Source organism: Sminthopsis crassicaudata, chromosome 1, assembly GCF_048593235.1.
Source record: "Sminthopsis crassicaudata isolate SCR6 chromosome 1, ASM4859323v1, whole genome shotgun sequence".
Lineage (NCBI taxonomy): Eukaryota > Metazoa > Chordata > Mammalia > Dasyuromorphia > Dasyuridae > Sminthopsis > Sminthopsis crassicaudata.
This window is the reverse complement of record NC_133617.1, coordinates 76,761,123-77,049,480: the sequence shown is the minus strand read 5'-3', so window position 1 is coordinate 77,049,480 and position 288,358 is coordinate 76,761,123. Positions and strand designations below refer to the sequence as shown.

General features: G+C 38.6%; 4 protein-coding genes and 3 long non-coding RNA genes across 23 annotated transcripts; 4 read left to right on the top strand and 3 right to left on the bottom strand.

Moving 5' to 3' along the window:
* Positions 1 to 38,203: 38,203 nt before the first annotated feature.
* Positions 38,204 to 59,606, bottom strand: LOC141539967 (leucine-rich repeat-containing protein 14-like). Of its 2 annotated transcripts, none has more exons than XM_074263449.1 (4): positions 59,456 to 59,606; positions 53,270 to 53,628; positions 43,670 to 44,293; positions 38,204 to 42,536 (listed from the first exon to the last, which is right to left on the bottom strand). In XM_074263449.1, the coding sequence occupies exons 2-4, from the start codon at positions 53,575 to 53,577 to the stop codon at positions 41,981 to 41,983; spliced, it is 1,488 nt and encodes a 495-aa protein (XP_074119550.1). In that variant the 5' UTR covers positions 53,578 to 53,628; positions 59,456 to 59,606; the 3' UTR covers positions 38,204 to 41,980. The 2 variants fall into 2 exon arrangements, with proteins under 2 accessions (XP_074119550.1, XP_074119561.1); XM_074263460.1 differs by having other exon boundaries at positions 59,420 to 59,592.
* Positions 59,607 to 59,728: 122 nt separating this feature from the next.
* On the top strand, positions 59,729 to 88,723 carry RECQL4 (RecQ like helicase 4). 4 transcript variants are annotated; one of them, XM_074263259.1, is made up of 25 exons: positions 59,729 to 59,867; positions 60,580 to 60,676; positions 62,080 to 62,113; positions 64,483 to 64,580; positions 72,062 to 72,202; positions 72,527 to 73,281; positions 73,420 to 73,519; positions 73,691 to 73,817; positions 74,436 to 74,570; positions 74,836 to 74,949; positions 75,712 to 75,804; positions 76,167 to 76,303; positions 76,862 to 76,945; positions 77,166 to 77,354; positions 77,497 to 77,679; positions 82,037 to 82,199; positions 83,728 to 83,990; positions 84,135 to 84,266; positions 84,478 to 84,667; positions 86,163 to 86,292; positions 86,542 to 86,708; positions 86,952 to 87,132; positions 87,354 to 87,519; positions 88,094 to 88,202; positions 88,420 to 88,723. In XM_074263259.1, exons 2-25 carry the CDS (start codon positions 60,593 to 60,595, stop codon positions 88,545 to 88,547), a joined length of 3,903 nt encoding a protein of 1,300 aa, XP_074119360.1. In that variant the 5' UTR covers positions 59,729 to 59,867; positions 60,580 to 60,592; the 3' UTR covers positions 88,548 to 88,723. The 4 variants fall into 4 exon arrangements, with proteins under 4 accessions (XP_074119360.1, XP_074119370.1, XP_074119379.1 ...); XM_074263269.1 differs by having other exon boundaries at positions 59,744 to 59,867; positions 60,541 to 60,676; XM_074263278.1 differs by lacking the exon at positions 59,729 to 59,867 and having other exon boundaries at positions 60,583 to 60,676; positions 72,034 to 72,202.
* Positions 88,705 to 91,685, bottom strand: MFSD3 (major facilitator superfamily domain containing 3). Of its 2 annotated transcripts, none has more exons than XM_074263411.1 (6): positions 91,162 to 91,685; positions 90,109 to 90,862; positions 89,592 to 89,739; positions 89,402 to 89,514; positions 89,210 to 89,319; positions 88,705 to 88,973 (listed from the first exon to the last, which is right to left on the bottom strand). In XM_074263411.1, exons 2-6 carry the CDS (start codon positions 90,788 to 90,790, stop codon positions 88,800 to 88,802), a joined length of 1,227 nt encoding a protein of 408 aa, XP_074119512.1. In that variant the 5' UTR covers positions 90,791 to 90,862; positions 91,162 to 91,685; the 3' UTR covers positions 88,705 to 88,799. The 2 variants fall into 2 exon arrangements, with proteins under 2 accessions (XP_074119512.1, XP_074119504.1); XM_074263403.1 differs by lacking the exon at positions 91,162 to 91,685 and adding an exon at positions 91,009 to 91,112.
* Positions 91,123 to 94,358, top strand: LOC141539956 (uncharacterized). Its single transcript, XR_012481430.1, has 2 exons — positions 91,123 to 91,221; positions 92,496 to 94,358. It is a non-coding gene; the product is annotated as an uncharacterized LOC141539956 (long non-coding RNA).
* Positions 94,359 to 104,901: 10,543 nt separating this feature from the next.
* Positions 104,902 to 242,155, bottom strand: LOC141539895 (alanine aminotransferase 1-like). 12 transcript variants are annotated; one of them, XM_074263322.1, is made up of 22 exons: positions 242,015 to 242,155; positions 175,122 to 176,737; positions 145,494 to 145,564; positions 145,141 to 145,286; positions 119,051 to 119,154; positions 118,823 to 118,947; positions 118,434 to 118,559; positions 118,119 to 118,194; positions 117,881 to 118,019; positions 116,476 to 116,713; positions 115,969 to 116,366; positions 110,373 to 110,532; positions 109,647 to 109,736; positions 109,449 to 109,557; positions 109,050 to 109,183; positions 108,517 to 108,760; positions 108,285 to 108,364; positions 108,046 to 108,182; positions 107,635 to 107,809; positions 105,662 to 105,817; positions 105,433 to 105,545; positions 104,902 to 105,315 (listed from the first exon to the last, which is right to left on the bottom strand). In XM_074263322.1, the coding sequence occupies exons 2-22, from the start codon at positions 175,498 to 175,500 to the stop codon at positions 105,225 to 105,227; spliced, it is 3,291 nt and encodes a 1,096-aa protein (XP_074119423.1). In that variant the 5' UTR covers positions 175,501 to 176,737; positions 242,015 to 242,155; the 3' UTR covers positions 104,902 to 105,224. The 12 variants fall into 12 exon arrangements, with proteins under 12 accessions (XP_074119423.1, XP_074119417.1, XP_074119403.1 ...); XM_074263316.1 differs by lacking the exon at positions 242,015 to 242,155 and adding an exon at positions 239,783 to 239,892; XM_074263302.1 differs by lacking the exon at positions 242,015 to 242,155 and adding an exon at positions 239,694 to 239,830.
* Positions 112,177 to 114,896, top strand: LOC141539960 (uncharacterized). The gene is made up of 2 exons (XR_012481431.1): positions 112,177 to 112,284; positions 113,227 to 114,896. It is a non-coding gene; the product is annotated as an uncharacterized LOC141539960 (long non-coding RNA).
* On the top strand, positions 239,817 to 253,596 carry LOC141539963 (uncharacterized). The gene is made up of 4 exons (XR_012481433.1): positions 239,817 to 239,955; positions 249,166 to 249,221; positions 249,519 to 249,742; positions 251,579 to 253,596. It is a non-coding gene; the product is annotated as an uncharacterized LOC141539963 (long non-coding RNA).
* Positions 253,597 to 288,358: the final 34,762 nt, after the last annotated feature.

The window sequence follows — 288,358 nt, the reverse complement described above, 5'->3', positions numbered from 1 at the left end:
GTAATTAGTTCTGTACCAAATAAGAGGGTCAAAGTTGTTTTCTAGTTCTGGATCTATGATCCCATCAAATTAATTTGAGCTGCAGCAAAAGGACTGCCTTCTTATCCCATACCCCACACCTTTCTTCGCTAAAGGAGAATCAGTTTAAAATCAATCAGGGACCCTGGCCATAACACTTCAGGAAGAGGTTGAGAAAAGAAAGCTGACCTGCTGGACAAGAAGTTTTTCCCATAGTCTCGAGATCTAGTGGCTTGGAATAAAACTACTCAGAATGTTAAAAAAAAAAAAAAAAAAAAAAAAAGGAAATGCTACAGAGAAAATCCATCCTGCTAATCTACATAGAGGAGCAGAAGCAGACTTGGGGGTAAGTGTCAGAGTGGTACATGTCCCCCTCCCATTCTTCTCTGCAACCCCAATCCTAAATTGCAGGTATGGACATTAGACAAGAGGGGTTTAGGTGGGATGATTCAAGATTGCTGGGATCTTATAGACATACTGAAAGGGACTGAGCTCCTGGGGGTTCCTGGGAGATTTATTGTTTTCTTCTGTCCACCAAAAAAGTTTATCTCAAAGTTCCCAAATTATAGCTGAACTGGGAGATGATCACTTCCCAACTCCTTTCTGCTCAATGAAGGCAGAAAAGGGAGAGGGGAGCGAGAGACAGGTGATTTGTCCCTCCTGGGCTCCTACCCAAAAGTGAGTGTTTACATTTCTGTTACCTTGACTATTAATCCTTTCAGTTCAGATGCTATTTCATTTATTTGATATAAAAAGAAAAGCTGGTGGCCATCAAAAGCCTGGCTGGTGTAATTTAATGACAAGTGGCTCAAAGAAAGATTTGGAAGAGCATTTGCCCTCAAAGCAACTGGAGACATTTTTAGACTCCAATGGGAGCTGAGGTGAGATGGGAGTAGGAGTTGGGGAGGGAGGGGAAGAAAGCCCCTAGGTTCCTATTGGAGAGGGAAAGAGAGCATATAAATCAGATTAATCCCCCAAATTAGTAAGAGGCTAAATATGTATAATTCCTGGGATTAGTGTCATTATTATGCATGAGCAATCATTTTACATGGGCAGCAATGTTACAAATAAGACCTATTATAAGTATCTTTGTCAAATGGGAGCCTATTCAGACACATGTATAACCCAGTTAGTTACATATCTACCTTACACATGGGAATTCAGTAACAACGAAACACTCAGTTTACTGTCAAACTGAAGGACAACACATGAAAATTAAAAAAAAAATTTAAAAAGCTGAAAATGTCACTACCTGAGCAGGTGTTCTGATGGCTAGATTTGGAAATACTACAGCTAAAGTTGATAGAAATTTTTAGTTCATCCTGCCTTTTTCGAGGCTGGGTCTCCCTATCTTTCCAAAACTAGACATAGCCACTCACAGTCCTGATCCCAAAACAGGGCTTAAAAAGAGCTTTAATTTGTACCAGTTCATGCCTCCTTAGGAATTCTGGGGGCCCTCTGATTTTCTGAGTTCTCAATGTATAAGTTTGTAACTACACCTTTAGATACCTGATGGACTTCAGGCAGCTCAGAACTCCATGCTCAAGTGATCTACCAGAATCAGTCTCCTCAATAGCTGGGATTATAGTCATGGGCCACTATGCCTACCCATCTTGTCTTTCTATACAAAGTTTTCCTTCAATTCCCAATATCCTACTCTACAATTCCCAAGTACTTAAAGTGCAGCTTGATAAGTTTCCAAAATTATTGATTAACACAGTGATAGTATTATAAACAATTAAAATAGAAAACATAAATGAAATTCAATATTTTCAACTCTATAATATTAGTCCAGATAAATACATTTTTGAATTACTACATGCAAAAAAATATTCCGTGGATATGTCTCTCAATATGGGTATTCCATGCTGGTGATAAGAAATCAGCATAATTGTTATCAACAGTAATGTCACACTTACAAAGATGTTATACTGTTTCTATTGACTATTATTTATAGCATGAGATCAACTATGGCATGGATAATACTTGTCCCATAATCTATCAAACTCCTATTAATCAACTAGTCAATCAGCAAATATCAATTAAGTACCTGCCAGTCACATGCCAAGCACTCTGTTCAACTGCATAGTCCTACAGGTGGCTTTATGATTCCAGAATCTTTTCTAAATCTAAGCCAAAATACTATTGGTTGAAAATTAGAAAAGCAACTCAGTGGTACAAATGAAATAAGAAGAAATAAAAAAAAAATTGGACCATTAATCCCAGAACATAAACAAACCCAAAGAGCATAAGTTACTTAAGGAAAAGAACTTTGAAAAGAACTTCTGGAAAAACTAGAAATAAATTTGACAGAAATTAGAAGCTGTCTTGTACCACAATAAAATCAAAATGAATACATAATCTGTATATTAAAGATTGAACCATAAAAAATTAAAACCAATACATTTCACAATTAGAATTAAAGCAAGAATTTCAAAACAAAACAAAAAGAAAGAAAGAAAAGAAAGAAAAGAAAAGAAAAGAAAAGAAAAGAAAAGAAAAGCAAGGGGACTAGGAATGTATTAGAGCCAGATCAAACTGGTTTTTGAAAACTGTTAAATTTTCAGTATGATCATTTGTATTTAGAAAATTGGCAAACACTAAAAATAAAATCAAGGGTTGTTTTTTTTTTTAAATTATCTAGACCTAAGAAAATTATGGGGAATATGTCAATAATACAAATTAAACTTTAAAATTATACTGTGCATAATTTTCCCCCAAGAGAGCTATTGTTAAACATTAATCAGTATACTCCTGGATAGCAATAATCATTCAGTTACATGAAACTGGAAAGTTTTTGTGCCAAGAAAATTAATACAACTGTGATAAATAGTTGAAAAATTATATTTATATAAAGTATCTTTGATAGGGATCTGATAGCCAAAATCCGTAGAAAAGTAACAGCAAAAATCATTCCCTAATTTGGATATGATCAAAGGATACAAATTATTGCCAAAAGAATTGAAAACTATTAAGAATCTTGGCTCATTGTTTATCTTTTCATCAGCATAGAGACCAGAGTACGCCATGGATGTTTTAGCCCTTTCAAATTCAGAACTTTTGAAATGGTGCCCTGACTGATGACTGCTATCTGGCATACTATTTCAATTTTTTAATAGCTTTTTATTTTTCCAATTACATGCAAAGATAGTTTTCAACATTCACCTTTGCAAAACCTTGTGTTCCAAATTTTTCTCCCTCCTTCCACTTTCCCCTAGACAGCAAGCAATCCACTGTAGGTTAAACATGTGCAGTTCTTCTTACCATATTTACATATTTGTCATGTTCTGGCATACTATTTCAATCAGGCTCCCAGTCACGTCCCTCTCCCAGCTTTCCTGGTTTCCTTCAAATCTCATTTAAAATCCCAGCTTCTGCAAAAAGCCTTTCTAGATCTGCTTTAAAGTGAGTGTCATTCCTCTGAGAATACCCCTGATTTATCCTATAGATATATACAAATGCTAATTTCGCTGAGTGGTTGACTGATTCTGGGAAGAGTGAGCATGGACTCACCACCTAGACTCTTGAATTTCCAAATGGCTTCCTCCCTTGACCTTTTGAAACTCAAAAATTTTAGCCCCCAACATCCTGGAAGTTGATACACTCTGGATAGGTTCATAAGTAATAGTTAGTCCCTCATTACACATGTAGATTGCTTTAAAAAACATATGATAAGTCCTACACATTATTTTCAAAACTATTCCGCTTATATAGATTTCCTTCCTTCATTTTTGTGCATTTGGAAAAAATGTCAAAATGGACATTTTTGTGTATATAGGGGGAGAGAACCTCATTTGTTAATCCTTTCTTTATTAAAACCAAGAGAAAGAAAGGAAAAAAATTATAAACAATTAGCATAGTCAAAAAGAAAAAAAATATACAAATAAATCCATATAATGGCTATGCCCAAAACTATGTTTCTGTACCTTAATCTATCACCTCTGTTAAAAGGTAATGTATTGAGGCAGCTAGGTGGCTCAATGTTAGAGCACTAGCCCTGAAGTCAGGAGGACCTGAGTTCAAATATGACCTCAGACATTTTAATATTTCCTAGTTGTGGGATCCTGGGCAAGTCACTTAACCCCAATTACCTCAGCAAAAAAAAACCCCAAAAAACAAAAAAAAAAAGTAATGTATTTCATCATAAGTATTCATGAGATATATTTGGTATAAATTATTATCCTCATTCTACTATTTAAACTTTGTGTCATTTCATATTATTCAGGATTCTTTGAAATCATCTCTTTTGATAGTTCTTACAGTTCAATTATATTCTATTACATTCAAATGCCACAATTTGCTCAGTCTAAGGCCCAGCTTCTTAAACTGCAGTTCATGACGCCATACAAGGAGCTCATAATCAAATATGGGGATCGTGAAATTGCAATTTATTATCAGCAAATGTTTGATTCACATATATATTATATATACCTATGTACTCGGGGTCACATAAAATATCTCAAGCTAAAACTGGTTGCAAGTGGAAAAAGTTTAAGAAGCCCTGATCCAGGGAACCTTTTTAGATTTTAGGTCTCTGATTTTGTTTTTTTTTTTTTTTTTTTTCCTCCTTTTTATTACCTCCTCCTTTTAGGGTCAGGAAGGTTATTGTGCTTCCTAGTATTGTCCTCCTTTTTTAGTCCTTTCCTATCTTGTTTTTTGTTTGATGTATTTACACTAAAGTGTATGTTTGTGTGTGTGTGTGTATTGTGTGTGTGTGTGTGCGCTATATGTTCAACATTGCTTTGTTTCACATAAGAATGAGGTTCATCTGCTCCTATGCTTCATGTCTGTATACTTTTCTCACAAGCTTCAATTATAAGAATAGAAAGTTATATTTTCTATTCCTTTTTTCTACATTAATGTATTATTTTACCTTTTTCTTCTCTCTATTCAAAGGATAGGGAAAATACTCTAATCAAAATATCCTTTTCTTATTAAACTCTTTTAATGTCATTTGAATACATTAAAATTCTGAAGGGACACTTCTTTCTTTTTCCTCTATTAGAATGTTAGAACTGTATCATAATATAGCTCCTTCCAATGCTCAAATAAATTTACTTTTCTAAGCTTCTCTTAAATCTTGTATAGGCATTTCAGAGATCTTATTCTGCTCTGATAGTTTCATCAGTCCTCACTTCCATAACTGATCAATTTTTCCTCCTATAGAATTGTTTTATCCTGGGTTCCTAGGTCCTTGCACTTTCCTCCACCCTCTGGAGGTAACTCCCTTTAGATATTTGAGGGTTCCTGGATCCTCAGGACTTTTCTGCTGTCTCAGGATAGAATGTTGGGGACCTTACAGTCCCTAGATCTGAGCTATCCTAGTTTGAGCACTCAAGTACAGCAGTGATTGATAGTTGCCATCTACTACAGTTTCCCCAGCCTCCCAGTTCACCGCTGTGGATAGAGCCTTAAATTGGTCCAACTATTCTGGAAAACAATATGGAATTAGGTTAAGAAGGTTACTAAAATGCTCATACACTTTGGTTCAGAAACCCCACCATTAGGCATAAAGACCTGAAAAGAGAAAAGAGAAAAATAAAGGTACAATATCTAGAGCAAACATACAATATTTATAGCAATACTTTGGTAGAGTCATAAAGAATTGTAAACAATGTAGTTTCCCTTTGATTATTAAATTATTGAACAAACTATGAATGTAATGAAATGTAACTATGGGATAAAATGTTGAATATGAACAATATAGAAAAGTATAATAAGCATGTAAACTGATACAAAATAAAATAAACAGAACAGGACAATAATCTATACAACAACAATGATGTAAATATAAGGAACAGTCACACACAAAATCACAGCTGAACACTTTTATTTTAATGATCAAACTTTACTCTGAAGAACAGAGATGAGAATTCATCTCTCCATTCTCTAGCTGATAAATGCTCAAAGAATATAAGTAGACTGTTTTCTAAGGAAGAAATATAAGCTACCAAGCTTGTATTCCAGATCACTTATAATTAGAGAAATGCAAATTAACTCAACTCCAAGGTTCAACCTCATCCTTATCAAATTGGCAAAAATTAAAAATTTTAAAAAGAAAATGTCAGCATTTGATAAAATCCAACATCCATTCCTAATAAAAACACTTGAGAATATAGGAATAAAAGGAATTTTCCTTAAAATAGTAAGGAGCATCTATTTAAAACCATCAGTAAGCATCATATGTAATGGGGATAAACTGGAACCATTCCCACTAAGATCAGAGTGAACAAGGTTGCCCACTATCACCATTACTATTCAATATTGTATTGGAATTGCTAGCTTTGGCAATAATAGTTGAGAAAGAGATTAAAGGAATTAGAGTAGGTAATGAGGAAACCAAATTATCACTCTTTGCAGATGATATGATGGTATACTTAGAGAACTCCAGAGATTCTACTAAAAAGCTATTAGACAGGGGCAGCTAGGTGGCACAGTGTATAGAGCACCAGCCCTGAATTCAGGAGGACCTGAGTTCAAATATGATCTCAGACACTTAACACTTCCTAGCTGTGTGACCCTGGGCAAGTCATTTAACCCCAGCCTCAAAAAACAAAACAAAACAAAACAAAACAAAAAAACTATTAGACATAATTCACAACTTTAGCAAAGTTGCAGAATACAAAATAAATCCACATAAATCCTCAGCATTTTTATACATCACCAACAAAATCCAACAGCAAATCCAACAAAGAGAAATTCCATTCAAAATAACTGTCAATAGCATAAAATATTTGGGAATCCATCTACCAAAGGAAAGAGAAGAATTATATGAGCAAAATTACAAAACATTTCCCCCACAAATAGAGTCAAATTTAGATAATTGGAAAAATATTAAGTACTCTTGGATAGGCCGAATAAATATAATAAAGATGACAATACTACCTAGACTAATCTATTTATTTAGTGCTATACCAATCAGATTCCCAAGAAACGATTTTAATGACCTAGAAAAAATAACAACAGAATTCATATGGAACAACAAAAGGTCAAGAATTTCAAGGGAACTGATGAAAAAAACATCAAATGAAGGTGGCCTACATGTACCTGATCTAAAACTATATTATAAAGCAATGGTCACCAAAACCATTTGGTATTGGCTAAGAAATAAATTAGTTGATCAGTGGAATAGGTTAGGTTCACAAAACAAAATAGTCAATAACTATAACAATCTAGTGTTTGACAAACCCAAGATCCCAATTTTTGAGATAAGAATTCACTATTTGACAAAAACTGCTGGGAAAACTGGAAATTAGTATGGCAGAAACTAGGGATGGACCCACACTTAACACCACATACGAAGATAAGATCAAAATGGGTCCATGATTTAAGCATAAAGATCATAAATAAATTAGAAGAACATTAGGATAGTTTACTTTTGAAATTTGTGGAGGAGGAAGGAATTTATAATCAAAGAAGAACTAGAGATCATTATTGATCACAAAATAGAAAATGTTGATTATATCAAATTAAAAAGCCTTTGTACAAACAAAACTAATGCACACAAGATTAGAAGGGAAGCAATAAACTGGGAAAATATTTTTACAGTTAAAGGTTCTGATAATGGCCTCATTTCCAAAATATATAGACAATTGGCTCTAATTTATAAGAAATCAAGCCATTCTCCAATTGATAAATGGTCAAAGGATATGAACAGACAATTTTCAGGTGATGATATTAAAACTATTTCTACTCATATGAAAGAGTGTTCCAAATCACTACTGATCAAAGAAATGCAAATTAAGACAACTCTGAGATACCACTACACACCTGTCAGATTGGCTAAGATGACAGGAACAAATAATGATGAATGTTGGAAGGGATGTGGGAAAACTGGGACACTGATGCATTGTTGGTGGAGTTGTGAAAGAATCCAACCATTCTGGAGAGCAAGCTGGAATTATGCCCAAAAAGTTATCAAAATGTGCATACCCTTTGACCCAGCAGTGCTACTACTGGGCTTACATCCCAAGGAAATACTAAAGAAGGGAAAGGGACCTGTATGTGCCAAAATGGTTGTAGCAGCCCCTTTTGTAGTGACTAGAAACTGGAAAATGAACAGATGTCCATCAATTGGAGAATGATTGAGTAAATTATGGTATATGAATGTTATGGAATATTATTGTTCTGTAAGAAATGACCAGCAGGATGAATACAGGGAGGCTTGGAGAGACTTACATCAACTGATGCTGAGTGAAACGAGCAGAACCAGAAGATCATTATACACTTCAACAATGATACTGTATAAGGATGTATTCTGATGGAAGTGGATATCTTCAACATAAAGAAGAGCTAATCCAATTCCAATTGATCAATGATGGACAGAATCAGCTACATCCAGAAAAGGAACACTGGGAAATGAGTGTAAACTCTGAGCTTTTTTTGTCTTTGTTTTTCTTCCCAGATTATTTTTACCTTCCGAATACAATTCTTCCTTTGCAACAACAACAACAACAAAATTCGGTTCTGCACATATATATTGTACCTAGGATATACTATAAGTTATTTAATATGTATGGGAATGCCTTCCATCTAAGGGAGGGGGTGGAGGGAAGGAGGGGAAAAATTCAGAACAGAAGGGAGTACAAGGGATAATGTTGAAAAAAATATTACCTATACATATGTACTGTCAAAAAAATGTTATAATTATAAAAATTAATAATAAAAAAAAAAGAAATGACCAGCAGGATGATTTCAGAAAGGGCCGGAGAGACTTACACGAACTGATGCTGAGTGAAATGAGCAGAACCAGGAGATCATTATACACTTCAACAATAATACCGTATGAGGATGTATTCTGATGGCAGTGGATATCTTCGACAAAGAGAAGATCTAGTTCAGTTCCAATTGATCAATGATGGATAGAATTAGCTACACCCAGAGAAGGAATACTGGGAAATGAGGGGTAAACTGTTTGCATTTTTGTTTTTCTTCCCTGGTTATTTTTACCTTCTGAATCCAATTCTTCCTGTGCAACAAGAGAACTGTACAGTTCTGTAACATATATTGTATCTAGAATATACTATAACATATTTAGCATGTATAAGACTGCCTGCCATCTAGGGGAAGGGGTGGAGGAAAGGAAGGAAAAAGTTGGAACAGAAGTGAGTGCAAGGGATAATGTTGTAAAAAAATTACCCATGCATATGTTCTGTCAATAAAAAGTTTTAATTAAAAAAAAAAAGAAAACATCAAATGTTAAAAAGGCTGAAGAAAAACAGGTACACTATGATGGTGCATTCTGGAAAGTAATTTGGAAAAAAAAACCTCAAAAGAGGGAAAAATTCATATTAATATGTGAGTAAACATATATATGTGTGTATGTATGTATCAGCAGCTCTTTTTGTAGTAGCAAAGAATTGAAATTGGGGGATGCCCATCAACTTGAGGATGGCTAAGTAAATTGTAATATATGAATGGAATAGAATCTCACTGTTCTATGAGAAATGATGAAAAGGGAGGTTTCGGTCAAACTTGCAAAGCCATGTATGTAAAAATGCAAAGTTAAGTGAGCAGAACAAGGAGAATAATTTATAAAATAACAACACGATAAAACAAGCAACTTTGAAAGATTTAGGGATTTTGATCAATGCAATAACCATTCGTGATTCCAGAGGATCAGTGATAAAATGTGCTGCCCTCCTCCTGACTGAGAACCAATGGATTCTTCAAGGTGCAAAATAAGACTGAGTTCAAATATGAGAAACTTGCTAGCTATGTCATTCTAGCCAAGTCACTTAACCACTGTTTGCCTCAGTTTCCTCAGCTGAAAAGTGGGGATAATAATAGCACCTACCTTCTATGGTTGTTGCAAGGAACAAATTAAATAATAATTGTAAAGTGCTTGGTACAGTGCTTAATACATAGTAGGTGCTATATAAGGTTAATTACTATTACTATTATTATTGTTTTGCTTGGTAAACACAGGAAATGCTTAATAAATACTTTTGAATGACTGACTGACTGATGATTCCAAGACAAGTAGAGATAATCAAATGAAAGATGTGTGAAGTGAGAAAATAACCAAGCATAAACTGAGAGGAACAGATTCCAGATTCCATTAGCAATGTCTTTCTTTCTTCCTTTATTTTTTTCCTTTTCTTTTCTTTCTCTTTATTCTTATTTCTTTCTTTCCCAAATATACTTTGCTATAACATCTGGTTCTAAGTGTTGGTTTCTCTGGATGTTATCTTCACTCACTATACAATTATTTTAACTGGCATAATAATATGCCTTTTTCGGAAACACAAATATCATTTTAAAAAATAACTGATATCTTTGTTTTTTGTTTTTTTTTAACTATTATGGCCTGTTGAATCAGAGTAGCTGAGTTTTTTGTTTTTTTTTTAAACCATTCATCCCCCCCCCCCCCCCACGCTGGGGTTAAGTGACTTGCCCAGGGTCACACAGCTAGGACGTGTTAAGTGTCTGAGATCGAATTTGAACTCGGGTCCTCCTGAATTCTATCCACTGCGCCACCTAGCTGCCTCAGAGTAGCTGAGCTTGATACAAAAATTCAATTCCTTTAAGAATTAACTTAACTTGGAAGACTTCATATATAATGCAAGTTATATCTGATATTATGTGCACTATTTGTATATACTTTTTTCCTAGAAATTTCTGATCTCAACAAGAGAACCATTCTCTTGAATAGTAATATTAATGGGATAAACATTCAAGATGATCAGCAGTCTTGATCAAATACCGCAAGTGTAAAGATTGTCCACTTAAATCTTTTCTATACATGGTCAGCTCTGGCTTAGAGCCTGTTGATCAGTTCCACAGTATCTCTCCCTCAATTGCTCATGTCCAGAAGGAGGTTCCCTAAATTGTCATTTGTTGGATTGAAGTCAAATGGGGAATATTCTGCATTCTCTGAAATAGAAGGAAGGGTTCCTCCAGCAAGAATATCTGGAAGCAAGCTCACTGGAAGCTTCTATGTTCCTTCCTAGAATACCAGATGCGCATGTGCCCGTGGGGGTGCTAAAGTGGTACTACATTGTCCTGACCCTTCAGAAACATATCAACATTTTGTGGGATGTCAGCAGTCCAGTTCTTTATTCTCATCATAAAGGGACCAAAGAGAGCAACATCCTTTCCCATCTCCCCATCCCATCCTGTAGTGGGAAACGTGTTTTCCTATTTGTAAGTCAATCACTTACTTCCTATTTTTCCATCTAGTCCAAAAGGAAGCATGAGAGAAAAAACTATTTCACCTTTATTTTGTTACTTATTACCTGTGTGAAATGATTTAATCCCTATAGGTCTCAGTTTCCACATTTGTACAAGGAAGGTGTTAGACTAGCTGACCTATAAAGTCACTTCCTAGATTCTGTGTATAAAACCGGATTCAGGAAGAGGGGAAAGCTAAGGGCAGAAGCTTGAGGAGGAAACCCAGTGGGGAGAAAGGGACTTTATTTGTATATTTTGCTTCTGCACTTCATTTGAAGTGAAGGCCAATGAAAGAATCTTATTTTCATAACCTTGAAGAGAGAGCAATGAGTTCTCATTATATCCTTAGACTTATTTCCTTTAAAAAGCTTCATGAAAAATAGGGACAAGCCAGAAAGCCTCCCTGCTATGGGGAAACAGCTGCTTTTTTAACTGAGGTCATCTTCTGGGCAGTTGCCTGCCAAATCTGATAGTGTGGCCTCCCACATGGAGAGATGGGAAGATGAAGGGATTTTCTAGTGTGAACTTCGGGGAGGCTGCAGCTGACTCTTCTAGCCTTAGGCTTTAGAGGATTCCTTCCTTTGATTAAACACTCCCCTAAGTGTCTCGATGTTCTATGTAATAATTTGCTAAGCAATCTAGATTAGTTCTTAGGGTTAAGCAAATAAATCAAAATCATCCTATTTGAAAATATTTCCTTTTCCCCCAAATATTTCTTCAAAAAATGAAACTTTACTTTCTCCCAAGGCACCTTGTTTCCCTAAGACTATTTTCTAAGGGTTAAATATTAACTTCTTAACTTCTTAAATTTTCTACTTAAAGTAGAAAAGAAGGGGAAAAATGTTAAAAGAACAACACCCACAAAGTGGGATTCTTCTGCACTGGATAAATGCAGCTGCCTCAGAGGTCTCCAGACTATGTCCTGCAAAACTGACTCCAGTTTTCTTAGGAATGGATTCCCTTTATTCTTACATAAAAATCCAAGGGTGAATGGGTTCCTCAATGACATTTTCAACTCTTAAAACATAAATTTGATAATACTCTCCTAGATTATCTAAGATTCACTTCAATTTATCTTGTTATCTATCTTGTTTGTGCTAAGTTGCTTGCATGTTGTCTCCCTAATTAGATTGGGAACTCTTAGAAGGTAGGTATTATTTTTTGCCTCTGTTTCCTCAAGACTTAGTGCAGAACCTGGCAAATAAAATGCTTTTTGACTTAAAACAATTCTCCTTGTAAATATTTATTATTGACCTCAGGCTTATGTCATATTATTTCACTAGTCCATATTGTTTATGATCAACAGCCATTTTTATATAGTTGAGTCCAAATTGCTCTAAAATCACAAATTTCTCCAGCCTCTTTTTCCAGCTTTATTATATATCACTTTCCTTTGTATGTTCTTTGTGTGCAAACTAGATTGGCTTCCTTATTGTTATATATAAGATTTCATCTCTCATTTCAATGCCTTTGCATACTCTATACTCCATGCCTAAAATTCACTCCCTTATTACTTCCAATTTTAACAAATTTCCTTCAAAGCTCAGCTCAGATGCTACCTTCTATATGAGATCCCCCCCCCCCGATTTCTTTTCACCCATAAATCAATAAACATTAAGGACCCATTATGGGCCAGGCACTGAGGCCACAAAAATATCAAAAAACAAAACAAAACAAAACCTGCCTTCAAGGAAATTACAATCTAATGAGGGTGATAACAAGCATTAAATAATGTACAAGCAAATTATATAATGAATATATGTGAAATAATGAAGAAAAATAAGGCAGCTAATGTCTCCCACTAAATTAAAGGTAAGAAAAAAGATTTTTTTTGTCCACTTGCATTTTTTATTTCCTTTACAGGTTAATTGTACATTATTTCTTTTTTATCTCTTTTTTAAAATTAATTTTATAATTATAATTTTTTGACAGTATATATGCACGAGTAATTTTTTTTATAACACTATCCCTTGTATTCATTTTTCCAGATTTTCTCCTCCCTCCCTCTACTCCCTCCCCTAGATGACAGGCAATCCCATACATTTTACATGTGTTACAGTATAACCTAGATATAATATATGTGTGTAAATCTAATTTTCTTGTTGCACGTTAAGTATTGGATTCCGAAGGTATAAGTAACCTGGGTAGATAGACAGTCGTGCTAACAGTTTACATTCACTTCCCAGTGTTCCTTCTCGGGGTGTAGTTGTTTCTGTCCATCATTGATCAGCTGGAAGTGAGTTGGATCTTCTTTATGTTGAAGATTTCCACTTCCATCAGAATACATCCTCATACAGTATTGTTGTTAAAGTGTATAGTGATCTTCTGGTCTGCTCATTTCACTCAGCATCAGTTCCTAAGAAAAAGGATTTCAAGGATGGGCTAATTTCTCTTGTTTCCAAACATGCCTGGGAATTTCCAGGCAGTTTCTTCCTAATTTTCAAGACCAAATAGGAAAGACTAAAAGGAAAGACATAGATACTATAGAGAGGCCTCCCTCCCTAACTACCTTGCATTTATTCTTTTCATTTATTCTGCATATACTTTTCAGTGATGTTATGGTAAATGCTTAACAATTGTCTCTCCAAGAAAAAAATATATGTAGGACACACTTTTGAGTTTAATCTGCATTATTAACATTTTGTCCATCACTTTCTTCAGGTTGGACAACATACAAAACAGCAAATCAACCCCTGATTGTAGCATTGGCCAGTTTTTGAGATGTAAATGCTCACACTGAATATAACAATTATCTCCCACCTCCAGAACATCCCTGCTTATATATTTAGATACACACATACATATATTCATAAATGAATAACACATATACACTTGTCTTCCTGCTATAGAATACAAGCTCATTGAGAGAAGGGGTCATTTCATTCCTTGTATTTGTAGTTCCCATATTTAATAAAGGCTTCTTGATTAATTAAATATACTCTTAATATGGGAGATAACTAATATAAAGGTGCAGAGATAGGTGACAGTGTGTCATGGATATAGACACAAGAGTTGGCCAGTATGGCTGGATGTATAGTGTACAAAGGGAGTGATGGTCAGATTAGAAAGGTAAAATGAAACCAAGTGGTAAGGATCTTTAAAGGCCAAATGAACAAAGGTTATTTTTCATTCTAGAGTTAATAGGGAGCCACTGGAGTTCACTTTGTCAGAAGGTGACATGATCAGACCTGTGCTTTAAGAAAGTGTCCGGTGTCAACTGAATGGAGGATGGATTGGTTAATAGGGAGATCAAATAGGAGGTCATTGTCACAGCTCAGGTGAGAGGTGATAAGGGTCTGAGCTAGGGTAGTGACTGAGTGAGTGGAGAAAAGGGACACGTAAACAAGATAAAAGGTAGAGACAACAGCATTTGGCAGTGGGATTAAGTAAGTGAAGTGAGAGTGAGTTTTAAAGGTGGCTAACTGGAAGGATGGTGCTGCCTTCCACAATAATAGAAAAGTCTAGGAAAGGGAATGGTTCCAAGGTGGGGGGGAGATGTTTTGAATGGATTCATTTTGAGATGCTATAGGACCTCCTGTTTTGAATATCCAAAAGGAAATTAGTGATGAACTCAGGAGAGAGACTAGGAAAGAATATAAAGCTGTAGAAGTCATTTGCTTAGAGATGGCAATTGAACCCATGGGAGACAATGAGGACATCAAGAGAAGTTGAGATTTCACAATTTAATAGGCATGGTGAACTGCTGCTACGTGGTTTTTTGAATTGCATAGCATAAGTTTCTTAGAAATACAATGATTTAAAAATATAAGTAATGACCACTATAAATCATGTATGCAACATTTTCCCCAATAACTTCTCTCCATTCATTTCCAATAATAGTAATATCAATAGCAATCCTACCTTATTAAAGCAAGGCATTGAATTGTTTTACCTAGGTGCAATATGATGCAGTATAGTTTTACCATTCTCCTTTAGAAGAATTGTTTAAAACATTATCACTGAAAAACAATAAATTGTATTAAAGTAAATGTGATGTATCCGCATAAGTATCCTTTATTTTTAATTAACTTGTCCCTCCCACAAACCCTATTGGGCATTTTTTTTAATTCCCAAAATAAAACCTTTAATATATAATTTCAGTCCAGCAAAACAAATTCCCACATTAATCATGCCCTCAAATGCATATCTTTATCTGCATTTTAAGTTTATCACCTTTCCTCTTCATTGCTTTGTATTTGTGACTTATTATGTTGTTTGAAGTTTTTCTTTCCAATGTTGTTTTCATTATATAAATTTTTCTTTTGATTCTGTTCACTTTGTTCTGCAATGTTTAGTCTAAACAGATTGTATACAACAGTCTATTTTTTTGTTTTTCATTTTTAATTTTCCTTTCTTTCTTTCAGGATGATCTTCAGGATCAGAAATGTTGTTTTGCTTAGGACTATTTTCTTACTGATGTTATCTTCCTTAACCATCCAGTTCATATTCCACCTTGTTTCCCTGTTTTATGTATTTCTAAACCAAAGTGTGTGTGTGGGGGGAGAGGGATGGCATGGGAAGGATGTGATTGAAGTTCATGTGATGGTCATATCTGACACCCTTCCTTCCATGTTTGTATATGCTTTTTCTCATGGTTCCCAATTATGAGAAGTAGCAAGTTCCATCCTCTTCTTTTCCCTTCATACACAGGTATATTATTCCTTTCATATTCCCTTCTTACTCTCCTAACTAAATTCTTATCCACCCCAAGACCTTTGATTTTCTTATTAAATTTCCTCAATATTGTTTACAAACATTAAGATTTTAAAATACTTGTTTCTTTTCCCTTTATTAGAAAATTATTTTATTAAAATAACCATATAGATCCTCCAACTTTTCAAATCTTTCCAAATTTCTCTGGACATAGGTTCATATCTGAAAGTTTCAATTTAACTCTGGTCTTTTCATCAGTGATACTTAAGGTCCTCTGTTCCGTTAAAGATCTATTTTTTCCCTGTAGCATTAAACTCAGGTTTGCAAGGTCAAATGGATTTATTGATTTTAGGCTTCTTTTGCCATTTGGAATACCCTATTCCAAGATCCTTCTCATCTTTAGTAGATGTTGTCAGGTCTTGAATGATCCTGACTAGTTCCCTATCCCTTAAACTGTTTCTTTCTGGATGCTCAAAAACAGTTTTATTTGATGTAGATCTTGGTTATGACATTCCTGGAACTTTTCCTTTTGGGGCTTCTTTCAGCAAATGATTCTTAGATTCTTTCTATCTTTACTTTACCCTCTAGTTCTAATGGATCTGGGCAGTTTGTATTTAGGATATCTTGAAATATAATATCTAAGCTTTAAAAAAATTAGGTGGAATTCATTGATTACTAAATTATCTATCTTTTTACCTATTTTCCTGGTCAATTGTTTTTTTTTTAAGTTTTATTTTCAATCTTTTTATTTTATTTTATTTTATTTTTGCTACTATAGGAAGCCTTCTTCAACTCTTAATTCCAGTGTCTTCTGTTTGTAATTATATCCTATTTAACTTGGTCTCCACTTAAGTCTCTATTATGTAAGTTTTTTGAGAGCAGGGACTATCTTGTGCCTCTTTTTGTATCCCCCATGCTTAGTATTGTATCTGGCAAATAGTAGATGCATAATAATTGTTTGCTTAATTGAACTGAAAAATGGCAATGGTTTATTTTAGTTGTCAGTGATTCAATTTTTGGAAAATGCTTATTATTTTATCTTCTAAGATATTTTTTTTCTAGTTCTTTCCTTCAGAACTTTTATTTCATTTTTAATCTTTTACTTCATTTCTTCTTGGTATTCATATAGTCTCTATGGAAAATCCATTTTCCCCACTTTGAGTCTTTCCTTAACATTGTTAAGAAGTTACTTGCAAACTGAGTGGATGCCCATCAGTTGGGGATTGACTGATTAAGTTATGGTGTATGAATATAATGGAATATTATTGTTAATAAATTAGTAGAACCAAAAGAACACAATACACAGCAACAAGAAGTTTATTTGATGATCAACTGTGATGGACTTGGCTCTTTTCAATAATGGGGTAATTCAAGCCAATTCCAATAGACTTGTGAGGGAGAGAGCCATTTGTATCCAGAAAGAGAACTATGTCAACTGAATACGAATCACAACATAGAATTTTCATTTTTTTTGTTGTTGTTGGTTGCTTGCTTTTTTTCTCATCTTTTTCCTTTTTAATCTGATTTTTTGTGCAGCATCATAAATGTGGAAATACATTTAGAAGAATGGCACATATTTAACCTATATTGGATTACTTGCTGGCTTGGGGAGAAGTGGGGGAAGGGAGAGAGAAAAATGTTGGAACATATTTTTGCAAGGGTGAATGTTGAAAGCTATGTTTGCATGTATTTTGAAAATAAAAACCATTATTAACATTTTAGAAAAAAAGAAGCTACTTGCTCCTTCTTTCTGGAAATGTGTAGATTTGCAATGGTTTTTAATATCATTTAGCATTTTCTTTGCTTTATTTATCTCTCCATCTTTAGTTCCTGAATTTGGGCATTGTGCCAGATCTGAACACTGAGCTGTTATACTGGCCACTGCTTCTTGCTGCCACCCTCGGGCACTTTCAAGGTTTCTACCCTGGGCATGAGAACCCTCTTCTTTTGTTGTTTACAAGCACATGACCTCAAAAAAAAATATGTATTCCTGGCCATCTCTGCTAGAACTGAAAGGTTCCTGTGCATTAACATTCCATAGCCATCGGGCTCTGGCTGACTTTTTGTGCAGTTCTAGAGTAGAAAAAGACACCTGCTATAATTTCATATTGGACTTCTTAATTATTAAGTCTGATGCAGACTTAAACTGGTCAGTCTGCCTCCCATTTAGACTTCCATCTTAGGTGGAGAACAATTAATATGCTATAATTCTTCAACTGTGGTGCCGAACATAATGTCCAGAGAAGGTTTATCTGACTGAAGCAAAATGCAATGAGACTATCATTATCTCTTCACTCTTGGAATTTGTCCCTTTACATTTAGCCCAATATTGCATTAGATTGTTCATTTTAGCACAGCCTCTGGAATACCATAGGTGCTTAATAAATGCTTATTGGCTGACTGACAAACTGATCACTCTATCACACTGCAATCTCATGTTAAGCTTGCAGTCCACTGAAACCCCAAGATCTTTTTCAGAATTATTATCTAATCAATTATCTCCTCTCTTGTAATTGTGAAATTGCTTTTTTCCCTCCTAAGTGTAAGACTTTAACATTTATCCCTATTAAATTCTATCTTATTAGATTTAGCTTGGGCTAAGATCAGATCCTGCCTCAGAAACACCTCAGTGACACAAAAAATAACAAAGGAGAGAGCTTAGGACCTAGAGTCAGAAAGCTCAAGCTATAGTTCTAAGTTTTTCAACCTTAAGATGAAAGGTTTTTAACCCTGTTTTGCTTATTAATGTTTTATAAACATTATCACATACTGTCCTTACAATATAGAAAGTAGATGTTATCATCTCCATTTCATGGACTTACACATTTAAGTGACTTGACCAGAGTCACAAAGCTAGTAAATAAGTTTCAGGCTGGATTTGAATTCAAGTCTTCCTGATTTTAAGTCCAGTGCTCTACCAATTTTATTGCCCATACACAGTCCTAAGTCACAATGCCAGGGTGAAGAGGAGTAGGGGTCCTGGACACAGTACTAAAGCAGAGAGGAGGAGTGCTATCTTGTGTAGTGGCAGGGAACCACGGATCTTCTTGGTTAAAACTAGATAGAAAACCAGAAGAGTAGTGACCATACCTTCTCCCCCCAAAAAACTTGCAGATCCCCAGAAGTATCTCTGAAAACAACAGCATAGAAAAAAATCCAAGCTTGGGACAGTGCCTCCCTACCCTCATTTAAGCAGAGCCCAATTTTAACATAAAGTGGAAAGTTAAAAATTGTCTGGAAAAAAAATGAGTAACAACAAAAAATAATTTAACCATATTGACAGGAAAGACCAAGACATAAATTCAGAAGTGAACAATGCCAAAAACGCCTCAAATTAAAAAGACATGTGGACCCAAGCCCAACAAAAATTTTTGAGAGAGTTAGAGAAAGAGATGACTAGTGGAGGAAAAATTAGGAGGAAAATAAGAGTGATGCAAGAAAATTATGAAAAAAATTAATAGCTTGTTAAAAGCACCACCAAAAAAGCACTGAAGAAAACAAGATCTTAAAAAATAAAATTAGCCTAATGATAAAAATACCACAAAATTCAGTGAAGAAAAGAACTTCTTAAAAATCAGAATAGGCCAAATGAAAAATGAGATATTAAAATTCACCAAAGAAAAGAATTCCTTAAAAAGCAGAATTGAGCAAATGAAAAAAAAAAAAAGAGGTACAAAATCTCGCTGAAGATTAAAAATTAGAATTGGATCTTACTGTGCAACAAGAAACTCGGTTTTACACACACATATATTGTATCTAGGATACATGTATGGGATTGACTGTCATTTAGGGGAGGGGGTGGAGGGAGGGAGGGGAAAATTAGGAAAAGAAGTGAGTACAAGGGATAATGCTGTAAAAATATTACCCATGCATATGTAATATCAAAAAATTATAATTATAAAATTAATTTTAAAAATCAGAATTGGAAAATGAAAGCTAATGACTCCAAGATACAACGTGAAACAATAAAACAAAGTCAAAAGAATGGAGGAAAAGAAGAAAATGGGGGAAATAGCTGATCTGGAATATAGATGCAGGAGATCTCATTTAAAAATTAATTTCAGGACTATCTGAAAGCCATGAGCAAAGAAAAAGCCTATATACTTATTTCAAGAAATTATCAAGAAAAACTGCCCCAATATCCTAGAACTTGAGGATAAAATTGAAATAGAAAGAATTTGCCAATCACCTTCTGAAAGAGATATCAAAAAAATATGAAAATTCCTGGGAATATTATAATCAAATTCCAGAACTCCCAGGCAAGAAGAAAATACAAGAACTATCTAGGGAAAAAAACAGTCTAATATTATGGAGCCACAAGATCAAACAAGATTTAGCAGCTTCCACAGGAAAGGAGTGGAGGTTTTGGAATGTGATATTCAGAAGGCAAAGGAGCTGGGATCACAACTCAGAATCCCCTACCCAGAAAAACTGGGTATAATTATCTAATGGAAAAATAAACATTTAATGAAATAGAGTATTTTAATGAAACAGAGGACTTTCAAGCATTTCTGATAAAAAAAGACCAGAACTGAACAGATCCAGTGCTCGCTCTGTCCATTGTATTATCTGGCTACCTGAGTCTGCATCATTTCCCACATCTGTAAAATGAGGATAATTTTAGCACTTACTTCCTAGGGTTGTTGAGGAAATAACATGAGATAATGTTTGCAATCTTTGTAAACTCTAAAGTGATAGGTAAATGCTAGCCAACATTATTCTCATTACCCAATGTATTAGTTATGCATCCCAGCTTTGTGCCATCTCAAAATTTGATTAGCATGATCTCTGTGCCTAATAAAGAATCCAATGGCATTGAGATTTCACACTTTCCCTAGGAATAACAATGCTCCTCCAGATTACCAATGCAGTATGTTCCTTTTACTTAGAATTAATTCAGTAAACATAGAACTAATACACATCAAAGCAGCAAGGTGAGACAGCGGATAGCGTGCTGAGCCTGGAGTCAGAAGGAAATGAGTTAAAATCAGGCGTCTGATACTTACTAATTATGCATCCCTGGGCAAGTCACTTAACCCTGTTTGCCTCAGTTTCCTCATCTGCACAGAGCACATTTATGAGTGCATACTATATATAATGTTAAGCACTGTGTTACAGCATAGCATTTTCCATTTTTTTCTTGCTGTTTTTTTTCTCATTTTTCACCCGTTTTGATCTGATTTTTCTTATGCAGCATGATAAAGGTAGAAATATATTTAGAAGAATTGTTTAATCTATATTAGATTACTTGCTAAGGGAGGAAGGAGGTGGAGAGGAAGAAAAATTTGAAACACAAGGTTTTGCAAGGGTGAATGCTGAAAAATATCTTTACATGTATTTTGAAAAAATAAAAAGCCATTATTATTTTTTAAAAAGCCCTGTACTAATAGCTATAAAAACAAAACAGTCTAGATAGGGTTAATGTTGACTATCCCTAAAGTAAACTTCTATAGTTTACTTTAAATGGGAAAAGACAATTCCTAAAGTGGAGCTGGAATGCTTTAGATAGGATGGTGGGATACATCATAGTGATATGGTTGGAGATAATCAGAGAGTATGATTATGAAGGCCTGGACCTGAGCCAAAGCTAGCCCATCAAAACCTAAAGAGGTACCAGTTTTCCAGTAGGAAGGAAGAAAAGGTGATGGGCCTGAGTGGGGAGAACAAGACTGGATATGTCTGGGAGTGAATATAGAAACAAGTTCAAATCTAGCTTATCAAATCCCAGGATGGTTATATTTAGCAATGGAATCTAGGGGTCAAAAGATGCAGACATTGTAATCCCTTTATCACTCTGCATTTTAATGTCATTTTCATTTACATTATTGTAATCATGATTTATATTGCACCAGTTTATACAAGTCTTCCCAAGTTTCTTTCAATTCTTCTGGGAGTTCTTGCCTTTTCTTATTTCTGTGGAAACGTTTTCATCCAAAGCAATTATTCATAGAGAAAAAAAAAAAAAAAGAAACAGATTCTCCTGTTAATGGAAGTACTTTGTTCTTTATTTGGAGAATGTTCAAACCTTCTGTAACTGGTTCTTATCTTCTAGCCACATGATGATGAAAATCATTGATTATATGATGGATAAATGAAGCCACAACTGTGGTCAGTTGTTTAGTTGATCGGTGTTTATTAAGGGCCAAAAACTGAGCTAAATGCTGGAGATTCAAATAAAAGCAAAAACCCCACTGTCAAAAACTCAGTCGAATGGGGGAGACAACATACAAACAACTTTATACAAATAAGATAGATACAAGATAAACTGGGGGTGGTCTCAGAGGAAAGGCACTTAAGATTTAGGAGCAATGGGAGATAGTGAGACTAACTGAGACTTGCTGGAATTTAGGGAAGCTAGGAGGTAGAGATGAGGAAGAAGGGTGTACCAATCTTGAATAAGTGCTGGGTCTGGACATAGACGATCACATTTAAGTAACAGAATTCAAAATAGTACTAAGCTTTTTAAAATAATATTTTATATAATAATTAAATATATAATAATTTTTTAAAATAGTAAGTTGTAGCAACAACAAGATTATATGATGATCAATCCTGATGGATGTAGCTCTTTTCAATGATGAGATGATCCAAGCCAGCTCCAATGATCTTATGATGAAGAGAGCCGTCTATACCAGAGAGAGGACTGTGGGAACTGACTGTGGATCACAACATAACATTCTCACTTTTTTGTTATTAGTTGTTTGCATTGTTTTCTTTATCATTTTTTCCCTTTTTGATCTATTTTTTCTTGTGCAGCAAGATAATTGTATAAATACATATACATATATTAGATTTAACATATTTTAACATGTTTGACATATATTGGATTATTTGTCATCTAAGGGAGGGGATGGAATGAAGGGGAAAGAAATTGGGAACAAAGTTTTGCAAGGGTCAATGTTAAAAATGATCTATGCATATGTTTTGAAAATAAAAAGCTTCAATAAAAAATTTAAAAACTAAAAAATGAGTTTTTTATTTTAAAAATACATGCAAAGATAGTTTTCAACATTTATCTTTGCAAAGCTTTGTGTTTCAAATTTTTTCTCCTTCCCTTCTCTCTACCCCCTCCCTTAGACAGCAAGTAATCCAATATAGGTTAAATGTGTGCAATTCTGTTACATATATTTCCACCTTTATCATGCTGCACAAGAAAAATCAGATCAAAAAGGGGGGAAATGAGGAAAAAAAACAAGCAAGCAAACAATCACAACAAAAAAGGTGAAAATACTATTCCCCATAGTTCTCTCTCTGGATGCAGATGGCTCTTTTCATCACAAATCTATTGGAGTTGGCCTGCATTATCTCATTGTTGAAAAGAACCACATCCATCAGAGTTGATTATAACATAATTTTGTTGTTAGTGTTAGGGTTAGTGAAGGATCACTTTCAAACTTTAAGATGTTGGAGAAGAAAACTAGAGAATTAATACCTTGTGAACTTGGAAGTCAGGTATAGAATTTATGTCAATCCAGCAATTCCAGCACCAAGGCCCTAAGCAGTCTTTGGGATCTATCCCCAAAAAGCTGACATATTCTAAGTGGCTATGCTGTGTTTGCAAGTGAAATCATGGGGCAAATATGATATAGAAACTGCATTGCCTGAACCCTCTCTTCTTAGGGACCAATCCAGGATAGGGGAGATTGTGCTATCCCAGTGTCAAGACCAAAAATTTCTACTTCTGTTTTTTCTATATCTTCAAAGTAAATACTCCTTTACCAAAGTGAATTGGTATTATATATCTTTAAATGAAAGAGAGACATTAATCAGTGGGGATTAGCAAGGATGGGGTAGGGAGGGAGGAACACACTGAGATGCTCAAGCCACTAGTATTAGAGAAATAGACTTCCAGAAGATGGAGTCAAGATGGTGAAAGGAAGTAGTAAACCCAAGCTCCCAGTTAACCCTTCTCCATGATGATTTGGAAAATGTACCAGACTAAATTCTGAATGAGAAAGCTATGGAAAACTCTCAGTGAGTCATTTTTCTACCCTAGGGTGGTCCAGGGAGACAGAGAGGGCTTTGACTGTTAGGCTCACAGATCCAGGATGGAGAGAAATGTTCATGTGTACGAGTCCTAATTATATACTTAGCAAGGAACAAGGTCTGACAATATAGCTATGTAACTCTATCATTAGCCCAGCATCTATTCCTACAATAGAATAACTAGGGCAGGGGTTCCAGACCCAAGGAGAACTGAAAGTTTTGAATCTGAGGAGCCTCTTGGAGGACTAATAATGACTGAGTCCAGCAACAGTCTCCTGAAGTTCCCAACCAAGGAGGAGTCAATGGACCCAAACCTGGGTCAGAAATTTTAAAAAGTCCAATGATAAGGGCAGTGAACAGACCTTGTTCCAGTTGTTTCACCTTGAATTGCTGAAATGGTTAAAGCAAGGGTTTTTAAAGAGTATAAAAATTATTTTAAAAATCAAATGAGAATAATAGAGGAAGAAATGGGTAAAGAAAAGGAAGCCAGGGTAAATATCATAGAATTGACAGTGTGAAAAAAACAGGCACAAAACTTTACTAAAGAAAAGAATTCAAAAATTAGAATTGATCAAATCAGCCAACATTTATTAAATGCTTATTATGATCCAAACACTATGCTAAGCACTATAAATACAAAAAGAGTAGAAGCTAATGACTATATAACAAGAACTAATAAAAACAAAGTTAAAAGCCTAAAAAAAAAATAGAAGAAAATGTGAAACAGGAAAAACAATTGGCCTGGAAAACAGATCATGGAGAAACAATTAAGAATCACTGAACGATCTAAAAGTGATAAACAACAACAGCCGATACCATATTTCAAAAAATCCACTAGAACCTGGGAGATGGGCCAAATGTCTCTGAGGCAAGATGAGGCAAGCAGTCAGCCCCTCTAAAAAGTGAGGAGACAAAGGGATTGCTTGGCAGGCCAGGAATGGATTGAGTGGACTGTCACCTAGTGTCTCATTCAGATATTACACACTGAGATAATTCTTAGCTGGATTTTTACTTATGAAAGCACCCCTAGGAGCCAATGTTCCAAATGACCACCACACTGAATGTATCTACCTTTCCCTTTGAGCTTATAGAGTAGGAACAAAGTCACTCTTACATTCATCATTTCTTACAAGAAGCTAATGATGTTATATTTCTACTATGTTTGACATATATTGGACTATTTGGGGGAAGGGGGTAAAAATTGGAACACAGGGTTTTGCAAGAGTTAATGTTGAAGAATTGCCATGCCTATGTTTTGAAAAATAAAAAAAAACTTTAATTAAAAAAAAGAAGCTAATGATGTTTGTTACATTTACATGCTATATAATTTGTTTATCCTTTCTCCAGCTGATAAGCACTCAATTTGTCCTCAGGTTTTTTCTACTACAAAAAGCACTGCTGTGATTGTTTATAAGATAATATATTTAGGGGCAGCTAGGTGACACAGTGGCTAGAACCTTGGGCTCTGGAGTCAGAAGGACCCGAGTTCAAATGTAGCTTCAGACACTGGACACTTTACTGTGTGCCATTGGGCAAGTCACTTAACCCTGATTGCCTGAGCCTTCCAAAAACCATATATTTAGAGCTTACAGAGACTATCAAATTCAACCATATAATTTTACAGATAAGGAAATGGAGGTTATATAACTTGCCCATGTGGCTGAGTTAGGATTTAAATCTAGGCTTTCTTCATGATTTCAGGTCCAGGTCTCTATCCATTACATCATATGGGCTCACAATTATAAATGAAAATTTTCCTTTTTTATCATTAACCTCTTTAGGGCTTGTGCCCAGTAGCTCTCCCTTATCCCAAACTTCAGCCCCCATTAAGAAAGTATATACAAAGTTATGCAAAAATATTTCCATAAAAGTCATGTTGTGAAAGAATATAAGCCAAATCTTAAGGACTTATCTTATTTCTCCTTCTGAGCTTGGTATATTTAGGTTATTCATTTTCTGTTTTGAAAGATATTTTGTATTTTTGCAAATAATGAATTTTTGTAAGCATATTTTGTGGTTTTTTTGATAAAAACACATGCATTTCTTTTCTCAAATTTGTTAGCATAGAGTTCTATTTCTGATACTGGAAGCATTATACAGTAAAAAGAAAGTTGAATAGGAAGTCAAAAGAAATCGGATTAAATTTGGACTCTAGGGACAGTTAGATGTGCAGTGAATTAAGCAGTAGCCCTGAAGTCAGGAGGAACTGAGTTCAAATTTGACCTCAGACACTTAATATTTCCTAGCTGTGTGACCCTGGGCAAGTCTCTTAGCCCCAATTGTGCCTTGCCAAAAAAAATTTAAAGTTTTGACTTTGCTACTTGCTACCAACTTGGGCAAATCGCTTAAGTAAACTTTCTGAGCATCAGTTTTCTTATCTGTAAAATGAGGGGGATTAGATAACCTTTAAAGTCTTTAAATATATGATCTCATGATGATTTTCTTAATTTCTTTTGCCCCTATTTTGATTCCCCTGATTTTTGGGAAGAAAGTAAGAGAGGAAGAAGAAAAATTAGGAAAAGAATTGAAAGTGTTGTAAAAGGAAAAGCTAATGAGAATACCTTAAAAAGCAAAACTGGCCACATGGGAAAGCTCAATGAGGAAAATAACACCTTAAAAATTAGCAATCAAGACACAATAAAGCAAAACCAAAAAATGAAAAAAGAAAAGAAAAATAAGGAAAAATGTGAAATATCTCATTGCGAAAACAAGTGACCTGGAAAATAGATTCAGGAGAAATAATTTTTAAATTATTGGTTCATCTACTTTTTTGGGATGATTTGGTGATTTGACTTTGCTTTCTTTTTTGTGATTAAAAGAAAAGTCCTGTATGTAACAAAATGTTCATAACAGTACTTTTTGTGGAGGCAAAATCTGTAATAAAACTATGTATGCATGTATTGCTGGCTGAACCAGAACTAGCACAGAACTGTACAGTAATGGAAAAAAATATTCAACAAGAAGATAAAAATAAAGAATTCAAAGAAACTTGCAAAAACTTAATATGAATAAATGCAGAGTAAAGTAATTAAAACCAAGAGAATAATATGACCACAATTGTGTAAAGGCAGATATCACTAGGACATTATAACTAATATTAATATAATAACCCATCATGACTTCAGAGGACTTCAGAGTAACATATTTTCCTCTGCCCAGTACAAAAGTGAGAGGCTAAGTATTTCTTATAAAGGCCCCATTTCTAAAATATATAATGAACTGTGTCAAATTTATAAGACTACAAGTCTTTCTTCAATTGATAAATGGTCAAAGGATAGGAAGATAATTTTCAGATGATGAAATTAATTTATAGTTATATGAAAAAATGCTCTGAATTGATTAGACAAATTGATTAGACAAATGCAAATTAAAACAACTTTGAGATACAACTTCATACCTCTCAGATTGGCTAAGATGACAGGAAAAGATGATAAATGTTGGAGAGGATGTGGGAAAACTGGGACACATATATTGTTGTTGGAGTTGTGAAATGCTCCAACCATTCTGGAGAGCAACTTGGAACTATGCCCAAAGGGCTATCAGACTGTTCATACCCTTTGATTCAGCAATGTCTCTTCTGGATCTGTATCCCCAGAAAATCATAAAAAAGAGAAAGGGACCCACATGTGCAAAAATGTTTGTAGCAGCTCTTTTTGTGGTAACAAAGAATTGAAAATGAGTAGATGCTCATCAACTGGGGGATGGCTGAATACATTGTGGTATATGAAGATAATGGAATATTATTCTATAAAAAATGATGAACAAGCTGATTTTAAAAAGGCCTGGAAAGATTTACATGAATTGGTGCTGGGCCAAACAAGCAGAACCAGGAACACATTGTACATAATAGCAGCAAAAATGTGTGATGATCAAATATGGAAAAACTTGGTTCTTCTCAGTGGTTCAGTGATCCAAAGCAATCCCAATAGGCTCTGGATAGGAAGTGTCATCTGCATCCAGATGGAGATCTAAGGAGGTTGAATGTAAATCAACACAGCTATGCTCACTTCTTTTTTCTTTTTTTTTTCCCTCTCCCATAGTTTTTCCCTTTTATTCTGATTTTTCTCTCCCAACATGATGCATAAAACAATGTGTATTAAAAATTTAAAAAAACAAACAAGAAAAAACCTCCAAAGTGATAGACTATAAATAAGCAATTAATTAGATGCTATCAGATATGGTCAGAGAGCTGATTTGCTTTGCTATATACTTTGTCACAAGGGAGGGAGGGCTCTATTTAGAGGTGTACTGGAAAATGTTTAATAATCGGCTCTCTGAAGGAAACAAAAAAAGTAAACATGCCTACAACATACTTTTTTGAGTTTAACCTGCATTATTAACATTTTCTTCATCACTTCCTTAAATCTAGACAATCAACAAAGCAATAAATCAAGTCCTGATTTAGTGATTTCTGAGGTATAAATGCTAACACTAAAAATTTAACAAGCAGGCTTTAAGCACCCATTCAGGAAGAAATATTAGGAAATGACAATAATTTTATTTTTATAAGTATAAATAAAATTTTTTAAATTTTTTAAAAATTCTTTTATTTTTCTCCATTAAAAGGGGATGCCACTCCTTGATTAGCCATAGACCTGACCAATACACCTTTTAGATTTTGGATTTTTTTTGTGTGTGCAAACTTGAAAATTTTATCTAATCAAAATTATCATTTTCTTTCCTGCACTCCTCTTTATTAATTGTGAAGTATTTCTCTAACCATAGATATGAAAGCTAATTTTCTTCCATGTTCTAATTAGTTTATGATGTGACCTTTTTAAACTCATGTATTCATTATTTCACTATACAGTGTGAAATATTGGTCTAATAAAATTTCTGTAGAGTGCTCAGTTTTCTTAGTAGTTTCCCTCAAATAGCAAGTCCTTATCCCACCCAGTAGCTGGGATCCTTGAGTTTATCAAACACTACACTGCTAGGTTCATTTGTCTCTAAGCAAATAAGTTAGATAGTAGTCATTATGATATTTATTTGCCCTACCCAAGAGAAATTAATATTTCTCTATGTAGGTCTACACTTAGTGTTCTATAGTTGTATCTGGTAATTAGACAAGTATTTTATTCATTCTATAGCTAAACAGAATTTCTCTTCCTGGTGTTTTATTGGTAATATACACAAATGCCAATAATTTGTGACCTTATTTAGTAACTATATTCGTAGCAGCTTTCAATGGGAATGTGTCAACCCTAAAATTGTAATCCAGAAATCCAAATCCCATTCTCAGATAGCACCTTTCTGTTCACTTCCCAAATTAAGGAAATGTGTGTGTGTGTGTGTGTGTGTGTGTGTGTGTGTATGTGTGTATGTGCCTTTAAGGAGCAAAAGTGATGAAAATTTAATTCTTTCTGTTATTAAGCAACACCCTTATGGGTATTTGTGTTCTTGACTAAGATTTCATAATCACTGGCAATACTTTTTGGATTCCTTCTGCAATTGTCATGGTAGTTGTATGAATCATCACAAGTGTACAGCTATTTCTCATTTTGTTAACTCTTGGGAAATTCTGTGTTATATCTTAAGTACATGCTCCAGAAAGACAATAGGCATCTCTATTATTATCAAATTAGGAGATAGATGTCTCAGTATCATTGGGCAGAGAATCACCACTTGATCATTTGTTTTTTGCCCTTTGTGCTATCTTCTTCAGAGAATCCAGCTCTGAGTTTACAAAGAGCCTCAAGTTAAATCAATTTTTGTTTTTGTTTTTGTTTTTTTAGGCTGGGGTAAGTGACTTGCCCAGGGTCACACAGCTAGGAAGTGTTAAGGGTCTGAGACTAGATTTGAACTCGGGTCCTCCAGAATTCAGGGCTGGTGCTCTATCCACTGCGCCACCTAGCTGCCCCCAAGTTAAATCTATTTTTAATCTCTAAATGTACATAAAGGTTCTTTCTCCCTTTTCAACTCCACATGACACTCTTATTCTCTATCCTTCTAATAAGGGTAGAGTCGCCACTTAGCACCCTTTTTATACTCCCTTTTAGAGTCTATTTTGGGAGTCCTTCATCCTCCCAAACAAGCAGTATAAAGAGGCATCCTTCTACTTCTTCACCCATCTTTGGGAAGCATGTGTGAATGGAATGCATTTAGTTGTAGCAGAAATACAAATATTATAGAATCCATGCAAATAACTACATAATTTGCCCCATCATCCACAATAGTTGAAATTTTTATCCTTTCTTGAAATTACCCATGGGTATTTATACCTCAATATGAAATATCTAGCTAAATTTTTTTATAGCCTATTAATTTTTAAAAGTTAAAACCATTAAGAAATGACCAGCAGGATGAACATATAGAGAGGCCTGGAGAAACTTACATGAACTGATGCTGAGTGAAATGAGCAGAACTAGGAGATTATACACAGCAACAATAAGACTACACGGTGATCAATTCTAATTGATTCAATGAGGTGATTCAAACCAGTTCCAATTGTTCGGTGACGAAGAAAGCTATATACACCGAGAGAGAACAGTGGGAACAGAATGTGGAACACAACATAGCATTCTCATTCTCTCTGTTATTTGCTTGCATTTGTTTTCTTTCTCCTTTTTTTCCTTTTTGACCTGATTTTTCTTGTGCAGCATGATAACTGTAGAAATGTATATAGAAAAACTGCACATATTTTATGGGACTACTTGCCATCTAGGGGAAGAGGTGAGGGGAAGGAGGAGAAAAGTTGGAACAGAAGATTTTGCAAGGGTCAATGTTGAAAAATTATCCATGCATATGTTTTGTATATAAAAAGCTATAATAAAAAATAAAATTTTAAAAAAGAATTGCACATGTTTAACATATATTGGATTACTTGTCATCTAGGGAAAGGAGTAAAGGGAAGAGAAGGAAATTTGGGACACAAGATCTTGCATGAGTCAGTGTTGAAAATTACCCACGCATGTTTTGAAAATAAAAAGTTACAAAATTTTTTTTATGTCTGTGTTGTTTTCACATCACCTCCACTTTTCAATATTTCCCTCTTCCTCTCTTCCAAGAAATAATACCTTATAATAGGCTCTTGCAAGTATTGAGTTTTCCAATATAACTCAAGAAGATGAACTTGACAAAGGTTCTAATAAAGGCCTCATTTCCAAAATATATAGAGAATTGACTTTAATTTATAAGAAATCAAGCCATTCTCCAATTGATAAATGGTCAAAGGATATGAACAATTCTCAGATGAAGAAATTGAAACTATTTCTAGCCATATGAAAAGATGCTCCAAGTCATTATTAATCAGAGAAATGCAAATTAAGACAACTCTGAGATAACCACTACACACCTGTCAGATTGGCTAGAATGACAGGGAAAGGTAATACAGAATGTTGGAGGGGATGTGGGAAAACTGGGACACTGATACATTGTTGGTGGAATTGTGAATACATCCAGCCATTCTGGAGAGCAATTTGGAACTATGCCCAAAAAGTTATCAAACTGTGCATACTCTTTGACCCAGCAGTGCTACTACTGGGCTTATCTCCCAAAGAGATCTTAAAGAAGGGAAAGGGACCTGTATGTGCCAAAATGTTTGTGACAGCCCTCTTTGTAGTGGCCAGAAACTGGAAAATGAATGCATGTCCATCAATTGGAGAATGGTTGGGTAAATTATGGTATATGAATGTTATGAAATATTGTTCTGTAAGAAATGCCCAACAGGATGAATACAGGGAGGCTTGGAGAGACTTACATCAACTGATGCTGAGTGAAATGAGCAGGACCAGGAGATCGTTGTATACTAACAATACTGTATGATGATCAATTCTGATGGATGTGGCCATCTTCAACAATGAGATGAACCAAATTGGTTCCAAAAGAGCAGTAATGAACTGAACCAGCTACACCCAGCGAGAGAACTCTGGGAGATGACTATGAACCACTACATAAAATTCCCAATCCCTCTATTTTTGTCCGCCTGCATTTTTTATTTCCTTCACAGGCTAATTGTACATTATTTCAAAGTCTGATTCTTTTTGTACAGCAAAATAACTGTTTGGACATATATACATATATTGTATTTAATTTATACTTTAACATATGTAACATGTATTGGTCGACCTGCCATCTGGGGGGGTGGGGAAAAATTGGAACAAAAGGTTTGGCAATTGTCAATGCTGTAAAATTACCCATGCATATATTTAGTAAATAAAAAAAAAAAAAAAAATATATATATATATATATATATAAAGATGAACTTGATTAGGACAAAGAGATTAAAAAGAACCTAACAAACACGAAGCAGTGACATATTGATGCTGACAAAATTTCAGGGTCATATGTATATGAAATGCCCTTCAGTGGCTACAATTGCCTTCTGTAAACTGGAGATAGTGAGACTGAAGAATTGAATGAAAATAATTGCAGAAATTTGAAAACATGAAAGTGACATATAAATATTAATATATTCCTTGGAAGATGGTTTTCAGTAAAATTATTACAGCTATATATGTACCCTTTTCAATGTACCATGACTTCTTGGACCTATATGACAAAACATAACTACTGGTTCCAGTTGGATATGTCATTTTGTTCTTCCATTCTTTCTTTTGGAGATAGTACAGCAAAGAGGAGTTAATCAAGCAATTTCTTTCCTAAAAAACTCATTCTCCATAGGTTCAACCAACTCAACCTATAACAACCAGTAATGGCAGTTACATGTTGTTAATAAGTCTGTGGGCATATCTACAACCTCTATGAGAAATATGGACAAAAGTTCTGCATCGAATATTGGGGAACTCCCAATCATCTTTTACATTCAGCATCCAAAGATCTTCAACGCAGAAGACAATAAAGGGTAAAGAGAGAACTCCTTACCTATACCTCCCCTGTATTCCCAGTACTTGAGTTCCCTTTATCAAAAGGGGAATTTTAGAATGCCAAATGTTCAGGATTCAGCCCTGATGTGGCTTCTACCCAATTCTAGAACTAGCCAACCCAGTAAGATGGTTAAAAGTTCCATCCTGAAGGACTCAAGAATTAGGAGAAGATTGTATTTTTCAAAAATTTTTATTTGGCATCTATTTCAATTTTACAACAAAAAGTATATTTAAACATGCACATAGCAATGGCAATTTATCAACTTTTTCCTTCTGATCCTTAGGATTCTCTACATTAACATATCTACACATACTTGCACATAAACTATATTCCTTCTATGAATGTGGTATTTGACTTGAAAATACATTTTTTAAAAATGGCACTTCAGTTTTGATTTTTTCAAATGAAATTACTCCATTTTGTACTTTCACTTCTACGTATTCTTAGTGTTTGTTATACTACATGGAAAGTCACCTTCATGTTAGTGTGCCATATTCTCCCTGACTCTAACCCACCCATTCCTCAACAGTTGAACATTTAGACAATTTCCAGTTTTTCCATTTTTACAAATACACAGCTTAAAACAATTTTTAAAAATTTCTTTTAAAGTTATTTTCTTAGGTGGATATCTCCAATATTAGGATGGCTCACTGAATCACTGCTATAGTCAAGTTTATAATTTTTGCCAAGCACTGCCTATTTATACTTCAGAAAGAATAATCTGGGACAGCCAGGTAGACCAATGGATAGAGCACTGGTCTAGAGTCAGGAGAATCTGACTTCAAATCCAGCCTCACATGCTTAACATTGAGTAGCTGTGTGACTGAGCAAGTCATTGAACCCTGATTGCCTACAATTAAAAAAATAATATAATAATCCCTTTGTAAGGTCAACAACACTGTTCCCTTACCGTCCCCACCACTGAGTTTTCATAATTCCCAAATTTTCCCAAAATGAAATGATGTAGTATTACATAATCAGAAGGAAATTTGGAGAGTAACTGTAACTAAACAGAACATGTCAAAGTGTTAACTATCAAGACTAAAGACCACAACAGGACAATTCTATTTGTTGAGTTTTTTCTTAATCAAGCTTATATCTGCCTCTAAACAACAGATTTTTCCTAGTTCCTTTGGAACCAAAGAACAATCTTCTTAACTCTTTCAAATGTTTGAACATTATATGTATCTTTAACTTGGAATTGCTGACTTCTTTACATTTTTCTCAAATAAAGTGTTGGATTTCTGTCTTGTGAATTGCCTAGACATATCTTTTGGCCATTTGCTCATTAGGAACTTGGTATTGCCCTTATAAATTCATAACATAATCAAGATGAAATTTTTTCTCAACATTACCCTCATATATACTAACATGTTTTTGGTGTATAGTCAAGCCCAATAACTTTATTTCAAATAATTTATTATTTTACCAAGAATTCATCTCCACACTTAGGACAAGTATGCTAATATACTTCTCAACCATGTAAAAAATGAGATTAAAAATGTAGCTTTTAGTGGGATAATATCATTGAATATCATGTGAGATAAGGATCTGAAATTGTTTTCTTCCATATTACTTTCCTCAAAAACAACTGTTGAATTATTCCTTTCCCTATTAAAATAGATGTTTACTCTTTATTAACCTTTTATTAGATTCTGTACCATTTTCTTGTTTGTACAAAGCTTGTTTGCAAGCTTTATTAGGGACTTTTAAAAAAATGACTCTAAAGACTCTTTTGTGAACTCCTCCCCTACTTTGCCCCTAATAACCTCTGATGGGTGTATTTACTTGCCCCATTATTTTCTAAGTAAAACATACTAACCAGCTCTATATAAATTAGCAGTATCACCAATATCACATTAAATCTTCATATAAATTGGAGTAACACCACATTCCTATCTCCAGACAAGGAAGACTCCTATTTTTAAAATTTTTTCTCATTGCTTTATAGTTTCCTACATAAAATTTTCATTTGTTCATTATTGTGGATATCCACATATATCAGCAATCTAAATGGGATCATTGATTCTTCTTTTATTGTTGCCACATGATGTGAACAATTTTGATGTGTTTTATCCTATAACCTGTTACCTTTACTCTAATTTGATCATTAATAAAATCTCTTACCTTTTCTAAGCTTATATCATTCAGTGGTGAATTGAGCAGAACCAGAACATTGTGCACAATAACACGATTTGGTGATGATTACCTGTGATGGACTTGATTCCTTTCAACAATGCAGTGATTCAAGGCAATTCCAATAGACTTGGAATGGAAAATACCACATCCAGAGAGAGAACTAGGGAGACTAAATGAGGATCAAAACTTAATCATTTTCACCTTTTTTTCCTTTCTCATGTTCTTCCCCCTCTTTGGTCTGATTTTTCTTGCACATGATAAATACAAAATTATGTTTAAAAGAACTGCACATATTTAACCTATTAACAGATTGCTTGTTGTTTTGGGGAGGGGGAAAAATTTAGAACAAAAAGTTTTACAAAAATGAATGTTGAATATTTAACATGTATTGGTTGACCTGCCATCTGGGGAGGCAGGGGGGAAGGAGGGGAAAAATTAGAACAAATGGTTTGGCAATTGTCAGTGTTGTAAAATTACCCATGCAAATATCTGGCAAATAAAACTATTAAAAAAAATTTTTAAATAAATTTTTTAAAAAATGAATGTTGAAAACTATTTTTACATGTATTTGGAAAAAATAAAATACTGAAAAAAAATGCTATCACTCAATGATGTTTTCCTTTCCAATGTTTGCCCTTCCAAGTTCTCTTTAATATTTAATTTAAACTGCTAGTTTTTCTAGTACTTTGTCACAGAGTAATGTCTAGCAGGCATTTGTTTACAGTTTTTAATAGGAATGGCTTTTCTATTAATACTTGAATACTAATACAAAAATTTTAAATACTAGCAGGGAGACCACAGCAATAACACAAACATCATATATTATGACAAGGATTTATACCAGGAATGTAGGGCTGGTTCAATATCAGAACAACTACAAATATAAAAGGAATATTGTCTCTTTCCTTAATTTTAAATTAAGAACATCTCTAAACCTTGAATTAACCTTATTTTATCATGGTGAATAATTTGATTAATTTGATGTTAAGTCTGGCTTAAATGCCCTCTTTTATTTTGAGAGTAAGATCACAGGGCTAAGATCTGGACCTCTGCTTTCACTAACACAACTTCTCCCCAAAAGCCAGCACTTTCACTATAACTCACAGTTTTAGAGTGCTGGCTAAAACACTGAAGTTAATTGGCCTATCCAGGGTCAAACATCCCATCTATCAAAAGCAGGATTCTAACCCAAGACTTCTTAACTCTGAGGCAGGTGTTCCACTATTTCATGCAGTCCTAAGTTATATCTGCCTTATCCCCCCCAAAAAAACAAACAAGAAAACAGGCAAAGTATACTACCATGTTTAGAAAAGAAAAATTGATTTTATTTCCTAAGAATTGATCCCTTCAATCTTTTTTTAATGTCTTGCTGAGCTAATTTAGATATCTTAAAATTATATAACTATCTGCCCTTTTTTTCACTTAATTTCTGTGACATTATAACTATGCACAGTATTACCTGATGTTTTAAAGTTCTACAATTTGTTCTTTTTCTCAGTTTCATATATAAAATGGGGTAATGGATTTAAGATGGATTTTCTACTTAAAGTACTAATTAGTACCAAAGAGTACATAACAATGTTTTCTTTACATTGTTAAGTATGTGATTTTCCTACTTATTTGGTCATTTTCTGAAGATATGAGACACCATAAATATTAGTTTTTTGTTCCTGCAGAGCTGTAGCTTTTTCTTCCACATATTACATTATTGAGGCATGTCCATTCACCATCATTCTCATTTTGTTATTCATTATGCCTTTCACATTCCTATTTCTCTTAAAACAGAGTACAAATCAGAAAAATTAAATTTGCTATTTTTAATGGATAGCCCTGTTTTTCTTAAATTAGCATATAGACGACTGATTTTTATAAAGTGACATGGTGTCATCAAAAGCACATTGGTCTTGGAGTCATAAAACATGAGTTCAAGAACTAGCCAGAACTAGCTATGTCATTATGTAAAAATCTCTAACTATATATGAATAAAAGTATCAGAACACTTACTACCTATGTGACTCTGAGCACTCTGAAATACTTCAACTTTCTGGGCTTCAATGTACTCATCTGTAAAATGGGATTATTATGAAGATAGAGCTCTTTAAGTCTTAAGACATTAAAGAAATGTGAATTACTATTATGGTTCATTTTTTTAAGTGTTTCATGAAGACATGTTATTGACATTTAATTTTTAACAAAGCTATGTAACTTTTATAGGATTTGAATTAAAACTTTCTGTTCTAAGTATAATACATGACATATATTATCCTTTCACAAATCTATTTTTGTTGAAAACTAGAAATGAATTTAGGAGGTTTTTATAATCAGAAGAATTATTTATTGTAATTTTATATAGATGTATACACTCATATGGCGTTAGACCCATCTTCTCCCCTTCTTTTAAATATTTAGAGCTATGCTCTGGGGTTTGTTTACTCTTTCCCTCTCCATATCCTTTCTGTATTATTGTCTTAAATTCACAAAATAATTCATTGATATCTCCCTTTCAAAAATAAAAACATATTGCTTATGTTTGATTTTATTTATCTTGTGTGAACTTGTAAAATTTAAATCTATTTTCTAATCTAATAACTGAACAAATTTAAAGAACCTCCCTGGTCTTGTTTAATATTATGTCTTTAAATGTTGCCCCAACACATTTCAAAGACAGTTTTTTTTTTGGAGACTAAATAAAGTTGGACCTCTCATAATGATTTTTGTATAACTTATTTACATGGATATTCTTCTGACTTCAGAAAGGATGTTTAGTTCTTTGGCACTCAAGATTTTACCCCATGTTTTAGTTTTGTGATGTTTGGAGACCTTTTCTTTCATTTTTTTTTTTTTTTTATACAGGGTGTGCCAAAAATGTTAAAAACATTGCTAAAGCACTAGAGCTTCATGTTATTACAGCTTTAAACTTCACTTAAGACTTCTGAAGCACACTGTCTATACTCTTTTTTTGTTGTTGCTTGGAGAAGTCTCCCTTTATCTGAATTTGGGAATTTCACCTTTATATGCCATGGGATATTTGGTGAGATTTCTTCAACAAAAGCTAATGAATTCCTTCAATTTTAAAAACTGGTTTTGTTTTCAGATATGGAAAAATTGTCTCAATTCTCAGAAAACTATTTCTATATTCAGCTGTTTCTACATTTTGTAGCATCGATGATCCTAAGCCAGACCCAGTTAAAACCCACAAACCCCATTAACAGTAAGTTCAAGGTCCATTTAAACCCTACTTTAATCTTGGAAATGCTTGTTCCAAGAACTGGATCTGATTTTAATCAGCTTTAATTCTGAATTATCCTTCATATTTTCAATGCCAAATTTGATCCCCTATTATCCTAGACTTTATTGCTAAAGATCCAGAACTACCCAGGAAAGTTTCTTGAATTTGTCCTTTTTCTCCTTTTAGTTTAGGCCTTTTATTTCCTTAAAAACATTTACCTAATCTCTCTTGTCCATTATTTATCAAGTGAGTTCTACTCCCCAACCTTCATAGTATTTCCTCCATCATGTTCCTGGTGCTTTGATATTATTGCAGAATTTTTAAATTGTGCTTTCACCAACCACTTTCATTTTCTTTTTTAGATCCAGGTTGATTTTAAATATTCTGGTTATATTTATTTCAACATTTTCACTTCTCATTGAGACCCCACACTATTTTTGTCTCACCATCTTCTCTGAAATCTTCAAAAGAACAGAAAATTAGCACCCATTTCCTTCCACTTCCTCTATATGGTGGAAAAAAGCTGCTCTATATTCCTATTTACTCCCTAGGAGTCCCTTAAATAAAAAAAAAAAAAAAAAAAAAAGCAACCTCTCTCCCCCAAGAAACCTTTTCTTGCTACTAGGACTCAGGGTACTGCATTCTCTTACCCAATGACCATGTCTCCCACCAAACCCCACACAGAACCCCCAGCAATTGTATTAATAATGCTCCACAATAGTTACATACCAAGGCACCAGAGCTATACCAAGAGCTAAGAGATAAAAATTACCATTATTTCTGAACAAGAAAAATAGACAGCATAAGAAATATATAAATTAGGGATCAGAAAATAAGAATTTGATCTCTAGCTCTTCAACTTCTGTAGGTTTTGATTTCCTAATTTATAACATCAGGAGGTTGGACTAGACAATTTCTAAGGTTCCCAACTAAAATTTTATGTTTGACTCTTTGATCCAAAAAATGGTTGAGAACAGGGGTTTCTAGTCTATTCTCAGCTTAGCATATTTCAAGACAGGCATGAAGAACTCTTTCTTACTGATTTGCTCTTTGACAACCTTGAGCCATATACACAGTCTTCTGAAGAAAGACCATTTAAAAATTATATTTACCCCAGTGTTAAAGTCCATCTAGTGTTGGTATATTAAAAAAATTCCTTCTACATGGATCCTTAAAAAAAAAATCCAAAGCTCCCAAAATAACCTGAGTCATGATTTTTATGTGTCCAATTCAATTAAATCTATCAAAAAAAGTATGAACCCCTTGGGTTTAAAAAAAAAAAAAACAAAAACAACCTACAATGAATTCAGACACATGATTTCCTAGGTTACAATGACATACTCTATTACTCTTACCCTCTATAACTAAACCATGATACAAGTTGATTGCCCAATGTCACCTTTAACCTACATTCTAACCTGGGATCCATAAACTTGTTTAAAAAAATTTTTTAATTGCATTTCAATAAAACTGGTTTCCTTTGTAATTCTGGGTATTTTACTCTGAATTTAAAACATTATTCAGAAAAGGGATCTATGGGCTTCATCAGTACCAAGAGGGTCCATGACACAAAATGTTAAAAACTCCTACCCTAGATCTACTCCTTACATAAGAGAGGTTCTTAGTTCCAGCAGAATTATTCAGGTCAATCCCCTGAAATTAGACTTAGAATCAGAAAAACAATGCCTTCTAAAAATGTTTAAAATGAACTAACTGCAGGACTATATGTACTATATTAGCTATAGATTATGAGGGTAGAGAGATAATCTTAAGAATGTTATTGTTAACCCCAACAGAAAAGAAGCAGATAGATGAACATGGGCATTCTAGAAATCCAGTCATTATACCTGATTGTATTAAAGAGTAACAGGATAGTTTTTTAACTGATAGAGGAAGTATTTACCTGATAATTTTTGAGTTCATTTCACAAGTACTGGGAGAACTTTAAGCATCTGAAAGAATGAAAAATAACTGCATAGGAAGCAAATATTTTTGACTCCTTTCTTCAGGCAAATTAATAATTTGAATGTTTTGAAAAACAATCTATTATTCAAGTAAATTTTAAATGTGTACATGTGTCCAAAGGTATGAAAATAGTTTTATATGCAATGTGGGAGTTTAAATTACAAGAAAATATTCTGCCAACTGATGCATCTGCTCTTTATGTGAATTACATGTACACTGTTATCCTAGAAGTGGAATAATTTGGAGATTAATTTTATTCTAAAATTATTCAAGATTTCTCACTTGTTTAGAGTTAAAAACTATGCTTTTGTGATAAAAATAGGAACTAAAGAAAATGTGAACCATGCTAAGAAAAGGTGTATATGTATAATTGCATTTTTATTGCTAATCACTGAACTGCTTTCTGGATATAAAATCCAAGCTGGCTTCCTTTAGTATTATTACTTAGTTTTCACCCAGGCAATATGCTGTTAACTGGCAAGGAGTTTTCAACACATATGCAAATGTAGAAGGCATAAGCAATAAAAATACACCCCCTTCAAAGAACAGCAGGAGATGCAGGTCTTACCTAACTTTACTTGCCAAGTATTAATGTTCCTTCAAGAAACAGATCACTCCCTATAGCAACCAAAGGAGAATTTCCGTCAAAACAAAGCCTTCTGGATCTGTGCCAAATGGTGGCCAAGCTACTGACTCTGCAGAATCACATCCAAACAGTAAGAAACTTGTTTGGATTTTATTAGAATGAAGCTTTCTAATTTGGAAAGGTATAATATGTTGCTGTTTGTAATGTGTTATGTGAAGAATATAAAGAAACCCAAGAACCCGACCCTCACTCTAGTGGCCCCCTGGAACACCTTGGCAGAACAGAACCCCTCTTAAATGAAAAAGGGGCACACATTTAAGGATAACTTCAGTCAAGAAGAAGAACTCACACCTAGTTCCTATGCTATGCAAAGTTTTCCCCAATGGGAACCCACCTTAAATATGGACCACAATTTAGACATCTTCTCCTAAAATGAACAAGAATTCAGATAATAACCTGGGAAAAGACTCCTGGGAAAAGGAGCCCTTTGGAGAACATTCCAGCTCCTACACAATCACCTAGAAGATACAACAGGAAATATATATCAAAAAGAAGACATCAAAAAACACAGGGGGACCTCACAATCTAAAGACAGAGATTTCTATTCTGGTGCAATACTTGTGATTTGAACGGTTAATTCAAATATCCCCAAACACCCACAGAATTTAAGGGGGAATGCTAAGCAAATTCATGCTACTTGTTCATAATATTAGTCCTTTATCCACAAAAATGTCATTATGGTTCAGAACTAAGTAAGCATATGGAGCCCACTGAATGGCTAGAGTAAGACCTGTGGGGACTCTGAAATCAAACCCTAACACCAGCATTCCAAACTGGCCAGGGAAAACTCCTGAGTCTCCTGGGTATACTTAACCACCGACTGAACACTATAAGACTTTAAGTGCTCACCTGGGCTAAACCAGCCCAGTATGTCTTGAGGACACAGGAATAAGCCTTATAAAGCAGAAAAAGATGAAGATTCTCTCCACACCCTCGGAATGGGTATAAGAGAGTAAACCAGACATGTGTCAGGACAACCTTTTCCGAATACCTGGCCTAGCTTATCTGGTATCCTTGACAGGACCCTGTAAGCCCCTCTGACCCACTTTTGGGAGACTAGAAGGTAACCTAGGTTCTCATAAACCTGGTGGGTTCTCATAAATATCCTCCAACAGAAATACCCTCCCCCCAACCCTCCCATCCCCAAACTATAAAGTTAGCTCCATGCCCCTGCTAGACAAGCCGGAATTCCTAGTATTTAAAGATGACAAGCAGCAGGAGAGAAGGCCTCAAGACTCCTTGTGGCCCCTAAGAATCAGCACCGGAGCTACCGGCGATAGCCTCTCCAATCCAGGGAGGATGGATGGCCACAAGGTCCTCTCCATCCCTGGCAAGCAGACCACCAGTTATAAGCTAAAGTAGTCAGGCATGTTGGGACCGTAGACATCCGTGGTCCACAACACATTAGTGCGGTCAGCGGACAGGAGCATCTGGCGTAATTCAGCCTGAACGTGGGCAAACTTCTCCTCATCCAGCAGGATGGCAGCAGGAGGTGGCCACGGCAAAATCTCATAGCAGTCCACGGGGAATGGATAGACCACCAGCTGGAGCTCAGATAGGACCTCTGACCGGACCAAAAGGGTTTTAAGTCCAGAGGTAGAGAGAGGATTGCCATAGAGACCAAGGTAGCGGAGATGAACACAGCGGCACAGGCTTGGAAGAGTGGAAATAAGGTGGTTGTCCATAAGCTCACATTCAGTCACATTCAGGAGCGTCAGGGAGACGCAGACGGCCTTCAGTACAGACTGGAAAGGGCCCAGCAGGGCACCAGAAAGGTTGTTGCCGCTGAGGTCCAACTTCTTCAGGTGGGGGCCGTGTGGACTTTGGGCCAGGTACCTCAAGTCTGCGGGGAGGAGATAGCAGAAGGCCACTTCCAGGCTCTCCAGGGGGTCCTGCAGGGCACTGCAAAGAGAAAAACGTGGCATTATTTGCTATCAAAATCCAGAGACTCACCCGTACCGAAGGGACAAGACAGATGTTGGTCTGCAAAAAGCTTTGCCCCCTGCTTCGAGATACAGGTTTTGGCCACAGAGGTAATGAAGGAATGGGGAAGAACACAGTAAAAAAAAACAGGTTAATAAGGACAAAAATCCTCATGCTATGATGATCATTAACATTATGAAACGTCTAGAGAATTGACAAGTTAAACACTTAACACTTCCTAGCTGTGTGACCCTGGGCAAGTCATTTAATCCCAAATGCGGAAGGAAGGAAAGAAGGAAGGAAGGGAGGGAGGGAGGGAGGGAGGAAAGAAAGGAAGAAGAAAATAAGTAGCAGTTGTTGGGGCAGCTAGATGGTTCAGTGACTAGAGCACCAATCCTGAAGTCAAGAGGACCTGAGTTCAAATCTGTCTTCAGACACTTAACACTTCCTAGCTGTATGACCCTGGGCAAGTCACTTAACCCCAACTGCCTTAACCAAAAAAATAAAAAAATAAAATAAAAAAGGACTGGCAAGGCTTTAAGAAGGTAAAATTAAGAAGACTTTTAGGCAAGCTTTGTTATCAAAAGCAATCTCTAGCAAACTAGATGACTACAAAAGAATACATCTTGTAACATTTTCTCATGGACACCATCAAGAACTGAGTTAGTGAGCCTTACAAGGACACTGGATACATATCTGATGATAGAAAGAACCAGTGGAGGTGGAGATATAAATTTCACATCCTACATCATTTTTCCTGTGACCAGCCTTTGAAGCAATGATCTCTTAATGGAATCAGCTTTAGTGAGCACTTTGAAGGCCCTTAACCCATTGGAGAATATGAAAATAAGAAACATATAATTTTATCATTGGAAATTATCTCAGAGTTCATAGTAATAATAAAATATAGTAATAATAATAAATAATAAAATAATATATAATAAATAAAAAAATAATAAAACATAGTAATAATAAAAATTAAAAAAAAGAAAAAAAAAAAAAAGAACTGAGTTAGTGAAATCAGCATAATGTGGACCATGGAGAAGGGAGTCACTGAACTGTCGTGAGCACAAGACAAAATAAGAAGAAAGACGTCTCCCAGGTCCATTTACCTGAGCAACTGACCCAGCCGACCAGAAAGGCAAGAGGAACCCAAATTGAGCTCTCTGAGGCGGTTCAACTTGTTAAGCTCTGTGATAAACAAACGGAAGCTCTCTTCTGCCTCAGAGGAGAGCTGCCAGAGGTCCACATAGCTGTACTGAAGCTTCAGGCTCAGCAAGTTGTTGAACTTCACAATCGAAGCCATGAGTTCACACAGGCCAGATAACTCGAGGCTGTTGAAACACAGGTCCACTCGGCGCAAGTGCATGGGGTCCAGTAACTCCAACATGTCAACAGTGCTGTTCAAAGGGAGCTCTTCAGCCCGGAAATCTCGACAGCAGAGGCGCAGAGGGCTGAAAGCACTCGTCTGTAGTGTGTCCTTCAGAAAGCCATAGGAGCTGTGGGTCACCCGGAGATCCACTCGAACCTCTATGGGGGTTGGAGTGTAGATGGGCGGAACCGCCTTCCTGCGCTTGGCCCGCCGTCGTCTCTGTCGTAAAGATTTGTTCAGCTGACCCATGATGCAGGTCTGGATCACAGACACGGTACGGGACCACATGGTCATGGTTGTGAGGTCTTCCTCATAGCCAGAATCTAGAATTCCTGTCATGTCCAACAACTGCAACTGCAGCTTCCTAAAGAAAGAAGGGGACAAGGTGAGACCCATCCTAGAAACCACCACTATGTGGCTGTACCCAAAAGGCATATCTGTCCAGTTTGTTCTCGATTTCCCTCTAAGTTAATAGGACTGTAATACAGTCAGGAATGGAGGAGTTAGGGAGGGAACAGCACACAGCCAATCCAACAGAATCTCGTTAAGTACCTGTCCACAGGGGGAAAAATAAATGGCTTGATTGTACTTGAAATCATCACTCCTGAGTCTCAGGCTTACTTATTTTCTTAACCTCCAGAGGAAGAAGGGAATGTCTAAGGGAGGATATTGCCATTCATGGAATAAGTGAAATAGAAAGGCTCTGAGGTCAAATTCCCGGGTTCTGGGTCCTAGATTAAAATGACCACGCATTCTATTTCACTTATTCTAATTAATTAATTATTATTAAGTATTAATTGATTATTAATCAATTCTAATGGGCTCAGGATGTACATTTTCATAACTATTTTAAAGCTGTGCAATCCACTGGCTCTGCTTGTTAACCCAGAGTATTTTAGAGGCTTAGAAAAGACTGAAAATATTATCTGGTTTTCCCTTTATTTGATAACTAGTGATTCTGTGTCCTGATTTTTACTTTCCACATATTTGTCAAACATTAATAATAATCAAACATTATACATTTGGTTTTATTTCTAGGAGCCCTCTTTGGCCAGGTATTAGTTCTTCTGCCACCTAAGGTTTACTTTGGTGCCAGGCCTTGACAGCTGAATAAAAAAGAATTTAAGTCCAGTTTAAGAAACAGATTTTATATTTTATCTTTCAGCCCAGATAAGTTTGGAAATGGTAATAGCTTTTTTTTTCATGGTAGCAAAGAAATAAATAGAAACTGAGGGGCGTCCAAGAGGATGGCTGAACAAATTATGGGAAGTGTATGTGATGGCATGCTATTGTTCTATAAGAAATTACAAAGAGGATAGTTTTAGGAAAAACCTGGAAAGATTGTATGAACAAATGCAAAATGAAAGAAGTAGAACTAGAACAGTTTATCTAATACAATAGTACTATAATGGCAAACAATTGTTAAAGACTTATGAACTCTGATCAACACAGAAGAACTAACCACAGTTACAGAAGACTCATGATGACATTCAACTCATCTCCAGAGAGAGAAATAAAAAGACTCGAGTGCAAATTGAATTATATTTATTTTTTTTGGACATGGCTAAAATGTGGGAATGAGCTTTGTTTTATTATTATTTTTTTAAATTTCCCAATGAGTAGAGGAGAAGGGAGTGAGAAGAAAATTGGATTAAAAAGGTAACTACTAAATGAGGGGGACGGCAAAATTCATTAACTGCTTTAATAAAACCATAAGGGGCTATGATCCTTATCACAAACGGATAGAGATAAAGAGAAAGACGTACAATGATGAAATCAAGAACCCTTAAAGCACTGTAGCTAAATTTTGAGTAGTTTTAATGGTAATTGCCTTATAACAGATACATTTCTATCATCTTCTTCCAGACCCAAGCTAAATATTCTTGCCCTCTTAGTTTTTTATATAAATTATTGACATTTTCACTAATATTGAATTAAATTTATGAATTAACTCCAAAAATAATAGTCATTCTTACTATGCTGATCTTATCCAAATGTAAATAACTGTCCCTCTAACTTTCGATGGCTTTCATTTTTGTCAATAGCGAGTTTTATAAGTATTTTTATAAAAGATCAAATGAGTGTCTAGATCAATTAATTGCAAAATATCTGATGATGTCTTGTTAGAAACAGAATATATTTTTTAAGCTTCCTTGATCTTTTCTGGTAGTAACTTAAGCACAAAAGCAATTCCTATAATCAAGTTAATTGGTTTTCTTATTAAAGTCTAGATTTTCTATGTTAACATTTATATAGTGCTTACATGCTACACACTGTGCTGAGAACTTTGTAATTATCTCATTTGATCCTCAAAACTCTGAGTAGGTACTATTATTATCACCTCCATTTGACACATGAAGAAACTGAGGTAAGCAGAGATTAAATAACTTGCCCAGTGTGTCTGAGGCTGTATTTGAACTCAATTCTCCCTAACACCAGGTCTGGCATTCTATCGGTTACACAATCTAGCTGCCAATAATGTTGGCCATCTCCAAATACTATTTTGACCTCAATTTCCAATGTTAAGTTCTTAGTTTTGTTCCTTTTAGGAGCGTTAACATTTTAATATTGTTATAGCTGTGACTTGACAGAACTGAGTTTAAAGACTGTGGCATCAATACAATCTAAGTTATTCCCAAAAAGAATGCCCATTATATTATACTTAACAAGTAACCTAGAATCTGATAAAAGACTTCCAACTGGGGAGGATGTGGGAAAACAGGGACACTGATACATTGTTGATGGAATTGTGAATACATCCAGCCATTCTGGAGAATTATTTGGAACTATGCCCAAAAAGTTATCAAACTGTACATACCCTTTGATCCATACTGGGCTTATATCACAGAGAGATCTTAAAGAAGGGAAAGGAACCTGTATGTGCAAAAATGTAGTAGCCAGAAACTGGAAACTGAGTGGATGCCCATCAATTGGAGATTGGCTGAATAAACTGTGGTATATGAATATTATGGAATATTATTGTTCTGTAAGAAATGACCAGAAGGATGATTTCAGAAAGGCCTGGAGAGACTTACATGGAGTGATGCTGAGTGAGATGAGCAGGACCAGGAGATCATTATATATTTCAACAACAATACTATATAATGATCCATTCTGATGGACGTGGCCCTCTCCAACAATGAGATGAACCAAATCAGTTCCAATAGAGCAGTAATGAACTGAACCAGCTACACCAGTGAAAGAACTCTGGGAGATGACTATGAACCACTACATAGAATTCCCAATCCCCCTATTTTTGTCTACCTGCATTTTTGATTTCCTTCACAGGCTAATTGTACTCTATTTCAAAGTCCAATTCTTTTTGTACAGCAAAATAACTGTTTGAACATATATACATATATTGTATTTAATTTATACTTTAACATATGTAACATGTATTGGTCGACCTGCCATCTGGGGGAGGGGGAAGAAAGGACAGAGAAAAATTGGAACAAAAGGCTTGGCAATTGTCAGTGCTGTAAAGTTACCCATGCATATATCTTGTAAATAAAAAGCTGTAATTAATTAATAAAAAAAAAAAAAAAAAACCACCTCCAACTGGAAGGGAAGGGGTATCCAACACATCTCAAGGTAGCCCATTCCCCTTTTAGACAGCTCCAGTTGCTACTTTTCCCAACATTAAGTCTAAATTTGCTTCTTTGCAACTTTTACACATTCTGCCATATGACAAATGTCTCCCACATGATAACTCTTCAAATATTAGAAGAAAGTTATTATATCCCCACATCTTCTCTTAGACAAACTCAACTGATCTTCATGTGACAAGGCCTGAAGGTTCCCCTACCAACCTGAGCTTACCAATGTCTTTCTTAAACTTTAGAGCTCAAAACTGAGCCCAACAATCCAAAATGGCCTGATTAGAGAAGGATACAGAGGGACTATTAGAATTCTTAGAAATGAGGTTCTCAGTGAAGGTGGAGATAATTTTTTTGGCTGTCATATCACACTCCTGATTCACGTTGGGTTTAGAATCCACTAAAACTTCTAGATCTTTTTCAGACAAATTCAAACAAAATGGAATCGAATCATCAATCTGACATCTTGTACTTAAGTAGGTGATTTTCTTTTTTACCCATCTGTAAAGTTTTATACATTTATTCATAACAAATTATATTTTATTAAATTTAGCCCAACGCTTTAGCCTGTCAAGGTCTTTTTGGATTCTGACTTTACCATTGAATGTTAGCACCATTTGTACATTTGAAAATGCTATCTATGCCTTTATTAAAGTCATTAATAAAAATGTTCCACAGCAATGAACTATGCACAGATATGTGGGGCACCCTACTGGAAACCACTGGCCACCTTGACATTAAATCACTAATGACTCTTCTTTGAGTAGTCTTAATCTATCTAGTCTACACTTTAACTTCTTAGTAAGAACAGTTTGAGCATTATCATATGCTTTGCTAAAAATTGTATAAATACATTTATAACATTCGCCCAATTTACTAGTTTAACTAACCCTGAACACTGAAGTTAGTCCAGCACATTTTGACCTCTTCTCTCTACTCACCTAGCCACAACTTGGATATAGGCCTTCACATCTCTCCCCTATCCTACTGTAACAGCTGTCCCTGTCTACTGTAAATGATGTCTTTGAACCATTTCTACCCATCCATCTCCCACTCAGTGGCTAGTCATTTTCCTCAAGTACATATCTGATCAGGTCAGCTCCCTACTTGATTACTGGCTCCCTAATTCTGCTAAGATAAAATAGAAAATTCTCTTTGACATGTAAAGCTCTTCATTACCTAGTTCCTTCCTACCTTTCCAGTATTATATTTTCAACCCCCCACACATTATACCATCCAGTTACACACTAACCTACCAGTTGCTCCTCACACATGGCACCTTTTTTTTTTAATCATTTAAACTAACAATCATTTATCTTCTCACCTTTCCATTCCCCAATGGAAAAAAAAATAAAAATAAACCTATAAACATACATACTCAAGCAAAACAAATTCCCAGACTGACCACATCAAAAAAGACATCTCATTCTGCACAGTCCATCACTTCCTAACTGTGAGGAGGTAGGTATCATGATTCTCGTCAGCCTAATCACAACCTTTCCACAAATTCTCCCTTTGCATTATTCTTATCTACCTATGCCTTTCCCTAACTTTTCCCCTTAAAAGTCTTTTTCTGGTTCTTTTAATAGTACTAACCTTAAATCTACTTCCAACTTTCTCATTTTCACAAATTCCACAAGAGATGTCAGATGGAATCTAGTCCAAGTCTTATCTAAGCAGCAATTTTTGCTACAAAATCCCAGCAAGTGTCTTCTGCTTGAATGCCAGCAGTGAAGTTGAACCCCATTATACTTTTGAACAATTCTAATTGTTGGAATATTTTTTCCCCTTCATGGAATTTCTCGTTTCGTCCTCAAGAAATAAATGATGACATAAAAGCTGCAATTATTTTCATGATACTTGTTACAATGATTAATGGCTAGAGTGATGGAGAAAGAGCAGGTCTAGGTAATAACAAATTTTGGTTCAATTTAGGGAGAAAAGCTGCCAGGACAATTCTTCCATTGCCTCCCTATTTGTACGTTCTGTAAACATTGCTAGGAAAGATGATCAAGTGTTCTTACAGAGCCTGTGACTCTGTAACAGGAAAGCAACTATGTCATTTAATTTGTTTCTTGAGGAAATTTTATGAGCCTTTCTTCCATTTAGTGCCAAAGTTATTAAATTTTTATTTCATTTACAAAAATTGTCACTATGGATATGATTCAGTTCCTGCATTTACTCTGCTCATTAATCTTGAAATAAAGATCATGTCATTATATACTTCAACAATACTATATAATGATCCATTCTGATGGATGTGGCCTTCTTCAACAATGAAATTAAACAAATCAGTTCCAAGAGAGCAGTAATGAACTGAACAGCTATACCCAGAGAAAGAACTCTGGGAAATGAGTATGAACCACTACATAAAATTCCCAATCCCTCTATTTTTGTCCACCTGCATTTTTTATTTCCTTCACAGGTTAATTGTACATTATTTCAAAGTTCAATTGTGATGACATGATGGTATACTTAGAGAACCCCAAAGACTCTGCTAAAAAGCTATTAGAAATAATTCAGAATTTTAGCAAAGTCGCAGGATACAAAATAAATCCACATAAATCCTCAGGATTTTTATACATTACCAACACAATCCAACAGCAAGAGATACAAAGAGAAATTCCATTCAAAATAACAGTCGATAGTATCAAATATTTGGGAATATATCTACCAAAGGAGAGTCAGGAATTATATGAGAAAAATTACAAAACACTTGCCACAAAAATAAAATCAGATTTAAATAATTGGAAAGACATTCAATGTTCTTGGATAGGCCGAGCGAATATAATAAAGATGACAATACTCCCCAAACTAATCTATTTATTTAGTGCTATACCAATCAGACTCCCAAGAAACTATTTTAATGACCTAGAAAAAATAACAACAAAATTCATATGGAAGAATAAAAGGTCGAGAATTGCAAGGGAACTAATGAAAAAAAAGTCAGAGGAAGGTGGTCTAAGTGTACCTGATTTAAAGCTATATTATAAAGCAGCAGTCACCAAAACCATTTGGTATTGGCTAAGAAATAGACTAGTTGATCAGTGGCATAGGTTAGGTTCACAGGACAAGATAGTGAATAAAAATAGCAATCTAATCTTTGACAAACCCAAAGATCCCAAATTTGGGGAGAAGAATTCATTATTTGACAAAAACTGCTGGGAAAACTGGAAATTAGTATGGCAGAAACTAGGCATGGACCCACATTTAACACCACATACTAAGATTAGATCAAAATGGGTCCAAGATTTAGGCATAAAGAACGAAATCATAAATAAATTGGAGGAACATGGGATGCTTTACCTCTCAGACTTGTGGAGGAGGAAGGAGTTTGTGTCCAAGGGAGAACTAGAGACCATTATTGATCACAAAATAGAACATTTTGATTACACCAAATTAAAAAGTTTCTGCACAAACAAAACTAATGCAAACAAGATTAGAAGGGAAGTAACAAATTGGGAAAAAATTTTTACAGTTAAAGGTTCTGATAAAGGCCTCATCTCCAAAATATACAGAGAATTGACTTTAATTTATAAGAAATCAAGCCATTCTCCAATTGATAAATGGTCAAAGGATATGAACAGACAATTTTCAGATGATGAAATTAAAACTCTTTCCACTCATATGAAAGAGTGTTCCAAATCACTATTGATCAGAGAAATGCAAATTAAGACAACTCTGAGGTATCATTACACACCTGTCAGATTGGCTAAGATGACAGGAACAAATAAAGATGAATGTTGGAGGGGCTGTGGGAAAACTGGGACACTGATGCATTGTTGGTGGAGTTGTGAAAGAATCCAACCATTCTGGAGAGCAATCTGGAATTATGCCCAAAAAGTTATCAAAATGTGCATACCCTTTGACCCAGCCATACTACTACTGGGCTTATACCCCAAGGAACTACTAGAGAAGGGAAAGGGTCCTGTATGTGCCAAAATGTTTGTGGCAGCCCTTGTCATAGTGGCTAGAAGCTGGAAGATGAATGGATGTCCATCAATTGGAGAATGGTTGGGTAAACTATGGTATATGAATGTTATGGAATATTATTGTTCTATAAGAAATGACCAACAGGAGAAATACAGAGAGGCTTGGAGAGACTTACATAAACTGATGCTGAGTGAAACGAGCAGAACCAGAAGATCATTATACACTTCAACAATGATACTGTACGAGGATGTATGCTGATGGAAGTGGATTTCTTCAACATAGAGAAGAGCTAATCCAATTCCAATTGATTAATGATGGACAGAACCAGCTACATCCAGAAAAGGAACACTGGGAAATGAGTGTAAACTGTTATTTTTACCTTCTGAATCCAATTCTTCCTGTGCAACAAAAAAATTCGGTTCTACACACATATATTGTATCTAAATTATACTGTAATATATTTAACATATATAAGACTGCTTGCCATCTGGGGGAGGGCGTTGGGGGAGGAAGGGAAAAAATCTGAATAGAAGTAAGTGCAAGGGATAATGTTGTAAAAAAATTACCCATGCATATGTACTGTCAAAAAATGTTATAATTATAAAATAAAATAAAAAATTAAAAAAAAAAAAAAAAAAGTTCAATTGTTCTTGTACAGCAATATAACTGTTTGGACATGTATACATATATTGTATTTAACATGTACTTTAACATGTATTGGTCTACCTGCCATCTGGGGGAGTGGGTGGGAGAAAGGAGGGAAAAAATTGGAACAAAAGGTTTTGCAATTGTCAATGTTGAAAAATTACCCCTGCATATATCTGGTAAATAAAAAGGTATTTTTTAAAAAAGGAAGGAAGGAAGGAAGGAAGGGAGGGAGGGAGGGAGGGAGGGAGGAAGGAAGGAAGGGAGGAAGGAAGGAAGGAAGGAGGGAGGGAGGAAGGAGGGAAGGAGGGAAGGAGGGAGGGAGGGAGGGAGGAAGGAAGGAAGGAAGGAGGGGAGGGAGGGAGGGAGGGAGGGAAGGTGGGAGGAAGGGAGGGAGAGAGGGAGGGAGGGAGGGAGGGAGGGAGGGAGGAAGGAAGGGAGATCATGGCTACACATGTCTGTGTAAGTTATCTAAAAACCAGGTGATCCTTAGTACATTCTGTCCTTTTTTGATATTATCATCACTATGAAGGAGTAGGAAACCTTACAATCTTAAAGGCCACCTTGTATTTTTTAATTATTTCCCCCACAGAATGTAAACTCTTTGAGTGAAAGGTTGTTTTTGTATACTCTATGCATAGTACATAGTAGGTTGTTTAATAAATGCCCTGTGAATTAAATAAATTTTTAAAAATTATTTGATATAAAGGTTTCTTTATCAAAGATATTTCTAAAAGCAGTTTTTTTCATTGTAAAAAGCTGAAAATCACAATATAGTACTATCCAATAATCAGATAATAGTTGAAAAAACTCTAGTAAACCAAACCAGATAATAAGAACTAAAAAGAAAAATAAAAAGATATGCAAAAAATGAATAGAAAAAAAAAAACAGAGTTGGAGATATATCTAACAATGAAACTATAGCAAAAAAAATATATGCACAAATAGAGGGTAAAATGAACAAAAGCAATGGAAGGAAAAGTAACTGTTAAATTGTTATAATTTAAAGTTTGTTTATTTAGTTATTAAATAAATTACTCATTTTGAAGGAAAAACATTTCTGAATGGCATCAATGATTCATCCCTCAGCCCTAGGAAGATATCCTATATGCAGTTTTTTTTTTTTGCTGGGCCCACTACGCACCAACTTCCCCAGCTCATGTTACCTGCGAGGGGGTGGCTCCCTCAGTCGTGCAGAGAGCCCCAGAATCACAGCCTGAACGCTCTCCTTTGTTGGCCTTTCCTGTAGTGGAATCCGACGACAATCTGAATTCTCCCGCAGCAGCTGGTGGAAGCTCAGGAGAGGGAAAGGCCACATCTGTACCAGCTTCTGCAGCACCAATGTTTTTCTGTCTAAGAAGGCGGCCTTGAATAGCACTGCATACAGCTCCTGGGGCAGGAATGCCAGGGCCTGGCAGGCAAAGACCTGGTCCTGGATCACCTGACGGGCACACAGGAACACTAGGGAATGCATGGTTGCAAGCAATGTACATTAGAAATCCAGGAGGCACAGAAGGGGAAGCACCTGCCAAGAGAAAAGAGAACACTTAAAAATTAGTCTTACAGGTCACCATGACATTCATCCACCTGGCTCACATGCAACTGCTATTTTATATCTCTGAAGAATCAAAAAATTCAACTCAGCTTTTACTGGGCACCTGCAATGTGCACAGTTCAGAATTACTTTAGGGTCCCAACTCTTGTATCACAGTAGATCTGTAACTGAATTGTTCTAATTTCCTCCTTTGGATCAGTCTCTCTTTTTTCTATTCCAACACTGGAGGAAAAGCTTTAGAGAGCGCACAGGAAGTAACTTTCCCCTTTTAGTACTACCGACAAACTCCCAGCAGATATAAGACAAATTTGGAAGGCACAGATGGATGACATAGAGATTATAAATAGGGGGTAATGAGAGGCTGTTAAGGTAAATCAAAAAAGCATTTATTAAGTTCTTAATATGTTCCAAGCACTGGGCTAAGTTCTAGAAAGGGAAAAAAAAAAGTCTCTACTTGAGGAACTCACAGTTTAATAAAGGAGACAACATGCAAACAGATATGTACAAACAAGCTATATACAGGTTAAATTAGATTATCTCTAATAATCTCTGAGATTATCTCTGAGGAAGTAACTAAGATTAAGAAGAACTGGGACACTTCTTGTAGAAGGCAGGGCTTTAGGTGAGATTTGAGGGAAGCCAAATGAAGCTGCCAGAAAGTAAAGAAGGGTGGGGGAAGAGAGAAAGATGCGGAGAGTTCAAAAGAGGAACGGAGAGAGAGTACGTGTGTATTGGAGAGGAATAGTAAATACATTCAACAGAATCAATAACCTAAAAGATTTGATTAAGCTTAGCAAGGGAGGGGCAGCTAGGTGGTGCAGTGGATAGAGCACCAGCACCAGAAGGGAACTAGAATGGTTAGGGAGATCTAAAACCCTGCCACAGAGAGGGTTGTTGAAAGAAATTCGAGATGTTTAGCATAAAATAATTTAAGGGACGACAGCTTTGACAAGCTGCCAAAAGTATAGGCAAAAGTTCAGAAGAGATGTCAGCACTTGAAATGTGGAAGTCATCCAACCAAGTGTGGTAGATGAATAGGGAAAAAGACATTCAAAAACATTTTGAGGTTTGGGTCTTGGCTCAACATATACAATCTCAATGGCTCAACTATTCTGAGGAAGAATAGTACCTAGGAAAATGGATTTATGATGATCCAAGTTTATGTGGAAAATCGTATTTGTTATCATGAAATACATAAGTACATAACATAAAGTAAGCACTTAATAAAATGCTAGTTGAATTAGATTGAACAGTGATCTTCTTCCAGTAGGAAAGTCCCTTCAGGACAAAATAATCAGAAAGTTATTTGGAGAATAAATAGGATCAGAACTAGAAAATTAATGTCAATGATAAACCTGAGCAAGTCCATCAGAAATGCTTGTTTGATCTGTAGAAGAGCTAGATTGTACACTTAAGAGAAAAAAACAATCCTAGCAGCTTTCTTGCCATTGGAGGCACTATGTCAACAAGGATGCATTCAGTTCTGTAACGTTGTTTGTTTTTTTAATTAATTAGTTTATTTTTTGGTAGAAACTGAATGTGATTTTTTTATGTCAAACATGATAGAAATAAATTAAATCCAATATATGCATACATATTTATAAAATTATCTTGCTGCAGAAGAATCAAATCAAACAGGAGAAAAAATGAGAAAGAAAATAAAATGGAAGCAAACAACAAAATAAGAGTGTTATGTTGTGATCCACACTCAGTTTCCATAGTACTTTCTCTGGGTTTAGATGGCTCTCTTTATCATAAGATCATTGGAACTGGCCTCAATTGTTGAAGAGAGCCACGTCCATCAGAAGTGATCATTGTATAATATTGCTGTTGCCATGTATAATGATCTCCTAGTTCTGCTCACTCATTCAGTCTCTCCAGGCCTCTCTGAAATCATCCTGTTGGTCATTTCTTACAGAACAATAATATTCCATAACATTCATATACCACAATTTATTCAGCCATTCTCCAGTTGATGGGCATCCACTCAGTTTCCAGTTTCTAGCCACTACAAAGAGGGCTGCCACAAACATTCTTGCACATACAGGTCCCTTTCCCTCCTTTAAGATCTCTTTGGGATATAATCCCAGGAGTAACATTGCTAGATCAAAGGGTATGCACAATTTGATAACTTTTTGAGCATAGTTCCAAACTGCTTTCCAGAATGGCTGGATTAGTTCACAACTCCACCAACAATATATCAGCTTTCCCACATTCCTTCCAACATTCATCATTATCTTTTCCTGGAATCTTAGCCAATCTGAGAGGTATATAGTATCTCAAGAGTTGTCTTAATTTGCATTTCTCTAATCAATAATGATTTAGAGCATCTTTTCATACGACTAGAGATGGTTTCAATTCTTCATCTGAAAAATGTCTGTTCATATTCTTTGACTATTTATCAATGGCTTGAATTCTTATAAATTTGAATCAATTTTATTGACTATTTTAGAAATGAGGCCTTTATCAGAACTCTTGAATGTAAAAATGTTTTCCCAGTTTATTGCTTCCCTTCTAATCTTGTCTGCATTAATGTAATATCGTTTTGAAAATGCAAATCTGTTCCAAGACAATTGATGTATTGGGGAATAATTTGAGAATAACTTAAATTTCACATTTGTTCATGTTTGAGTTTGTCATCAGCACTGAGAGTATAGAAAACAGCACTGCCTTACAGTAAATCACAACCTGTAGCCATTCCAATATTCTCTTCCATAAGAAAAGTTCAGTCCTTTTCAAGATAAAATGTCTCCAAATCTTAGACCTTCATGCCACTGACAATGCCTTCTGAATTATAGCCATCAATTTTGCCAGCCACAGCTGCCAGATGCTGTGGATTCCACCACTATTTATTATGGCATATATGCATTTCTTAAATCATTTAAAATGTATAAAACTATGCTACTGTTTTTATTTGGTTCATCTTTTTTATGTATCACTGATGAAGTTTTTTAATATTGTGCCCCAGTCCCTTTCCCCTTAAGACTTGCGGTCTTAACTGCTTGATTTTGTATGTACAATGATTTTTAGGAAATTTCATATTATTTCATATTATGGCAACTAGATGGCGCAATAGAGAGGGCTAGGGCTGAAGTCAGGAAGACATTCTAAATCCAGATCTGGCCTCAGACACAAAGCAGCTTCGTGACTTAACTGTTTGCCTCAATTTCATATCTATAAAAAGAACTAAAAATGACAAACCACTTCAGTGTCTTTGCCAAGAAAACCCACAACTGAAACGACTGATCAATAGATGTCCCATTATAGCAGATCTGACAATTCCACTGCTCTTTGAGCCCAGGGTCACACTCACATTTACTTACAGCCTCTTTCATAGTTCATTCATTATGTACCTATCTTTCTTCCCAATCACCAGCCTCAAGTCCCCTCTGACAATTGTTCTAAAGTCTGGTACAGTCTGGGATAAAAGATGTTCTAGAAATCATCTAGTCCAGGAGTTAACCTCTTTGCGTCATGGAACCCTTTGGCAATCTGGTGAAATGCATGGACTCTTTATCACAATAGTGCTTTTAAATGAGGGAAATACTAAATTTCAGTCAGAAGTGAGTGAAAATAAAGGTAAAATTTTCTCCCAAGTTTATGAACCCCTTAAAATCAATCCATGACCAGATTTCAGATTTAGAACCCTTACTCTCTCTCTTTTTTTTTTTTAAATTTACCAGATATATGCATGGGTAATTTTACAACATTGACAATTGCCAAACCTTTTGTTCCAATTTTTCCCCTCCTCGCCCCTCCCCCAGATGGCAGGTTGACCAATACATGTTAAATAGACTCTTACTCTCTTCTAACTCTTTTTTTTGTTGTTGTTGTTTTGTTTTTAACTCTTATTTTATATAAGAGAAATTAGTCCAGGAAGGAAGCGTTTGCCCAGGGTCACTGGCATTAGAGCTAGAGTAGAGATTAGCCTTCAGCTTAACGCAGAATAAGAATTCTCCTAGGTAACCAGGAGGTACCTGGGAATCCAAGCACCCCCAAGGATTCAGAAAGCAGAGCAGCATGAAATGAGAAGCAGAAAAACTGCTCAAGCTGCCATTTGGGCTCAGGAACAAGAGGAAAAGGAGGAAAGAAAGAAAAGGGGGGCCACATGCTTTCTTCACTTGTTATCCATGCCAAATAAGATCATACATCTTTCAATGCTCCCCAAGACCGTTTCCAGGACCCCCAGGGAAACTGAACAAGCCTCAATCCACACCCCTCCTCCAGACATTTGATCTCCATTTTTTCCCTAGAAAAGGGTTCTCAAAAGTATGATCCTGGAAAGATTTTCAAGATAATATTAAAATGTCTTAATTTCTAGCATGGCAAATATGGATAAATAAAATCCATTTAAACAAAGGGTCTTTGGGGGAATCCTCAATAATTTTTGAAACTGCAAAAGGATGCTGAGATTCCCTGCTATAAAAATGTCTTCTGATCCAACTCACTTCCAGTTGATCAATGATGGACAGAGGTAGCTACACCCAGAGAAGAAACACTGGGAGGGGAATGTAAATTGTTAGCACTAATATCTGTCTGCCCAGGTTGCATGTACCTTCGGATTCTAATGTTTATTGTGCAACAAGAAAATGGTATTTACACACATGTATTGTATCTAGACTATATTTGTAACACATGTAAAATGTATGGTATTGCCTGTCGTCGGGGGGAGGGAATAGAGGGAGGGGGGGGGTAATTTGGAAAAATGAATACAAGGGATAATATTATAAAATATATATATATATATAATAAAAAAAAATTAAGATAAAAAAAAAATGTCTTCTGTATATTCACCTTCCCTCCCAACCCTATTCATCCCTTACATCCTTCTTGCCTCAGATCGCCATTCCCCCCCAGCAGCTTCGGCTCCACCCTGGGTGCTTTACCCAGCACCACCAAATCTCGGGCTTCCTAGGCAGTCCCTCCTCCTCCTGTGACAGATGTCATCACATGCTGCTGTATCTATATTTGCCACTCCCTCCCACCCAGAAAATCTCTATTTCTCTTCTCGCCTCTAACCTGCTCTTTGTCTATTTCCCCGTCTGCAGTCCGCCTCCGCCCACTTTCTAAAGTAGCCTCTGCAAGCTGCTCCCTGCAACCTTCATTTTTACCCTAAAATGCCCCCTCCCCTCGCCTATTCCTGCCAGCCGGAGCGCTCCGTCACAATTTGAATGCAGCCTCCATCAATGCACCGTCTCCATTCCTGCCTGCCCCATCCTGGCCTCCCTCTGTCCCTGTGTCTGCTCCAAGGCCTCTTCCTCCAGCTAGAAGTCTCCCCTTCTAAATACAGCTTCCATTCCTGCAACGCCCTTTCTCCCCACCGAGCCTTCATTCTTCGCCCCCCCCCTTCCCTGCCATCTTTAATCGTTACCTGCCTCCACGTATGCTCCAAGCATATTCTTCCCGGCCTGAGCCCCCTCCTAAAGATCCCCCCCGCTCTCCCCTCATTCTCCGATCCAGCTTTCATATGACCACCCTAATGCAATCCGCACTCCTGTTCCACCCCCTCCCCCTCCGCTCCCTCCCATCTCCTCCTCCAGTCTAGACAGCTCCCCTCTTTTGGGGGGGGGAGCCATCCGCACCTCCCGAAGGAAGGTGCGGGGGCTGCGTCTCCGTGCAGCCTCCCCCCCTCTCCCTTTTCGCCCCCTCCCCCCAATTCTCCAGGGCTCCCCCAGCCCGAGCCAGCCAATCTGTCCCCCCAGGCCCGGACCTAGGTCCCCCTGCACGCCGTCCCCTGCCTCCCCGGCTCTCCTCCCCTCACCCTCGGTTCGCAGGCCAGCGGGCCCGACTAGCTCACCCCGGAGCCGCGGGGCCGAGCCGAGCCGTACTTCACCCCCCGGCCCGGGTGCGGCCGCCGCCCTGGCCGCCGTCGTCGCCGTTGTGATCTACCGCAGTTGTTATACTTGTCTATTTCTGTGAAACCGACCACCTCCCTCCGCCACGAAAAATAGATCCGGCTTGGTACGGCAGAAGGGCGGGGCTGTGATGCAGGAGGTTCCCATTGGCCACAAACCTTTAGCTTCTCCAGGATTGGTGGGTTGGGCTCCTCCACCGATTACGAAGACATCGCCCCGCCTCTGCAGCCGTGGCTTTCTTGCTGATTGGCTGCGGTCGCGGAGCCTCAGCTCCCAAAGCGGGAGATTTACTGGTGCCGGAAGGAGGGAGGGGTGGCGTTCCCGCGGTGTGGACGGAGACTGTGCGCCCCTTCGGTGAGTCTCTGGGGCTCCGGGGGGCGCGGGCAACGTGAGGCCGCCGGGGAGAGGGGTTGGGCGGGGGCTCCGGCCGTCCTTCCCTTGTTATCGGAGGCGGAGCACACGGTCCCGCCTCAGACTCTTGCGCTGGGAGAAATAGGGGGAAGGAACCTGAGGGTCCCTGGATTAAAAAGTGCTTGGAGATCTTCGGGGGCGCGAGGTCAAATCCCCTGCAGCGGGAGTGGAGCCGCCCCCGAGGCTTGGCTCGGACTCTCCCCCGCCCCCCGGGGTGCAGTACTGAGACGGAGCAGCTGCACCCCGGGAGCTGGGAAGGGGCTCCCCTTGGGAATGGCCTCTGGTGGTCAGCAGAGGAAGGGGAAGGGAAAGGGCCCAGTGCACCTATAAATGCTCACAACCACTCTGGGAGAAACGTGCTGTTATTAGTATCCTCGTTTATATAGCTGGGGAAACTGAGGCAGACTTGCTCCTGGTCTTCTCGCTAGGAAGTATCTGAGGCTGAATTTGAACTCAGGCCCATCAGTTCTGATTCACGGAGCTTAGTCAGCAACGTCTGGTTTCTAAATGGGGCCTGGCTACTCAGGGAGTGGACCCCGATTGTACAACTGGAATTACTTACACTCCTTCCCCGTACCGGAGATGGTGATCTCTAATCCTTAAAGTGTTCTTAAAGTTCTTAAAGTGAGGAATGTCTGACGGGCTTCTGCTGCAGCTTCCGGACAGCCATGGAGCGGAGCCGGGAGGTGAGGGCCCTGCTGAAGGCCTGGGAGGTGGCGTTCCTTCGGGAACACGAGAGGAAACCCGACAAGGTACAGGAGCTTTCTCTTCTCTAGCAGGGGGCCTCAGGGGCCGCCTTCCGCAGTTTGAATGTTCTCCAGCAAATCTGCACACCAGCCACACTGGGCTTGTGCTCATGTACACTTTTTAAAAAATGTCATCAGTCTGAGGTTCCATAAATGGCCCTTTTTGGGTTTTTGTGTACTGAAACGTTGATGATTGAATAATAAAATTTTTATTGTAAAAATAGTCCCCTAATTATGTAGCCTTTTAAGGGAAAAAATGATACAACTGATACAATTATTTACCCACAAATGAATAAACAGATATTAGATAGACCTCCTTCTTAACCTCCCAATAGCTTTTGACACTTTGACTCTCTTTCTCTGAACATCTTTGACTTCAGAAACACCATATTTTGATAGGAATGGTACAGGTACATTCCTGTGTTCATGCTCTTCCTTATCTGTTAATGTGTATGTTTCCCAACAATCTTTGACCCTTTTTTCATTATATTCTCTCCTTTGAGACCTCACCCATTCTCCAAGCTTCAACCATTACTTCTGCTATAGGAGAAACAACACTACCTCAGATCCTGAGCTTTCTTCTGAAACATTGATCCCCAAACCCAGCTCATTATCTTCCTCTGTAAATAAACCCTTGCCTCAGTCTGCCACCCACCATGTTTTTAATCTTGAGGTTATTTTTGACTCTTCATCTCACTCAAGCTTCATATCTGAGATCTCATGACAAGAGCTGAGATTTGGAATCAGAAAGGAGAGCTCCAATCCTGTAATCAGTGATTTTCCCACACCAGGCTCTGCAATGTGAAGTAGGGGATCTCGAAAGTATCTTTCAGCTCTCAGTCCTGTGAGAGGAGAGCATGTTCCATCTTTCTGGGTGTCCCAAGTCAGGTCTGCCTCTGGGAACAGTGACTTAGAAATCCAAGCCCACAGCTTTTTCATCTCTTTCCCTGCTGAATTCCTATCTAGTCTTTAAAACCTGTGTTATGTCATCTTTGTGAAACTCCTAGACCATAGCCTTTCTATCCTGGCTTCATAGAATAAATCTGACTATAGTTTTTTGAAGTTCAACCAAGTTCAGCATAAAAATAAGTAAAAATGCCCTCTTAAATAAAAAGTCTGGAGTGTGTATATGAAAGAGATCCTCAGTAAATTTTTACTGGGGGAATTGGCCTGTATGCAGAACTTGTCCCCAGAACCCTTTTCCACAAGGAACCCAGAACAGTGTATAGTACACAGTTATTAATAACTAAGCACAGCTGCCTATTATGGTTATTTCTGTTGCTGTCTTTTCATGTTCCTACTAGTACTTCCTGAAGACACAGTCATTGCTTTCTCTCTACTCAGGAACTTAACACGTTGATTTTATTGTATTACATGGTGTGAACTAATGTAAGAATTGTCTCTTACAGAATGATGTGGAGTCAGCACCAGAGGAAATAAAAGGTGAGTATGTAGCAAAAAAAATATTCTCCAAAACAGCCCAGGTCACATCAGAACTTTTCTGCTGATCAGGAGCATGGGCATGAATAGCCACTGCACTTTTAGGTTGGATGAAATAGGGTGAGATAGACAGGTATTATTATTATTTTTAAATTTTGTTCTTTTGGTATTTGGGGTTAAGTGACTTGTTAGGATCACACTGCTGGTAAGTGTCAGATCTGATTTGAACTCAAATCCTCTTGATTTCAGGACTGTTTGTTCTACCAAGTGCATCAGCCTACCTGCTTCTAGACCCTAGTCTTTAAAAATAAATGTTTCTATATTTATTGTTGTTGTTATTATTATTAACCTGCAGCTGCTGGTTATTTATTGCACAAGAGGTCAGTATTACTGAGACATTATGATACTGAGGGATATTGTGAAATGAGCTGGTGACCAGCCTGAAGCTACAGCAGAAGGATTTTTTTTTTACACAAATATTTCATTTGTGCACACATGTGTACACACATACACATTTAGAACTAATACTTCACGGCAATGACTGCAGCCTGTAAGATCAAAGGGGTTGCAGTACAACCCAGCAAACGAGTGAGAAAACAGGAGTTGGTACCCCCCATCCTAAGGAATTCTATGTTTAGAAGAATTGTGATTGCTTGCTCTTTAGAGTTGGGGGAAAGTGCAGAGGGAGGAAGAAAAATTTGGAATACAAGAATTTGCAGGGGTGAATGTTGAGAACCATGTTTGCATGTATTTTGAAAAATAAAAAGCTATTGTTATTATTTTTTTTTAAGACACACACCATATACTTTTGATGGGACTTGTAATTAGTCCATTCATTTTGGAAATTATGCCTTGATAGTATCTAACATGCCTATACCCTTTGACTCAGATTCTACAGCAAAACATGTAATGAAGGAAGTGAAAGGCAAATTGAATTCGATAAATGGAACAAAATTTGACTATCTCCAACATTCTAAGCTTATTCTATACTTGAAAAAAAATCAAATTAAAAAAGAAAAAAAAAATAGTCTTTACAATAATGTGGCACTGTGATATCTCATGAAGGCAAAAGGTTGAACTTGAATTTTTGAAACCACTTGATCTCAAAATCTTGAAATTACCACCCACCTAGGCAGGCTAAAGATATATTGATCCAGTGATGACCCAAGGACCAACCAAGACAAATTAAGGATTTTCATCAACTAGAATTTGGGAACCACAAGTCTCCCCAGAAACCATTGATCATGTCATTTGGGAAAGTTGAATTCTATTCAGTTGGCTGGAGTGCCCACCTCAATATTTTAAATCACTCAAATATTTCATATCTATCCTGATATGATTAAACAACTCATGTATTTACAAGAATTCAAAAACAGAAAGCAATCATTAAATAAAATATTTTTGTGAGTCCTAAAAGTTTTTAACTTACAAGTTAACAAATAAAACATAAACATCTGCCTTTTTAAAAATTTAAAAATAAAAATAAATTCTCTAAGAACTTTGAATGGAGTGAGCATAAACAGTCATGAGAATGTAAGCTGACTATACCTCAAATCTTTGAAAAGGTAAATATTACCTTCTACTTGCTACTTGGCTAAACTGGTGATGTGGGAAGGGTGGAGTCATGAAGGGACTTAGACTTTTCAGAAAGATTTAAGTTCAGAAAACATGAGAAAGCTTTAGAAGAATATTAGTTCAGAATTACTGAGTAGAGCACCAAGTACCCAGCAAAGGAGGAGTCTATTTTTGTGAAATTTATGGAGCTGAATCAAGAGTTGCTGCTGAGTGGGCCTTCAGGTGACATTTAGGAGAGCAATTTCAACCTAAGATTGAGGTTGACAATGACAAGGAGACAAGGGAAAGATCATTATACTTGTCCTAGGTATGGAACAAGAAGGGGCAGTTGGGGCAGGGAGCTGGAAATTCAGAAGTCTGATCTGTGTAGAATTCTTCCATTGAGTAAAGCAGAACTGCCCCACCTGTTCATGTGGTGTTTATGTGTGTAAATGTTTATGCATTCTAGTACAATTGCCTGGGCACTTTAGGTAGCCAACTCAGAATGTTTTCATAGAGAAGAGGTGTTGAAGTCGCACCTTTCTTTGGATTAGAAAAGCTTGGGTTCTTGGGAAGCAGCAGCAGCCAAGAACAACTTGTTTTAGGGGATGGGGAAAAGGCTGTCCCTGGCTATGACTGGAGATGATGAGCTTCAGTATTGATGGGGCAGTTAAAATCTGGGACAGCCAGGTACCAAACTGTAGTATTTGATAGCTGGAAGGTCCTTTGGGCTTTGGAGTATATGTGGCTTTTATAGTGTTTCACATTCTCTCCTTCCTCATGGGCCAAGATCCTGATTGCCTTTCTCTCCCAACCAGAGCTCTACCGAGAATATCGAACCCTAAGGAGAGGCCAGGAGTCAGCAGGCCTTCCACAACCCAGCAACTTGGGCCAGAAGGATGCAGCTGCAGAACAGGTAAATGGGAGGGGCCACAAAAGGTGTGAATAAGTCTTTAGTTTTCCTTAGACACTTGTTCAAACTGGCTTTTATCAAAGAAAGGGTTCCTGATTAAAAGGCAAATGGGCTATTTCTAAAGGAAACTCCAGTGAAAAGAGCATTTAATAGTTAGTCCATAGACAAGGGTCTATCATCCTTACTAACTATGGATAACTATCTTCCATTAAATGAATGTTTTGGGTTAGATGATCTTCAGAACCCTTAAGTGTTCCCTAGGGTTCATTAGATTAGGTGAGTCCAAGGTCCCCTCCAGCTCATAGAGTGATCAACCTTCTAGTTCTAACGATTTGTTCTCTTAAATTATTAATTTCCTCTAATAAAATACTATTTTGACGCCTCCACAGATCATAGAGGTGATCCTGAGACTTTAAAAGCTCTCCAGCAGAAGAGACTTCAATTATAGATCCAGTGATGACATTCAATGACCAGCCCTAGTTACGTTCAAGAGGCACCTATCCCCAGAATGACTATAGGGCCAAGTAGCTGTCAAAGACTTCATAGGAAAGGAGAAATCACATAGACAGAACTAGATCCTTGGACAAAAAAAAAAAAAGAATGTTATTATATAAGTTTACCTTAAACTTTTTATAATTAGAAATATGCTCTAATGGACAAATAACAATTTTATCTTTCAGTAACTTTTAAAATCCCAGAGTACAGTCCTTATAACTGCACATTTACTTGTGTGTGTACTTAGAGCCAATTTTTGTAATACTTTAATTGCTGTTTGTTTTTTGACGTATTCTTTTTTTTTTTCCTCCGGAGGCAATTGGGGTTAAGTGACTTGCCCAGGGTCACACCGCTAGAAAATTTCTGAGGGCATATTTGAACTCGAGTATTTTTGACTCCAGGACCAGCAGTGTACTCACTATCCTACCAAGCTGGTCCTAAATACTCAGACCATTTATTTAAACTTGATTTATACTTGAATACTTCAGGGCTCCATAATTTGGTGAACCTGAGTCCCTCACTCACAGATTAAAACCTTCTGTAAATGTAGTCACTGGTCTTTGTGAGGCTCCTTGCCAAAATATTTGTCATTGCAAACAGCCTGATAATGTGCATAAATGAATGAACTTCATGCAACTTCTCTGACTGCAGATATGAGTCCATCTCTATGTCACATTGGAAGCCCTTCCAAGTTCAGTAGAACCTATTAAGTGCTAATGATCTGCTGTCACAGCCTTTGAGCTGATTTGTTAGTAACTGTTATTTATATAGATATTCAAATTATAATTAATTTATACATATTCTATCTTACCATTCTTTCAGTTAATCTGAAGTTCCTCATGGATTATAAGCTGTAGCCTGCTCATACTGACCAGCCTAGGCAGTTGAGCATTTATTAAGTCTATTACTCATCTTCCTGACTTCCATTAAGTTACAACTAAAATCCTACTTTCCACAGGAAGCTTCCCACAACCTTTTAATATTAGTAACCGTCTTCTGGTAATTTTTTTTCTTGTATATCCTATATGCGTCTTTCTTTGCTTTATATATGTTTGTTTACATGTTATCTCCCTCATTTCTTTGTAAGTTTTTTGAGGGCGGGAACTATCTTTTGCCTCTTTTTGTATCCCTACTGCTTGTCATAGTGTCTGACATATAGTAGATGCTTAATAAGATGTTTATTGATTGCTTGCTTGATTTAAGTCTTTACCAAAGTAAGCCCAAATAAGTGCTTTACTATGCTAACAGATAATAAAGAAGATAAAAGGATTCCAGTACCCAAGGGGCTCACATTCTAATGGAGGAGACAACAGGCAAACAGGCAGAGTTATGTAGGTAAAACTAGGGATAATCTTAGAGGGGAAGGCATTGATTTTAAGAGTGACCAGGAAAGGCTTCATAGATCAAATAGGTAAACTGTTCGTTATTTTTATTGACTGGGAGCTTTCCCCTATATATGGTGCAATTGTATATGTGACAGTGATATCTTCAGTTTCCTTCCTCAAATTTGTTGTGTTCATCCTTTGTTTTTTTCCTCAGCAATATTTTATTTGTCCAAATATATATATAGTTTTTCAACATTCATTTTTGTAATACTTTGTGTTCCACTATGCCCAAAGGGCTACCAAACTGTGCAAACCCTTTGTTTGCTTGCATTTTGTTTTCTTTCTCATTTTTTTTCCTTTTTGATCTGATACTTTTCCAAGTTTTTTTTTTTTTTGGCAAGACAAAAATCAAGATGACAGGCAGTGGCCCTGGAAGTAATAGGTGACCTAAATTAAGGGTTTTCCCAGTCTCAGTTTGTCTGAGGCAGTGCTCATTTGGTGATTAAAGACTAGGTAAAAAAATAAGATGAAAGACTCTATTCTCACAAAAATATCAGTCATGGAGAAGACCCTCAAAGTTTCTAGCTAGAGTGGAAAACAATTGTAATTGCATTTATTCTAAGCTATCGGAACCTAAACAATCTCAAATTTAAATTTCAAAGGAAAAATAAGGTGAAAGCTAGAGTACAAGTAGAGAAGTGGGGGTTTTTATATATTTATTTGGCTAGAACTCTTAAGGGAAAAAAAATTCAGAGCAACTGGTGATCCTTTCTCTTATCTTTACTTACTTTGGATGCATATCATTTTGTGACTTTCCAAGTGTGACTCTTTATTCTCTTCCAGGCTGCATTTAAGGGATGTTTGGGCAGCCCAAAAGAATCTGTAAGGTAGGGAGCAAAGAAGTTCCTTTATAAATAGGGAATCCCTCTTCCACTTGGATTCTGGACAAAATCTTCTCCATCACAGTGGTGAATCACTGTGATATCCTCTCTATTTTTTGACATACTTGATGTTTAGGATCACAGGGTTGTTGGAACAGTAAATTCTGTCTTATCTTTCAAGAATAATTTTGATGGCAGAATGACAGTTTTTTTGAAAGAAAGCCTGTAAAGTAACATTTTGCTCTCCTGAATGAAACGGCTTTTCATAACCATGTTAGGAACTTATTCTTTCCATTTTTAAGTTAATTGTGAAATGTTAAAAATAGATGTGATTCATTATTAAGAATCACTCATGAAAGCCTGATTGTTCCCATTTACTGCCCTCTTGGAATATGTCCTTAATAACCACTCATTAAAATTTTGTATAGATGCATTGAAATAAAAGGCAGTAATTATTCTTTCATCAGCTTTTTTTTTGTATTGATGAAAGCCAAAGTTTTTTCCCACCCTTTTTATTTCTTTCCCTCCTCCTTATATCTTATATAATCTGTCAGTCACTAGATGTGCTCAGAATTGTATTACCGCCAGCATTTAACCTTTTTACATATATTTGAACCAAAAGAACTGCTTTTTTTGTTGTTTTTGCAAGTTTTAGTCTTATTTCTGCAAGTTGCTAATAAGCATATCTGGGACTATAATAGGTCTAAGGGTAGTGGTCCCATTCTCGGTGATGAAAAAAAGAATATAACAATTTTTATACTCTTCAGTTTTTCTTCATATTCCTTCCATTTTCATGCTTGAATTTTCTTGAGGTATCTGTGCTCAGTCAGATATTTCTTTAGGTTGGTATTTCTCTAAATTCTAGGAGTCCTTTCAGCTTTATGAGAGGACACTCCTCACAACTGCTCATCATTCTTCTTTGTAAGATTTTTTTTTTTTTTTTTTGCAAAGTATTTTTTTTAACCCAGTATTGGATTTGGTAGTTATCTCACTCCATTCAGCAAAATAGGTCAGATATGTTCTGACTCGGGTACTTACTAGATTACTTACTAGATTCTTTATTATTGCAATTAATTTACATTGCTTAAGCTTCTGGATAAAATTATTATAATTGTAGTCATATGGAAATGCTAGCTATTAGTATTTTCCCCCAAGAGCCCCTCTGGTGCTCTTAACCGCTTCTTTTCCCATAAAATCTCTGATAATCCATCCACTTATACAAAATATGGATTTTTAAATTTCTACACTCACATTGTTTACAAAAAGCAGTATTTTCATTTACTTCTAATAATTAACTCTCTAACATCTTTTTCATGACACTGAGTTTGTTGACATGTGGACATGTCTATGTGGAATAGAGGCGATGACAGCTTTGTTTAGCCCTTATCTTTTTTAATAGATTTGCAACTAATATTTATCCAAAATCTTGGCTCTTGATTTCAAGCTGAAAGTTCTTAATAGATTAAGGAAAATTTCCTTTATTTTATTTTATTTTTATTTTTTTTTACATTTTGATTATGAATGAATGAATGAATACTGGTTTTTGTTAAAAGCTTTGTCTGCATCTTTTAATCCAGAGAAAATTAGGGTTTTTTTGTGTGTATATGAATGAACCATCCTAGCAATTCTAGGATAAAACTTATTTGATTAGAGCAAGTACCTTTTTGATGTTTTTATTGTTGTTCAGGGGTACAGGGGATCCCCAAAATATATTGAGGTTCCGAACCATTGTTGCAGGTGTCCCAAAAGAATTTGGAAACTTAGATAATTTCTAAATTGGGAGGTAAATTTTTATTATATTTGTAATGCCAATTAAAGCTGGTTAAATTCTAAAAGAGGAAGAGAACAAGCTGATAAATTTATAGAGAAAACTATTAGAGGTGGAGTTCAGGAGCCGTCAGAGGAGTTGGACATCGTGGGACTGGGGTTCATGTAATTGATGGGAGGTTCGGTAATGAGGGCTTAACAACAACCCCCTTTCTTCTGGAATAAAGATATCAGGCCCAGCTCCATTTCTTTCACACCCATTCTCCAGGCTCTGCCACAGTACTCCAAGGAACCACATGCCTAAGGTGACTATGTCGTCCCCAAGGCCAGGGGACCTGGAGTTTCTTGAAGAGACTTGGCGTCTCTACTACTATTGGGATTTCTACTACATCATTTTGATCTGTTCCTACATTTTTTAGGAGGGTAAGGCTATAAGGGTTAAGTGACTTGCCCAGGATTACATAGCTGATAGGTGTCAAGTACCTGAGGCCAGATTTGAACTTATTTTGATTCCAGGGCTGCTATTCTATCCCCTTCTAAAATTTCTTTTAGAATTTTTTTTCATCAACATTTATCAAGGAGGTTTCTAGTTTTCAGTATTGTTTGTAGTTTTAAAATCATTTTTTCATAGAAACCCAGCTGTTTCCTATATTGACTCTCAAGTTAGCAAAATATATCATTCCAATTACATATGATGTTCACAAAAATCTTTCCAGCATTATGTAAGAGTAGTTTTTTGTTGATGATTTTCCTTATATCTATCTTTCTTTCAAATTGATTTATTAAAGTTGTTTGCTTGGCCAATTTGTATTTTTACAAAATTTACAAATCACCATTTCACTTTAGCTCTCTAATGAATCAGTATAAAGTAAAGGTGATAAAAATAAAATTTTCTGTTGTTTTCTTTCTCTGGCTTTTCTGCCTTGTCTTTTCCTTTCTCATTTTGGTAATTTGTGGTTTTTTATTTCTTTATTGTGTCATTAGTTGATTCATCCACATTCTTCATTTCACTTATTTCTTAAGTTAATTGTTCACATCCTTCTACGTCCTTAGGTCTTTTTTTATTTTTATTCCTTTGGTTGTTATAAATTTTCCTCTGAAAATCCCCAAAGGCTGCTACTGCTCCTCATTAGATTTGATGTGAAAAAATTTTTTTTTTAATTTTCCCTGATGAGTAGTAGCCATTTAAATTTAGAAATTATATTTTTCTTTTTGCCTTGTAATCCAAAAAAGTGAGGTTTGTACAGTTCACTGAGTATGTGATCATTTGTTTGTGAAAGATTTGTGTATACTCAGCAAGAAAAAAATTCATTCTTCCTTTTCTGTTTAGTTCTCTTCAAATATTTGTTCTTTCTGAATTGAACTCATCTGGTCAGCTCAATGGCACAAGTGGATATAGCTCTGGGCCAGGAATCAGGAAGATCTGAGTTCAGACATAGTCTAAGACACTTACTAGCTGAGTGACTCCGGGCAAAAAACTTAATCGATATCTGCCTCAGTTTCCTCAACTGTAAAATGGAGGATCATAATATCATTTGCCTGCCAGCATTGTTGTAAGGATTAAGTGAGATATTTGTAAAGTATTTAGTACAATGCCTGATACTACATTTTAGGTCCTTCATAAATACTTGTTTCCTTTCTTCTTTCCTCTTCCCCTTCCTTCCTTCCTTGAGCTCTGTGCTGGGTTGAATGAGTTAGGAGGCATAGCAGGTGACTGTAAGCAGCATGCTTACCATCTGTTTAGGCACTTAGGCTACACACAGGTAAAGAAGCCTTCAGCTTTAGAAAAAGTATGAGTGCAGAGCTGGTAGGGCAAGGTGAGTAATAAACTTACTCATTTTCTTCCTGTCTATTCCCGAGTCCCAAAGGACAGGCAGATAGGCAGCCAGCTGTGGCCTTTGGTATAATGCTTTTGCAGAAGTCCAGCGGGTGCTAAACAGCCTTTCAGTAGCCTCTTCCTCTGCCCACTGCAGGGCAAGCTTCTAGCTAAGCTAGGGTTCCATTTTCCTCTCCTGCTAGCCCCCTAAGTAGCCTCAATCCTCCTGACATTGCTGTCAGTCTTTATATTTCATAAAGCACTTTTCCATTCAAGATCTCATTTGCTCCTTCCCACACCACTTTGAGATATAAATAGGATGGTTATTGCTGATGTTTTAATAGAGTGAGCTAGTCTCATTTTTGTAGACACACTTTGCTCTGGCAATCCATCTATGCCCTTTCACCAAATACATTTGTGTTCTCCTATCAATCTGCCATAAAGAATTTACCTAAAGTGGGGAGCCTTTCTCCAGGTCTTTCACTATTTCACAGATAGAAGATGGAAGCTCAGGCTATCCATCTGTTTCCATCTCCATTCAGCCTCCCCCCTGTCCTTTTAATAATTCATGTCACCAGTGGTGATCGGCTGCATGATTTCCAAAAAAGCATCATTGCAAGCAGCTTGCCACTGAGGGACCTTAAAGTAGTTTGTCTATTTTAAATAAGATTGAATTGAATTTTACTGACAAGGCATCTGAAGCCCAGAAAGGTTAAAAAGTGACCTTCAAACAGACTTTTTCCCTCTTCTGTGGGTTCTTTGCTCTATTTTAAAGCCCACTAGAGAATAATAGAATTGCAGAACCTCAGTTTGGAAGCAACCTCAGAGGCCATCTCGTCCTTAAGTGTGACAGTAGGGAGGGTAAGACCATGGCCCAAAGTGCTGTTGGGATGCCTCTTCCCCTCTGTAATTGGTCCTGGAGAAGGATTTTGTGCTGGTCAAGGTTGGGGAAGAAGGCTGGTAGTCTTCAGGGAGATCCTAAGGCCTTCTTTGTCTTCTCGTGGACCGCAGATCTTGCTTCCCAAACATAAAAACCCCTTTTCAGCAGCAGACTCAGAGGTGTTAGAGCTGGAAAAGACAGTGTTGATTGCATCCAACCACCTTATTTCTCCTGTGGGCCAGACCTTATCCTCCTCGGTGTTCCCACCTTTCTCCTTCCACCTTTGTTTCAGCCCTGGTTCCTCTGTCTCCTCTCGGCAGGCTCCAGAGCTGGGCTGCTGGGGGGCACGTCTGAACAGGAAGGGGACCAAGCCCCTGCTGCCCACCCAGACGGCCCCCCTCCAGGCACTTTCCAAATGCTATGGGAGCACGCTCAAGGCCAACCTGAAGGCTGACCTGCAGGTACATTTGTGGGGCCACAGGGAGAGACGGGGGACAGCCTCCCATGCCTTACTGTTTGTAGGAAGTGGGAGTGAGGGGACACCAAAATGCCAGCCAGGGAGAGGGAAGCTGTACTGTTTTTCAGGAACTTTGTCTCCTGCCAGTACTACCCAATTAATACGCTGGTGTCTCTGGCCTGGCGTCTTTCTCAATGCATCTCTCCATTCTGGGCAAGGTCTCATAAGCTTCTCGGGGATCTTGTAGGCAACTAAAGGGTGGGTGGTAGGGTGACTGAAACCAAAGGGCTGTTCCTCAGGAAGCTGAGGTGGCTCCAACCCTCCCCAGGCAGGACCACGTGTAGGCCGGACACCTCGGCTCCCCCGTAGACAGCAGCCCAAGAAGTGCCCCTCGCCCAAGCCTCATTTGTCAGCACCCTCCACCCCAGCAAAAGCCATGCCTGATCCCTGTGAGGAAGACCCTGCCAGGCTTGAGCCCCCCGTGTTCCCCTGGGGCTTTGGACCACGGCTCATTCCCCAGCCTGGGAAGCTGGAGCAGTTACAACACACTCTGGGCCAGAGGCTGAGCTCCCTGGATCCTGGCTGGTTGCAGAGGTGTCAGGCTGAGACAAGAGAGAAGCTAGGAAGGATGGAACACTCCAGCTTGCCTTGCAGCCCCCTGGGCTCACCAGCTAAGACCCAGAACCCATATCTAGAGCAGGAGAAGAGCATGGAACGCCCTGCTGAGAGAGTCCTGGAATCAGCCATTCGGGGGGGCGCCCTCAGTGAGAGCCCACTGCCTGAGACCCCAGGAACAAGGCCGCTTTGTGGCAGCCCTCCTGGGAAAGGGGAGGCCCCTTGTATGAGTAAGGTCAGGACGCCGCAGAGAAATCCCACTCAGAAGAGAAAAAGGAATGGCAGCCAAGGTAGACTTCCAAAGCAGCAGAAAATTGGCACCGAGAGGGTGAGGCCTGGGACTGAGCCTGACGGGGAGCAAATCAGGGAGTCTGAGAAAGTGGCAGTTCCGGACATCCCCGAGGAAGACCTCCTAGGAGAAGTCGTGGAGAAGAAGGCCAAGGCTGGCAACAGGGCCAGAGCCCCCAGGTACTGCCCACAGCTCGGGCTGGGTGGCCATCAGTCTCAAGGCCCAGAGCTCAGCAGATGGCAGTGTGCACTGACATGGGTTTGAAGGACATGTCACACATGGAGTGGGCTTCTGAGTCCTCTCTGGGTCTCTTTCAGGACGTTTCCGAAGGCCACTGGTAATTTTGTACGCCTCAACTTAAAGAAGAAATGTTACGTTAAGGGCTTTGGTTTGAGGGGTAACTGCCTTCGAAAGCAGGTGAGTGGCCCCTGAACTCTATTTCTGACCCTCCCTGACCTCAGTTCAAACCCACAGAGAGAGGCTGGAGAGAAAAGGGTACCCAGTGTCCTCCGGGTAGATAATTAAGAAAATTATGCTCCAGAGTACTGGGGCCTCAAGTCTGCCTCCCTTGTGTCTCCTCCCCTCCAGATGTGGAAGAAGAAGTGGCAGATGAAGGGTGAGCAGTATGGGGGTGGCTGGCCCAGAGATCGGGGGAAAGACCTCTGCTTCAGGTGTGGGGGCGCTGGGCACTGGGCCTCCCAGTGCCATGGAACAGGTAAGGCCTCATGCTAACTAATGGCCCTGGCAGGACTGTGTGGGCCTGCCCTGGAAAGCCATCATCCTCAGCGGATTCCACCAAGGGCAGAGGCTCTTTGTGAGGGAAGCTCATGTTCCAGCCCGTAGGAGGCTGGATGTGGACAGCACTGGATAGTTTTAGTTCAGTTGAACAAGTGCTTGTTGATATATTGGATTGCTTGCTGTCTAGGGGAGGGGTAGGGAGAAGGAGGCAAAATTTAAAAGGCCATGCAGGGGTCAGTGTTGGAAAATTATCTGTACATATGTTTTGAAAATAAAAAGCTTTAAAAAAGAAAAAATACAATATACCTAAGGGGAAAAAAAAAAAAAACCAAGTGCTTGTTGAAGGCCCATTCTATGGCAGTAATTCCCATTTCTGTGGTTAAAGACTGTTTTTCTTAAAATTAGCCTGTGAGGCACATGGTTCAAGGGTTATTTTACCATCATCCAAGTAAAGGAACCTGAGCTTCAGAGACGGTTGGCCAGTGGTCACTCAGCTGGTGAATGAGGGGCCCAGAACTTAAAACCTGGGCCTCCAGGTCCATAGTGATGGGGGAAGAAGGTGAGGGGGATGCTCATATAGTTCCTTCCCCCACAGCTCTCCCTTGTCACCAGCCATCTAAGGAGGAAGGCAGTGAGACTCTTGAAGAGCAGGAGGAGGACAAGGAACCACCCCTTCCCACCCTAGAGGAGGTGGCCCAGAAAGCCAGCAGTGCCTCCTGCCAGGCTCCTGGTGAGCTGTCTGTGGTTCCTGGCACCAGCCAGCAGCCGGGGAGGGAGGGGAAGGAGACCCACATTAGCTCTGTGAGCAGACATCCCTTCCCCTGTCCCCAGGGGAACATTCGGGGTCTCAGGGCTGCACTGTGTGCCTCTGGCTCCCGGAGGCATCCTAGGCTCTGGGGGTTGCGGGCAGGGTCTGCTCCATGCACCACCGGGGGCTGTGTCGGGTGGCCTGTTGTGTGCTAAAGCTGTCTCTCCTGGCTTCTGCTTTGTCCCAGGGAGTGAGGAGTGCAGCAGGCCGGTGTCTCTAAGGAGGCCTGTGCAAGAACCTCCCGCGCCACCCCCTGCTGTTGAACCGCTGTACAGGCTGGGGCCCTCTGGCCAGCTGGCAGGTGAGAGCCCCAGGACACGCAACAGAGCAGGCATGGGAGCCACAAACAAGGACACATTTCATCCGAGTGTCACAACCACTGGGGCCACTAGGTGGTGCCCTGGATTGTGGCCTAAACTCAGATTCGTCCTCAGATGTTTAGGAGCTCTGTGACTCTGGGCAAATTACTTTAATCTGCCTGCCTTGGTTTCTTCATCTGTAAAATGGACATAATAACAGCATGTAACCTCCCAGAGCTGTAGTGAAGATAAACTGAGATGATATTTGTCAGGTGCTTTGCATATCTTAAATCACTATGTAAATGTTAGCTCTTATTATTATCAATAACTTCTTGATTTAGGTAAGGACAAAGATCCTTTGCCCTGTTTTACAGATGAGAGAACCTGAGGTTCATAAAGATGAGGCAAAGGAATAACTCCTTGGGATGAGGGACTAGACCCAGTTTTGCCTTGTATGCAAAGGCAGATATGAGTTCACATCCGGGTTCAGACACTTTCTGTTTCCCTGGGAGTCGCTTAGTCTCATTTGACTTAGTTCCCCCACTGTACAAGTGGGATAACAGCAGCCACTGCCTCGTGGGACTGTGGTGAGGACCAAATGAGGTCATATTTGTGAAGCATTTAGCCCAGGGCCTGCCACACAGCAGATGTTACAGAAACGCTCATTCCCCCTTCTTCCCCTCCCCCGCCACTTCACGGCGGGCTGCCCGTGGACCCAGCGAGCTTTGTCCGGTTTAGTTCTCTGGTGATCACATTTCTTTCAGAGACCCCGTCAGAGGTGTTTGATGCACTGACCCAGTTTGGTCACCATACATTCCGCCCTGGGCAGGAGGCTGCCATCATGCGGATTCTCTCTGGTGAGCACACGGGGAACTCCCCCTGGAAGTAGGTGTCCCCTTCCCCACAACCGGAGAGCTCCAGAGCTGAGCTGGGCCATGGGCTCCTCGTTTCCACAAACATCCTTCGGTTCAGACCAAGGAGGACATCGGTTCTGGGTCCCCTCCCTCTGCTTCATTCTGCTTCTTTCTCTCCAAAATAGAGGCCCATGGGATACATTGGGAGGAGGCGGCCATGGGCCTGAAAGGGGCCATGCTCTAAACCGGCCCTGGGGGACCCCTTAAATAGGAGATGGAGATAACTGGGCATTGCCACCTCTATGTGGAGGTGTTGGGGAGGGCCGCTGCTTCTGAGGGGACAACCTTCTTGGGGTCTCTTCTAGGTCTTTCTACCCTGGTGGTCCTGCCCACTGGCATGGGGAAGTCCCTCTGCTATCAACTCCCAGCCCTCCTCTATGCTCGGCGCAGCTGCTGTATCACACTGGTGGTATCTCCCCTCGTGTCACTCATGGATGATCAGGTGAGCCACAAGCCAAACTCCTGACCCTAGGCCGGGAGAATCCCTCCGAACTGATGTCCCACCCTGCTCCTAGGGAGGGTCCTTCAGGGGCCTCCCACAGGCCTTGGGCGCTCACAGCCCTGAAACTCTTCTCCCGGGAAGCTCTGGACGAGCCCTGCAGAGCTACCACGTGGCAAAGACCGTCAACAAAGAAGGGACTACATCCCTCTCCGGCCCTCCCACTGGTCCTGAAATCCTTCTGCTTTGTCCCCAGGCTGCTGTGCTGCCGCCCCTGTCTCTGATAGCTCCTTGTCCAGCTCCTCTTTACCCTCTGCCCATTAGCCATCCTCATGGCCTGGAGCAGGGCCGGGAAGCCTCGGTTGCTGGCTTGTTTCTTCCTCCAGGGTGCTGGACATCTGTCATTTGCTTCCTTACCCAAGACTTGGCCAGTCGTCCCAGTAGTGGAACAGCAGCCACCAGACCAGGCCAGGAACTCTGGGCTCTGCCCCCTGTTCTGGGCAGGGCTGGAGCTGGCCCTCCTCTGGACTCCATGCCATTGAGAGCCTGTGTAACCCGCAGGTGTCGGGGCTGCCTCGGGGGCTGAAAGCTGTCTGCATTCACTCCAGCATGACCAGGAAACAGAGGGAGGCAGCCATAGAGAAGGTCAGTCATCTGGGGACCAGACAGAGAAGGGCCTCGGGCTTGCAGCCCAGGGAGACCCTGCCTTCCACTGCCCCAGCTTGTCATCCTGCCGGAGAACCTGGGAATTGTGGGCTCCCCTAGGCCCTGGGGGGCTGGCTCAGGCTACTGGGCCCTGCCTGAGAATCGTGGGAGAAGCAGCATGGGGCCTGTGCTTCAGTTTGATGTGGGTGGGTCCTTGCAGGTGGGGGCTGGCCAGGCGCAGGTGCTGCTGCTGTCTCCAGAGGCGGTGGTTGGGGCTGGAGCTGGGGGGTCCAGCTGCCTTCCCCCGGCCTCCCGGCTGCCCCCCGTGGCATTTGCCTGCATAGATGAGGTGCACTGTCTCTCCCAGTGGTCCCACAACTTCCGGCCCTGTTATCTGCGGCTTTGTAAGGTGGGTCCCAGAGGTGGTGAGGGGGGCAACTAGCAGGGCGGGGATGTGGAGGGAAAAGGGACAGCCTCCGAGGAGCTAGAGCAAAGAGGGCCCCTGCAGCCAGGGTAGGAGTTGTTTAGCGTGGCCAACCCTCCTCCCCCAGGTGCTGCGAGAACGCCTGGGAGTGCGCTTCTTCCTGGGACTCACAGCCACTGCTACCTGCGCCACAGCCAGGGATGTGGGCTTGCACCTGGGCATCCCAGAAGCAGCCATCTGTGGGACACACTCGGCCTCCATCCCCCCAAACCTGCACCTCTCGGTCTCCCTGGATAGAGACAAGGACCAGGTAGGAGTCTGTCCTGCTTCTCCGGGGGGCAAAAGGCAGGATTATCCTGGCGAGAACTGGTTCCACATATACACAGCTACTGCTCCTGCCGGAGTCCCAGCTGTGAGGGCCTGTGAGCTATGGGAAGGGAGCTTGAGTGGAAATCCCAGGCCTGACCGGAGTGACTTTGAGTTCTGATTCTGTGAGGTCCCTTCCAGCTCTAACCTTCTCTGAGCCTGCAGCAACAAATCTTCCATTTATTTCTCCCCTAAAAACCCAGGGAATAACTATTACAGTTTAAAGAACTCTTTTCTTACAGCTACTCTGCCTGGAAGTGGGATCATCAACTTCTGTCTTTTAAAAAACACTGGTTAAAAAACTACACAGCACACCAGCTCTCTGTGATGATCCTTTGTCCTTCATAAAACCAGTCTGGTTCCCTTGGTGGGAAAGAGCTTCCCTTTGGCTAGTGATCCAGCTTGATTGGTTTTGTGGTCAAGCTGCCACTCGAGTCTTAGCCTTACTGCTTCTTCATGGCAAATGAAACAGGATGTTTTCCAAGCAAATGGCATTTCTCTGCCTTTCCCACAGTCAGGAACTTTTCCAGCCCAGCTCCCAAAACAGTGATCACAGGATCTAGAAACCCAAGCACTCACCGCTACTGCACTCTCACATCTGTGCAGAAGACGCTTGCCATGAGCTATACTCTGCTTCGTCCTTCAGTGCTTTTGCAGCTCACAAGGAAGCACTGTTCAAGGCACATTTCTGGCCTGCCCTGCTTGTTTCTGAACAAGAGAAACAACTTGGCAGGCTACCTCTTTTAAACCTCTCTTCCGTTTTCAGCTTTTCACAGCCCCATCCAGCTCCTCTGTTTCTGGCAGATACTTCAAACTGTTTGGTAGCCTTCCTCAAGTGTACTCTGTATGTGGTGGTGGGTTATAACTAAGTGCACTGGAGAGGTAGGGAGCATTCTGCATGAGGGAAGGAGCCTCTTTCTCCCTCCAGGCAGAGCCCCTACAACTTTCCTTGGTGGATGCATTTTCTGCTTGAGCATGGCTTACTAATCAGTCAACCACCCAGGACTTACTAAGCATCTACAGTGTGCCAGGCACCATGATGAGCTCTGATGCTAAATGCTGGTATAAAAAGGATTTTTAAAACTAAGCAATCCTTCTCTCGGAGTTTATATTCCAAAGGGGCAACATTTATGTTTATAATTACATATGGAATAAACTCCAAGTAGTTAGGAAGGAAGAGTGATAAGGGGAGAAGCAGTCAGGAAAGGCTTGTTAAAGATCGTGCTTGAGCCAAGTCTGAAGGAAGTGAAATATGCTTTGAGGTAGAGATGAGGAGGGATGGAGACTTGCAAAGGTGGGGAGAAGGGAACTCGGATGTCATATGTGGAGAGGAGAGAAAATCAGTCTGACTTCATCTCAGAATGCAAAAGTGTGAAGCCAGAAAAATGGATTGGGACCAGTTGTGAAGGACTTTAAGTGACAAGCAGAGGGAAAATGCTAAAGGCAGTAAGAGATCAGTGTGGCAGTTCTGTGGAGGATAGATTGGAATAAGAAGAACCTGAGACAAGGAGATCGGTTAAGAGGCCCCTGCAGTAGTCTAGTTGAAAAACAGTAAGGTGTTAACTATGAGTAAGGAAAGGTTGGGTGCAAGAGGTGGCATGGTGGAAATAGTAAGATTTGAGAACCACGTGGTGTGTAGGGTAAGTGAGAGGGAAGATTTGAGAATGATACCGAGGTTGGAAGCACAATGGTGTCTGTAACAGACATTTACCAGAGAATTGGGTTTAGGGGGAAAGAAAATGAGTTTGTTTTGAACTCTGAGATTAAGGTATTGATGGGACAGCCAATGTGAAATGCCGAACAGGCCACTAATAGAGCCTGGAAGCCTGGAGTGAGAGTTCTCGGGGTTTTCTGTATCCAGAGGGTTATGAGAGTTGTGATTGAGTGAGATTGTGAATTTAGCGAGGAGGAGAGAATCTGGGGTGTGATTTGGAGGGTGAGCCAGCAGAGTCAGAACAGATTATGTGAGAAACCCCAGGAGAACTTTGGGAGCAGAGGGTGGCTAACAGTGTCAGACTGCTTGACTGAGCCGTGTCATTTGAATGATTAGGTTGGAAGTCAGATTGCAGAGAGTTAAGGAGCAGGGGAAAGTGGGGGGAGGCACTGAGTGTGGAGAGCTTCCTGAGGAGCTTGAGATGACAGGATGGAATCAGAGTTTTTTAAAGGATGGGGAGTCAGGCATGTCTGAAGGCAGAAGGGAAGGACCTAGATGGATGTTAGATAGAAGAGACTGAACATTAAAGAGGGAGGAGAGATTGAGGGGGCCGCTTATTAGAGGAGAAATGAGAGCACACGAAGGGTACATGATCCCAGGGGTTGGCTTTGACCAACAGGAAAGTCATCTCTTCATCAGAGGAACATTTTTTACTGAAGTTAGAAAGCCTGGGCTTGTGTCTGTTCTGTGACTATGACTTCATTCTTCCAGACTGACTTTCTGGGCTGTACACTTGAAGTAACCTATCTGACTAGGAGGTGGGGGCAAGTGCCCTGTGAATATGAGCTATTCAAATTAAAAAAGGAATATAGGATGTTTGATGCTGGACCCTGCAGCCATTGCTTCTTATCCCTCAAAAGAGTTACCACAACTTTCTCTACAAATGTTGTCTTTCTTTCACATCTGTTGGCCAGTACCTGACTAATCTTGGGGTGGAGGGAGGGGAGGGGAATGCTCCCTCAGCCTCTTCCACCAGTGCAATTGTAGTCAGAGTCTTCTGAGCTTATAGCTCAGAAAAGACAGCTCTTCTTAGACAGTTGGAGCACCTGCCAACTGGCTCTATTTCTACTAGTAAAACATATGTCTGTGCTGCTCTTCCTGCCCTGTTTGGCTTCCTAAGGTCAGTCTCCTCATCTCTGGCTGACAACAGTGTCCTCAAAGACTTTGTAAACTTGTTTCCTACTACTCACTACCAGTACTCTGTTCTAGCCCAACTGGACTACTCACTTTATGAGCACTCACTCACCTGGATTCTGGCCATAGCCTCCCCTTTGAATCCATTCTTAGTACTCTGCCAGATGAGGATTCCTTCTGCATAATCCTAACTCAGATTTCTGTGTGCTTTCTTCACAAAGGCCCTGGGAGGTGTGTAGTGCAAGCAGCATTCTTATCGAACAGAAGAGTGGGAATCAAGTTGTGGCTTGCCCTGAAGTAAAAGACCTTTCACTGTCTCTACTTATCATGGCTTTTTACTGAAACCCTGCACCGTCTCCCCAATATCTATTGATCAACTCAGAGCTTTTTGCTTTGTATTTAAGGTCCTTCCCAGCCTGACACTCCCCTACCTCCCACCAATCCTCTCTACATAATCTAAACTTCCAACAACCCATCCTGCTCTTTGTCCCTGGAACACATCTTTTGCTTAGTTTTCCTTATTCCTGGAATGGAATGCCTATCTTCCCCTCATCCCTTTCAGCAACTCACTCCCTAGTTGTCTTTTCAATCTCACTTTTGCATCAGCTTACCCCTGTGTCTAGAATGCACTCCATCCCCACTCCTTTTAGAATCTAGTTCCAAGCTTTCAAGCTTGGGTGACTTGGAGAGATGATGGTACCAATGATAGAAGCAAGCTTGGGTTTTGAAGGGAGCTGGTAAATTCTGTTTTGGAACTGCTGAGTTGGAGGAAATTTGGGACATCCAAGTAGAGATGTCAAGCAGATAAAATTGGAGCTGTGGAACTAGAGTTCAGATGAGTCAAGTAATCTTTCAAAGAAAAACATTACTCCTGAGACTATTTTGCATTTTAATGTTCAAATCTGTCAGAAATAAAAGTATTTATCATTAATTACACATCCAATCCATTTCTAGTTTAAAGAGAGAAATTAAAAATGGTATAATGTCCCATCCCTGCCAACATGACTCTGCCCCAAGATGATGTTATATAATACTTACAGGAATATTGAATAAGAAAAAATATGGTAAGATAGAATCTGGGTAAGAATTCAGCAAAACTAAGAAGTCAAGTCCCTATTTCATTCCTCTTGAACTACTCCTCTTCAAGAAAATCTAAACTGGATAGGAGTTCTAGACTGGTTTTCTCCCTTTTAGTGGCAGAGGCAATTCCTTGGTTGGATCCAAAATTTTGTCCTTTCCTGAATGAGGAAGGCAGTGATCTTAATTAGTCAAGTTTGACTATCATTCTTAACCCAGTTCTCCAGAAAAAAAAAAAAAAAAAAAAAAAAGGCCTTTTGTTCTGAAAGGGGTTTAGGCTGGAAAAGACATTTCATAATGTCTCTAGAGAAGAGAAAAAGTAGGTTTTAAAGTTATACCAGGTATGCTGTAAGAGAAGGATCCTTTCTTTGCACAGGCCCTGGTGACCCTGCTTCAGGGAGAACGATTCAGAGATCTAAATTCCATCATCGTGTACTGCAACCGCAGGGACGAAACTGTACGTGTGGCTGCTCTGATCCGCACTTGTCTTCAGGAGTCTCTGAGCCTAGGACGTTCTGAGGAGTCCCCAGGTCGCAGAGGTGAGACCTTGAAGGAAGCTGTGCTGCCAGAGCACCACAAGGTCATGGGATTGAGAGCTAAAATGAACCAGTGGTGATCACAGGGCCATGTGGCAAAGTTGGCAAAGGACTTGGCAAATCTCATTCGCTCCTTATAACAAAGAGATGGTCTGTTATTGTCCCCATTTTATAGTCTAAGAAACTGAGGCAGAAAGAGGTGCTATCAATCCTGTCAGAGGAATTAATAATTTTGTGTAATGAGATCTGTTCAATTACGAGACTTGTAGGAAGTGGGATGTAAAAAATATTAGCCAAATTTGAGGGGTTGAAAAAGGATGTGGAAACAAAATTATTAAAAAAGAAAAGGGGGGGGATTATGAGAAGTAGAAAGGCATTTATCTGGTTTCCACAGATATGAAACTTAAATTGGAAAAATGAAATTTGAATTAGAAAACTGGAACCCACCAAGGAATAATCAAGGATGGAGGTTAGTTATCTTCCCCAAAAAGAATGTAAGCTTCTTGGAGGCAGGGACTGACTTATAATTGGGGACCACCCTAAGATTTGAAAAGAGTCTTTTGTTTTTTGCCTTTAGCCCTCCTCCATTACCTTCCCTCTTCTAGAATCTAAGTTCTTTTGGGGCAGGGTCTGGCTATGTAATGAGAGGTGGTAACTTCTGTTACATCCAATTCAAGGGGACTCCGGAGAGGATAGGAAATAAAGTGCTGCCTTTGGAGTTTCTAAGGTATGTCTACTAATCTAAGCAAGAATGTAAAATAAATCTTTCCTGCATTCAGGAGGAAAAAAAAAAAAGCGGTCAGGTGATCAACCCAGTGTCAACACAGCCAGTGAATGAAGGAAGCAGGATTTAGATGAGGGGCTTCCTAGCTGCAGGCCGGGTGCTCTCTCCTCTCTGAGACCCACTTCCTGGTCTAAATGAGGACTTGACAAGATTAGTTACGGAAAGCCTCGGGAAGATAGACAACTTGCCTGATACGGTCAAAAATGGGGGAAATATTCTATTCTCACCAGTCTTGGCTGGTCCTTCTAGCTCTAGCCTCTCTCCCAAGAGAAGAAGCCAAGTCTGACCACTAGACCACTAGAGCGCCTTCCCTCCATCAGAGCCAGAGCTTTAGGCCCAAACAGCCCCCTTTTAGGAAAGGGGATCTCCCTTTCCACATAACAGGGATTCTGATCCTGCCTAGGACCCTCCAGGAGTGCACTTCCCTGGCCTCGCCTGGTCATTGTAACACAGTGGGAAGAAGCACCGCAGCCCCTGAGGCTGTTTCAGCTCCCTGGGTATGTGACCTTGTAAGAAGCCTTGACTTTGGAACCGGAAGACTAGAGTTTGAATTCCAGCTCCACAAACTGCCAGTGAGTGACCTGGACGAGCCCCCAGCTCCTCTTGCATCAGCCTGCGGGAATCCTGTACTAGATGTTCCACAGAGTCCAAGATTCCAATTCTCTCCAAGCCTGTGTCAGACGGACGCCCTCTCATCACATTTCCCTGGGCCTGTGACTGTTATTAATAAATCTGCCTCTTTTGCAGGGCGGCTGCCAGAGGCCGTGGCAGAGGCCTACCACGCAGGCCTGCCAGCCTCAGAGCGCCGGCGAGTCCAGCGGGCCTTCATGCAGGGCCGGCTGAGAGTGGTGGTGGCCACAGTGGCGTTTGGAATGGGGCTGGACAGGCCAGACGTTCGGGCTGTGCTGCACCATGGGCTCCCTGGAAACATCGAGAGCTACGTGCAGGAGATTGGCCGTGCCGGGAGGGACGGGCTGCCTGCCCACTGCCACCTCTTCCTGCAGCCCCAGGTCAGTGCCCAGGGCTGGGCCCCTGTTGTGCCCTTTAGGACTTCCCCTGAGTCTCACGATTCTTGGTCTTGAGCATTCCTTGGCTCCTCTTTAAAAAGGACACTTGGGAAAGTGATGTCTGCCCCACTTCTCTCCTCCCTGCAGGGAGAAGACCTTCGAGAACTGCGCAGACACATCTACGCTGATACTGTGGACTACCTGACTCTCAAGAAACTAGTGCAGAGAGTGTTTCCCCCATGCACCTGCTCAAGCCTCCTCCAACAGCTGCAAGTGCTGGTACGTTAAAGGGAAGGCTATCCACACAGGAGTCCCTATCCCATCTCTTTCCAAGCTGAGCCTTTGAGAACAAAAGGGATCCCTGCAGGGATGGGGACTAGTGGGTCAGCCCAGGTGCTTCTTCAGGCCCTGGTCCTGTCATCCTGTGGGAAGGATTTTCACTTGAGGAGCCTTAGTGATGTGGTTGGGGTGGGGAGGTGTCTTCCTGCAGAATGGGGAGGTCCTGGAGGAGCAGAGCCCTAGTCTGCACAGGCAGGAGAAGCAGGAAGTGCCCAGCTCAGGAGGAGGAGGTGCCCAGGAAAAAAGGGAGCTTGCTGCCAGTGTACCGAGAGCCTGCCCAGGCCACGAGCGCGCTTTCTCTGTCCAGCAAATGGTGGAAGCTCTGGACATGCGGGAAGAGGGTAAGGCTCTGAAATGTCTCCTGGGCCGACAAGCCCTGCTACTGGTTTCCCCCAGCTGGCTCTGGGGGAAAAAAGTATTCTCTTATTTCTGTAGTTCTTACAAATTATAGATGAGAATATGGAAGCTTGGGGAAGTTAAGTGATTTGCCAACGGGACATAGAGGCCCCAGTATCCTATCTTCTGAAGACAGTGTTTTTCCCCTGTGTCACTCATTTCAGAAGATCCTAGATTTTAGATAGAGCTGTAAAATACTTTAAAGGCCATCCAGCCAAGTAACAAACCTTAATTAAGCCTATACTAAGCACTGGGGAAACAACAAAAAGGGGGGGAAAGTCTGCTGTCAGTAAGCTTAATGAACTAATGGGGAAGACTATTGGCAAACAAGATATATACATTAGAGATAACTGAGAGAAGTATTGTATTAAGGGGAATCACAAAAGTCAGAAAGTGGGGTTTAATCTGGGATTTGAAGGAAGCCAAGAAGGGAAAGAGAAACTCCAGGCTCAGGAGCTGGCCAGTGAAAATGGAGATGGGAAACCTGGAGGAACTGCAGGTGGGGAACTGCAAGGAGATCAGTGTCATCGGATCACAGAGCATGTATGTAGTAAGGCATAAGAGTGGAAAGGTACAAGGAAAAGGAAAGGTTCTGAAAATGAGAGAATGTTTGATTGCAGAGGTAAAGGGGGAAGCACTGGCTTTTCTTGAACAGGGAAGGTAACATGGTCAGAAGTGGGACAACTCCATAGCAGCATAGACTGAAATAGGCTAAGGCTTGAAGCAGAGACCAACTAGCAGGAGTCTAGATGTGAGATGATGAGGGCCTATATCTGGGTGGTGACAGCACAAAGAAAGGTAGGAGACGTTATGAAGGTAGAATTGACAGGGTTTGGCAACAGAATGGATATGGAAAGTGAGAGTGAGAAGCTGAGTATGAACCTGGGTTGCAAGGCAGAATGACTGGGAGCATGGGGCTATCCTGGGACAGTACCACAAAGGCAGGAACTGTAAGAAAGGGGGAAGAGTTTGGGAGGAAGATAAATGGGTTGTGTTTAAGATACGTATGGGGCATCTAGTTTGAGATATCTGATGGGCAGCTGAAGATGGAACTGGAATTTAGAGCTAGATAAACAGCTATCGACAGAGAGAGAGCTGAATCTGTGGGAGCCGATAATACCATCAAGGAAAATAATCTTGAGGACATCCACAGTTAGAGGGCATGACCAAGAGGAAGATCTAATGAAGAAGCCTGAAAATCTAACCTCTCGATTTCACATGAGAATAAATGAGATGAAGAAATCACCCAGTTCTGGGATCTGTCCCTGACAAGAGTAGTATTCACATTGGTCAGCCTTTCTCTTACACTACTTTGGGCTCCTCCTTCCAACCCATAAAGTTGGCCACTAGTCAGAACCTGAAGTAGGCCTTCTTGTTAGTAGCCTGTGGGAACGGGCAAGACCTGCCTCCCACAGCTGCTCCCTTTTTGAACTTTGCCAGCCATTGAGACACTGCTCTGCTATCTGGAGCTACACCCTAAAAACTGGCTGAAGCTGCTGGCCCCGACCTTTGCCACTTGCCATCTGAAATGCTATGGTGGGCCCCCAGAGCTCCAGGCCGTGGCCAAGAGGTAAGGAAATACCCTGGTCAACATCCCATAAGAGTTGGATGGCTCCGAATCACTTCTACCTCGGGCTTGACATCCTGCTTCACACTGGTGGCTTTGGGTGGGAGGGTACCTCTGAATAAAGGTAAAAACTAAGACCTGTTCTGTGTGTTTGCCATCATCACCTAGAGGACCAGTGGCGATGAGAATTTCAGGTATTTGAGGGGTCCAAGAGCCAAAGCAGGCCTTTTTCTTTCTACTGTCCCCTGGCAGGTGCCCTCCAGTGGCTGTGTCCCTGACTCGACAGCAGGCAGCCAAGACCAAAGGCAGGAGCTCCCTAGAATTCAATGTGGTGGAACTGGCCGACTCCATGGGCTGGGAAGCAGCCCTTGTGCGGTGCACATTGAACCAGCTGCAATGGGAGGCAGCTCCTGGAATGAGTAAGGAGCTCTATGTGGGCTCTTCCCCCATACATACCCTGCTTCTTTCTGTTCAGTCTTTCGATGTGGATCAGTCTTACAGTGATATTTATATTCCACATGGAAAGGCTTCCTGATAACAGCCTCTTAGGGGCAATGGGGACAGGAGAAAGGGACCATGTCTGAGATGGGACTTTTGGGTAGTTAGAAAAGCATAACCGTTCCCAGGTTATCTTAGTGACCCTGTGTCTTCTCTTGGTATAGAAGCTTGTCGCCGTACCGGGGTGCTGGTGGAGTTTAGCGACCTCTCATTCCACATGCAATCCCCAGGGGACCTAACAGCTTTTGAACAGGATGAGATCTGTGATTTCCTACATCAGCGGATTCAAGCCCGAGAAAGGGAAGCTCTAGCCCAGTTACGGGCTACTTTCCAAGCCTTCCAAAGGTATGGGGAAATTAGGATCCAGGGGCTGAAGCCAGTGTTGCCCCCATGTCTCCTTCCTAGAGCATGGAAGGAAGTTGTTTGATACTGATTACTGGACAATGCATTTCATGGAGAGTGGGCCCCGAACCACTTGGCCCATACTGGGAGGTGGGGCATTTGTGCACACTGCTTAGAAGCCGTGTGACTGTTTCATTTAACATGTGTCTTGCCCTGCTTCCTAGGGTGGCATTCCCCAACTGTGGGCCCTGCATGGAGCACGCAGATGAAGAAAGGAGTGACCAGTTGAAGATTCTGCTCACCCGATACTTCAAGGAAGGGGCAGCAGCCCTTTGGGAGGGGGAGTTCAGGGAAGACAGTGAGCAGGACCATGACTTTGGTCAGGCCAGAGTGAGTGTCCCTAATTTCCAAAGTTATAGCCCTCCCTTGAAAAGAATCTAATCTGGCTGTACTGTGGGAGACAGAGACAAGGACAGGCCTTTTCTGCAAGAGCCCCCCGGGCGAGTGGGAAAAGCAAAACTCTCTGGCACACTACTCTAAGGGTGGGCAGAGGGGCAGAGGCAAGAATGAACCTGGCTTGGGAGTGGGAGGTGACCATGACCAATAAGCCTGACCAGAGCTACTGAGGAGAGTTTGGATAAACTGGGGAGGGGCAAGGGGAATTATGGGGGCATCTGGGTAGCACAGTGGGTGCAGTGCCAGGCCTGAAGGGAGAAACTCATTTTCCCAAGTTCAGACATGTATAGGCTGTGAGACCCTGGGCAAGTCATTTAATGTATCTGCCTCAGTTTTTCATGAGCTGGAGAAGAAAATGGCTTTCTGCCAAGAAAACCCCAAATGGGGCACAACTAAAGTGATTGAACAACAAGGGATCTTATGTTACCATCAAACTGGAACTTTATCTTTAGGACTCTGGCCACTATCTGGCCTGGCCTAACTTCTCCATTTACCCTCATAAACACAGCTTCAGGACTGGGAGAGTTCTGTCTGCTCTGACATCCGCCAGCTGCTCTCCATCCGGCAGGAGGAGAAGTTCTCAGGCAGAGCTGTTGCCAGGATCTTCCATGGCATTGGTGAGAGCTGGGCCCCCTGCCTCGTAATGCCTTTTTGCCTCCGTGTTATTCCCCATCACTAGGACCCACCTCATTGTCCCCAGAACCACTGTTAGCACCCCCCCCCAGAAGAAATGCCACTTTCTCCACATCTGACATTGGCCACTGTGGGTGAGGCAGGGTAGTGATAAGCTAGTCCTGGGTCTCATGCCACGGCACCCCCATCTCATGGCCACAGGAAGCCCCCGTTACCCGGCAGAGGTGTATGGGCAGGACCGTCGATTCTGGAGGAAATATCTGCACGTGAGCTTCCCCGACCTCCTCTGCCTAGCCACGAGAGAGATTCTGGCCTGGAAGCGAGCCTGAAAGGGCCTCATCCCATCATTTCAGGGAGGACATGCTAGCCAACCGCATGCCCTTCCTGCTTTCTGCCAGGAAAGAGGCACAAGGCACTGGACTGGAAACATGTTCTAACTACCATTTACTAAGGAGAAAGGACAATTCTCAAAGCGGGAAATAAAAATCTCTTGGATTTGTTTTTATTTATGCTGAAAATAGGTCCGAGGGCCCAGCCCCAGTCTGGGATGAGGAAATGTTCCCCTCCTTTCCTCTCCTTGTTCAGCCCAGGTTCCCAGGAGCCAAGTCCAGATAGAGCAGGGCCATCAGAGAGAGGGCCAGGAAGAGGCTGAAGCACAGCCCCAGGCCCAGGCCATCTGCCAGGGCTCCCGCCCCTGTGGTCAGCAGCAGCTTCCCCAGCAGCTCCAGTGTGGCCAGAAAGCTGTAGTGAGTGGACTGGGGAGAGGAAAGGTCAGAGCCTAAAGGGACTCCAGGGTCCCACAATGTCCCGCAGTAACTACCATTGTTGACAAGCACCTCCCCTGCCTGCATCCAGGGCCCCGGAAGGTAAAGGCTTCCCAGGACTCTGGGCCTTTGTCATGTTAGGCAAGGATATACCTCATCCTCACTTCAAGGAGCCTGTACTTGGTCCAGGGGACCCAAGAAGGTCACTTCCCCCACAAACCCAGTACCTGAATGGTGCCATGTGCTCGCTGGCTGCAGTGCATCATAAGGGCAAAGGTCAGGGTGGTCACTGTTCCACTCAGAAAATGCTGGGGACCAAGGCTCACCAGGGCAGCTCCTGCCGGGAGCATAGGCTCAGTGTATCTGTCTGCCCTGAAGGACCCCACCTTCCATATCCCAGCCCCTGCTTTCTTCCTTACCTTTTAAGAGGCTGCCCAGAGTGGTGCTAGGGAAGCAGGAGAGCAGAGCCATCTGGAAGGCCAGGGCCCCGATGCGCAACTGCAGGAGGGGCTTCAGGAGAGGTAGGGGCTGCCTAGACAGAGGCAGAGAGCAGATCAGAAAGGGCCAGCCTTGATCCAAACACCTCCTCTTGTCCTGACCCTTTCTCACCTGTGCCGGGCTAGAAGGACTCCGCCCAGGGAAGAGCCTGCAATGGAGAAGCCCACAGCCACCACGCCATTCCACAGCCCCACTTCTGCAGCCGGCACACCCTGGTCCAGCAGAAAGAGAGGGAAGAGACTGATGGCACCCTGTTCACCTAAGCATGGGACAGACACAGGACAGGATGGGGCAGCTGAGTGGGAAATCTGAGGCCCTGAGCCCTGCCATGGGCTTGCCCAGACTTCCAAAAACCTCAAGTCTACCCTCCTCGGGCCTTTCCTTCCCAGCTAATCTTCCCAGACAAAGCCCCTGCAGAGATCATTAGTCCAGGACTGCAAAAGCAATGCCCAGGACGACACTTCTCTAAGCTGACAGTGGGCTTGAAAACCCCAGTTATGCCCCCTAAGAGACAACTGGCAGTCCCATGGAGGATCCACCTGGCCTAGTCTCAGGGACACCGAGTCAGGCTTTCTCCAGCCAGATTGCTGAGGGGAAACTGAGGTCCAAGCACTTGTCCCATACTCACCTAACTTGTAGAGGAGGACAAAGCCAGCAGTCCAGGGGGTCCCCGGCACGGCCAGGAGAGCTCGGAACCCACGTGGGGGATGGCAGTGGTTCTCTTGGGCCTGTACAGGTGGGAGCTGCAGGGCCGGGGCCCCCCAGGCCAGGGCGGCTGCCAGCCCATAGGCTGTGGCCAACCCAAGAAAAAGGGGTCCCCATGTGAGGTTGGGAGTAAGTGCCAGAAGGCCCCCGCCGGCCAAGGCGGCCCCCAGCTTGTAAGCTACCACCTGGACAGTGTTCCCCGGGCCCAGTTCAGCAGGGGCCAGCAGCCGCACGGCCAGCCCATCCAGCGCCACATCCTGCATTGCTGCCCCAGCGTTCAGCAGCAGCAGCAGCACAGCAGCCCCGGTGGGCAGCCCGGAGGAGCCGGGCCCTGATTCAGGGGGCAACGCGGCCAGCAGCGAGCACAGGAGTCCCAGCGCCCCGGTGCTCAGTGCCAGCCATGCCCGCGGGGAGCCGCGCCGGTCCACCAGCGGGGCCCAGGCGACCTTGAGCAGCCAGGGCGCGTGCAAAGCGCGGGTCAACCCTACGCGGGTCAGCGACAGGCCATGGGAACGGAGCAGCAGGGGCAACAGCCCCGCCTGTAGCCCGTGGGGTAGGCCTTGCACCAGGTACAGAGCGCCTAGCAGCGCCAACTTGGCGCCCATCGGAGGTCACAGGTCAGGGGTCAGGTTCAGAGTCTCCCTTCAGATGAGGCTTGGGGGTAGTGGGCGAGGCTTCTAGGATAAAAGGCTGACATTAGGACTCAAACCAAGCCCGGGGTTACCGTGGCTACCTCGGCCAGATGAGCGGGGCTTCTGCGGAGACGGAACACAGACCCGACCAGTATGGGCGACCACCCCCTCCCTTAACCGCGACTCCCCACAACAGCCTGTCCCTGGGTCCAGGAGGAGCTCCATGCAACTTTCAGCCTACGCGGTCCTCCACAGCCATAGAGTACGCCGTCAGGCTAGGCAGTCCCCTGGACTTCCGGCTGTTTAGCAAGCGCCGCTGAATAGATTTCCAAGTCATAGCTCACCTCCCTAAACACAATCTTCCTAACTCTGGAGAACTTCCGTCGAGATCATAGAGAAATGAGGTCAGTACCTAGAGAGACCCAGAGGAGCTGGCGGCGCTGTAGTGAGAGGTATCTCTGAGCGCGGGTGCGCGTGCGCGCTGAGTGTCCTTCTGTCCCCATAGTTGCACCTCGGCTTTGGCTGTTACTGAATTGGGGGCTTAGGGACAGAAGACCTGGTGTGGATCCCCTCCCCCCAGCCTTAGCAGTTAGCGTGGGAAGTCCGAGTCTGCGGTCCTCTCCGACCTTCAGTTTCCATATTTGTCCACGTGGTCACTTAAGTTGCTTGGCCCTTGATTCTGTTCCCCTCGGCCAACAGGACTGAATCCACAAGCGCTTATTGGTCACGCGGCTCCTGCCTTGGGGACCTTCCGTTGTGTGAGGGAGACGTGGGTTACTGTAGTAGGGCCCAGCTTTGGCTGTGTGAGCCTCAATCTCGTCGTAAAAGAGGGGGGCCGTCCCTGGTGGTGAGGAGCAAATGAGATAACACGTGACCCCAAATAAATACATCCGCGGGCTCGGCGGTCCTGTAAAAGTGCAGGAGAGAGGGGGAAGGGAAGTTAGGGGTAGGGTGAAGACGGGGTTAAATGGATACAACCCTGAGGAGGATCAGGGTGGTGTTACTGTGTCCCATGCTCTGGTTCTGCAATTTGAAGAACAGTCTTGAGGGGAGCAGACCAATATGAAATTGAGTAGTTTTAGGAAAAGATTAAGTAACTTAACCCACCAAGGCAGTGTGACCTTTTCTTTTATAGACTCGTTTTTTTGTTGTTGTTGTTTTTTTTTTTAACAGTTTTTATTTACCAGATATTTGCATGGGTAATTTTACAACATTGACAATTGCCAAACCTTTTGTCCCAAGTTTTCCCCTCTTCCCCCCCCCAAGATGGCAGGTCGACCAATCCATGTTAAATATGTTAAAATATAAATTAAATGCAATATATGTATACATGTCCAAAAAGAATCTGACTGAAACAGTGTACAATTAGCCTGTGAAGGAAGTAAATAATGCGGGCGGACAAAAATAGGGGGATTGGGAAGTCTTTGTAGTGGTTCATAGTCATCTCCCAGAGTTCTTTCGCCGGGTGTAGCTGGTTCAGTTCCTTACTGCTCTCTTGGAACTGATTTGGATCCTCTCATTGTTGAAGAGGGCCACGCCCATCAGAATTGATCATCATACAGTATTATTATTGAAGTTATAATGATCTTCTTAGACCTTATTCTTTATAGAATGCCTATAAATTGTACTTCAAATTGACTTTTGTGATTTTGTAATCGTTTTATTTGTCTTTCTTAAGGAAAAAGAGACTTTGTGCAACTCTGCTTCACTTAAGTCCATTTCACTCACGAGTAGAGACATCACTCCATGATGGCCGTGGCCCTCATCACAAATGGAGGACAAACAGCAAAGGTAGACAATGTGCCTTATTTGAAGTGAGTTCTCTGTGATTGGCCCTGGCCACATTAGCAGTCTCTCCCCGCCAGCACCTCTTACCAGCTCAGCACAAACATCCCCAGCTTTTCTGTCCCCTGGCCTCCCCCTAAAGGAAGGGCTCACTTTTTCTGAATTTGCCGTTAGAATTAGCGGCATCCAGTCACAGCAGAGTTAATGAGGAGGGAACAAAGTGACTTATTGCATCCTGTGACAGGGGTGCTCAAGTGCTTTGTTCCCGGATGGGGAAAGGAGAGAAAGAACTTTCTATGACATCATTTCAGCCCCATTCAAGAAACTCCTTTGTTTAAAGTTTGCATAGTTGCCCTGGGATGTTGGCAGAGAAATTCATGGAGATATTTTGGAACCTCTGCTTTTCAACCATTATATTTAGAAAAAAAAAAATCCTGGGTAAAAATTACACCTGTTTTTAAGTTGGTTTGGTTGTGGTTGTTATTGTTTTTTAACATGCCTCAGTATAGACTTGAATGCTAATGGCTAGTAGAGGAAGAGGACAAAAAGTTTACATTTCCTACTTGGTTGGTTGGTGTAACATTATGCCCTCCTAATCCCAGGCATTTCTATTGAACTCAGTTGAATTCCCAAAAGAAATTTCAGGGTGGGTGTGTGCACTCTCTAAAGAGAGGCCTTTACAGTTAAAAGAATTCTGAGGACTTTTGCTCAGAGGCTGCTTTTTGTGTGTGTATGTGGGGGAGGGGAAGAAGGGCACTAAAATGGCCATGGCTTCTACCACTTGGAGCTCAAGATGATGGGAAAACCTGTTTGCTGAAAATAATTTGCAGTGAATCTGAATCCAGCTATAGCTGTCGAATTTTGCTGCTACTGGAAAATATGATAGGTTAGAAATCTGTGTGATATTGTAAATAGTGTTGGCTGCAGGCAGGTAAACATGGGGTTCAAATCCTGAGTCTTTGTAAGTCAATCTCTTCATCTCTAAAACAAGATTAATAAAATGTGTATGTGTGTGTCTGTGTGTGTGTCTATACTGTTGTGGTGGTTTGTTCCTCATTCTCCAAGAGCACCATAACATCAGGGAGATGACATTCGGGTGAATTGGTCGGGCAAGGTCACCTGCCTCAACTCCTGAGCCATCTGGATCTACTGGCCAGATATAGATCAAGACTAAATGTGTTTATATATATTTATGTAATTATATATATATATGGAGGGAGAATCAAACAGAGAGAAAAAGGGTAGATAGGCAAAGAGGGAAACAAAAAATAACACATTGAGGTTTGCTGAAGGCTTTATGTATTAATCCCATTGGATCCTCACCCTGTGAGATTAGTAGCCATTTCATACATGAGGAAAAGGAGGCTAGAAAAATTGTGACAGCTAGTCTAATACTCTTGTCTATTCTACCAGCACTTCTCCATAACCATTAGGAAGCTCCATACTGTGTTATGTAAATTGCTTTGCAAAGTTTAAAGTATTTTATAAAAGATAGCTATTATAATGGTGATTTTTGCTGTAGATAAATCATAAATAGATAAAATTAACAAGCAATCACTTAGAAAGTGATTACTACATTCCAGTGTAATTCTTGGAAAGGATATAAACAAAAGCAAAAAGGAGATAATAATCCTGGCTTCAAAGAGCTTACACTCTAATAGGGTGTGACAACAGTTACAGTGGACTTAGAGATTTGTGCAAGAAATTGAAGGAATTAGATGCAGAAATGCAGAAAGATGAAAGGAGAGAAAGAAAAGGAATGATGGAAGAGACAAGTTCCCAGCACGAATAGTAAGCTATGGGATCAAGGTTTGGCTTGGTAAAGGAGACAGGAAACTTCTTCCTAGGGAAGCAAAAGGTCGAAGAGAATCAGGGACAGTGTCAAGAAGGATTTTGGTATACAATTGGGGAGAATGAGAATGACACCTTCCCTAATTCAGCAGGAAGCAAGGCCTTTTCCTGAGAAGGAGAAGGGCAAAGAGGAAGTTAGGAATGGCACTGGTGAGGGTTAATCAGGAAAGAAAGTGCTGGGTTTAGTTCACATGTATGACTCTGCCTTCTGAGAAGATTGTATCTAGAGGCAATTGTTCCTAACCAGGAGGGCATAGAGAAATCTTTTAGAATAATTCACATTCATAATTGCCTTTTGATGTAATAAATTTAACCCAAATCCGACTTAAAGGAAAAAACTACAGTGTTTCCCTTTGCATAATATGTTGTTAACAAACTTGGTTGCAAGCTAGTAAAAGACTTACACTTATTTGGGAGAAAAGGAGTTAAAAAAGGACTACCAGGCAGAGCTCAGTAAAATTCAGTAGAACTAAGAAAATGAAAATTTGCAATGGATTCTTTTGGTCTCTAGGGGGTCACCAGGCACTAATTATAGATATATGGGAAGGTGTGGAGTTACTGAGGGCTGCCCAATGGACAGACAGGTGGGCATTTGGTTGGTATGATACAGGTGACACTTGAGGGGCTACAGAAGACACAGTTATCTTCAGCAAGCTGAACCCAGATTTTTTCAAGCCAAGAAGAAACAATATCTGTCAACAACTCAACAGATATATTGACTTCGTCCCTACAATGTGCCAAGCATTGTGCTAGAAGCCCTAGGGATTCAAATGTATGTAAAAAAAGAAAGACAGTCCCTGACCTCACGGAGCTTACATTCTGTCCCCTATGGGAGAGTGGAGGCTAAGTCCAGGAAAGGACAGCTGGCTCCTTCCCCAGAATGAAGGTTTCTGGAAGAATTTGAGGCCCGCAGGAGCCAAATTCAGAAGCAGCAGAGGTGTAGTCCAGAGAATCTGGCACAACTGGATTTGGACCTTTCCCCAGGATGGAAGAAGGTGCAATGATTAGGGTCACACTGATTGGTTGCATGGTGATGATGTGCTCTTAAAAGTAGCCCAAACTTGCTAAACTTTGGGATTGAAAGATCTAGTCAAGAAGAAAGCCTACACTAGACTGGATTCTGGATCCTAGAGCATGATAGAGAATATGCTCCAAAAGCTTTAAACATTTTTACCCAACAATCTTTTAAGTCTCTTTTCTCTTGAACTTCTTTCTCTGTCTCCGTCTGGTGAGGTCCTCCCCTCCCATTCACAACTCTAATTTTATTCCTGTTACTATCCTTCTCGTGGTCATCGGTTATTTTTATACAGTGGGGAGTTATAGAAGGTACCACTCCTTGATGGGTAGAAGAAGGTCTCCTCTCCTAGCTGAGGCCAGTCCCTCTCCAAAAGGGTTTTCTTCTTCTTTAACAGACCTTGTGTCTCCAGTTTTTCTCATCTAGAAAAGGGAACAAATATCTCCTTTCTCTCTCTCTCTTTTTTTTTTTTTTTTTTTGGGGGGGAGGCTGGGGTTATGTGACTTGCCCAAGGTCACACAGCTAGGAAGTGTTAAGTGTCTGAGACTACATTTGAACCCGGGTCCTCCAGAATTCAAGGGCTGGTGCTCTATCCACTGCGCCACCTAGCTGCCCCTCCTTTCTCTTTTTCTTTGTTCCATGGACTATCTCCTTCCCTTTTCTTCCACAGACTCAGCTTTAAAATTAATCTTTCCTTGATAATTAAGGGGCAAACATGATAAGTAGTGTCTCAAGGGATAGAGTTGTTTGTCCATGGTTTTTGTTCCAGCCCCTTTGACTATTCATTAGCCTCCCCCAGAATGTCACTCCTAACTCCCCTCCCCAGGTGTCTCAGCTCCCCATCTCTACCTATGTATGAATCTTTGTCTCTGTGGTAAAAACTTGCTCCTGCTTTGAGGCTACTTGGATATCACCAAAAATAATTTAAAAATCAAGCTAACTTCTCTGATAACAAATTCATGTGTATAGGTTGTATGTTGTCCTTCATTTTCATAGAGGACCAAAATGACATCACTATGTTAGAATCAAGTGACAGCGTATGACTGACTGATCCGACTAGTAGGAATTCAGAATGCTCTGCCATAGGTCAGACACAAATAATCTATATAAACATTTGATGTCTTCTCTAATTATGCGATTCCTTTGGGCTAATTCAGTTATGCTTTGCTTAGAGCACAATACCTTCCCTGATGAGAGCACACCATGCTGGTTGGTCCTATGCCAGTGTCTCTCCTACAATCAATTCTAACATCATCTGGTTTCTCTAGCTTACAATCAACCGCCTTCCTACCCTACAAAAATCATTGCAAACTTTTTCTTGTCTCCTATCACTGCTAATCTCACACCTGGTCTTCCCATCCCTCTCCTTTCCTTACTCAAGCTAAGAGCAAATGACTCACTGACTTCTCAGGTTATCCAAGGAGAGTTTTCTCAGCCCTACCCTTTCTCCATTCCTCCATGTTTCACAACATCATTTCTCTTTGGCCTTGGGCATAGTGTTCAATAATGGTGACATAAACTAATCCCTTTATTGGAACCCTTAATCCCACTTCCTCCCAGACTCCAGGACTTTGCTCCAGAATCATTCTCTCTCTCTCTCTCTCTCTCTCTCTCTCATTGGTTGCTGCTATTTGGACATTTTTAAATGTCCTTTTTAAAAATGGAGTAAACTGAAAATAATGCTCCCAATGGCATCTGCCCAAAACAGAACAGAATACAGGGGGGATAAGTCCTAGTTTCTCTTTATTCAGCCTAAATCCTATTAGCTTTTTTAGCTGCCAGTATGTTAACAACCTCCCCATCTTTTTTCCCAGAAAAACTGCTTTCTGATCATACTTCAAAAGCTAATTGAGACCAAGTAGCAGGTGTGACAATTTTTTTCCCCCAGTTATCCTTTATCTCTCTCATGTGCTTTTTATTTCTCCCTTCCCATTTGCTTCTGATCTACATTTAAATACCAAATCCCACCTGTGAGATTTACTACCTAGGGGAGTTAGAGGACATAATTTAATCTTTCAGGGTTCAGTTTTTTTATCTGTAAAATGATGGAATGGATTTTTTTCATCTTCACCAATACATGGTACAGAACATAGAGGCATAGTAAAAAACCCCTAGCTGCTGGACACCTTGAAATCATGGCATGGTGTTTAGATGCTCCTTTGTCCACTTATTCAGTCTGATAATACCCACATATTTAGATTTTTAAATCTTCTACTACCACTTGGGGTAAGGAATACTGACTGACAAGCCTACACGATGACATCATGAAGTTCTTTCAGGTGGTTGCTGAGATTTTTCATCACAAACAGGGAGATTTTCTATGACTGCACCTCAAAAAAAATGGGAATCATTAAGGTAGATTCTGTGTCCTGCTCCCCAGGAACACTCCACATCCCACTTATCCAGTGAGAAAATATCAGTCCTCATTCTGAGAGTTCCTTCCTCAGACAATCTTTCCTTTCCTCCTGCATTAAGGAATTACCAAAGTCAAACTTCTAGGCCCACTGGAGTGTTGGAGAGGACGTGTAATTCTTTGATGCTCTGCTTTACCATTGGCTCAGTCTTGTCTTTTTGCTAGTGTCCAGGTAAGGAGTCTCATCCCCTTACTTCTAGTACTCTGCTAGGATTGTGAGTAGCCTGGAGTTGACCCTGATTATTTCTGACACTTCAGAGATGGCCACAACATCTGGACATGCTAGAGTCAAATGTCAATTCAATTGTGATGTGATGCATACACTTGTAATCCCTGTTAAAGCTGGCTGCTCTCTTGAACTCCGGAGTTTTGAGTTAGAGTAGGTTAAGACAATCAGGGGTCTGCATTAATTTTGGCATAAATTCAGTTAGCCACTGGGAGTGAGGGTCCACCAAATTGCTTGAAAAGGAGATAATGGGTTCAAGTCATAAGTGGAACAGGTTAACATCTCATGCTTATAAAACCTGGAGGAGGTGGGGGGGGGGAGCTTAGTCATTTTTTAAAAACTGACGTCAATTCTGAAGGCCTTATAATCAAAATGTTATCTACATCCAGTGTGGAGTGTATATTATTCTACATACACTCATGGAGCCTGAATGCAGTTGAAGTATATTTTTTAAACTTTGTTTATTCTTGTTATTTTTTCTCTGTTCTTCTTTTGAAACAGTTGATATAGAAATGTTTTGCATGGCTGAATATTAATCTAATTAAATTGTATCCTTTTTCAAGGAGGGGAAAGAGGAGAAAAAAAGGAAGAGAATTTGGATTTTAAAATTGTAAAAAAATGAAGGTTAAAATTGTTTTTACATGTAATTGAAAAAAGTAAAATATAGGAATTGTTTTAAGATTCTAAAGATGTCAAGAAACCTCTGTTAAAACAATGAATAAATTATTATTAAATAAAAAAGATGTCACTCAACAATCTATACGAATTTATTAAGTGTGTACTATTTGCCAGGAACTGATAAGGACTAATGATACAAAGTATATACTGAAAAGGCTCTTCAGAAAACTGTAACACAATTGCTCTTCTATCCAGCACTGAGCACTCTTGTCCTTATTAGTAAGTCAGTCAACAAGTATTTATTAAGCACCTACTATGTACCAGGCACTGTGCCTTTAAGCACTGGGAAGACCAAGAAAGGCCAAAAGTTCCTGCTCTCAAAGGAGACGGCATGAAAACAATGCTAACCAAGCAAACCAACACAGGATAAGTTGGAGATAGTCTACAGAAAAAGGCACAAGCATTGTGTATGGAGGGCTTCTTGGAGAAGGGGGGATTTCAGCTGAGAGGTGAAGGAAGCAGAGATGAGGAGGGGGAGAGAGTCAATGAAAAATGCCCAGGACTAGGAGATGGAACTCTGTGTTTAAGGAGCAGCATGGAAGCTGAAATCCCGGGTGGCAGAGTACATGTAAAGAATAAGGTGCAGGAAGCCCAGAGTGTAGGAGGGGGCCAGGGTATGAAGGGCTTCACTGAACAGGGAGGCCAGGTTGGTCAGACAGGACACATTAGCAAGACCAGCCTTCCTGCTGAGGGGAGAGAGCAGACACTTGAGGCAAGCAGACCCCCCAGTGATGAAGGCCTGCACCAGAGGGCTGGCAGGCTCAGGAGAGAGGGAGGCCTATTCCAGAGAGGCTGCCAAGGGGAAGCCAAGTGGTCTTGGCAACAGGGTGGAGATGGGGGTGAGAGAGAGAGGAGGCAGCTTTGGTGCCTGGCTGACGCACAGCTGCGGCGGAGGAGCAGCTCTGCTCAATTTCTCATGCTATTCTAACTTGCTATGGGAATGGGATTGTGGCGAGCTGGAGGGGACTTCACCCTGGCTTTTGTTTTTTTTTAAGTTGGTCAATTTTTAAAGCTCCTTGGTGACTCTGGAGGAAGCAGTGTCCATATAATTTGGGGTCACAAGTCAAGTTGGTAGGGATGAAAGTTAGGTAACAAAGCAGAAAGCTCTGATGGTGAAGAAGAAGAGAGACAAAGATTTGAGGGAATGTGAAGACTAAAAGGGGTGCTACTGCTCTTTTTGTGGTAGCAAAGAATTGGAAAAAGAGTGGATGCCCATCAATTGGGGAGTGAAGATTACAGAATATTATTGTTCTATAAAAAGTGATGGGGGCAGCTAGGGGGCGCAGTGGATGGAGCACCAGCCCTGAACTCAGGACCACCCAAGTTCAAATTTGATCTCAGACACTTAACACTTCCTAGCTGTGTGACCCTGGGCAAGTCACTTATCCCCAGCCTCAAAAAAGGGGGAGAGAAAGTGATGGACAAGCTGATTATAGAAAGGCCTGGAAAGATTTACATGAACTGATGCAAACAAGCAGAAACAGGAATACATTGTACACAATAACAGCAAGAATGTGCAATGATCAACTATCAAAGACTTGGTTCTTCTCAGTGGTTCAGTGATCCGAAGCAATCCCAATAGATTTTAGACAGAAAATGCCATCTGCATCCAGAAAAAGAACTAAGGAGACTGAATGTAAATCAACACATGCTATGTTCACTTTTTTCTGTTTTTTTTTAATCTCTCCCATGGTTTTTCCCTTTTGCTCTGATTTTTCTCTTCCAACATGATTCATAAAGCAATGTGTATTAAATATAAATTTACTACAATTAAAAAAAAAAAAAGAATTGCTATTGAGTTGAGTTTAGATAGCACAAACCTACAGTGGATCTGTTGGCAATAATTTTGTCACCTTCTTCAGTCATGTAATGGAGGACTTGCAATTGAGTGACTTGGATTTAGACCTAGGCTTTTATATTTACTACCTTTTCTGAACCTCACCTTTCCCATCTGTAAAATGGGGCTAATAATTCTGGCACAGGCTGCCCTGAAGAAAATGAATTGTAAACTTCAAAACATAATGGAAACGTGAGCTGCTACTCTTACCTAGGGAGAAACACTGGTGGAGCTCAAAGGATTCAAGAGTTCAACCACTTCTACAGCATTTTATGCTTCACCTTCAGCTTCTTGTCCTCTCCATGTTTCTACTTGGAAAAATAATAATAGCTCATCTTTCCCATTTATCTCAGGGAAAATTGCATAAGATGGCTGTTATATCTTGGTCAGTAGATAAGAACAATAAGGATGGGCAGAAAGGGGTAAAAACAGAATGAATGGACTTTGAAAGATGAAAGGTCACTGGGGATTGGTAGTAGAATTGGAAATAGTATAAGTGGAGAGTGTAAGTGTTAGCACAGGACAAATGGGGCTTTGCCCCAGGGCATTAACATATTCCTTCCTATGAAGAAATCTATCAGAATACCTCCAGTAAAGCTCTGCCTTGGCCCTGGAAGTTATTCTTTTTACAGGAAGCAGCTCTGCATTTTAGTGCCTTGTATGCCTGTACCTAAATGTGTGCATTGTTGTTTGCATACTGTCTTCTCCCTTATAATGTGAGCTTCTTGAGGGCAGGGACTGTCCCTGTTTTTCTTTGTCTCCCCAGTGGGTATTTGACACATTTACTATCACACAGTAGCAGCAGTCCTAAGGCCTGTGTTTCCCACCCCACCCAGGGGATCTCTGAGAAATAGGCAAAGTCCTCTTCCAGTAACTTCTGTCTTTTTTGAACAGCCATTAGATGGTCCTATTATAATAGGACCAAAGCCAGATCATTGAATTGGCCCCAGACACAATAATTCCCAGCATGGGCTTTGGTGAGGAAACCAGAATGGCATTAATTCCTCTTTTTGGAGCTTTGGGTCACAAGAAATGGAGAACGAATGGACACTGGTGGCTAAAGTTGCTAGGGATATGGTGTTTCCATAGTTTCTGTTAAATGGAGGGAGCAGTGTGCAGGTGGGAAGTCTGAGAATACAGACTCTCTCCGTCCTACACTCATTTGATCACCTCTTTCCCTGCATACACACGCTCTCTGGGACTTGGCTCCTCTTAGGCAGGCGTCCTAGACTGCTCTTCCCTTCCTAGGTCCTTACACACCTCTGACCACAGCTCCCTTCCTACTACAGAATGCCCAACCAGAAAATGTGTGTACAGTGTGAAAAGTGTGATTGCCAAAAATGGGACAAGGTTTGGGGCCGGCCTCACCCAGGGGATCTGGGTCCATGACTCACAGCTAAGAGCCCAGGGAAGAAGGAAGGGCTGTTAATTCCAGTGGGAAATGTGAAGGGAGGGCGATGAAAGGAAAGGGAACTGTGGGAGCTGACTAATGGGAGTCCTCCATGCTTGGAGTCACCGGGCCAGGCATCAACAGGCACTGTACTAGGGCTGCCCAGGTTCAAGTCTAAGTCACCACAGGAAAGTCGGGTAAAATTGCTGCACAATAAAGCCCCAAGTATGTATTTACTGAGTTGTTACTAGCAAAGGAGACAATTCAGTTTTATTATGCCTAAAACCAAATTCAAGGAGGTCAGACTGGCCTTTCTCGGGGTGTCATCTCCCAGCTAAGGAACAGAAGGGGAGATAGAGGAGGGGGGGCAGTAAAGGGAGAGCAGAGGCAGTAGGGATGGGACCTTTTTACCCAGAAAACCCATTTTCCCCCCAAATGCCAGAACAAGGGTGGCTTTGAGGACAGGAGAGGGAGAGGGCAACCCATGCCGTAAAAGTCAACTGCTAAAAGCATCAGATGATGACTGGGGAACTTATAAAGACTGAATATTGGAATTGGGGATATTTAGCCTGAAGAAGATAAGATTTAGGGCAAACTGCTTTCAAGTATTTGTCTCATAGAAGGAAGATTAAACTTCTGTTTGTCATTAAAGGGTAGAACTTAGGGGGGAGCAACAGTAGAAACTGGAGATGGATTTTGGTGTGATTTTGCCAAACTTGCTAAAAATTAGTGCTGTCCCCAAAATGGATAGAATGTTGGGCCTAGAGTCAGAAAGATTCATCTTCAAATCTAGTCTCAGGTACACTATGTGAACTTGGGTAAGTCACCTGTTTGCCTCAATTTTCTCATCTGCAAAATGAGCTGGAGAAATGACAAAACACTCTGTATCTCAGTCAAGAAAAATGGGATCATGGAGAGCAGACAACTGAAAAATGAGTTGACTTAAAAGTAGAATGGGATACCCCAGAAGGCAGTTTCTTAAACTGGAAGTCACATATAGATTGGATCAGACTAATGTCTCAACCAGGTCTATTATTCTCTTTAGATCTGTAAAGTGGTAGACTAGTTGGTTCTATACTTCTTTAACCACAAATGGCCCATAGAGGTAGGCAGAGATTAAGGGCAATGGACTGCTATTGTAGTGTTAAATTCTCCCCTCCCCTTTGAAAAGTAAGCATGTATTGGGCAATCACTTGTCAGGCATGTTGTAGATACTTTTTTTTTGACTACAGATTGAATGATAAAGTTGAGTCTTTACCAAATTTGAAATTCTGTAATACTTTCCCCCAACGCCCATTTTTTTCTTTTTGTGTGAACTACACTATAAGTGAAGAGAGAACCCCCAAACACTGAAAAATCCCTCAAGGAGAAAATCTTCAATTCTGCCTCAGTGAGTGGACTCCAGTTTCATCTTTGTTATCTGAGTGGGGTCAGCTCAGTCCTGAAAAGCATGGAATTCAATTCAAATTCTGACCCTAGCTGAAACTGAGCCAAGAGCTGACCTGGGACTCTACCCGTGAGCCCCCTTCAGCTTGTAGCCAAAGCCCCCTGTTATAAAAAAGCCAAACTAAAAGCCTCTTTGCAGAGGGTCCAAACATGCCAGCTATGCCATGCTTAGCATCCCAAGGAGCCTCTACCCACTGGAACACTGTTTCTGGTGCCCTCTTAACATCTTTTACTAACTAGACTTTAACCTTACTTCCAGACCCCATAATAAGCCTCTTTTATCTAGGTTTTTGAGGTGATAAGAACTCTTTCTGTACTTGTTGCATTTCCTCATTTTTGCCTAGGCTACAGGGAAAAGGGTATGAGGGGAGGAATCTGGTACTGGGAGTCCTTGCTTAAATTAGAGAAGCAAAACCCGAATCTGAGATAGAGACATTTTCTTTTTGTCCAGGAACCTGATGGTCAGTGTAGAATTATGATTGATTTTAGATCCTTGTAAACAAACTCAAGAAGACACACTTTGTACTCTGGGGTAATGAGCTAAGACGCCTCAAGGAAGAGGACCTGCAGTAGAGAGCATTCATTGTGGCTGCAGCTGATCAGGATGGAGGGAACCTGTAGGTGGGGAGTGGGTGGAAGCAGCTCAGAGGTCTCAGGGTGCGGTTCAGTGATAAAAGGTGGCTCTAAAAGCAGTGAAAAGTAGAAGCCTAAAGGGCAAAGGTACCACCTGAAGAGCAGAGCCAGCAAAGGCGGATTCAGGATTGTAGGATGTGTATCTGAAGGAATCTTAGTTGATGTGGTTCCATTCCCTCATTTTGCAGATGATGGAGGTCCTGGGAAGCCAGAATTCCCACAGGTACTAGGTGCTGATTAGAGCCCAGGATGACTGAAGCAACTCTCCTTCCTACCCAAATCTCACTCCACCTCTTGCTTGTCATCAGCAAGTCACTTCTGACATTCTCCAGTCTGGCTAGTCCTTGCTTGACACTGTCCTGTCATACTTTCTTAGCAGAAATTTCATTTTTCTACTAGACTGTGAGCTTTGTGTGTGGAGCGGGGGTTCAGGGGGTTCCTGTAAAGTTTGCTTCCTGAGGATCAATCACCAGCCTCCTCCCATAAGACTTTGTTGTACCTCACCCTGAAGGATGATGAGAGGCTCTCCCTGTTATCTATCCTATGGAGACTCCAGATAGACAGCTGGGGGAAAGCCAGGAGTCGGGAGCAGAGTCTCTGAAACTGCACACAAGCCAGGAGGAGGGTTCCAACCTGGTGATGAGAATAGCGGAGGCCTAAGAGCGCCAGTCCTAAGGAGCTGGTGGGAGGAGGAAGCTAACACCTCTCAGGCAGAGTGGAGGAGGAGGAAGAGGAGGGAGTCAGGCTCCTGAATGTGCTGTGTGCTTTGCCACATGTCCCAAGCCCAGTCACATACATGGTCCTGAGGAGTCACAAAGTCACCTATTCCTTTATTGTTCCTCCAAAAAAGTAGGGGCAGCAGAGCATCTTCAATACTTTTATTAGGCTCAGTCCCTCAGCACTGGTACTTCCCAGGGATCTCTATGGATCTCACTTGGGATCCTCAGAAAGAAGCTGAGAACCACATCCTTCTAGAAGTCTGTGCTGATGCCCCTGGGCACCATCCACCATTCTGTTCTCACCTCGTGGCAAAAGGAAGAGGGACTCACGGGGAAAGAAGGGAAAGAAAGTTAGGGGGCCCAAGACTTATTTCCAGAGAAGGGCTAGATAATTTGCCTTTTAGTGTCTGTCCATTATGAATATTCCCGAGTAAACTTGGCATAAAATTGACTCAGTTTCTCTAGGAGGATCTTCAGCTTCTCCAAAGGGGGAAGAATTGTCATCCTGAGGGGGGAAGGGAAGGGGAGAAAAGGTCAGTGGTTAGCATCTCCTCTCAATGTTAAGGAAGGGGCCCTTCAGCCAGTGGCCTTTAGCTCTCGGTGGAAACCTCCCACCCTCTACCTGAAGTGGTAGGTGCCATCCTTCTGGCCAAAGCCACTGCCGGGTACCACACAGATACCAGTCTCTTCCAGGAGTTGTATGCAGAAGAACATGTCAGCAGGCTGGCCCAGCTCCTGGGCATCAACAGAGAAAGGAGTCATGGAGATACACATCAGGATCTAGCTCCCCAGTCCAGCCCATTCCAATCTCTCAAAGACCATTCCTACCCCAAGAGAGGGTTGTGTCCCACCTTTGCACGCTGCAGTGCTTTGGGGGGTAGCTGGATGCGGGGGAAAGAATACATGGCCCCTTGCACTGGGTTACATCGGATGCCAGGTTCCTTGTTCAAAATCTCCTCTGTGAGCTGGGCCTTCTTTGCCAGATCTGCCAGCACAGCCTTCTTCTCCTGGGGTTGGAAGAAGAGTCAGGGCTTGGCCAGTATGCTGGCCACCCCTGTCCCACATCATTGGGGAGGGGGGAAGTCTCATGGAAGAGTTTCCTAGATCCCTACAATATTCTGCTGAAATTGAGGTCATCAGTGGCCTAAGTGCCAGATCCAATATCCTCTCTGACATGCCTGATGAACCACTGTCTTCCTCCTCCTCCTCCTTTGGCAGAAGCAGCATCCATTGTCCCTGGTTCTCGCCACTGGCTTCTTAACCTTCTGGCCTTAATGTGGATCTAGCCCTGGTCCCTTGACACTTCTATTTACCCTTTCTCTCTTGAGAATCCCATTCAGTTTTCTCTCCCACTCTAATGTCCGGCTTCTTGAATTATAGGTCATGACCCCACGTGGAGTCATGTATGGGTTATGAAATTATGATTTGTTATCAGTAAATGTTTGATTTGTATTATCTATTTTATATATGTATATGCCTGGGGTCATATAAAAATTTCTCACTCAAAAAGGGGTCACGAATGGAAAAGTTTACAAAGCCTAGCTCTAATGCAAACTCCTTGCCAGTAGATTTTATTTCATCCTTTGTACCCCTATAGCAGTGTGTGTTATCTGCCGATTGACTAACGTCCCATCTCTGCAGATAAGTTGGCATCTCATTGCTGGGGATGTCACAGACCCCTCCCCAAGTCCCGGGCAGACACCTCCTCTCGGGGATATCCTGGTCCCTCCGGTCCAGCATGTCTTCCATCTAGTGTTTCCCCATCCAAGCTTCCTCCTCCTTCTGGCTTCACCTTCTCTCCAGGGCACTGGGCTTCCGTGTTTGTGAATCTCTCATCGGGCATTGCTCCCCCGCCCTCCCCTCTCCCATCCAGGTACGGATCCTGCTGGTTTCATCTCCTCCAAATCTCTCTCACCCATCTCCTTTTCACTACTCCCCCCACCATCATGCAACTATATGCTCTCCCTGCCACCTGCCTTCCCTAATGACTCTCTTGCCTGGCATTCAAGGCCCACTACAGAAACCTCCAAGGCACCCTAACTTTCTATATATATATATAGCCAGGTCCTGGGTTACTGAGAATGGCCTGAACTCTCTGGATTCCATGCCTTTGTCCTTCTTCCGCTGAATTCTTTCCTCAGTATTTTCTTTTTGTTGTTGTTGTTGTTGTTGAGGTTAAGTGACTTACCCAGGGTTAGGAAATGTTAAGTGTCAGGCTGGATTCAGACTCTGGGCCTCCTGACTTCAGGGCTGGTGCTCCATCCTCTGGGCCACCTACTGCCCTCAGTATTTCCGAAGCACTTCCAGTAAACTCTTCCTCGATGTTTCATTGCGGGAGGGGAGTCTCCCGTGTTCTTGGCAGCTGTGCCATGAAGGCCCAACTCCAACCAAGTGCCCCGAGTCGGTTCCACCCTTCCCCCTCCGGCCTCACGAACACCTCATCTGCCCTTGTCCCATGTACTTCTGTAATATCATCCCTTGTTCTCCCACCAGGCTGAGTTCCACGAGGACAAGGCTCATGTTGGATCTGAACCAGTACCTCTCAGGCGCTCTGTTTTCACTGGGTTGGGTTTGGAGTAAGAACAAGTAGGATAAAGTGCTCTCCCATTCTCTAGGTGTGTGACTTTAGGCAAGCCCAGACCGCTTTTCAGACTTTCACTTCCTCATCTCCAAATTATTGGTCCGATTGTGTCTGAGCTCACTTCTGCCTCCACATCTAGGCCCCTGTCGGAGATTCCTGGAACTATCCCTGGCAGGAAGGCCCCCCCAGCCTGGAGGGTGCCCCATCCCCTCCCAGCCTCCCCTTGGCCCTGGTCCTACTCACCTCTTGGAATTGCTGATAAGAGGGTTCTCCAGGTTGGGGAGGATTCGTCACTATGTCCATGAGAATTTGCCCGGGGACGGGTGGGCACAGCCTAACTGACAACAATTTTAACATCTGCTGCTTTACTGCAGGGTCCATATTCACTACCTCTGTGTAGCCCCCCCGGAACCCACACCTGGGAAAGAAAGTATCAGAGAATCAGAAGGACTAAGGAACTGGGAAAGGGATCCCAGAGGGCCCGAGGGCCCTGGGCGCGCCTGAACGGTGTGGAGGGACGGCTGGGACTTAGCATCTGTGGATGATGACTTTTTAGGGGTTGGGGGATGGGATTTCTCTCTCTCTGACCGGGAGGGAGAGGAAGGACTCCTGTGTCTCCCTGCCCAAGAAGGGGGAGCAGGGCCTGTGTCTTACTCGCCCATGTAGCCTTTGGAGCAGGAGTGGAAGGAAGCAAGCTCCAGCTGCTGGGCGTAGGGTGGGCCCATCTCCATTAGCACCTTCTTGAATGAGTGAAACCGGGACCCCTCAGCATATACATTGTCCTGGTAAACCTGAGGATCCAGGTGAAAGGAAGGTGGCACAGCCAGTCAGATGCCCCAGAGGCCTCCCCTCACCCTTCCCGAGACACCCCTGGCAGGGCCCCGCCTAAACACCTCATCAGCCAGCAGGAAGAGATGCTCCTCATAGGCAAACCGGATGACAGCTTCAATGTTCTCACGGCTCTGGACCTGCCCTGGGGTTGGGGTCGGGGGGGGGGCACAAAAGGGGACAGCAGGAGGTCACAGGAGGTCAGAAGGGACCAGTGGGGGAAGGAGGGGCCCAGCCCAAAGCTTGAGGGATACCTGGCGCCGAGGAAGATGACGGGCAAGGACCAGGGAAACCTACCTGTGGGGTTGCCGGGATTGATGACGCACAGGACCCGAGGCTGGCAGTGGGCCCTGGCCTGGTCCAAGGCCCGCCGCAGCTCGGCCACGTCGAGGGCCCACTGGTGCTCCTCGTCCAAGTAGTAGTTGATCTGGACGGCGTCGTACTCTGCCAGGGTGGCTGAATATAACGGGTACTGGGGGATAGGAATCATGACCCCTGTCCGAGTCTTCCCTTTGCCGGACACCAGCAGGCTCAGCACCGCCTGGGGAAGAGAGGCAAAAAGCTCAGCCCTCTCCCCACGACCCTTACCTCCTCCCTCTGAACTTCGTTGGATCTGCGGCCATGCCCCACTTGTCCGAGTAGGAATCTGCACCCACCCCTCCCCCTCCCCATTTCCTTGCCAACCGGGCATAGGCCGTGCCAGGCTCGGGTACAATGGGGGCCTCTGTGCCGATGGCTGCAAGGGGAAGGGCTGAGCAGGGGGTGGGGTGAGGAGGGGTCTAAGGAAATCAGATCAGGGGGAGGGAAGACAGAGAGAGAGGGAGGTGTACCATGATGGCACTGCTGGCCCCTGTGGACAGGAAGATGTTCTCAGGGTCAGAAGCAATGCCCCCATCACGCTGCTCAATGTACCTCGCCACATCTTCTCGGATCGCCTGGATGCCGGCACTGGCGCTGTAAGACCCTAAACCGGGGCGGGGACGGAGGGCAGAGGTGGGCGTGAGGGGCGGGCAGAGCGTCCCCAGGGGAGGTTCTGTGTCTCCCCTTCAGAGCCACCAAGCCGCCAGGGGCTTCTGAAGGGGCACAGTCCAGCACCACCTTACAGGGGAGCAGACAGAGGCCCCAGGGTTTGTCCGAGGCCCCACAGGCGGGACCAGCAGAGCTGGGACTCCAACCCGGCTCCCCTGTGTGCGGGGACAAGGAAGGTGGTATTGGGGGGGGGCACCCACCGGCGCTGTGGCCCTCGCAGGCCTGCAGGATTCTCATGGCGCGTTTCTTGGCGTCTTCCGGGAAGGACGGGCTGCTCAGGAGGTCTGGGTACTGGCAGAGCGCCAAGACCTGGGAGTTGGGAGAGAGCGGGGAAGGGCACGAGGTGAGGCCCCTGGGCTCCCCCAGGGATGGGCAGGGGGCGGGGTCCGGCCTCTCACCTGGCGCATAAAGGTGATGGGCTTCTGGCCCATGGCGTGGGCGTCTCCGATATTGGCGCGGATGATCTCCTTGAAGGGCTTCTTCACTCCCTGCAGAGAGAGGGGACCCCCCCTTAGCCCTCCTCCTCCTCACTCCCCAGCTTCCAGAGCCAAGGAGCCCTGAGGTAGGAGAGGGCCGGCCTCTCCCAGAGCCTGCCCCAGTCTGCCTAGACAAGCTGCAGGGCCCCCGGCGGGGGCTGGGAGAGCAGAGTGAATCCCTTACTCCCAGCCCCACGGCTGTACGGGGAGGGGGTGGGGGGGGACGGAGAGGCGCCACCTAATCGTCCCGCAGGAGCCGCCTGGGAAGGGACCTTGGGCTTGTGAGGGGCAGCGCTGGAGCAGCTGGTCCCTCTGACCCTGCACGAGGCACGCTCTCCCGCCCTGTTACACAGGGCCCTCGGCTTTCTTGGGCACTCTCAGTCACAGAAAGGGAGCTCTCGGGTGGGGAAGGAGCATGGGACCTGGGCCCAGGGCACGTGCAGAGGCTGTCGGGCGCCGCAGGGCAGGCGGAGCATCCTCGGGCCCCCGGGACGGCCGGGGCTGAGAAAGCGGGCCGAGGAGAAGACGCTGGCGAGGACGAAGCTCCCAGCGGGTGCACCATCGTTCGGGGGCTGGAGGGAGTCGGGCGGATGAGGAGGACCACACAGCTGACTGCTGGGAAGGGGGCGAGGGGCGCCGGGCAGGTACCTGCTGCAGCTCCTTCTCCAGCTCCAAGGCCCGCAGCAGGATGGGCCCCCGCACGGCGTATTCGATGTTCTTCACCGATTGGTTCATGGTGTCCATGGTCAGCACCTTGTCCCGGATCCCATTCACCACCGGCTGCTTGATGCTCTTGTTCGCCATGGTCCTACATAAGGGCAATGGGTGAAGCCTCCTCAGAGCACCCCACCTCATGCCAGCGGCCCACCGAGCCCGTCTCACGGCAGGGCGAGGCAGCCGGGCTCTGGGAGGGTCCTACGGAGAGGGAGGGAGGGGCAGAGGAAGAAGGCTGGAGGGGGGATAGGAAAGGGGGAGCAGGAAGGAGGGGTACCAGAGAGCGGCGCCACATAAGGCTATTAGAGAAGCAGGAAAGGCGAGAAGGATTGTACGGGAGATAGTAGGAGAGGAAGGAGGAAAAATGCAGGTTTAGGATCCAGGGAGGGAGGGAGGGATTAGAGAAGCGGGTAAATTAAGGTAAGGTGAGGAGGAATGATGAAGGGGGTGTGGGAAACGTCACGAAGGGGTTGGGAGGAGAGGGAGTGAAGAAAAGGGAGTGAAGGGGAAAAAAAGAAGAGACATTTGAAAAGAGAAAGGTGGTGAGGGAAGAAAGTGGTCCCAGTTGATGGGGCAAAGGAATCGGGGGGAAGAGCGAGAGGGTAGGAGACCTGTGCTTGGGGGGGGGCCGTCCCCTCTCCCGCTCAGAGCCTTGAGATCTCAGATTGTCCCACAGAGAACAGAGGGAATGAGGAGAGAGCGGCCCCCTGCCCCGCCTCAGCAGCCCTGGCATATAGCTCTGCCCCTGGCAGGGGTGAGGAAGGGAGGGAGGGAAGGTAGAGGCGGGGCTTGGGGGAGACTCCTGTCACTGCCAGGAGCAGGGAGACAGTCACATACACAGCTCGGGCGAGAAGAGGCGAGACCCGGACCGTCCCAGGGCCAGCGGAGAGATGGGGGAAGAGAGAGGCCAGGGACCGAGAGAGGGGGAAGGCAGAGGGCCAACGGCCCGGGCCCCGGGGCCCGAGAGCCCCCGCCAGTGTCAGGGCAGTTTGTATGCGAGGACGGGGTGCTCATCTTGCCAATTCCCTGCGAACTTGGACTGTTTACCCCATCAGGGTCCGCGTGAGGCTCAGCCCCTTCATCTTTCTGTCTGATCAGGCCTGTTTCCCTGGCAACTGGGCAAGGCCCCAGGAATCCTGGCTGGGGGTGGGGAATTCTGATACCATCATTCTATATCCCCTCTGCTGACAGGAGCACCTGGGCCTGATCTGTGCTTGGGGGTGGGGAACCCTCTTGCAACTCCCCAGGCTCTGCTCCCTTCCTACTTCTTGTCAGGAAGGCCTGGACAGGGAAGGAGAGAAAGGCAATTCAGCGCCCTTTCCCAAGGCCAGAATGGAGGAGCTGTACGGTTGTCCTTGGGGAAGAGTCCTGCAAGGCTCTGGGAAGGGGAACTCACTGTTTGGTTTCTGGACTTTGGTCCAAGGGCACAGAGACTTTTCAGATACCAAGGACAGGGAAATGGACAGGGAAAGAGTGGTCTGTCCAGCAGGGATGGGAGTCTGAGCACTCAGCAGGCCTGGAAAGAAGTCTGCCCAGGCTGAGCGTAAAGTTCTCTCTCCCCCGTGGGGTCTGAGTGGGCAAGAGCAGGTCCCCAGAGAGAGGCCAGTAGAGAGCCCTAGGATAAACAGGGCAAAAATGGAGACGAGCAGAACATGAGTGGAATAAGGACTTTGCCCCTTGGATGCCAGTACGGGAGGGTGCAAGGGCTGAGGGAAAGGACTTCTTTCTTCTCCCCAAGCACCGCCACCACTAATGTTCTGGGGAACTGGCTGAACTCTGCTAACACAACGGCATCCTCACTGGGACCGTCCCACGGACTTCAGGCTCCAAAAGAACTTGGTTTCAGGTAATTATAACTTTGGGTCTAGAGATGCCAGAGGAACTGGGCTGGTGGATCAGGGCAGAGGTACAACGGCACATATAGGAGTAAAAGATATACTAGGAGAAGGAAAGGAGGCAGAAACAGAGAATCAGGATTATGGACTCAGGAGAACCCAGAGAGGGAAAAAGATCAGAAACAGCTGTGGGAACAAATTCAAAAGCAAGGAGGGGGCAGGGGTAGAAACCGGGAGGATGGTCAGGAAGAGAAATGAAGGATTTGCTGAACTTCTGCAGAGTCCAATCTCAAATCTCATGCTAAGGACCAAATTAGAATAGGTACTGGGCTGGCACAGGGGCAGATGTCTGCAGAGGGGCTCAGATCTGTCCTCAAGAGGACACTTAGGGGTGGATCACTGGCCATATCCTCAATTCCCTAATCTTCTAGGCCCTTGATTGGTGGGGAAAGTTGAATGGGAACTATTGATAAGTTCTCAGAGCCCCACCTCCTCCTTCTCCACTCTCTTATCTGCCAGACTATTCTTCCAGGCTTCTTGGGCACCAAGGGGACTGGGGAACTGGGAGGGAAATGCCAGGCAAAACACTTTCTAAAGGGAATAATGTGGGAGAGGGACCGAGTCTGAAGGATGATGGATATCAAGCCCTCCGCTAGCCCTAGCCTGAAAATGGAGCCCCAGAGATGAGTGGGTTCATTTTGTTCCCAGTACTGAGAAACTTTTGTGAACTTCCAACCCCCTGGAAACACACCTGGCTGGGGTGGGATCACAGTCCAGCCCTCTCCCCTATCCCCCACTCACCTTGTGGGCAGTATCCGGGTTTCCTAGGTGTTCTGTCTTCCCTACCCCTGGCAGGAAGGGAGACGGTCAGAGGGCCCCGCCAGTAGGCAGGAGGAGGAGTTAGGAGTACCTTAATCTCATCTGGCCCCACCTCTCCTTTCCCTTCCTTTTAGGGGCCACCTGTAAGTAGCCAACCCAGCCCAGGCAGCTCCAGCCAAGTTTTGCTCTGCTTCCAAATAACCGCACACAGGTGAGCCCGGCAGTGCCCGTTCTCAGCCCTAATGCCGACCACCGCTGTGCCCTGTTGCCTGCAGTTACCTTTGCCCAGTCCCCTTAAGCCCACTTTGTGCCAAGAAGCAGAGACAGTGCAGTCCCCAGAGCTGGCTCGAAGGCCGAGTGAAAGTACATCTTTCCTCCCAGAGGTCTCACCTCTCGTAATAAAGTGGGCAGCAGGCTTCTCTCCACTTAGCCCTTCCCTCTCCCGGAGGACAAGGTTAATATGGGCTTGGACCCCGGGCGGGGCCAGAGAGTTCCCCTCCCCCTAATGACCTTTTCAGCAGCAGCTGCACCATCCCACACTAAATTTAACCCCAGCCCGCCCATCAGGCCCTCCCTCCCCACCACCTGAGTCCAATCAGGGTCCATGCCCTTTGTTAAGTGCCCCAGCCTCCCCGAAGAAGGGGAAATCTGGAGCCGAAGTAAGGTAGACCCAAGCCAGGTAAGTGGAGATAATGAGTACGAGCTGGTCCCGGCCAAGCCCCATCCACACGAGATGGGGAAGGAGACAAGAGTGGGCCGGGGGAGGAAGGTGGTCTACCTGAAGACCGCCTGGTGGGCTCAAGTAGGCCAAGGAGGAAGAGCAGACAGAAACTGGTAAAGGCTCCAGGCCTCGGAGGGCCCAGGCCAAGCCCAGCAGGGGTGTTTTCCTGGCCCCCGAGGAGCCTCAGCCCTGACAGACACTGGACCCTGGCCAGCTGGTTGAAGGGGGAGGAGGCAGGGAAGGGCCCAGGCTATGCCAATCTCTTCTCGAGAGGAAGTTGGCAGCCTGCTCCTCACTCCCCCTGCCCCCATTAGGCGCCTGTCCTAGGCAAGAGGCCAGGGTCTAGGTGAGATCCACCCCCTGTGGAAGGAGGCCAGGCACTAGGCTGCTTCCTCCTTCCTACAGAGGCCCCGGCCAGGTAGCCTTGCTTCTGGCTCCCCTGGCCTCAGAGCCAAGAAATCCCTTCTCCCCACTGTCTTTCTTTAGACCCACACGCGAAAGGGGGAAAGGGTTTAAAAAAGCCGGGCTCCCCAAAGGGAAGACAAAAGAAACCTAGTCAGATGTATAGAGGCTCATTCTAGAGAGACATAACCTGTGAGAGAAATGAGTATTTTCCATCATATCAATAAGCAATTAAGGCTTTTTTTAATTTCCTCATTCAAGGACCAGCTCCCGTGGTCATCAGTCAGTCTCGGAAGGAGAAGACTGATGAAAGAGGCTTAATTAATTCTTGGGATTTGCTCTTGGAGATCTTGGGCAGGACCCCACCCTACTAGGAGGTCATAATTGTGTTTAGAATGTAAACAATCTAATCTGGGTGAAATCCAGCCCCAAAGCCTTTAGTACCCCTCCTTCCAATGGAGACAGGGTAACCCAAACTCATGAAGTAACCCACCAGATGGGCTACTAGAGATGGAGCAGCAGCTGAGTCTCAAGAGCAAATCAAGCTGCATTCTCAGCTGGAGAGGCTGAAGACTAAATACCCAATAACTGTTCACTAGTTGGGTTGATTCACGCACCTCACCCCTCCTCCTCACCCCTCCCCTTTTCTAAAAGTACATACTAAAGCAGTGTTTGTTTCCACTGGGGGTCTTTGGTTACAGAGAGGAACCACTGAACCATCACTATTAGCAAGTAGCCTAATTAATAAAGTATTCTCCAGATACTGCCACAAGTCAGTCATTTCATCTGTATGCACATAGGCACGTACCAAATACTGATAACACAAAATCATAGGTTACAGATGTGAGCTGTCTTAGAGATTATAGATTACACCACCCTTATTTTGCAGAAAACTACTTGCTCAAAGTCACATAGCTTAGAGAAGTGATGGGAATTGAACTCTGATGTCCTGCATGAAAGTCGTGTTCTTTCTAACCCTTCACTGTCTTCCTCAGGGATGTAATCTGTGGTGGTGGTGACAAGTAAGCCCCCCACAGGGGCCCATGAGACCCTCCTGGAGACCCAAAGAGAAAGTGGTCTCTGCTTGTTAATCTCTGATGTCAGAGACACAAAAAGATGGCAACACCAATGGCAGAAAATTCCTTTATCAAGTTTCACAGAATAAAAATATGGATTTCCCCATTCCCATGCCCCAAACCGAGGGCATCTGTCCCCAGAGGGTCTGAACCTGAGACAGGAGCCTAGGCGAGGGCCCCGGCGCCATTTCCCCCACTCTGGATGCTCTGCTCAGAAGCTGCCAGGAAGTGGGTTGGCAAGGATTAAGGCAAGGGTGAAGCTGCGGGGAGGGGCTCCTGACCCCCCCCCAGGGCAGGAATGAGGAGATGAGTTAGACCTGGGCCACTCCTACTCCAGAACCCAAAGATGGGGAGGGGAAGTAGCCTAGCTGTAGGACCTTCAGGCCCAGGAGGCTTAAGGCTAACTGCAGCATGGAGCCCCTAGCCCCACTCCTTGGCCAACTGCCCTATCACTGTCAAGTGGGAGGAAAGAAGCCGAGCCGGGCTGCAGCGAGTCGGGCTGTTGCCCAAGTGTCTAGGCTGGGGCTCCTGTTTTCCTCCGTGCCGAACACAAGTAGCTCAGCTTCCCACTGGCCAAGTGTGAGGGAGTAGCTCCATTCCCTTTCCCTGGGAGATAAAAGGAAGAGAGAGGAAGCATGGCTGCTGGCCTGAGGCCCCTTGCCCCCCATCCCCCTCACATGATGCCACAGCAGGGCCTCTTCTCAGCAGGGGCCTCCTCAGCGGGGGCGGTCAGCTTCAGCAGGGGAGGGTCTCCACTCGCTGCGGTGTAGTAGACTGATGTTCGAGGGAGTCCAGAGGGCTGGGCTTCAGCACAGGGTAACCCCTCACTTCCCGACCCAACAAGATCCTCAGTCACAGGACGCTGCAGCTTGGCGGCAGCCCGCTGGCGCTTCAGGTCAGCCAGGGTGTGGTGTGCCTTGTCCCGAGTGAGGGGCCCGGGCCCAGGTGGCTCCTGGGTGGACAGCTGGTAGGAGACGCTTCGGTCCAGCCTCTTGGAGTACAGATGTCTGCTAGGGGGCCCCGGGGCCGCGCCCGCACTGCCATTCCGATGTCTCAGGGCCTCAGGGTCCAGCTCCTGCAGGCCAGAGAGGGGTCCAGGGAGAGGTTAGGAGAGCCAACTAAAGATGGGCAAAGGGCATGAAAAGTGGGCCTGAGTAATGTCAGTGAAGGATGGGTGATGGTACCTGGAGATAAGCATCTGGACAGGAGATGAGAGAATGGGACAGAGGAGATTGGCCCTTAGGGCCCGGGCTCCTCACCACAGCCTGGGGCTGGAGCTCAGCATCTGTCTGCTTATCCTCATCCTCTTCTGGGGGTTCGGTGGCAGTGGCTGGCTGCTGCTGCCATACAATGGCCTCCCGTGCATGCTCTTTACGATACAGGTGGGTACGTTCTGTCACACTCACTCTTCGTACAACCTTCCTGTAGTGGGGAACACCAGGACCCCCCTTGAGCTCCCTGCCTGCTTTGGGATGCCATGGGTCGCTGGAGGTCAGAGCTGTGTCCCCACTATCCCATCCTCCCCCAGGCAGCTTTCTCAGCTTTCTTGGCCAGGTCAGAACCAGGCGCTGGCCCAGGGCCCAGGACAGGAGAAACTCCACCTCAAGGAACACCTACCTAGGACCGCCTCCCTCTGGACTCTGCCCTAGAACCTCCAGCTGAGCTGGGGGAGGTACCTCAGGGAAAGAATGGGGGCAAAAGTACATGACCTGGAACGCTTCTGACGTCAGCATGGGTCCTTTTGTGTCAGTTAGTACAAGGGGTTCTAGGAAAGGCCGGGGAGGGAAATCATATTCTGAGGGGCAAAGGCTATGGGCATTAGGGGCACAATTTCACACCTAGATGGGAAGAGAGATGAGCCTCTTTAGAGCAAAATGTGAAAAGTGAAGAGGAGAAAGAAGGGGACAAAAAGGGAGGGAAAGTAGGGTCTGGGTGGTGGGTTTGGGAAGGAAGGGAAGGAAACAATTCCTTACTGGCCCGACTACGGGCCAGGCACTGTGCTGAGTTCTTTACAAACATCTCGTTTAATTCTCTAGACAATTCTGGGAGGTACGTGCGATTATGATATACACTTTACAGTTGGAGAAATTGAGGCAGCAGCAATTACATGCCCTGCCCAGGATCACAGGGCTAGTGAGTGTCTGGGGGCACATTTGAACTCATGTCTTGCTGACTCCAGGCCCAGCGCCATATCCATTATGCCACCTCGTTGCATCTGGGGGGATGAAGACGGAAAAGAAAGCCAGGGCCAAAGGGTGGTCCTGTGGAATGGTGCTAGTGTCAGTTCAGGCGCCCAGGCCAGTCACCCATTCCAAGGAACTCTGGACCAGTTAGGTCCTCAAGGCCTATAAAGGGAGGATGTGAGAAGAAGAGGGAAAGGAAATGGATAAAGGAGAGAAAGGAAGCTGGGCGCGGAGAGACTGGAGATAGGGAAGAAAGGGGCCCCCCAGGAGGAGGGGGATAGGGAAAGATGGAACTGAGCATTAGAGAAATTTGGGGAGAGGAGCCCCAGGGCATGGGTGCCCCCCAATGGCCATTCTGGGAGACGCAGGCTGAATAGCGGCCGGGGACCCATAGGGAAGGGCTCACCCCCGGCTGCCAGCACTAGAGGTACGCCGCTGGAGCAGGGATCCCGAGCCGCGGTGGCGATCGTGGGAGCGCATGATGGCCTCGTGCTTGTGCTTGAGCTCCAGCAGCTTGGCCCGCATCTCTTCGTCACCACACACATCTAGGGGAGCAGGAAAAGGAAGGCCCATGATCTCAGCCTTGCCCCCCTCTCTCAGCAGTGCCCACGGTGCCCCGATGATTGGGGGCACTCCCCACTCACCCAGGGGCGTCTCATCCAGCAGTGACTTCCCATTCAGGTCGGCTCCATGCGCCACTAGCAGCTCCACTAGATGCACCTGGGAGGACAAGCCAAGTTGCCCCTGACACTGCCCTGATGTAGCAGGGGGAGCGGCAAGAGGAGGGAGGGTGGGAGGCTTGGGGCCATGGAACATTCTGCAAATATGTATGGGAGTGAGTGGCAAGTGGCAGCAGGAAACCACATGGGAGTCCTGCCTTGGAGCCCAGCAGGCCCGGCCCAGCTCTCACCTAGAACAGGGGCTTACTGCCCTCCCTCCGACCGACCCTCCCCACTCACCTGGCCCCAGCAGGCTGCTGCATGCAGCGGCTCCCAACCGTCCTGGTCCTTGGCGCTCAAGTTAGCCTTGTGCTCCAGTAACAGCTCAGCTGCCTCCAGGTAACCATTGGCTGAGGCAATGTGCAACTAGGGGTAGGAGCCTGGGCTGAGGAAGTCCCATCAGTCCAGGGATGGACAGATTTCCCCTTTCCATTGTATCCATTTCTTCCCCTTCCACATCCTCCCCCCACATCACTGCCCCAAAGAGTGAAGGATGCTGGGAGGCCCACAAGTTTCCTTTCCTCAGAGTCCTCATCTTGATCCCATACCCTAAGTCTGTCCAAGGATCCTCCAATAGGCCAGAGATGCACACCAGTGGCTCCCTCTCTCCTCACCACTGTGGCCCTTACCAGTGTGGCCCCATGGTCTTGGGGAGCATTGATGTCTGCCCCGGCCTGGAGCAGGCTGCGGATATCCTCCACCATGTGTAGCTCAGGCACTCCTCGGGCCTCCTCGATGCTCTCCTGAGTGATGCCTAGGGAGTATGGAGCTTGAGGTTGCTCCAGAACCCCTCACCCCAACTTGCTCCACCCCCCTTATCCCAGCCCTGATCAGCCCAGAGGAGTACTTCCACTCACCTTGCTCAGCCATTGCAGTCTCAATGGAGTCCAAAGTCAGCTCATCCTCACACAGGTCATAAGGCATATTCCCATCCGTGTTGATGGCCAGAAGGTTGGCACCCCTGCAGGGGAGGGAAGAGCTCTCCTAAGGAAGAGCGCTCTCCCCTTACACAAAGAGCTCTGGAGCCCCTCTGCCCGGCCTGCTTGTGGGTGGGAGTGATCCTAATCAACAACATGGATTCCAAGCTTGACTTTCTACTGATCCCCCACCCTCTGCCCACTACAATTAAAAGTCAGGGAGGAAACCCCAATGTCCTGGTGCCAACAGGTAGGGGAGGTGGTGAGCAGTCCCTCCATCTCCTCCACCCACACAGAAGCCTCCCAAAGATCCACAGGATAGGGTAGTCGTCTTCTCCAGGGAGGTTTAGGTTTGAGAAAACGGTATTCTCAGTCCTCAGTCCCATCAGTGGATCCCTACAAAGCAGCAGGCTGATTTTGCAACAGCTGCAATGGCAGGACACCAGGGGCTCCACCATTTCATTCCCATTATGGGCTCCAAGGGGAAACCAGGAAGGGCCAGTTCAGATTGACTTTGGGTTCCACATCAAATTAAGACCCCAGGGAGAGAACACAGCTTTCAGAATCAGAAAGACATGTTACCAGCTTTGCAATTTTTCAGCAAGTCACTTGAACCTTTTTTATCTTGGTTTCCTCAACTGTAAAGTGGGGGCAATAAAAATTTCTACCTCACAGGGTGGTTATGAGAATCAAACGAGACAATTTTTGTAAAGTGCTTTACAAACCTTAAAGTTCATATAATATATATAAGCTATTATTCTCAGAAAGAATGATGCTAGTTTTCTTTCAACCTGAAGGAGGACTTGCTGGAAGCAAAGCTGCTTTTTGAGAGCCATTACCATATCTCTTTTCCAGGAAGCCCTGTAGGATTCTGCCTGCTGCTGATTCCATAGGAAGATGGGCTGCTCTGTGGTAAAGGGCCTGCTGCTGCTGGGTCAGGGCCACCTTCAGGGTCTCTTTCTTTTGGGCCAGATCTTGGCCTAGTAGCATGAGTTTCTATAGAGACCTGCAAAGGACCTACCCAGATGATGAGCTACTTAACTGATCTCCCTACCTTTGTACTGACTCTGCTGGCTGTGAACCCTTCTAGAAGTCTGGTTCTCATGACCTTAAATCTAGGTTAGAAAATAACCATCAAAAAGACAAAAGCTTAGCCCCAAACATTCCTCTTATGTGCAACTGGTTGGCAGATGTGCAGACCAGAAACCTGGGGCTCAGGTTACCTGTGGACTATCTGCCCATTAAACATTTACATCAGGCCTGTCTGCCTACCTGCCTGCCCATCCATCCACCTGCCCCAGTGGGAGCAACTAAGTTGCCTGCTGATCCCTGGGGGCAGGGCAAAGGTAAGCAGTTCGAAAAACAGACAGGGCCAGCCTGGTGAGACCAGGGGCTGGAGCCAGTTCTGAATTTTTTGGTAAACTCTGGAAACTGAAATCCTGACCCTGAAGGCAATAATCTCAACGAAGGAAAATAAGCAGACCAAAAACACTTGTCCCTAGATAATACCCAAAAAGGAAGAAGGCCACTAAAAAGCAGACTACTTATCTCTATGGGAGTCCCATGAGTGAAAAAACCCAAGACAATTATTCACAAAAGACATTCCTGTGTAGGATGATACCATCATAGAACAGAAGTGCTAGAAGGGAATTCTGAGGGTAAATAATCACATCTTTTCTTGAATCATATTTTCTTTATAACATCTCCAACTAATGGTCACTGTTAACTTCTGTAATACAACTTCAGTGATGGGGAACTCTTGACTCATCATAAGACAGAACCTTTTAGTTTTGTGACAGAGTTAAGTGTGAGAAATTTCTCTCTTTACTTGAATTATGCTTCCTGGCAACTTTCACTTTTTTCTCCTAATTCTTCTTTCTAAGGGCTAGGAAAACAAGTTTAATCCTTCCATACAATAGTCCTTCAGATATCTGCATAGTATGTTCCTCCTAAATCTTCTGTTCTCCGAGGTAAACACAATCAGACCCATCCAATCCAGTCACAAAGCTGATTTCTGTCAATGTCCTTTTTAAAATGTGATGCCCCAAGCTGGACCCCTAATCTGGGCAGAGTGGAATAGACTCCTTTGCACTGGACATTCTGTTAATGCTGTCTAATAGATTAGTAGCCACTTTGTTTTGTTGGTTCATACTGGGCTTGCTCGCTCAGAAGCTCTCACAATTTTTTCCACAAAATTACAGAATTTCAAAGCTCAAAGGCCATCTAGGCCAAGCACTAAAGTATGGGAGCAAAAAACAGAAAGCTCTGTGGATAAAGGGAGTATTTTCATCACTGCTACAGGCAGACAGCAAAAGCTTCAGAAGAAAAAGGCAGATTTGGGAAGTGAACAGCTAGTTCCAAAGACAATATCTAGGATTTAGAGTGCTGGACCATAGTTTAAAATATAATAATAGCATTCTCTTCCCTAGGAATGTAGTATATATAACAAGGGTTGGTAAGAATATATATGTCTATAATATGAAAATAAGTTTTGCATGACTTAAGAAGTATAAAAAATATCATATTTCTTGCATTCTCAGTGGGTGGGAGAGGGTTGGAATTGAAATGTTTTTTAAAGTCTAAAATTGACAGAATGTAGAGCTAAGTGAAAACTCTGACCTGTTCCTCTACTCCCCAAAAAAAGTTTTTAAAAGAATGTATGTCTAGAGTTTTGCAAATCAAATCGAAAGATTGTCATAGTCAAAATCTAGAAGTCCCACAAGAGAAAACCACAACAAATAAAAAAATACAACAATCATTCAAAAAAGATGTGTACTTCCCAATCCATCTATTTTTGTCCGCCTGCATTTTTTATTTCTTTCACAGGCTAATTGTACACTATTTCAAAGTCCGATTCTTTTTGTACAGCAAAATAACTGTTTGGACATTATACATATATTGTATTTAATTTATACTTTAACATATTTAAAATGTATTGGTAGACCTGCCACCTGGGGGAAGGGGTGGAGGGAAGGAGGGGAAAAGTTGGAACAAAAGGTTTTGCAATTGTCAATGCTGAAATTACCTATGCATATATCTTGTAAATAAAAAGCTATTTAAAAAAAAAAAAAAAAAAAAAAGGATGTGTACTAAGGAACTCAGAGTCACATAAGGCTTGAAAGCTTTTACTAAAAAACCAGAGATTTTGATATACAATGTACTAAAAACAAAAGATAAGAGTTTAAAAAGAAGAATAAAACAGTATGATCTTACAAGGGAAAAAAGATGGATCATTAATGGAAAAGGACTCATGTATTCTGCTAAAAACCAAAACAAAACAGAGCTGAAGTAGGAATTTAAAAATACAAATATAAGTCCAGTAAAAGTTAGAAGACAGATTTAATTGAGTTTATTCATTTATTTTTTTTGTTTATTAATCTATTTATTTATTATTTGAGTGTAATGATACAGATTAATAGGAGAGAAAATATAAGTGCCCTTTGAGACTCTTTAAGTCTCTAAAGGGTCCTGGGAGGTTTTCTACCAAGATGTTTACCTGAAAGAAGGGCAGGTTGCTTAGGTCTTACATATCTAGCAAAACCTTGAAGTTTGAGCTAGTCCAAATAATGAGAGATATTTAATGAGAAACTATGGTAAATGACATCTACCTTCCCAGAAGTGTACAAAAGGTCAGATAGCAGTTCAGGAACAAGCAAAAGCCTATTCTTATCACTACTCTATCTCACCTCACCTTACAAAAAGCCAGTATCTTTTAGTACAAGCAGGATCTGCAAATCTCTGTTTCAAGGCAGCAAAAATAGACCTACCCACCCTTCCCACAGGACTCATGATGCTCAAAAGTCCCCAAGGAGCCTCAGCAATCATTAGTCTGTGCAGTGTTGCCCAGTTCAGGGGCAGCAGTGCTTGCAGGGGAACAGGACAGCCCATGCTCAGAGGCTCTGAGGTCACTAAACATCCTGTTTGACCTCAAAGATCCAAGGGTATTTAAAACTGGAAGGCAGAGATTGGTCATGACTTAGAAGCACAGCAAAATGGAGTCTGGCAGTAGTTCAATGCTGAAACTAAGGAAATGAAATTAGAAAGATAAGTTAAAGAAAATTCCCACACATATCAATGATTATTGTAAATCTGATTCCCTAACAGCCACAAAGGAAAAATGACTTTCCACAAGGACTCTACGAATACTTAGTTGAAATGAACCAAGAGATTATTATAAAAAAAAAAAAAACTCTAGAGAAACATAATTGGAAGGAGAATAAGTAGAAGATAAAATGGTATATACCTTATTCAAGAAAGGGAATCCCTGAAAAGTAGAATAGAACAAATAGAAATCAGTGGCTCCAAGAGATGTAAGAAATAGTGGAACAAAATCAAAAGATTGGGGAAAAAAAAAAAAAAGAAAATTATATTGCAAAAACAATCGATCACAAAAACAAGTCTGCGAAGGTCCATTTTAGCTCTTCTGAAGGGCTCAGAATAAGTCCTTAAATGTGAAGATCTGGGCTAGCTCCTCTGAAGGGCTCAGAATAAGTCCTTGTCAGGATAAGCAAAAGTCCTTGCCCCACGTTGTGGGCGCCAATATGTAATATTGTATTATGTCACTCCTCCAAAAACAAAAGAAAGGGGGAGCCACAGGCAACCCTAGAGAACTTCTAAATTTAGTTCTCTATACCATTAATTTTCTAATTTTTGACAAAGATGCGCTGGCTGCAGCAGACAGGTTTTATAACCCACCAGAAGGGCAGTGTCCACTGCAAGCAGCTCCACTGTCCTTAGATGTGAAGAGACCCAGAAACTGGTGAATAGAAGAGACCAGATAAGTTAACTGCCTGGGGGAGAGGGTTTGCTTATATTTCTTCAGATGGAGAAGGAATCAAATAGGTGCCAACAAGCCATATTCTCCTTGTCCGTCAGAGAGAGACAGAAAAAGAGAAAGACCTCAAAACAAAGGAGAAAATCTAAGAAACATCTAACACTGAAAGAGCATGGCTAATAAGAAGACTGTTAAAGAACTTTAAAACCAGCAGGAATCATTGGATTTCCTAATACAAGATGAGACTAATGGACAATGGGCTTATGGACATTTATAAATTCTCAATTTATGATTATTTGATCATGTTATTTGTTACATACTTCTAGTATGTGTTGTTACTATGTGTTTATGTGTAATGCCTCCCAGATTAATGGATTTATGTTTCAAGGTCATGACCACCCTATGTTCTAAATCAAAAAAAAGGGGAAGATGTTAGGTTCTTACTAAGTGTTAATGAGATAATGAGATGATAGGTTCTTACTAAGTGCTGAGTCTGTACTTAACAATTCTCTAGTTCCGGCCTTTACTGGGAGTTTTACGCCTGCGAACTTCTGGGGAGGAGCTTACATGTTTAAGAGGAGCAAGTTCATTGGTTGAAGTATTTTTTCCCAGAAGCCCCTGAATTATTCGACGCCCATTCCCTGGGAGGATAAAAGAAGCAACATTGAGCACGGGAGGGGAGAGTCTACTCTAGGTCAGAGTTGGCGGCTCGCTATAGGAAGAAAAATCTGGCTGAGAGATTGAATTGAGACAGCAGATCTCCTCCCAGAGAGCGATCTATCGGCAGTTTCTGGAGACAACAGAATATTACACAAATCAATAAGAATTATTTAAGGATCACTGGACTTCTTGAAAAACATGATTTTAAAAAGTCTAAGCACTGTATTTGAAGAAACCATAACTGAAAATTTTCTAAATCTATCAGAATCAGAGACAAAGTAAAGAAAGAATCTACCAATTTTACTTTCTGATAGACACAACAAAAGTCAAAGTCCCAGGAATGTTACAGCCAAACTCTAGAATTACCACATCAAAGAAAAAAAAAAAAAAAAAAATACAGCAAGCATCCAGAAAGAAGCAGTTCAAATACCAAGGAATTACAATCAGGTTCACAAAAGACCTGGTCACAAAGAGTTGGACATGACTAAAATGAATGAACAACATAACCTTCCATTTCCCTCTGCAATCCAGTGACATCAACCTCCTGGCTATTTTTCTTCTTCTTTTTTTTGGGGGGGAGGGGTGTGTGTGTGTGATGTGGAGGTGAGACAATTGGGATTAAGTGATTTGCCCAAGATTACACAGCTAGGAAGTGTTAAGTGTCTGAAGCTGGATTTGAACCCAGATCCTCCTGACACCACAGTTCTATCCACTGTGCCATCTAGCTATCCCATCTTACTATTCTTAAAATAAGGCACCATCACCCCACTCTGAGCATTTGCTATTGCTGTTCCTATGCCTGGAACACTTCACCCTCACCTCTTCCTCCCCATTTCCCTGACTTCAGCTAAAATCCAACTTTCCAGGGGCAGCTAGGTGGCGCAGTGGATAGAGCACTAGCCTTGAATTCAGGAGAACCTGAGTTCAAATGTGATCTCAGACACTTAACACTCCCTAGCTGTGTGACCCTGGGCAAGTCACTTAACCCCAGCCTCAGGGGGGAAAAAAATCCAACTTTCCATTGGAAGCATTTTCTGATCCCCCTTAGTGCCTTTTCTTCTGATTATCTCCAATTTGTTGCCTGTATGTGTATACATATACATGTATATGTGTGTATACTGCACACACCTATATCTATCTATATCTATTTTTTTTGTGTGTGTGTGTAGTTGTGTGCATGCTATTTCTTCTAATAGCTTTTTGAGTCCTTGAGAGAACAGTGAATTAGGGGTGGAGGTGGGAGAGAAAGATATCTTTCAATGTTATGTTCAGTACAGTATCTGGCATATACTAGGTGTTTAACAAATGTTTTGTTGACTATCCACCCTTCGGGTATAGTTGTTCAACCAGTTCTGAATACAACTATAAGTACTGACATTCCGTCTATATATTTCTATATTGTTCATAAGGGAAAGAGGCTTTGCCATTGTTGAAATCCAGGCACACCATACTTAAAGCATTATTTTCAATAATAAAGATCCAGTTATTTTAAAATTTATGGGAAAGGCAGAAAAGGTAGGTGAAATCTCACCAATCCAGGAAAAATAAAGGGAAAACTCCTTAAAAGCATTGATGTGAATTCAGAGAAAGTTTTCTAGTGAACTCAGATTTTGAAAGGCTTTATCAAAACCTCCCCCCCAAAAAAAAACTAACAAAAATAAGTTTATATATAAAATTTAATTTCCATTTCTAAAGAAATTATATATTTTTGTTATGCCATAAAAATATGGCAAAACTAAAATGGTCCATCAAATTCTTCTATTTTCACTCAAAGTAAATTGTTTCATTCTAAATACAAAAAGATTCAGGAATGACAATATGTTCTAAAATTTTGTTTGAGTTCAATATCAAACTCACCAGTCTATACTTTTTAGAATTCATTATCTTCTCATGTAAAAACAAAAACCAATACCAAAAAAACCAAAACTTTTTCTCTCCCCATTTCTGGTCTTCTAGCACCTCTGAAATTATTCATAATTGAGAGTGATTTGTCAGTCACATTTAGGATATTGATCAGTATCCAGAGATGTAATTGATCCAAATTAGTAGACTCAAACTCATTTAAAGTCAATAGGTATTCTCTTACTATCTCTTTACTATAATCATTTTCAATTTTCTCCTATTTCTGTTAATATTCTTTACTTCTCAGTCTCAATTGAAACCAAATAGTAGGACAGTTTTACTTTCTTTTAGCAACCCAATAAGAGTTAAAATATTATTTCTTTTCCTTTTACTTCTTTGAACATAGCTTCAAAATTCTTTTTGTACTTAGCATTTTCACAAAGCTTAGTTCTCTTTACAATACTATTCCATTCTTGTATTCTTTCTCAGTTATATGCCCAACATACACAAGTCCTTTTGAATCTGAGCTTGACAGGTTTTATGTTGTGTAATTCTGATCTTTTTTTCTGTATTTCCCTTTTTTCCTCATCAGAATTTTATTCTTGAATGCATCCCATTTTTCTTGAGCTTCCCTTTAAAAAACAAATTGGGTCTTGTGAACATCCTATTTTCACATTCTTCTCCATCTCAGGAATTCTAGAATTACATTACATCATCATGTATTTTTGCAAGATTTCTGTCATTTCTGCTTTAACCAACCAATTCTCCTTTTTATTGGCTAGAATTAAGCTGTTTTGCTGGGTTTTTTTTTTTTTTAAACTCTTGGGAAAACTCTGTAAGCTAAGTTAGAAACTTATCCTCATATTTTCAACAGAATGAGGTTTTACACTATAGCAGATATCCATTTCTGACCAATCTCATGTTTAATTTAAACTTTGTGATTTGTATTAGAAGCTTATCTATTTGCTTTGATATTTTTGGTGATCTATATTATATTTCCTCAAAAATATAATTTCTGTTTCTTCTTTTATCCCTAACCAATTGCTTTCTATCATACTTCCTTGATTTCCACATAGTTTTATCTTTTTGACACACAAAAAAAGCTCTACCACAACTTTTATTAAAGCTTTTTTGAATCAGTAAAATCTGCTTCTCCCCACCATTGAAAATTAAAGAAAAACAAAATCTCTGTTACAAACATGTATAGTCAAATAAAATTTTTCAAAGTGGACATCCCAAGAATATTCTGTTTCATTCTGCATTCTAGGTCTTTCATTTCTCTATCAGGAGGTAAGCAGAATATTTCATCACTAGTCCTTTGGAGTCTTAGTTGGTCACTATATTGATCAAAGTTCCTATATTCAAAGTTGTTTTTATCATACTAATGTCACAGTACAAATTGTTTTTCTGATTCTGCTCATTCACTCTGTATCAGTTCATACAAGTCTTCCAAGATTTCTTTAAGTATCCCTTTCATTTTTTTTTTTTTAACAGCATAATAGTACTCTATCATATTTATGTAACAACTTGTTCAGGCAGTCATCAATTTATGGGCACACCTTCAGAATCCAAACCTTTACATAAAAAGAGTTATATTTTTGTACATCCTGAGTTTGTTTGCTCAGGACTAATCCCTCCCTTAATTCATCTTTTCTTTAATTCCTTCCTACTTCCTGTTGAGTTATATTTATTCTATACCAACTGGATGTGTATATTCTTCCATTCTTTTACCAGTTCAGATGAAAGTTGAGTTCAGTGTTAGCCAATCCTTCCCTACTCTCTCCTTCTTGTTTGTATAAATGTATATTTGTGCACTCTGATCATGTAAGATAATTTCTCCTAATTTTCTTGTCTTCTCTCCTTTCCTCCCTGTATCTAGAATCTTTGTAGACAAATGAATGAGCAAAAGAAAGGTGATAAGATTCTTCTGAATGCCTGCTTTCCAGGATGATAATGCCTAAGGCTACCAAAAATCCAGAAGGGAAGAGCTGAAACATAAGCCTGAGATATTGCAGAACTTCATGACCAGTTTGTAATGGAGAAAAAAAGGTTGAAAAATGATAAGCTTAATTTGTGAATCTATACTAGTAATTATTATTATATTTCTTGGATTTGCTTTAAAAGTGCATTTAGAAAGAAATAAAAATCAATTGGGAATGATTGAACAAGTTGTTATATATGATTGTGATGGATAACTATTGTTATCCATAACTGAAAGAAAGGTTATTACGCAAAAGCAGAACAGTGTACACAGTAACTGCAATATTGTATACTATTCTGAATGACAACTATTCTCACCTATCCAATGATCTAAGACAATTAATTCTAAAGTACCTATGATGAAAGGTGCTGTGCACCATCACAGTAAGAACTGGTAGAGCCCAAATGCAGATTGGAAATACTTTTTCTTAACTTTCTTTGCTTTTCTTTTTTTTTGGTCTGGGTTTTCTTTCACAGAATGACCAGACTTGTATAACCCATGTCAAATTGCTTGCATTCTTAAGAGAGGGGAGTGAAAAGGCAGAGAATTTAGAACTCAAAATTTGAAAAAAAGAATATTAAGATTGTTTTAATATGTAATTAGAAAAAAATTAAATATTGAATTTTTTTAAAAGGAATAAAAATAAAAGTACATTTTGTGGCTTTATTAATTGTTATAGCTAAATCCTATAAAGTATTATCTTTTGACTTATCTATCAACTATGTGAAAGACTGTAATGACTGAGATTTATAATGTTGTTATAAACATGCATAATTTAAATTATTTAAATAGAATGCATCCTAGTTTTCAAAAAATCATGAGTAAAAAAATCACTGAAATGTTTAAAAAAAGTATGGAAAAGAAAAATTAGGGAAAAAAAAGAGCAATCCAAGAAATTATGAAAATAAAGTAAACCAACTGGAGAAAGAGTGTCAAAAACTTGAAGAGAATAATTCCTTTAAAACTAGTATTAGACAGGGGGGGGAGTAATGACATCCTTACACACCAAGAAATTATAAAACAAAATGAAAAGGATGAAAAAATAGAAGAGAAAGTAAAATAATGGATATGGAGAACAGATCAAGAGACTATAAGAACAGTCAGACTATCTGAAAAAATACAATAAAAAATCTTGATACAATATTATAAGAAATTGTTAAGGAAAAGTGTAAAAAAGTTTTAGAATAAAAGACAAAGCAGAAATAGAAAAAATCCACCTTGATTGTCATCTGAAAGAGATCCCAGGGAGAAAACTTATAGGAATGTTATAGTTAAGTTTCAAAGCTCCCAGGTTAAAGAGAAAATATTGGAAGCAACAAGAAAAAAAAATTTAAATATTATGGAGCTACAATAAGAATTACACAATATCTAGCAGCTATTACACTGAAGGGACCATAAGACTTAGAATATTATATTCCAGAGGGAAAAAGAGCTGGGATTATGACCAAGGGTAATTTAGCCAGCAAAGTTAAGTTATAATCTTGAATGAAAAAAACAAAAATTTAAAGACTTTCAGGTTTTTGTGACAAAACTTAAGGGACATATAACATATGACATATAACATCCAGGAGAAATATACCTTAAAGACCAATTACAAGGAACTTAATATATGTGAACTTTGTATATGTAAAAATATTAGCAGTATTGTTATGATTGTCATTATTTTTAGGTAGTTTGAAAGAAATCTATGGGCTAATCTGAGTAAGATGGGATCATCCTAAAAAAATAAAATAAAACTGTAGGGAGAGATAAAAAAGAATTATCTCATACAAATGAGACATAAAAGAAAAAACTGATGCAGAAGAAGCTAGTAGAGTGGAGAGTTGGTAGTACTGGAATCTTATTCTCATCATGAATGGGTTAAAGAGGGAGCTATATACATTACATATATATTTATATGTATTATAAAAGTATTCTAAATTCAGAAAGAAATACGAGGGCAAGGGGATAGGTGGGGGGAGAGGAAAAGGGAAGGACTTTTAGAAGGCTGTATAAGTTAAGGAATAGGAGGACAAGGTAGTGAGTAGAAATAAAGCAGAGGAGTGAAGAGAAATGAGGTAAATAGGATAAAGATAGTGAGGAAAAATAGGAATAAGGAAAATACACAGCAAGTAATTGTAATTAAGAATATGGAATGAAGTTACGCATAAAATTGAAATGGATAACAGATTAAACATTTGAATTCCACTATATGTTGCTTTCAAGAAACAAAAATGAGAGATATAAATAAAAATAAAATAAAGGTCAGGAATATATAAATGTATGTGTATATAAATTATGTATTTATGCATTTATGATATACATAATATTATGTATATAAAAAGAACAGTAATCATGATCTCAAAGTTAAAGGTAAAATAGAGTTAGTTAAAAGAGAAAAAAAAGAGAAACTACACTATATGTCAGCAATATTATTCAGTATTGTGTAAGACCATTTAAAATACCTCGACAGCATAAAATACCTGAGTGCATATCTGCCGAATGAGATACAGGAACTACATGAACATTAACATAAAAACACTTTTTATGCTAATAAACTCAGATCTAAAGAAATGAAATAATATTTATTGTTCATGGGAAGGTAAAGCAAATATAATTTTTAAAATTAGAATTTTACCTGTCTATTCAATGTAATTCATTTTATTGAGTTAGAAAATAAAATAACAAAAGTTTATCTAGTAGACTAAAAGGTCAAGAACTTAAAAAAAAAAAAACAGAAAAAAAAAGTAGAGGAAGTAGATTCAGCAGTAGTTGTGAGGTCAAGAGGAAGGTCACAGTACATTGGGTGAAATGACAGGCTGGGATTTGCACTGATGAAATCATAGGTACACTGTAGTAACTAAATAATATAAGGTCTTATATTCATAACCATTAAATTTCATCTTATTCGATTTGGCCCAATATGTCAGCCTGCCAAGACTTTGGAATTCCTTTTCTTTAAGAAGGCCACCATTCCTTTAATAAAAACATATAATCTGAAAGTTCCATATTCTCTCTCTCCTCTTCTTTCTTTCCTTCCTTCCTTTCTTTTTCTATTTTCCTTCTCTCCTTCTCTCTCTCTTTCATTAAATCAGGACATCTATGATACTGTTCTTTATGACCTCTTAAAGACTAATGATAGTGACTAAACAGAGAACTGAAAAGAACTTCAGAGATCATCTAGTCCATACCATACCTAAATAACATTCCCTAGTTAGAACAAACAGAAATATGGTATTCAGTTCTGATCAGCATATTTTAGAATGGACAAAGATAACCAGGAAGGTAATTAGGGTGGTAAGGGGGCTGAGAATTATGTTATATTGAGATTGGTTGAACTGTGGTTCTTTAATTTGGAGAAGAGACTTAAGGGAAGGAGGGAGACAAAATGGTAACCATCAAATACTTAAAAGCTGTCAAGTGGATGAGGCTCCATACAGCATAATTAGGAACACTGAGTGAATTCTATAAACACAAATTTTGGATGAATGTAAGAAAAAGTTTCCAAACAGTTAGAGCTGTCCAAAAGTGTAATGTACTAACTCAGGCACAAACGATCTCATCACTGAAGATCTTCAAGAGGAAACTAGATTTGAGATATGTTAGGGATGTTGTAAAGGAGAAGTATCAAACATACAGCCCCCCTGGATCACATACAACTCACAACATTCCTGAGTATATCCAAGTTAGATTAAAATGTAATTGAGAAACATTTAACAAAATATATACATATATATATGAAAACTTTGCATTTAAAACAAAGTCAATATGTGGCCCACTAGGATCCTTATATGCGGATTAGAAGCTCCTATTTCTATTTGAGTTTGGCATCACTGTTGTGGAGGGTATTTAGTATAAGTTGGAATAAATGAACTAAAACCTGATATCCTGATTCTGAAACTTATATGTGTTGTTCTGCTAAACTCACTCACAAGGGCTACTAGCTATTTTTAAGGGTAGTGTTGCTGGGTTTCTAGGAAAAACAGGTTGTTAACTATATTAATACAATGTAGTTATTACAGTGAAACTCCACTCCTCTTTCCTTCCTATTCTAAGATGTCTTAAACTAAGAGAATCTTAAGAGGTTGAAATGGACTTTAAAGGAATCTAGTCTATCTTCCCATTTAGGACAGGATTCTGCTCTTCAGCATCCAGGTGGGTAATCATTTAACTTCTGCCTGAAGATTGTAGCACCACAATACCAAGTGCCTGTTTTGGATATTTCACACTAGATGTTTCAGAAACATCTCAAACATGTCCAAAACAGGACCCATTACCTTTCTCCAAAAACTCACACATCTTCCAAATTTCCTTATTTCTATGGAGGATATCACTCCCTTGGCTTTCTCCTTGCCTTATTCTCCCTCATAAATCCAATCAGTTGTCAAATTTGCCATTTCTACCACCAAACATCTTGGTCCTTATTACTTTTTATCTGAATTATTGCAATGGTCTAGTATAACTGGTCTCCTTGTCTCAAGTGTCTTCTCTTTTTAATACAACTTTCATATAGTTGCCAAAGTGGATTTTCATTAAGCACAGAAATGACCACGTCACTTCCTTTTTCAGTAAACTCTAATGACTTTCTATTGTCTTTAGGATATAAAATAAATCTTTTATATTATTTTTAAAGCCCTCCACGACTTAGTATGATTCAACACATCTTTTTAGACTCTTTATAATTATTCCCTTTAATGCTCCATGCTCCATCAGAAGAAGCCAATCAAATTGGCCTTTTCCCTGTCCCTCCCATTACCATGCCTTTGCACTCCCAGTCCTTTGCACTAGTGGTCTAGTGTTCTAGAAGACACTTCTTTTCTCACTTTAAGATTTAGATCTAGCACCAACTAGTACACACATCTTTTCATCTTCAACTACTAGTGGTTTCCCTCTGATTCTTATACTTATTTCATGAAACGTCTATTAAGTGCCTTGTGCTGGGCACAAAGATCCCGTAGATTTTTCCTTCTTCAGATTAAATACCTCTATTTCCTTTAAAGTGATTTTCAGACATCAACTTAAGGACCCTCAATAGGCAGAGCTAGTTGTCTCCCCTGGCTTGTCCCAAATTGTCCAAGTACATAAATGTGTTACCAGAATCATACACAATATGCCCAAGGGGTTTGTCTAATTCAGAGGACATAAGGAATAGCATTTCCCTTGTAGATACTAGGCTGCTATTAATGCAACTTGAGATAACATTAGCTTTTTTGGCTGTTGTGTTATTGTTAGTTGATATTGGGAAGCTAAGTAAAGCAGTGGAGAGTGACAGGCCTGGAATCAGAAAGATCCATCTTCCTGAATTCAAATTATTAGCTGTGTGACTCTAGGAAAGTCACTTAACCCTATTTGTCTCCATTTCCATCTATAAAAAGTAGATTAGGAAATGGCAAACCACTCTAGTGTCTTTTGCCAAGAAAATCCCAAATGGGGTTACAAAGAATCAGAAACAACTGAAAATGAACAATGGCAACACAGGAGTTCAAGGATGCCTCCATTGTCCATTTCTCTAAAAGAAAAGGAAAGAGGTTATCCTGTGACAATCACAAATAAGTTTCTCAGTCATTGCTGGCAAGATGCTTGCAAAGTCCTCCTTAATAAGTTGATCCTTCACCTGGAAGATAGTCATTTACACAAGAGTCAGTGTAGCTTTATAAAGAGGCGAAGAAAGATCACTATGGTGTTTTCTGCTCAACAACTCCAGGAGAAATTCCAGGAACAGAACAGAGGTCTGTACGTGATGTTTTTTGACCTCACTGAGGCCGCTGATATTGTGGATCATGAAGGCTTATAGAAGATCATGGCAAAATGGGATTGCCTGGAGAAACCAGTATTGTCTATCAGTTTCAGGACAGCATGTTTGTTCAGGTTCTAGGTATTGGATGATGCTCTCTTGCTTTCCAGTCACTATCAGAGTGAAACAAGGCTATGTGTTTACTCTTGCACTTTTTAACAAGATGTTTTCTTTGATGTTGGATGCCTTCAAGAAGGACAAAAATGGCATCAGGGTCCACTACCACACTGAAGATAAATTATTTACCTTGAAAAGGTTATTAAGTCAAGGCTAAAGTGAAGGGAGATTTGGTGTGTAATTTTGGGAACTTAATGCTGCCTCTGAAATTGAGATGCAACAAAATAAAGATCAATCCTCTGCTGCTTGTGCTAATATTGGCTTGACAATAAACATCAAGAAAACAGAGACTATTCACCAGCCAACACTGTACCATCCATATGTGGAACCATCAATTATAAAAAATGGAAAAATTTTGAAAAATATGGATAAGTTCACTTATCTTGGCACTATACTTCTCAGAGATGTACATATGAGGAGGTTGATGTACTCATTACCAGAGTTAGCTCATTGTTTTGAAGACTCCGAAGGAAAGTGTGGGAAAGAAGTATTGGGGTGCCTACCAAACTGAAGGTTGACAGAAACCTTGTGCTGACCTTATTGTTGCATGCCCATAACCCCTGGACCATGTGAGGAACTGAATCACTTCCATTTGAATTGCCTTAGAAAGATTCTGAATATCACCTGGCAAAATAAGGTACTTGGACACTGAGATCCTTTCTTAAACTAAATTGCTAAGCATTCAAACTCCACTGCAGAGCACACAGCTCTGATGGGCTGGACACATTATTCAAGTGTCAAATATGTATTTGCCAAAAGACTATTTTATGGAGAACTCACACAAGGCAAGCACTCACATGAAGAAGTGCTAAAAGGACACACTGCTGTGCTTTATGAAAAAGGAGAATTGTAATAGTTCAGCAGAAATGTGATGTAAAAATGTAGTGCCATCTCTACCTCAAATGTTTAAAAACTATTTGTGTCCAACCTGTGGTAGAGCCTTCTGAGTCCCTGTTAGTCTGTTGAGATAATCAGACTGCACACACCGTACCTTGATCCCAACATAGTGTTGTCATTTTTGGTCCTCTTAGACCAAGGACAACAACTACAACTGTGCCTTATTACTTCTGCCAAGTCTGTTGTGCAAAGCTCCAATATTCTAAGCCACCTCCACAAATTGTTTCTCTGTTTCTTACAAAGTTATCTATAAAATAGGAATGAATCCTGTACTTCTCTCCTTTAGGAGTGTTGTGACATATGTATTTGTCACATATGGCAGATATAGTGTAGAGCAGTCATATCAAACTCAGATAGAAATGGATTCCTGCCAGCTACATACTGACTTAGAAAATCACAAATTAACCTTATGTTGTATTATATTGTGTACTTTTATTTATTTTCTTTAATCCTTCCAATGATGTTTCAATCTGATTTGGGGCCCTAAAAGCTCAAAGGCCATGACTTTGACCTGTCAGGTCCCTTCCAGTGCTGAGATTCTCTGTTGAGATTATTGTTGTCATTCTCCTTGGCTTTTCTGCAACTCTAGATAATACTGATCTTCCTTTTTTTTCAATCTCACACCATACTATCTCTCCCTACCTATATAATAGGTATATTCTCTCTATATAATACTATCTTCCTCCAATAAAATATAATGAGCTTCCTGAGGAGAGGGACTACCACTGGTATTTATATTCTCAGTGCTTTGCACAATGTCTGTCCCACAGCAAGTGCTTAATAAATGCTTTATCTCTAATACATGTATTATTATTACTGTTACACTTAACTCTGCCTCTTAGTGACCCATGTAGGAGGAGGGAGTGAGGAACTGTGATAAAAGCTTTTATCTTATCCTATATCAAGGTCAATTTTCTTCATGGCTGACCACCTCTGCATGAATTCTGATAACTGAAGTATCAGCTAAACCAATTTAGATGTGATATCTCTTAATAACCCAAATACATACCATCTACTCAGGAACTACCCAGAAAATTTAAGAAGCTTCCCAAAATACACAAGGTGATAAACAAATAAAACCTGACAAATGAAGTTGGCATTTTAGATCTTTTCTTTCCATCCATTTCATCTCCAGAATGGAAGTCAGGCAAAGTTTAGGATTAGGAGACAAAATTCAGATTCATTAAGATCACATTCCTTCACATTCTCAACTTTTCCCTCATCTTCTACTACTGCCTTCTACTACCTTCTACCTGTGCTTTAAGATCTGAATCTTTCCCGCAGATCAGCTTCATTCCCACTGTTTTTTTTTAACCTATTTAATATTTTCCCCAATTACATTCAAAACAAACAAAACAATTACATTTGTTTCTACAATTTTTCTTTTTATCCAGAATCTTCACTCTTTCCCTCCCCTGAACTCTCTTCTTCCACATGCTCATCCTTAAAAAAAAAAAAAAAAAAAAAAAAAAAAAAAAAAAAAAAAAAATGGGCATCAGTGCCTACACAAATTCCTTTTTCCTTGCACTATCAAGTAGGACTGGATTGGGAATCAAAAGACTTGGACTTTAGTTCAGGTTGGCCCCATTCACTAGATGTGTGATTTTAGGAAAATTAGTTCACTTCTCTGGAGTAAGATTTGATAATTTCTTAAGATTCCTTCTAATGCTCACATTCACATTCTATGATTCAATGATTCTCACCAGCTGGCCCCATTTTCTAATTATATATTCCTTCTCTAACCCATTGGAATTTAATCTGGTTTCAGTCAAACAAAATAAAAAAATCTCAGAAGCCACTGAGTTCAATCAATATCTTAAGAAGGATTCATTCTCAATAATATCCCAAATCAAGCATTCATTCAGTCATGTCTTCAAGACCTCTACTGATAGGGAACTTATTACTTCACAGGTCAGTCTTTTCTGACTGGGGGCAGCTCTATTAGGAAGTTTTCCTTCCCATTGAAATTTGTCTTTTTGAAATTTATATCATTGCTCTTAGTCTCTTATCTTCTGGAGCTAAGCCAAATAAAGTTAACATTTTAATCCCTGTTCTCTAAAAGATCACCAGAAATCTCCTTCTTATCTACTGAATAAATATAACAAAAGAGGTAAGTTTAGATTTACAATAAATAAAAGTTACCTTACAATTAAAGCTACCGAGGAAGCCACAGGTTCCTCCTTATTATTTAAGGACTGACCACTCAGTAAGTATACTGTAGAAGGGATTCTTATTCAGACATGAATGAGACTAGCAGGCCATTGGAGTCTTCCAATGTTGAGACTCTTAACAATCTCTTTTTTTGTTCTCCCTAATTTTTGGGTATCCTTGAATACTATTCATCTTTCTTCCTAACTGCCGCCTCTTATGCTGCCTCACTTCATCCATCATCCCCATCTCTTCCTCTATAATGCCTAGCCAATTATTGCTTAATAAATGCTTTATAAAACCATTTGCTAGCTAGCTAACTTAAAACTTTTTCTTCCATGGCCTTCTATATTTTTTCTGGTCTCCAGGCAGCTCAGCATATTCCTAAATGACTAAGCCAGAGAAAAAAGATTTTCACTGAGTAGAAATTAAGATAACAAAAAGCCAGAGCAAGGAAGGAATTCAGAGAAATCATTTAGAAAGATTTTTAAAAGATAATTTGTTACTGCTATTTTGCGTGAAGAAATCTTGACATGATAGAAGCAAAGTTTTAGAGATGATCCTGCTGAGGAAGTGAAAGGGAGGCACCTGAACAATTCTTCAGAGAACCTAATTTAGTATGAAGAGTTGATAACCTTAACATGACTCATTCATATAGAGCTTCAAGCTTCAATGTAACTACTCTTATCTTAATTTTATAGATTAAAAAATCACAAAGTAGTAATTTATTTGTCCAAGGTCACACAGCTAGTCAATATGGCAAACAGATCTCTTGCCTTTATTGGTACCCCATACTGTAACCACAACACAGAAACCTACTACTAAGGTTAGAAAAGTCTGACTTAAGAATCTTTCTGAAATCTGTTTCCTTGTCTTTTCTGGAACCAGATGTCCCAGCACAGCAGGGCTATCTTACCCAACTGTTTCTAAAGCAATTATCGATCTCTGGACCTATCAGTCATCCTGGGAAAGGAACAAAGAATTAAGAAACTTAAGGCCACCTTTCAGACCAAAAACAGGAACATTTGTGTCAGGAGGATAAGTTGAAAATAGATGAAGCAATGATTAAAAGGTATTAATGAAAGATAGGACTCCAGCTCATTCAAGATCTGTCAACTTACTGAGAAGACTAGGTAAAGATGAGAGCTCAGGATCACTAATGAATAGTTCAGACAAACTATCCCAGACAAAAAGAAATGAATCACAGGTAAAAATTAGAGTACCTGCAATTCACAGCCATGGGAACTTTCAGAACAGCAAAAAGAAACCAAAATGTTCAGGGATGGAAAAAATAATAGGATTTATACTTAACAATTCCCTCAGAATGGGAAAGCTATAAAGAACTACAACAATTATCTATTCTTAATACTTCTTTGACAGAAGAGTACATGGGATCTCACAGAGATGAAGTGACTTGATTTGGGTCCTACTACTAAGAAATTTCAGGAGTGAGGGCCTTACAACCATACAATACTTTTTTGCCTTCTGTTCTTTTCTTGCTCATTAGAGTATTCTAGAGCAGATGGACTCCCTAATCAGGAGCAAGACAACTTAAAGTCTTCTCTCTAGATAGATGAAGTAGGGTGAGGAAGACACTAAAGACTTTTACTTAGGCCTTAGCAGTGGAGTTATACTTCTTATGTCTAGAACATGAGCAAATTGATCTAGAATGTTATCCAATTAAAGAAAAGATAAGGAACAAGGAGGGGGCAGAATCAAAGAAGAACTTTCTTATCTTAATACAGAGGTTCCTAATCTTTTAGGTATCATGGACCCCTTTGGTAGTCTGGTGAAGCCTATGGATTCCTAAAATCATGTTTTAAGAAACATTAAGGGAGTGGAGTCAAGATGGCAGAGTAGAGGCAGGAAATCCCCTGACCTATCTTAAATTTCCCTCCAAATAAGTTTAAAATATTGCCTCAAATCAAATTCTAGAAAGACAAGAGCCAACAAAAGGTTTAGATGAAATAATTAAGGTTGACAGGAAAGGTCTGTCTCACTGGGAGTGATGATCAGGGCTGGAGCACAGTGCAGAGCAGGATGTGCCTGAGCAGCACTGGGTCTTGGGAGCAGCTGTTTTTGTGGTAGTGCTGGTGCCTTTGAAACCTCCCAGATCTCAGACAGTAATGGGCTTAGACAACTGGTCAGAAGGCAATTACAGGGGACTCTTTGCCTACAATAAGGGTGGGATTCTATTGTATTACCTATACATGATTCTAGATCTCATCCCAGGTAAAGGAGCAGAAGTAAAATTTAATTATGCAGGGGAGCAGGGATGCTGAAAACAGTTTTGGGGATGAAAAGAGTACATACAGCCACTTACAGACCAGAACACAGGCCAGGAGAGCAGTGTTCCTAACTGTCCCTGAAGCATACCATCTTGGAAAACCCAAACATTTACATTTCCATAGAAGCAGCTTTTAAGATTATAGCATGAAAAACCTTTAACTTGGAACGGTGTCCTCTCAATCCTAATAGCACAGATCCAACTTTAAAATTCAAAGTCAAGAAGTTGGGAAAATGAACAAATAACATTAAAAGAACCTGACCAAAGAAAGCTACTATGATAACAGGGAAGATCAAGCCACAAAATCAAAATACCTACATGCAAAGCTCAGAAAAATGAGAATTGGTCACAGTGCAAAAAATAACATAAAATAAAATTCTTGAAAGAGCTGAAAAAAGATTTTAAAAATCAAGTAAGAAAGATACAGGAAAATTTGAGAAAAGAAAGGAGAGTAATACAAGAAAATGATGAAAAATTAGTCAATAATTTGGTAAAAAAAAAAAAAGGAAAAAATACTGAAGAAAAATAATACCTTAAAAAACACAATTGGCCAAATAGTAAAAGAGGCACAAAAATTTCAAAGGGAAGAATCCCTTAAAAATCAGAATTGCTGGGCAAGTCACTTAATCTCAATTGCCTCAGAAAAAAGAAAAAAAGAAGCAGAATTGGCCAAATGGAAAAGAAGATACAAACACTAAATGAAGGAAATAATATCTTAAAAATTAGAATTAGGCAAGGGGAAGCCAATAATTCCACAAAACATCAAGAAACAAACAAAATCAAAAGAATAAAAAAAAAAATAGAATAAAATGTGAAATATATCCTTGGGGGGGAAAATGACCTAGAAAATAGATCAAAGAAGATAATTTTAGAATTATCAAACTACCTGAAAGTTATGATCAAAAAAAAACTCCAGACATCACCTTTCAAAAATTTATCAAGGAAAACTGCCATCGTATTCTAGAACCAGACAGTAAAATAGAAATTTAAAGAATCTACCAATCACCTCGCTAAAAGAAATACTAAAATGAAAACTTCCAGAGTATCAGTGCCAAATTACTTTTGGGTCAAGAAGAAAATATTACAAATAGCCAGAAAGAAACAATACAAATATTATGAAGCAACAGTCAGGATAACACAATATTTAACTGCTTCTATATTAAAGGATGAGGGAGTTTGAAATATGATATTCAGGAGGCCAGAGGAGCTAGGATTACAACCAAGAATCATCTACTTTGAAAAACTGAGTATAATCCTTAAGGGGGAAAGGGAAATTTAATGAAATACAGAACTTTTGAGCATTTTTGATGAAAAGACCACAGCTGAATAGAAAACCTGACTTTTAAATACAAAACTAAAGAGAAACACAAAAAAGTAAACAGGAAAGAGTAATCATAAGAGATTCAATAAGGTTAAATTGGCAATATTATTACATTGGAAGATGATTCTTGTAATGCCTAAGAACTTTATCATTATTAGGGAAGTTAGGAGTATATGGCAAGAGGGGATGGGTACTGAATTAACTATGATGGGATGATTTTGGGATTTTTTTTTTTTTTAGTATTTTATTTTTTATTTTTTTATTTTTAAAACATATGCATAGGAGCAGCTAAGTGGCCTAGTAGATAGAACACCAGTTCTGAAGTCAGGAGGACCTGAATATAAATCTGGTCTCAGAAACTTAACACTTCCTAGCTGTGTGATCCTGGGTAAGTCACTTAACCCCAATTGCCTCAGCAAAAACAAAACAAAACAAAAATATGGATGGATAATTTTTCAACATTGACTCTTGCATAGCTTTGTGTTCCAAATTTTCCTCTTCTTCCCCCCACTCACTCTCCTAGATGTCAAGCAATCCAATATATGTTATACATATTAAAACATATGTTAAATCCAATACATGTAAACATTTTTATACAATTATCTTGCTGCATAAGGAAAATCAGATCAAAAAGGAAAGAAAATGAGTAAGAAAACAAAATGCAAGCGAACAACATGAAGAATGAAAATGCTATGTTATGAATCACACTCAGTTCCCACAGTTCTCTCTCTGAGTGTAGATGACTCTTCATCACAAGATCTTTGGAACTGGCCTCAATCATCTCATTGTTGGAAAGAGCCACGTCCATCATAACTGATCATCCTTTAATCTTGTTGCCATGTACAATGTTCTCTTGGTTTTACTCACTTCACTTAGCTTCAGTTCATCTAAGTCTCTCCAAGCCTCTTTGAAATCATCCTGATGATTGTTTCTTATAGAACAATAATATCCCATAACATTCATATATCATATGAGCCAATATCATATTCAGCCATTTTCCAGCTGATGGGCATCCACTAAATTTCCAGTTTCTAGCCACTACAAAGAGGGCTGTCACAAACATTTTTGCAATTCCACAACAATTCCAAACAATTCCACCAACAATGTATTATTGTTAACGGGATGATTTCAAAAAAATACAAAAGGAATAAGAAAGAAGGATAAATTGAGAAAGGAAAGGAAGAATAGGATAAATTATCTCACATAAAAGAGGAAGGAAAAGGAGGAACTTTTACAGTGGAAGGGAAGATAGGATATGGCAGACAATACTTGAACATTACTCTCATCAAAATTTCTCCAAAAAAAGCGTAACATACACACTCAGTTGGGTATAGAAATCTAACATGTCCTATAGGGAAGTAGGAAAAGAGGAGAATAAGAGAAGGGGGGAGGGGTGTCTGCTGATGGAAGTGAAGGCAGATTAAGAAAGATGCTACTCAGAAGCAAAATAAGACTGACTTTTGAGAAGGAACAAAATGAAGGAGGGGAGGGAGGAAGGGAAAGAAAGAGACAATGAAAGAGAGAAGGATAAACAAGGGCAAAAATAGGAGGAAAAAATACAACTAATAATCATAACTGTGAACATAAATTGGACAAACTCCACCCATTATATGTTGTTTAAAAGAAATACACTTAGAGAAGAAACACACCAAATAAAGGTAAGTATTTAGAGCAGATCACTTGTTGTTTGAAGTGAAGTAAAAAAAAAGCACATATTTTAATCATGATCTCAGACAAAGCAAAAGTGGAAAAAAAAAAAAGAACTAAAGAAATAAGGAAACCACATCCTGCTAAAAGCCTATGGAGTAATATCAATATTAAACATATATGCATCAAATTCTTAAAGGAGGAATATAAGAAGGAAATAAGACAATAAAACTATGCTACTGAGAGATCCGAACTTTCCCCTCTCAAAACTAGATAAATTACAAAATAAACAAAAAAAGAGTTAAGGAAATGAATAGAATTTTAGAAAAGTTAGATATGATAAACCTCTGGAGAAAAATGTTTCATAATATGAGAATATGAGAAAAGAATATACCTTTTCCTCAGTGTTATCTAGTACTTATATAAAAATTGACCAAGTCCTGGAAATTGAATGGATGTCCATCAATTGGAGAATGGCTGGGTAAATTGTGGTATATGAATATTATGGAATATTATTGTTCTGTAAGAAATGACCAGCAGGATGAATACAGAGAGGCTTGGAAAGACTTACATGAACTGATGCTGAGTGAAATGGGCAGAAACAGGAGATAATTATACATTTCAACAACAATATATGATGATCAATTCTGATGGACGTGGCTCTCTTCAACAATGAGAAGATCCAAATCAGTTCCAATTGTTCAGTAATGAAGAGAACCAGTTACACCCAGAGAGAGAATTAAGAGAATTGAGTGTGGACCACAATATAACATTTCCACTCTTTCTGTCATTGTCTGCTTGCATTTCTGTTTTCCTTCTCAGGTTATTTTTACAACCTGATCTGATTTTCTAGATCCGATTTTTCTTGTGCAGCAAGAATGTGTATAAATATGTACACATATATTGTATTTAACATATACTTTAACATATTTAACATGTATTGGACTACCTGTTGTCTAGGGGAGGAGGGTGGGGGGCAAGGAGGGGAAAAGTTAAAACAGAAGATTTTGCAAGGGTCAATGTTGAAAATCACCCATGCATATGTTTTGTAAATAAAAAGCTATAATAATAATAAAAAAGAAAAGAAAAGCCTGAGAAGACTTATATGAACCAATGCAAAGTGACGTGAATAGAACTAGGAGAATGTATAGTAATAGCAATATTGTATGATGATTAACTGTTTAGCTATTCTCAACAATATGTTGATTGACGATAATGCCAAAGAAATTATGATGAAAAATACTACTTCTAGAAAAAGAATTGATACAGTCTGAATATAGATTGAAACAAAATTTTTTTTTTACTTTCCTTTTTTTTTTGGGGGGGGGCTGTTTTATTTTTTGAGGGGTAGGGGTTTTCTTTCTCAACAGAGACAAAATGTAAGTATGCTTTGCGTGACTGAATATGTATGACCTATATAAGATTGCTTGCCTCAAGGGGAGGAGGAAAGAGAAGAAAGAGAAACTGAAAATACAAAGGTAAAAAATTGTTTTTACATGTAATTGGGAAATTTTTTTAAATTTAAAAATAAAAAATATTAAATAAAATACACATTTTACAAAGTAAACAAAATTAAATGAACCAAAAATTAGTGAAAATAAGATGCAATTTGTACATCACTCAAGTTCATAATTGAGATGATAAAACAGATAAAATGAGATATTATTAAAGCACTTTACAAACCTTAAAATACTACAAAAATTACTAGTTATGATGATGATGAACTCTCTGAAAGTTACTCAATGATCCCCGTTAATCCACAAATACCAAGTGAAGAACTAATATATTAGTATTAAGGTTTGGTTCTGTCAAGCTCTTCCTTGTTTGAACTTTTGATTATCATGCATGACTCCAGGTAATCAGCTATGTACAGCTATGTGATTTGCAGCCATAAGATCTGGGCACAAGTCCTAGGAAAGGGGAATTGACTTCCTTACCTTACTCTGTTAGGCTCAAGAACTCATGGTTTGAATTAGCAGGATTTAACTAGATAACCTCTGAAGAACACTCCAACCCTAAGAATATGTTTTAAATACTAGGCTCTGATTAACGTTTCCATAGGACTGAGCTATTTGTCCTTACTGGGTTACTGGAAGGATCAAATAAAACATTTTATAAACCTTAAATTACTAAGAAACATCAGCTTTCTTAACAGTGATTATTATTCTTAACATGCTCTTTAGGAGCATCTAGGTGGCTCAGTGAATAGAGCACCATCCCCGAAGTCAGGAGTTCAAATCTGATCTCAGACACAACACTTCCTGGCTGTGGGACCCTGGGCAAGTCACTTAACCCCAATTACCTCAGGGGAAAAAATAGTGGATCGAGCTTTGCCTGGGCTCTTTGCTCAATCTCCGGAGTTATATGAGCAGCAAATCCTATTGAGAGAGGACTCAGAAGTATTACGCTTTCTCCCCTGTGGCAAGGTCAAGATTCCATACAGCCTTAGCCAGTTGCAATCACATTTTTTAATCCACAACTGAGTCTTACTCTTGGATCATCACTTCAACATAAGTTAAAAAATCTGTGAGCAGCCTACTGTGCGCACAGCACTGCTAGAGGCCTGACCTCACATCCACATACTTGGAAATCAGTAGCTCCACGAGGTGGAGGTGGCCACAAGTGGCAGCAGCATGCAAGGGTGTCCAGAGTTCGCTGTCACAGGCATTCACATCAGCCCCGGCCTCAAGAAGCTGCTCTACCATCTCACCGTAGTCATCAATGCAGCACTGCAAACCACAGAGCATTACCTCAGAGGCAGGAACCTCTAGCTCCCAATTCACCCCAGAGATCAGGCAGATGTGTGTTCACCTTGCCATTCACTGTTAATCTATCACCCGGGGACATTAGTGAGCCCACATCACCCCAGAAACCTGTTACTTTATACCCTTGGTCAGCATTCCCACTGGCTTTCAAAAATCTCTTAGGACACTAACCTGGTGCAGGGCAGTAAGGCCATCCTCGTTGCACAAATTGGGACTCACACCATTCTGAAGGAACTGCCGAACTGCCAGGAGAAATCAGGACACAGTTAGAGACCAGGACTGGTAGCAGCTGCAAGTGTACCTATATCTGCCTGAATTTGGGGGGCAGGGGAAGGATAGAGGAGACCTACTGGACCCTTCCCTAAGAGCTCTTCCTGGTGAGGTAGACATACAGTCCTTCCCCTAAAGCCCCAAACTCCTCATCTCCCTGAGGTAAATGAGATCAGGTTAAGAGAAGGACTCAGAAGTGACATGAAGTAAGAAAATGAGGGAACTTTCCTTCCAGGCTTTTTCCCACCATATCACTTAGGTCCATGTGGGTTAAATAAAAGTTAGTTTAGTAGGGCTGGACAAGCTTGATTTCTTTCCCACTTATATCTACCTGTTCTGATGATACCTCTGGGCAAGTTACCTTGAACTGACTTTCTGGTTAAGGAGGCAAGAAGTGGGCTCCAAACCTTCCAAAAAGCCTGCTTAGCTATGGCTCTAATTCCAGACAGCAAAACACTGATGTTGTAGTGACCCTAAACTCTTGGTAGAATGTTGGCATGAAATGTAGGGTATACCGAGGACCAGCTTATTCTCTATTTCCTTTAAAGAGATGAACTGAAAAAGAAGGTGGCCTAGCCATACCAGACTTAAAACCATATGATAAAGCATCAGTCGTAAAACTATTTGATACTAGCTAAGAAAGAAAGTAGTGGATCAGCGGAATAGACTAAGTTCAAAAGATACAACAATCAAGGATTATAGTAATCTAGCATTTGATAAACCCAAAGAATCACGCTTCTGAGATAAGAAATATTTGACAAAAATTGATGGGAAAATAGTATGGCAGAAACTAAGTATAGACCAACATTTCACACCCCATATACTAGGATAAGGTCCAAATGAGTTCATAATTTAGACATAAAGGCTAATAATATAAGCTAATTAGAATAATTTTGATTATATTTTTTGCACAAAGAAAACTAATACACCTAAAATAAAAAGAAAACCAGAAAGCTGGGGGGAAAATTTTTTTAATAGCTAGTATTTCTGATAAAGGCCTCATTTCTAAACAGAACTGACTCAAATTTATAAGAATATAAGCCATTCTCCAAGTGATAAATTATCAAAGAATATGAACAGATAATTTTCAGATGAATAAATTAAAGCTATTTCTAGTCATATGTTATGGGTCAGAACTTGAAACAAGGTGCTATATATAAGAAGGAGATTCACAAGTTGAGGAGATTCACAAGTTGGGCAAAAATATAAGTAAGAAGCTCTCAAGGCCAAGCACATAGAAGCCCACAATCCCACTCTCGGAGGCGGAGTCAGTCATTCCAATTTCCACTTTGTGCTGGCTGGATACATTTGGAGAGAGCTCTTGGAACCAAGGAGAGAGATAGGCCTCTAAGAAAGCTACTGGCCCCAGGAAAAGATTCAGGACTTTGAAGGACACAATAAAAGGATTTGGACTTTAACTCCTGACTGCCTTTGGGATTACTGAACTGAACTGAAACTAAGGCTGCCTCTAGAAGCTCCTCAAGAAACCTGCTCCCAGAGAACATTATACTTTAGAGAAAACATTACAGTCATATGAAAAAAATGCTCTAAATCACTACTGATTAGAGAAATGCAAATTAAGACATCTCTGGGGTATCACTTCATACTTCTCAGACTGGCTAAGATGACAGGAAAAAATAATGATAAATGTTGGAGGGGATGTGGGAAAAGTGAAACACTAAAGCATTGTTGGTAGAATTGTGAACTGATCCAACAATTCTGGAGAGCAATTTGGAATTATGGCCAAAAAGCTATCAAACTGTGAATATCTTTTGATCCAGCAGTATCTCTATTAGGCCTCTATCCCAAAGAGATCATAAAAGATACATGTGCAAAAATTTTGCAGCAGCCCTTTTCATAGTAGCAAAGAACTAGAAATTGAGAAGATGCCCATCAGCTGGGGAATGTAACAAAATATTATTGTTCGATAAGAAATGATGAAGAGGCTGACTGCAGCAAAGCCTGGAAAGACTTAAATGAAATGATACTAAATGAAGTGAGCAGAACAAAGAGAATATTGTACACACCAACAAGATTTTATGATGATCAACTGTGATGGACCTGACTCTTTTCACCAGTGAGATGATTCAAGGCAATTCCAATAGACTTGGAATGGAAAATGCCATCCTCATCCAGAGAGACAACTCTGAGACTGAATGTGTATTGATACATAGTAATTTCACCTTTTTTGTTGTTATTTGCTTGTTTTTTTTTTCTTTTTCATGTTTTTTTTTCCCTTTCAATCTGATTTTTCTTGTACAACATGACAAATATGTTAATATGTTTAAAAGAATATATCAGATTGTCTGTTGTTGTGGGGAGGCAGGAAGTAAGGGAGAGAGGGGGGAAAATATGAAACACAAAGTTTTATAAAAATGAATGTTGAAAACTATCTTTATATATACTTGAGGTTGACCTGAATAGGGTAAGATAGGACAGAGTGGAGAGCAAAGCAGGCCAGGATTGAAGAGAGCTGGGAAGCATAAGGGATACATCATTTTGACTTGCACCCCCAAATTTCCCACTCTTTGAACACAAGAGAAACATGGTAAGGAATACCTTTTCCCTTTCCCAATTAGGGTTGAGGGTATCGTCCAAAAAGGGAAGAATAGAGAAGAACTAGTCATCTGAGTAGCAAGGGCCATTTCCTGTTGTCTACTCTTTTATGGAATAACATCCATATTTAATTTGTCATAGAAATTTGTCTAAGAAATTTGTCTAAGAAAGTATGTTGTTTATAAGAAACATGTTTGAAACAGAGAGACACATACAGAGTAAAGGTAAAAGGCTGGAGCAGAATATATTATGCTTCAGCTGAAGTAAAAAACAGACAGACAAACAGGTAGTGATCCTGATCTCAGGCCAAGCAAAAATAAAAATAGATTTCACTAAAAGAGATAAGGAAACTATATCCAGCTAAAGGGTATCATACACTTGTTTACTCTTTAATAATAATGATAGGGGGAAATGATGGCTAGCATTTATAGAACACTTTAAAGGTTTCAAAGTGTGTGTTAACTTATTTGGTACTCACAACAACTCTGATGGGTGCTGTTATTTTTCTCATTTTATAGAGAAGGAAAATGAGGGCAGACATGATTCAAACTCAGGTCTTTTGGGGATCTTCTAGTATTCTATTCACTATGCCACTTTGATGTTTCATTTCCCTCTTTGACTTAAACTGTCTTCTCCCTCTTGACTCTCTGACTACATTTTCCAAATTCTCTTTCATTTTTCTGTTGTTTAATGATTTCAGTTGTGTCCAACTCTTCTTGACCCCATTTGGAAAATACTCAAATAATTTCCTATTTCCTTCTCCAGTTCATTTTACAGATGAGGAAACTGAGACAAATAGGTTTAAGTGACTTGCCTAGGGACACACAGCTAATAAGTGTCTTAAGTCAGATTTGGACTCAAGAAGATGAATCTTCCTAACTCCAGGCCCAACACACTATTCCTAGTGCTCCACTAGCTTCTATCTTTAAGGTCCAGATATACTTTAGCTAACAATTTACCTCTCATTTCTGGTTTTTCAGAATAAACAAAATTTTAAATTAAAAAAATTTAAAAACAATAAAATGTTTTTCAACACTCAACCTCAATATGTTCAAATTTATTTATTAAATTATATATGTACTAATAATTATGTCTGTTACAAAAAATTAAAATTAAAATAAAAAATGATGAGATAAAAATAAACTATATTTGACCCTGGAATCAAAACATTGTTGCAGGGCTTCTTAAACTTTTCCCACTTATAACCTCAGATATATAGATATACAAAATAGGTATATAAAACAAACAATAATAATAAAATGCAATTTTGCGACTCCTATATTCAATTGTATGATCCATATGGAATTGTAACTCACAGTTTGAGTCTCTAGGAAAATTACTTTAGCAGCAATGTGTTGAACAAAGAAATGAGGATAAGAGAATGGATTAGGAGGCTATTACAATAATCCAGGTTAAAGATGATGAGAGTCTGAACTAGGGTGGTGACTATGAGACTAGAGGAGAGATGGATGAGAGAGGCTATGGAAATAAAATCAACAATATTTAGCAACTGGTTAGATGTGTGAAGTGAAGGAGATGATGAGTCATGAGGCTAAAATGATAGAGACTGTGAACCTAAGCAACTAGAAGGATCATGGTTGCTCTTTCTAGTAATAAGTTTGGAAGAGGCCTGGATTTGTAGGAAAAAAGATATTATCTGCAATGCAGATCACAACCCAGTCATGCCTACTTATTCTGTGATTCATCCTTTTTCTTGCCAAAGAAAAATAAAGGGAGGGGGGAGGAGCAAAGGGAACAGGAAGATTCTTACCAATGTCCTAGATCAGGGCTTCTTAAACTTTTCCCACTTGCACTCCCTTTTTGCCCAACAAATTTTTATACAACTTTGGGTATATAAATACATGAAATAGGTATACAAATCAAACATTTATCATTAATAAAAGTAAACTCCTTTGTGGTCATGATCCACAGTTTAAGAAGCTTTCTCCTAGAATACAGCTCACTCATTGAGAGCCATCTGCTTATAGCCAGGAAACAAATCTAGGGAGCAAGTGTAGAGATGTTGGGATGGGAAGCAGGTAGGTATGCTTGGGCATCTACTCTGGCTGCCTGCACTGTGCCCAGTCCACAGACTAATGTCTGTGCCCAGCTAACTTTGGGAGGTCGAAGGTGAAAGAGGCTGTAGTGGGGGAGTATTCCGTGATAATGGGTGAGAGAGATGCTGTGGTGTTGAAGACAAGCCATTTCAAGAAGGGTGGGATCAGAACTATCTTCTGGTCCTTCAATTAGCTGGATTACATAACAGTTGGAATCATGCCATGATCCATCCCATCCCCTCAGGAGGATACAGCCCCTGCCTGCAGAGACCACTGTTTTAGAATTATAGTTGCTTAGTATTACCATGGGCTCTAGCCATCAAGATCACAAAGGATGACAACTAGAAGAGCCTTTATAGGCTACCAAATCAAGCTCCCTAGTTATCCAAAGGAATGTATCAAGGCCATGAAACAGAAAGGATATGGCCACAGTCACACAGACTTAGTGCTTTTAAATGTCAGCAATGTGATAAGATGGCCAAAAAAGGTAACCTGATATCGCTTGGGGAACACTAATAAAGCACAATCTCTGCCTTGATCAGAACACAACTGAAATAATGTATTTAATTCCAGAAGCCACACTTTAGAAGGACATTCTTCAGCTGGAGAATATCCAGAAAGTGGCTGGCAAGGGGCCTCAAAACCATGTTCAGGAGGCCTGGATCAAAAGACTAGAGCTGTTTAGCCTAGAAAAGAGAAAACTTAGGGAGAACATTATTGCTGCCTTCAAGTATCTGAAGAGCTGTCATGTGCTATGCCCCAAGGAGAAAGGGGTCCACCCCCTAGAACAGGAGGAGCTCTAAGGCTATGATGTGGGGAAGCTCTTTGGTATATGCAAGTCTAATGGAAAAGGGGACTGCTTCTTTAGTAATTGTGTTCATAGATTTAGAGCTGGAAGTGACCTTAGAAATTATTTAATCCTACCCTTTCACTTTACAGATGAAGACACTAAGGACCCAGAAGGGTTCCCTTGCTCTTGGTCACATAAACAGTAAGTAGCAATCAGGGCCTTTGATTCCAAATCCAACACCATACCACACTGCCTCCCACAGATTTTGGCTGAAGCCTTCCCAACTCTGAGATTCAGTGAACTTTTCCCACAGTTTTTGTTTCTGTGTCCTCTGGCCCAAGAATGTGTGAAGTCACTTGACTTTTTTTCCTATACTTTTTTACCATAAGAAAAGTCTCTCCTATCCTTTATGGCCGGTCCCTGGTACCTCATCCTAGGAGAAAACCAAGCCTTGTAGTTTTGTGGATGGTTGGGGGAAGTGCTATCCAGTCACTTTAGGAACAGACCATGAATCTGTTAGAAATTTTATACAGGAATCTCAAGATTCCTATGTAATTAGGTTGGGGCCTGATACTCTTGGGGAAAAACTATCTAAATTCACAATGGATTGGCACTAGGCGCTTCAATGACCGTAACCACTCCTTGTCCTTGTGCAGTATAGTACTTCAGTTCACCTGCCTAGGGAGGTAAGGAGACTTTTATCACTGGGCCTGGCACTGAGCAGCACTACTGGGAAGAGTCATGGCTCCATGGAGCAACAAGGACAGACAGGAAACTAAACTATTGCCAAGTCTAGCAATTAAGAATGATAAGGTAATGAGAAGGCTTTGCTTATTAAATGGGCAGCTTCCTAGGCTTCAGGCAGCAGGAAGAATTATATGCTAAAGGCCAAGGAGGCGGAGGATGTGAAGACTGAGTTAGCACCCTGGATACCTTAGAATCAGCCAGAGTCAGGATAAGCAAAATTCTTTGGTTTTTATTCTTGGTCTTTGGGGTAGAAGTGAAATTGGATGGACGCAGGATCTGCACGACCTCTCCTCTCCTCCACCGCCAAAGTTCCCCTGGCTTGTCTTACAACACCCCATAATCCCTCCTACAATTCTCTGTATACACCAAAAGATCGAGCCAGCACAGAATAGTGGGAAGGGCCATTTTCCAAGCCAATTCATACCTCCCTGTCTAACCTAACAGGGTTACCTGTGCCCAGGAAGATATCAATATCAGGCAAAGGGCAGACTATGACACATAGCATGGCAAGAACTCTGTGATGGACAAGGAGCAGGAGAATAAACACTGCTTTAGGCTCTAATAGAATCTCAGCTGGAAGGATTTTGGAGTTTATCAAGTTCAATATATACATAATCAGGGATTCTCTTTATACTAGTCTTAGATCTTCATCTTGCTTTATAAAAAAGAAGGATCTGCTATTTCCTAAGGAGCAGAAATCTGTCTCTCTATAACTTCCACCCCTTGCTTCCAGATGTACTTCCAGGGGGACAGGAAAAAAAAGTTGACTCCTTCTTCTACATGAATTGCCTTTAAATACAAAAACACCTATCATGTCCCCATTAACTCTTCTCTATACCAATTCCTAGTTCTTTCAACCAATCCTCAGATGACATGGTCTCCAGTCTCACATAACAATCATAGCCATCTTCCTCTGGATAGACCCTAGCTTGTGAGTATTCTTCCTAAAATGTGAATTCCAGAATTAAACCCAATACTCTGGATGTGGTCTAACCAGACACAAAATGTTTTGGATAGTATCCTATTAATTCTTCACTAGGAACTAGTTTGGGACTCTCCTTGGTGGCAGAGACAAGTCACCTTGGGGTGCAAAGATTAAATATAATAGTAATAACAACAATGACTACCATTTTTCTACTACTTTCAGATTTTTGCATTATTTCACTTGTTTTCCATAAGAACTCTGGGGTAGAAGAAGGTACTTTTCTTATCTCCATTTAAAAATATACAAACTGAGGCAAATAGGAGTGAAATGATTTTCTGAAAGTTACAGAGCTTGTAAATATATAAGTCAGAATCCGAACTTAGGTCTTTCTGGTTTCATGGTGAAGATCCGTCCTACTATGCCACTGAAATGGAAGCTAGAGGACTGAGGGAGACCCCAATCCCAAGTTAGCCCAGGGCAGCTCTGGCCCCAAAGAGTACACTTCTTAGAAAAAAAAGGATAAATGAGAGCATTAGCCAAAACAGGAGAGCAGAGAGGAGGTAGGAAGTCCTTTTCTTTTCTTACAGAGAGGTTCAGAGTTTCTTTCCCCAGTCTCACCAAAATGGGCCTCAGAAAGAAAAAGGAGTCCTGGGCTGGAAATAGACCACCTGACTGAACCCTGGCTCATACCAGCTCTCTCTCTCAGAGACAATGACTTCAGACATTCTGATCACACATTGTTGGTGGAATTGTGAATACATCCAGCCACTCTGGAGAGCAATTTGGAACTATGCTCAGAAAATTATCAAACTGAACATACGCTGTAATCCAGCAGTGCTACTACTGGACTTATATCCTAAAGAGATTTTAAAGAAGGGAAAGGGACCTCTATGTGCAAGAATGTTTGTGGCAGCCCTCTTTGTAGTGGCCAGAAACTGGAAACTGAGTGGATGCCATCAATTGGAGAATGGCTGAATAAATTGTGGTATATGAATGTTATGGAATATTACTGTTCTGTAAGAAATGTCCAGCAGGATGATTTCAGAGAGGCCTGGAGAGACTTACATGAACTGATGCTGAGAGAAGTGAGCAGGACAGGAGATCATTATATACTTCAACAACAATATTGTATGAGGATGTATGTATTCTGATGGACTTGGCTCTTCAACAATGAGATGAACCAAATCAGTTCCTATAGAGCAGGAATGAATTGAACCAGCTATACCCAGTGAAAGAACTCTGGGAGATGACTATGATGACTACATAGAATTCCCAATCCCTACATTTTTGATTTCCTTCACAGGCTAATTGTATTCTTTTTCAAAGTCCGATTCTTTTTGTACATCAAAATAACTATGGACATGTATATATATATATATATATATATATATTGTATTTAACTTTAATATATTTAACATGTATTGGTCAACCTGCCATCTGGGAGAAGGAATGGGGGGAAGGAAGGGAAAAGTTGGAACAAAAGATTTTGTAATTGTCAATGCTGAAAAATTACCCATGCATATATCTTATAAATAAAAAACTATAATAAAAAAATTTTTTTAAATTTTAAAAGACTTTCAGATCACTTTAACTCACTCTCCTCTGATGTCAAATATTTGTTCATATTTGTACTTAGTACCTAGCTTAGAAGGGTGTTGTGAAGAGAACATTAGATAAGCCCTAATATGCAAATATGTGAAGAATCTATGATTCCTCTCCACCCTATGTAGGCCTAGATTCACTTTCCTATTTAACTACTTTGCACAAGTCTGTGGGAACTCAAATGCTTCCTACAGCATAACCTTATTCAAATCCCTCCAAACTTGGGTTCTAACCTATGTGTGGCAAAACACACAATCTGTTCTAATAATGGGTGGATACTGTCTGTACCGGAATGTCTGTTATTTTCAAAAGCTCACTCCAGAAGTGGCGATTACTTAAATTTAAATCAATACATCTATCATTTTATCTCTTAACAGAGCAGGGAGATACAGGCCTTCCTCATAGGGAAACAGATACTTGATAGGTAGTATAATTGGGGTGATGTCAGGGGGCTAAGGTTGAAATAGGAAGAAAAAGGGGCCTTTCTAGTATGTTAAGTTTAAACCTTAGAATCTCATTCTTTATAATAGAGAGAAATGAACTAACCTCTGTTCTTCATACAAGATCCTCCTTTCCTTTTCTCCATGTCTGGGATGCTCTTCTTTCTTATCCCCATTCCTACACCACCCTCACCACCACCACCACCAGCCTCCTCCTCCTAGTTCCCTTGAAAGCTGAGTTCAAGTCTGTTTCTTCTTCTTTAAAAATTAGATCTATCTCTCTCACCTAGACTGGAAAGACAAGAGCTATCCATAGGTCCAGTTTCATTCTGATCATAATGGGAGGTTTGACCAAGTCTGTTTCTAACCTGGGTTTGAGGGATACTTGATTTTCTTAGCCCATTACAGATCAGAACTGCTGTCTTCCAGCCTCTCTGCCTCCCTATGTAATAAGGATTTCAGATGTGCACCATCATTATCTGGCCAAATACTACCTTCTCCTGAAGCCTTTCTTGATTCCAATGAGCTACTATTGCCTCCTCATGCTCCCATCCCTGAATTACCTTGCATTTATTTTGTTTACTGTAATACTTATATGTGAACAGGTTACCTCTCCTGATATATTTTTTAAAAATTAATTTTATAATTATAACTTTTTTTTTGATAGTACATATGCATGGGTAAGTTTTTACAACATTATCCCTTGCACTCACTTCTGTTCCAAATTTTCCCCTCCTTCCCTCCACCCCCTCCCCTAGATGGTAGGCAGTCTTATACATGTTAAATATATCATAGTATATCCTAGATACAATATATGTGTGCAGAACCGAATTTCTTATTGCACAGGAAGAATTGGATTCAGAAGGTAAAAATAACCTGGGAAGAAAAACAAAAATGCAAGTAGTACACATTCATTTCCCAGTGTTCCTTTTCTGGGTGTGGCTGATTCTGTCCATCATTGATCAATTGGAACTGAATTAGATCTTCTCTTTTGTTGAAGATATCCACTTCCATCAGAATACATCCTCATACAGTATTGTTGTTGAAGTGTATAATGATCTCCTGGTTCTGCTCATTTCACTCAACACCTGATAGATTTTTAAGCCCCTTGATACCAGAGACCATTTCATTTGTTTTTGTATCCCCAGCACTTGGCACAATGCCTGGCACAGATACTCTCAATTCTCAACTGCACCGTGATTTCATCAATTTGGGAGTTGCCTGCATTAATGAAGATTGCAATTCATTTAGGCCTATGTGACTCTTGACCACGTCCTACCCAAAAGTCTGCCAAAGTCCATCCAATGCACTATAGCAAGAGTTCTTAACTTGGAATCTGTGACTTTGTTTTTAAAATATTTTAATAACTCTATTTCATTACTTTGTTTTCTTAATGATCTTATGTGTTTTATGAATATAAAAATATTGTTCTGAAGATAGGTCCACAAACTTCACCAAGAGGGTACATGACACAAAAAAAGCTCAAAAATTCCTATGCACTAGAGGTTTTTTTCATTGTCTCTTGACTTTGGAAAACTCTGGCTATCCACTTGTCATGCCATACCACTGCCACATGACTGGTTCACCTTTTTTATTATGATACAATTTCTTGATGACATTCTTTAATCCTGTTATTCAGGGTTCTTTCTTGTTGTTGGTGTGTTGTAATCTCCTCACACTTTCCATATACTTCTCTATTATTTCCTGTCAAATACTTGTTTTTAATTCTTTAGAGGCAGTGGTACTTCATGTATCAATGCCATAATAACATCCTCCATTAAATGTAATATTGAAAACAAATTTTTTAAGAGCTTTGCAATTTCTTTTTCCCTTTTTCATTTTTTTTTTTAGTTAACAAGTATTTTTCTGAAAATCAAATGAAGGTGGCCTAGCTGTACCTGATCTAAAACTATATCATAAAGCAGCAATCACCAAAACCATTTGGTATTGGCTAAGAAATAGATTAGTTGATCAGTAGAATAGGTTAGGTTCACAAGACATAATAGTCAATAATTATAGCCATCTAGTGTTTGACAAACCCAAAGATCCCAACTTTTGGGATAAGAATTCATTATTTGACAAAAACTGCTGGGAAAACTGGAAATTAGTATGGCAGAAACTAGGCATGGACCCACACTTAACACCACATACGAAGATAAGATCAAAATGGGTCCATGATTTAGGCATAAAGAATGAGATCATAAATAAATTAGAGGAACATAGGATAATTTATCTTTCAGACTTGTAGAGGAGGAAGGAATTTGTGACCAAAGAACTAGAGACCATTATTTATAACAAAATAGAAAATTTTGATTACATCAAATTAAAAAGCCTTTGTACAAACAAAACTAATGCAAACAAGATTAGAAAGGAAGTAACAAATTGGGAAAATATTTTTACACTTAAAGGTTCTGATAAAGGCCTCATTTCCAAAATATATAGAGAACTGACTCTAATTTATAAGAAATCAAGATATTCTCCAATTGATAAATGGTCAAAGGATATGAACAGACAATTTTCAGATGATGAAACTGAAACTATTTCCACTCATATGAAAGAGTGTTCCAAATCACTACTGATCAGAGAAATGCAAATTAAGATAACTCTGAGATACCACTACACACCTGTCAGATTGGCTAAGATGACAGGAACAAATAATGATGAATGTTGGAGGGGATGTGGGAAAACTGGGACACTGATACATTGTTGGTGGAGTTGTGAAAGACTCCAGCCATATTGTTGGTGGAGTTGTGAAAGAATCCAACCATTCTGGAGAGCAATCTGGAATTATGCCCAAAAAGTTATCAAAATGTGCATACCCTTTGACCCAGCCATACTACTACTGGGCTTATACCCCAAGGAACTACTAGAGAAGGGAAAGGGTCCTGTATGTGCCAAAATGTTTGTGGCAGCCCTTTTTGTAGTGGCTAGAAACTGGAAAATGAATGGATGCCCATCAATTGGAGAATGGTTGGGTAAACTATGGTATATGAATGTTATGGAATATTATTGTTCTATAAGAAATGACCAACAGGAGAAATACAGAGAGGCTTGGAGAGACTTACATCAACTGATGCTGAGTGAAACGAGCAGAACCAGAAGATCTTTATACACTTCAACAATGATACTGTATGAGGATGTATGCTGATGGAAGTGGATTTCTTCAACATAGAGAAGAGCTAATCCAATTCCAATTGATTAATGATGGACAGAACCAGCTACATCCAGAAAAGGAACACTGGGAAATGAATGTAAACTGTTATTTTTACCTTCTGAATCCAAATCTTCCTGTGCAACAAAAAATTCGGTTCTACACACATATATTGTATCTAGAATATACTGTAATATATTTAACATATATAAGACTGCTTGCCATCTGGGGGAGGGGGTTGGGGGAGGAAGGGAAAAAATCTGAATAGAAGTAAGTGCAAGGGATAATGTTGTAAAAAATTACCCATGCATATGTACTGTCAAAAAATGTTATAATTATAAAATAAAATAAAAAATTTAAAAAAAAAAAAAAAAAAAAAAAGAATCCAGCCATTCTGGAGAGCAATTTGGAACTATGCCCAAAAAGTTATCAAACTGTGCATACCCTTTGATCCAGCAGTGCTACTACTGGGCTTATATCCCAAAAAAATACTAAAGAGTGGAAAGGGACCTCTATGTGTTAAAATGTTTTTGGCAGCTCTTTTTGTTGTAGCTAGAAACTGGAAGTTGAATGGATGTCCATCAATTGGAGAATGGTTGGGTAAATTGTAGTATATGAAGGTTATGGAATATTATTGCTCTGTAAGAAATGACCAGCAGGAGGAATACAGAGAGGCTTGGAGAGACTTAAATCAACTGATGCTGAGTGAAATGAGCAGAACCAGAAGATCACTATACACTTCAACAACAATACTGTATGAGGATGTATTCTGATGGAAGTGGAAATCTTCAACATAAAGAAGATCTAACTCACTTCCAGTTGATCAATGATGGACAGAAATAACTACACCCAGAGAAGGAACACTGGGAAGTGAATGTAAATTGTTAGCACTACTGTCTATCTACCCAGGTTACTTATGCCTTTGGAAGCTAATAATTAATGTGCAACAAGAAAATTGTATTTACACACATATATTGTATCTAGGTTATATTGTAACACATGTAAAATGTATGGGATTACCTGTCATGGGGGGGGAGGGAGTGGAGGGAGGAAGGGGATTATTTGGAAAAATGAATAAAAACAAATAAATAAATAAACAAATAAACAAACAAATAAATAAATAAAGATTTTGGCATATAGGGCAGCTAGTTGGCGCAGTGGATAGAACACCAGCCCTGAATTCAGGAGGACCTGAGTTCAAATCTGGTCTCATTCACTTAACATTTCTTAGCTGTGTGACCCTGGGCAAGTCACTTAAACCCAGCCTCAGAAAAAAGGAAAAAGAAAAAAGAAAAAAAAAAAAGAATTTGGCATATATCATTTGGAGAATATATGTTTATTTAGTATTGGTGTTTCTTTCCTGTCTTATTTCTTTTAATTCTTTAACTTTTGCTTTGTCAGAGATCATGCTGCCTTGATTATTTTATTTTTTTATTTTATTTTAGTTGAAGCACAATGAATTCTGCCTGGCCCCTTGCCTTTAAAAAAAAAAAAAAAAAATGAGATCATAAATAAATTAGAGGAACATAGAATAATTTACCTTTCAGACTTGTAGAGGAGGAAGGAATTTGTGACCAAAGAACTAGAGATCATTATTTATAACAAAATAGAAATTTTTGATTACATCAAATTAAAAAGCCTTTGTACAAACAAAACTAATGCAAACAAGATTTGAAAGGAAGTAACAAATTGGGAAAATATTTTTACACTTAAAGGTTCTGATAAAGGCCTCATTTCCAAAATATATAGAGAAGTAACTCTAATTTATAAGAAATCAAGACATTCTCCAATTGATAAATGGTCAAAGGATATGAACAGACAATTTTCAGATGATGAAACTGAAACTATTTCCACTCATATGAAACAGTGTTCCAAATTACTATTGCTTAGAGAATTGCAAATTAAGACAGCTCTGAGATACCACTACACACCTGTCAGATTGGCTAAGATGACAGGAAAAAATAATGAAGAATGTTGGAGAGGCTGTGGAAAAACTGGGACACTGATGCATTGTTGGTGGAGTAGTGAAAGAATCTGGCCATTCTGGAGAGCAATCTGGAATTATGCCCAAAAAGTTATCAAACTGTGATCCAGCAGTGCTACTACTGGGCTTATATCCCAAGGAAATACTAAAGAAGGGAAAGGGACCTGTATGTGCCAAAATGTTTGTGGCAGCCCTCTTTGTAGCAGTTAGAAACTGGAAATTGAATGGATGCCCATCAATTAAAGAATGGTTGGGTAAATTATGGTATATGAATGTTATGGAATATTATTCTTCTGTAAGAAATGACCAACAGGAGGAATACAGAGAGGTTTGGAGACTTACATCAACTGATGCTGAGTGAAATGAGCAGAACTAGATCATCATTATACACTTCAACAACAATACTGTATAAGGATGTATTCTGATGGAAGTGGATATCTTCCAGAAAAAGAAGATCTAATTCAGTTCCAATTGATCAACGATGTACAGAATTAGCTACACCCAGAGAAGGAACACTGGGAAATGAATGTGAACTACTTGCATTTTTGCTTTTCTTCCCAGGTTATTTTTACTTTCTGAATCCAATTCTTCTTGTACAACAAGAGAACTGTTTGGTTCTGCACATATATATTGTATCTAGGATATACTATAACATATTTAACATGTATAAAGACTGCTTGCCATCTAAGGGAAGGTATGGAAGGAGGGAAGGGAAAAGTTGGAACAGATGTGAGTACAAGGGATAATGTTGTAAAAAATTACCCAGGCATATGTTCTGTTAATAAGAAGTTATAATAAAAAAAAAAAAAAAAAAAAAAAAAAACAACAAGTATTTTTCTGCCTCCCACCTCCTCAATTAAAAAAAAAAAAAACTATTGAAACATAGAACAGATTCATAGGGCTATTAAAATGTGCATACCCTTTGATACAGCAATGTTATTAGACTTATATCCCAAAGAGATCATAAAGGAGGGAAAGGGACCCACATGCCCAAAAATGTTTGTGGCAGCCCTTTTTTGTAGTGGCAAGAAACTGGAAACTGGATGGATGCCCATCATATGGAGAATGGCTGTATAAGTTATGGTATATGAATGTTATGGAATATTATTGTTCTATAAGAAATGATCAGCAGGATGATTTCAGAGAGGCCTGGAGAGACTTTCATGAACTGATGCTAAGTGAAATGAGCAGAACCAGGAGATCATTATAACAGCAACAACAAGATTATACAATGATCAACTTTCATGGACTCTTTTCAACAATGAGAAAAATTCCAGTATCAATGATTTTGTGATGAAGAGAGCCATCTACACCCAGAGAAAGTACTGTGGGAACTAAGTGTGGATCATTTTGTTATTGTTTGTTTGCATTTCGTTTTCCTTCTCATTTTTTTGGGGGGGTTTTTTTTTTTGTTATTTTTCTTGTGCGTCACGATAATTGTATAAATATGAATATATATGTTGGATTTAACACATATTTTAACATGTTTAGCATATATTAGATTACTTGCCATCTAGGAGCGGAGGTGGGGGGAAAGAAAAGAAAATTGCAAGGGTCAATGTTGAAAAATTATCCATGCATATGTTTTGAAAATAAAACAACTTTAATAATAATAAAAAAAAAAAAAAGAACAGATTCATAGCAAGACAAATCCCTTCATTATCTGCATCCGAAAAATGTTACATCTCATTCTGCATTAAATATATTACCTGTCAGGAGAGTGATAGCATGCTTCACCATTGCTTTTAAAACTGGCTAGAAAGACTTATATGAATTGATTCTAAGTGAAATAAATAGAACCAAGAGGACATTGTACACAGCAGCAACAATTTTATGTGACAATCAATTGTGGTGGACTTAACACTTTTCAACAGTGAGGTGATTCAAGGTAATTCCAATAGACTTGTGATGTTAAGAGTCATCTGCATCCAGAAAGAGAATTATGAAAATTGAATATGGATCAAAGCACAGTATTTTTTGAGAGCACACCTTTTTTTGTCATTTGCTTTTTTTCTTTCTCATGTTTTTCCTCCCTTTTTATCTTATTTTCTTACACAACATGACACATATTTAGAAGAACTGAACATGTTTAATCTATATTAGGTTACTTGCTGTCTAGGGGAGAAGGGAGGGAGGAAAGGGAGAAAAATCTGTAAAACAAGGTTTTGTGAGGGTGAATATTGAAAACTAGCTTTGTATGTATTTTGAAAAATAAAAAGCTTTTATTAAAAATAACCAAGAATCTGTGGCTAGTCATTGAATTAATCAGAGTTCTTATACCTTATAAAGTTGTTTGTCTTTACAATGTTAGTGTAAACTGTTCTCGTTCTGCTTTTGTATCAGTTCATTAGTCTTCCTACATATCTTTGAAACTATCACTTTAATTACTTCTTATGGCATAACAAAATTACACTGCATTCATATACCATAATTTATTCAGTCATTTTCCAAATATTGGGCATCTCCTTATTTTCTAGCTCTTTCCCAGTTCTATAATATTTTTGTATATATACAGGTACTTTTCCTCTTTCTATGATCTCTTTAGGGTATAGTCCTGGTAGCAGTATCACCATATCAAAGGATATGCACAATTCAGTGACTTTGGGGGCATTGTTTCAAATTGATTTCCAGAATAGTTGGACTGATTTCACAGCTCTAACAATGCATCAATGTACCTATTTTCCCAAGCTTTGCAATTCTCCAAAAATAATCTATGTTGCTATCTTCCTCTTGGCTCAACTCATTGATTTGTATAAAATTATAAATACTTTGATAAGGCAAGTTCTTTATGATGTAAATTCAAATGCAAGTTAAAATTTGGACAATAGACATGTTTTATTCATTCAGTCTTTCCCATATAGACAGGCAGGTCAAACTATTTTGAGTGATTACATGCCTATGCAGTATTCTGGAGCTTGATGAAATGTTATCCAAAAATATAAAAGCATCTGAAAGACCTTATCATTTACAATCCTTCTTCCTTCCTCTATTCTGCACTGGATCTCCCCCATCAAAGTGAAGAACATCTTTGGTGAGATACCTCCCCTCTTTCATGGTTTACCTGAAATTTATAATCAAAGGGTCATTAAATAGGGTTATTTCTATTGTATTTTCAAATTTATATAGAATAATCATGTCTTGATGCATGAATGAAATACATCTTGTAATAAAAGAAACTGTAATGGGAGGAGATGGGAGGAAAACAAAGTAGATTTTTATTGACTGAAGAAAAAAACTTTTAATTTTCTAAAAAAAAAGAGAAAAAAAAAGTAAAAAACCCACAATGCAGCTTTAATTTTTTACTGAATCAAATGCTTCTTTTTCTTGAGAGCAGAACTCTATATACTAGAAGCACAATGGAATCTTATATTCTGTATATTTGCCAGTTAATTATAAAAGGTAAATATATAGTCCATTGTTGAATATTTCTTATGAAAGTGCTTTTTCCCTACTAATACCCTCAAGATTAATGCCCTCCATTCATATATAGATAATGTTCATAAAGATTTTGTATAGGTGAGAGAAGATATATAATTCCATAATTACTAATATACTTTTGGCATATGAAACAGTATTTATTAATGTTCTTTGTAGTAATAAGGTCCAAGGTTTTTTAAAAATATATTTCCCTTTCTTCAGATACTTTGTATATTGATTCCTCAGTACCTTCACCATTAATATTGCCTCTAGCATGGATTTCCTGTGTTTATATTTTTTCCAATTCAGCTTAATATTCCCCACTTGTTCTTTCATTTACTATTTTCATCTAAACATATTTGTGACTATGATAGTCTAAGGATGGCAGTTTTACTATCTTTGATGGAGAAGTTTGTTAAGATAATTCTTGTGAATCTTTTCTATTTTTCTTCTGTTCTACTTTCATCTTTAATGTGCTTGTAGTGACTTTGATTGTATAGCTTGCTGAGTTTCTTTCTACTGCTTATCATCATCCTTATTCATAAAATCCATAAATAAACTTATATTTTAATTAAGTATTACCTTTGGCAACCTTATCTCTCCATTTAGCAAGTATTTTCTAAAGAAGACATTTCCTGGTTTTTTTTGGTGTCCTCGCTGTGGCAATTAATTTACATTGGATAAACTTCTGAGTGAAATTATTATATTTAGTGTCAATATCATTCCTGTTGTCCATTTCCATTTAAAATTTTTCAATTATTTATCTAATGAATTCAAATAGGTACTTAATAAATATCTGTTGATTAATAAAATATAGCATAAAATTGATGTAGAGGCAAAAAGGAAGTGGGATTGTCCAGCATCAAAAGTAAGAGATGCCAAATAGGGTAACTCATGTGTTTAACCAGTTTCCATGTAACATCAAGCAACCTAGAAGAATACTTCCAAGACACTGAGTAGACCTCTTGAGAAGGTCTTATGGGACACAAACAAGTGCGATACAAAATGAAGTGTCAAAAGGGGTTTTGATCTACACTCCTGGAAAGGGTACTCTGGTGACAGGATGACAGTTCCTTTTAAGTGTATGGATTAAAAGAACTTAAATTCCCATTATCTCAAATGAATGTCATGTGAAAATTATATTTTGAGTGTTCATAAAAAATTTCATATGGGGCAGCTAGGTGGCTCAATGTTAGAGCACCAGCCCTGAAGTCAGGAGGACCTGAGTTCAAATATGACCTCAGGCACTTAACACTTCCTAGCTGTGTGACCCTGGGAAAGTCACTTAACCCCAATTGCCTCAACAAAAAAGGAAACAAAAAAAATTCATATGAGATAAATCTAAATTATCAGATGAGACAATACTAATTATTATATTCATCTCTGGGAGCCAAATTTTAGAACAAATGAGGTTTTTCCAGGAGAGGATGAACAAAATAGTGAAAAGAATGAAAATCAGGCCATAGGAGGATTGTTTAGGAATACTTGGGCTAAGAAAGAGAAGACTGGTGTGCAGGGGATGGGAAAGAGGCTAGTAATATACAAGAATTAAAAGGCTTTTCGTAGAATCACATAATCTCACAAGTACATGAAACCTCATAGGTTATCTAGTCCAGAGGTATCAAATGTGCAGCCTTTTAATACAATCTTCAACCTTCTGAGTATAGTCTGAACAAAATTAAAATATAATTAGGAAATACTGAACAAAATAAATAAAAATACAACACAATATGGGTGGTGAATATGTTAACAATAATGATAATACTAAAACATGGGTTTCTATGTCAATATGCTGCTTACAAAGATTTTTATTTATGACTTAGTGACATTAGTTACTGAGTTTGAAACCATTGGCCTAGTCCATCACATAATTAAAAAAGGTCCAGTGAAAAGATAGTTCAAATTCCACCTTTGAGGCTTATCACCTCTATAAGTAGGACAAGTCACTTAACCTCCCTTAGCCTCCCTTTCCTCATTTGTAAAAGAAGCAGACTGAACTAAGTGCTCTCTGAGGTCACTTTCAATGCTTGTATCCAATAAAATCTCTAGTGAAGTGCAAAACATTCTATTTTGGGGTAACTGTTGGAAAAGTTTTTTCTTCTACTCTGAAGACTAAATTTGCCTCTATGTAACTTCCCCTCATTGTTCCTAGTTTCAAGAAAAATCAGTACATAGCCTCTGAAACAAGTTCTTCAAATAATGAAAGACAACTATCATGTCCCTCTAACTCATCTCTTCTCCAGGTCTTTCAACCCTTCTCACAGGGCGTGAGGTTCCTCACCATAATGGCTGTTCTCTTCTGGATGCTCTTCAGTTTATCAACATCCTTTCTAAAATGTAGCATCCAGAACTAAAAATGGTAATTAAGATGTTAGTCTAACCAGGGATGAGTACACAAAATTATCAATTAACATAGCCTAAGATTATAAGAGCTTTCCTGTTTAGCCTATCACATTGTTGAATCATAGTGAGCTTTCATTCCACTGAAACTCCCAAGTCTTTTTCTGGAGAGCCCTTGTTAAACCCCATCTCTCCCATCTTGCCTTTGTGAATTTGATTTTTTTGAACACAAGTATAAAAGTCTACATTTATTCCTATCAACTTTTATCTTATTAAATTGGCACAGTGTTTTAGTCTTTCAAAAAGTTTTTGATGAAGAGAGCACTAGCCCTGAAGTTAGGAGGACCTGAGTTCAATCAGGTCTAAGACACTTAACACTTGCTGTGTGACCCTGGGCAAGTCATTTATCCCCAATTGCCTGGCAGGCAGGAAAGTAGGAAGGAACGAAAAAAGGAAGAGAGGAAGGGAGAGAAAGAGGAAAAAAAGAAGGGAGGGAGGAAGACAGACAGACAAAAATCTTTTTGGATTTTGTCATCAGTATCTGCTAACTTTCCTGACTTTTTGTCATATCTGCAAATTTGATAAGCATGCTTTTTCAAGGGGTCAAGCACAGATCTGTTAAGTCCTCCACTGGAGCCTTCCTTTATAGTTGATTTTAAATGAGTAATGACTATTCTTTGGGTCTGACCATTAAGCAAGTTCCAGAATTCACCTATAATCCACGCCACAAGAAGTTCAGTTGAAGGAAATGTAAATATTTAGGAAAGAGAAGAGAAAATTCAGAGGCTACATGAAAATCTTTTCAATTTAAAAGAGCCATCAGGCATTGTTGGTGGAGTTGTGAAAGAATCCAACCATTCTGGAGAGCAATCTGGAACTATGTCCAAAAAGTTATCAAAATGTGCATACCCTTTGACCCAGCAGTGCTACTACTGGGCTTATACCCCAAGGAAATACTAAAGAAGGGAAAGGGACCTGTATGTGCCAAAATGTTTGTGGCAGCCCTTTTTGTAGTGGCTAGAAACTGGAAAATGAATGGATGCCCATCAATTGGAGAATGGTTGGGTAAATTATGGTATATGAAGGTTATGGAATATTATTGTTCAGTAAGAAATGACCAGCAGGAGGAATACACAGAGGCTTGGAGAGAGTTATATCAACTGATGCTGAGTGAAACGAGTAGAACTAGGGGATCATTATACATTTCAACAATGATACTGTATGAGGATGTATTCTGATGGCAGTGGATATCTTCAACATAGAGAAGAGCTAATCCAATTCCAATTGACCAATTATGGACAGAATCAGGTACACCCAGAAAAGGGACACTGGGAAATGAGTGTAAACTGAGAGCATTGGGTTTTTTTTGTTTGTTTTGTTTTGTTTTGTTTCTCTTCTCAGATTATTTTTACTTTGCGAATACAATCCTTCCTTTGCAACAACAACAAAATTCGGTTCTGCACATACATATTGTACCTAAGATATACTATAAGATATTTAATATGTATGGGAATGCCTGCCATCTAGGGGAGGGGGTGGAGGGAAGGAAAGGAAAAACTCGGAACAGAAGGGAGTAGAAGGGATAATGTTGTAAAAAAAAAAAAAAAAAAAAAAAAAAAACTACCTATACATATGTACGAAAAAGAAAATGTTATAATTATAAAAATTAATAAAAAAATGTTAAAAAATAAATAAAAAAAATAAAAGAGCCATCAGGTGGAAAACAGATTATACTTCTTTTGTATGTCTCTAGAAAGCTGGACAAGGAACAATGAGAGAAAACTATAAAGAAACAACTTTAGGATTGATGTCAAGAGGAATTTCCTAATATTAGAGCAATCCAAAAATAGAATGGGCTACCTCAGAAGAGTAATAGGTTTCTCCTCATTGATGATTTTCAAGTAGAGGCTGGATTATCACTTGCTCTGGGGATTAGTCCTTGGTTGGTATGGAATGAACCAGATGATTGTTAAACTCCCTTCCAACTTTGAAATTTCATATTGTATAATTAGTTCATCTGAGCCTTGTGATTTGAACTGATCAAGGGCAGTTAGGCATTTTCTTTTACTTTCCTACATTTCTTGGGTATCATTTTTTCCCCCTGTCACTTCCAATAAAAAGATTATTCTCCTAGTCAGAGACAAAAAGTAAAAAGTGTTTTCCAAAATGGAGGGATAAACTAAATCATATATAAGGATCATGCACTGACTTATAAATCACATATTAATACTATCTATAGTGTATTTATTTTTATTCATTTTGTTAAAGATTTCCCAATTACATTCTAATCTGGTTTGAGCTGTCCTGGGGAATATAATGCCTAAACTGAATGTTGTTGACAACTCTGATCTAGTCTATCTACAAGTAATGGTACTATCCCTTTTCTCTGATTCTCCTATTTTCCTCAATACAGCTTAAAAAATAGACTACTTTTTTTTCCACAACTTTCTTCCCTAATGCCAATCCATTCTGGGATTTCACATTCCTAATACTATTCCTTCAGACGTGTCAAACATCTGTATTTTTCTTTCCTTACCTTCTCTTGGTTCCATCTTCTGCTAATGAACAGTCCTTCAGAAGGGAGTGCTGAATATGAAGATAAACAGACCTGGGTTCAAATCCCACCTTAATCATTCACTAACTGTGACTCTGGAAAAATCACTTAAGCTCTCTGAGCCTAAGGTCCTCATCTGTAAAATAGGAATGGATAATAACAGCACCTATGTCATAGGATTATATCAAATTATCTATGTGAAGTGTTTTGCAAACCTTAAAATGCTATCTAAGTACAAGCTAGTTGTTTCAGTTCTTTCCAACTCTCTGTAACCCCATTTGGAGTTTTCTTGGCAAAGATAACAGAGTAGTTTGCTATTACCTTCTCTAACTCATTTATAGATGAGGAAACTGAGGCAAACAAGGTTATGACTTATTCAGAATAATAAGTGACTGTGAGGCCAAATTTAAACTAATGAAGATGAGTTTTCTGGATTCTAAACTCAATATTCTATCCAGTGCGCCACCTAGCTGCCTGAGTTTTTGTTACTACCATTTTTCAAAAATCAAAACTTTTTTGTGCATTTACAGAAGTCGTTTTAAACAACTTTCTCTTGTTCTGCTCATTGAATTGCTAAAGCTGTAGAGAGAAACAAACTCATTCTTGAGATGCCCATTACTCCTAGATAAATTTTAAGCCATGGGATTCTATTTATCCTTTCTCTGAAACCTTTGAATAGTTGGGAAACACATCAGCCTTTGGTTGGCTTTCTTCTATCACAAATTCTAAGACGTAGTTATCTATCCTTAACAACCACTTCTTTCTTTGGTTGTGGTCAAGACTCAAATCCAAGAAATCAGGTTTCCTCTAGTTCCTCAATCATTAAGGAAAAAAAAAAAAAAATGCTCACGTGCACTGCTTTGGAACTCTATTTGGAAAGAAGAAGTCAGACATTTTTCTGTTTGACCCAAGAAGGGAGAACTCAGAGCTACTAGTGATAAGAGAATTACTAGTGACAGAGAGAGAGTCCGATTTGTACTTGTTATAATGAAAAACTTCAAGGGAAAAAAAAACTTATGCAGAAAATGGAGGGATATTTCAAGATACAGTGCTGGGTGCAGCCTTCAGGCAGTAGAAGTTGGGCTCAAACACCATCCCCATTGTTAGTGACTTCACTCCTCTTAGCTTTGTCTGGGATAGTATGAATGATGATGATTCCTGGAATACCTGCCTCATGATGACATAATATATGCCATGAACTTTGCAAATTTTAAAGATACATACACACACACACACACACACACACACACACACATATATACATAAGTGAGGTCCTGAATGGTGAGTGTGGTAGACAGATAGAAACGGAAGAATTGATAAAATTGTTCCCGGGAGCAGGCAGGGAGTAGGCACTGACGGAGATCAGTTTAGCTCCATGGTATCACTCTCTGTGGAGGTCCTCAGAAATCCTGGTTATGCCAAGCCCCCAAGACCCACCCTCTGTAGGGGTCTCAAGCAACCTCATCTTGCCATGTCCTGTCAGAAATTCCAGTCATATCTTCCCTATAAATCTACTTATGGCCATGTACTGGGGACTACTCACTGCCCTCCTTTGGGTCAATCCCCCAGGACACTCTGACTCATGGAGTCTTTCTCCTTACCCCGCCCCATGGGCCACATGGTGTCCCTCCTAACCCCACCATGCCTGATGGTGCCCCTTCTCCCCTGACTCCACTTCTCCTTCTTATACCTAACTCATTTTTTAGGGCCCTAAGTCCCTTTCAGGATTTAGCCTTCTAATTATGGGCATGCCTCAACCTCACTTTCTCTTATTAGTAAATGGCAAATTCCACTAGGGAACTTGCACTTTCCATAAAAACCCTTTCCATGCTCTTCCATTTTATTTCACATTTATCATTCTTGGTGTCTACTGTATCCATTCATTTTTTCTATAACCTCTCTCTTTTTTAAAAATTAATTTTATAATTATAACATTTTTTTGACAGAACATATGCATGGGTAATTTTTTACAACATTATCCCTTGTACTCTCTTCTGTTCCAAATTTTTCCCTCCTTCCCTCCACCCCCTCCCCTAGATGGCAGGCATTCCCATACATATTAAGTATGTTATAATATATCCTAGATACAATATATGTGTGCAGAACCGAATTTTGTTGTTGTGGTGGTGGTGGTGGTGGTGGTGGTGGTGGTGGTTGTTGCTAAGGAAGAAATAGATTCAGAAGGTAAAATAACTTGGGAAGAAAAACAAAAATGCAAACAGTTTACACTCACTTCCCAGTGTTCCTTCTCTGGGTGTAGCTGATTCTGTTCTTTATTGATCAATTGGATCTGAGTTAGATCTTCTCTTTGTTGAAGATACCCACTTCCATCAGAATACATCCTCATAGCAGAACCAGAAGATCACTATACACTTCAACAACAATACTGTATGAGGATGTATTCTGATGGAAGTGGATATCTTCAACATAAAGAAGATCCAATTCACTTCCAGTTGATCAATGATGGACAGAAATAACTACACCCAGAGAAGGAACACTGGGAAGTGAATGTAAATTGTTAGCACTACTGTCTATCTACCCAGGTTACTTATACCTTCGGAATCTAATACTTAATGTGCAACAAGAAAATTGGATTTACACACATATGTTGTATCTAGGTTATACTGTAACACATGTAAAATGTATGGGATTGCCTGTCATCTAGGGGAGGGAATAAAGGGAGGGAGGGGAAAATTTGAAAAAATTAATATAATACAAAAATTAATACATATTATAAAAAATTACTCATGCATATATATAATTTATAATTATAATTTTTTTAAAAAAAGAATACATCCTCATACAGTATTGTTGTTGCCATGTATAATGATCTCCTGGTTCTGCTCATTTCACTCAGCATCAGTTCATGTAAGTCTCTCCAAGCCTCTTTGTATTCCTCCTACTATAACCTTTTTCCTAAATAAATCTACCTTTTGCCAAAGAGAATGGCCGATTTTTCACATGCCCAAAACCTAACATTTGCTGCCGACATCAGCCACATCATATATGTATGTATGTATGTATATACACACACACATATGCACATGAAACCTTGGCTATCTGACTGTTAAATCCTATGGAACAGCAGGGCAGACATAATTCAGGAGATCCCCACACCTGGGATGCTCACAGGACTTGAGAGATCTCTAGGACTAGAATTATAGAGGGAAACAGCAGTGAAATAGCCCTCTACAGTCTTTTCTCAAACTTGTTATGAAAAATAGAGGGACATGGAAATTGTGGCCTATGACCCAAGTAATTTGATGATGCTAGAAAGAAGCAAACTGAGCAAACCCTTGGAGTTTTGGTTAAACCTGTAAGGTCAGCAATAGAGCAAGTATAAATGAATATATGAAAAGCAGCCACACTTAGGCAGAGTCAAGACTGTTCAAAGAAAAGAAGTACAACTTCCCTTCAGAGATTACATGTCTATAGTGCTTTACTGTTTAGAAAGTACTTTCCTTCCACAACCTCCCCAGGCTGCACTTGGGACTTCCTTTTTCAAAACCCCAACTTGGGCACTTTTTTCACCCAGTCCCCTTTCAGCTTCTGTGTAGTGTCCTCCATTAGAAAGTAAACACTTTGGAGACAAGATTTATAGCATAGGGTTAGACACAGTAACCCTTTAAACAAATACTAGCTGAAAGGAACTGGAAACTGAATGGATGGCCATCAGCTAGAGAATAGCTGAATAAGTTACGTATATGACTGTTATGGAACATTATTGTTCTATTAAAAATGATGAGCAGGATGATTTCAGAAAAACCTGGAAAATTTTACATGAACTGATGCTGGGTAACAGCAACATTATGTGATGACAGCATTATCTCTTCTCAGCAATTTAGTGATCCAAGACAATTCCAGTAGACTTGGGATGAAAAATGCCATCTGCATTCAGAGAGAACCATGGAGACTGAATGTGGATCAAAGTATATTTTCACCTTTTTTTTTTTTTTTTGTAGTTTTTCTTTGTTCTTTTTTTTTTCTTTTCACTTTTTGATCTGATTTTTCTCACACAGCATGAGGAATATGAAATATGTTTAGAAGAATTGTATAAGTTTAACCGGTGTGGGATTGCTTGCTGTCTTATAGAAGGAGATAAGAGGAAAAGACGGAGAAAAATTTGGAATACAAGGTTTTGCAGAGGGGAATGCTGAAAACTACCTTTGTATGTATTTGGAAAAATAAAAAGCTATTAAAAATAAATGCTGACTGACTTTACAGTACAAATCTTATTATACATATAAGGAAATTGAGGCTTAGAAGAAGGGAAATGAATAGTCTAGCATTCTAAAGGTGGTAGTGGAGGTGGTAGTGGTAGTAAAGGGAGAGTGGCATTTATTTAACTGCTAAAGATTTGTAAAATACTACAAATATCTCATCCTTACAACAGTCCTGCTATTATTATCATTTTGAAGATGATAAAACTGAGGAAAAAGAGATTAACTGATTTCTAGGGTCACATACTAAGTAACAGAAGAAGGATTTGAACTTGGGTCTTCTCAACTCGAGGTGCAGTTCACTATCTACTTCATCACCTAGCTGTCTACTATATGGATAAGCAGTGGCAAAGCTGATACATGAGCCCATGTTCTGACACATGCTCTTTCTGGCATGACATAATGACTGTCACCAGTCTTTTCTCTCCTCTCTTTACCGTCTGGCCCTGCCCACAATGAACCTCTTCCCCACTCCCATCAGAATTCAGGCTGCTGCTGTGTACACAAGCTCCAAGGATGCACAGGCTAAGGAGGAAGTTCTATACTGGACTGATGCAAAAGGGTATTTGTGAAAGAAGGCCATTCTCCAGGGAAGTGTCTGGAAGCCTTTCCTCATAAATGGTGGCAGCAGTGTCCTCAGATCCCCACAGTGCTAGCAGTATAAATGTGGCCAGAAAGTTCAACAGAAGGAAACTCTGGCTGCTGTTCCCTTTCTGCCTAGGAGATCCCTTAGCGCATACCCTAAGAGGAGCATCTCTGCAAGTTTCTAAGCCTTGAAGTGTATCAGCAGTTTGAGAATGCCACACAACAGGGCTCCTCTGTGCCACAGGCCATAGGTTGCTGACCCCCTGCAGTTCAAACTCCTTAATCAGCCATTCAAGGCTTTCCAGAGATTGACCCCGCCCAACCACATAGGCCTTATCTCTCCAGGTTTCCCTGACACACCCTCCACTCCAGCCATGCCAATCTTTTCTTCAGAGTTAACTTAACCTAAACTAGAGTCTTGCCCTCCCCTTCTCCGATTATCTAATATGGGGCAATAATGATATCCCCATACCTTAAGGTATAGACTCACTTTTTAAAATGGTTTTCTGCATTCACCCAGTTCTTCTCACCTATTTCATAAAGCCTTCTTTGAGAGCCCCAGCCTCACCCCTTCTCTGACCTGCCCATTTGTCAACAATGCTGAATGAGTACTGTCTAAATAATGGAGGCCTTGCTGGTTACTGACTCACGGGCTGGTCTAAGTGGGTTTATCTTCTCCTAGCCCACACTCTAGAACCGACTAACAACTGACCGCTGTTTTCTAGTTATTTCGTGGATATCAATGTTTCCTCTCCAATAGGCTCTAGGTAAGGATTTCAAGTTAGAAAGGCCTGGGTTCAAAATCTTGCTTTAGAGACCAGTTATGTAAGCCTAGACAAATTCCTCTCTATTTCTGTGCTTCAATTTCCTTGTCTGTAAAACGAGGGGATTGGACTCAGTGGCATCTAAGGGCCCTTCCAAATTGAGATCTATAATCCTTGGATTTGTGCATTTATTCTATATAGTGTAACAGAAAGAATACTATACCCAAAATTACTAGTCAATTCTCCCTCAGTAAATTGAAAGGAATGAACTTAATGATTTTCAAGTTACCTTCCTGCTCTAACATCAAGGTAAGTCTAAAATCCTAAGTTATTATCCTAATATCATTTTGCAAGGGATGGGACAGAGAATAAAGCACTCAGGGCCCACTTGTAGTAGAATGGTATATTGGAAACATCTCTGAATTTTAAGTCACCATGCCACTTTGCAGCTGGATGACCTTTAAACAAACCTCCTTCACCTTTCTGGGCCTCGGTTTTCTTATTTGTAAAGTGAGAAAGTTGGATCAGATGACCTCTTGAGTCCCTTTCAGCTCTCAAACTCATGAATCTATGTTTGATGAATTAAACTCTAACAGTATATCTCAGGTAGCACCAGGCCGGCAAAAAACTAGCTTAGAGACCCCAGGGAACAGCAGCCCCACTTCAGTTTTAGACGCTCCTCTGATTGACAGGAGGGCTAACGTGTCAGTGCATATGCTCCTGACTCTGAGCAGGAGGGCCTAGTGGCAAAAACAGCTGTCCTGAGTCAGGTCCTTGTAAGCCCTCTGAACCTTTTCTTCCCTCTTTCATTGCACAAAGAGTGACTATAAATCATATTTTAATATAGTTTACAAAGTGGTCACAACTACCCCATAAAGAGTTAGCAAAAGCATCATTGTGCCCAATTTGCAGATTAGAAAGGTTAAGTAATTTAAAAGTCCAAAGATCATAAATCAAGAACTAAAAGGGACCTTTAGAAGCCATCAAATCCAATCTTTCTTTTTGCAGATAAGACTGAAGCTTGGAGAAGTTTAAGTGGATTTGCCCAAGATCAGACAGCTGTTAAAATTTCAGAAAAGAGAACGGAACCCACATTCTCTGCCTCCAGAGCCGGTGCTCACTAGGCCATTTTTCTGGGATCAGACAGCTCTTGAAAGGCAGAATAAAGAGTTTAACTTTTAGATTAATGCTCTTTCTACCACACATCTGCTTGTCCCTAATTTGGTGAGCAGAAGGTAGGAAAGGCAAATGCCCCAGAGCAGATGCCCAGGAAACCACACTGCATGCCCACATGGGATATTCTGGCTCACTCATCCTCCACTCAGGGGACCACCAACCAGAACTTGGGGAGGTTAGGGTGACTCCCTGCCCAGAGGTACCATTCCCAGGATCCTTACCTTCTTCTAGGTCATTGCGTGCTGCTGCTTCCAACAAGGTGATGCTTGGGGGGAAGAGGACACGTTTCTCCTTGATTCCAGCATTAGTTTTGCATTTTTTTTCCACACGGCCCTTCTTGCCCTGGGCCTCCTTCTCAGCCTGAGCCCACTTCTTCAATTGCTGGGCCCTCCTCTTCTGTGCATGTTTAAGCCGTTCCTGGGTGCCCATTCTGCCTACCATGGGCATTTCTGCCAGAAGCTCCAGATGCTCAGCCATGGTAAAGGGCTGCCTCCAGGTAGGATGCGTTAAGTCAGAGTAAGGGAGGGGAGGGAACAGGCTAGCCTGGGCCTGGACCCAAAGGATAAGGCTGGTGGCCTGATCCAAGCCCTCCGCGGGCATCCCCTGCTCAGCAACTACTCCTTCTTGGGATCCCTCTGTCGCTGTTAATCAGTTAGCTGCTCTGTAGTTGAGCCTTTGGCCCCAAAGGCAAGAAAGTGCTCCATAGTGTTAAGCCAGGCTTGTGTCTGTGGGGAAGGCTGGGGTCCAAGCAGCAATATTCCCAAGTGATTCAATCCTAGCCTAATAACTGGTCACTCTCTGCCGCACTCACCAAAGCACCTCAGTTCTAGTTCCAGAAGGCCTAGATCTCAGTGTCCAGAAACTGGGACTCAAGTACTACTCCCTGTGACAGCTGAGGAGAAGATAGAAGGAAAGGTTGAGCAAGCAATCCCCTCAGCACCCCAGACCCTCTGGGCTGTCACTGTGCCGATTCAGCTCAGTGCCCGAGGCACTAGATCTCTCCTACCCCTCCTCCTTGTTCCTTTCTCCTGTCGCCTCCCCCCACAGGGTCAGGGTGCACAGCTGGTATATGTGGTGCACAGCAAGCAGGATCCACTAGGCAGGGAAGCAGTCATTGAGACAGAGGCCACTCTCAGTCCAGGGTCTGCTGCTAATTACTCTGATAAGGAGGTTCCAGTTTCCCAAGCCACTGAAGGGCAGGAGAAGGGAGAACAATCACCAGTAAATGATGGTCCCTCTAAGGGTCCTGGCAGTACACCTAACCTTCTCCTTCCAAGTCAGAGAATCCACAGATCCAATCAGAGAGTTCCCCATCATCAGACCCTCTCCAATCTTCTGCTCCTTTTTCTTTCTCCCCCTCCTGGCTTAGTCAGAATGTTGAGCTTTCCAGTGTCAGTTTATAGCTTCCATTACCATCATAAACTGATGGAATGCCAGTGGGGCAGCTCCTCCCCAAAGGGAGGGAACAGGAGATCAGCTATCAATGGAGGAAGGGAAGGAGATTGTCAGGATGGTATGCTGAAGGAAACTTTCTCTGCCAAGCTCTAGCAACTTCTCCTTTTTAATCCTCTTCTATCCAAGGCTCAAGACTCTTTCCACCAAGGCTTTGCTGGAGTTAAGCTGGCTGGCTGGTTCCCTTCTTTGTAATAAGTTGATTTACCCACATTTTCTGGCTTCTGTCCAGCAGAGGAGTGGGCCTCTTTCTGAACCAAATGCAGGGGAAGGTAGGCAGGCAGGTAGATCAGTGCTGGGGCAGTACTTCAGGTCATCCCCAGTGCACTCTGCCTGGGCATATACTACGTTTTGCTGCCTTGCTACCCCACTCACGTAGGCAGACCTGAGGAGGAAAGAACAAGGAAACATCAAAAACGGTATGTAGGAGGAGAAAGGGAAGGAAAAGGTGTAGGATCTCTCAAATCAACTGTGTGGTGGCCAGGTCAGTATCTACTGACACACAGTTTAGACAGTAGCATAAAATCTTACTTCCACACTACACAGCCCCAAAGTTTCCCTTGTCCCCCCATCCGTCCTTATTCCTATACTCTCATTACAGCATACTTTCTCTCTCTCTCTACCCACCCTCAACAGAATGAGAGGTTTTCATTCAAGCAGGAATCATGGTCATGTTTTCCTAGGGTGGGGCAAATAGAAAGCCACTGCTTAAAATGTTTTAATGCCCTTAAAACTCAATAGCCTGGTACATGAAGGTCAGACTCCTCACTGACATTCAAGACTTCCCACAATCTAGATCCAATCTATTCTCCTCAAGTATATCTTCAGGTAAATGAGAGTACTAGCTGCCCTCTTAATGTAACCCATGCTTTCCCACACTGGAACTCTTGCCAACTGTTTTCTATCCCAGAATGTCAGTCCACTTTCACCTCCTTCCATTCTGCTAACCATGGACTGAAATCCTACTCATTTTTAAAAAAAAATAATAATAGTTTTTATTTACCAGATATTTGCATGGGTAATTTTACAACGTTGACAATTGCCAAAACTTTTTTTCCAATTTTTCCCCTCCTTCCCCCCCCCCAGATGGCAGGTCAACCAATACATGTTAAATATGTTAGAGTATAAATTAAATACAATATATGTATACATGACCAAACAGTTGTTTTGCTGAACAAAAAGAATCGGACTTTGAAATCTACTCATTCTTTAGAGCAAACTCAATGCTACCTCCTTTTATCCCTCTGATGAAAGTCGTCTGTATGTCATCTCATAACTTCTTACTCTCTTTGTAGTAAAGCTATTTCTGTCCATATGTTGCCTATCCTGCTAGACAGCTAAGGGTAGGGGAGGGGGGAATCTTGTCATTCATTGGTATATTCTCAATGCCCAGGCACAATGTTTCAGACTTAGGAAATACTTAGTGTTTGTTAAATAAATGAACGAGTAAACAAATAACAGAATGTTAAAGCTCTGGCTGAGTGCAAGATTTGACTTAAATTCAGGTGATAAAGTTTTAAATTTCTCCTCATACAAAATTGTGTGACTGCAAATTACTTAACTACTCAAAGTCTGTTTTCTCATTTGTAAGATGGGGATAAAAGTATCTGCACTATTTTAAGCCCATAGGATTACTGTGAAAAAAAGTGTTTTGTAAACCCTAAAGCACCATATAAATATAAATATATTTATATTATAAACAAATTATTGTTCTAATCTAGCCTAGAATTGAATATCAATATCAAATATTGAATATATTTGAAAGGAACTTCAAAGATCACCTAGTTCAACCTTCACAAACATTCCATCCACTTTACCATATACCTGACAAATAATCATCCATATTTTCCTTGAAGATGCTCTGGGAGAAACTCACTACCTGCCACAGTAGCTTCTTTTACTTTTAGACACCTCTGTCAGTTAAAATCTATCTTTCTGCCCTTACACAGTATGGAACTAGGAAATAAAAATAAGAAATCTAAGGCCCTTTTCACATAATACCTCAAATAATTGAAGACAATTATGATGTTCCCCTAAAGTTTTCTACATACTAAACATATTGAGTTCCTTCACAAAATCTTCATGTGCATGATATCAAAACATAAACTCATGGCATAATCCCAATCACCCAGGTCATACTTTTCTGGAAATTCTCCAGCTTATCAATGTTCTTTCTACACAGTGGCATGCAGTCTCAAATAAAGTATTCCAAATGTGATCTGAACAGGGAAGATGATAGAAGGACAATCACCTTCCTATTTCTGGTGTCTCTCAGATAGCAGAATGTCAGAGGGACATTTTCATTTTAGAAAAAGAAGGAAGCTGAAAGAGAGACTAGAGTACCAGACTTGATTCTGACAAAATACAAATGGGTTGTTTGTCCTTCTTGAAGAGAACCATGACATCAGGGAGGTGATGCCATGACATACAAGTGAACAAATGGATACTGCAACAGAAATCAATGGAGACAACTTCTGGCCAATATGGCTGCCTGAACAAAAGAATAACCCACAGGTAAGCCAGAAACATCTTCTACCTCAAAACTGTCAAAAATCTAGGGGAAAGAGGAAAGCTCTTTCCCACCTCCCTCCCCCAAAAGAGATTGTTATGTATCTAGAGATAGACAAATGTAGATGTAAGACCCTAAGCTGAAAGGTAACAAGATCAGAGGATTCCCTTTAGAAATCCCCAGGATGATCAGAAAGCCCAACACTGGGGATTTTGAAAACCTTAGGGAGCAATACCAAGCATGATGATTCATAATACTGTGCAGAGAGACTGGGACAACAGGGAGGCTGTTACTTAACACTTTGTCTTGAGATATCAGAAACAGCCCTAACGATCCAGTTCTTTGTACCTCAAAGATCCAGAAGAGTCAAACTTAAGAGGTAGAGCTCATTCCTAATACTCAAGGAACCCAAGGTAAAACCAAGCAGGGCTAATCATTCCATTCAAAAGTGCAGCAAAGAATAAACCTTGGATCTGGGACAATGATGAACTACAGGAAATAAAGCTGGAAAGATAAATAAATCAAAGAAACACCCACAAATATCAATAATTATTGCAAATCTGACTACAAATCAATAAGAAAAAGTTTCCACAAGGAAATAGCTAGAAAAAAGATATAAAGATGCATACTAAAAAAAAAAAAAAAAAAAAAAATTAAAAGTTAAATAAGTAGCTTAAAAGACAAAGTAATAAACCTTATCTAAGAAAGAAAATTCCCGAAAACCAGAATAGGCCAAATAGAAATCAATGGTTCCCTGAAACAATAATGGTAATAATAGTAAATAGTAATAAATAATAAAAATTTAAAATAAAATAATAATAGGAAAAATCAAAAAATGAAAAAAGGGAAGAAAAATTAAGATAATTGAGATTAAAAAAACCAAATTCTCTGGATTTATGTTGAGAGAAAATTTAAGAATCAATGGACTTCTTCAATACCATGATTATATTTTTTAATATTTTATTTTGAAGAAACAAAATAAGAGAAAAGTAAAACAGAAAAGCAATACAAAACAAAATAAAAGAGAACATTGTCATATGCCCAGCGATGACTCAAAATATATAACAAATACCAATTTAAGAAATATATATATTAGTAAAAGAAATTATATTCATGAGTTGTCCATTTTTTCTTTATTTCCTTATACATTATTCTTTTGTTCTCTGCAGTAAACCCTTTTAACATTATTCTTTTTTTCCCCTTTTATTCCCACCCCCACGCAGGCAACAGTTAATATATAGAGATATACATATATATAAATAATACATATATATAGATATATATTTGTAGATATGTACTTACATACACACATAGACACACATATCTCCTTTTCATCTCCCCACTGCCCCCAAACTAGTTTAAAAAATGTATATTTATGTATACATATATAAATATATGCATATATACATTTGCACACATAGCCACCCCAGATACACACACATGTATTTCCTATCCCAGTTGATTCTTTCATTAAATTCTACTCTATAACTTGGCTTACTATTACTTAATCTCCCCCTACCCAGGGATCCCTCCCTTGTCTTCTTCCCTCACCCTTTGCTTCCCCATCTACCTATCTCTCCACCCTTATTTCTTTATAGATTTTGAAGGGTGCTACACCCTTCATAGTAGGGTATAGGCAATAGTGTTGCCTATTAAACCCATTCCCGATATGAGTAGGTATTAGAACTATCTGTCCCCCTCTAATGCCTCTGTGGCAATTCTTTCTCTGCACCTCATTTGTATTACATGATTACTATTTCAGCCTTTACCCTGCCAATCTTTCTTTTGAGCTACGTTATTGATGATATTGACAGGGGTGAACTCTGAAACTGTGTCCCCTTTGATCTGAAAAAAGGCTGGGAGGGGCATACTTTCCAGATACTCATTCAATTGGAGATCTTGGGAAAATCACCGCCCCATTAATCTTTTGGGGTAGCCAGATCCCCATTCAGGAAATTCCAAATTCTCTTCAAAGTGATTTCATTCAATTATGAGATCTTGGTCTGATAATCAGCTCAAACTGCCCCCAGCTCCCAAGATTTGCTCACAAAATAGGTTTCTATTAACACATTCTTTGCAAATTTCCTTATTGAGGGACTTGTCCCTAAGAGAGAACTTCTTAGTGAAAAATAAACCTTCCTTTTTGCCACTGATTTCAGAGGTTTGCAAATTCTTTCACATCTGGACCTGCATCTCCGAGTAGAGAGCATCTCTCCCCCTTCCCACACCGCATCAATATTGCATGGAATGAACTGAGTGAAGACACTTATGAGAATATAGCCTTAAACTATACTATAATTGCCACATGAGACTTTATAATAAACAAGTAGAGCTATAGTTAAAAAAAAAAAAAAAAAAAAGGTTGCAGGTATTCCTCCCCTCCAGTTTCCCAGCACCTTTTACTTAGCATTTAAGTATCTCTTTTAAAGGCAATTTATTCTTTTATTTCTGGGATAGGTCTCCAATTAGAATGTAAGCCTGGATTCCCCCAAACAAAAGAAGAAAAAGCTAGGCTGGGAGTGGGGGCTTCTTTCTTTTTTAATCTTGTGTTTTGCAGTTTTTACTTTGCACTCATTTTACTGACAAACCTTGTCAGATGGGAGATGTCCTTTCTCCCGAGATAGGAATAAACCACTTCTTGCTTTTTCTTAGTCTGAGAGTCTCTGATTCCTTTTGTGTTTGCTACTGTCCCACACAATGTAAATCTTAAACATAAAGTATAAATTTCCCATGTACAAAAACATAAACAATGTGTCCATATTTAAAGTTTATCCATGTTGAGTTCTATCTTTCTCTTATAAGTTGAAATTTCTATTAAGTTTGGCTTTGATTAATAAAAAGTCCTGAAAGTTGATTGAATGTCCATTTTTTTCCATTCAAAATTATAGGTAATTTTGAAAGAGTATAGGTTTGATGTAAATTATGTTCCGTTTAACCTTTGGGTGGAGCCTTGAAACTGTGTCCCCTTTAATCTGTTGGGGGAAGGGTGCTCCTGAACCTCAAACACCTTTCCCAAACACCCTCCTTTCCAAGTTAAGTGGTCTCATTCAATTGGAGATTAGTCCCTAAAATTGCTCCCAGCTTGGGGCCTGGGAAAACCCCCCCAAAAAAAAGCCTTAGAAGGTTAAATAAAAGGTGACTCTGAACACTGAATCTTTGCAGAAGTCCTAATAAGACCTTGCCCACTAAGAAAGCTGTCATCCTAGCAATCTGTCTTCACAGTGTAAATAAATCCCATTCTTTGAACAAACCTCATGCCTATATTCATTGGGGGTTGCGAATTCTTTTGCAAAGCCTACCATTGGCCAAGGGGATCCCATTGCTGTTAGGAGTTCACTCATCCTTAATTCTCCCACCTCATCAACTTCTAGGGATATGTAAGGTGATTTAGGGGGACAATCTGATCCCAAAGTCCTGTAGCTTTGCCCCACCCCCCACCCCACCTAGGAATGCTATTGTTATGACAATATGTCTGATTCTGAATAGACCACTTCTGGACTCATTGATGATTGATAATCTGGTCAGTGGGAACCAAATTCCAGCAATCACTTCTCTGGACCATAGAATTAGCATGTTAATAGAAAACTGGATAAATATGTCCCTTGCTTTTGTTTCTCTGCAGAATTCTCCTGGAATTTAGTTCACTTGTATTTGGCATTACAATTACAATAAACTTTGCCCCTCCACAAGGAAATGGATTCAAGCCTGCAAATTCTTTTGAGACACCTAGCAACACCAGTCTGTGTTTGGGGTCCCCTTCCCAACCTCAACAATTTTACTGTATATATTTTTGACTGAAGGCCTAGTTTTTTTTTTTTTGTTTTGTTTTGTTTTTTTTTTGCTTGTTTATAGATATAATTCCAGGACCTGTGGTCTTTTACTATAGCTGCTAAATCTTGTACAATTCTAATTGTAGGTTGTTTCCTGCAAAGTTTTCCCTTTGATTTGGGGGTTTTGAAATTTGGCAATAATATTCCTGTTTTCCACAAAAGATCTCATTGAGATGGTGACTGGTGGATTTTTTTTCTATTTCTACTTTCCCCTCATGTTCTATCACTCGAGAACAATTTTTGAGGATTATTTCCTGTATTATTGTGTCAATGTTCTCTTTTCGGTCGCAACTTTCTGACAGTCCATTTATTGTTATATTTTCTTGATCTGTTCTCCATATCTGTCATTTTTCTTATTCATATTCTGTTCTATTCTCATTTTTTATAATCTGTTTTGTTATTTTTTGGTGTCTCATAGCTTCACTGGCTTCTCCTTGCCCAATTTTAATTTTCAAATAATTATTTTCATCTTTGAAACTCTGTACCTCCTTTTCTAGTTAGATAGCTTCTTTTAGTAATCTTGTTTTTCTTGGATGGTTTTAATTTTTTTCCTTATCTCTTCCTCAATGTCTCTCATTTATTTTTAAATTCTTTTTTTAGTTCTTCTATAAATTCTCTCTGGATAAGGAGCCATTTCACATTACTCTTTGGGGTAGAAGCTTTTTTTTTTTTAATTTAATTTTTATTTTATTTTATAATTATAACTTTTTTTTTTTGACAGTACATATGCATGGGTAATTTTTTACAACATTATCCCTTGCACTTGCTTCTATTCAAATTTTTTCCCTTCCTCCCCCAACCCCTTCCCCCAGATGGCAGGCAGTCTTATATATGTTAAATATATTACAGTATATTCTAGATACAATATATGTGTGTAGAACCGAATTTTTTGTTGCACAGGAAGAATTGGATTCAGAAGGTAAAAATAACAGTTTACACTCATTTCCCAGTGTTTTTTTTTCTGGATGTAGCTGATTCTGTCCATCATTATTCAATTGGAATTGGATTAGCTCTTCTCTATGTTGAAGATATCCACTTCCATCAGCATACATCCTCGTACAGTATCATTGTTGAAGTGTATAATGATCTTCTGGTTCTGCTCGTTTCACTTAGCATCAGTTGATGTAAGTCTCTCCAAGCCTCTCTGTATTCCTCCTGTTGGTCATTTCTTATAGAACAATAATATTCCACAACATTCATATACCATAATTTACCCAACCAGTCTCCAATTGATGGACATCCATTCATCTTCCAGCTTCTAGCCACTATGAAAAGGGCTGCCACAAACATTTTAGCACATACAGGTCCCTTTCCCTTCTTTAGTATTTCCTTGGGATATAAGCCCAGGAGTAGTATGGCTGGGTCAAAGGGTATGCACATTTTGATAACTTTTTGGGCATAATTCCAGATTACTCTCCAGAATGGTTGGATTCTTTCACAACTCCACCAACAATGCATCAGTGTCCCAGTTTTCCCACAGCCCCTCCAACATTCATCGTTATTTGTTCCTGTCATCTTAGCCAATCTGACAGGTGTGTAATGATACCTCAGAGTTGTCTTAATTTGCATTTCTCTGATCAATAGTGATTTGGAAAGCTTTTTTTTTTTTAATTTATTAAAGTGTCCTTCTCTGAAAATGAGCCCCAGTCTTCCCTGTTCTCATAATATGTTTCAATAGTGGTATTCTATCTTCTTTACCAATTCATTTTTTTAATAAGAGGTATTAGTATAAGCACTTCTAATTGTGGGTTGGGGGATGGTATTTCAAGCTTCCCTTTAGCCCTCTTCTCTGACCAGAAACTCCAAACCCAAAGCTCTACCCTCCTGCAAGTGCCCACAGACAGTCTGCTTCTGCACACATCAGGTACTGGTTCCTTTTTGCCCAAGGCTGGGTCTCAGAAGCACAATTGGGCCTGGCATTCCTAATCAGCTATGGTTCACTCTGTCTTTCTGACTCAAATCCACACTCTACACATAGGCCAGAAGGTAAAAGTCTCAGTGGTTCCTGCAGAAAATCCAGCCACACTCAGCAAGCCTGAGGAGTCCCCATTAGATGTTTCTGCAGAGCTAGCTTGATGGTATATGCACTTCAGACAGATTAATCCCAACCTGGGGTCTTTCTTCAGATCTTCTGGGATTCAGAAGGACCCCAGTTCTTCCCCAAGTCTTCTTGATTTATTATCAGTTTTCTCTGATGTACAAATTTGTGAAATTTGTTAAATTGGGAGAGCTTGAAATTTACCAACCTACTCTGCCATCCTCTCAGAATCCTCCCATGATTAAAAAAAAAAAAAAAAACCCAGGGGATATTACCTGCCTCTCAGGACTATTGTAAAGATTAGGTGACAAAAAAAAATTATAAAGTATTTAATATAGTGCTTGGAACACAACAAGAACTATATAAATATTAGCTATTATCACTATTATTAATAATATTATCATTATTTTACAATTAGGGTATATGAAGAGAAGAATATGCAAACATGGATGAATGGACAATGGCAATGAGCAGCAGCCAAATCTCACTCAGCTGAAATGGACAAAGGAGAGTTAATATATGCATCCTTAAGAGTTTGGTATGAAAATACATAAAACTCAATAAGGACACAAGCTTGGATAAAAATGGGGGAATTAAAAAGGGAGGATAATAACAAGGATAGTCCTAATCTTGAAGGGAGGAATTAATGGGAGTTGAAAAGAATTAGAATTCAAGAGAAGAGATTTGTGGCAAATGAATATAATGGAATATTACAGGACCATAACAACTAATGGAAGAGATGCTCTCAGAGTATTCTGGATAATAGAACTGATTTAGAATGAAGTGAGGATGATCAGAATAACAATTTATACAAGGAAAACAAGAATGTAAATTTTTAAAATTTTGAAAGAATACTGATCAAAACAATAACTAACCATGTGTCTAGACAAACTATGACTAAATAAATATATATATAAATCTCTTGACAAAAAGATGACAGAAGGGGCAAGAGAAACACGTTTCTGAACATGGCTACTGTTTTGAGTGGCTATGTTTACTTGTTACAAATTTAGTTTGTTTCTTTTCTTTTGGTTAATGGAAGGGAGAAGAGAAGGGCATCAGATAGGTAGCAATAGTGGTGTCCAAAAAAAGGGAGGCCGTTTTTTAAATAATGCACAAAAAGATCAGACAGAACCAAGAGGGTAGAAGAAAGCTTAGAGGAACTCTTCTAAGCTCCCCCAAATTTTCTTCCAAACAACTTTAAAATAACATCTCAAAATGAATTCTGGAGTGTCAGAACCCACAAAAGGATGGGGCAAAACACTTTTGCAACCCAAGGATTTGACAACTTAGGAGGTTAGCATAAGAATGGTCTATTGTGAGGTGATCCAGGCCAATTCCAATAGACTTATGACGGAGAGAACCACCTACATCCAGAAATAAGATTTCGAGCACTGAATGTGGATCACAACATAGCTGTGTCACTTTTTTTGTTGTTTGCTTGCTATTATTTTCTTTCTTTTTTCTTTTTTAATATTTTTTCTTGTGCAGCACGATAACTGTAGAAATATGTATAGAAAATAAATATAGAAATATGTACAGAAGAACTGCACATGTTTAACAAATATTGGATTACTTGCTATCTAGGGGAAGGGATGGGGAATAGGGAGAAAACTATGGAACACAAGGTTTTGCAAGGATGAATGTTGAAAACTATCTTTGCATGTATTTTGAAAACAAAAAGCTATTAATAAAATTAAAAAAAAAAAAAAAGATGGGTCTAATGCACTGGGATGGAGTGGAGCTTAATAAATTCAGGTATTCTTCCAGCAATCTGGTAATACACACTGTTTCAAAAAGCCTTGGGAGCAATTGGATTGGAGGCAGCAGCTTCTGGAACTCCCAGACAACAGATGGTAAGGGGCTCAGATAACTGGTTAGGAGGACATTACGTAAGTCTCTTTGTTGGCACTAGATACAGGACTCAGTTGTATTGCCCATACATAGATCTAGGTCACAGACCCTAGGTCCTAGTCTCAGTGCAAAGAGGAACACTAGCTTACCAGAGTTTATGGTCACATAAGGGAGCAAGAGGTTCCAGGGAAGAAAAGAGTGTATGTGATCACTTACAGAGAATAGGCCAGAAGAGCAGTAAACATATCTCTCCTTACTTAGATCACAGCACCTTGAAAAAACTGAAAACTTCTAGACCTCCAAAAGCAGATCTGAAAACAGATACCAAAAAACCTTAAGCTTTAGACAGTGCCCCCTCCACCTTTGGAAGCAGAGTCCAATTTAACAAAGTCAAAAGTCAAGAAATAGATTGGAAAAATCTCATTTTTCAATTGTGTCTGACTCTTTGTGACCTCATTTGAGGTTTTCTTTGCAAAGATATTGGAGTGGTTTTCTAGTTCCCTCTCCAAATCATTTTATAGATGAAGAAACTGAAGAAAACAGATTTAAGCAATATTCCCACAGTCAAATAACCAGTTGAAGGAAATAGCAGCAGTGTTGAGGGTTGGACAGTACATCTGGTGAACCTCATATCCCTACTACTCAGTCAAGACAACAACCAAGTTCGAAGAGTGCTGAGCAACTATTAAGTATGGAAAATTTCTTTCTCTTTGAAATACATCAAATAAGAAATTCCATGAGTTTCCAAGCAGTAGAGTGCCAGAGTACCATATATATGGAAAACTGAGTCAAATTTAGAATACAGTTATTCTCCAATTGCTAAATGGTCAAAAGATATGACTAGGCAGTTTTCAAATAAAATAAAGCTATCTATAGTCATATTAAAAATATTCTAAATCACTAGTGATTTGAGAAATACAAATTAAAACAACTTTGCGGTACATCCCACAACTATTAGATTAGATAAAATGACAGAAAAAGAAAATGACAAATGTTGGAAGAGATGTGGGAAAACTGAGACACTATTGCACTGTTGGTAAAATTATGAACTTATTCAACTACTCTAGAGAGTAATTTGGATCTATGATCAATAAGCTATAAGACCATGCATAATCTTTGACCCAATAACACCACTATTAGAGCTATATTCCAAAGAGATTTAAAAAAAGAAAAGGGACCTATATGTACAAAAATACTTACAGTAGCTCTTTTTTGTGGTAGCAAAGAATTGGAAATTGAGGATATACCCATCAATTGGGAAATACCTGAAAAAATTGTCGTATATGATTATGATGGAATATTATTGTGTAATAAGAGACAATAAGTATGAGGCTCTCAAAAAAAAACATGGATTTATATGAACTAATGCAAAATGAAGTGAGCAGAACTAGGAAAACGATAAACAATAATAGCAATCTGTACAATGATCAACAGTAAATGACTTACCTATTATCAGCAATACAATGACCCAAGAAAATTCTGAAAGACTTATGATGAAAAATCTATCTACCTCCACACAAAGAATTGGTGAAGTCTAAATGCTGACTGAAGCATACTTTTTAAAACTTTATTTTTCTTAGTTTTTTTTGTTTGTGTTTTGTCATAACATGACTAATTATGGAAATATGTTTTGTCGGACTGCACATGTATAATTGTCTTCTGAAGAAAAGAGATGGACAAGGAAGAAGTGAGAGAATTTAGAATTCAAAATTATTTTTACATGTAATTGGGAAATTGGGAAAAATACTGGGAAAAATTGGGAAAATTGGAAATATTAAAAAATTTAAATATAGAGAATAGAAATTGGGAATTTTGGGAAAATTGGGAAATTTTGGGAAATTGGAAAAAAATAAATACTAAAATTTTTAAATGTAGAGAATAGAAAATTCAAAAGCACTGATAAATTAGAAATATTTTCAATCTAATATTTAGAAATTATTACATATACGTATATAATATCTTTTGAAAAAGCAGTACTGTGAAATACAAACTGAAATCTTCCCTTTTTTTGCGTTCTACTGTGAATATGAAAATGTATTATTTGTATTTATGTCACCTGATCTCATTTGATCCTCACAACAACCCTGGGAGGTAGGTACTATTATTATTCTCATTTTACAGATGATACAGAAACAGAAGCTGACAGAAAGCAAGTGACTTGCAAGGGGCAACTAGGAGACATCTATAGCTTCATCTGAACTCAAGTTTTCCAGACCTCAAACCCAGTCCTCTATCTAAGCCACCTAGCTGACATCAAAAATATGTTTATAAATAAAAATTATACTAAAAGTAAATGAAATGAATGGAATTGTAGAAGGAAGTGACCTTACCATCTTAAACTCTTGTGAGAAATTAGGAAGGAAATAGCTTGGCATATACTTTGATGTGTAACCTAGCATTCAGCTGAATTAATTTCAGAGTTCAAAGATAGAAATAGGTAGGATACCATGGCCTGAAATTCTAGAGGAAAATCAACTCAAAAACTCTTACTATGTTATTTGTATGTTCAAGAACTTTCATTTGCTTATTATTGCTTTTAAAATAAAGTACAAACTAATTTGCCTAGCACTGATGGTCTTTAAGAAATCTGAATCCAAATTTATTAAACACTACTCTCCTTTAAGAGAGCTAGGTGGCGCAGGAGCTAGAGTGCAGGACCTGGAGAAAGGAAGACCTAAATTCAAATCTGGCCTCAGATACTAGCTGTGTAACACTGGCACTTAACCCTGTTTGCCTCAGTTTTCTTATCTGTAAAATGAGCTAGAGAAGGAAATGACAAACCACTCCAGTTTCTTTACCAAGAAAACCCCAAATGGGGTCATGAACTGATCAACATGACTAAAATGACTGAAGAACAATTCTCCTTTACATTCTAGCTAAATGGGATTGTTAGTTGCTGTTTCACAATCTTGTACCATCCCCTCCCACTTTCATGACTTTGTGTAAGCCATCTTCCATGTCTTGAAAGATTCCAAACTCAGGTCTCTACTTACAAATCACAAAATCTCAAGAGAAGAAACCTACTTCTCCCATACCTAGATAGGCTTCACTTCTGCTTCTTTAACAGATCAATAGTAATATAGTCACAAAGGCAGAAGACGAGAAAAATACTTGATCCTAGAAATAGTGGTAAGTTATATAGTGCAAAAATGAGGAAACTGAGGTTCAGCCAGGTAAAGTAATTTGCCCAACAACTATTATGAATTGTTGCTGGGCCTTGAACTCGGGTGTTTGGCTCCCAAATATATGTTCCTTGTACTATACCTGCAGTAACCACATATTAGCCTGGAATTATCCCCAGGACTTGAGGTTCCTTCATTTGCCAATTATTCTATCACTTTCATGTCAATATTTTCTAGAAAAGTAATATCAAGAAGTAGACCTAAATATGGACAGTTAACTCCCAACTATTATAGCTGATATTGGGGCTTATCTGTGATACTAAAAATAAAAAGAGCTCACATAGTTCAAAGTCTATAAAGAACTTTACATAGATTACTTCCCTTGAGTCTCACAATATGCTATAAAACTGGTAGTTCATATATGATTCATCCGACTTTACATATGAAGAAACTGAGACAAAGAGAATATATGATTTACCTAAGGTGACACAGTGGCAAAACTGGAATTTGAATGCAATTCTTTCTAACTTTCTGCCTTCTTGTATTTAAGACCATCCTATATGCCTGAAATGCACTTTCCACCTATAAAAATTGTTTTCTCCATGAGTCTCCCCTGATCCAACTCCCATTCTCATTCCTCTATTAGAAATGTTCTCTCCAAGCGATTTGGAACTATACTCAAAAAGTTATCAAACTGTGCATACCCTTTGATCCAGCAGTGTTACTACTGGGCTTATATCCCAAGGAAATACTAAAGAAGGGAAAGGGACCTGTATATGCCAAAATGTTTGTGGCAGCCCTCTTTGTAGTGGCTAGAAACTGAAAACTGAGTGGATGCCCATCAGTTGGAGAATGGCTGAATAAATTGTAGTATATGAATGTTACTGTTCTGTAAGAAATGACCAGCAGGATGATTTCAGAAAGGCCTGGAGAGATTTACATCAACTGATGCTGAGTGAAATGAGCAGGACCAGGAGATCATTGTATACTTCAACAACAATACTATATGATGATCAGTTCTGATGGAAGTGGCCCTCTTCAACAATGAAATGAAACAAATCACCTCCAATAGAACACTAATGAATTGAACCAGCTACACCCAGAGAAAGAATTCTGGGAAATGACTATGAACTACTACATAGAATTCCCAATCCCTCTACCTTTGTCAGTCTGCATTTTTTATTTCCTTCACAGGCTAATTATTCACTATTTCAAAGTCTGATTCTTTTTGTACAGCAAAATAACTATGGACATGTATACATATATTGCATTTAACATATATTTTAACATATTTAACATGTATTGGTCTATCTGCCATCTAGGGGAGGGAGTGGGGGTAAGGAGGGGAAAATTGGAAAAGTTTTGCAACTGTCAATGCTGAAAAATTATCCATGCATATTTTGTAAATAAAAAACTATAATAAAAAATAATAATATATAACTACCCACAAAAAATGTTCTCTCCTTTGCCCCTATCATTCTACCTTATCTTACTCATATGTTCATGCTAAGTCTTTCTCATAGATTATAAATTTTCTTAGAATAAAGATTGTGACATTTTCATGTACACATCCCTAATAGTCTAACACTTAAGTATTTGGAGGATGTTCAACAATTGTTTGTTAAATTACTGAATTAGCAGTAAAGATGAAAGAGAAACTGTCAAGAATGAAACTTTAATATATAGCATTCATATATAGCAATTGATTCTAGTGAGGAGGAAGAGCTAAAGAGACTAATATACCTGAGCATGGAAGTCACCAATAAAATAAGATTTTAAAAGGACATACAGATTTGGAATTATGCCTGAAGGGCTATAAAAACTGTGTATACCCCTTGATCTAGAAATACCACTGCTAGGTCTGTATCCCAAAGAGATTTAAAAACAAAACAAAACAAAAAAAAAAAAAAAAAAGGGTTTGTTTACATAAATATAGTTATAGCAGCTCTTTTGCAATGGTTAAGAATTGGGAATCAAGGGGATACCAATCAATTGAGCAATAGTTGAACATGCTGTGGTATATGATCATATGAAGTAATATTATTGTATTATAAGAAATAATGAACAGGATGATTTCAGAAAAATCTGGACTTATATGAACAGATGACAAAATAAAATGAACAGAACCAGGAAAACATTGCACAGTAACAGCCTTATTACATAATGAAGTATGTATGTGTATGACTTAGCAATTCTCAGAAATACAATGAACCAAATAATGAAAAATGTTATCTGTCTCCAGAGAAAGAACTGATGTTGTCTAAATGCAGACTGAAACATTCATTCTTTCTTTCTCTTTCTTTTCACATCTTCTTGTACAAAATGACCATCATGGAAATGTTTTATATGATTGTACAAATATAACTTTTATCAGATTTGCTTACCATTTTGGAAGAGGGAGAAGGAGAAAGAGATTGGAACTCAAAACTTTTTTTTTCAATGTTATACATGTAAAGATAGTTTTCAACATTCGTTTTTGTATGAGTTTGTGTTCTAAATTTTTCTCACTCCCTCTTTTACCTTCCTCTCCCCAAGCCAGCAAAAAAACTGATATAAATATGTACAATTCTTTTAAACATATTACCATATTTGTCATGTTGTACAAGAAAAATCAGATCAAAAGGGAAAAAAACAATGAGAAACAAAAAAACACTAACAACATAACATAAAGATCAAAATATTATTTTGATTCTTATTCAGTCTCCATAGTTATCTCTCTTGATGAGGATGGCATTTTCCATCTCAAGTCTTTTGGAATTGCCTTGAATCACCACAAACTGTTGAGAAAAGTCAAGTTTGTAACAGCTGATCATCACATTTTCTTGTTACCATGTATAGGGTTTTCCCAGTTCTGCTCTCTTCATTTAGCATCAGCCTTTCCAGGTGTTTCTGAAATTATTCTGCTTATCATTTCTTACATAAAAAATTATATTCCTGGAAATATGTTTTGAAGAATTGCACATGTTTATATCAGATTGCTTGCTGCCTTGGGAAGGGGAAAGAGAAGAGAGGTAAAAAAAATTGAAACAAAAGTTTTGCAAATGTGAATGTTGAAAACTATGTGTTGAGGGCAGCTGGTGGCGCAGTGGATAGAGCACCAGCCCTGAATTCAGGAGGACCGGAGTTCAAATCTGGTCTCAGACACTTAACACTTCCTAGCTGTGTGACCCTGAACAAGTCACTTAACCCCAGCCCAGGGGGAAAAAAAAGAAAAAAAGAAAAAAGAAAACTAACTATGTGAATTTGGAAAAATAAAATACTATTTTTACAAAAAGAATACTATTCCATTACATTCAAACATCTTAACTTATTCAGCCGTTCCCCAACTGATGAGCACTCAATTTTCAGTTCTTTGTCACTACAAAAGGAGTTGCTACAAATATTTTTGCACATGTGGGTCCCTCTTTTATTATCTCTTTGGGATACAGACCCAGTAGTGAAATTGCTGGATCAAGGGTATGCAGTATGCCTTTTGGGCATAGGAACTCAAAACATTTTTGAAAATGTTAAAAATTGTTTTTACATATAATTGGAAAAATATTATTTAAAAATAAAAGAACAATACACTTCAACAACAATACTGTATGAAGACATATTCTGATTGAAGTGGATTTCTTCAACATAAAGAAGATCCAATTCACTTCCAGTTGATCAATGATGGACAGAAACAACTACACCCAGAGAAGGAACACTGGGAATTGAATGTAAACTGTTTGCACTACTGTCTTTCTACCCAGGCTACTCATACCTTTGGAATCCAATTCTTACCATGCAACAAGAAAATTGGATTTACACACATATTTTGTATCTAGGTTACACTGTAACACATTTAATATGTATGGGATTGCCTGTCATCTAGGGGAAGGAGTAGAGGGAGGGAGGGGAAAATATGGAAAAATGAATACAAGGGATAATATTGTAAAAAAAAGAAAATTACTCATCTATATGTACTGTCAAAAAAATTATAATTATAAAAGAAAAGAAAGGAAAAGAACATTAGGAAGGAATAAAACAAGCCTTTATTCAGTATCTATTATGCTAAATGCTTTCTTTATGGATATTATCTTATTTGATCATCACAATAATGCTACAAGGTAGGTCTTTTTACTATCTCCACTTTACAATTGAAGAAACTGAAACAGACAATGAATAAAGTGACTTGCCCAGGGTTGCACAACTAGTAAGCATCAGAGGTTGGATCTGAAATCAGATCTTTTTGACTCTAGGCCACATGGAGAGATAAGAACCAAAGAAGGTATCTATGGATTAATATAAAAGAGCACTGTGATTCTATAGTTAGTGCTAAGTAAACTTAAAGCTGAGTTGAGTTGAAGCTTATGAAAAAAATTAATAATATTAATTATTATTATTATCTTCTATATCTGATTATGATTTGCATATCAATTTATTAATTTAATAGAACTTCATGAGCTATGGTTAAAGAAAATGGAAGATCAAAGAAAGACTCAGTGTTGCTTGGCTAGTCTGTTCCTGTTGATCTACTTTTCTATTTTTAATAACTATGAAACAGTTTTGATAATTATGACTTCACAATTAGTTTGGTATCTGCCAATGCTAAACCCTCTTCATTCCTACTTTTTTTTATATTTTTTCTTAAAGTCCTTAGATCCTTAATATTATTGTTCAATGAGAAATGATGAGTAGGCTGATTTCAGAAAAACCTGGAAAGACTTACATGAACTGATATTAGGTCAAGTAAGCAGAACATTGTATACAACAAGAAGATGGACGCAGCTCTTTTTAACAATGAGATGATTTATGGCAATTCCCAATGGAGACTTGGGATGGAAAATGCCATTTGCATGCAGAGAAGTATGGTGACTATGTGGATCAATGAATAGTACTTCATTTTTATACCTTTTTTAGTTATTGCATTTTTCTTTCTCATTTTTTTCACTTTTGATTTGATTTTTCTTGCATAGTATGACTAATATGGAAATATGTTTAAAAGAACTGCACTTGTTTAACCTATATATTGGTTTGCTTGCTATTTTGGTAAGAAGTAGAGGAAGGAAGAGAGGGAGAAAAAAACACAAAATTTTGCAAAGGTGAATTTGAAAACTATCAATGCATGTATTTGGGAAAATAAAATACTATTAAAGTTCCCCCCCTCCAAAAAAAAGGATTCCATAATTTTTATCCTTCCAACTAAATTTTGTTATTTTATCTAGTCCTATAAAGTCTGTCTTTGACAATTTGATTAAAAGAGAATTAAATATGTAAACTAATTTAAAGTATCATCATTTAAAATTTTTTTTAAATAACAGCTTTTTATTTTTCAAAATACACGCAAAGATAAGTTTTCAACATTCACCCTTGCAAAACCTTTTGTCCAAAATTTTCTCCCTCTTTCTTCTCTTCCCTTCCCTAGATAGCAAATAATCCAATATAGGTTAAATATGTGCAATTCTTTTTTACCCCTCCAAGGCAATTGGAGTTAAAGTGACTTGCCCAAGGTTACACAGCTAAGACTTGTTAAGTGTCTTGAGTCCAAATTTGAACTCAGGTCATCCTGACTTCAGGGCTGGTGCTCTTATCTACTGCGCCACCTAGCTGCCCCTAACATGTGCAATTCTTCTAAACATATTTCCACATTTATCATATTGTACAAGAAAAATCATATCAAAAGGGGGGGAAAATGAGAAAAAACAAGCAAGCAAACAAACAACAAAAAGGTAAAAATACAATGCTGTGATCCACATTCAATCACCATAGCCCCCTCTCTGGATGTTGATGCTTTCCATCACAAGTCTATTGGAATTGCCATGAATAACCTCATTGTTGAAAAGAGCCAAGTCTATCACAATTGATCATTGCATAATCTTGTTGCTTTGTACAATGTCTCTTGGTTCTTACTCACTTCACTTAGCATCAGTTCATATAAGTTCAACTCTCTGGATCAGACCAAAAGTCACCTGGGGTCATCTGAGATAGAAAGGATTGCAAAATTTAGGATGAAAGAGCTGAGAATACTAGAGGAAGATACTCCCCAAACTAACCTATTTATTTAGTGCTATACCAATCAGACTCCTAAGAAACTATTTTAATGACCTAGAAAAAATAACAAAAAAATTCATATGGAAGAATAAAAGGCCAAGAATTTCAGGGGAACTAATGAAAAAAAAGCCAGATGAAGGTGGTCTAGGTGTACCTCATCTAAAGCTATATTATACAGCAGCAGTCACCAAAACCATTTGGTATTGGCTAAGAAATAGACCAGTTGATCAGTGGAACAGAATAGGTACAAAGGACAAAAAAGGGTACATCTATAGCAATCTAGTGTTTGACAAACCCTAAGATACCAACTTTTGGGATAAAAATTCATTATTTGAAAAAAACTGTTGGGAAAACTGGAAATTAGTATGGCAGAAATTAGATATGGATCCATACTTAACACCATATACCAAGATAAGATCAAAATTTGGTCCATGATTTAGGCATAAAGAATGAGATCATAAATAAATTAGAGGAACAGAGAATAGTCTACCTCTCAGACCTGTGGAGGAGGAAGGAATTTATGACCAGAGGAGAACTAGAGATCATTATCGATCACAAAATAGAAGATTTTGATTACATCAAACTAAAAAGTTTCTGTACAAATAATACTAATGCAAACAAGATTAGAAGGGAAGTAACAAATTGGGAAAATATTTTTACAGTTAAGGGTTCTGATAAAGGTCTCATTTCCAAAATATATAGAGAATTGATCCTAATTTGTAAGAAATCAAACTATTCTCCAATTGATAAATAGTCAAAGGATATGAACAGACAATTTTCAGATGATGAAATTGAAACTATATCCACTCATATGAAAGAGTGTTCCAAATCACTACTGATCAGAGAAATGCAAATTAAGACAACTCTGAGATACCACTACACACCTGTCATTGGCTAAGATGACAGGAACAAATAATGATGAATGTTGGAGGGGATGTGGGAAAACTGGGACACTAATACATTGTTGGTGGAGTTGTGAAAGAATCCAGCCATTCTGGGGAGCAATTTGGAACTATGCCCAAAAAGTTATCAAACTGTGCATACCCTTTGATCCAGCAGTGCTGCTATTGGGCTTATATCCCAAAGAAATACTAAAGAGGGGAAAGGGACTTGTATATGCCAAAATGTTTATGGCAGCCCTTTTCGTAGTGGCTAGAAACTGGAAGATGAATGGATGCCCATCAATTGGAGAATGGTAGGATAAATTATGGTATATGAAGGTTATGGAATATTATTGCTCTGTAAGAAATGACCAGCATGATGAATTCAGAAAGGTTTGGAAAGACTTACATGAACTGATGCTGAGTGAAATGAACAGAACCAGAAGATCACTATGCACTTCAACAACAATACTGTATGAAGATGTATTCTGATGGAAGTGGATATCTTCAACATAAAGAAGATCCAATTCACTTCCAGTTGATCAATGATGGACAGAAATAACTACACCCAGAGAAGGAACACTGGGAAGTGAATGTAAATTGTTAGCACTACTGTCTATCTACCCAGGTTACTTATACCTTCGGAATCTAATACTTAATGTGCAACAAGAAAATGGTATTTACACACATATATTGTATCTAGGTTATACTGTAACATATGTAAAATGTATGGGATTGCCTGTCATCTAGGGGAGGGAGTAGAGGGAGGGAGGGGAAAATTTGGAAAAATGAATACAAGGGATAATATTATAAAAAAAAATTACTCATGCATATATACTGTGGGAAAAAAAAATTCTAAAAAAAAAAAAAAAGAAAAAAGAAAGAAATGACCAGCATGATGAATTCAGAAAGGTTTGGAAAGACTTACATGAACTGATGCTGAGAGAAAGGAACAGAACCAGAAGATCGCTGTACACTTCAACAACAATGCTGTATGAAGATGTATTCTGATGGAAGTGGATATCTTCAACATAAAGAAGATCTAACTCACTTCCAGTTGATCAATGATGGACAGAAAAAACTACACCCAGAGAAGGAACACTGGGAAGTGAATGTAAATTGTTAGCACTACTGTCTTTCTACCCAGGTTACTTATACCTTCGGAATCTAATACTTAACGTGCAACAAGAAAATTGGATTTACACACATATATTGTATCTAGGTTATACTGTAACACATGTAAAATGTATGGGATTGCCTGTCATCTAGGGGAGGGAGTAGAGGGAGGGAGGGGAAAATTTGGAAAAATGAATACAAGGGATAATGTTATTAAAAAAAAAAAAAAAAAAAAAAGAGAATCCTAGAGGAAGTATGTTCACTAGACCAGGACTCTAATAAACTTAATGATTCCTTCATCTTTCAGAAGAAAACAGAACCAATCAGGAGAAGTTCTATTATGGAACTGACTCTCCCCAATAAAGATGAAATGGTTGCTAGGGGAGAAATAATGGTAACATTAGGGAAAAGTTTTCACTCTTCTTTAAAGTCCGAGCTAGTGCCTTCTCTTCTAGGTTTATATTTTGGCTATATGTATATACACTTATTTATGTACATGCTGTTTCCCTCATTAGAATGAAAATTCCAGGACAGAAGCTGTTTTTGCTTTTTCTTTTTATTACCAGTACTTAGCATAATATTCAGCATAAGCAGGTTTTTAATAAAATGTGTGATGATTGTATAGAAGCAGAAGGGGAAAATTGCTATTTCAGAGATTTTTACACTAAGGCATACTTACTGCTGTTTAAAAGAGTAGCAATGAACTATAGGAGCATAATGCGATACCAATGTTCAGAAATAACCAAAAGGTTGATTTTTTTTGACTATAACTTGTTATATGGAAGGATTCTATAGGAGAAGAGAATCACCTCTTGGCAGTGGCAGTGATGTAAACAAAGAAAAAAGCACCAATAAAAGGTCTGCTAAAGAAAAAAGTAAAAGGAAAGAAAAACTGGACGAGAGTTCCACATGCACCCTAGATTTTAGGAGAGCAAATTTTAAAAGTTTCAGAGAAAGGATTCTATAGAAGTCAGCCCAAAAAAGAATGGAAACTTTTTTCCTCAATAGTATTTTCTTTTTCCAAATACATGTAAAGATAGTTTTTAACATTCATTATTATAAAGCTGTGTTCCAAAATTTTTATACCTCCTTCTTTCCCTACCTCCTCCTCAAGACAGCAAGCAATAGGGTAAACATGTACAATAAGAATGGAAATTTATAAGAATGAAATTCTGAAGTCAAAAAAGAACATTTCAGTGAAGTGGAAAAAGACAAATGGGAATACTGAGAAAATTCAATGACTAATTTAGATTTTAGCAAGATGTATAGAGCCGATGAAAACAAGAGCAGATAATAAAGAATAAATAGAAAGCATGGCAAAGCCCTATAAGAATAGTGTCAGAAGAGGACTCAATTCAGTTCCAATTGATCAGTGATGAACAGAACCAGCTACACCCAGCAAAAGAACACTGGGACACGAATGTGGACTGCTTGCATTTTTGTTTTTCTTCCCTGGTCATTTTTACCTTCCTAAACCCGATTTTTCTTGTGCAACAAGAGAACTGTATAAATATATACACATATATTGTATTTAAGATATACTTTAACATGTTTAACATGTATGAAACTGTCTGCTATCTAGGGTAGGGGTGGAGGGAAGGAAGGGAAAAGTTGGAAGAAGTGTTTGCAAGGGTCAATGTTGAAAAATTACCCATGCATATGTTCTGTCAATAAAAAATTATTATTAAAAAAAAAAAAAGAATAGTAGAGGAAGAGACAAAGCTCAAAATGAACTGAAATTAGGGGGAAAGTGAAGGATACAAAGCAAATGACAGGTGGGATTTGGATCCAACTCCTCTGACTCTAAATCCAACATTCTTTAATATTTTTATATCTGGATCCAGTTCTAACAACTGTACATTAAGATATTAATTTCATTCCCACAAAAACCCTATTGGAGCTTGGCTGTTTAGAAAGACAGTATGATATAATGGCAATATTTCTCCACAAGGATTAGCTACGACTGGGCAGAACTTGTTGGAGTTCATTTACCAGCCCTTTGATATCTGCTTTCTTGACCTCAGTTTTACCACCTGTAAAATAAAGAGCTTGACCTAATCTATCTTTTAAAATTCTTTCTAGTTATAAAAGTTTAAGAGGTAAAGAGAGAAAATTAACGTGGATGTGGCAGAATTTGCAATTATGGGTGTGCCACAAGCAATAAAAACAGATAATGGACCTGCAGATACTTCTAAACATTTTGCACACTTTTGTGTACGGTATAAGATTTTATATACCACTGGCATTCCTTTTAATCCTCAAGGTCAGGCAATAGTAGAGAGAAGAAACAGACATTAAGACACTCTTCCAAAAACAAAAGAAAGAGGGAGCCACAGGTAACCCTAGAGAACTTTTAAATTTAGTTCTCTATACCATTAATTTTTAAATTTTTGACAAAGATGCACTAGCTCCAGCAGACAGATTTTATAACCCACCAGAAGGGAAGTGTCCAATGTGAGCAGCTCCATTATCTAAAGATAATCACCAGGTAATGTGGAGAGATCCAGAAAGTGGTGAATGGAAGGGACCAGATAGGTTAACTGCTTGAGGGAGGGGGTTTGCTTGTATTTCTATAGATAGAGAAAGAATCAGATGGGTGCCAACGAGCTGTATTCGCTTTGTCTGTCAAAGAGAGACAGAAAAAGAGAATAACCTCGAAACAAAGGAGAAAACCTAAGAACAAAATCTGCAGGAATCATTGGCTTCTCTGAGATGAAAAGTTGTTGATAAAAGACTGTTGCAGGACTTGAAAACCATCAGGAATCATTGGATTCCTTGAGATGAAAAATTGTTGATGAGACTATTGCAGGACATCAAAACTTGCAGGAATTATTGGATTCCTGGCACATGAACTGATGGACAATAGATTCCTTTTGGACTATTTCTAGGACTCATGGACATGTATAATTCTTCATGTTGATTCATGTTATTTGTTACATCACTACTAGTCTGTGTTATGTTACTATGTACTTATAACTTATGTAATTATGTGCAATACTTCCTATTAGGTTCTTACTAAGTGCTAATGAGATAATGAGATATTAGGTTCTTACTAAGTGCTAAGTCGGCTAAGTCTGGCCTTTCCTGGGGAAGAGCTTGCATGCTTAGGAGGAGCAAGTTCACTGGTTGAAGTAATTCTTCCCAGAACCCCTTGCATTATCCCATGCCCATTCTCTGGGAGGATAAAGAGGGCAGCTCTGGAAGAAAAAGGCAGTTGTTTTCTGGACCAGACTTCAGGCTGCTCTCTGTAGGAAGAAGAATCTGACCTAGAGATTTGAGTTGACAAAGCAGATCTCCTCCCAGAGAGGGATCGGCAGCTTCGGGAGACAACAGCACATTACATATTGGCGTCCACAACGTGGGGCAAGGACTTTTCCTTATCCTGACAAGGACTTATTCTGAGCCCTTCAGAGGAGCTAAACCGGACCATCGCAACTTCCCATAGTGATAGATTTATGTACACCTGTTTTAAGAGTGAGCTTCTTCAGAAACCTGCTAATCTAATTTGATTTCCCATTTCCTTTGGTGGTTTCATCTCTCTTCCTGAGATGTCAGGGAGGGCATGATCATCTCCTTTTTATGGTGTTTTCACTCCTTTTTTGAGCATTCAGGGAAGGCGTGATGACCTTCTTTTTTTGGGTTCTCAGCTCCTTGAGAAGTCAAGGAAGTCATGACCACCTATGTTCTAAATCAAAAGAAAGCAGGAGATGTTATGATTCTTACAAGGTACTAAGACAGTGGAATTGATAGAGACAATAATTATCTAATTTAGCATGGTTCAGTATGATTGATCTGATCCTATAAGGAGATGTTATGGGTCAGAATTTGAAACAAGGTACTAAGTGGAATTGAAGAGGCAATGGTTAAATCCAATTTAGCATTGATTTAATCCTACAACAAATAATGGTTTCCTAGTGATATAATGATTGGAGTATACTTAGTGTATATCATATAAGCAAGAAGCTCTTAGGGCCAGACCTACAAGGCCACTCTCAGAGGCGGAGACAGATTCATTCCATTTCCCACCTTTGTGTTGGCTGGAGGCTTTGGATTCAGAGGGAGCTAGAGGTAGAAGCTGGAAGAGACAAAGGACTAGTGGCAAGAGCTCTCGGAATCAAAGAGAGAGATAGGCCTCTAAAAAAGCTAACCCGGCTATTTTGAAGGAGACAATAAAAGATCTAAACTTTTAGCTCCTGGCTGCATTTGGGGTGATTATTGAACTGAACTGAAATGAAGGCTGCCTCCAGAAGCCCCCCCAGAAACCTGCTCCCAGAGAACATTATATTCTAGAGAAGAACATTACAGAAAAATGGAGATATAACTTCTTTAAATAGATGACAAAATACACAATGCTATATATATAATGATATGTTACAAAAAATGTATAAACCTAAAAAGCCAGGTTAGCTCAGGGGCTAGGACAGTAAAGAAACTGGATGTTTAATTTATTCAGAATTTCAGATAGCTAAGAAAATAGTGAAAGTTTAAGCCCAAGGTCCAGCTAATACAATCAAAGTTTGCATTTAAAGTCTAACTGGTTGATCTCCTGACTCCAGTTTCTCCAACTCATGTTCTGGATAGGTGCCAATAAGAAAATCTGATTCTCTTCAGTGGTTCTGCTTTGCTTTATCACAGAACTAAAGGATCCTCACAATGTGACTCTTGTCTGCCTTTCCACCTTTATTTCACCCCACTCCCCAGTATGTACTCTAAACTGAGAGTCTCAGTGTTGGAGTACCACATAAAGGAGTCAAATCTAATTGTATGATCCTGGGTAAGTCACTTAACCTGTTTACATAATTTACTGGAGAAGGAAACAGCAAAACATTCCAGTGTCTTTGTCAAGAAACCCCCATACAGGATCATAAAGAATTAAACATGATTGAACAACAAGGAGTGAAAGATAGAAGGGGAACATACTAACCCACTACCTCCACAAAAATCCCCTCCTACTTGTAGACAGCTGTTAGATTTTTCCTCATAACAAAATGTAACCAGTCAGACTGACCACCCTGTTGTTTCAAGAATATGACACTCCATTTCCCATCTCCATGCCTTTACATAGTCTGGACTGCATACTCCAATTCTCCACACATGAAATGTGTAATCCTTTCATTTCTACTTCCAAGAATCATAGGCTTCCTTCAAGACTCAGCATGTGCCACCTGATTTCCCCCTAGATGTAAGTCTTCTCTCCTTCCTTAGGGTATCATACTTAACTATTTACTGGCAGCACTTCCCTAGTAGAATGAAAATTCCCTGAGGTTAGGGACTACTTTTCACTTTAGTCTTTGTATCCTAGTGACTGGATCAGTGCCTAACACATAGTGGGCATGTAATAAAGATTGTAAGCTCCTTAAGGGCAAAGCCTGGGCTGTTTTTTATCCTTTGTCCATGGTCCAGAGCCCTAAAGAAGGTGCTTAGTAAATGTTTGATGAATTGAATTGCAAAAGGCTTGAGATCATTTAGTCTAACCTCTTTCCTTCACAAAATGGGAAAACAGAAACCCACTGAACAAGGGATAAAAGTGAACTGGGAGCATCTGAAGGAAAGGAGAGGAAAAACATTACCCTTATACCTTACCCTACACCTTCATCTGCCTGTGAAAGCCCCAAAACCCATAAAACATTTCTAGCTCCTGTCCAAGACAGTCTTGTTGCCTCCCAACTACCCAGAATTTCTCATCTGTTATTTCTTTTTTTTTTTTTTTCTTTTTCCTGAGGCTGGGGTTAATGACAGCTAGGAAGTGTTAAGTGTCTGAGATCACATTTGAACTTGGGTCCTCCTGAATTCAGGGCTGGTGCTCTATCCACTGCACCACCTAGCTGCCCCCTCATCTGTTATTTCAAAACATTTATCCTATGAACCTAATATTCTACATATTTCCTCTCAGAACCTCCCAGACCTCAGATTCTGCCTCTAAAATAACCTACCTCACTTCTCTTCTGCTCCTCACTCCAGATCAAAGCTTCCTGGGAAAGTGATGATATTAAATAGGAAGGTATCAACAACCAAAATAAACAGCACTTCCTGTCCCTAAGAAAGGCTACTAATCCCACACCACAGACAAGAATCCCAGGACCAATTTTTCATGCAGAAGAACCCACCCACCCATTCCTTGCCATCACAGACCAGTCCAGCAGACTTGTCACATAAAACTTTGAAACTGGCTTCCTTCCCAGAGTGAGCAAAGAAAAGAAGACAATGCTCCCTTCTTTTGAGTGATGCTGCTGATCAGGTCTCATATCTGGTCAGCCCTATTCTAGCCAAGCTCCCCCCTACCTAGTCTTAGTCTATTACTTTTCCTTCCAGCTGGTTCCCTCAACACTATGCTGCCAGGCACCAACCCTCTGCCTAATCCCAGTCCTCATGGTTAGGGCCACACATTGCCCAAGAAAGCACTGAAAATTCTACACTTACCATGGCAAAGAGCCTTCAGCCAGCCCAATCCAGATCAGGCCAGCTCCACTGCCTAGACAGAAGAGAGAAGGCAAGTGCTGCTAACAAATCCTCCTCCCAGGCTCCCTGGAATTTCAAACAAAGATAATCTCCTTAACTCACAGATGAGAAAGGCATTCTAAGTGCAGCAGTTTTAATGAAAGCCTGTTCTGAGCTCAGCCCAGACCTCCTAGAGGTAAGAAAGATAGAAGGGAGTAAGTCTGCCTGCCCAGAATGGCTCCAATTCTTAAGGCTCACTACTATACATTCCCAGGCTCCTTGCCCTTCTACCCAATTTTTACAGTGATCCAAAATCCTTATATTACTCCTACCTCCCCACACACATATTAGGTGCTCAATAAAAGGCTTATGGGCTAACTGTCCAGATCTCAATGAGCTCCCAAGGTCTCAGCCCAAAAAGATTTAAAGGAGCCCTTCATCCCAGCCAACCCTAGTCTTTATTTCCCAATTCCTACCAAATACTGAATACCCTTTTCCCATCTGGATGCTGACTCTAACCACCCCCAATCCCACCTGAAATAACTGACTGCACTCGGACCTTAGAACAACTACCACTTTCTCAAGAGTCCCTAATTGATACATTGGATATGTTGCTGGGACAAGAGTTGTGAAAGCCTGAATTTAAATCCAATTTTAAATAATAGCTGTGTGACTTTGAGCAAGTCACTTAACTAATCTATCTAAGTTTCCTCAACTGTAAATGGGGATAATGGCACTTACCAGAGTTGTTGTGAGGATCAAAAGAGGTTATTATATAGCACAGAATTTGACACAAAATAAGTATTTAATACTTGTTTTCTTCCTTTCTTTCTTCCTTAAAGTAATATGACAACTCACTAACTACAGTCTTGATAATATGTAATATGAGGAATTACTGAATCTTACTATTTCCAGTCATTGCTTCCTAAAGTCTACTGGGCCTTTCCATCTGCCCTATAGCTAAACCCTCCAATAAATGTTACTTAACCTAATTAGAGAAAGCTAAGTGGCACAATGAATAGAGCACCAGACCTGGGGTCAGGAAACCTGAATTCAAATTCAGCCTCAGATACTTATTAGTTCTGTGACCCTGGGTAAGTCACTTAAACCTGCCTGCCTCAGCTTCCTTATCTGTAAAATTAAGATAATAATAGCAACTATTTCCTAGATTTGCAAGGATAAAACAAGATAATAAATGTTAAAAAAAAAAAAAGAAAACAAATAAAAAACTTTGCAAACTTTAAAGTGCTATATAAAGGCATTCTATTCCCTTATCACCTTAGTCATCTTCTGGATCTTGTCCAGTTTACCAGTATCCCTCTTAAAATGAGTACCTAGAACTGAACACTCCATATGTGATCTGACTTGATCAAAGAGTAGGGGGAATATCAACAGCCATGTAATATTGCAGATTCACATTAAATTTAAATACCCTAAAACTTGTTTACATAACCATCCCATCTCTCCTATCCTGAATAAAGTATTTATTAAGCACCTAATGTGTCAGACACATCTATGTCCAAAAGGCAACTTTTAGGCAACTTTATAAAATAAAGCTCACCATTCTAAGCTATTGAAATCTTTTTGATTTAGACTTGGTCATCCAATGTTAGCTATCCTTTCAATTTTGTGTCTTCTCCAAGTCTGATCTGCCTGTCAGGTTCTTATTCAAATTATGGATAAAAATGTTGAGCACCTGAGACTTTCCATTTTAGATTGATTTTTTTTTCCTTCTTCCCTTTCTCCCTTCTTCCCTTCTTTCTTTCTTTTTTAAAATTTTCAATAACATTTTATTTTTTTCCAAATACATGTAAACATAACTTGAAACATTCATTTTTATAAGACTGTGTTCCAAATTTTTTCTCCCTCTTTTCCTCCCTTCACTCTCCCCTCCCCAAGACAGCAAGCAATCTGATATAGGTTAAACATGTGCAATTCTCTTAAATATATTTCCATATTTTCTACATTGTGCAAGAAAAATCAGAAAAGAAAAAAATCATGAGAAAGAAAAACAAAACAAGATGAAAATACTATTCTTTATGTTCAATCTCTAAACTTCTCTTTCTGGATACAAATGGAATTTTCCATCCCAAGTCTATTGAAATTGCCTTGAATCACCTCATTATTGAAGAGCCAAATTCTTCACAGCTGATCATCACATAATTTTGTTGTGACTGTGTACTGTGTTCTCCTGGTTCTTCTCACTTCACTCAGCATCAATTCACTTTTTTAAAACAATTGTTTATCTTTTTCAATAGTCAACTGTCAATCAAAAAGGCTTTATCAAGCAAGGCACTGTGCTAAGTACTGGAGATACAAATACAAGAAGACATTCTCTGGCTACAAGAAGTTTACAATCTAATGGAAAAACACACCATATGAAGTCTTGGCATCACTGGCCAAGTATCTCCTGATAGTTGCCACTTCCCCTTTTCCCTACAGTCTACATAACTTATGCTTTTCCACTACTAAAGACCTACCAAAGTACAGAATAACATCATAGGAGAGTTTTAAGGATCAGTCAGCAACATGCCCTGGGAGTCCCTCATACAACTGGCATGTTTATATAGGAACAAGGATAAGGAAGTTTAATATGATTAGAGGCAGTTCGCTATAGTGAGTGAAATTCTGGACTGTAGGTCAGGAAAAACCTGGATTAAAACCCTGCCCCTGACATCTGACTTCTCTAAGCCTCAGTTTCTTCATCTATAAAATGTTCACTTGTTTCAGTCACAGCCAACTCTTTGGGACCCCAAATGGCATTTCTTTCTCCACTCATTTTACAGATGATGAAACTGAGGCAAATAGTAACTTTCCCAAGTTCACACAGTTAGCATGTGAGGCTGGATTTGAACTCTTCAGTCTTCCTGATTCTAAACCCAATACTCTATCCACTATTCTACCTAGCTGCCAATATCTATTCCTATAAAATAGTTGTAAAGTTTCAATAAGGAGGGAGGAGAGTAAGGCATTTAACCCTGTTTGCCTTACTTCCTCATCTGAAAAATTAGCTGAAGAAGAAATCTTTGCCAAGAAAACCCCAAAATGGAGTCATGAAGAGTCAGACACACAAATGAACAATAGCAACAAAGACAAAATATATAAAGCATTCTTCAGACTGAACTGCTAAAAAATATATTATCTTTTTTTCACTTTATTACTATTATTATTTTTACTCAAGGTCCAGAAGAGGCAAGGGAGAGAAAAGGGGATTCAGCCAAGCCTGAAGCTCTCAGAACCATTTAGAACCATTTCTTAAAATGTGGTTCATAACCCCATAATAGGAGTCTCAAGATTGCAAAATTATGAATTATTATGAGTAAATGCTTTATTTGTATAACTATTTTATATACTTATATGCCTAGCATGATGTAAAATTTTCTAGGGGCAAAAAGGGGTTGCAAGTGGAAAAAGTTTAAGAAGCCCTGATCTAGAATATCTCCCACAAACATTCTGGAAACAGAATCTTGAAATAAAGGATCAAAAAAAGTGGATGTAGGTAGATGAGATTTCAATTGCCAGGCTCAAGGCTTCAGCCTTGAGCTTTTGTGCTAATAAGTAAGAAAGGTTTGGTTAGCCGGCCATGGGATACTTCACTGACTTTTGGGGAGCTGTCTCAGACAAACCCTGGACAACCTGATTATCACAATCCTACCAGGAGACATATAGTAAAATACTGACAAGGCACAGGTTGGATTAGGGAAAGAGATGAAGAAAGATTAAACTGTACCCCAGATAGAAAACAGAAGAAATTCTTCCCACTAGAAAGAAGTGCCAGGAATCCAAGAGAGAACTGAAGTAAAATATGGCCTGTAGAGCAGGAAGACCAAGGAAGCAGTTATCAACTGATGAGATAAAAGGGAAATTTATTTTTCAGCCTAGCATAATAAATATTTGTTAAATATAATTGAGGCAGGAGTCTTAGTGGAAGGAGCACTAACTCTGGACCTAGATTCTAATACTGTCCATGATTATTACTATCTGTGTGACCAGGAGCAAGTCCCTTGATCTCTCTGGGCCTCAATTTCCTCATCTGAAAAATGAAGGGGTTGGGCTAAATCTTTAAGCTATAACTCTATGATCCTTGATTCTAGTTGGACTAAAGGAAAACAACTCTTCAAGTTAAGTGACTGGGTCCTGGCTGGTGCTAGGTACTCAATATATCAGAATTATTAATAGTATCTATTTGTATAACTGTTTTGCTTACAAACGTTCTTTACATATCTCATTGATGCTCAAAATGCTATAAAGCAAATAGTACAAATATTATTGTCCCCATTTTACAAATGATCGAACTGAGGCCAAGAAGTTATAACATTCCTAAAATGACCTAGCTTGAACATAGTCAAAATTCCAAAAAAAAGAGTTTTCTGACTCTAAGTCTTGTGTCTATTCTTACACCACACTGAATCTGGTTATGACAAGAATATCAGAACTGATAGAGAAGAAAAAAAAAAAAAAAAAAAAAAGCAAAAACAGATTTGTTGTTCAGTCATGTCCAACTCTCTGTGACCCCGTCTGCGGTTTTCTTGAAAAATACCACAGTGATTTGCCATTTCCTTCTCCTTCTCATTTTATAAATGAGGAAACTGGAGCAAATAGGGTTAAGTGACATGCCCAGAGTTCCACAACTAGCAAATATCTGAGGCCATATTTGAACTCAGGAAGATGAGTCTTCCTCTGACTCCAAGCCAGATGTTCTATCCACTGTGTTCCTAGCCATCATGGAAAAAATAATGGATGGAAAGTCAGGAGACCTGGGTTCCAGTCCTGTCTCTGCTCTAACTTATTCTAATTTGATTTTGAACAAGTATCTTCCCATCTCTGGATCTGTTTCCCAGGCTCCTAAGCCTGGTATCCTATTCTCACTTTCTCAGTAGAACACTTGCGTTACCTATCTGAGGACCTAGATATCTGGTATCTCTACCATATTATATAGGATAAGGCAATGAAAAGGCAATAAATTTGCAATCAGAAACCCTAGGTGGAAATCCTAGTTCTCCCTACTCTCTGATGTGATCCAGGTGAGTAATTTAATTTTTCTCCTCCTCAGTCTCCTCATCTATAAAACAAGGACCTTTAATTAGATAACCTATGAACTCTCTTCCATCTTGAAATCAACAATTGTGTAAGTCAGACACTGAAGGTTTCCAACTTGGCTGACCAAGTTCAAGCTCCTGGCATTGTAATCTTTTCCCCAAGTCTCATGTCTTTGAGATGCCACACCCACTCCATTCAGTGCCTGGCACGAGGGCTGTTCACAGAACAAGCATTACTAAATACCTATTACATTTCAGTAGCAGCTATTAGGTCAGGCAGATTGAAGTCTGAACAATTTGGGTTTTTACAGAAAATTCTATTATCTCTTAATGCTATAATTGTTAAGTCAGGAATATTCTGAGTTTGAATTCTGCTTCAGACATTTACTAGCTATATGATACTGGACAAATCAGTTTTGTGATCTGTAAAATAGAGATAATAATATCACCTATCTCACAGAATTGTGGTGAAGATCAGATAATACATGTAGAGTTTGACAGTTTGGGGCCTCAGTTTCCTCATTCACAAAAGAAGTGGGTTGGAGAGTTTCTAGCTCTAAATCCTATAATCTTAACAGTATTCAACTGGTTATGTTACCTTGGGTAACTGACTGCACTTGTTTGGGTTAATTTCCTCTTTATAGCAAACAACAACAATTGTGCTACCTACCTTCTGAGGGAGTTTTGAGACTCAAATAATTAACACATGTAAAGCTTACTCTCCTCTCCAATTAAATCTTCACAAACATCCAGGCCAGTTTTTGGTTTTATTCAGATCCTTTTATATCCCTCCTCAAAAAACTTCCAAAGGTTCCCTATGGAGTAGAGACTAAAAAGTTCAAACTTCTGATTTTGGCCTTATGGCCATCCCCTTTTCACAACAAAAGCCAAAATACTTGTGCACTCTGATTAATACAATTTGATTTCTAGTGTTATTTATTCCCAATATGTCCTCTCAGGGTCTCTGCCTCATTTCCTATGCCTGAAATATCCCACCTTCATTCTCAGAGGTGGAAAGGCCAGATTCCAATTCTGGCCAAGAAGTCTTACTAGAGGGTAACAGACTTAGGACTAGAAGGCAGTTTTGAGAGTTATCTAGTCTAATGTTCTCATTTTTTTTTTTTTTTTTTACAGATGAGGAAAAAAAATGAAGTAGTCTGTATTTTTCTATACTATTATACAGTATTCTGTATTGTACACAGATTATATACTAAAAGCCAGAATTCAAACTCAGGTCCTCTCACTCAAAATACAGTTTTGTTTTTAATAGCTAGCATACATTACTGATACTAAGCAAAGCTAAGAAAGGGCTGGATTTGGAATCAGGAAGATCTCTGACACTTACTAGTTGTGTGACCTGGCAAGTCATTTATTTAATTGCTCAGTCTGTTTCTTCTTTTGTAAAATGGGGATAATAGCATCTACTTCAATAGATAAATCAAATCAAATCATAAATGTAAAGCACTTTACAAATCTTAAAGCGCTATGTAAATATTAATTAGAAGTTTGGAAGGAAAAATCACAACAAATACAAAAGAAATGTTTAAAATTACTAGAGATTATTCTGGCAAAATACACATGGAAACTTAAAAGAAATCATGAAAATCTCCCAAAATACATAATACCCAAACTGATAAAACAGGAAAAGAAAACCTAAGTAGTTTAATCTTAGAGGGAAAAAAAATTGGATAAATCATTAATAAGCTTCCATGTATGCCCATCAATTGGAGAATGGTTGGGTAAATTATGGTATATGAAGGTTATGGAATATTATTGCTCTGTAAGAAATGACCAGCAGGACGAATACAGAGAGGCTTGGAGAGACTTACATCAACTGATGCTGAGTGAAATGAGCAGAACCAGATCACTGTACACTTCAATGCTGTATGAAGAGGTATTCTGACTGAAGTGGATATCTTCAACATAAAGAAGATCCAACTCACTTCCAGTTGATCAATGTTGGACAGAAAAAACTACACCCAGAGAAGGAACACTGGGAAGTGAATGTAAATTGTTAGCACTACTGTCTATCTACCCAGGTTACTTATACCTTCGGAATCTAATACTTAATGTGCAACAAGAAAATGGTATTTACACACATATATTGTTTCTAGGTTATATTGTAACACATGTAAAATGTATGGGATTGCCTGTCATGGGGGGGAGGGAGTGGAGGGAGGGGGAGGATAATTTGGAAAAATGAATACAAGGGATAATATTATAAAAAAATTTTTAAAAAAATAATTATATAAATATGTTTACATATATTGAATATTGTATAGCATATATTGGATTGCTTACTATCTAGGAGAGAGGGTGGGGGGAAGAGGGGAAAATTTGGAACACAAGGCTATGCAACTGTCAATGTTAAAAAATAATGCATGCATATTTTTTGAAAATAAAAAGTTTTAATAAAATAAATAAATAAATAAAAATAAGCTTCCATGTAAAAAAGGGGATCAGAAACATAGTCACAAGGGAATTTTTTCAAACTCTCAAAAAAACTTACAAGTAATTCCTATTAAATTTGCCATACCTTAATATAGAAAAAGATAGCACACTATCAAATTCTTTCTATGAAACAGAACAGCTTTGTTTGACAAAAATTGTAAAGACAAGGATGAAAAAGGAAAATATTGATCAATTTAATTAATATTGCAAAAATACAATAAACAGAATACATCAAGACATCAAAAAATTATTCACTTTGATCAGAGTTTGTACTAAGAATCCAAGGGTAATTTAATGAATTATGTATAAGAAAACAATGAATGCAATAAATTTTACTCCCAAAATCTTATAAACATTATATCAATAGAGGAAACAGTCTTTAATGAAAGAATCCACTTATGGTCAACAAGATTTTTCTCTAAAGCAGTTTTTAAAGGCATGTTTTAAAACCACCCTTAATCTTACAGATGTTGGAAAACTATTTCAAGCATTTCCTCTTTAAAAAAAAAAATCTCAAAATACGGTTACTCACTTTCATAAGTTCAAGTAGACACTGTTTTAGAAACAACAACTAAGGCAACAGCCATGAAAAGGAAATTAAAATATTAATGAAGAGATCATATTTATAGATGGCATCATTATATAGTTAGAGTATTCAGAAAGACACAATAAGAAATCGAAGAACTAGTAGTTTAATCTACTGTTAAAATTCATCTACTTCTATAAAATAATCTGTTGGAATTGCAGCAAACCTATGATCTAAACTGTAAAATATCAGTATTTTTATTCCTACTCTTGAAAAAAGCTTAAGTGCTCCAATTGTTCAATTTGTTTCTACTTTACTTTTGTATCGTCAGCATCAGCACTGTGCCTGACACAATAGTAGATACTTAATTGTTGAATTGTTGAATTGAATTATATTATTTCTTTCAAACTTATTCTGAAGTTTTAAAGGATTGGCTTTTTTTCCCCTTTTTTTGGCCACTATCATAAATAATCTTGCTACAAATAAATTAATTAGGGCTAAAGCACATCCCATGGAATATGCAGAGATGGCCTACAGGGGTCATTTCACAAAGCAAGTACTGATCCCCCATTAAGTGTGAACTTCTCCTTCTGCAGTTTCTTTCTTTGGACCTAGAGGACAGAACAGAAACCCTAAGGACATTTTCAGTTTTGGAGACAACCTTACAAATCTGAAAGATGCAGAGTTCCTTTCTATCAGTCCCACAGCACCAAAGGTGCTCTCTGAAGCTATAATTTTTGCCATATGAGAAAATGACTAAGAGGAAGATGAATCCAAGCCATGTTCTCATTAGCCAAATGATATGACCCTCTATGGAGTTGTTCAGACTCTAAGGTCAATCAAAAAATAAGATACAAAGACAAACAAAAATATAGTTCTTGCCCTCTATGAGGGCAAGACAATGTGCAAACAACTATATACACACAAGAGTGAGACAGAATGGATGGAATATAATATCCATCAGGAATAAGGGGAATCAGGAAATAATTCCTATGTTAAATAAGATTTGAGCCAAGTCTTGAAGGAAGCCAAGGAGCTTCCTTCATGATCAAAGATGAAATGATTGTTTAACAGGACCAGAAACTTTCACTGTTTAACGTATTAAAAATCACCCCCCTTCCCCCCCAGAAAATATGTGAGTTGTAGGTCACTGTGTATCATGTGACAAGTTTTGTCAATGTGTCTACAAATTTCAGCGTTTTAAACACTTCTTTTGTATAGAGAAAATAGATAGTTGTCTCCAAGTATATTTGTACTGTGCACTGAGTCTATTTTTAATTTCTTTTGTGGAGACCCAAGACTTAAGGCAAGCCTAAACCTAAGTGATTCTTTTCCCTCCACCACCACCAAGTGGGGGGAAAAAAGGGGAAGGGAGGGCAGGACAGGTTTCTTCTGCCAAGTACAAGATCTTCAAACTCTCACTGGAAATTACATGTATTCTCCTCCCCTGTGTCCCCCCCCCCCAGTTGAATAGACCCTTCCATCCAAGTCTCATTCTTTTTCAGAATGCACTTAAGAATTCCTCTACCTGCTCCAAGCAGAGTGCTTTCCCCGCTGAGGCCTTCTTTCTACTCAGATTTGTATTCTTAGCATTTTGCAAGGTGCCTAGCAAATAGGAAAGGTAAAGCTTAATAAATGCTTGTAGACTTACTGACATTAAGATATGTTGTTTTATAGGATAGTACAGTAAATACTGAGCAGGCTTTGGAATCAGGAAAACCTTTGACACAAGGACTGTGGGACCCAGGACAGGTCATTTGATCCTAGTGCCTGGGACACCAGGAGATTTTTTTTTTATCATTTAATCATCATTTAATCATTTAATCTCTTGGTGTCCCGGGCACTAGGATCTAATGAGAGAATGTATGCAAAGTACTATGAAAACCTTTAAGCCCTACATAATAGCATTAGCTATTATTATCAGCCACCTCCACTCCTACTCATATATTACTGTGCTTCTCCACCCCTTCCCCCCAAAAATTATACCTTTTATTTTTTAATCTTTGTATCTTTGGTATCTGATAGTGCTCAACACACTTTTAATAAATGCTTGGATATTGATTGGCAAAGACAATAGATGGACTTTTGAACCTTGAAAACTTAGCAGAAGGACATAAGTACTTCAAGGGAGTCCAAGAACAAATTCACTCAAAGCTAAATTCTTCAGCCTTTAAGCCAAATTCTTCAGCTTCTAAGCCAAAAAGATAAGCATTGTTTTAAAAGCCTCATAGTTTGCAAATCAAGATAAACCAGTTGCTAACAAAATACAGGAACTCTACAAGCATTATATTGACTAAACCATAGAAACCAGAAAAGGGAAAAAATAATGGGAAAAAGGGTGGGGCTACAGTAATACCAAAATAAACTTCTAGCTTTGGACAAAGGGAAATTTAAGTTAAAAGAACTTACAAATAAAGTATTAGGAGAAAACAGAGGAATTTTATTTAGGGTAATTTTGTTAGATTTGGGTAAACAACAGAAATAATAATAAAAATGTATGGATTTCATTCCAACAAAGTGAATAGCAATGGAAAAAAAGAATGATACGTTAACTTAACAATTATAATGTTAAATATAAATGAACTAAAGTGATTAAAAAATAAACTATTATATTATAAAATAAAATCAAAAATGTTGTTCAATTTAAATGAGAAATAATTATTTGTTGAATTGAATTATACAGGAAAGGTAGTTTAAAATGTACCATACTATGACTGAAATCAAAAAATGTGGGAATGTCATTGATGATATCAGAAAAAGTCAAATTCAACCTAAAATCATCAAAAAACATATTTTTCTAAAAGACTATAACCAAAATGAGAGTGTGTCACTGTAAACATTTATATATCTAATAATTAATTATTCAGTAAGAAGAAATAGCTAAAAAAAATTAATCAGATACTCTAATATATACTAAATTATTCATAGCACAACAATTATTCATAGCAAACAAAAAGAAACAAAGTAGTAGCCCATTGGTTGGGAAAGAACTGAAAAAAAAAAAACGCTACAGGATATGAATGTAATAGAATATTACTGCAAAGTAATGTGTGGAGCAAGTATGAAATAAGGATATGGTGAAGAACCTACAGCAATGTTAAATTCCTTTTCTGTATTCTATCTTCTCTAGGTCTCTGTGACCTGCATACGTATGTTCAATGTTTAGGCTACTAATTGCTTAGATTTTTTGATGACATTTATGTCTGTCCAGGCTGTCAATGTTTAGGTGGCTAATTGTTTAACGTATGATTCTTCCCTGAACTGGAGAATCTGTTGTTTTTGACATGAATGATAACATTCAATTAACTGGTGGGGAAGGGGGGGGGGGGCATCTATTCCTTAATGTTCCCCAAACTCATGATGTAATCCTTTTGCAATTAAACCTATAAAAACTGTATATCTTCCTTTAGTTCTTTAGCCCTTATACTGTGAGCTTTCTTTCTTTCCCTCCTCACGGTGGAATTGCTCATTCTCATGAGAATTTGTTAAATAAACAACTTTTCTGCTTTTTACTTCTAGAGGTCTCTGGGAAGTCATTTTTGGATAAGATTTTCTATCCCTCACTTGTGAATGAGCCAAATATTTAGAGAAACATGGAAAGATAGATATGAAGTTGTAAAGAATGAAATAAGCAGAACCAAAGAATATAATATACATATATATTAATACTCCTTCAAACATTCTAACCTCCCAGTTCATCAACTTAATAATTTCCCTTATATTACTCGTCCAACCTACTTTGGCCTGAAAGATGGTTTATACCTTTGATGTTGCATCACTCATAAATGTAACACTTCATGAACTCTGAAGTTCCTTTATCTGTTCACAATCTATTGGATTTCCATCTCTCCTTCTGCCTTTCAGTCATAAACCCTACTCTTCCTCCATACTGAGCTTCCTTTTCAGACTCTTCAGTTCTCTTCCTAGTCATTACTGTTGCAACTATCCACACTCTTCTTCATCGTTTGACCCATTGGTTTACCAGTTCAACTCTACACTGTCCTCTTCTATAAAGTGTTTTTGTTTTTTTAATCATTACCTATTGTGTCCTATCAAGCCTCAGTCTTGGATCATATCTGCAGGCTTCATCCCTACACACACACACACACACACACACACACACACACACACACACACACACACACCCCTGAACAAAAATGAAGAAAATCACACAACCATTATGACTGAGTTCACTACAAATTTGTGTTACTTAGCCTCAACTGGGCTCTCATTGCTTCAAGGCAATCCTTTTACATCTTCTTAATTAACTCATCAAATGGCAATTGCTCAGACCTCATCCTTCTTGATGCAACTGCATCCCTTGACACTGCCAATCCCCCTTTTCTCCTTGATACTCTCTACTCCCTAGGTTTTCTATGGTTCTTCTTCCTATTTATATGGCAGTTTCTTCTCAATCTTCTTCATTCAGGTTAGGACTCCTAACCATGAGTATCCAGGGCCCTCTTCTCTTCTCAAACCTCGATACTATTTCATTTGATGATTTCATCAATTCCTATAAATCTCTGTGGAGAATCCCCAAATCTGCATAACCTACTCCAATCTCTGACCTCCAATCTTGCCTGTAAACTGCCAATTGCTTGTAAAGATATTTTAAGGGGCAACTAAGTGGCGCAGTGGATAGAGCACCAGCCTGGAAGCCAGGGGACCTGAATTAGAATTGGACCTCAGACACTTAACACTTCCTGCCTGTATGACCCTGGACAAGTCACTTAAGCCAACTGCCTTAGCAAAAAAAAAAAAGAAAAAAAAAAAAAAACAACCAAAAAACCAAAAAAACACAACAAGATTTTGAACAGCATATCCAAGCTTAGAACCCAGATGTCATCCTGGACTCCTCACTATCTCTCACCCTTTATATCCAATTTGTTGCCCAGGCTTGTCAATTTCACCTTTGCTCCCCACTTCTTTCTCTCACCACTGTGGTAAGGCCCATCTTACTTTGAGCCCAGAGTACTGCAATTGCCTGCTTGTTGGTCTGCCTACCACAAGTCTCTCCCTATGCCAGTCCATCTTCTGTTCAGTCATCCAAGTTGCCCAGGTTGGACCCTATCATCCCATTACCCAATAAACTCCAGTGGTTCCCCATCACCTCTAAAATCAAACAGAAAATCTTGTTTGGTGAATAAAACATTGCAAAACAAAACCCTGCCCCCACCCCCACTCTTTTCCAGTCTTCTTACTCTCTTCACATACCTCTCTCTGTACTTTTCAATGCAATGACACTGGCCTTCTTTCTTTTCCAAGAATAAGAATGTAAGCATTTTCACTGATTGTCTACCCTTGTCTGAAATGCTCTTCATTTTCATCTTAGCCTTCTAGTTCCCTTCAAATCCCTGTTAAAATTCTACCTTTTACAAGAAATCTTTCCCAATTGTTATTAATTCTAGTGTCTTTCCTCTGTTGATTATTTCCTTATTATACCTATATAGTTACTTGCATGATCTTCCCCATTAGATTTTGAGCACCTCAAAGGCAGACTGTCTTTTGCCTCGCTCAGTATCCCCAGTATTTAACATGGTGCCTGGCCCTTAGCAGGAATTTAATAAATGTTTACTAACTGACTATAACAATGTAAATGACAATATTCTAAAAGGAAATTGCAATTGGAGTCAATTTTTAAACGCACAGACCTAAAAACCAAAACAGATAATTTAATACAATTCTGTAATCATGACAGAAAAAAAGGGTATAACTGGAGTAGGATATTGAATACACAGATAAAATATTGTATACATTGTTACATATGAAACAATGGAATCATTATATTTTTGCTTGTTTATTTGTTAATCAGCATAAATTTATTACAAGACTCGCATGAGCCCTCAGGCATTGTGCTCTTCAGTTATACAGAATCAAATACAAAATTAAAATAGTCTGACCTCAAGAGACTTACATTCTATTGGAAAGATACCAAGCAGTTATAGGATACAAGGGTGCAAATCCCATCCTTTCCAACTCTGGTTCTTCATGTCTTTAAGGGGATAGCTCTATTAATCACTGAACCATGACACAATATGCTCACAGATAAGTATATACAAGCAATTACAAAATGATGGGAGAAAGGGTAAGACCAATAATTGAAAAAAGGCAGTTTCAGAGAGAAGACAGAGACTTGTATGAAATGATATAGTAAAGTAAGCAGAAACAATGTGCACAATAATTACAATACCATATAGGAAAACAACTCTGAAAAGCTTAAGAACTCTGATCAGTGCACTAAGGGAACAAGCATGACTTTAGAAAACTAATGATAAAACAAATTTCCTACCTCTTGACAGTAGTGATCCAGTCAGTTAGCCACAGAATAAGACATACATCTTCAGACAATATCGGCGTCTTTACTATGTTTTTAAATTATAGGTAGGACTTTTAATTCAGGGGAGAGGGAGAAAAAATAAAGAAGTGGATTTGGAGAGTGATTTTTAAAAAGTAATAGAAAAGGGAAAATGTCAAATAAACATTTAAAAATACATAGAAGAATCAGTAATGCTAATTTTTTTTCCCTGTTATTCAGTAGTTTTGTTTATGTCCAACTCTTCATTTGAGGTTTTCTTGGCAAAGATAATAAAGCAATTTGCCATTTCCTTTTTCAGTCCATTATGTAGATGGGGAAATTGAAGCAAACAGTGTTAAATGATTTACCCAGGGTCACTCAGCTAATAAAGTGTCAGAGGCCAGATTTGAACTAAAAAAAAGGAGTCTTCCCTGACTCCATTCCTGGAACTCTGTTCATTGCCACCTAGCCACCCTAATACTAATTGAATATGTATTTATTAAGCACCTACAATATATCAGGAAGGCACTGTGCTAATCACTAGGGATAGAAAGGCAAAAAATAATCTCTATTCTCAAGGAATTCCCAGTCTAATGGGAGGAGCAATATGAAAACAATTATGCCCAAAGAAATACTAAAGAAGAGAAAGGGACCTGTATGTGCCAAAATGTTTATGGCAGTGTAACATGCTCTCCTGGCAGTTACAATTACTAGTCTGTCCTAGACCCACCAGAGTACCTTTGACCACTGTGCTTAGCAGTGTGAACTCTACCCGGCTCGCCTCCTCTGAGGCCTTCAAAGGTCTCTGGCCACAATCTCTTGAATCTATAGCTTAATAACCAGTAGCGCACTCAAGAACAGCCACGTGTAATCTTAAAAGCCTTTATTATACCTACTCACATAATGCACTAACTGATGCCCTGACTTGTTGGTTCCCTAGTGAACACCTGGTCAGAAGACCCACGTGTTCACTACCAAAATCCTTACCTCTTTTGGCTACCCATCTTGGCTTGGCCACCCAGGCTAGGAAGCCAGGGTGAAGAACGCCAGGTTAAAGAGAGCGACTGCTGTCTGCAGTGGGCTTACATAGGGCCTGTGAGGTCACACACACAGCCAATCAGCCAGAGAGTCACCCATTACGAAGCTATCTCAAAATGGACAGGATCCCACCTACAAGGCAGTCCTAATATCCACAGAAATTACTTCCGGGCCTCAAGGATGCACTGTGGCGCAGCCCATTTAAAGGCCCCTTACATGGCAGCCCTTTTTGTTGTGGTTAGAAACTGGAAATTGAATGGATGCCTATCAATTGGAGAATGGTTGGGTAAATTATGGTATATGAATGTTATGGAATATTATTGTTCTGTAAGAAATGACCAGCAGGATGAATACAGAGAGGCTTGGAGAGACTTACATGAACTGATGCTGAGTGAAATGAGCAGAACTAGGAGATCATTATACACTTCAACAACAATACTGTATGAGGATGTATTCTGATGGAAGTGGATATCTTCAACAAGAGAAGATCTAATTCAGTTCCAAGTGATCAAGGATGGACAGAATCAGCTACACCCAGAGAAGGAACACTGGGCAATGAGTGTAAACTGTTTTCATTTTTGTCTTTCTTCCCAGGTTATTTTTACCTTCTGAATCCAATTCTTCCTGTGCAACAAGAAATTCAGTTCTGCACACATATATTGTATCTAGGATATACTATAACACATTTAACATGTATGCCTGCCATTTAGGGGAAGGGGTGGAAGGAAGGAGGGGAAAATTCAGAACAGAAGTGAGTGCAAGGGATAATGTAAAAAATTACCCATGCATATGTACTGTCAAAAAAAATTATAATTATAAAATTCATTAAAAAAAAAAAAAAAGAAAACAATTATGTAAGTTCTTCAGAAGTTCAGGAGACACAGACAAGCAGATTAATGTTGTTATTACTACATTAAATTTAATATATATTCTAAAAACAATAACATAACAATAGATAAAATTGACATAATACAGATTTTATGGTTTCATATGCATTCTTTTTTTTCCCTGTTCTTTCCATGTGGAAAAGTTCTAGTATATTGATATTTGTCAAGTACATAACTTTTTTAATAGTTTGGCTACTGTATCATTATAATTGGTTTCCTCTGTAATCTTCTGTAATTTATTTTGTGTATTTAAAAACATACATATTTAAAAACATACAGTGTTACTGTATGATCTTGGGCAAGTTACTTAACCCCAATTGCCTCAGCAAAAACAAACAAACAAACAAATAAATAAATAAAAGCAAAATTCTGAGAAAGGGTCCTACAACTGCCAAAGGGGTTTATGATTTAAAAAAAGAATTCCTACTACATAGAGAATAATTGTGAATGATTTGTTTAACTCATGCCTAAAAAAAATAAATCCCAATACCGGATCAATTTATAATAGAACTATATTAGCATCCCTAAATCTTTTCTTGGTCAGTCATATAAGTCATGTCCAACTCTCTGTGACCCCACTTGTAATTATATATTTGAATATTTGTATTTATCAGTGAACAAAAAAGATCCTTGAGGACAGAGGCTATAACTTTGCTCTTTTTTTGTATCCCAGGCATTTAGCACAAGTGCCTAGTATATAGAAATCATCTAATAAATGCTTGTTGATTGGTTGGAAATGAAAATGAAATTTATTTTAGAGAAAAAAATCCATAGATCCTTTATTTGTAATTACAAAAAGCTAGGGGAGGCAAAACCTATCTATCCATGAGTTAGAGAATGGTTGAACAATCTGTACTGTATTGATATAATAGAATATCATGGAATGAGGAATAGAAAATTAAACTAACAAGTGATAACATAAAATAAAACATCTGAACTCAACTATAACAGAGACATTATGTGATTAAATGGCAATAGCATTTAAAATAATGAATTAGGATAAGCAATTGCAGCGCACCAAATTTCTATTGTAGAAGAAATCCATATTGAATGTTACAATGTTGGTGGCACTCAGAGATCAACTTTCAAGTTAACTCAAAGGGTGGAAAAAGACCACAATTCGATTCAAGACAATGTGATAATAACATCAAAGCTTATCTTACATATATTATCTCAATCTAATTTCCTCAACAACTTTATGGCTTAGATGTGATTATCATTCCCATTTCACAGTTAAGTAAAGTAAAATTTGGAAAGGTTAAGTGACTTTCCTGAGATCCCAGGGCTAGTAAATATCTAAGTTGCACTCAAAGTCAGCTCTTCCTGACTCTAAATCTACATTCTATGCATTCACCAAAGGCATTCTGTTAGGTACTGGGAAAGATCTACTTTAATTAAAAATAAACATCAGGAACTACCAATCCACATGAGTAAATTTTCTCAACCCTATAAAAACCTGGCAAGAATGATCTGTGTGCATACTGACATATAGTCGTAAAATCATGAGTAAGGAATAAGTAGACCTTTGTAAAGGATTGTCATATAGTCATAGAGACTATACGTTCCTGCTGGCTCTGTTAATGTAATTTTTTTCTTTTACTTTGTAGAACAAAAGTAAAAACCTTCCTAAAGCAAAGTATCTGCAAGGCAGATATTAATATCATATAAGAGAAGGGAACAAGCATTTACATAACACCAACTATGTAACAGGCAGTATGTTAAGTAATTTACAAATATTATCTCATTTGATCTTCCCAACAACTCTATAGGTAGTGTTATTATGTCCATTTTACAGCTGAAGAAATTGAGATAAACAAAGGTAAAGTGACTTGTCCAGAGTTATACACTTAGTGAGCCTGAGGCCAAATTTGAAATCAGGATTTCATGACTTTAGGCCTAGCACAGATCAATGGCACACTGGCTGCACACAGCCATGACCAAAGGGACTACTGAGATAATTGAATATTAGTATCAAGTAAGGTATAAAATAGGGGGAAAGTGTTCATACAGCCTTAGGAGTATATGTGTTTGGAAGTAGCTGAACATTTTGGAACATGAATGGTTAATTCTATGACTGTTTTTTGTTCATTCATTGAATGGTGAAGAAAAGGTTTTTCTTTTCTAAGACAAACTGAGCTTGGATACCAAAGGCCCAGGCAGCAAGGTGGCTCTGTGGATAGGGTACCAGGCCTAGAGTCAGAAAGACTAATCTTCCTGAGTTCATATCTAGCTTCAGACACTTATTGGCTAGATGATCTTGGGCAAGTCAGAGCCCTATTTGTCTCAGTTCTTCATCTATAAAATGAGCTGGAAAAACAAACTATTCCAGTATTGTTACTAAGAAAAATCCCAAAAGGTGTTATAAAGAATAAGACACGGATGAAACAAATGAACACCATGACCAAATGAAAAGCCCAGAGATATGCTAAAACCAGCTCAAAAAGGTTCTTGAGTATCTAATTTTCAACCTATTTATATCATGAAAATCAGCAAATATTTTAACTCAGTTTGATTTATTTTTTGGATGACTATAGACTTTAATAAATGTAGAATAAACTAAAAGTGTATACATACATCACCACTTCTACTCTCCACCTGCAACCAGTTATTCAATATTTATCACATATACTTTTCTGAAATGGCCCTACCTAAAGACTTATGGTGGAGCAGATAGGTGGCTCAGTGGATAGAGCACCAGCCTTGAATTCAGGAGGACTCGAGTTCAAATTTGGTCTCAGACACTTAACACTTCCTAGCTGTGTGACCCTCATCCTTGCTTTCTGACATCTGAAAATATGATAAACATGCTATTTAAGTATTTAACCAAGTCACTGATAAAAATGTTAAAACAGAAAAATCAAACTGAAATCACTGAGACAAGAACTATCAATGACTATTCTTTGAATCCAGCCATTCAACAAGTTCAAAATCCATCTATCATATAGCCCATATCTAAATGCTTCATAAATTCATAAATGCTTAAAGCAGGAATGAATTTCTAAAGTTCTTTATTAAAATCTAGGTAAATTATTTCTCTAATATATGTCTGGTGTTCCTGTCAAAAAAAAAAAATGTTGAGGCAGTGGAAGGAGTAGCAGAATAAGATAACAGAATAAGAGGGTACAACTTTTGCCATGGCTCCTCTCTTCTACAACAACCTAGAAAATACACGAAACCAAATTCTGAGCAGCAAAGTCAAGAAAAAGTCATTCAGTCATTTTGCCAACCCAGTGTAGCTTAAGAATTTAAGACAGAGAGGTCTCTGGACACTGGGGGTGGGAATGGGAGTCAGGGGACTGGGCAGGAGGACTATAGAAAGGAAACCAGGTTATGGCAGCAGCACTGGGTTATATATGGTGGCAGCAAGGAACAACTCAGTGCCCAACAGAAAGGAGATCAAACACCTGGTCAGAAACATCCTGAAAGATCCCTGTACTAATCCTGGGAGTATGAATAAGTACCATCAAGCATTTCTGACACTCATTACCTAAAAATTATTATAGCTTTTTATTTACAAGACATATGCATGGCTAATTTTTCAGCATCAACAATTGCAAAATCTTTTATTCCAACTTTTCCCCTTCTTTCCCCCACTCCCTCCCCTAGAACTCATTACCTAATTTCAAGCCACAATTCCAAAGCAGAAAAGAGCAGGGATCCTACCTATGAAAGAAGCAGAGCAAAAAGTGGAACAGATTTCTTCCTGGATCATGTCATTTTAGAAGCACTGAAAATTTATGTGCCCTACAGCTAGCTGTGAAAGCAGTAGAAGACTAAAAGGATAAATTCATGCATACCTACACACACATATCTCCATGGTCATGATAATGATAATGCTCATAGCCCTGGATACTAACAGTTATTTCAATTTTTCAATTCAACTAATGGACTGACCATGCTAGAGAATAAGAACCAGAACCTGGGGAACACAGAGTAAGGAGAGGCTCTCATAACAGCTTGAAACCTAGACCAGTGGGTTCTGATCCCTGAGTACTGGGTAGAATCCCCAAAAAGAAAGACTTAGACTAGATTAGGTTAAGATACTAGTTAGAGGAGAAGATCAATGCATCAATAAGCATTTATTAAGTACCATGTGTCAGACTGACTAGATTGAGTCCTTATAGAACCTTATGTGAAAGGGGTGGGGGGAAGAGAGGAGAATGTCTTATTTATGATCCACATTAGGACTTAGATACTCCTCATAATAGAAAATTTTTCCCAGGGCATTTGTTTACCCATAACTGCCTTGTGGGTAAGACAAGGTAGGGATTAACAAGAAATAAAGGAGTGAAATCCAAGAAGAGAAATATGAAGCTGGGAAACAGAGAACTTCCTGACACCAACAGCTAGGTGAAATTGGGATACGAGGGAAGGAAGAAGGGAAATGGGGAGGGGAATTAAGTGAATAACCATTTATGAAGGTTATATAATATGTCTGGTACTGTGCAAAGTATTTTAAATTATTATCTCATTTGATACTCATTTGAACCCTGCAAGATAGGAACTATTATAATTTACAGTTGAGGAAACTGAGGCAAACAGTAGTTAAATGACATAATCAGGATAACATACCTAGAAAGTATCTTGTACTTCTAACCACTGTACCACCAAGCAGCCTAGGGAAAGGAGAAAGGGAGAAAGAAAAGGGAGAGAGGAAGAGAAGGAAAGAGAGAAAGAGGGAGAGAGGGAGGAAGAGTAGGATCCAAAGTCTAATATTCTTTAAAGGAAGTACCCACTCAAGATGAATAGGATAGTCTCGAAAACTAAAAATGTTAACAGAAGTAAAAAGGATTCCAATGAAGAAAACTGTGCAAAAAACCCAATATGGCCACAAAAGGAATTTATCAACAAATTTTTATTTGAAAAGACATTCCTAAAAGAAAGAGACAAGGTCAGTTAACTAAGCATAACTCTAAAACTGTGGTAGAATACCTTCAGAAAGCCAAAGATGATGTTTGGAAGAAGCTGAGATTTCAATAGATACCAAAGACAATAAGAAGGGCCTCCTTAGCTGGGCAGGGGACAAAGAAAGGACAGAACCACTGCAGGACAATAAGATAACAAAGAGAAGGCAGCACTGTTGAGTTCTGAAGTCTTTATGCCAAGAGAATTATTTTTCGCATAGGGTATGGGAAAAAAATAGTAACAGAAATGTAACATGATAAAGGAAGATATATTTAGAGAATTGCTCAGTTGCTCTCATTCATTCCAAGTCACCAAATACTAAAAAAGTAATTCTAAAGTACTGAAAAAGAAATTGCAGCCATGATAGTAAAGCTTTATTATCACAAAGAAGTGCTACAGAACACAAGTCAAACAAATATGATCCTGATTTTTAAAAAGGGAAAGAAGACAAATTCATCAAACTCAGCTTGTGAGTTTGTTTTCAATTCCTGACAAAATTCTAGACCAGAAATTGTTTTATACTTTTAGCTTTTCATTTTTAAAATATATGCAAATAGTTTAACCTTCTCTCTTGCAAAACCTTGTGTTCCAGATTTTTTTCTCCCTCCCTTCCTCTTCCCCCTCCCCCCTAGACAACAAGTGCAATTCTTTTATAGATATTTCCACATTTATCATGCTGCACAAGAAAATCAGATCAAAAAGGAAAGAAAATGAGAAAGAAAACAAAAAGCAAGCAAACAACAAAAAAAGTGAAAATGCTATGTTGTGATCCACACTAAATCCCCAAGGTCCTCTATCTGGGTGTAGATGGCTCTCTCCATCATTTTGATTGGAACTGGCCTCCCTGAATCATCTCAAAGTTGAAAAAAGCATCAGAACTGATCATCACATAATCTTGTTATTGCTGTGCACAATGTTCTCTTGTAGAGATCTCTCTATAGTAATCTGGTAAAGCCTAGGGACTTATAAGTAAATCAGTTAACAAGTAGCTATTAAATATCTCTTCTGGGTCAGGCACTGTGCTAAGTGCTTTGCTGCTCAGTAGATTCAGCTGTCTCACTCTTTATAACCCCATTTGAGGTTTTCTTGGTAAAGATATGCAGTAGTTTGCCATTTCCTTCTCCAGCTCATTTTACAGATAAGGAACTGAAACAAACAGGGCTAAATGACTTGCTCAGGATCGCCCAGTTAATTAGTGTCTGAGGCCATATTTGAAGTCATGAAGATGAGTCTGAATTCAAAATAAGTACTCTATCTACTTAGCTGCCGGTTCAAAGTGTTAAAAATACAAAAAGAGGCAATAGGTAATCCCTGACCTCAAGGAGTTTACAATCTAATGAAGGAGATAACAAGCAAACAAATCTGTATAAACAAGCTATATAAAGGATAAATAGGAAATAATAATATTAAGAAGGATTGGGAAAGGCTTCTTATAGAAAATGAACTTTTAGATGGATCTTGAAGGAAGCCAGGGAAGGCAGTAGGCAGAGAAAAGAAAATGTTTCAAAGGCAGAGAGGACAACCAGAGAAAATCCACAAAACTTAAGAAATGAAGGGTCTTGTTCACAGAAGAGTTAGGCCAATGTCACTAGATGGAAAAGTACATGTCAGGGGGTAAGGTCTGAGAAGATTGTAAAAGTCGGAGGGGGCTAGGTTATGAAGGACTTTGAATGTCAGAGGAATTTGTATTTGATCCTGGAGGTAACAGGAAGCTACTGGAATTTATCTGGGAGTGAAGAAAGAGAGTGTAACATGATCAGACCTATATTTTAGGAAGAACATTTTAGTGACTAAATGGAGGTTAGATTGGAGACAGGCAGACCAACCAGCAGCTATTCCAATAATCTGAGTGTGAAGTGATGAAGACATGCACCAAGATGGTGGCAGCGTCAAAGAGAAGGCACATTCAAGGGATGCTGCAAAAGTGAAATCTGCAGGCTTTAGCAACAGATTGAATATGAAGGTAAGAGATAGTGAGGAGTGAAAGATGACATCTAAGGCCATGAAGCAATTGGGAGGATGATGTTGCCTTCTACAATAATCAGGACATTAGAAAAGGGGGAGGGTTTGGTAGAAACATATTGAGTTCAGTTTTGGACATGTAAAGTATGAGTTTTAGATGTCAGTTGCAGATATCTAAAGGGTAGTTGGCAATGCAAGAAGTCAGTTTTAAGATTGGGGCAAAATAGGCAGATTTGAGAATCTCCAGCATAGACATGGTAATTAAATCCATGGGAGGTGATGAGATTATCAAATGCAGCATAGAGGGAGAAGAGAGGAGAGTGCAGGACTGAACCCTGTGGGACACCTATGGTTAAAAGGAATGATCTCGAAAGAGGATACAGCAAAGGAGGTTGAGAAGAGAGTGATTGAAAGTCTGCAAAAAGGTCAAGCAGAATGAGGATTGAGAAAAGGCCATTGGGATTTGGCAAGTAAGAGATCATTGTCACCGGTAACTTTGGAAAGAACAATTACAATGGAATGATAAAGATTGAAAGCCAGATTGTAAGGAGTTAACAAGAGAATGAGGCATGTGCAAAAATGTTTGTGGCAGCCATTTTTGTAGTGGCAAAGAAATGAAAACTTGAGTGGATGCCCATCAGTTAGAGAATGGCTGAATAAGTTTTGATGTATGGATGTTAAGGAATATTATTGTTCTATAAGAAACAATCAGCAGGATGATTTCAGAAAGGCTTGGAGAGACTTACATGAACTGATGCTGAGTGAAATGAGCAGAACCAGAAAATCATTATACATAGCAACAGCAAGATTATATGAGGATTAATTCTGATGGATGTGGCTATTTTCAACAATGAGATGATGCAGGCCAGTTCCAATGAATTTGTGATAAAGAGAGCCATCTATGCCCAGAAAGAGGACTGTGGCAACAAAGTATGGATCACAACATAGCATTTTCACTCTTTTTGTTGTTGTTTGCTTCCATTTTATTTTCTTTCTCTTTTTTTTTTTTTACTTTTTGATTAGATTTTTATTGTAGCAAGCGAATTGCATAAATATGCATGCATATATTGGATTTAATATATATTTTTACCATGTTTTATATTGGATTGCTTGCCATCTGGTGGAGGGAACAGAAGAAGATTGGGACACAAGGTTTTGTAAGGGTTAATATTGAAAAATTGCCCATGATTGCTTGTCATCTAGGGGAGGGAGGGGAAAATTTGGAAAAATGAATACAAGGGATAATGTTATTAAAAAAAAATTACTCATGCATATATACTGTCAAAAAAATTATAATTATAAAATTAAAAAAAGAAATAAAAAAAGAAAAAGAATGAAAATTTAAAAAAAGAAAAGAAAAATTGCCCATGCATATGTTTTGAAAATTAAAAAGCTTAAAAGGAAGGAAGGAAGGAAAGAAGGAAGGAAGGAAGGAAGGAAGGAAGGAAGGAAGGAAGGAAGGAAGGAAGGAAGGAAGGAAGGAAGGAAGGAAGGAAGGAAGGAAGGAAGGAAGGGAAGGAAAGAAGGGAAGGAAGGAAGGAAAGGAAGGAAGGAAGGAAGGAAGGAAGGAAAGGAAAGGAAAGGAAAGGAAAGGAAAGGAAAGGAAAGGAAGGAAGGAAGGAAGGAAGGAAGGAAGGAAGGAAGGAAGGAAGGAAGGAAGGAAGGAAGGAAGGAAGGAAGGAAGGAAGGAAGGAAGGAAAGAAGGAAGGAAGGAAGGAAAGAAGGAAGGAAGGAAGGAAGGAAAGAAGGAAGGGAAGGAAGGGAAGGAAGGGAGGAAGGAAGGAAGGAAGGAAGGAAGGAAGGAAGGAAGGAAGGAAGGAAGGAAGGAAGGAAGGAAGGAAGGAAGGAAGGAAGGAAAGAAGGAAGGGAAGGAAGGGAAGGAAGGAAGGAAGGAAGGAAGGAAGGAAGGAAGGAAGGAAGGAAGGAAGGAAGGAAGGAAGGAAGGAAGGAAGGAAAGGAAGGAAGGAAGGAAAGAAGGAAGGGAAGGAAGGGAAGGAAGGAAGGAAGGAAGGAAGGAAGGAAGGAAGGAAGGAAGGAAGGAAGGAAGGAAGGAAGGAAGGAAGGAAGGGAAGGAAGGGAAGGAAGGAAGGAAGGAAGGAAGGAAGGAAGGAAGGAAGGAAGGAAGGAAGGAAGGAAGGAAGGAAGGAAGGAAGGAAGGAAGGAAGGAAGGGAGATAATTTCAGAAAGACCTGGAAAGACTTACATGAACTGATGTTAAGTGAGGTGACTAGAACCAAAAAAACACAGCATAGTATTTTTACCTTTTTTGTTGTTTGCTTGCTTTGTTTTCTTTCTCATTTATGTTCTTTTTGATCTGATTTTTCTTGTGCAGTATGATAAATGTAGAAATATATATAGAAGAACTGCACATGTTTAATATATATTGGATTATTTGCTGTCTAGAGGAGGTGGAGGGGAGAGAGAAAAATTTGGAACACAAAGTTTTGCAAGGGTGAATGTTGAAAACTATCTTTACATATATTTTGAAAATAAAAAGCTATTATTTAAAAAATAATAATAAAATGACTTGGAGAAGGAGAAAAAAGGAGAGGGGTGAGAAGAGAGGAACTGGAAAGACCTATTATAGTTGGTGTTTTCAAAGAGTTTAGCCACAAAGGCCAGAAGATATAAAAGCTATGGGATGGAAGAATCAAATGAAGTTTTTTTTCAGGAGAGACATGAGCATATTTGTAGTAAAGAACCTGTGACCTAAATCACTATTGATTAGAGAATGCCAATCAAAACAACTCTGAGACACCACCTCACACCTTAGATTATCTAAAATGACAGGAAAGGATAATGATAAATGGAGAGGATGTGGGAAAACTGGGACACTAATGCATTGTTGGTGGAGTTGTGTAATGATCCAACCATTCTGAAGAACAATCTGGAACTATGCCCAAAGGGCTATCAAAGTATGTATAACCCTTTTATCCAGCAGGGTCAATACTGGGTATATATCCCAAAGAGATTATAAAAGAGGGGAAATGATCCGCATGCATAAAAAATGTTTGTAGCAGCTCTTTTTGTGGTTGCAAGGAATTGGAAATTGAGTGAGTGAACTCATTCACTCATTCAAGTCATTCAACCATCAGTTGGTGAATGGCTGAACAAATTGTGGTACATGTGGTACACATGGAATATTATTGTTCTATAAAACAATGATGAATTGTTTTGATGAACAAGCTGATTATAGAAAGGCCTGGAAAGATTTACATGAACTGATGCTGAGCAAAACAAGCAGAACCAGGAATACATTGTACATAATTAACAGCAAGAATGTGCAATGATCAACTATGAAAGGCTTGGTTCTTCTCAGCAGTTCAATGATCCAAAGCAATCCCAACAGACTTTGAACAGAAAATGCCATATGCAACCAGAAGAACTAAGGAGACTGAATATAAATCAACACATGCTATGTTCACCTCTTTTTTCTGTGTTTTTTTTTTTAATCTCTCCCATGGTTTTTCCTTTTTGCTCTGATTTTTCTCCCCCAATATAATTCATAAAACAATGTATATTAAAAATGAAATAAACTAAATTAAAAAAAAAAAAAAAAAAAAAAGAACCAGTAACCAAAGAGACTGAAAACAAGTGATACTTGGGGCATATAGGTGGTGCAGGGGATAGAGCACCAGCCCTGAAGTCAGGAAGTCAGTTCAAATCTGGACTCAGATACTTAAAACTTCCTAGCTGTATGACCTTAGGCAAGTCACTTAATCCCAATTGCCTCAGCAAAAAAGAAAATAAGTAATACAACAAGGGTGATAATTGTTGAAAGAGACAGAATGGAATGGGATCACTTGAGTAGGTAGAGGAATTAGCCTGGGTAAGGAGTAAGATATTGGCAGGTTTATGAATAATGTGAGATGGGAAAGAGGGGAGAAAATAGAGCTCACAGAAAACAGTCTCAATTTTTTCTATAAAATATGAGGCAAGTTTCTTAGCTGAAAGGGTAGGGGAAAGAGGTGATCTGAGAAGAGATTAAAAGATTTGGAAGAGCCACTGTGGAGAATGGGATGGTAAATTGACCTCTGCTCAGAGTAATTCTTAAAAAATTAATAATCAAAGATGATGTTATGGTTTCACATGTATAATGGTTACTGTGTCTTGTCTTCTTAGTAATAGGGTTTGGGAGGGAAGGAACTCAAAATTTAAAAATAAAAGAATGTTTAAAATAAATTATAATTTTTTAAAAATATGCTACATTTCAGTTAAAAGTTAATGACAATAAAGAAGTAACTTTTTTCCTATCCAAATTCAAAGACTCCTTTGAAATCTATCTGCCGATTCCTCTGAAATCCATGAATCCCAAATAAAGACTGTATTAGACAGAGAAAACAAAGACCTCTAGGAAACAATTTGGAATTATGTTGAGAAGCTACTAACTATTCATAATGTTGATACAGTATCAAGTATGTACCCTAAGAAGACCAAAGATATAAAGATCACATAGCAACTCATATTAAGTGCAAATGCCATCCAATATAAAGAGTTATTTCTGAGGGTCCCCAGCTGCTAGTATGTTCTCTTCTAAGATTACCTTCATCTATTTTGGATACATCTTGTATGTTCTTATTTGCATACAGGCCTTCTCCATTAGATTGCAAGTTTATTGAAGGTAGGGCTATTTTTACTTTTTATACGTATCCCTTGTGTTTAGGACAATGCCTGGCATATAGTTAAATGCCAAACAAATAATTGTTAATTGATTGAAATGACAAAACAAAAATGGTCAAGAGGGACTTACGTAAGTAGCACAGTACAGTAGAAGTCAGAGCCCTTTGATTCAAAGAAGGTGGATTCAAATCTCATTTTTGATACTTTCTATCATAGTATTCTTGGATAAATCATTTAACTTTTCTGGAACTCAGTTTACTTTGTAAAATGAGGGGACTGGATGATTTGCAAGGTTATTTGTAATTATTAAGTCCTATAAGTCTTGTGTACCCATGAGTTGAAGCCCATGCTAAATAGGGAGATATAAGACAGCATGTAAATGAATTAAATTCTGCAAACATTTACTGATCTCCTATTAAATGCAGGGCTGTACATTAAACAGTGGGTATATGCAGACAACAATAAAGCTGTTCCTGCACTCAAAGAGTTACATTCTGTGGGAGCTGGCATATATATTGATAAGTATAATTCAAGGAAGGAAGTTAAAAAAGGCAAAGAAAAAAGCAAATAAATTTTATAAAAATATTTAAGGAAAGAAAAAAGCCATATCAATAGGGGCATCAGTAAAGGCATGAGAAGTATCTGAGCTAAGGCTTAAGGAAAATATGGAATTTACAAGACAAATTTGAAGAAGGAAGACATACCAAATATAAAAGACAGTTAATATGGAAAAATGAAAATGGGAAAAAGAATATGGAATTCAAGAAAGAGTTTAGCCAGAACATATAATGTAAATAGGAAGAAAAATATGAAGAGTAAAGCTACAAAGAGACATTGGAGACAGATTGTAGGGGCCTCAGAGACTTGGTGAAGATGTTTGCATTTTTTCCTATAAGCATTTTGAGCAGCACAGTTGTCTATTAATATGATTATTTTGGTACCTTTATGAAGGTCGAATTGGAGTGGGAAGAGATTAGGAGGTTAATGCAATAGCCCAAATGACTGGTAATTGACAAAATGAGTAAAGAAAGAAAGGATGAGGGGGCAGCTAGGTGGCACAGTGGCTAGAGCATCAGCCCTGAAGTCAGGAGGACCCAAGCTCAAATCTTAACACTTTCTAGCTGTGTGACCCTGGACAAGTCACTTAACCCCAATTGCCTCAGAAAAAAAAAAGATGCTAGAGACTGTGGATGATGGATATATGGATAAGATTTGGGCCAGTAATTGAATATGATGTTTCATGTGAAGAAGAAGGAAGTCTTTTTTATTTTTTCCAAATACATACAAAGAGTTTTCAACATTCACCTTGACAAAGCCTTGTGTTCCAAATTTTTATACTTCTCCCCTAAACATCAAGCAATCCTACATAGGTTAAACATATGCAATTAGAAGAAGGGATAGTCAAATATGATTGAGATCTCAAAGGACTGCAATGATCTCAACTTAAATATGGAAGTTTGGAGGAAGGAGAGGTTAAGGTAAAAGGTAAGGTAAAAGAAGATGAGAGCTGTTTAGACCCAGGATAAGTTTGAAAAGTTGTAGAATAGGGGCAGCTAGATGACACAATGGATAGAGGATTTGAATTCAAATATGGCCTCAGACACTTAACTAGCTGTGTGACCCTGGGCAAGTCATTTAACCCCAATTGCCTACCTCCCCTCCCCCCAAAAAGAGAACTCATAGAATATAATAATAACAGCTAACATTTATATAGTACTAAAGATTTACAAAGCTCTTCAGATATATTATCTCACTTGATCCTTATTATCAACTTGTAATCAACTAGTAATATCCATGCTCTTTGGAGGGCAACAGACCACTTTGGTTTTTGTTCTTTGTGCTCCCAGCTATTATATTTCCCACTTTTTCCCATGTTACACATTCCCAATTCTTCCAAATGATCATCAGTCTTACCATTCTAGTTACTCCCCACTGGACAACCTCCAACTTCTTAATGTCCTTCCTAAAATGTGATGCCAACAGTATTCTAGATTACTTCAAAATTAGGTTGCTCCAAAGCAAATATTTATTGAACACAGTAAGAAAAAGAAGGAATACAACACAGTAATCCAAAGCACTTAGCAACAGACAATTATTGGGAAAGCCTATGGAAGTAGCAGCCTTTGGACAGCTTGAATTGAAATGTTTCATATACATCTGAAACTCAATAAATCCAAAACAGAATTCATTTCTTTTCCCAAAAATGTTCCCTTCTTCTGGATTTTTATATTACTATCAAGGACATCACCCTGCTTCTACGTACCTGGATTTGTGACCTAAACCCCATCCTTGACTTTTTAGTCACACTTACTTCTCAAATCCAGAATATTACCAAATCTTGCCATTGTTACTTTCTTTCATATATGATATATCTTTCATGTATGTCCCCTTCTCTCCACTTGAACAGACCCAACAATAGTAAAGCCCTCATCCTCTCTCTCCTAGATAATAACAATATCCTTTTAGTGGTCTCCCTGCTACACATCAATCCATCTTTCACTGAGCTGTCAAAGTGATGCTCAGGCCTGATCATGTCATCCCTATTACCTCCAGGGTCAAATATAAAATCTTGTTTCATTTTAAAGTCTTTCACAACTTTATTCCTTCCAACCTTTCTAAGCTTCTTATACTTTACTCTCTTCCATGTATAATATAATGCAGCGGGGCAGGTAGGTGGCGCAGTGGATAGAGCACCAGCCTTGAATTCTGTAGGACTGGAGTTCAAATCTGGTCTCAGACACTTAACACTTCCTAGCTGTGTGACCCTGGGCAAGTCACTTAACCCCACCCTCAGAAAAAGAAAAAAATAATAATAATATAATGCAGCTACACTGCCCTTGATCATGACACTCAATCTACTTGGTATCTTTTCACCAGCTATCTTTCATGTCTAGAAGATTCTCCTTCCTCATCTTTACCTTCTGACTTTCCAAGACACATATTCTGCTTCCCACAAGCAGCCTTTCCCATTCTCTGCTTCCTCCTCATTTCCAGTGCCTTCTTTCTGAGGTTACCTTCTATTTATACATATCTCTAAATACAATATTTTTTTCACTATCTTGTCTCACTTATTAGCATATAATTTCATTGAGGTTAGGGACTATGTTTTTATGTCCCCAAAGTACAGTGTCTAGCATATAATAAGCTCAGATAAATAATTTAGGAATATCATAACTTTACTTCATCTTTCAGTCCTCTATTCTGTTTCCATATGGGGAGGGAGGGGAAAAAGGAGGAAAAGGAAAGGTAAAACAATCAAGGACTTCAATATTTATGTTGCTAGACCCTATTAGCAACCTGGTCACATAATTCCAGTTACTTTTCTATATCCATCCTATTTCACACACATACTACCCATGAGGTCAATTCATCATGCTTCAAAATCCAGAATTTTGAAATTCTATACTACCTCAACATAAACATTTCTCCTTCTATATCTCCCATTATCTCACTCAAAATAACCTTAGTCCTGACCTATTCCTTTGGAGCCTTTAGCCATCCCTACTCAAAGTCCATTTCTCTCTCCAATTCTGCTTTTATTTACCTCACTTTGCAGTCCTAGCCCCATGGTCTGCCGCTTTCATGTCATACTACCAATTAATCCAGAATCCCTTCAATGCTTGACTTTCCCCCGTTTTCAACTTGAGACTTCTCATCCCTACCATTCAATTTCTTAGCTCTCCTTGATTGATTGTCATGTTAGTATAGCTACGCTGCCCTTGAACATGATAATACAATATTATACATGGAAGTGGGTAAAGTATAAGAAGCCTGAAAAAGTTGGAAGAAATAAAGTTGTGAAAGGCTTTAAAATCAAACATAAGTTGTTTCACATTGTTGAAGAAAATGACAAAACTAAGCTGATTTCCCATATAAATTATGTGGATTACCTACTCCAGCTTGACAAACTTTTTGTTCTACTCCTGATTCCCAATTTCCTACAACTATTTCAAACCTTTCCTTTCTCCACTTACCTTCAAGAACCACACCTCTACATTTAGAATGGAAAGTCTAAAAGCTTCACTGAGACAAAAAACACTTAGGCCCAGTTCACCCATTCTTCAAATCTACTATAATCTCCCCTCCTTTCCTCTTATCACAGAAGAAAAGGTATCCCTACCCACACTAAGGCTGATTCCCTCCTGTCTCCTCCAAAACCTTGTTCCAATAGTCATCCCCTTTCTCTCATGTATTTTTAATCTCTCCTCCGCTACTGCCAACAAACATGATCAAGTCTCCCTAAAACTAAAAAAAGCTTTCCCTCAACCCTTGTGTACCACATACTAATCATCTTTAAAAAGTTGTCTGCATCTAGTGTTTCCATTTTCTTACTCCCTATTTTCTGACAACAATCACATCAACATTAACACTCTGGAGAAAAAAAATGTATCAATAAATTACTCTATAATTATCATCATTCCTCTGATTTTCTTGTTCAAAACAACTACCACTCGTCCATATGTCTAATCATCTCCCACAGTAGCACTTTAAGGTTTGAAAAGAGTTTTACAAATATTATCTTTTTTTTTTTTAACTATACTGAGAGACAGATACGATTGTTATGCCTATTTTATAGACAGAACTGAAGACAGAAATGATTTGCAGAAGATCACAGAATTACTAAATATCTGATTTGAAATTAATTCTTGCTCATTCCAGGTCCAGTGATCAATCTATTGTGCCACCTAACCCTCTACTAGAGGATCAGTTCCAAGAGAATAGAAATTCTCTTATTCCCTTATATTTGAACCCTTCATTGCTTAACAGTACATAAGTGCTTAGTAAATGCTTTCTCATTTTTTTATTCATTAATTCTCTCTTCAACCTTTTCCAATCTGTATTATATCCCCACTACTGTAATAGCAAAATTGCTCTATCAAGTCACCAATGACCTACTAAATAATAAAATGGTTTTTTCCCTCAATTCTCATCTCTCATAACCTCTCTTCATCTTTTGACACTGTTTATCACCCCCTCCTACCATATACTTTTTGCTGCTTTGACTTCAAAGACACTATAATCTACTGATTCTTACTGAAAGCAAATTATATCACCTCTCTGAGTCTCAGTTTCTTCATCTGTAAAATGGGGGTAAGCAGTATTGTTATCTACTTTACAGAGTTGCAGTAAGGAAGCCTTTTGTAAATCTTAAAAGTCTATAAAAATCTGACATATTATTATTATTCACATTTTCTCACTAAATGCTTGTTGACAGTCCTAGAAGTTCTCTACATCAAGGAAATCACAGCCCTATGCCTATTTCTATTATACTTGCACCATAAATCTCAAAGGATTTTTATAATGACAAAATGAAATAATGTATATAAAGCATCCTGCAATGTTTGCAGGGGTTCCCAAACTATGGGCCAAATGCGGCCCACTGAGGACTGGGCTTAGGAGTGGTGACAGAGTGTGAGTTTTTGTTTTTACTATAGTTCGGCACTCCAACAGTCTGAGGGACAGTGAACTAGCCCCCTATTTAAAAAGTTTGAGGACCATTGGTTTAAAGCTTACATCAATCAAAAACATTTATTAAGGGCCTACTATGTGCCAGGCACTGAGTTATGTACTAAGGATACAAAAATAAAAATGAAAGACCTCTTCTTAAGAAGCTTACATTGTATTAGGGGACCCATGCACACAGATAAATTGTGATTTCACTGGGAGAGGGAATTTCCAGATGAGGAAACTTCTACTCCCAATGCAAGCTGGCATCTTCTCTGCAATGTAGTCTTAGAGAACTTCACTGAGAAGTTTTTTGCCCCATGTCACAGAGTCAGTCAGTATCAGAAAAATAATTTGGACCTAGGTCATCCTTGTTCCAAAGGATACTCTATCCATTAGGCACCACTGCCTCTAGCATGAATATATATTAAATATATAAAAAGTGAATTGGGAATTGGAGACACTAGCAACTGGGAAAATCAGGAAATATCTCACTGTTTGAGCTGAGCTTTGAAAGAAACTAAGGATTCTTAAAAAGTGAGGAGGAAGTCTAATCCTGGCTTGAGGGACAATGATGGATAATTAAGTAAAAGTTTACTTGGATGCGCCTTTAGAAGGGTCAATAAACCACTAAGAGTTGAATCTGTAAACTCCCCCTCTCTACCACTCCTAAAGACTATCTTCAGCAGTGTGGCCTCTAGTCTACACAGCAGCCCATCCAACCTTCCTTTTTCCAAATCACTGAATGTTTTAATGGGCTGAAGCAAAGGAAATAAATATAGGTAGCTAGCTAGGTACATGATCACCCCCCACTAGTCTCCAAAAAGGTTTCTCCCAACTGACGATAGCAGACTGGTTCTCAGCTTTGTTTCTTCTCTGCTCTCCTACTCAGACTGACAATGGATCTCAGGGCCATCAGAACATAGCTGGATTGTAGAAGAGAAGATATGTGTTTGCTTGAATTAGGCTATTAACTAGAACAAGAAGGTATGCCTTGAATTGGGCAAAATTATTAATTTCCTTCTCTTTTGTAGGGATTTTCCCACATCTTGTGGTCAGTTGGTAAGCCAATGGAAAGAGAAATCGAAGGTAACAGGCCTACTTAAGGAAGGAAAGGAAAGAACATTTGATAAATCCAGGTCAGCCTCCAGAGGTCCAGAAGAGAGGATCCAAACTCATGTAGGTACAGAAACCCTTGCTTCACAAGAAGGCTGTTTCCTTACAGAGGGAAAGAATTCTTCACCTTCAGAGAGACAATACCCAGAGGTCAGAGGTCTGAAGCACCTGAAGGAGGAAGGGAGCAAGAAAACTCAGAAGCCTGTGGAATCCAGCCCCCAGGCATGCAGCTGCCAGCAAGAGGCTGGAAGGAATGGGAGCTCAGGGTTTGGGTTACACTCCGAGCTGGAGGAGAAGGTGTAGGGAGACCAGGCTTCCTCTGATTGACAGGACCAAAGGCAGTTCTCTCATCCCTTCAGGAAAAAAGTGCAGGATATTTTTCAGGAACAGCAGCTTATACAACTGCAAGGAGGGAAGAGGATGAAGGGTCCAAGAGTGTTCCAGAAGCCAAGCTGAAGACAGCGTTCATTCAGCCTCCACTCTCTCAGATGGAGGCTTCAAGATGAAACAGATTCCCTTCCTCTAAGACCTACTCACTTAAACGCCTCCTTCTCTGAAACCGGGTTACCATGCCCCTGCCCCTGGCAGATCAATCCACCGAACTAGGGCCGTGGGCAGCAAGCTAGCCGCATGGCCTTCAGACAACAGCCACCCATTCCTCGCTTCTCTAACTCCCTCAGCCCTCTTCTTCACCCCAAAATCACCTCTCCCGATACCCTGGATTCTGGTAGGTCCCTCCTGTGGATTATGTCCTATGTACAACTCGTAAAGAGCAAGGGCTGACTGTCTTCTGCCTTTCTTTGCCATTCTTAGCGCGTGCCTGGTACAGAATAGGTGCCTGACAAATGTTTATTGACTGGCGCCTTTTCTTCTCAAGCGCACACCTTTCCCCGTGGGGACTCTTACCTGCCCTCTGCCTCCTTCGGCCCCCTCCACTCTCAGGTTTCCTCCTTCTCCCCTCCCCTTTCTGTCCTCCGGGGCTCTCCCTCCGCGTTTAGATCCTCACCCCGTGGGATTTCGGCTGCCCAGCTTCACATATCCCCTCCCTGACTAGGCCACCTCCGATCTCCCCCTCCCCCATTAGTTCCTCTTCTGTGCCTCCCCCACGCCTCCTGCGTCTGCCCCGCCCTCCCTCCAGGTAGCTTTCCTCCCGCCACCCCTTACAGTCCTCTCCAGCCTTCACTTCCAGCCCCATTCTAGGGGCTCGGGCCCTTTCCCCAACCAGATCCACTCCCCCTTCTTCTCTCCTACCTCAGCTCCTTTCCCCCTCGCCCAACTTCCGCTCTGGGTCCCAAAGACCCCTCCGGCTCAGGTCTCTTCCCCAGGTCACTCTAACATACCGCGCCCTCGTCTGACCGGACCTCAACTCTTGCGGCGAGTCCGTCAGTCTGTCCACACAGCAGCAGTCACCGCCACCATGGGGGCGGGCCCGGCGCTCGGCCCTCGCCATGGCAACACCACGCTTCCGGTCTGCGCAGCCACCGACCGGAACTCGCGGCGGCCAGCTCTCCAGGTAGGGGGCGGGGCCGAAGTTTAGGGGAAGTTTAGCCGTCGCGCTAAAGGGGCGGAGCCAAGAGAGAGGGAAAGTGGAGAGAAAAGGAAGTGGGTTGGGTTTTAAAGTTGGAAAGATCCAGTCTGAGCGTTTCCGGAGTACCCAGAGTTGAAGATTGAGAGATGCGAAGTACAGTAATGGTCATGGAGTCCAATCCTCTCCTTTTATGGTAAAGAAACTGAGACGGGGCAGCTAGGTGGCGCAGTGGATAGAGCACCAGCCCTGAATTCAGGAGGACCCGAGTCCAAATCTGGTCTCAGACACTTAACACTTCCTAGCTGTGTGACCCTGGGCCAGTCACTTAACCCAGCCTCAGGAAAAAAAAGAAATTGAGACCCAGAGAGTTAAAGATAGGCTCCAACCTATGCAATCTTCCGGAAACTACGCGTTCAACTACAAACAAGATGTCAAAGTCCTATGATCATTCTAGAAACCCGTGGAGCACATTTTTGGGAGGGGGGAGAAGGGAGGGGTTTTAGTGACTTATCTAGTGTCTGAAGTCACATTTGAATTCAGCTCTTTCTGACTCCAGGTCCAGTGGTCTGTCTCCCTAGCAGCCTCCGGAACATTTTTTTGTTTTGTTTTGTTTTTTAAAGGCTTTTTATTTTCAAAACATATGCATGGACAATTTTTCAACATTGACCCTTGCAAAACCTTGTGTTCCAAATTTTCCCTTTCCCTCCCCCCCTCGCCTAGATGGCAAATAATCCAATATATGTTAAAAATATGTTAAATTCAATATATGTATATATTTATACAATAATCTTTCTGCACAAAAAAAAAAATCGGATCAAAAATGGGGAAAAAAATTAGAAAATAAAATGCAAGCCAACAACAACAAAAAGTGAAAATGCTAAGCTGTGATCCACATTCAATTCTCATAATCCTCTCTCTGAAGATGGCTGTCTCTACCACAAGACCATTGGAACTGGTCTCAAACATCTCATTGTTGAAAAGAGCCATGTCTGGGTACTGATACCTAAACCAGGTAGATCGAAAACTGAGAAAGAAAACTGTAGACCAATTTCCTTAATGAATATTGATGCTAAAATCTTCAATAAAATATTAGCAAAAAGACTTCCCAAAATCATACCCAGGATAATACACTATGATCAAGTGGGATTTATACCAGGAATGCAGGGCTGGCTTAATATTAGGAAAACTATTAGTATAATTGACCATATTAATAATCAAATAATAAAAACCATATGATCATCTCAATAGATGCAGAAAAAGCATTTGATAAAATCCAACATCCATTCCTACTAAAAACGCTTGAGAGTATAGGAATAAATGGACTGTTTCTTAGAATAATCAGGAGCATATATTTACGACCATCAGTAAGCATAATATGTAATGAAGATAAACTGGAACTTTTCCCAATAAGATCAGGAGTGAAACAAGGTTGCCCACTATCACCATTACTATTCCTAGTCTTGGCAATAAGAATTGAGAAAGAGATTAAAGGAATAAGAGTAGGTAATGAGGAAATCAAACTGTCACTCTTCGCATATGATATGATGGTATACTTAGAGAACCCCAGAGATTCTAATAAAAAGTTATTAGAAATAATTCACAACTTTAGCAAAGTTGCTGGATTCAAAATAAATCCACGTAAATCCTCAGCATTTTTATACATCACCAATAAAATGCAACAGCAAGAGATACAAAGAGAAATTCCATTCCAAACAAATGTTGAAAGTATAAAATATTTGGGAATCTATCTACCAAAGAAAAGTCAGGAATTATATGAGCAAAATTACAAAACACTTGCCACAAAAATAAAGTCAGATTTAAATAATTGGAAAGACATCCAGTGCTCTTGGATAGGCCGAGCGAATATAATAAAGATGACAATACTTCCCAAACTAATCTATTTAGTGCTATACCAATCAGACTCCCAAGAAACTATTTTAATGACCTAGGAAAAATAACAACAAAATTCATATGGAAGAATAAAAGGTCAAGAATTTCAAGGGAACTAATGAAAAAAAGTCAGATGAAGGTGGTCTAGGTGTACCTTGTAACGTGCTGTTGTCTCCAGAAGCTCCCGATTGCTCTCTGGGAGGAGATCTGCTGTGTCAACTCAAATCTCTCAGACAGATTCTTCTTCCTGTAGAGAACCGTTGTCTCCAGACAGTTGCCATTAACTGTCATCCAGAGAAGTGACTTCCCTTCCTGCAGAGAGCTACATCAAGCCTGGTCTAAAGCAGAGAGACTCCCTATCTCTGGAGTGCTGCCCTCTTTATCCTCCTAGAGAATGGGCGAGCGATAATGCAAGAGCTTCTGGGAAGAACCACTTCAACCAATGAGCTTGCTCCTCCCAAGTACGCAAGCTCTTCCCTAGGAATTCACAAGTCAAACTACCAGGAAAGGCCGGAACTAGAAAATTGTCAAGTACCGACTTAACACTTAGTAAGAACCTAACAGTACCTGATCTAAAGCTATATTATATAGCAGCAGTCACCAAAACCATTTGGTACTGGCTAAGAAATAGATCAGTCGATCAGTGGAACAGATTAGGAACAAAGGACAAAAAAGGGTACATCTATAGCAATCTAGTGTTTGACAAACCCAAAGATACCAACATTTGGGATAAAAATTCATTATTTGAAAAAACTGTTGGGAAAACCGGAAATTAGTATGGCAGAAATTGGATATGGATCCACACTTAATACCATATACCAAGATAAGATCAAAATGGGTCCATGATTTAGGCATAAAGAATGAGATCATAAATAGATTAGAGGAACAGAGAATAGTCTACCTCTCAGACCTGTGGAGGAGGAAGGAATTTATGACCAGAGGAGAACTAGAGATCATTATCAATCAAAAAAATAGAAGATTTTGATTATATCAAACTAAAAGGTTTCTGTACAAATAATACTAATGCAAACAAGATTAGAAGGGAAGTAACAAATTGGGAAAATATTTTTACAGTTAAAGGTTCTGATAAAGGTCTCATTTCCAAAATATATAGAGAACTGACCCTAATTTATAAGAAATCAAGCCATTCTCCAATTGATAAATGGTCAAAGGATATGAACAGACAATTCTCAGATGATGAAATTGAAACTATATCCACTCATATGAAAGAGTGTTCCAAATCACTACTGATCAGAGAAATGCAAATTAAGACAACTCTGTGCTAAGATGACAGGAACAAATAATGATGAATGTTGGAGGGGATGTGGGAAAACTGGGACACTAATACATTGTTGGTGGAGCTGTGAAAGAATCCAGCCATTCTGGAGAGCAATTTGGAACTATGCCCAAAAAGTTATCAAATTGTGCATACCCTTTGATCCAGCAGTGCTGCTATTGGACTTATATCCCAAAAAAATACTAAAGAGGGGAAAGGAACCTGTATGTGCCAAAATGTTTGTGGCAGCTCTTTTCGTAGTGGCTAGAAACTGGAAGATGAATGGATTCCCATCAATTGGAGAATGGTTGGGTAAATTATGGTATATGAAGGTTATGGAATATTATTGCTCTGTAAGAAATGACCAGCATGATGAATTCAGAAAGGTTTGAAGAGACTTACATGACCTGATGCTGAGTAAAATGAGCAGAATCAGAAGATCACTGTACACTTCAACAACAATACTGTATGAAGATGTATTCTGATGGAAGTGGATATCTTCAGCATAAAGAAGATCCAACTCACTCCCAGTTGATCAATGATGGACAGAAACAACTACACCCAGAGAAGGCACAATAGGAAATGAATGTAAACTGTTAGCACTACTGTCTATCTACCCAGGTTACTTATACCTTCAGAATCCAATACTTAACGTGCAACAAGAAAATTGGATTTACACACATATATTGTATCTAGGTTATACTGTAACGCATGTAAAATGTATGGGATTGCCTGTCATCTAGGGGAGGGAGTAGAGGGAGAAAGGGGAAAATTTGGAAAAATGAATACAAGGGATAATGTTATAAAAAAAATTACTCATGCATATATACTGTCAAAAATTTTATAATTATAAAATTTAAAAAAAAAATAAACAAATTAAAAATATATATAGGGACATTTTTTCCACCCAGATATAGGAGTAAAAAATAAACAACAAGAATTATTTTTAAAAGAAAAAAAAAAGAAAAAGAAAAGAGCAATGTCTGAAAAATGTTTTTTAAGGCATTCAAATTAATTTATTAAGCAATTACTGTGTGCCAAACATCAGAGAGATACAAAGAAAAGCTATCAAGAAGTTAATAGGGGAAACAACATGCAAACAACAATGTCAAAACAAACTTCATAGGGACAAATTGGGAAGATGTTTAGAGTATGGAGAGCTGAGGAAGGTTTCTTGCAGAAGATGAGACCTCTTAGTTGAAACTTGATGGAAACCAGGGAAGGTAGGAGGCTAAGATGAGTAGACCGTGTGTTTCAGAAATAGGAGACAGCCAGAAAACATGCTTGTAGCAGAGAGAAGCAAGACTGGGAAGATAAGAAGGGGTCATGAAGCACTTTAAAAGCCAAATAGGGGATGTTACATTTGATTTTGGAAGTAAAAAGGAGCCAGTGTACAAAGATCAGTCCCAAAGTAAATTGGAGATCAGACAAGGAATCTCAAAGGGGGCTACGCCCGCATCTCTTCTATGTGCCAGGATCCAGGAATACTACTAAGCACCAGTGTTCTAGAGATGTATCATCCATGTTGCTCATATCAACCTCTGAGTATATAATATGTATCAAAAAGTATATCAAGCAACGTTGCATATTATAAATTGTATTACACAATGCAAGAGATATCAGCATTTGATCATTCAAACATACAAAAGTTATGACAGAATCCTAGACTCCTAAAACTAGAAGGATTCTTAAAGTTCATCGAATCCAATCCAGAAATTTTAATCAATTAAGAGACTGAGACTGGGGCAGGTAGATGGTGCAGTGAATAGAGCATTGTTCCTGGAGTCAGGAGGACCTGAGTTCAAATATCCAGCCTCAGATACTTAACACTTCCTAGCTATGTGACTCTCAACTCCAATTGCCTACAAAAAGAAAAAAAGAAAGTGAGACTTACTCTCCTTCCTTCTGGGGGTCATTTGGTGCTACAAGAGGAGGAAAGTCATGATCACAGGATGTACCCCATAGCTATGGGTCTCAACAAGGGTCACAAAGTTAACAAAAACATTTGGAAGCTCAATAGTGTTGCTACCTTGGACACTTGACCAAACCCACTAAGTTTGTGATGGACATGATTCTGGAAGTGTGTAGTGTTACACCTTATGAGAGGCAGGCCATGCAGTTGTTAAATGTCTCCAAGGGTAAACTTAACCCTTAAGTTCATCAAAAAAAAGCAGAGGGGGGGAGAGGGAAGGAAAGGGATGGGCATTCACAAACAGGCTAAGAGGAAGAGAGAGGAACTCAGCAATATTCCAGCTGCCATGAGGCCCAAGAAGGACTAAAATAGACTTTACCTGCCTTGCCCCCTTATCTAATAAAGATTTGACAAGTAAAAAAATAAACAAAACTGAAATTCAAAGTGACTTTCTCGAAGTCACCAGTTAATAAACAAGGCCAAGATTCAAACTCAGATCTTCCTGGCTCAAGGTCGACTGCTCTATCTATTTCCCTCAAGATCTTCAAACAAGGCCTATATTTCCATGTGAAGGATGTTATAGAGGGAATTTTTTTCTTAGGTGTAAATTGGGCTAAATTGACACTGAATATCCTTTCAACTCTGTTAGTCTATGGTTCTGTAAAAGCAATTTAGGATCATGATTACCCAAAAAAAACTTTCCCTAAACCTGAGATGTTCCTGTTGGTAAGTGGGACCTCACACATATTTGAGTAGAAATTGTTTCAGAGAAGATGTGAAATGGGTCTAGAGGAATTAGAGGGATTGGAGAGGTCACAAGAAACTAATAAATAGGTCTGGGAAGTATACAGGGAGCAGAGAAAAGGGTTTGCTGTTTGACAAAGATAGAAATTTGGGATGATAAATGAAAATTAAAAGTTAATAAAGGTTCTCTCCCAGAAGGAAAACAAGGTCTTTTTTTTTTTTCCCAGTCCACATTTTTGACTTTTAACAAGATAGTCCCAAGAGGACTGACTTCCTCAGTCCACACTTCTATTCAGACCCATACTGTGGAGATTGGATCTTCACTGGAGATTTACTTTACTTTACTTTATATCTCTAGCCTTCTGATAGCTCAATGATGACTTTATTAGCCAAGATGAGACATGGTTCTGATTCACAAGAACTGTCGTATTCTGATATACTGGAACTTTTTAAAAGCTATTAGGGGCAGTGTAGCATAATCACTTGAGAGCTGGCTTTAGAGCCAGGAAGTACTGGACTTCTGGCATGTATAGACTAAATGACTCTGAGTAAATTATCTAACCTCTTAATACTCTAGTCTAGAGCAATTCTAAAGTGATAAGGTGATAAGTTGCAGAAAAGTCAAGTCTTCAACTGAAACTTCCCTGTACCAATGAAATTATAGTTCTAGTTCCTATCCCTATTAAAATTAGTAATCAACATCAAACACTATAAAATTATTTCATAATCGGTTCCACGCCAAGCCAGAAATCCTAGCATTATGGACAGAGCACTAATCCTCTGACCTAATTTTGTTTTATGTATATACCACACTAGCCATTGGCATCTTCAATTACCTTCCTCCTTACATACAATTAATACAAAGGTATGAATCACAAAGGAAGTTAAGTTACATCATTTTTATATTAAACAAAACCAGGTAATAGAAATAGTTTTTAAAAAATAAAAGGAAATGAAACAACTGCCAGCAACAGGCACCAAAAAAGAAGCTGGAGGAGTTAAACCTTTTATAGCAGAGGAGGACTAGTATCCTAAATATTCAGACATGCTCTCAAAGCTCTGATGAACCCATGTATCAAGGTTTATGCTCAATCTTTTATTTCCCTTACCCCAAGATAAAGTTCTTAAGTTCTTTCTCCTGTCTCCCAAGTACCCTCTCAATTATCCCCAGGATGGCACAGGTATGGACAACAAAGGTAAGTACACATTGGAGACACATACAGTTTCTCACTCTATCCTGGGATGACAAGCCTATAGTAAGAGAGAGTTGGTACATGATTTTTCATCTGTAAATGATTGTGAACTCAGTTCAGTCTCTGAAACTGAGATGCAACCAAGTATGGATTGATTTTTTGTTGCTTGTGCCAATTTTATTCTAACAAATGTGCCAAGAAAATACCAAGAAAACACAGATGTTCCACCAGTCAGCAGTGTTGTTCCACATCCATACATGGAACCATCAGTTAACAGCAAAAGGAGAAATTTTGAATTTTGTGGATAAGTTCACCGACCTTGACAGTCTGCTTTCCAGGGATGTACACATCAACTGATGCACATCCATTGCCAGAGCTAGCTCTGTGTTTGGAAGGCTCTGTAGGAAAATGTGGAAAAGAAGAGGTATTAAGATTGACTTCCAAACTGAAGTTCTATAGAGCTGTTGTACTGATCCATTGCTGTATCCCTGTGAAATTTGGACAGTATACTAGTGCCATGCTAAAAATTTGAATCCTTTCCATTTGAAAAGATTATAAAAATCACCTGGCAGGATAAGGTATCCTACACTGAGGTCCTTTCTCAAGCTAAAATGTCAACTATTTAAATTCTGCTGCAGAGAGTCCAAGTCCATTGTTCAAGTGCCAAAATATATTTTTGTCTAAAATTCTATTTTATGGAGAATTCACACAAGGCAAATGCTTACATGATGAGCAGAAATGCTAGGAGGACACTTTCAAAGTCTCTCTGAAGAACTTTGAGGTTGATTGTGAAAAAAGAGAAGCATTGGCACAGGAACACACAGCATAATATGCCCTCATCCAAGAAGGTGCTGTGATCTATTAGCAAAGTAGAATTGAAGTACATCAAAAGAAATGCAACATACACAAAGTTAGAGAATCCATCCCAAATGTTCACACATAGTATTTATACCCAACCTGTGGTAAAACCTTCTAAGGTTGTATTTTTTTTTATTAATTTTATAATTATAAAATCTTTTTTGACAGTATATATGCATGAGTAATTTTTTATAACATTATCCCTTGTATTCATTTTTCCAAATTTTCCCCTCCCTCCCTTCCTCTACTCCCTCCCCCCGATGACAGGCAATCTCATACATTTTACATGTGTTACAGTATAACCTAGATACAATATATGTGTGTAAATCCAATTTTCTTGTTGCACGTTAAGTATTGGATTTTGAAGGTATAAGTAACCTGGGTAGATAGACAGTAGTGCTAACAATTTACATTCACTTCCCAGTGTTCCTTCTCTGGGTGTAGCTGTTTCTGTCCATCATTGATCAACTGGGAGTGAGTTGGATCTTCTTTATGTTGAAGATATCCACTTCCATGAGAATACATCTTCATACAGCATTGTTGTTGAAGTGTACAGCGACTTTCTGGTTCTATTCATTTCACTCAGCATCAGTTGATGTAAGTCTTTCCAAACCTCTCTGTATTCGTCCTGCTGGTCATTTCTTACAGAGCAATAATATTCCATAACCTTCATATACCATAATTTACCCAACCATTCTCCAATTGATGAGCATCCATTCATCTTCCAGTTTCTAGCCACTACGAAAAGAGCTGCCACAAACATTTTGGCACATACAGGTCCCTTTCTCCTCTTTAATATTTCTTTGGGGTATAAGCCCAATAGTAGCACTGCTGGATCAAAGGGCTTCTAAGGTTGTATTGTTCTGATCAGCCACCATTGGATATACTGTAATTTGACTCTAACATAGTGATGGCATTTTGGTATCTTTGAGATACCAAAGATATCTTTGAAAACAAAGAACAACAACCAATCGCCAACCAACCTACCATTCAACTATAGCATGTTTGTACTTTTTTTATTCAAAAGATAGGAAACTCCAAATTTTGTGAAAGAAGGTACACATTATGGAGACTCAAAGAACTTAAAAATGCTTAAGAACAAATTATGACCTTCAAGGCCACTAGGCTTTGCATCCAGTAGGTGCTGAATGTTTATTGATTAAACTTTACTTGACTTTTTGACTAGTCCAATTCAACAACCATTTATTAAGTGTTTATAATATACAGCTACAAATGTCTGATAAAACATGCTTCCTGCTTGTGAGGAATTTAGAGTCTAGTAAGGAATTAAGAAATAATTCCTCTTTTTTTTTCTTCTCTAGAAAGTTTACCCACACATGAACTTTTGTTGGCAGGTCAGAAGATCTTACCACCTCAGGTAAGACATTCCAAAATGTTTTGATTCCCACTAAGACCAACATCTTCTTGAGCAATTTGCTTTCAAAACCTCTACCTCTAGAATGAATCATATTGGGAAGTCATTGACTGAGAAATATTTTTCCCCAAGACACCTTCCTAATAGTAATAGTTTTCTGATTTCTCATTGAGTGTGCCTATATGTTAAAGATCATGCCTAGGTGAAGGGGCAGATAAATTCTAGAAACTCCACCGCTGAGAATCATAACGCTTGAAGGAGTTACAAAGCAGTCTTTACTTACACAGATGTTCCTTGCAGATTGGGAATGAAATAAATTGGAGGGAAGAGGGAAGAGGAACGAGGTCAGACAAGGCAACTGCCTCTCAGTCTTCTTATCTCATCATCATCATCATCATCAACAACATCATCATCATCAATCATCATCATCCTCTCACATGAAGAGATCCATCCTATAGGTTTGAGTTGGACCTCCAGTAGCCACTGACAGATGGCTCCTATATTACAAGACCTATTCCTACCTGGTAAAATTATGCATCTGTTGAATAGATTGGTAGACAAGCCAATGCTAATCAGCAAGCAAGATTCAGAAATAGATCTTAACTATAATTTATTCATTCTGAGTGTGACACACTCTACTAATAGTTGATGGAAATATGTATCATTCACAATTCAGCTAGTAGTATTTATTATACATTACTTGTGACAAAGAAAAAAAGATGACTACTAATTATAGCACAGCTAGTTATAAAAAGAAAAAAAGCTTGTTAAAGAAAATGTATAGCATTAGCTACAGGAGATTAAGAAGAGATTTCTTTGTTAGGGTAGCTTGTTGCAACAAAACAGACATAACCTGTCAGGCTAATTAGAGGAGGACATTGCTTAGGCTATTGAAGTCCTCATCTTTTTTTCTTTTTTAACAAGTCTTTTTGTACAATTTGGGAGAGGAAATCAGATAATGACAGGAACCAGCTTATGCTGCTGGATCTGCATACAGGAGTCATACATTGCAAAATAGTGAATACAGAACAAAAAGGAATCAATTGTGTCTTCCTAAAAATTTGCTTTTAACAGTAACCATATTAGGATGTAGCTCATGCTATTAGTCTCTTTCCCAAAATAAAATGTTGATATATAAAAACTCCAACAGTTTGCTGGTACCTATATTATCTGAATATGTAGTACAAATTGGAAATTTTTTCCTTTGAAAATGTTGAGCAAAGCTATATACAGCCTCAGACACTTAACTAACTAGTTATGTGATTTTAGTCAAGTCACTAAAACTCCTTTGCCTTACTTCCTCATTTGTAAAATGAGCTGGAGAAGAAAAAGAGAAACCATTCCAGCATGTTTGCCAAAAAAATACCTCAAATGGGGTCATGAAGAGTTGGACAAGACTAAACTCAACAACAACAAAATGTTTATTATTTATAGCACTTGACATTTGGGGACTGTAAAGCCTATCTTTCAATTGTTCAAGGATTCTCTCTCTCTCTCTTGACCCAAATATCCAAAATTATTTTGCAAAACTTTCATGGTGACAGCTGAAAAGTTAAGAAACAAGCAGCACTAGTCATTTTCTGATACCATATGTAAAATCAGTTTACTTCCACTTCCACTGTCTTAACATTAAATGATTATGAAATTTGAGTTGGGGGAGGATAGGATCAAAGAACTCCTTATTTAATGGCTTATATTATTTCTCATATTCTGTCTTCATGCTCTTGTTCTTATGGACAAACATTTAAGGGAAATGGACATGTAGAGGATTTACTATAGGAACATTAAAATTATTAGATGCTTCTATCTTCAGGTAGAAGTCCCAAGTTTTCAGTTGTACTTAGATTTGATTACAAATTAGTTCCATGGGACTCACAGATATTTCTCATATCTTCTGTGGGTACCAACATAATTATGATGTCATGAGGCTTCTATGTCTACATCCATATTGGGATTCTTCTTTCTGCTAGGTAAAGTTTTGAGTTTCATAATGTAATATCGGCTTTATTCCTAGAAATTCTTTTGTCAATTCTGTTGGCTTAATGGGAATCAATCTAGGTTTCCTCGTTTTGGGTTTGCTGATTCAAAGTAAAGATTTCTTTGGGAATTCCTTTTGACATCTGTATCACACTAACATTTTTGTAGTCCTTAAGGTTTACCAGCTTATAAGATAGGAAATGGTAGAAGTACTATAAGAAAAAGGATATGCTGTAATGCAGAGTCTTCCAAAATATAGGACAAGATTCTTTGGCAAAGGGAAAAATACAAAAATCCTCTGTGAAAAGGAATGAAACAATGGTCAAAATGATTAGATATTTTAAAGTACAATACTCACATAACTTTTTTTTTTTTTTTTTTAGTGGACAAAATATCCCAAAGTCAACAGATACCATCATGGTGAATTTATTCAAGCTAACAATGAAGGGAATCAAGCAACTATTTAAAACTGTATGTCAAAACAAGATCAAATTCAATTCAGCACACATCTTGGGCATAATCTGTCACTGTCACCACCAGTTGGGGTAGGTTCTCAGACTCATAAATAAGTTGTGTTGATATGCTGCTTGCTGAATTTGAAAATAAAATATATAAACTCAACATTAATCTTTACCTGGAAATTAAAAATTCCAAATTATCCATTATATTTCTTAACATCATCAGTTTTTTTTCCTGTATTACATAATAAGTTTGTATCCCAGAAATCCACAACTTTTTTAAAAAGTTGAAAAATCTGGGAATAAACATTTGAAATTTTTCAGAATTAGATTTAATTTTGTCTTAAATTCTTATTATCTCTTTTTTTAAAAAGTAAAATAGTAGAGACAATTTTAGAAGCAGAAATACAGAAACACAAACTAAAAAGCTGAAATTCTGCATAGGGGATCCAGTATATTGGTCACTGGGATTCACTAATACTGTTATTAACAGAAAGACCAAGATATATCCATTGTATATTTTAACTGAAGAAAACATGAAGACTAATAAATTGAAAGTTTATATGAAATATGCTGTCAAACTCAATTGATATGATAAATTTTCCTAAATTATTTTCATTTTTCTTTTTAATTCTTTCATTTCAAGGCAGCTTTCTGAGGAAGAAGCAAAGAATACATTTGTAAATGAAGGTGATATATAAAAGATAGCAATACTTAAAAAAAAAAAGTAAACAAGTTGAGAAAACAAGATTATTTCCCAAAACAAATTAGATAAGTTAAAGTTGTGGCTGTGAGAACTAAGTGAAGGGGATACATTAAAGAGATTTTGGAGGCAAACTGATAAGGCTTGATAATTAACTATGTGTGAAGAGTGAGGGAGAATTAAGACTCAAGGATGATTCCCAAATTGGGAATCTCTGACTAGAAGTATGGTGGTACACTCTCCCCACACACACACACACACAAACATAGGGAATTAGGAAGAAATAACATTTGAGATGGGAGTGAGGGTGAAGAAAATGACGAATTCTATTTTGAACATCTTACTTTTGAGACAATTACTGGATATCCATTTAGGGATATACATAGATAGGCAGTTGGTGTTGCAGAACTCAAATTCTGGAGACTGAAGTTGCTTACACAAAACTTTGCATATAGGTGATAGTTGAAGCCATAAAATCAGATGAGATCACTAAGACTAGAAGAATGAGAAGTAGGCTGAGGACACACCCCAGAGGGTATACTCAAAGAGGATGATGATTCTGCAAAGGATACAGTCCGGGAATGATTAGATATGTAGGAAGAGAAGCAAAAGATAACAAAGCCTAGAAACCAGCTGAGTGGAGAGAGTGTCTAAGAGGAGGAGAGAATTCAAGAAGATAAAAACTGAAAAAAAATCACTTTTTCCTTGAACAGTGCAGTTTCAATTGAATCAAAACCTGATTGCAAGGAGTTGAGAAGTGAATGAGAAGAAAAAATATATAGCTTATTTTTATGAATTTGACTGTGAACAAAAAGAAAAGATAGAGAATGATATTTTAAGGGGATGGCAGGATCAAATGAAGGTTATAAATAGTACTGTGCAAAGAATTTCCCATATGTCAGAAGATCTTTGCACTTCAATTGAGAAACTAAAATCTGATTTTTCATCGCAAGAGGATAAAGCAACAGATGCTATAGAAGCTGAAATTGATGTTAAAAAATATTTACTATAACAAATAGTATTTCTGATATTTCCTAGAAGTCAACTGGGAGAAATAAATCAATAAGACAATGGGGAAAAAAGGAGATGTGTATGGAAGTACATTTCTTTACATCCTCAACTTTCTTTTTTACCTTTAGAGATTTCTTGTCCACCATTTTTATTTCATTCTTTCCTTGCAACTAGCAGGACAGGGCACTTGCTAGTAGCAAGGAAAGAATGGAATGAAATGATGGACAAGAAATTTCTTTAAAAGATGAGCTGGAACAGAACTTGGAGCCCTATGTGATAAAGGTGGAGAGATAAGGGACAAAGAGTGTTGGGGCAATTAGGAACAGTGAACAAGATGGGAACAGAAGACAAATCAGTGCTGCTATGAAACATCAGCTGCTGTTGAGGTTGTTCTGAAAGACTATTCTCAACCATCAACCACAGCATTTCCCCCTTGTTTTCTCTAACTTTTTTTTTGAACTGATCTTGGTGAATTTCCAAACATGTAATCTCTTGTCTTATTCTTTTTCTCATTAATTGAGAAGAGATGTGGGTAAAAGGTAACATTTCCTTAGAGTAGTTTTGTAGTATGTCCAATAAAATGTGTGTGAAATAAAGATTAGACCTGCCTATATCACACACATACAGAGAATCAATCAAATTGAAGGAAATTTCCCTGACATAGGATGGAAAGAGAATCATTGAGAAAGTTGTAACAAAATTGCTGTAATTTCAATATTTCAAAATGATATTCCAGTTTAATTCTTCCATTTCAGCATTGAATCAAAGCTAGTACCAAGGCACTATGAACTTGATAAGATGAAAGAAGAAGAGTAGTTTAAGATGTATAGGTACTGCTATATTTAGCAGTGGGGATATATCAGCCTTTGGAAAGTTTGGGCATATGCATTGAAGATCCTCTTAATTATTTTGCTGATGATTTGAGGGTAATGACATATGGTGGTCTAATTATATATGAGGTTCCATTGCTCAACAGCTAATTAAGTGATAGCCTACTTTTCAGTAGGCTGCAGAAAGCAGGGAAACAAATCAACTGTGAGGTACTATTTCTTCTATAAAACCCCAAAATTTACACCTAAATTCTACCCCTTGTCATATTATTTTATACACTTGTTGATGTTAAAGAGAAAATTTCAATCAAATTAACATTCAAATGAAAATTATAGAGTTGGGGGAGTTTATAGTATACTCTTTCCTGATTGAATTCAGTGGATGACAATGTGAAATGCAGGTTTGAAAACTGACGGGTATCCCAATGTAGTTCATAGGAATAACTAATAGTTATTCCTCTTTTTACTCTAAGAATGATTTGGAGTTATTTGGATTTCTGAGTTGGAAAGTAGACTTGGGTCATGCCTAGGCATTTTTAGGGAGACATATATCATCTTCAAAAGTGCAGACTGATTGACTCACACATAACACTCTATACCAAGATAAGGTGGAAATGGGTTCATGATGTAGACATAAAAAGATATTATAAACAAATTAGAACAAACTATAGTTTACCTGTCAGATCTGTGAAGAAGGAATGAATTTATGGCCAAAGAAGAACTGGAAATCTTATTGAACAAAATATAGATAATTTTGATTATATTAAGTTAAAAAGCTTTTGTACAAACAAAACTAATGCAGACAAGATTAGTCTGGAAAGGGAAACAATAAATTGGGAAGTCATTTTTACATTCAAAGTTTCTGATAAAGGCTTCATTTCTAAACTGTATAAAGAATTGACTCAAAGTTATAATAATTTAAGCCACTCTCCAATTGATAAATTGTCAAAGGATATGAACAATTTTTAGATGAAAAAATTAAAACCATTTTTAGTCATATGAAAAGATCTTTATATCACTATTGACCAGAAAAATACAAATTAAGACAACTATGAGGTACCACTATACACCTCTCAAATTGGCTAAGAAGACAGGAAAGGACAATGATGAATGTTGAAGGGAATGTGGGAAAATTGGAACACTAACACATTGTTGGTGGAGTTGTGAACTGATCCAACCATTCTGAAGAGCAATTTGGAACTATGCCCAAAGAATTATCAATTTGTGCATACCCTTTGATCCAGCAGTATTTCTCCTGGGCCTGTATCCCAAAGAGATCATAAAGGAGAGAAAGGGACCCACATGTGCAAAAATGTTTGCGACAGCCCTCTTTGTAGTAACAAGAAACTGGAAACTGAGAATCTGCCCATCAATTGGAGAATGGCTGAATAAATTATGGTAAATGAATGTTATGGAATATTATTGTTCTGTAAGAAATGATCAGGAGGATGATTTCAGAAAGGCCTGCAGAGACTTACATGAACTGATGCTGAGTGAAATGGGCAGAACCAGGAGATCATTGCACACTGTACATGGCAATGACAAGATTATACATGATCAGTTCTGATGGACATGACACTTCTCAACAATGAGATGATTCAGACTAGTTCCAATGAAGAGAGCCATCTATCTACATCCAGAGAGAGAACTGCGGGAACTGAGTGTGCATCACAACATAGCATTCTCACTCTTTTTCTTGTTTGCTTGCATTTTATTTTCTTTCTCATTTTTTCTCCTTTTTGATTTGACTTTTCTTGTACAGAAAGATAATTGTATAAATATGTATGCCTATATTGGACTTAACATATTTTTGCCATGTTTAACATATATTGGGTTACTTGCTATCTAAAGGAGGGGGTGCGGAGACTGGAGGGGGGAATTGGAACACAGGGTTTTGCAAGGGTTAATGTTGAACATGTAAAATGTATGGGATTACCTGCCATCGGGGGGAGGGAGTGGAGGGAGGGAGGGGATAATTTGGAAAAATGAATTAAAAAAAAAAAAAAGTATTCTACAATTCAAAAAAAAAAAAGGGTTAATGTTGAAAAATTATCCATGCATATCTTTTGAAAATTAAAAAGCTTTAATTTTTTAAAAAGGTACAAAAGAGAGAGAGAGAGAGAGAGAGAGAGAGAGAGAGAGAGAGCAGAACTCACATTAACTCAGCAGCAAGCAGCAGTGGTGGAAATTTCATCCCCAGCCCCCATTCAGAATGTATTGAATTATATTGGAAAAAAATAAAGTGCCACAGAGGCAAAGACAAAAAGACAAATTGAAAGAGCTAAGTTATTGAAGAAAAGAGAGAAATAAAGGGGGGATCAAAAAGTTTAGACTGCTTTGATTGTATTTGTTATTCAAAGACTAAGGAAAATCATCTAAAGTCTACCATTTTCCCATTTTCCCCTCCCTGTGCTTATCCAGTAGCACATACTATTATAATATCCTCTCCTTGCTTATTTTATCTAAGTGATTTTTATATCCTAATTTTGCCTTAATTATTAAAAAAAAGACAATGTTAGCTGGAAATAACAACAACAACAAAAATTAATGATAGCAGAATATGAAACCCCTATCTGAATGTTAAGGATTTTTCTAACTGGGGGTTCTGAACTATTATGGATACATTAATAGATTTTTGTTTGACATAAACTCCATAAAATTTCAGTAAAAAATCTTGTGAACCTGGCAGCCATGATATTGCTCCTGACTAAACATGATTTAACTGTTATAATAGGTTAGGGTTATTTAAATCTCCAACCTTCGAAAACTGGAAATTAGTATGGCAGAAATTAGATATGGATCCACACTTAACACCATATACCAAGATAAGATCAAAATGGGTCCATGATTTAGGCATAAAGAGGGAGATAATAAATAGATTAGAGGAACAGAGGATAATCTACCTCTCAGACTTGTGGAGGAGGAAGGAATTTATGACCAGAGGAGAACTAGAGATCATTATTGATCACAAAATAGAAGATTTTGATTACATCAAACTAAAAAGTTTCTGTACAAATAATACTAATGCAAACAAGATTAGAAGGGAAGTAACAAATTGGGAAAATATTTTTAAAAACAAAGGTTCTGACAAAGGTCTCATTTCCAAAATATATAGAGAACTGACCCAAATTTATAAGAAACCGAACCATTCTCCAATTGATAAATGGTCAAAGGATATGAACAGACAATTCTCAGAGGAAGAAATTGAAACTATATCCACTCACATGAAAGAGTGTTCCAAATCACTACTGATCAGAGAAATGCAAATTAAGACCACTCTGAGATACCACTACACACCTGTCAGATTGGCTAAGATGACAGGAACAAATAATGACAAATGTTGGAGGGGATGTGGGAAAACTGGGACACTAATACATTGCTGGTGGAGTTGTGAAAGAATCCAGCCATTCTGGAGAGCAATCTGGAATTATGCCCAAAAAGTTATCAAACTGTGCATACCCTTTGACCCAGCAGCGCTACTACTGGGATTATATCCCAAAGAAATACTAAAGAGCAGAAAGAGACATATATGTGCCAAAATGTTTGTGGCAGCTCTTTTTGTTGTAGCTAGAAACTGGAGGATGAATGGATGTCCATCAGTTGGAGAATGGTTGGGTAAATTGTGGTATATGAAGGTTATGGAATATTATTGCTCGGTAAGAAATGACCAACAGGAGGAATACAGAGAGGCCTGGAGAGACTTAAATCAGCTGATGCTGAGTGAAATGAGCAGAACCGGAAGATCACTGTACACTTCAACAACAATGCTGTATGAGGATGTATTCTGATGGAAGTGGAAATCTTCAACATAAAGAAGATCCAACTCACTTCCAGTTGATCAATGATGGACAGAGGTAGCTGCACCCAGAGAAGAAACACTGGGAGGGGAATGAAAATTGTTAGCACTAATATCTGTCTGCCCAGGTTGCATGTACCTTCGGATTCTAATGTTTATTGTGCAACAAGAAAGTGATATTCGCACACATGTATTGTACCTAGACTATATTGTAACACATGTAAAATGTATGGTATTGCCTGTCATCGGGGGGAGGGAATAGAGGGAGGGGGGGTAAATTGGAAAAATGAATACAAGGGATAATATTATAAAATATATATATATATATATAAAATAAAAAAAAAAAAAAAAAAAAAAAAAAATCTCCAACCTTCATTGTAAAAAAGAAAAGGGGGCTAGGGTAGAAACTGTGAAGTTGAATTCTGTTGTTTCCAAAAGGGAAAAAAAGAGCAGAAAAGATTGTGTTCCTTTAATAACAACACTCATGAGTGTTAAGTTTATGTACATTAGCTTAAAAATTTTGGGAATTTGGAATATTTTACAGACTTACATTAAGAAATATAAGATAAGAAGTATATGTAATTTTTTAGATTATTACAATACCAATCAACTTTATGAACAACATAGAAAGAAATAAGTATTTATATAGCACCTTGTATGTGCTAGACACTTTAATAAGTGCTTTTTACAATTATTACTTCATGTAATCTTCATAACATACCTGCAAGGTAAATACTAATATTTTCTCTATTTTATAGTTGAATATGAAATGATCAGAGTTTAAATGACTCTCCCAGACAACTATTAAGTGTCTAAGGCCAGTGTCAGGAAGTATCAGCTTTTCCTGACTCCAAGCCCAGTGCTCTATGTACCATCAAATGCTTCTAAAAGGAACTCTTTACAAAATCTGTGACTATCTGAGATATGTCATTGTGAAACATGTTGGTTCTCTCATGACAAAGTACTTCAAAGGGCATTTGAACTAAAAGAAGATATTGGCACATTTCTTAATGATAATAATAAAGATAAAACAAATTCTCTTTATAGCAAAAATTTTCTCCTAAAATATGATTTGGTAGATTCTTTTAGACTTAGTAATCTAAACAAATTAACTTAAAATCTTTAAATTTGTATTCTGATTTAGAAATATAGTGATTGCATTAATGAAAAAATAGAACATTGAATAATAAATATACAAAATTGTTTTGACATGATTTAAAATATTTACCCTCCAAATAAAACATGAGTAAAAAAACATTTATTAATCATGTAATCTCATGATTACACAAGGTTACATGAGCAATTCTCATTCTATTTTAATTATCTAGATATTTCTAAATATGATTGTGTAATAATAGACATGTTCAGAGCTGCCTTTCCTGGAAGCTTTGAGGGGTCTGCTATGGGGCCTATGTGACTCATTAAGAGCTTGTTAGCTGCAGAACAAGAAGAGATGATAACTCTGGATGTACAAAAGTGAGCAAACCTCCTCCCCCTCACTTCAGTCTTGGCTTTAATTCTTCTATGTGGGAAGTAGTTGATTCTGCATCAAGAATCCTATAAAATCAGGGAGGGGACAGGCAATGTTCATTCTTCTACCCTACTCACCAGTTGGCATATGGTCTCAACTAGTCAACTAGTTTGTGCCTGGGCTCATGTCGATGTCTTTTTCTGTTCTTTCCTGGTTACCCAACATGGATCTTGTGGCAGATGTGTCCAGATTTATAAGCAATTTTGAGAGTTCAAAAGGTCAAAAGATCATGAGTCTTATGAGAATTGTTGGTTGTAGTCACAGAAACTCTTGATAGAAAAAGTGGCTGAGTACAAAGTTCAAAGACAATTCAGGTTTGGAATGGAGTCATGGTACAGAGCTGAGGTGAAATAAAATGCTTAATCAAGAATCCCATAAACTACATTACATCCTGATGAAGTTTAAGTATCATTTTCCCAGCAGATAGTAATTATAATTTTAAGTTGTTAGTGAATTCTGGTTTAAGGTTGGTTGGTTTGCTTGTTTTTTCAAATGTATACCTGTCAAGTGTCCTATGTTTAGCATTTCATATGTGTCCCATTCCTGATTCATATTATACAGTGAGTACCTTTTCAACTTTCTCTTTTTAGAAGAAGCACTGGACATTAGCACTAAGTAAAACTGGCTAGGATTTAGGCCTGAGGTGGTTCCCAGATACATGTTTGGGTATTGAATCTGAGGTAGAGATAGTACTCTAACCCCTATGGTGACCTTATGATAGTTCCTTTTGGTTAGAAATAGTTAAGGAAATCTTTGTTGCATATAAATATGATCCATTTGGTTTTACTTCATCTAGACAACAATAGTTAATAGACTATGTACAGAAACAAGTGTTTGAATATAAAAATCTGATGTTCTGATTGTAGGTGAATACTGTTATCAAATAAAATTATACAAAATTTGTTACCATTTGTAAGCTTTCATTTGTGTGAAGTGGGGTTGTTCTGTTATATCTGTTTTTTTTTTTCCTTCAGTAGCATTTTATTTTTCCAAATACATGTAAAGATACTTTTCAACATTCATTTTTATAATACTTTTTATTCCAAATTTTTCTCCCTTCCTCCTTGACTTCCCTCCTCCCCAAAACAGCAAGCAGTATGATATAGGTTAAATGTATTTAACCTATATCATCTTTTTAAAAATATGTCTATGTTAGTCATGTTGTGCAAGGAAAATCAGACAAAAAGGGAAAAAAAAATCACAGGAAAGAAAAAACAAACGATGAAAATACTTTGCTTCAATGCAAATTCAGTCTCTATAACTCTTTCTTTGGATGTGGATGGCATTTTCCAAACCAAGTCTATTAGAATTACCTTGAATCACCACATTGTCAAAAACAGCCAAGTCCATCACAGTTGATCATCATATAATCTTGTTACTGTGTACAGTAGTTTCTTGGTTTTGCTCACTTCACTCAGCATTAGCTCATGTAAGTCCAGGCTTTTCTGAAATCAGTCTGCTTGTCATTTCTTAAAGAACAATGATATTCCATTACATTTATATACCATTACTTATTTGACCATTTCCCCACTCAATTTCCATTTCCTTGCAACTACAAAAAGAGCTGGAATATAATTATAGATGAAATATTGATCTTGATTAGGGGTTAAAAAAGAATTATGGAGAACAAGTGGAAGGCCTGTGCTGTGTGATTCATCTAAAAATCAATTGAAATAACTGATAATTTCAGTAAAATAGGCTAAAACATGCTCACAAAAATATGTCACTAACAAAAACCAACAAAAGGGAATAGAGAAATTCCATTTATAATAACTATGAAATAGCTAAAATATCAGGGAGTCTACTTTGTAATAATCAGCATATACTCATGTGTACATATATACACTTGTATATGCACACACAGGCATAATTTTAAGGTTTGCCAAGAACTTTACAAATTTTATCTCATTTTATCCTCACAAGAACTCTGGGAGATAGGTGCTATTATTATCCTCATATTACAGATGAGGAAGCTGAAACTGAAAGAGGTTAAATAAGTTGCCAAGGATCTCATAATTAGTAAAAATCTGAGAAGGGATTTGAACTCAGATCTTCCTGATTGCTCTATCCAACTCTGAGCCACTTGGCTGCTGCCAAGATATATTCAGGACTTATATAAGTCCTGATTTTACAATAGTGAAAGAATACTTAAATAGCAGGAGAATTATTAATTAATTGCTTATGGTTGAGCCATGCTAATATGATAAAAATCATGCTACTACCTAAATAAATTTTAAGATTTAGTGCCATTGGTAGGCCTTACCAAATTACCAAATATTGCTTCATAGAACTGGAAAAAATAACAACAAAAAATTATCTAGTGGAAGAAGAAATCAAGAATTTCAAAAGAAACAATGAAAAAGTAGGAATCAATGGTCTAATAGTTTTAGCTCTCAAACTATGCTATAAAGCAGTAATCATCAGAACAATTTTAGTAAAGTAGAAAACCTGACAATATCAAGTAGTTGGATAATGGAAAGAGTGCTGCATCTGGAATCAGGAAAACTTGAGGGGACCCTAGGAAAGACAACCTCCAAGGGAGAAAGTTTAGCCACATTGAAGTGCAAACATCTCTAGGCAGACTCTGCTGAATCAACAAACAACAAGCCCTGAGGATGGCTGGGTTCAGAACCAACCTCACCCTTAATAACTTTCACTTCATAGACTATGCAATGTCCTGTGGCTAAACTGGAGAAGATTGATTAATTCTCTGCAGTCTTAAAATGCCTGGCACAACTGTGCTGACCAGAGTCTTGTCTACACCTGGAGCTGAGAAGAAATGAGCATATACCCAATGAATGCTGTAGCAGAGAGCTGGGGATCCTGCTGATTGTGGGTACTTGCAGAAGAGCAGAGTCTCTGATTTTGTTTGGTTCCAGGGCAGAGGGGAGAGAGAGCTGAAGTTGGCAGAAGCAAGAGAGATGGCAGGGAGCAAGAGTGTTTGCAAGACAGCATGGCTGGGGACCCTAGCTATGATTTAGGAGAGAAGGGAGTATCCAAATTGAGCCTCTGGACAGAGTTCAGAAAATAACAGACCTGAGGCCTGGGGCACCATTCCCCATATTTTGGGATTAGAACCTGATTACAATAACAAGCTGCTAAAAATAAAAATGAGTAAGCAAAGGAGGAAAAACCTGACTGTAGACAGCTACTATGGGGATATAGAAGATTTGGGGTCATATTAAGAGAAAAATAGTGAAGCAAAAAACAAACAACAAAATCCTAGCCATTCCTACCTCAGAGAGAAAAATTAAATGGTCATAAGCCCAAAGAGTTCTTGGAAGAACTTTAAAATGACTTCAAAAATCAAATATGAGAAGTTGAAAAAAAATTAGGGAGCAAACAATCCAAGAAAATTATGAAAAAAGAGTAACCAATTAGAAAAAGAAATCCAAGAACTTAAGGAAAAAAATAACTCCCTGAAAGAGAGAATTGGTTTAAAAAAAATTTTTTTTTTTTTAAATTTTAAGTGAGAACTGGGGTTTATAAGAAACCATTAAATAATAAAACAAAATCAAAAGAATAAAAAAAAAAAAAAAAAAGAAGAGAATGTGAAACATCTCATTAGGAAGATAACTGATTTGGAGAACAGATTGAAGAAAGGCAATAAAGAATTGTTAGACTACCCAGAAGTTACAATTTTAAAAAAATAAAGGAATCTTGACACGGTATCATAAGAAATTAAGGAAAATTGTCCTGAAGCTCTAGTACAGGAGGGAAAAATAGAAATAAAAATAAATCCACAGATCACCACTTCAAATGGACCCAGGATCTACAGGAATATCATAACCAAGTTTCAAAACTCCCAGGTTAAGGAAAAATATTATAAGCAATAAAGAAAAAAAATTTAAATATTGCAGAGCTACAATCAGGATTTCACAAGAACTAGCAGCTTTGACTTTGAAAGACAGTAAATTTTAGAACATTGTATTTCAGGGAGCAAAAGACCTGGGGTTGAAACTAAAAATAACTTGTCCAGAAAAAATGAATATAATCCTGAATAATAACAACAACAAATGTACTTTTAACAAGCTAAAAGAATTTCAGCTATTTGTAACAAAAAACTAGAACTCAATGGGACATTACACCCTGCACCCTGGAAACAGAACCCTACTTTAACAAATAGTTAAAAGCCAAGCAATAAGTTGGATAAATAAGCAAACAACAGAAAAAGATTTTGACCCTAGAAAGTTACTTTCTTGGCAAAGAAGATCAAAACACACACACAAAAGATAGTAAAGTCAAAATTCCTACATCCAAAACCTCCAAGAAAAATAAGACTTAGTCTCAATCCTGGAAGAATTCAAGGGGATTTTGAAGAGAAGCAGAAAAAAAAAATTGGGAAGAGAAATGAGAGAGATGCAAAAGTATAAAAAGCCAGTGAAGTGAAGATTGCTTTAAAAGCAAAACAGGCCAAATAGAAAAGCCCACTGAGGAAAATAATTTCTTAAAAATTGTTGTTGGGGCAGCTAGGTGGCGCAGTGGATAGAGTACCAGCCTTGAATTCAGGAGGACCGAGTTCAAATCTGGTCTCAGACACTTAACATTTCCTAGCTGTGTGACCCTAGGCAAGTCACTTAACTCCAACAAAAAGAAAAAAAAAAAAAGAAAAAAGAAAAAAATTATTGTTGTCCTTCTCAAAGAGGACCAAAATGACATCATGTTAGAGTCAAATTACAATGTGTCCAACTGTGGCTGATCAGAACAATATGAACTCAGAATATTCTGCCACAGGTCAGACACAAATAGTCCCTATTAAGATTTGGAATGGCTTTTCTAACTTTGTGCATCTTGTGGTTTTGGTTGTTTTTTTTTGTTTTGTTTTTTGTTTTTATCTAATTCAATTCTGCTTTTCTCAGAGTACAGAACCTTCTCTGATGAGGGCACAACATGCTGGACGGCCCTGTGCCAGAGTCTCCCTAATCTATTCTATTGATTCTAATGTTCTTGACAGAGATCTTGACAGTGTCTTTGTATCTCTTTGTTTTGACCACCTTGCGAGTGCTTGCTCTGTGTGTATTCCCCATAAAATAGTCTTTTTGGCAAGTGTACATTTGGCACTCAAACAATGTGCCCTGTTTAACAGAGTTGTGTTCTCTGCAATAAAGTTGAAATGCTTAGCAGTTTAGTTCAAAAAAGGACTTCAGTGTCTGGCATCTTATCTTGCCAGGTGATCTTCAGAATCTCACTAAAACAATTCAAATGTAGGTGATTCTGTTTCCTGGCATGGTGCTGGTATATTGTCCAGGTTTCATGGGCATACAACAATGAGGTCAGGACACTGGCTCTGTAGACAAGGTGTGTTCAGGCAAGACTTAAATGTACCTCTGGTGAAGGCTGCTAAGCCCTTTATAGGGTTGCTATAACTCACCTACTGCTCCAAAAAGAGCATGCACAATGGCCAATCCCAGTAAACTATTTCAGCAGATAGGCTAAACCAGCATGAAGATAACCAAGGGGTCTCAAACCCTATCTTGAGTTACAGGGGTGTCTACCCCAAGCATGATTCCTTAAACATTAGAATCAAGCATTTTGGGGAGGGTAAAACAATTTACTTATTGTCAATCAGGAAGAGCTTACTGACCTTTAAAAAGGTGACTCATTGAAAAAAATTTGTTGGGAAAATAGAAAACTAATTTGGCAGAAACTAGGCATGGACCAACATTTCTCATTGTATATCAAAATGAGGTCAAAAATGGGTAAATGGGAGCAGCTAGGTGGTGCAGTGGATAGAGCACCAGCTTTGAATTCAGGAGGACCTGAGTTCAAATCTGGTCGCAGACACTTAACACTTCCTAGCTGTGTGACCCTGGGCAAGTCACTTAAAAAAAAAATTGGAAATTGCTCACCAATTGGGGAATGGCTGAAAAAGTTGTGGTTTATGACTGTGATGGAATATTATTATGCTAGAAGAAATGATCAATAGGATGGTTTCAGAAAAACCTGGTCAAACTTGTATGAAGTGATGCAAAATGAAGTGACCAGAGCCAGGAGAACAATCTACACAGTAACAGCAATATTGTAAGGATGATTAACTGTGAAAGACTTAGCTACTCTGATCAATACAATTCTCCAAGCCAATTCCAAACGATGAAAATGCTATCCACCTCCAGAAAGAGAACTAATGAACTTTGAGTACAGATTGAAGCATACTTTTTTCACTTTTTTTTGTTTCTTATTTCTTATTTTTTTGCCACCTGGCTAATATGAAATGTGTTTTGCATGACTTCACATATAAAATTGATATTATATTCCTTTACATTTCAATGGGTAGGGGAGAAGTGAGATGGATGGAAGGGGAAAATTTAAAACTCAAAAAAAATTTTTAAATGAATGCTAAAAATAAATAAAACATTTTATGTAAAATAAAATAATTTAAAAAGAGGGACATAATCCCTGTCTGTTCTCTTCTTTTAACTCTCCAGTGACATAACTGTGAGACTTCCTGTGAAGGTTATGTAAGGATTGACTCTTCATTCTGCCAGCATGGCACTAGATTATGGCCATGTGGTACTATTATATATTCTAGTGGTACTAGAATAAAATGCTTCAGTTTGAGGAGTTCAAGCCTGGGCTTAAATTTGGTTGCTTTGCCCGGTCATAGGTGTTTGAACATTAATCTTGAAATAGACACATCTGTCCTTGGACATATCTAAATCTTGTGCATTTAAGAGGTCTGGAGATCCTGGGTCTTCTGTTGATTACACATTGGGAAAAGTCCCTGTCAACAACTTCAGAGCTTCTTAAAGAAGATGATCATTGGAGTCCCAAGCACTGGTCTGTCTCTCCAGAAGACAGGGCCTTGGAAAGAATTGTTTGCACAATGCAAAGCTGAGGCAAAATTCAAAATGGCTATTTAGTAATCCTGCAAAGTTGTTCATCTTCTAAGGTTTAATTTTCAACATCCTGGCAAGAGTCCAAGAGTAATTATTACTACTCCTTAAATTTTTACCAAGACATGCATACAAGAGCTTTTTAAGTTAAGTTTTTCTTTTGTGTGTAGGAAAAAATATTTGAACCATACTTGATTCATATTGTATATTGAGTATTTTTCTATTCCACAAGCTGGTATAATTGAACTTGAGCCAAACTTGAGATAATTATTTGATTGTTGATTGTTGTCCTTCATAATCAAAGAGGATAAAAATAATACCACTATGTCAGGTCAATGTACAATATGTCAGACAGATCAGTTGGCACAAATAGTCTGTATGCACATTTGGAATTGAGATGTTGCTAAATCTGTGCATCTTGCATCTTTTTTGAGCTATTGCAATTTTGCTTTGTTCAAACAGCACATCATCCATCCATGGTTCTGTGCAGTATCTCCCATGTCTCACAATAGAGAGATCTTCAGAGTGTCCTTATATAAAGACCTAAAGAAGTTTAGAAATGAGGAGAATTTTTTAAAATTGTTTTTATTTACCAGATATATGCATAGGTAATTTTATAACATTGACAATTGCCAAACCTTTTGTTCTAAGTTTTCCCCTCCTTCCCCCCTCCCAGATGGTAGGTTGAACAATATATGTTAAATAGGTTAAAGTATAAGTTAAATACAATATATGTATACATGTCCAAACAGTTGCTTTGCTGTACAAAAAGAATCGGACTTTGAAATAGTGTAAAATTAGCCTGTGAAGGAAATCCAAAATGCAGGCGGACAAAAATAGAGGGATTGGGAATTTTATGTAGTGGTTCATAGTCGTCTCCCAGAGTTCTTTCGCTGAGTGTAGCTGGTTCAATTTATTACTGCTCTATTGGAACTGATTTGGTTCGGCTCATTGTTGGAGAGAGCCATGTCCATCAGATTTGATCATCATAAAGTATTGTTGTAGAAGTATATAATGATCTCCTGGTCCTGCTCATTTCACTCAGCATCAGTTCATGTAACTGATCATCTGAGATCATCTGGCCTCTCTGAGATCATCCTGCTGATCATTTCTTACAGAACAATAATATTCCATAATATTCATATACCACAATTTATTCAGCCAATCTCCAATTGATGGGCATCCATGTAGTTTCCAGTTTCTGGCCACTACAAAGAGCTGCCACAAACACTTTTGCACATGTGAGTCCCTTTCCCTTCTTTAAGATCTCTTTGGGATATAAACCCAGTAGTAACACTACTGGGTCAAAGGGTATGTACATTTTGATAACTTTTTGAGCATAGTTCCAAATTGCTTGATGATGAGGATTTTAGAAAAATGATAATATTTTCTGTATTGGACATGTTGAGTCAGAGATGTCTCTGGTATTCCACTTTCTGATGTACTTCTGACTTTCCCTGTACTTCACCATCATGACTTAACTGTATTTACATAGTGGAACTTCTCTCAGTACCTGGGGCCTTCTATCTTCCTTCATCTCCTCCTTCCTTCCCACTCCCAATTCCTTCATCATACTAGTTCCTTTCTCCCATTAGTGAATTCTGTTCTTTCTAGGTCACCATTTTGGGAATGGGCCAAAGTCATCATGCTTCCTTCACCTCCTGATGGTACTGACTTCCTCCAGGTTTCATTACCATTCCAGAGCACAGGTACGTACCTATCTGTCTTTTTTATTAGTTGTTTCCCCCCTTCAGAATGTAAATTCTTCAAGAATAGGCATTATTTTTAGCCAAGCAGCTCAATATATAGAACACTCATCCTTGAGTCAGGAGAACTTGACTTCAAATTTAGCCTTGGACATTTACAAGTTGTGGGACCCTGGACAAGTCATTTAACCTTGATTGCCTTCAAAGAGAAATAATAGGTATTTTTTTTTTCTTTTTTGCTTATATTTTTTATCCACAGAGTTTATTACAATATCATGGTGCTAACACATAAAATGAACTTGGTAAAGTTTATTGTTTGCCTCTAGCATATCAGGTTTGAAATGTCTATTAGTCAAGTGGAAAAATTGGTGTAAAGCTCAGGGGAGAATCTGGAAATAGATATATAGTTTAACCATGGGAATTAAAGAGTTTACTTAGAATGAATGTCAGAAATTTTAGAAAAGGGCAGAATAAGGCCAGGAAGTTGAGGAATATCCACATTCAAAGGTTGTAATGTGGTTGAGGAGCCAACAAAAGAGACTGATAAAACAGCAACCCAATAAGATAAGTTTTAGGAAAACCAGGAAGGAGTAATGTCAAGAATTTCTGTAACAGAGAGAATTCTGGACAGATTGGTCAGCAGCGTCAAATGAAACAAATAGGTGGGAGATCAAATCGGGCAATTATGAGATCATTTGGTAATGCATAGGGCACATATTCTAGACTTGTAGTCTCTCTACCCTACGGCACCCTTATTATTTATTGGGGACTGCAAATGTTTAACTAAGGAAAGAATTTGTGTTAGCCAGTCAAGAAGCATTTACAAGACATAAAAGGGTGAACCTCATTCTAGATTTGAGTAGATCACTTTGTACCCAGCAAAGATTATAAAACTTTTGAGTAGGTTCATTTGCACTTTATAAAGACTATATAAGTAACTAATTTGCATATGGAAAGGTCCGGGAAGCTGTTGAGCTTCCAGCAGGAACAATGAACTTGCCCCAAGGCATAGAATGTCTCCGAACCTTTGCCCCACCCATTCACTTTCAAGGACAAAAATAAAACAAAATAAAACAACTCCCCCTCCCCCAAAGCAAACTGGGGAACCCTGGCCCCAAGAACTGTTCGGTGATTATTGGGCAAACAACTTTACTTTTAAAGGGAAAGATTTGGGAAATATACTTACTGGATCATAAGTCAAGGTGAATTTTCTTGCCATGAGGACCCAACCCAGTAGTAAGAATTGTTTCTAGGAGAGACCAAAGTTTACTTCTTATCTAAGTGGTAACAAGCCTTTCTGTCAAGATCCCTAAATGACTGGCCTATAAAGGCCTCAGTTTTAAGGTAAGGATCCCTGTTATTTCTGAAAGACTAATGATACTCATTTTGAAAACTGCAACTGATTCTAAAGGAAAACTAAAACTAGAGTACATTCAGGAGACTGGAAAAAAAGCCATAGAGATAGAAGGCCAGAAATGTGGTCACAGATTTGGCTTTGTTTTCTCCTCTTTCTCCTTCCCCTTTCCCTTTCCCTTTCTCTTCTCCTTCCCCTTCTCCTTCCCCTTCCCCTTCTGCTTTGGTTCTGTCCTTCAGCAATATAGAAGTCTCAAATTTTCCCAGAATTCTCTACCTTGTCCCTCCTCTAATGCCAGCTCATCTGTTCCAGAAGTTTAGGCTGCCTTTGTGCCTGATGGATACCGGGTCTGCTGCATTAAGAACCCACATGCAGCTTATGACTCCTTCCCTAAATTGCCAAGCATTCAAACTCTATTGCAGAGAGCACAACTCTGTTTTATTTTGGCCATGCCACTCAAATGCCACTCAATGTACCCTCACCAAAAAGACTTTTATGGAGAAAGCAAGAGCTCATGAAGTGGTGAGATAATACAAGGACACTGTCAAGGTCTCAACTTTAGAATTCATGGCAGGACATAGGAGACATTGGCACAGGACTGCCCAACATGGTGTATCCTCATCAGAGAAGGTGTCGTGCTCTAAGAGTAAAGCAGAATTGGATTACCTTAGGAGAAACAGGAGGTGCACAAAGTTAGAGAATTCGCCCCAAATGTTTGTAGGAACTATTTGTGTCCGACCTGTGGCAGAGCATCATTGGTCTGATCAGCCACAATTGGACACTGTAACTCAACTCTCACAATGATGTCATTTTGGTCCTCTACCAGAACTAAAGACAGCCGCCATCCAATCAACCAACCAGTCAACAACAGGATATAAAATTTGATTTGTCCACTAGATGGTGCTATTCCTAAACCACCAATCACGGGTGTTCTAAAAATCTGATGCTAATGCTAATGCTTCCTTCCACTTTGATGTATATCACATAACATCGGGGCACTGGGGGGGTGGGGTGGGGAGACAAGCTAAAGCTAAAACACAGATGGTCCAAATTCTGAGTCTAGTCTAGAGAATATTAAATATCACTCTGGATTACCAAAATATAGGAAAACATATATTTACCCACCCTTTAGCTCTACTTTTCCATCTTAATCTCTTTTTTTTTTTTAATTTTATAATTATAAATTTTTTGACAGTATATATGCATGAGTAATTTTTTTATAACATTATCCCTTGTATTCATGTTTCCAAATTTTCCCCTCCCTCCCTCTACTCCCTCCCCCCGATGACAGGCAATCCCATACATTTTACATGTGTTACAGTATAACCCAGATACAATATATGTGTGTAAATACCATTTTCTTGTTGCACATTAAATATTAGATTCCGAAGGTATAAGTAATCTGGGTAGATAGAGAGTAGTGCTAACAGTTTACATTCACTTCCCAGTGTTCCTTCTCTGGGTGTAGTTATTTCTGTCCATCATTGATCAACTGGAAGTGAGTTGGATCTTCTTTATGTTGAAGATATCCACTTCCCTCAGAATACATCCTCATACAGTATGATTGTTGTTGAAGTGTATAATGATCTCTTAGTTCTGCTCGTTTCACTCAGCATCAGTTGATGTAAGTCTCCAAGCCTCTCTGTATTCCTCCTGCTGGTCATTTCTTACAGAACAATAATATTCCATAACATTCATATACCACAATTTACCCAACCATTCTCCCATTGATGGACATCCACTCATTTTCCAGTTTCTAGCCACTATGAAAAGGGCTGCCACAAACATTTTGGCACATACAGGTTCCTTTCCCCTCTTTAGTATTTCTTTGGGAGATAAGCCCAATAGCAGCACTGCTGGATCAAAGAGTATGCACAGCTTGATAACTTTTTGGGCATAGTTCCAAATTGCTCTCCAGAATGGTTGGATTCTTTCACAACTCCACCAACAATGTATCAGTGTCCCAGTTTTCCCACATCCCCTCCAACATTCATCATTATTTGTTCCTGTCATCTTAGCCAATCTGACAGGTGTGTAGTGGTATCTCAGAGTTGTCTTAATTTGCATTTCTCTGATCAGTAGTGATTTGTTTCCATCTTAATCTCATATTCCATAAATTTATAGGATATACTCAATTCATCATGATGATAACTAGATATAGTTATCCCTTCCACATCAAGGGTGTTAGGGGGATAATGCTCCTGCAATCTGTCAGCCCTCCCTTTGTACTTGAGAAGTCTGAATTATTATGCTATTAAAAGATAAAAATATGTTGATATTTTATAATACAATGCATATATTTTGTACATTTCAGAATTTCTAAGCAATTTCTGTATCATCTGCTGGCCTTTGTATATCATCATCTGCAGTTTCAGCAAAAAATCCCCCAAAAGTCTTATTTAATTTCTTATGCCAACCTGTAATATATCAAAATCACAATGTGGAAGGAATAACTGTAAATGTTGTTCCCCCATCATTTTTGAAGAGGATCAATGACATTACAGGGTGATGTCTTGACTTGTTCCTGTTGGATTTAAGTGGGGTTGCACAAAGTCGGCAGCCTCAGTCTTCCTTTCAGTCATTGAAGTCCAGTGGTATTTTCCATGTCTGACCAACTCTAAGCTCTCTACAATATCTGTTTCAACTGCTTTTATGGCCACTGTTCTCTTATTACGGGGAAAGTCTTCACATGCCTGAAGTAGGTAACCCTCTAACTCACCATCCAGTTTCAGATCTGTCTAGTTTAGCCTTGCCAAGACAATGCTATCTGGGTATAACCACTGTAGAGTTGGGGAATCAGTTAAGACACTAAAGGTAAATGAGTAGTACTGAAAAGTACTTGGGAAGTCCTCACACCAGTAGTGCTAGTTTTTCTTAACACCCCATAAACCCCAAGATACATAGATTATGATCAAATGGCATAATATTTATAAAGGGAATAACAGTGCCTGACACATAGTTAAGCACTATACAAATGTTATCATTATTATATCAGACATATCAAAAATGAAAAGAAAATTATTAAATATTTGCATTTGAGCAGCCTCCAATCAAATCCCTTTTAGAAATCTCCAACTTTCTTTCCTAGCTTCCCCCCTCCCCCAAGTGCCCAGTGATCAATATTGAAATCTTCAGTTCTTCATAAACAATGAAGGGGAAAGAACAATAGAAGAATTTGTATATCTGGGAATCCACTTCAAGATTAGGAGGAAAGGTTGAAAAAAAATCTATAGCTCAAAAGAAGGATACCCACCTTTATCCACTTCTGTTTTCTGAAAATAACATTTTCTACAACTTCTAGGCTGCACTAATCTTTGATTATTTACTTTCCAAGGTCCCTATCTGTGTCAGTTTTAGTAAATAACCTGGTCTACTTTCAACTTTTCTCTAGGGATTCTAGTGACAACATATAGAAATTTAGATGATAGCTGAAGGCAACAGAAGGGAATGATCCCTATTCCCCCCTCCCCCCAAGGTCCATTGCCATTAACATCCAGCATCAGATAAGCCTCGGTTCCATTGCCCTTTTGCTCCCTGTTCATACAATGACTGATCAGAAGTGGCTCTATCAATGACCCAAGAAGGTAAGCCTTTTGGAAGAAATAGAGCAGAAAAACAGGAAGAGACAGCACTGGTATGAAAACACAAGGTAAAATCCTGAGAGTCAAAAAATTAACTGGGCAAGGAGTGAATATGATTTACTTGGGCACTTGCCCAAATGGAGGTTCCATAGCTCAATCACATGGCAGTGGGAACATGTTTTTGCCTTGGTGAATCTGAAATGCTAACTGTTTGTTCTATATTTAACTTAACCCCAGGTCTATAAGTAGCAACCAGTTATTCTGGTTTCCAGGGAAATTTCAAATTTTAGTAGTTGGTTCATGAATCCAAGAGATCCTGAGTTAGTATTTACTACCCACTAGAAGGTGACTCCCACAAGTAAATCACTTATCTTAGAAGGTGCCTAATGATGGAATTATCCTGTACAAGAAAAAAATAATGAGTCTCACTTGGCTAGGAGATATGGACCTTAGTAGGAACTGCTTCAATAGTTCAAGTCTGTGAGTCATAGATTTAGAATTAAAAGATTCCCCAGAAACTATGTAGTCCAACCTTTTTCATTTTATAGACAAGGAAATTGAAATTCCCATTGTTGTTCAATAGGCTCCAATTCTTCATGATTTCATTTATGTTTATTGGCAAAGAAGCCAGAAGTTTACTGTTTTCTTCTTCAGCTCATTTTATGGATAAGGAAACTGAGGCAAACAGGATTAAGTGACTTGTTGAGGGTCACACAGGTAGGAAGTGTCTAAGTCCATATTCGAACTATCTCCAAAGCCCAGCACTCTATCTACTAGGCCACCTAGCTGAAGTTCAGAGAGGGATAAGTAGTCACCATTAGCAGAAAAAAATGGAACCTATGCTCTCTGACTTCAGTCAAAATCATGAGAATAAAAGGAAATCAAGCATGACCGAGGATTATACACAGGGTGACTGTAAAATGCTGCTTAGCAGTCCCACAAGAGAGCCTTTACCCTTCTTTTTTGTGAGGTAACTGGGCTTAAGTGACTTGCCCAGGGTCACACAACTAGGAAGGAATGTCTGAGACCGAATTTGAACTCAAGTCCCCTTGACTTCAGGGTCAGTAAGCCATCTAGCTGCCCCAAGCCTTGATTTTTCAAAAGCTAAAAAATGGTGAGGTAGAGCTCTTGTTTTCCTTACTCCAAACCAGATTTTCTATCCATTGTGCACCCTAGCTGCCCACTTCAAGAGCCATAGATATGCAATTACTCCATCATCCAAATGAGATGCTTCCTTAGTTCTGTGAAGAGGTTTTAGATTTCTAAAAGCAACATCTTTTTTTTTTTTGTTGTTTTGTTTTATTTGTTCTTTGTTGACTTGGAAACAAATCAAGTTTTAAATTAAATTATTGCTTTAAAGTAGCAGCTTCTTCTTTAGGGGCAGCTAGATGGCACAGTGGATAGAGCATGGGCTTGAAGTGAGGAAGACCTGAGGTAATAACCAGCCTGAGACACTTAACTGTTACTAGCCAAGTAACCCTGGGCAAGTCACTCAACCCCAATTACCTCACAAAAAACAAAACAAACAAACAAACAAAAACACACCCATTCCTCCCAAAAAGAAATAAAGTAGCAATTTCTATACTAAGCAGATTGCTGGTTATGTTAGACTTTCATTCATATCACTTTATAATTTCTTCTTAATCTGGGAGCATTTGTCAAATTTCATCAGTATCCCCTGTACATCAAAATTTTATATCAAGACTGTCTTTTGGTCAAAGATTTTGAAAATCCACCAAGGGCTTTATAACATCATTTATTTTTCCATTGATGTTCCCTCATATCAACTTCTTTTGAACCAAATTGTAATTCCCTTTGTGTCTTATACTTCTAGATATTTACTCCATAATACTTAGTACACGCCCAGCACATAGTAGACACTGGATAAATTCTTGATTGATTATGATCAGTGACCAGGGAAGCTGAGGCTGGAGACAAGAACAGCAAAGGATTGGCTTGGCAGTTATTGTGAAGCCTCAGTCCCAGAAGTAGGGATAGTAGCAAGTCATCACGGAGATTGTTTTAGAATTATTCAATAGTTTGTTGCAGATTTTCATTTTTCTGTCCCTAATTCAGAACACAGGCCATGAAAGACTCACAACTTGCCTAGCCCCTCTCTAACAGGTTTGGTTCTAGCAAAATTTTTAGAAGGTTCTAACAAGCTAATGCATGAGTATAAAGACCTCTCTCTTTAATTGAAGTAACGACCTATTTTATTCATTCCTATAGACAGCAGGAAAACCATCTAAGTATAAACTTCTGCTGCTTAGATCAATCAATCAACATTTATTAAGTGCATACTGCATGTCAAATATTATGCTAAGTAAGGGGGATGCAAAAAAAGGCAAAAGATAGTTATTGCCTTCAAAGGATTTACAATTTAATGGGAATACTTCTTATACAATATTTCACTTATCTCCTAGAAAACCCTCTAAGAGCTCTTTCAGTTTGCATTTATCATCATGGAACTAAGAGGGCAATTTGTGGGCACTAGTTCCCTATCTCTGTGATACATACAACCTATTGATGGAGGTAGGGCAGAGGATATGATGCCTGTTTTGCAGATGAAGAACCTCAGGGTCAAGCAAAGAAGTAGGGGACAGTCAGGATTCAAACCCATTCTCTTGACTACTAAACCAGAGTTCTTTCTCTCCCATTATAGAACTTCTGCCTAATAACAAGAACAGTTCACATTTCTATGGGACTATATAGTTTACAAAGCACTTTCTTCACAATTACCTTGTAAGATAACTCATATAATTATTATCCTTTCTGTTTTACAGCTAGAAAAACTGGGGCAAAAAGAAGGGAAGGGTTCATAGACTTGCCGCTCTACAGTTGGAAGGCCACTGAATCTAACCTCCTCATTTTATATATTAGCAAACTGAGTCCCAGTAAGTGGAAGGAACTTGTACAGTATCTAATAGGTAGTAAGTTTCAGGCATAGGATTTGAATTCTGGTTATGACTACAGGTTCAATATTCCCTTTGCAGTAGCACACCGATTCTTCTGCAATGAACAGTTCATTGTCACACAGCTAGCTACCCGATCTAGATAATAATTCTAATAACTGATTTTATATAGTATTTTTTTCCCTGAGGCAACTGAAATTAAGTGACTTGCCCAGGGTCACACAGCTAGGAAGTATTAAGTGTATATAGTGTTTTAATATTGACAGAGTACCTTTACATATGTTTTCTCATTTGATTATCAAATTAATCTTAGGAGATGTGATCAACAAGAGGGAGAACTAGACATATTTTCGTCTCCATTAATTTTTTTTAAAATAGCATTTTATTTTTTCCAAATACATGCAAAGATAGTTTCCAAAGCTTTGCAAAATCTTGTGTTCCAAATTTTCTCCCCTTTTCCCGTCCCCACCTCCCCAAGAAAGCAAACAATCTGATATAGATGCAAACATGTTCAATTCTTCTAAACATATTTCTATATTCATCATATTGCACAAGAAAAATCAGATCAAAAAGAAAAAAAAAGAGATTTTTTTTTTTTTAAAAAAGCAAACAAACAACAACCAAAAAATAGATGAGAATACTGTTTTGATCCACATTCAGTTTCCATGGTTTTCTCTCTGGATGTGGATCACTCATTCCATCACAAGTCTATTGGAATTGCTTTGAATCACCTCATTGTTGAAAAGAGCCAAATACATCATTGTTGATCATTACATAATCTTGTTGTTACTGTATACAATGTTCTCTAGGTTCTGCTCTCACAATCTCTTGAACCTTTCTAAAATGGGAATTAGACACAAGAGATAAAGTAACTTAATAGGCTCCATTGTCTAGGACAACAAGAAATCTAATGAGGTAAAAACCTAATGAAATAATGATAGAGAAGGCTAATTTCTAATTCCATAGGTACTAATTTAGCACTCTTTTCCCTACTACTTCTGGTAGAGCTAACACATCCTACAACATAACTAAACTCTTCTCTTCTCCTCCATCAGGGTTGTAAAAGGCAGAAACTATAATAAAATTTAGGCAGAGGACTGAGCAGGGAACTTGAGCAGAATGCCAACATGTGTGGCTTTATAATATTTCATTCATAAGGAAAAAAGTCCATTGTTCAGTTAGGGCTAGTCCTCTCAGTAGTCTTTTGGAACAGAGAATGAAGCTCGTGAAAAATGAACTGTCCAGTTTAGAAAGAGTTTTAAATTTAAAGGTTTTTAAGTCTAACCTCCAGGGAAATTGCCAAGGGAACAGAATTAGAAAATGAGTAATAGGGGACCATAAAGAGAAAAAAAAAAAAAAAGACTGAAATTAACAAAGATTTTAAAAGGAAGAAAACTCAAAGACCTTAAGCATAAGGAGATAAATCAACAGGGTTAATATTAATAATAGAAGGAAATATGGCCTCCAGATCAGATAAGTAAGTCTATAAATAAATATTTCAGGGCAAAGGGAAATTAATACTTGATGAGATAGAGGCCCTTCAATGGATTCCCAAGAGAGGGGTAAACTTCAGTAAAATATTCCTGAATGGCTTAAAAGAGAAATAGAAATAGTTGACAGAAGAGAAAGATTTGAATCTGTGGAAGCAAATTTCATTCAAAGAAACAAACAAGAAAATAACTGATGGAAATATAAATACCCAGAAGAATATTAAAAGAAAATATGATCTCCACACAAACAAAATATAGATCTTGAAGACAGGATTAGTAGAAATTATAGTATTATAGATCTCCCAAAAGGACATGATAAGTAAACAAAACTTGAACACTACAATGCAAGAAAGGGGGGGAAAAGAAATAATAGAAGGAAACTGTCTGGAACTTCAGAACATAGAAAATAAAGTGACAAAGAGAAAAAATTTACAAATCAACTTCAGGAAAAAATTATAAAACAATGATTAAATTGAACAAATTTGATGGCAAACAACAAACTGTAAAATGACCAGGAAAAGGACTTTCAAATATAAAGGAAAGGAAATGTGAATAAGGCAAGACTATTTTGCACTAATTAATGCAATAATGAGTGAAATATGTTCCAAGAGCCAAGGAGATCAAGATATAATCCAAGGTAAAATCCCTTGCCATTTTGAGCCTAATAATCAATAATAAAAGATGGACATTCAATTAAAAAAAAAAAAAAAAAAAAGTATTCCTAGAAAGAAAATCCAATCCAAATAGATTATTTGCTTCTCAAACACTACAGACAACAGAAATACAAAAGTAAATAAATAAATAAATAAATAACAAGAAAATAACAACAAAGGGATATTTTTCAAAAAGTACATAAAAGGACAACAGTGAAAGAGAAAGGTAAACAAAAGAAACAGGTCTGAAACACAATTATGGACTAAACTTCACAACTGCCTAATGATAAATCAATGTTTTTGTGACACTAAATTACAGAAAGAAAGGCACTTAAAGGGGTAAAGGAGAGGAAGAAAATAGAAAGAAATATGTGATATACCTTAAACAAGTCAAATATAAACAATGACGAGAAAATAACTTCTATAATCTCTTGGTAGAAAATGAGGTTATAGGAGAATGAATAAGGGTGCAAAAGAAGAGATTGAGATGGTGGAAAGGGGAAAAATCTTGTTTCATTGGTAAGAGGGGGTACCACTAAAGGAAAAAAAAAAAAACAGATGTTCTATAAAAAGAGATGGATATCTTACAGTCAGTATAATCTGCAGGAATTTAGTGTTTAAAGAAATCACTCATTCTGTCTCAGGAGAAGGGGAATCAGAGCTCCTGGGGACAACTGGCAGACAGGAGAGTGGGAGGGGCCTAGAGAGGAAATTGTTTGGCAAATGGGGGAGAAATGACCATAAGGAGGGCAAAAGTTAATAATGAATTGCACAGCATTCCTATTTTGGGGTAACATCATTTTTTTTGTTTTACAGGAATTGGTATTAGAGTTGAGAGTAAAATGTAAAAGGCATCATTTATAAAATGTTTAGAAAAGAGATCCCCAAATCAGTGTTAGATGCTTTAATTCCATTTGGAATACAGAAATTAAAGAAAACTAAATAAGAATATAGTATTATGAATCAAAGACTAAAAACTCTAGAACAGGGAAAAGAAATAATGAAAGGAAATGAAGGAAAGAAATATTTTTTCAAAAAATATACAGAAATTGAAAATTTAAAAATCTAAAAGAACAAAATAAATTAAAGAGGAGGTGAGTAAAAGAAATTTTATTGCACTACTCAACTGAGCACAGAAAAAAGAGGGGAAGAAGTAAATAACTGAATAACATTAAGAAATAAAAAGAAATTACCAAGTTAAGCAAAATTTAAAACTAAGAAAAAGATAGGAGGTGGGGTAGGGAAGAAAGTCATTGGAATAGAACTGCCTTATAGTAGATTAAGCTAAAGTAACTGGAGACAAAGTACTATTAAAAAAAAAAAAAAAAAAAAAAAGAAGAAGAAGAAATCCTAATTCAGAAAAAAAAAAGAACTCCATTAGAGACATGTAGAGGAAAATATAAGCCAAACTCATAAATTTAAATATGAATGAATTAAACAATTCAATAAAATGAAAATAAGTGACAGATTGTATAAGAAAACAAAATCACAAAATGTGTTGCCTACAAAAAAAAGAATAAAAATTGTGCATTGAAGAAAAATTTATTATGTAAGAATTACAAAAAAGGTAAGAGCTGTAATCAGCAAAGTAAAGCCCAACATTCCCGACATAAGAAGGGATAAACAAGAAAACTACATTATACTGAAAACAAACTAATATAATATTAAACTAAATATGCTTCAAATGCTTTAGCTTCTAACTTCATAAAGAAAAAAATTAACTGAACTACAAGAAGACATAGGTAGTAATACAATAGTGGCAAGCAATTTCAATGTCCCTCATTCAATTTTGGATTGTCTAAAACAAAGGCAAACAAAAAAAATAGATAAATAAAAGGAAGACTATCAAATTGAAAAATTCTATCCTCTCCCTGCCACACACCCCACTCCCCCAATCCCCTTAGCCAAGAACTTTACCTTACACTTTGCCAAAGTACTGAGGCTATTTGCTCTCTTTATCTCACTCAGATCCTTCTACCACTATTTTCTTCTTCATCCCTAACTTGGATGAAGAGGTGGCTCTTCACCTTACCAACATCGCACAACTGATCCAATTCCATGCCATCATCTCCAGCAGATTGTTCCCTCTCTCATTCCTTCTTCCTTACTCATCTATGTCTCCCTGTCCACTTACCTATTGACATAAGGAAATATGTCCCCAATTCTCAAAAAAACCTCAATCCATCCATCTATCCTTGCTTGTTTTCATCTCATATTTCTCTTCAATTTATGGCTACACTTTTTGATAGGTCATATGCAATAGATGTCACTATTTTCTTTCCTCTCACTGTCTTAACTCTACATTTTGGCTTCTAACCATCACTGAACTACTCTCTCAGAAGTTAATAATGATTTCTTAATTGCCAAGTTGAATGGCTTTTTCTCAAGTTGTATCCTTCTTGATCTCTCTGCAGCCTTTATCACTAATGAACACCTTCTTCTGTTTGACACTCTCTTTTCCCTATATTTTTGGAATACTATTTTCCTAGTTCTCCCACTTATCTGATCCTTCTCAGTCTCATTTGCCAAGTTTTCATCCAATTCATTTGTACTAACTGTGGGTATCCCATGGGGCTGTATCCTCGATCCTCTTCTCTCTCTTTACTATTTCACTTGATGATCTTATCATCTCCTATAGATTGTTATCATCTTTATGTTGATGATTATTTAATCTACATATTCAGCCCTAACCTATGTTGAACTACATTCTCACTTTCCAACTGGCTATTGGACATCTTAAATTGAAAGTTCTATAAACATCTTAAATTCATGTCCAAAACTGAATTTATTATCTTTCTCTCTAAATCACTCCCTTTTTCTAACTTGACTACCCATGCTTACATCCTTGGTGATATCCTTAACTCCTGACTCTCTCTTAGCCTTCCATAGCCAACCTGTTGCCAAAGCCTTTCAATTCTACCTCCATGATATCTCTTGTGTATGCTTCTTTCTCTGTTTTCACAGCACTACTACCCTAGGGTAGACCCTCATCTCCTCAAACCTGAACTATTGCAATAATCTGTTGATGGGTCTACTTACTCTGAATCTCTTCCCCCAATCCATTCTCCAATCTGATGTGATATTCCTAGAACTTAAGACTAACTTTCCCACTTTTCCTCTTTTCTCAATAAACTTTAATTACATCCAGGATCAAATATAGAATCCTTTATTAGACATTCAATGTCCTCCATAACATGATCATATTTTTTGTACATTGTCATTTGTATATTGTCTTCCTCATTAGATTTCTTGAGAGCAAGAATAGTTTTTCACCTTTCTTTATATTTCCAGTGCTTAGCATAATACTGGACATGTGGCTGGCACTTTTAAAATGATTATTGAGTCAATGATTGCTGAAGAAACTAGAGCTAAAAGACACATAATAGTGAGATGTTAGGATTCTTAGAAGGTGCTAAGTCACTGGAATGGATAGAGACAAGAATTATCCAGTTTAGCATGGCTCAGTATAATTGATCTGATCCTACAAGGAGATGTTATGGGCCCGAACTTGAAATAAAGTACTGAGTAGAATTGAGGAGACAATAGTTAAATCTAATTTAGCATTGATTTAATCCTGCAACAAATAATGGTTTCCTAGTGATGTAATGATTGGTGTGTATTCAGTGTGCAGCATATAAGCAAGAAGCTCTCAGGGCCAAAGAGAACTTCAGGAGATTTAGAGTCAGGATTCAGTCAAGAAGATTCACAAGTCGGGTAGAATGAAGGAAGACAGAGAAGTGGTGGCAGGCTGTCTTATGGAGAACTGAAACCAAGATCCCGAAGGCCTTCAGAAAACTAGCCAAGCCCCAAGTAAAGGAGATAAGATTTTGAAAGAGACAGTAAAGGATTTGGACTCCTGGCTGCATTTGGGATTATTGAAACTGATCTGAAACTAAGGCTGCCTCCAGAAGCTCCCCTAGAAACCTGCTCCAAGAGAATGATTATATTTTTAGAGAAGAGAACATTACATTTTGGTGCCCGAACATGGGAGAGACAGGATCCTGATTTCAGTGGAAAAGTCTCTCTAACCCAGAAATTAGGTGAACATAACAACAAACTTTGTTAAAGAGATAAAGTAATATTTCAGCTGAAATGGAGCAGATGTTTAGAAAACAGCCTTCTGTTTATCTTCAAGGAAAATGTGTAGAGAGAGCATTGTCAGGGTTATGAAAAGCCAAGGTTTTATTATAATTTGGGAGCAGATCACTGAACTTGTAGAAACTGTGCAGTACATGTCTCCTTGGTTCTCTATGGAAAAAAAATTGGATCTAGAGGAATGGAAATTAGGAGAGCAACTTTGTAAATACTACAACAAAAATGGACCTGACTCAATTTCCAAAGACACATTTAATATATACAATTTAATACAACTGGCTTTAGGAAATTATAGAAGTTATAGAATAAGGAAAAAGAAGAAAGAGCAGGAGGGGGAGCTGCCAACTAAATTAGGTGAAAAGGACAAAGGATCAGATAAGAATTCAAGGCAAGAGAAATTAGATCATTTCCAATCCCCTGACTTACTTCCCTCAATTAACCCTTCCTGGGTGGAGGGAGAAGGAGGAGGGGGAGAGGCAGCAATGCAATCAGAACCACCTATTAAGCAGCCTATGACAAGATTAGAAAAAGCATTGGTTAAGGCAAAAAATGAAGGAGAGGATATATCTGATTTTATAGATGCATACCTGTGATTGAAGAATTTGGCTCTTCAAGTCAAAAAAGGAGAAGATACATTCCTTTTGATTTGGCAAAAATTAAGGATTTGAAAAAAGATATCTCCCTCAAATAGAGCCCAACTTTAACATAAAGTTTAAGCTGGAAAAATAAACAACAAAAAAAGAACTTGACCATGGAAAGTTACAGAAAAGATCAAAACACAAACTCAGTCAAAACAACTACATCCAAAACCTCAAAGAAAAAAAAAAAAGGTTCAAAAAAAGAATTCCTGGAAAAACTCAAAAAAGGATTTTAAACATCAAATAAGAAAGGTTGATAAATGATTGGGAAAAGAAATGAGAGTGAAGCAAGAAAATCGTGAAAAAAGAGTCAATAGGTTGGTAAAAAAGGCAAAAAAAGATACTGATGAAAATACCTTATAAATAGAATAGACCAAATAGTAAAAGAGGCATGAAAATCTACTGAAGAATCTCTTTAAGAAGCAGAATTGATTATAGAGTACTGGCCTTGAAGGATCTGAGTTTAAATCCAGCCTCAGATACTTAATATGTCCTAGTTGTGTGACCCTGGGCAAGTCACTTAACCTCAATTGCAGAGGTTATAGAAGAAGAAGAAGAAGAAGAAGAAGAAGAAGAAGAAGAAGAAGAAGAAGAAGAAGAAGAAGAAGAAGAAGAAGAAGAAGAAGAAGAAGAAGAAGAAGAAGAAGAAGAAGAAGAAGAAGAAGAAGAAGAAGAAGAAGAAGAAGAAGAAGAAGAAGAAGAAGAAGAAGAAGAAGAAGAAGAAGAAGGAGAATTGATCAAAGGGAAAAAAATACAAAAATTCACTAAAGAGAAGATTATAGTTAAGTAGAATTGGATAAATTTAAAAAGATATACAAAAATTTATTGAAGAACTCCTTAAAAAGTAGAATTGGGCTAATGAAAACTAATGACTCCATGAGATATCAAGAAACAACAAAACAAATGAAAAGAAAAGAAAAATAGAAGAAATTGTGAAAAATCTCATTAGAAAAACAATTAACCTGAAAAAATAGTTTGATGAGATATAATTTAAGAATTATTCTTCTAAAATATGGAAATATGTTTAAAAGAATTGCACATATTTAACCTATATTAGATTACTTGCTATCTTGGGGAGGGGAAAAGTAAGGGAGGGAGGAAGGAAAATTTGAACTTCACAAACGTGAATGTTGAAAATTACCTTTACATATATTTGAAGAAATAAAATTCTACTGAAAAAGATAAAAACAATGTTCTACTTGAAAGCCATGGTCAAAAAAAGAGCTTAGAATCATCTTTCAAGAAATGTCAAGAAAAATTGCCCTAATGTCTTAGAATTAGAGGACAAAATAAAAATTAAGAACCACTGATTGCAAAATGAAAACTCATAGGACTACTATATACAAATTACAAAGTTCCCATAAATATTGCAAAGCAGAAAATATTGCAAAGAGAAAATATTGCAAGCAGCCAAAAAGAAACAATTCAAATATCATGAAGCCACAATCAGGATAAGATAAAACTTAACAACTTCTAAATTAAAAGATCAGAATGTCTTTTTTCAGAGGGTAAAGGGGCTAATATTAAAATCAAGAATCAGCTACCCAGAAAAACTGAGTATAATCCATCAGGGGAAAAGGATATTTATTGAAATAGAGGAATTTCAAGAATTCTTGATGAAAAGTCCAGAACTGATTCAAAATTTTGACCTTCAAATATAAGACTTGAGAGAAGCATAAAAAAGATAAACAAGAAAGAGAAATCATAAGGGATTCACTAATATTAAACTGTTTACTGTTCCTCATTAATTCTAAAGAATTTTATCATTATTAGGACCATTAGAAAGTGTACATAGACATGGTTGTGAGTTGACTATGATGAGATAATATCTTAAAAAAATTAAAATAAAATAAAAATAATTTAAAAAATTTAAATAATCTTTAAAAATTAAAAAAATAGGAGAAGGGGGAAAAGAGGGATAGAATGGGATAAATTATTTTATGTAAAAGAAGTGAAAGAGCTTTTATACTAGAAGGGAATAAGGGGAGGCACAGCTCAAAGAAGGAATAACATACACTCTTTGGGCATAGAAATACATTTTATGCTACAGGAAAGTAGGAGGAGAATGGCATGAGAGGAGGAATGTAGCTGATAGAAAGGAGGGTAGATTGGGGAAGGTGATAGTCAGAAGCAAAACACTTTTGGGGAGGGACAAAGTGAAAAAAGAGAGAAAATAATGAACAGATGAAAAAAATTGGATAGAAATACACAGTTAATCATAAAACATGGAAAATTTTTATAGTAATTTTCTCTGATAAAAGCCTTATTTTTTAAACATAGAACTAAGTCAGATTTATAAAAATACAAGTCATTTCCTAGTTGATAAATGATCAAAGGATATGAGAGACAGCAGGAAGACCTATGTTCAAATACAGCCTCAGACACTTCCTAGCTGCGTGACATTGGACAAACCATTTAATTTTTAATTTCTGACAAAAGCATCCACTAGATTGACCTAAGAAGAAAAGGACAAACAACTCCTGTATCTTTGCCTAGAAAATCCCAAGGATGGCTATAGAATATGAGATCATAGAGTTGGACAATACTTAACAACTACAACAAAGATTATGAACAGGTAGTTTTCAGAACAAAAAATCAAAGTGATCTATAATTATATAAAAACATTATCTAAATCACTTTGGTTAGAGAAATGCAAATCAAAACAACTCTGAGCACCACCTATCACACTGAGTAATACAATGAAAGAGAAAATGACAAAAATTGAAGATACAGGAAAATTGGGACACTAAAGGACTCTTGGTAGACTTGTTTCAATCATTCTGGAGAGTCATTTGGAGCTATACTCAAATAATAAAAGTTTGCATACCCTTTGACCCAGCAATACTATGACAAGGTCTGTATCTCAAAGAGATAAAAATCCAAAAGTATAAGGACCTAGAAGTACAAATATTTTTGTGCTTTTTTAGTGGTGGCAAAAAATTGGAAATTGAAGGGATCCCCATTAATTGAGGAATGGCTGAACAAGTTATTGTATATAATTGTGATAAACTATTATTGTGCTATAAGAAATGAAGAGCAGAATGCTTTCAGAAAAACTGGAAAGGCTTTCATGAATTGATGCAAAGTGAAATGAGCAGAAACAGGAGAAAACTGCACAGTATTGGCTATATTGTAAGGATAATCAACCACGAATGACTTGGCTCTTTTCAACAATACAATAGATCTAAAACAATTCTGAAGGACTTATAATGAAAAATAATATCTATCTTCAGAGAAGAACTGATGGAGTCTGAATGCATGTTGAAGCATAATTTTCTTTATTTTTCTTGTTTTTTTTTGTTCTGTTTTTTTGCATGACACTACATGTATATGAAAAAAAATCTCCCATCTTGGGTTTTTTAATTATGACTAGGTAAAATGTATCATTTTCTGCATAATTTTTTCTTTAATCAATTAATTAATTAATTTTTAAAAATTTAAAACATATGCATGGATAATTTTTCCATATTAACCCTTGAAAAACCTTGTGTTCCAAATTTTCCCCTTTCTCCCTACTCCTCCCCTAGATGGCAAGTAATCCAATATATGTTAAGTATGTTCAAATATATGTTAAATCCAATATATGTATACATATTTATACAATTATCTTGCTGCACAAGAAAACTTAGGTCAAAAAGAAAAAAAAAATGAGAAAGAAAACAAAATGCAAGCAAACAACAACAAAAAGAGTGAAAATGTTATATCGTGATCCACACTTAGTTCCCACAGTCCTCTCTCTAGGTATAGATACTCTCTTCATCACAAGATCATTGGAAGTCTGTTTCATTTCTTAACTATCCTTAATCATTGACTGGGTGCTGTCTCAGTCAAACTGAGACCTATTAAAGAACTTAGTTTAAAAAGGCCAAGGTCTCCCACTACACCCAGGGCCATCACCAGTTCATCTTGATCTATATTTTGCCATCGGACTCAGATGGCTCTGGTTGAGGCAGATGACCTGCACAGGCCTCCTTCACTGAAATCTAATTCATGTTCTGGCACTACCTCTCTGAAGTCATGGTGCTCTTAAAAAAAGAAGAACAAAAATAAGCTTCCATTCTGAGGAAGGAGTGAGAGGAGAGAATTTGAACCTCAATTTGTTTTTTTATTAGATAGTGTTTTTTTTTTCCCCAATTATATGTAAAAACAATATTTAATATTTATTTCTCCTTTCCTTTCCTCTCTCCTCTTACCCATTCCTAAGATGGTAAGCAAATTTGATATAGGTTATTTACGTACAACCATATAAACATTTATCTGTATTAGTCATGTAGTTGTGTTGTAAAAGAAACAAAACAAAAGAAAAAACACCAAAAAAAAAAAAAAAAAAAAGTTAAGGAAGGAAGGAAAAATAATATGTCATGATTTATATTCAGATTCTATCAGTTCTTTTTCTGGATATAGATAGCATTTTTTATTATAATTCTTGGAATATTGTACTGCTGAAAAGAATCAAGCCAATCATAGTTGTGTACATAATAATCCTGTGTATAATGTTCTCCTGGAACTCAAAAGTTTTAAAAGAATGTTGAAAATTATTTTTACATGTAATGAGAGAAAAATCAAACTTTTTAAAGTATTTGCCTTCCTGACACCAAGAAGAACAAGAACAAAAATTAAAAAACAATTTAAATAGCTAGAGGAATATTCAGTATTGTTGGCTGGATTGTGTAAATATAACAGAAATGTTAGTACTACAAAAGTTAATTTTTTTTTAATGCTCTGCATAAACTTATAGTATTCGATAAAACAATATTCACTTGGAAAAATAAAAGCCCTAGAACTTCAAGGTAAATGAAAAGAGGTAGCACTTCCAAAACTGAAACATGTTAAACTAAATTATCCTTTTGATATTGGTTAAAAAAATATAGAGATAGATCAATTGGACAGATTAGACAAAGGAGAATCTGAAAGAATGAAACTCAAATAGCACAGTACTTAATAAACCAGAAAATGAAAATCACTTAGAATATTTCCATTTCATAATCATTTGTGAGGAAACTGGAAAACAGTCTGGAAAAAAATTAGTCTTAAACTAACTCCTCATACCATATTCCATAATACATTCTAAGTAGATACATGACAAATATTAAAGATCATAGTAACAAAACATTAGAAGAGAAACAGATCCTGTCCTCTCACAGATAGGGGTAGAAGATGTATGTATTCTTGACCAAACAAGGGATAGAGAAAATTATAGAAGACAAAATAATAGATAACTGATTATATGAAACTGAAAAGTTTCTGTATAAATAAAATTAATAATATTAATCATAAGAAGGGAAGTGGTCAAATGGGGGAGGAAGGGGAATCTTTCTATCAAATTTCTCTTTTGGTGTCCAAGATAAACAATAGAAATATTAGATCAAAAATCATTCCAGAGTAGATAATGATCAAAGGATATGAACAAACAATTCTTAAAAGATAAAGTTGACTTAATAATCATATGAAACAATGACCTAGATCACTAATAATAAGAGAAATGCACATTAAAGCAACCCTGAGGTTTCACTGCATCAGGCAAATTGGCAAAAGATAGGAATAATCAATGTTGTAAGGGTTATAGGCACAC

Coding starts and splice junctions, on each gene's coding strand:
- LOC141539967 (XM_074263449.1), bottom strand. CDS start 53,577: ATGCATTCCCTAGTGTTCCTGTGTGCCCGTCAGGTGATCCAGGACCAG. Junction 44,294..53,269: donor AGGGAGCCACCCCCTCGCAG/GTAACATGAGCT, acceptor TTCTTTCTTTAG/GAAGCTGCAGTTGCAGTTGT. Junction 42,537..43,669: donor CGGCTGGGTCAGTTGCTCAG/GTAAATGGACCT, acceptor TTCTCTTTGCAG/TGCCCTGCAGGACCCCCTGG.
- RECQL4 (XM_074263259.1), top strand. CDS start 60,593: ATGGAGCGGAGCCGGGAGGTGAGGGCCCTGCTGAAGGCCTGGGAGGTG. Junction 74,950..75,711: donor GCCCTCTGGCCAGCTGGCAG/GTGAGAGCCCCA, acceptor CATTTCTTTCAG/AGACCCCGTCAGAGGTGTTT. Junction 83,991..84,134: donor ACCTCTTCCTGCAGCCCCAG/GTCAGTGCCCAG, acceptor TCCTCCCTGCAG/GGAGAAGACCTTCGAGAACT.
- MFSD3 (XM_074263411.1), bottom strand. CDS start 90,790: ATGGGCGCCAAGTTGGCGCTGCTAGGCGCTCTGTACCTGGTGCAAGGC. Junction 89,740..90,108: donor TGTCCTCCTCTACAAGTTAG/GTGAGTATGGGA, acceptor TCCCATGCTTAG/GTGAACAGGGTGCCATCAGT. Junction 89,515..89,591: donor GTCCTTCTAGCCCGGCACAG/GTGAGAAAGGGT, acceptor GCCTCTGTCTAG/GCAGCCCCTACCTCTCCTGA.
- LOC141539895 (XM_074263322.1), bottom strand. CDS start 175,500: ATGCCCGCGGAGGGCTTGGATCAGGCCACCAGCCTTATCCTTTGGGTC. Junction 145,565..175,121: donor ACGCAATGACCTAGAAGAAG/GTAAGGATCCTG, acceptor TTCTCCTGGCAG/TTCGGCAGTTCCTTCAGAAT. Junction 110,533..115,968: donor AGGCCCTGCTGTGGCATCAT/GTGAGGGGGATG, acceptor GCCCTTATGTAG/GACCATGGCGAACAAGAGCA.